This window comes from Carassius carassius, chromosome 3, assembly GCF_963082965.1.
Source record: "Carassius carassius chromosome 3, fCarCar2.1, whole genome shotgun sequence".
Taxonomy (NCBI): Eukaryota; Metazoa; Chordata; class Actinopteri; order Cypriniformes; family Cyprinidae; genus Carassius; species Carassius carassius.
In genome coordinates this window covers 27,596,148-27,884,505 of record NC_081757.1, presented here as the reverse complement: position 1 = coordinate 27,884,505, position 288,358 = coordinate 27,596,148, and the positions used below count along the sequence as shown (strand labels likewise).

General features: G+C 39.2%; 6 protein-coding genes across 13 annotated transcripts; 3 read left to right on the top strand and 3 right to left on the bottom strand.

Moving 5' to 3' along the window:
* Positions 1-4,732: 4,732 nt before the first annotated feature.
* Positions 4,733-18,611, top strand: LOC132124444 (period circadian protein homolog 1-like). Of its 3 annotated transcripts, none has more exons than XM_059535454.1 (18): positions 4,733-5,588; positions 6,379-6,632; positions 6,905-7,026; positions 7,324-7,525; positions 7,817-8,011; positions 8,140-8,325; positions 8,408-8,561; positions 9,560-9,803; positions 10,028-10,136; positions 10,252-10,408; positions 10,540-10,640; positions 13,041-13,193; positions 13,382-13,702; positions 14,267-15,051; positions 15,193-15,391; positions 15,751-15,943; positions 16,595-16,745; positions 16,837-18,611. In XM_059535454.1, exons 1-18 carry the CDS (start codon positions 5,215-5,217, stop codon positions 17,155-17,157), a joined length of 4,221 nt encoding a protein of 1,406 aa, XP_059391437.1. In that variant the 5' UTR covers positions 4,733-5,214; the 3' UTR covers positions 17,158-18,611. The 3 variants fall into 3 exon arrangements, with proteins under 3 accessions (XP_059391437.1, XP_059391430.1, XP_059391446.1); XM_059535447.1 differs by having other exon boundaries at positions 10,540-10,658; positions 13,047-13,193; XM_059535463.1 differs by lacking the exon at positions 13,041-13,193 and having other exon boundaries at positions 10,540-10,658.
* A 785-nt stretch (positions 18,612-19,396) lies between these two features.
* Positions 19,397-28,268, top strand: LOC132124432 (procollagen C-endopeptidase enhancer 2-like). 2 transcript variants are annotated; one of them, XM_059535435.1, is made up of 9 exons: positions 19,397-19,541; positions 21,446-21,554; positions 21,623-21,881; positions 23,355-23,479; positions 23,841-23,977; positions 26,480-26,997; positions 27,100-27,171; positions 27,441-27,611; positions 27,750-28,268. In XM_059535435.1, exons 1-9 carry the CDS (start codon positions 19,453-19,455, stop codon positions 27,878-27,880), a joined length of 1,611 nt encoding a protein of 536 aa, XP_059391418.1. In that variant the 5' UTR covers positions 19,397-19,452; the 3' UTR covers positions 27,881-28,268. The 2 variants fall into 2 exon arrangements, with proteins under 2 accessions (XP_059391418.1, XP_059391409.1); XM_059535426.1 differs by having other exon boundaries at positions 27,097-27,171.
* A 4,270-nt stretch (positions 28,269-32,538) lies between these two features.
* Positions 32,539-35,192, bottom strand: LOC132124422 (membrane progesterone receptor epsilon-like). Its single transcript, XM_059535417.1, has one exon. The coding sequence runs from the start codon at positions 33,841-33,843 to the stop codon at positions 32,728-32,730; it is 1,116 nt and encodes a 371-aa protein (XP_059391400.1). The 5' UTR covers positions 33,844-35,192; the 3' UTR covers positions 32,539-32,727.
* Positions 35,193-45,180: 9,988 nt separating this feature from the next.
* Positions 45,181-48,634, bottom strand: LOC132114812 (ankyrin repeat domain-containing protein 46). 2 transcript variants are annotated; one of them, XR_009425362.1, is made up of 5 exons: positions 48,498-48,634; positions 46,979-47,321; positions 46,078-46,236; positions 45,706-45,996; positions 45,181-45,631 (listed from the first exon to the last, which is right to left on the bottom strand). XR_009425362.1 is itself a non-coding variant. In XM_059523150.1 (4 exons), exons 2-4 carry the CDS (start codon positions 47,287-47,289, stop codon positions 45,780-45,782), a joined length of 687 nt encoding a protein of 228 aa, XP_059379133.1. In that variant the 5' UTR covers positions 47,290-47,321; positions 48,498-48,634; the 3' UTR covers positions 45,181-45,779. The 2 variants fall into 2 exon arrangements, 1 of the variants encoding a protein (XP_059379133.1); XM_059523150.1 differs by having other exon boundaries at positions 45,181-45,996.
* A 27,770-nt stretch (positions 48,635-76,404) lies between these two features.
* Positions 76,405-221,530, bottom strand: LOC132124469 (collagen alpha-6(IV) chain-like). Of its 4 annotated transcripts, XM_059535488.1 has the most exons (47): positions 221,432-221,530; positions 221,166-221,293; positions 220,963-221,008; positions 151,236-151,313; positions 139,513-139,647; positions 139,291-139,335; positions 139,090-139,206; positions 138,634-138,693; positions 137,775-137,852; positions 137,644-137,679; positions 137,280-137,321; positions 131,802-131,888; positions 131,161-131,253; positions 117,990-118,043; positions 117,839-117,901; positions 117,692-117,736; positions 117,557-117,610; positions 117,409-117,469; positions 117,119-117,229; positions 116,156-116,305; positions 115,891-115,980; positions 115,630-115,787; positions 115,155-115,334; positions 112,336-112,519; positions 104,482-104,532; positions 91,763-91,834; positions 91,530-91,637; positions 90,884-91,102; positions 90,609-90,770; positions 88,981-89,151; positions 88,609-88,752; positions 88,300-88,419; positions 87,903-88,084; positions 87,654-87,717; positions 87,469-87,543; positions 87,216-87,323; positions 87,004-87,111; positions 86,790-86,861; positions 86,571-86,690; positions 79,462-79,578; positions 79,147-79,308; positions 78,945-79,043; positions 78,700-78,849; positions 78,469-78,585; positions 77,323-77,514; positions 76,907-77,193; positions 76,405-76,703 (listed from the first exon to the last, which is right to left on the bottom strand). In XM_059535488.1, exons 2-47 carry the CDS (start codon positions 221,174-221,176, stop codon positions 76,443-76,445), a joined length of 5,139 nt encoding a protein of 1,712 aa, XP_059391471.1. In that variant the 5' UTR covers positions 221,177-221,293; positions 221,432-221,530; the 3' UTR covers positions 76,405-76,442. The 4 variants fall into 4 exon arrangements, with proteins under 4 accessions (XP_059391471.1, XP_059391481.1, XP_059391502.1 ...); XM_059535498.1 differs by lacking the exon at positions 104,482-104,532; XM_059535519.1 differs by lacking the exon at positions 131,161-131,253.
* A 697-nt stretch (positions 221,531-222,227) lies between these two features.
* LOC132124411 (collagen alpha-5(IV) chain-like) lies at positions 222,228-283,000 on the top strand. The gene is made up of 49 exons (XM_059535410.1): positions 222,228-222,493; positions 245,700-245,759; positions 250,736-250,825; positions 250,963-251,007; positions 251,089-251,133; positions 251,407-251,469; positions 251,551-251,604; positions 251,708-251,734; positions 251,857-251,937; positions 252,867-252,929; positions 253,101-253,136; positions 253,232-253,273; positions 253,362-253,454; positions 255,422-255,475; positions 255,654-255,710; positions 255,814-255,858; positions 255,941-255,994; positions 256,405-256,449; positions 256,565-256,658; positions 260,056-260,091; positions 260,259-260,510; positions 260,619-260,708; positions 261,588-261,658; positions 261,771-261,962; positions 263,104-263,272; positions 263,490-263,582; positions 263,696-263,800; positions 264,052-264,149; positions 266,354-266,504; positions 266,622-266,735; positions 267,088-267,255; positions 267,377-267,466; positions 267,561-267,707; positions 270,156-270,254; positions 270,375-270,464; positions 270,562-270,701; positions 270,778-271,084; positions 271,179-271,229; positions 271,343-271,528; positions 277,786-277,919; positions 278,271-278,343; positions 278,777-278,848; positions 278,929-279,057; positions 279,266-279,364; positions 280,675-280,887; positions 280,992-281,169; positions 281,360-281,474; positions 282,012-282,184; positions 282,296-283,000. The coding sequence occupies exons 1-49, from the start codon at positions 222,416-222,418 to the stop codon at positions 282,375-282,377; spliced, it is 5,043 nt and encodes a 1,680-aa protein (XP_059391393.1). The 5' UTR covers positions 222,228-222,415; the 3' UTR covers positions 282,378-283,000.
* Positions 283,001-288,358: the final 5,358 nt, after the last annotated feature.

The following is a 288,358-nucleotide window of genomic DNA, read 5'->3' as shown; positions in this document are numbered from 1 at the left end:
CAGGGAAACCGTGTGAAAGTGAGGCAAACGTCCTGTATTAATTTCATCTTAACATTAAGGGGTTTGAAATATCATCATAATCGTCAGAAATGAATATTGTTGTGGGTAAGATGGTAAAGCCTTCAAAACTGACCTCCTAAAACTAACAAAGCAGGGAATCGTGATGCTATTAGTTACAAACTCCTAGGGGTTCATGACGGAACTGCAGGGGAATGTTAAACTGCCAAAATAGGTCAATTGTGTGTATATATTAGGGCTGTCAGTTTAACTCGTCAACTTAATTAGTTATGAAAAATAACGTGATCAGTCAACGCACTAGCCCCGGCCCCAGACCTCTACATCATCTTACATTTCATACTGTTGACAAATATGATGCAAGGCAGCAACTCCATAAATTGCAGAAATGCCCTAAAATTCAAGATATTGGTGCAAAAAAATGCCCCTGTATGAGTTTATCATGTGTATCATACGATATCACACAGGGAGAGCAGCATATTGCTCGAGTGCTGCTTTTGTCCCGAATATTGTCGAACATAAAAGAAGGTTTTATGAAGACTGTTGGTAACAAAGCTGTTTTGTTACCAATGACTGTCATTGTATTGAACTGTTTCTCAAATTACCTTTCTTTTATGTTTCATAGTTTATGTTTGGCCATTGTAGCCTAAATGTTTGTGTGATAAGTTTTGTTGAATCAAATCAAATATTTCTTTCTAAAGCTACAATCTGTAATGTTTTCTTGATACTTTCTCATTTAACATGTTACACCTTTTTATTTATACAAAATTTAATGAATTAATGAGGAATGATATGATGTCATTCTTCAAGGATTGCATAGTAAATAAATAATAAATGTTAACTGACAAGTAATATTACAATCAAAGTATAGTATATTGTTGTCCACTTCCCCAGTTTTTATTCTCTGTATTTTACTGGGAGGTCAGTCTGTGGCATTTAGTTCCTGTATTGGTCAAATGTCTTTCTGCTGTATTTGCAAAGGAGATATATTCCCAAACGTGTTAACTATATCATGAAATATCTTGATTCTCAAATATGTGTAGGTAAATGCATTTTGCACCTTTTATAAATAATGTTAGTTGATCTATAATGGACGATGGGCAAAGTAGCCTAATAGTGTAATCTAATAACTATGCATACAAACCCTGGTTGCCATGCCATAAAATATTTTTAACACGACTGACTTTGTATTTAATGTTAATTTAATAAAAACTAAAAAAAGTAACTAATTATAACACTTTCACTGTAGAGAAAGAAAGCAAAAATCATTTTAAGCACTCTCAAAAACTCTAATCACTGAAGCTGTTTACACTGTGAAATGAATATCCTACACGGATTGTAGCACATCTGTTGTTTCTGATTTGAGAATCGGCAGAGAGCAGGATTCCTTTGGCGAATGAGTGAAAAAAAAAAAAAAGTATTTTAGCAATGACTTATCTGAATGCCTCTGATTGCTTTCATAAGCTCAACAGAATTGTGCATTAATGGTTATAAGGCTGTAAAAGCGCTGTAAAAACGTGTCTGTTTCTGGCTCTGCGCCAGCCAATGTGATTTGTGCCAGATTTGAATTTAGCAGCTGATGTTGTGCTGCAGAGAACATTCTTATCACACCGGTGTGATTGTATGAAATATATATTAAAAAAATTGTTTGGCTATTTTTTATTTTTTTTTGGAAGCTGCATTCAAAATCCACTTTGCTCAAAAATGAATGGGCATGACGCCTCTGCTCTTCTGTTTATTTCATTGTTTTCTGTGCAGCTGTTCATGGATTAGGACTTCTGTGCCATTAAATGAGTTTTTATTCAATTCAACTACTGTAGAACAATTTCAGATAAACCTGCCCCTAAATGACATGTAAATACAAGACAGACTAATCATGCTGTACGTGTTCACCAGGCGGTCTATTCCTGTCTTAAGTGTGCAGCTCTAGGCCAAAATATGCTGCAGGGTGGATCAGACTGTATGTTGTTAGCTGAAAGTTTGGTTATGTGAGACTAGGTGACAGTTAGGTAAAAATGTGTGGTGTACCTCAGGTCTGTAATTACAGTCTTTGCATATCAAAGCAAAAGTGAGATTAGGTTAGATTCACATTTGAGTAATTTAGTCTTCAAGTCCCAGTTACTTGGTATTTATTTATTGCATGTTTACTGGAAATTGATGTATAATTATTTTCCAGTTTAATTTGCAGGGACAACTATGTTGCTAGTAGTTTAATTTACCCAAAAAGTGCAAAAACTGAGTGTAGATTGAGTCTGTCAGTAAATTTCAGTAGATAAAAACACCTCCACATTACCACAAGTAGTCTGTCAAAGCACCTGGCACCAATATTAAACCATGCTTATGATGACCTTGTTTTTTAGATAAATAGCTCCTAGGCTTTGGATTACTTGGGTCATGCACTTTTACAGAAACAGATTTTTTTATATATATTTGGCCATATCCCATTATTAGTGGTTGGGATTTGTAACTCTTTGTGCAGGTTACATCGTTACGTCAGTAGGTGGAGATAAGTGACTGTCTAAAAGTCATTAAAAATGCATTCAACTGATTCGCATGGATTCTATGATGATTGAAACGATTGAAGCTCAGTTTGAGGGAATCAACAGACACGTGCGCTTAGGCAGCAAGAGCATCACGACTGTAATGGAGTCGAAATGCTGTGGAGACAGCAACGGTGTCGCTCAGTAGAAACTACTTCAGGAACAGAGGGTGAACTGTGTATATCAGGTGGCTTGAGAGTGTCTGATTAAAATGTAACTAGTTTATCAGTCTGTTCTCCACACCTTCATCCGTGCACGTCCACATTGTTCCCCAGAGGGAATGTAGGAAACTAAACTTGTGATGCATCGTGTTTGGCGCTTTGGAATATTACTTTTTTTTTTTTTTTTCATTTATCTTTTCACTCCTTTTTTTTCTTTTTTTAGATGTTTTTAATCAAGTTATGTTTCTGTAATAGACAGCTTTTTTAATAGGAGATTATTGCCAAGGTACCAATATAAGATCAGGCACACGACAGCAGATTATTAACAGACCAAGGGAGGGTAATTAGGAAATATGTTTTTTAATATAGTTTGTTTTATATATATATATATATATATATATATATATATATATATATATATATATATATATAGCTTTTTGGTTGGTCTATTTATTTATTGTGCTGTTTGTAATGGCTTGTTGGACATTTAAACTAGTTTTGAGTAAAAAGGTTCATGCTGATCAAAGCTGTGCAGACTTGGAATACAATCTATGTCTGTAAAGTCTAACAAAGTGTCCTGATGTATGATTTCCCTCTGGAAGCAACTGATAAGAAATGTTCACATATACAAATATGAATGGTATTAATAAACAGGGTTTTGATTTATTTGAGGTTAGCAAATGAAAGCAAATGGGGTCAGTGGGGTTTACTGCATTGGGAATAAAATGTGGATTGCATTTACATGCATTACTACTTTCAGTACCAGCAGCCACTTTCCCCTGTCTATTTATACATTGTATCACAGTTAATATGCTTGAGAATAACTGATTGGCTTAGAGTTTTTTTACTTAATATTTAGTATTACTTCTCTTGCTTGCTTAGAGGCGCTATTTGCAATACATGCTCATTCACAGTTGTGTACAGGTCTAAACTCAGCAGCTCCAAATGGTGTCGGATCATTAGGATGACAGTAACAATCCCAGAAAGGAAATACAAAAAAGTCTTGACAGAACAGAGTCTTATGAGATTAAGTGTTCTTGAGGGATAAAGGTGGAGAATGAATGTGAAGAGGGAAGTTGCATGCTGTTTTAAGATCACTCGGAAATAACTGTGTAATGGAAATGTGCTGTCCAAGGTGCGTGGCTTTCCTTTTTTTAAAGCCCTAAAAAGCCAAATTACTACAACTCCCTGTAATTCTACCATTCAAAAGTTTGGTGTTTAATAAGATTTTTTTTTTTTAAGAAGTTTCTTATGCTCACCAAGTTTGCATTTATTCGATCAAAAGTAAAACAGTAATATTGTGAAATGTATTGCATTTCATTTTCAGCAGCCATTACTTCAGTCTTCAGTGTCACATGATCCTTCAGAAATTATTCTGATTTGCTGATCTGGTGCACAAGAAACATTTCTTATTATTTGTACAATGTTGGAAACCGTTGTGCTGCTTAATTTTTTATTATTATAATTATTTGTCAGACCGTGGTATGTTTTTTTTTTTTTTTTCAGGATTCTTTAATGAATAGCTTTTATTAAAGATTCTTACTGACCCAACATTTTTGAAAGGTTCATCCTTTTTAAAATGAAAGCTGTTCATTTCTGATGACAAGAGACCCAGAGCTTTATGCAAATGAATACCCGAGTTGGAACACCTAATAGAAACCAACCTGGTCACCCTAATCTTGAGGTAAACACTGATGTCTTGGTGTCTCTCATAGATCCTTGTATTCTACATAGTATTCTTAGTTACCAAGGAGACTAGAAAAAGCCTCTGTAGTTGCCAACACGGAGAGTGAATTATCTGAGCTGTCACATACAGCATCCCACTGAGCCTGTGCAAAATTTCTTATAATTACAATTTACCTTTTTGAAAAACCTCCTTGAGTAGCATTTCCTGTTAAAGAACAGGATGTTCTCATATAATAATAGCCATTAGATTTTATGGGGCTACGTAATACAAGATGACTAACCGACTCAGTCTGTTTTGTTGTACATGTGTATGTTTCAGACTGATACTTACCTTTTCTTTTGCTTTTTTCCTGGCAGCTGTCCTCTGAGAAAAGATAGAGTGCCACAGAGGCCAAAGAGACGGAGACCGAATGGCCAGAACCCAACAAGAAGCCTAATTTCTCAGTGGCTGTTTTTTGCATTTTTTTTTTTTCCTTTTCACTGTCACACTCCATCTGCCTCCGTCGCAGCAGCCAAGTCTGTTTCATAACAACCAGTTGTGTCTGTTTTTCTGAACTGAACAACGATTTCTGCAGTTAGCGAAACACTTCCCACTTGCACTACTTGATTTGAGGTTCCAAGGACAGGGTTGTGAGACACCTGAAAAAAACATGATTTTTGTTTTCTGTTCAAATCTGTAAATAATTTTTGCACCAAAATGATTTCCCACTGTAGTTCAGGCAGTCCAACATAGTGAACTTCTTCAACTCTGTGTAGTCTATTGTCAGGTGAATCCTATCACCTCGGCAACTGCATATTTTTACAGTATTATTATGAGTGATGACAACTCAGACTCCGCCCCCAGCAATGATACAGACAGAGGAGCAGGAGGGGTCGAGAAAAAGGCAGGGATTGTAAACCGATCCTGCAGCATGAGGGAGAGTTCTCCCTCATCAAATCCGGTGAATAGCGGGACAGGATCATCTCCAGGAGGGGTATCTGATCCCAAAGGATCCACAGGTGACAACGGAGGGACGAATTCCGATGATACGGATGGACTATCAAGTGGAAATGATTCTGGGGAGAGGGAAAGTGAGAGAGGGAATGGATCCAGATGCAGGCAGTCGAACAGAAGTTATCAGAGTTTCTCCAGTCAGAATGGAAAAGACTCAGGCATGTGTCTGGAGACTACGGAGAGCAACAAGAGGTGAGATAAGAAAACAACAACAGCAAACAGGTTTAAACAATATGAGAGTCAAAATTTTCTTATTAGTCTACCTTTAATTTGAGCATTCTCAGCCGGGGGCCCAGTTTGGGGCAATCGTTCGAGGGCGCCTTAAGATTACAAAAATTATTAAGATTAATAAATGATTATTAATTAAAAAAAATAAACACAAATGCAAATGATAATGTTTTAAGGGGTCATATGATGTTGCTAAAAAGAACATTATTTTGTGTATTTGGTGTAATTCAGTGTGTTTACGTGGTTTAGGGTTAAAAAAACACGTTATTTTCCACATAATACACATTATTCTTGCTCCTGTATGCCCCGCCTTCCTGGAACACTTTGATTTTTACAAAGCTCATCATTCTGAAAAGGGAGGAGTGCTCTGATTGGCCAGCTATCCAGTGCATTGTGATTGGCTGAATACCTCGGCCCTTACCATATTTGGAAACACACAGCGTCTCCACAACATGGCGGCGGCTACAATACTACATTGAGAATAAAAGTTACGCCTTTTTCTCTGCATAAACATTTGGTATGCAGATCTTCCCACACAGTAACGTAGATTTGTGGGGAAATGTTTGAATGAGGTATTTTAGGAAGGTGTGGCTGAGTCTTAATTTTTAGAAAATTCAAATTCAAAAATTAAATTCTGAAATGTGTTTCTTAACATCATTATAATAAGTAATACTAATATATATATATATATATAAGTAATAATTATAAGTAATTATTAAGTAATAACTCTTGTTTTTGATCCCTTGTCCCTCAGCTCAAACTCTCACAGCCCATCTCCACCCAGCAGCTCTCTGGCTTACAGCCTGTTGAGCGCCAGCTCTGAACAAGACCCGCCATCCACCAGCGGCTGCAGCAGTAATCAGTCTGCTCGGGTCCAGACCCAGAAAGAGCTGATGAGAGCCTTGAATGAGCTGAAGATCCGTCTGCCACCGGAGAGAAAGATGAAGGGACGCTCCAGCACTCTTAACGCCCTCAAATACGCCCTCAGCTGTGTCAGACAAGTCAAAGGTGAGTGGGAGTTTCATATGTTGTTTTTGTGTCATATGTTGAGTTGAGTCAAAGGAATGATGTATGCAACTTTTTTCAGTGTGAAAATTAGTTCTTCAGTTCTATTCTAAGAGCCATTTGTAGAATGAAGCATTTGAAAATAATCACTATTTTTGTAATTTGGTTTGGTACCACTAGAAGCAGAGGAATTATACATTTCACCTATAACAGGAATGGAGTTTGTGGGTACAGTGATGTTAATGTCAAAGACTTTTTATGTATTTTTCTTGCAGCCAATCAGGAGTATTATCACCAGTGGAATGTTGAGGAGTGTCATGGCTGTAGTCTGGATCTCTCCACCTTCACTGTTGAAGAACTGGACAATATCACCTCCGAATACACGCTCAAAAATACAGTACGTTGACTTGCACACAAACCCATATCTCTCTCTGGTAGTAACACAATATTAAACTATTGCATGAAAAGTAGTTTCAGTCTCATCAATGCAGTTACTGGCTTACTGGTTTTTTAATTCTGTCAGCAAAAACAAAGATAAGACGTGGGTTACAGACACGCTCTAGATAGCAAAATCATCCCAAATTTCATTTTGTCCTCTCTCTGTAAAATGCTACACAGCTTTTCTCAGTCATGCAGATACTGTGTACAGTGTTTGTTAGAATGTTACAAAAGAGTGTCTCTTTCTCTTGTGCAGGACACTTTCTCAATGGCGGTTTCGTTCCTGTCAGGGAAGGTTGTGTACATATCCCCACAGGGTTCATCTCTTCTGCGCAGTAAGCCAGAGAAGCTGCATGGAGTTTTGTTTTCTGAGCTTTTGGCCCCCCAGGATGTGAGCACCTTCTACAGCAATACTGCACCCAGCAAACTACCTCCTTGGGCCTCCTGCATCGGCTCTGGTATGTTTGTACATGGTGTGTTTTGGTTGTGTTATAAATATATACATATATATATATATATATATATATATATATATGTAAAGTAAATGAAGAGATCGCAATAGCAACCAGTGAGGTTGAGCTTCCATTTACCAGAAGCGTCAAAGTTTTGGTGCAGTGGACTTTTAGTGAAGGGACAGAATTCTCTTTTTACCTGGATTCATCCATCTTTTTGATGCCATCATAAGACCTCTGTACCTCCCCTACCATACAATTACAGTTTTAAACAACTTTGATCTATCTTTTCACTAGTCTCTCCACCAGCGGACTGCACCCAAGAGAAGTCCATGTTTTGTCGCATCAGTGGAGACATCTCAACCAGTGGCGACGTGAGGTACTACCCGTTCAGACTGACCCCCTACCTGCTCACGCTCCAAGACTCTGATGCGGCTTACCCTCAACCCTGCTGTTTGCTCATCGCAGAGAGAGTGCACTCAGGATATGAGGGTACATTTTTTGTTTAACAAGTATATTGTATTTTTTTCACAATGCTTGGAACCAAATGGAAAAAATACAAATGCCTTTTTTAACTCTGTGTTGGTTTTGTTCTCTCTTTCTCTCAATCCTGCTTTCAGCCCCTCGCATTCCTACAGATAAGAGGATATTCACCACCAGTCACACCCCCAGCTGTCTCTTTCAGGAGGTGGATGAGCGGGCAGTTCCTCTGTTGGGGTACCTGCCTCAGGACCTTGTGGGAACCCCAGTCCTGCTGTACATCCATCCAGATGACAGACCCATTATGGTGGCCATCCATAAGAAGAGTGAGTCACTCTCCCTTCTTCTCTCTAACCTCTGTCCGTTTCCTTTTTTTATTTAAATTTTGACTTTTCCTTTGTCTTTCAGTTCTTCAGTTTGCAGGGCAGCCGTTTGATCACGCTCCCTTGCGGATGTGCGCACAAAATGGAGAGTATCTGACTATCGACACCTCTTGGTCCTCCTTCATTAACCCCTGGAGCAGGAAAGTGGCCTTCATTGTTGGCCGGCACAAAGTCAGAACGTAAGAACCAGATTACACACAAAACTATCTCTCAGAAAGCATAACTTCCTTTCTTCATGTGACATTATCTATTCAAATCAGACTTATAAGAGACAGATCTTATATTGATACACTACCATTCATAGGTTTGGGATGATAAGATTTTTAAAATGCTTTTGAAGTAGTGAATATTAAGTCTCTTACGCTCACCAAGGCTGCATTTATTTGCTGTGAAATATTAATTGTTTTCATGAAACTTTCTTTTAAAAAAAAATTCTTAGTTGGTTCCTTTGTAATTTACATGTGTAACACAAAGTAATATGCACAACTAGCTCCCTCTTCAGTGCACAACTCGATTTTCTACATTTTCACACATCTAGACATGTGCACAGCATAAACACACAAGCATACACCCATAATTCCTCCATCACATGCCACCTACACACTGGTATGTAATGTGTCCACACTCAATCAAACTCATAAGCACATGCTCTGTCATGTGGACACAGACAGATTTTTCATGAGCTCAACAACTTATTTTAGTTTTCTTTCAACTTGGGGTGACTCAGAGTGCTTCTCCACAAACTGTATACATGCACACATTATTACTGCCTCATTCAGATCATGAAAAAGGGGAAGCTGGGACCAATGACCATGTACAATTAAAATTATGGTAATTGTGAGTCCCTTTTGAAAATACATTGGTTTGGTCTCGGTATGGTCATTAATGTAATGCACAATATAACATTCAAATTCTGAAAGGTTTTTGAACAAATCCTTTGAGTGACTGATTTAATGACTTGCTCATAGCACTCAAAAGAAACTCACTATTTGCCTCCTAATGTACTGGTGTATTGATGTACCACAGAAAAAGTCTCTGAATCAGGTGACTCTGAACTGAAGCCTTTTGATAAAATGATTCCCTAGAATAATTAAAAATCCCCACCACTAACAAAAACAAATTCTAATTATTGTACTCTGTACATACACATAGTTACCTCTTGATTCTTTCCTTCCAGCTCTCCACTGAATGAGGATGTCTTTACCTTGCCGAGGGGTCCGGAGGAGCGGACTCTGTCCCCAGACATCGTTCAGCTCAGTGAGCATATCCATAGGCTCCTGGTGCAGCCCGTCCACAGCGGCAGCTCTCATGGCTACGGTAGTCTGGCCAGTAATGGATCCCACGAGCACCAGCCCAGTGCCGCCTCCTCATCAGACAGCAGTGGACCAGGTCTAGAGGACCCCTCGCAGCTCCACAAACCTGTGAGTGTTTAAAGACACAGCACTCAAACCCCATGTAATAATGTTTAATATTTAAACATAATGTAAGCCTCTCAATTTTAGCAGGTTCAGTCCATATGCGACCGAAAACAAACTTTCTCTTGACCTTGAACACTATGAAGTATTGAGGTGCTTGTTAGTGCTGTTCATAAGGCAGGCCAGACATGGATAGTAAACCTAAATTAAATGAACTGCTTTTCAAATAGATGACCTTCCAGCAAATCTGCAAAGATGTTCACATGGTGAAGACCAGCGGACAACAAGTCTTCATTGAATCCCGCAACCGACCTCCTCCTAAGAAACATTCCTCTGAAGGTACACAAGCACTCGCAGTATATTCATAGTAACTGTAAAGACACAGCCTTCAGTTGCTCTGTTAACATTTTTTTTCAAGATATTAATCTCAAGATGTTCTCTGTCTGATAAATAGCTGTTGTGCAAGCAGTTGAAGCAGCAGAGCTGGGCGGCAGTCTCGGTCCTAGTGCTGCTCCACCCTCGAAGAGCTCCGCACCCTCCATGATCGTGCAGAAGGAGCCACCCACCACCTATTCTTATCAGCAAATCAACTCCTTGGATAGCATTGTTAGGTTTGTAGTTATAGTCATTATAGTGATGTCTATCACTGATGATGTGTTTTATTATATAATGAGCATCTCTAGTCCTTGTGATGGCAGTCCGATGCCAGGTCATGGACTTATGGTTTTATTTGGTTCATCAGGTATCTGGAGAGCTGTAACATCCCAAATACGGTGAAGAGGAAGTGTGGCTCTTCCTCCTGCACTGCCTCCTCCACCTCTGATGATGACAAACAGCAGGACGCTCCAGGCAATGCTAAAGGTGATGGTCCAATGATAAACTAATGCAGCACAGTACTAATTAAATTCATTTACAGGTCTACAGTCTATTACAATACAACTACTATTCAAATTGAATTTAATGATACAGATTTTGATACAGCAGAACACTGAAGTGCCTGTTTTGAGCACACTCTATTTACATAAAGGTCTACATAAATGTTACAAGGTTACAGTGGCATTTCTATTTGCTCTAATTAGTGCAAGCCTGAACATTGGTTATGTAATGTGACATTTGGCCAGTAGGCCTGATTTATTTTACTGAAAAGAAAGCACTGCAAAATAATGTTTGTGAGCTAGACTTTCTGATAAGCTTGACAGAATTCATAATTCTACCTTAAGCCAGACAAATTTATTTGCTAAAAGTGATTTGCATACAAAAAATAAATAAATGAAAAATGATATACAGTTAATGTATTATACAGCAAAAATGATTCTGCAAATGGTAGTGTTTACATTAGAATACTGCCAAATTTGGCCGCTGGCATTTTGAAATGTGCCATTCAAATGTTTGGGGTCAGAAATGTATTTCTTTTTAAAAAATAATTAATTAATTGATACTTTTATTCACAGATTATCATATGTTACAGTTTATACAGAGTTTATATACAATTGATATATTGTGTATATATAGGCTACAGTACTAAAGATATGCTGTGCATTAACTTTTTGTATTACTCAAAACTGGTCTTAAAGGTATAGTACACCCAAAAATGGAACTAACCCTCATGTTGTTCCAAACCCGTACGAACTGTTTTCATCTACAGTTTAGCCTCAGTTCAGAAGACGAATTAAGATATTTTTGATTAAATCCGAGAGCTTTCTGACCCTGCATAGACAGCAAAAATAACACTTTTATCAACAATTCTGCTCCAAATCACATCTCTGCCATTATCGAGAGTACCTCTGCATGTAAACAAGGCTTGCGCTTGGTGCTGTTGACGTAGAACACGACTTGTTTATGTGCAGAGGAAAGCAATATGCATGCGTCATAGTACTCTCCATAATGGTGGAATACATTATTTGGAGGAAAATAATTGTTGAATTAAGTCATTATTTTTGTTTTGTTTGTGCACAAAGTATTCTTGTAGCTTCATAAAATTATGATTGAACCCCTGATGTCAGATGGACTATTTTATTGATTTCCTTACTATGTTTCTGGGTCTGGGAACATTACATTTACATTGCTGCCTATGCAGGGTCAGAGAGCTCTCAGATCTCATCAAAAATATCTAAATTTGTGTTCCAAAGATGAAAAAAGGTCTTATGGGTTTGGAACAAAGAGAGGGGGAGTGGTTAATGACAGATTTGTCATTTTTTGGTGCTCTATCCCTTTAATACCATTTTTGTTTTTTTTTGGTGAAGGTATTGGTCTTTTCACTGTCTCAACTGCATTTTTACTAGGTCTTGTCTTGGTCTCAGACTAAAAGGACTCTCTGGAGTTTATTTCAAGACCAGTCAAGACCACAATTGCAGAAATATTACTAAATTGTTGATGCATTGTCCAATTTATCTGTTAACAACCTTGATGTGATGTAGATTTACTGCTCCAAATGCAATCAGTAACTTGTTTCTAATGTAATTTATTTTGATACTGCTGTGTCCGGTCAGAATATAATGGGGAACTGTACCAAAAATTTCACCAAAATTAATACAAATGACCAAAAAATGAAAAACAGTATCGAAAAGAGTTCCAGACAAATCCCATAGCAGAACTGTAGCGAGTTTCTGAGCAGCACACAGTGGTGATTTGTTAGTGAATTAATCCGTTGCTTTGAATGAATTGGCTGAATAAATGACTTGGTGATTTGCTGCCACCTAACCCACTGGCGGTTTTAGTTTGGTATTCAGAGTCATTTTATATTTCTATATTCAAAATGTTATTTTAAAAAGATTAATCTCAACAATATTTCTGAAGTTGTAATTGTACATATTTAGATGCAGCTTCTGTGCAACCTCTGCAGAGCAAAGATGAATTCTGTTATTGATATGATTTTATTGGTAGCAGCTCTATAAGGGCTTTTCACATTTGAAATAGTTAACCCTGGGTCATTCTAAACCCTGGGTAAAAGGAATCCTGGGTTATCTTGCTTCACGTTTTACACTGATTATACTTTACCCAGGGTTAAAAGTTAATCCTGAAAAGACTGTCAGTAAATGTGGGTCTTTCAGATGAATTTCAGGAGTGCCGGTTTGGTCTTGGTCTTGTCTTGGTCTCAACCCCTCAAAATCTTGGTCTTGTCTTGGTCACAACCCCTCAAAGTTTTGGTCTTGTCTTGGTCTCATCACACTCTGGTCTTGGTCTCGACTTGGTCTCTGTTTAGGTGGTCTTGACTACAACACTAGTATTAACAGATACTCTAACCTGCAGGTCCGTCTCTGTCTCTGGTAGAGGAGAGTACATTGTTACCCCCAATGGCCATGCACAGTAAAGCTGAAAGTGTAGCCTCGGTCACCTCTCAATGCAGTTTCAGCAGCACCATCGTCCATGTGGGGGACAAGAAACCTCCCGAGTCAGGTGGGCAAGTGTATGTGTATCACAGAGGAAATAGAGAGGACACCAAAGACGTATAATACAACAGAGCAAGCATAGCAATCAAGTGTCTTTCTTTTTTTTCTTTCTTTTTCTTGTGGTCAGTTTTTGGGGCACTAGTTTTTTTTTTTTTTTATCTCATCCCTTCTTCTTGTTTTACCTCGCTCCCACAGATATCGTAATGGAGGAAGCCTCGTCTACTCCAAATGCTGCTCATCCTGCTGCTCAACCCCAAGTTCCTCCCACAACGATGCCCTCTCTGCCCCCTAGCCCTGCTTTTGATAAGGATGCAGGGAGAAGAGGAGGTGCAGGAGGAACAGGGGTAGCTGGAGGATCCGGAGGAGAATGTTTGGATCTCACAAAAGAGGTTCTGTCGGCTCACACACAACAAGAGGAGCAGAACTTCATGTGTCGCTTCAGAGACTTGAGCAAACTCAGAGTGTTTGACCCAAGCTCAGCTGTGCGCCGACAAGCAACTGCACCTTTAGCAAGAGGTAAGGATGTGCTCATGCAACAAAAAAAACACAACACATGCAAAAGTTTTTGCTAGAAGTATCTTGAGTACACCAAGGGTGTGTTTGCTTGTTTGACGAAAAATACAGTTTGGAGTAAGAAAGATAAAAAAAAAAAAGACTTTTTATTCATCAAGGACACAATTAAATTGATAAAAAGTGACGTCAAGTAAAGACAAGACAATAAAGTTTCCACAAATGTTAATCATCAAGAACTGTTTTCAACAATGATAATAATAGCCATTATTAATGATTGAGAACACCTAATAACCGATAATAATTAAGCCCCAAGTCAGTATATTGGAATGATTTCTGATGAAACTTGAACTTTGGAAACACCGCAACAAATTGCATATTAAAACATTCACGTGAAAAGCATTTGAGAAGTTATTTTAAATTGTAATGACGTTTTAGAATATTCCTGTTCTTACTGTATTTTGGATCAAATAAAGCCTTGGTGAGCTTGAAAGGCATCTTTTAAAAAAACAAATTCATATTTATTCCAAACCTTTGACCAGTAATGTATCTCTTTCTCCTGATTTTTAGGTGTGCGCTGCTCTCGTGATTACCCAGCAGCAAGTAGTAGTGGGCGTAGACGTGGTCGAGGAGGCAAAAGACTGAAGCACCAGGAAGCTAAAGAGCAGACAGGGTCTAGTAGCCCAGCTGACCCCCTAAGAGGGTATCCCTCCCTGGACAGGCCCTTTAATTCCTCCATACCCATGGGTCTTTCAGCCAGCTCCTCCTCCTGGCCCACCTCAGGGTCACAAACTAGTGTTCCTACTGTCCCATACCCACCTGGCATCCTTCCTTTATATCCCATCTATCCCTCTCTTTCCCATTCCATCTCGGATCCCAGCACACAAACAGGGCTACGCTTCCCCCTTCAGAACTCACAGATGGCACCTCCCATGGTCCACCCGATGATGGCGTTTGTGTTACCCAACTACATGTTCCCACAGCCCAACATGGGTATGCCTCAGCCCTTCTACAGCCCAAACCCAGCTTTCCCTTTCCCTGCTGTCAACACGGCCTCCCTGGCGCCCTGTCAGGTCCCGACCCCTGTCCCACGTGCCCACTCTCGCTCCAGCACCCCTCAGTCTTACAGCCAAAGAGAGGCCCATGAGAGAGAAGGAGCAGAGTCTCCACTCTTTCAGTCCAGATGCTCCTCACCGTTGAATCTGCTGCAGCTGGAGGAGTCTCCAAGCAACCGGTTTGAGGTGGCATCAGGCCTACAGACCACATCTCCTCTGGTGGGACAAGGAGGTGGAGCAGGAGGACAGGCCTCCTCCAATCAGAGAGGGTCACTAGTGGACTCAAGAGAGAAAGAAAATGTAAGAAAATTGAATTTTGGATAAATTCGCTTACTGGTTATTTAAAATTATGTTTCATTTATTTATTTATTTATATATATATATATGTGTATATATATCATGTCGTTTAGTAATGGTCTGTGGTTTTAATGGCCTTTGCAGGGTGAAACAAATGAGTCCAATCAAGATGCCATGTCCACCTCCAGTGATCTGCTGGACCTGCTGTTACATGAGGATTCTCGCTCAGGCACTGGCTCAGCCGCCTCAGGCTCTGGCTCATCAGGCACAGGCTGCTCTGGGTCTGGTTTAGGGTCTTCTGGATCAGGGTCCAATGGCTGCAGCTCTTTGGGAAGTGGAACTAGTAAGTGGCAATACATTTATTCACTAAATGTAGAAACAAAGTTATAAATGGATCCATTTTAGGCAGTAAGTATTAGGGCTGCAAAACGTGATTAATCGCATTCAAAATAAGTTTGTTTATATACTATATGTGTGTATTGTGTATATTTATGTAAAAATACACACATATATTAAGGAAAAATGTAATATATATATTTTTTATATACGTGTTTATATATATATACATAATAATAAATATACACAGTAAACACACAGATAGTATGTAAATTTAGTATGCATGCCATTCAGCAGTTGTTACTTAAGGAGTGTTATTTAAAGTAAATTACAAAATTTCTCTCTTTTTTTCATTTACTTTAACAGGATGCAGTCAGAGCAGCCATACAAGCAAGTACTTTGGCAGTGTGGACTCATCAGAAAACAGCCACTCCCACAAGCAGACAGCAGGGGGTGATGGAGAAGCAGAATTCATCAAATGTGTCCTACAAGACCCCATCTGGCTTCTAATGGCCAACACAGATGAAAAGACTATGATGACCTACCAGCTGCCCATCAGGTTAATATCAACACTGTACTGATTTCACTACATCACAAGAGTTGGGAATCAAGTGCCACTTACATTTAAAACAAATAATTTTTTATAGATTTTTTTTTATTTTTTATTTTTTTATTAAGAACCAATTCAACAATAAAACAAAACATAAAAATTATGTTCCATTTAAGATTTTGTAAATGGGGGGGGTGGCTTTGCCTAGCAAATTCTGGATTTATTCTTCCTCAAAATTACAACAACAAAAAAAATCATGAAGGAACCAGAATCATTAAGTCGAATCATTTTCAGATTTTGATTCCCATCCCTATACAACACCATTACTGACTCAAACATATACTTTAATATAGTGGTTCCCAGCCTTGGTCCTTGAGGCACCCCAACACTGCACATTTTGCATCTCCTTTCTCTGACACACCAATTTCAGATCTTGGAGTCTCCACTAATCAGCTGATGACCTAAGTCAGGTGTGTTTGATTAAGAACACATGCAAAACATGCAGTGTAGGGGTGCCTCCAGGATCAGGGTTGGGAACCACTTTAATACGTCTTATTCCCATGCTAACATCCCATAAACATACTACAAACCCATTGTAAAAGACCAATGTAAGTTGTAATGGTAATAGTTAACTAACCAAGTAAATGTGTTTTGTAACAGAGACCGAGATTCTGTGTTGAAAGCGGACCGTGCTGCTCTGAGAGCCATGCAGAAACAGCAGCCTCGCTTCACTGAGGAGCAGAAGAGCGAATTAAGCCAGGTTCACCCTTGGATCCGCACTGGACGCTTGCCTCGTGCCATCAATATTTCTGTAAGTCTAAGTCTGTTAGACAATAACTCCCACAATACACCACTAAACACTCAGTCGTGACCGTTTTATTTATATGCAATGTGTCTCTCAGGCATGTGTGGGCTGTAGGTCCACTCCTTCGGTCCCCTCTGCGGCCCCCTTCGATGTGGAGATCCACGAGATGGAGATCTGCAGTGTTTTAGAGGTGACAGAAGAGGGCGCCACTGCTGAGAAACACACCCAAGCAGACACAGCAATGGAGAAGAGCGAGGCTGAGGGAGAAGAAGAGACTTGCAAAGACAGAGATGTTGAAAACTATGGGACTATTATGTCATCACAAATCAATGACCAAGAAATGATGATAGAAGAACAGGAAGTGGCCTCACAGATCGAGGAGGAAATGGGTGCCTCACTTACACCGATGACACACTAATGACACAATGAGTCAGTGAGATTCTGATGGCACCTTTTGTGTGCTCACTAAATTATCCAAGTGTATTTATTTCTGTAAAGAAATGTTAATTAGCCAGGAAGGCTGACAGATGATGAATGTAAAGCAGAAATGCTTTGTTGAAAGACTGTGATTATCAAAAATTTTGGATATTTTGGTTATTGCAAAGAAGTTCTGATCTGTTGGCAGGAAATCAAGGGTATGTAGCTTTAGACCACTCTGGATTTGACCTCGAGACACCACCTGTTCAGTTCCAGTTCTAGTCACCTCCACAAACCCATTTTTGTGGCATGCTAAACAACTTTTTCAAATGTTGTCAAATGGGTTATTATATTATACACCAAGGACGATAACTACAACCATGACTATAAAGCTTTAATCATCTAATTCTATAAGAATAAGGAAGTCCACACCACAGCTATATAACACGATAATGATTTGGAATCACTTTCAGAACATTTCTTTTCCAGAACATGAATCCAAATTTAAAGAGCTTGATCATTTAAAGCAGCAAATGACAGAACAGCTTATAAATAAACATTATCATCCCTTGGTGTGGCCATGAATATAGTTATGGTTCTAGTTATCGTTATAAGTATGAACGGACCTTTAAACTCTGTGGTGTTAAGTTGACTTTGGTGTTGTAAGATGTGCATTTAGACAGGAGAACAGATTCACTGCCTTTGAGGACAGTCTAACTGTTTCTCACCTTGTGCTTATGGATTTCCCAGATGTTATGGAAATGTTTATGTATATTTTTTTACAGGTATATGCAAAATGGGAATTTTTGACCAAACTTACACACTTTTGTTTTTTTTTATCATTCTGTATATTTTTTTTATACATTATTGGTGCAGGATTGTTCATTGTTGAAGCCTGGATGAATTGTGTGAAATGCACTGCAGCTCCATAGAGAGTCTCACTGGTCTGTTACAGTTCACGTTCACCACTTAGATGGCACTACAGTGACCATGGCAACGTGGATTTTCAAAGCCCAAGGAACCTTCTTTTAGAATAGCACTTAAGCAAAGGGAAGCTCCAGAGGTCACGGCCAGAAAAAGCTGCCGCCCGTTAATGGGTTGAAAGAGTGGAGGCTTTTAATGGTCTGCATGTGAACTGTACCGTCAAAGAAGGAGTTTTAAAATTATAGTTCTCCCAAAAAGAGTTGGTAGCGTATCTTTTATGTTCCACAAAAGAAGGAAAGTCATACGTTTGAAAAAGGAAAAAAAAAAAACATGATGGTGAACAAATTCGGGCAATTTGTTAATTTTGGATGAACTAACCTTTTAACGAATGAGTGCTGGCAAACAGTTGAAGGCATTTTCCTCGTTTGACCTTTTCTCTGTCAGTTTCAGTCTTCTAGTTGTCCTGGAAAAGTTTGTAAGTATTTTGTGTATTTCTTTATATATGAAAAAGAATAAAAAGATTATGGTTCACACTGTTGTGGTCTGCAAATATTCCAAGTATCGAGGTTAAAGCAGGAAATTCTATGAATACACAAGTGTGTATATGATTGAAAAGTACACTATATGCTTTGGAAGAGGCAGAGGGAATTCAAATAAGCAGTTTTCAAACCAAACCATAGGCTTTTAGTAGACAAGAATGTCCACTGAGCTATAAAAACACATGCAGAGGTTTTTCCAGTCACAAACAAAAGCCCACACGCACACAAATTACAAACGCGTACAAATAAGTGTGATACACACAAAAACCTGATGATTATTTGCACAGAGCTAAATGAGTGATATAAAAAGGAATTTTACATTTAATGACATGTTAGCTTTTGCCAGTGCCCTGGTAAGAAAGTTTGGCTTGACTTGCATTCTTTCCCTGCACCGCAATGCAACGACAGGCCTACCAAGAGAGAGAAACATCTACAGCATCTAACCACTAAGAGAACTTAACAATACATATTTGCTCTTATATCACTTTGCAACATCATATATCTTTGAGGAGTTTACAAACAAGGAAAACCCATTATTTACCCTTAAAATGAGACTTATTGAATAGGCATATTGCAACAAAAAAGACCACTGTGTAACCACTGTGTAAAGTGGTAACAGAGGGTGGTTGATGTGTTTTTTTGGTTGTTTATAGTTTTTCATTCAATTTTAAATCTCTCTACAGCAGTGGCATCTGGGAAACTTAACTCTTGAACTTCTCACTTTTTCTCTTGAATCCCTCTTTCAATCCTCCTCCCACCATCCTCCACGCCCTTAAACTCGCCCCTGTCCTCCGTTCCCTCACTGACTTGTTCTCAGTGCCTCTTTGAGAAGGATGTGGGGTGGTTTGTGCATGTGGCATTTGGGGCTTCTGTTTTGGGGGTTAGGATGGGTGCATGGGCAAAGCCAGACCAACTTCACAAGGTAAGTGTGTTAAGGTTTGTGTGTTTTTTTGTATATGCACCGGCAGATTTGTGTGTATGTGTGTGTGTGTGTGAGAGAGAGAGAGATAGAGAGAGAGAGAGAGAGTGAACACAAGCATTCAGCAGGAGATGTTAACATCCAAGCCTCCCATAAAGCAGCAGGATTAGAGCTGGAAATAATACAGTTTGAGGAAACATTGATTACAATGTTTCTCTGCAACCCTCAGTTAGACAGGAAACAATGTCCTGACAAGTGATGGTCAGATTGAATTACTGTATTTTTCAAGTCAACATAAGTTTTTTTTGAATTACTGTTAGCTGACCTCAAACTGTACACTGAATAAGAACTTGAATGTTATTAATAACAAATTTGCATTGGTTGTATATATGTGATTATATTTTTTTATATACAGTATTTGAGTGATCCAAATGTGTTTAGTTACTTGGCAACCACTTCATCAAAAAGTCCCTTATTATACTTCTACAGGGAACTGGAAAAATAAGTTCCTTGAATATAATATAAATCATAGGACAGTTTTTTATTTATTTATTTTTTTTCGCACCTTCACACAGTTCCTCACAAAGCTATCATATGATATGATCAAAACAAAACGATTAACACAAAAACTTAATCTTAACATCGTGATTCAGGGCCATTTCAAGCACAGGCTTGTTTTACAGTATCAACAAAAATGTCCCAGTTGTCTTGTAGAATCTTTATTACTCTGTTTTGTTCAGCTCAGGCTGTACAATGTTTATGACACGCCACAAAAACCACCACGTTGGTTTCTTAGTCTTAATAATCATTCAATTCATGCATTATTGTGTAACCAGCCAATAAAAGCAGCACCTGTTTAATTAAACGATAGCTTTGATCATGTGTGCGACACATGTCTGAACGCTGCTTCTGTGTCAGAAGTGTTTAAATATGCATGGATTTGTTCAGTTCTATCTTTGTTTTCTGATATTATGTACATTTCATTATTTACGGGTCAGCTCATGTATGTGACTGGATTTGTCTGCTGAGAGACTGACTCAACTCCAGGAAAACCATTCATACTGTATCTAGAGCTCAGTGGTTCACTCTGTAACCCCACATCTGTTCAGTTGGCTGTGGTTTGTGATTATTTCCTTCTAATATGACAGAACTGGCAGTATTAAAGTAGTGCAAGTACTATAAATGTGCGAACAGGACCCAAAAATAACCACACACCAGAAGGTTTTAATAAGCAGTGACGTTTGTGACTGGTACTATTTCAAATGGTTTACGTGTTTGTTTGTTGGCATATAATTAACATTAGAAAGTTTTAGCTCTTTTATGATGCTTTAGGTAATTCATACTTTTATTCAGCAAGGATTACAATAATCAAGAGGGACAGTAAGACATTTATACATTTTATAAACTTTTCTATTTAAAATGCTGTTCGTTGAACTTTCTAGTCGTCGAAAAAAATCCTGAAATATAATGAAAATATTTTTTTTTCACAAATATTGTGCAACCTTTTTAAATAATGATAAGTAGAAATATTAAAATGATTACAATTCAAAATTTCTGAAGGGGCGTGTAACACTAAAGACTGCAGTGCTGGCTGCTGAAAATTCATCTTTGCCATCAGGAATATATTATATTTGATAATATATTTAAATACAAAACAGTAACTTGAAATGGTTATTTCACAAATAAATTCAGCTTTGGTGAGCATGAAATACTTCTTTTAATCAATCAATCAATCAATCAATCACTAAGAATCTTACCAACCCAAACTTTTGAAAGGTAGTGTAATTTTTTTTCATTATTCATTTAATGAATTATTATCTGAATTCAATCCATAGTGAAGACATTGCTGCATTTAACACGAATCAAACATCTGTTCTTCTCATTTCTTCCTCCTCTGTGCTCTCCAGGCCTGTATTCCTGTGTGGTGGTCATTTGACGACAGACTCGGGGTTTGTGGCTAGTGAGGGTTTCCCCTCTCATTACAAACCAAACTCCAAATGCACCTGGTACATCACAGTAAGTCCAGCACCTTCAGATTCTTTTGCTTTGCTCTGTTTCAAGCTTTAAATTTTTATCCCCATCAGGTTCCAGAAGGTCAAGCTGTGGTGCTCCAGTTCAGGATCTTTGATCTAGAGGCGGATCCCACCTGCCGCTACGACTACCTGGATGTCTATAATGGACACTCGTACACGGTGCAGAAACTGGGCCGCTTCTGTGGGACGTTCCGACCTGGAGCCCTCATCTCCACCTCCAACACCATGATGCTAGAGATGGCGTCTGATGGCAGCACAGGAGGAAGAGGATTTCTGGCTTATTTCAGTGGGGGGAAACCACATATCGATGGTGGGATGACTTTTTATTTTATTTTTCAAATATTTTCATGTCACAAAATGGTTAAAGGAACTAATATTTTCTCTCAGGTTTTGCCCTTGAAAATTCTAAAGGAATGTGTGTGGGATTCCTATTTATTATCATTTTTTGGACCCAATCATAAGCGTAACAGTTAATACCTATAAAATAAATCAAATTAAATGAATGTGAATCAAATATAAACAGCAACAATTAATAAATACAGTCATTTGCCTTTTTATTGGCTTCAAAATTTGGTTGATGCAAACTCTATTACTTAGGATAAAATCCTGTACACATGCATTACTGTTCAAAATGTTTAAAAAAAAAAAAAAAAAAAAAAAAAAAAAAATATATATATATATATATATATATATATATATATATATATATATATATATATATATATATATATATATACAGTACAGACCAAAAGTTTAGACAACACTTCTCATTCAAAGAGTTTTCTTTATTTTCATGACTATGAAAATTGTAGATTCACACTGAAGGCATCAAAACTATGAATTAACACATGTGGAACTATATATGGAATTATATACATAACAAAAAAGTGTGAAAAAACTGAAAATATGACATATTCTAGGTTCTTCAAAGTAGCCACCTTTTGCTTTGATTACTGCTTTGCACACTCTTGGCATTCTCTTGATGAGCTTCAAGAGGTAGTCACCTGAAATGGTCTTCCAACAGTCTTGAAGGAGTTCCCCGAGAGATGCTTAGCACTTGTTGGCCCTTTTGCCTTCTGTCTGCGGTCCAGCTCACCCCTAAACCATCTCGATTGGGTTCAGGTCCGGTGACTGTGGAGGACCCCATCACTCTCCTTCTTGGTCAAATAGCCCTTGATGCCTTCAGTGTGACTCTACAATTTTCATAGTCATGAAAATAAAGAAAACTCTTTGAATGAGAAGGTGTGTCCAAACTTTTGGTCTGTATTGTATATATATATATATATATATATATTTTTTTTTTTTTTTTTTTTTAAGTCTTAACAAAAAGTTTACCAAGGCTACAGTTTTCTGTTTGGAAACATTTTTAAATGTAATTTATTCCTGTGATGCAAAGCTGGATTTACAGCATCATTACTCCAGTCTTCAGTGTCAAATGATCCTTTAGAAATCATTCTAATATACTGATTTAAAGAAAGAAAGAAAAATTTAATGTTGGAAACAGTTGTGCTGCTTAATATTTTGTGGAAACTTCTACTGCTTTTTTTCAGGATTTTTTGATGAATAGAAAGAAAAATAAATCTTTATTTAAAGTTAATTATAGGAAATATTATTAATAATAACAACACTACATGTCTTGATTATTGAACAATTTAATACATCCTTGCTGAATTAAAGTATTAATTTTTGAACAGTAGAGTGGTACTGTATTCTACCTCTTCTTATTTTTTTATATAAATATCTCTCATTCATTCTAATTCTCTCTTCCCCCTATTCCCTACAGAGAATCAGTTCTGTGGTGGCAGACTGACGAAGCCTCAAGGTTCACTGAAGACACCGAACTGGCCAGAATCTGATTACCCAGCAGGCATCAGCTGCTCTTGGCACATATCTGTGGAGTCCAACATGGTCAGCCTGCAAAGATCAATTCTCAGCTCTTTTTCTCTTGCATTTGTCTACTCTCAATCTGTTAAATCATTAGCGACCGTTAAGTCATCCAAGAACTAATTCTATTTAGGTTGCTAGAGACGGGCTGCTATGAGATTATGTGCATGTGGATCAATTTGAACTCTAGTGTGTGTTTATGATGAGAGCATAAACGGTATATGGGAGAATATATGAAAGACCTCATTCAGTGACATGGAAAGAGAGAGAGTGAGAAAGCGGCATGAAATGTGCATGAAAGAGCCTTTATACCCGGTGCAGAAAATTAGCTTTTTACTTACAGAACTACATATCAAAGTGTGTATGTGTGTGTGGATCTGTACAGGTGATTGAGGTTAAGTTTGAGAAGCTGGACTTGGAATTAGACTCATACTGTCGATATGACTACGTGGCCCTGTTCAACGGGGGCGAGACCGATGACTCTCGACGTATTGGCAAATTCTGCGGAGACATGCTTCCTGAGTGAGTGCAAACACAATGCACCAGATTTCATTCAAATCTATTCCTACACTGTGACATTTAATCAGTCCTTCAAACATTCTTATAAGGAAAAGGGATTTTGTAATAATATGTACACAGGAAAAGGATGTTGTTGGTTTCTGCAAGGTCAGTCATCCTAAGGGAAGGTTATTGAAAGAATGTGCTTCCCAATTAGGAAATACTTTCTCTTTACACAGTTATACGTTTAAAAAATATGACTTTTGTGCTGTGGAAGGTTTATGAATTGCAGATAATGTTGGATATCAATTTTAAAGAATCTTTTCTTCTTAAAGCAACACTATGTAAATGTTGGCGCTCTAGCGGTAAATAAACAGAACTGCACGCATCCAGCGGAAGAACATTCTAACCGGGGCTACTTCTCCAGGTTTATGTCTGTGGCGATTCACGCAGGTATGTGTTACTCCGCACAGCGGTGACGACCCGAACAGGCTACAATAGTCCAAAAATAATCACTTATTATAAATGTACCGTAGTGATTTGGGATAGACAAAAAAGCTGGTTTGGTAGGTGAATTTGTGATACATTGGCTCATTATATACATTTTGCAAGTTTTGAACACAGAAAAATGTTACATAGTGTTGCTTTAATCCCAAATTAACATTGCACAAATACCAAATGGAAATTGATTCTTTTACACTGCGTAAAATGCAATGAAAAAGTATTTTATTTGTAGTAAGTACAATAGTGTTAGATGCAATTTATACTTACAGTATAAATGAATAGTGGCAGATACTATTTGCCTCTTTGTATATTGTATATCACATTATAAAACAGTATAGGCTATAATAACATATTCTTTATATCACAAAAAATCTAAGGATACAGCCTCATTTGGATCTTACTTGATCTTATCACTAAAGCTTACAAATATGGCTTAATATCAATTAAATGTTTTTAAATTATATTCACCCAAGTCAAGTCACCTTTATTTAAATGGTGCTTTTAACAATACATATTTTCAAAGCAACTTTACAGTATTAAATAGGAAAATAGTGTGTCAATAATGCACCCAACTGAGATGCAGTCACATCAGTAGCCCAAAAATTTTCTATTTTAATTTACAAGTAGCATGTTGCCTCAAGGGGTGAAGGGGGCCTAAGATCACACCTATTAATGGACATTTTCACTCACATGTTAAATGAATTATGTTAGACTGCTAATAGCTAAGTAACCAAAAACTGAGCTGGTCCTCACTGCAGAACACAAGATCCAGGGGGCGAGGTTGGATCCAGATCCAACTCCTCCCACCTTACATATCCCTAAACCTTCCTGTCTCCATACCCTGGATGGATCTTGTGTACTGCAGTGAGGGGCTACTGCAAAATACTATTGCTTTGCCTGGTGACGCATCCATTCTACTAGGTGTCAGTATAAGTCCAAGATAAGGGTGTCCTCAGCCAACTAGTTGATACTTTGGAATCCATGTGTAACTGTGCTTGTTTCAGATTGACCTAATCCCACGTAGATCCAATTTACAACAGCTAAATATAAAAACACCTTTAATACTGTTTCTGTAATATAAATAATGTCCAATAGAGGGATGATGCATGGATGTAGGCCAACCCTTAGTTAACATCACTCTGGTTACCTTGACAGAAAGCCAACAGGACTGTTGGCTTTTGCAGAAAATTAGTTCTGTGACTAAAAGGTTCATGGTACTTACACATCAAGACAATCTTAATCACAAATGGGCACAACTAGCTAAAGTGAGTTGAGTGGTAAACAAATTACGCCATGGCTGTACAACATCAGCAACACCACCACTTTTAATGTTGATTTAAAATCCACAAATTGGAAAGTTTGAGAGCCTGAGTACATATATAACAAGGCTTTAAAAGTGAACTAATAAATAGATGAGTTTACCTGTACGCCTTGTTCACATTTAATGTCTCTGTACTCTGTAGTCCCAAGTGGCATGTTACTGACGTATTTAATTTCAGAGAATAAAATGTGCCTAATCAATCCATATTCACCACACTGTCCCAGCTGAATTAGGCACCAAGACCTATATTTCTTCAAACTTTACAAAGGTCGGTCTGCACTCATTAAGTCTTTTATTAGAATAAAGGCATGAGATAAAACAGACAAATGTTTCAGCTATCTGCCTTCATCAGTATGACAATTCTTAGTTTTTTTTGCTTATATAATCATTGAGAAACAAAGAATTGGCACACTGGCAAAAGCAGACAGCTAAAACATTTGTCTTTTTTTATCTCCTGCCTTGATTCTATTAAAAGATTTAGTGAGTACAGACCAACCTTTGTAATGAAAGAGAAAAATGTGAACAGGAATTCACCCCAAACCTATACAAAAACCCCAATGACTTAGGGAAGATGGATCCAGGAGCTCAAAAATGCTAACATGTTTTCGGGGTTTAGAGTTCATTCCTGCAGCACTCAGTAATTGTTATTTGCAATAGTTTTAGAATTGTAATAATGTTCTCTGTGTTTCTTTATATGTCAGTATGGTTGTGACCAATGGAAATGAGCTGCTGGTGCACTTTGTATCGGATCTAAGTGTGACGGCTGCAGGCTTTCTGGCTCACTACCAGAGTATTCCCCGCGGCTCCCGCACTGCCACAGCTAACCTGGACACAGCACACAGGCCAAGAGTCGGCACTTCACCTACCAAACCCACGACTCAACCAGCAAGACCTAAGCCTAAAATTAAGCCCACACCAAAAACTCCCTCAAGACCACCTAAACCAGTACCACCCAGACCAACTCCTAAACCGAGATCAAAACCTGCACCCAAGCCTAAACCAGTCAGACCTACTCCCCCAACAAGATCAGGTGCGAGAGTCACACCAAAACCTGCAGTGAAAGTGCCAGCAAAACCTACAAAGAAGCCTACACCTAAAAACAAAGTTAGACCAACGAGTACTACAGCAAAGCCAAAAGTAAAGCCTGGTGTCAAACCAACAGCAAAGCCAAAAATCAGTCCCATCTCTAAACCTGGGAACAAAACAACAACAAGAGCAGGTACAAATGCTTATTGTGTGTGACAGTCCAGTATATAGTATTACTCTGTGTGTGCTAGAGTACATATTTATGATTTTATATGTTTCTTCCAAGCCTCAGTTGCCAACCCATTGTGTTCCCAACCATGCAAGCGAATAGGCACTCTTGTGACCCAATTCTGCCCCAGTCATTTTGGTGAGATGCTTCATTTATATCCCTTTCATCCCATTTCATTCTCCCCTAATTGAATGTCACAGACATGGACATTTCTATAGACTCATAAGAGGACAGTCATTTGAGGCAGACAGCTGCTCGCACAGTAATGATGGACCTTAGAACAATGCTTACAACAAACATGGTCAAGACACTAATAACCTGTATATATTGTAGAAATGTAATCTTCTGTAAAGTTGTGCATCAGAAGCATGCAATCATCTGATTTTCTTCCTTTATATCTCCCACAGTGTTGACTGGTAAAGTGACTTCAATTAAGCCTGGATCTCAAGGAAGTGCTGAAGTTGAGGTGTCCATCATTAAGGTCTATAAGGCAGGTAGACTTCAGTTCAGAAAGAGAGGACCCACCAAATCTGCCACACTGACAGCAACATGCATGAAGTGTCCTGCACTGCATAAAGGTGAAAGAAACACACAAAACCAGTTCATCCACAAGCAATTGTACAACATTTAAGAAAATGTCACTGGTTGATATTTTCGGTCATTTCACTGACCTTTTCTTTTGATTGTTTATTAATCATTGTGAATTTACATTATAGGAGTGAACTATGTGCTGATGGGCCAGGTGAATGATGAAGGCCTTGGCATTCTGACCCCATCCAGCTTTGCTCTTCAGCATAAGTCAGTGCATGACAAAGCACTGGCCATCCTCGCAAAGAAAACATGTTGACCTCACAACCACTCTGACCAATCACAAGCCGGATCAAACCCACTCTGCTCTACTTTAATCAGGCAGGGAAAGGTCAAATCAGTTAAACTAAATCCTTAATTATAAATTGCATCTTTTTATATAACTTTTTATATAACAGTTTAAGTAAATATTCTAATACTAATAGAACAGAAGATTCAGAAATCTGTGGTATGTTATGCATCACACCAGAACCTTTCAGTCATATTCAGGGTATAAAGTACAGGATGATTTACCATTTTATGTTTATTGTGTTTGTATTATTAGCTTATATTAGGTCTGTTTAATGTATTATGCAAACATTTTGATAAGGCACAACGTATTATAAATGATAAAGCTCCTTAATTAAAGATGGATGACATGTAAAATATGAATTTATCAGCCTTCATCTTTTCAAAAATGAATCAAAATTCAATAATTTTAACAATACATAACCTTGAGTGTATATTTGCATATTAATACTAAACCATAACTGCTAATCATATCTACACTACAGTTCAAAAGTTTGTGGTTATGTTAATGTTTCTGAAAGAAGCCTCTTACGCTCACCAAGGCTGCATTTATTTGATCCAAAAAAAATACAGTAAAACCAGTAATACTGTGAAATATTACCATTTCAAAGAACTGTTTTCAATTTGAATACATTTTGAATATTTATTGAGTAATTTATTCCTGTGATTGCAAAGCTATACTCCAGTCTTAAGCGTCACATGATCCTTCAGATTTCATTTTAATATGCTGACCGGTCCTCAAGAAGCGTTTCTTATTAATATCAGTGTTAAAAAAGATTTTGTGAAAACCATGATGCAGGATTTTTGATGAATAGAAAGTTTAAAAATAATGTCACTTTTGATCAATTTAATGCATCCTTGTTGAATAAAACCATTTTCTTATTAAAAAAAAAACCTTACTGAACTTTAACTTTTGAATGCTACTGTGGATTTATTACACTATACCATTAACTAAAACTCTGTAAAAACAATCATGTCATGACATGTATGTTTAGACAGCATTTCCTCCTTGAGTTGAGAGCCAATAGAAAACAAACAGCTGTATGTCTCCATCAAGTGGACACTTCTAGAATGAGGTGCTGTGTTTAGTGTCTGCAGTGTGCTGGAAAAGAGCCAAAAAACAAAACTATAGAAATTGTATCCGGGTCAATATCACCATAGAGTGACAACATTTAAACATTTTGGTTTTAATTTTTCATTCGCTTTATGTCATATCATAAATAGTAGACATATATTTATGACATATTACACATATTAGCTGAGCTCCCACACATTATTATTTTTTAGATAATTATGGGCCATTATTCAAGCATAAACCATAAGATATGTCCACCCCGTAATGGACATATATATTACTGTTAAATATGTTTTCATTGCAAAATTAAGATGCTAAGATATTTCTCAAAAGGTATGATGTCCCTTTCCTAAATAGGTTTATTAAAAAAACATTTATAATACTAATAAATAATATAATTACATCCTCATTGATATGCATGGGACAGCAAAATAACACACATCCTCTTACACACAACAAAACAAAAAAAATCTAGAAAATGTATCTAAAGAGCCAAGTAATGCTTTTGTTATGAATATAAAAACTTTGCCTTATATAACACACCCTTTCATAGTCATTTTTATGTTAAGTTATCATGGCAAATGAGTTCCTTATGTACAGGACACCAAGAGGCACCCTGAGTGATATTGACCCATTCCTTGGTTACAGTAATTTCCCTACAAATCATTTAAGGTGTCTGTCCATTTAAAGATCGGAGGTCATTGCTGCACAATGTGCACATCCAAGATATATTTATGTGTTTTGTGCTTTGGTGTTTGCTTTGTGAAATAAGAGTCATAAGAGAGTTACTCTGCATTTGTCAATCACACACACACAGACACACACACAAAGCCGGATATGTAAATATACGCCAATTCACACCTGCAGACGTGGAAATGTGAACATAACATCCTTCTCTCAAAGGATTTCTCAGCTTAACATTTAATTTAGAGCACTTATTTGGTCCCACTTTCAGATGGCCTTAACTACTTTGCATTTGCATTTGAATTAATAATTTACAATACAATCCACTTATTGTGTACATACGTTTCTACATTGTACTTATATTTTAAAAAATACCTGTATGTAATTACATATTTTAATTGCACTGTTGACCCATCCCTTAAACCTTAACCCACCCTTAAACCTACCCATACAAACCAAACCTGTCCCTAACCTTACCTTATATTTTGATTTAAGTACATAGTAGTTGAGGCTACCCAATATAAAGTGGGATCACATTTTATTCTGATTTCAACATGTATCTTATACAAATAAAATAAAAAATGCACATTCATACATCTTCTTTTACAAATGAAACACAGACCTGATTTAGCATTTAAATTTATTAATCTAGTTTTCATCTTTTGATACAGATGAAATTGATGGAAATAGAAGCAGTACAATAACTCTTATATATTAATATCCACTAAACTGACAAGTCTTCTTGTTTCATATTCAAGCCTATATCCTAATAAGTAAGATATATTAGCATGATCTACTCAAGTAAACCATGATTATAAACTCACACTACAGCAGTGGGCATACAGCATAGTTTCCAGTGCATTAACACTATAATCTGTCTTCTCCCCTGAGAACTACAACTGTTCTAGACAAACTGTTCTAGAACTAGATTTTCTAATCAAGCTGTTTTAAACAGTTTTTAAATATTCATATTTTGTTGTTTTCTCCAGAGCGAACATATTTGATAGAGGTTTAGTCTCTTGTACATTTGATTTGTAGAGTATAACTATATACATCTTATTACAGGTGTGAGGTCTTAGCATAAGGTGAGCAATATGACTGCACAAAGTTGTCAGACCTGTACAATGGCAAACAAATGTCTCAAGCAGCCCAACAATGCTCTTGTCAAAATTGCTGAAACCTTCCGGTTCTAAAAAGTTGTCCGGTTTTGTAGACAACCCAGCTTAATCTATTAAAGCTGGATAAAATGTGGGTCCCTGTCAAGATCACAGAATAGTGCAGAAACACTATGGTAATTTATGTGCAAATAATAATTCTGTCTAGACTTGTGCAACACAGTGCAATGTAACAAATTCTTTATCTCATTATAGGATACAGACAGTATTAAGTATGAGGCTTTAAAACTCAAGTTATTAATGAATAACAAATGAATCCCTGTAAATGATGAAATATATTAAAACTGAAAAAAAGAAAATGCTATAAGATATCCTCACACCTATTGCAACTATTCGGCCTGCTTGACTTTGAAATTGGAGGACAGAACAACAGAGACATAACATCTTTTTTGACAGCCATAATATCTGATTCATTAATTATCTCAATTTGTCATTCACAGCAACAAAGAGACATGTTCACACAGAAATTCACAAATATCGTTAAACCACACCAAACTCTCAGACTAAATAACCTAAGTTTCACTAAAGCACTTAACACACTCTCTTATAAGAGCACCATTTACTGAAAGTATCTGATTGGATGAAAGAAAATTCAACTACCCTGCAGAAAGACCAGTGACAACTCATGGCTGTATAATACAGCCAACTAGTAGCACTTTCTAGACCGGCACCTGATCGAAGTTATTAATTTACCACAGACATTTTTGTGTAGCACATGACTACAGTTAACCTGTGTCTTCAAAACTGGCCTTTACAGTAAAAACAGTACTTGTTGATATGTTTTTCAACAATATGGCTTTGTTTTTCTCCTTTCAGTCTCAACACCAAGGCCTTCAACCAAATGTCAAGTCATAGAGAAGCATATACAATCAAAAGCAATGCATAGTTACAGTAGATCATGATAAAGCATTTCAACTGAAATCTACAGTTACTACCTGTGCTGCCACACAACTTAATTAAGGTCTATAATTGAAAATATTGATAGTATAGAGTGAAATGTATGGTTCATAAAACAGTGAAGGGTGTAGTTTATCGCTGCAGTGATGTAAACTCCGCCCCTCTCATTTCCCTTTGCTTCAAACAATTTGGCTGAAGCTATTTGTGTGTGTGTGCACTTCCTGTTTAAAGGGTTTGTTAAAAAGAAGGAGGAAATGTGAGTGGGCGGATGAGAAGAAAAAGCCAGACAGCGATAAACAGATAGACTAAGAAAGACTATTTCAAAGATGAAGAGTGTTACTGTATAAGGTGTCTATTAAAAGCTCAATAATGCGTCATTTTAAACCCTTCTTGAGTGAAAATTATGAGAACTTTCTGGAACCAAAAAGCACGTTCATAAATAGAGACCCTGGAGAGCAAATGAGTCAGCTTCCTGATTACAGAGCAGCAAGGACTTTGACCACCCGACAGCAAAAAAAACACAGCCTCCCTCCAAAGTCCTTACAATGAAACCTGCTAAAACATTAACAATTTTTGCAAATAATGCCTACTGAGCACTTTTCAGTGGCCATATCAAAAGGTATAGTTCACCCAAAAAATTTAAAAATTTCACTACAAAACATTCTTTCCTCCATGGAATGCAAAAAGTTTAAAATATGATCTCGACTCTGAATATACCAGTAGTCATATGGATTAATTTCGTTTTATCTTTACGTCCTTATTAGAGCATGAGAGTTTTGGGTCCCATTAAAATTGCAAAAGAAAGAAAGCCACATGAGTTTTTAGACAACATGAGGGTGAGTTAATAATCACAATTCTCCTTTTTGGGTGAGTGATCCCTTTTAAAATGATTGAAACAAGTTCATACTGCAGAAATCATTAAAACATTGTTCAAAAATGAAAATCTAAAACAAGAACTTTAAACCTGACCAGTACACAGTGTCTCTCCTAATGTCCCTTTAGCTTTTTTTGCTCTGGTGCGTAGATGCGATATGCCTGCCAACCATAACGGGCTATAATGCATGCTATGCACCCCTGCAGGAACAACATGACCCCATAGGTGGACCAGAGTGTTGGTCCAGGGAGCTTAGGTGGCATTGCAGGTGATAGTACCAAAGTTGGGTTGAGAAGCACAGCCTGCATCTCTACTTTGATCATTTGCATCTCATCCAGGATTGACAGGAAGGTGCAGCAATGGAACCACTGATGGCTGTGACCCCAGATATCAAAGTTCCCTGGAGAAAAACGTTCTGGGATCTTACTGATATTGAAGAGGGCAGACACCACCAGCCAAAAGCAATGGCGGTAGAAGAAGACAGCCATGGTGGAGAACAGATGAGGGGAGGAGGAGGACGGCGAGCTCACGGAGAGGCGGTAGAAGATAGGAGTGGAGGAGATGAAAAACGGAAGGAGGAAGACAAGGGTGCGGACAGCATAGCGGTACTTCCGCCAGCACTGTCTGGTGTTACAGCAGGTGATGATGCATATGATAGCGACCAGACAGGAGGATGGGATGTAGAGGCTTTCAAAGAACAGCTGGAAGTGAGTGGGAGAAGATGCAGAGGGCCAAGCCTCATCATCGGCGTTTAGGCTCTTCCTTTGAGTAGAGTTCGGTTCCCCGAATTCAATCTCTGGAATTCCTGCTTGAGGATGGATGTAGTAGTAATATGCCAGTGAGGAACCCACTGTATACGCACTAATAGTGCCATAGTCCACAAAGAAACAGATTTCACGAATGATGAGTGACATGGAGTTGAGAAGATGAGCCAGGCTGCTGGCTAGCAGCAGGTACAACACTCCCAGAAAGTAGTTCCAGAAAGGGTAGAAAAAAGGATTGCTAGGTTCAGGCGCTCCTTCCCACGCGAAAACCTCCAAAAAGTGAAATGCAAACACAAAAATTGGGAGGAAATGTGTCCAGAAGTTTCCGGTCTCATTGGTGGGACGAAAAGCAGAGGCTAGGCACTGCCGTAGACTGTAGTTGGGGAAACGATAACCAGACAGAATGAAGTTCTCAGTCACTCTTGGTGGAACATCAGTGTTACGTAGTAATGGAAGTGACCACATGATTTGACCGACCAAAAGACGAATTCACTGATGAGCAATAAAAATATCTCCTGAGCTTAGAATCATTGTTGAATTAGATTTTTAAACTGATAACACACATAGCTAGCACTACGAAGGTGAAGGTAGTCATTAAATAACTAGTATTGCATACAGAACGCTTGACTGTCAAACTGTATGACATCACAGAGGCAAAACTGTCATTTTAGTAATCCTTTAGAACCATTTATGGAGTTCATGTGCAGATTTCAGCAGGCAAAGGCAAATACTATGGCTCAATACAAATCCAAACAGCATGTGCTGAAATGACTGTGGATTTAGCAGAAATAAATAACCCTGCTGTTGCAAGTGCAAAGGTCAATGGCTCCAGGGTCTCTTTTTTTCCGTTAGCTCAAGTCTTTTCGTTTTGAAACTATGAACGATTAAAAAACAATCACCGAGAATGCTCCTCTACCACTGTTCAAGTCTTCCAAGTCAACGATCCGGCCGTGACGTTCATGTCACCTGAGGTTCACACGACCTCGGGCACACATTTGAGCAAGCAGTGAGCTTGTTTTTCAGTGCTGAAGGTCTCGTTCGCTTCTCACTGCGGCTGCATCTCTTCTGCATTAAAGCTTTCGAAAGTAGGTCATGTGGGACACCGTCGCGCACCGGCCGGTCTCTGAAAACGAGCGTCACTCCTCGGTGTTTTATTCATGCTCCGTTGTGCATAATTAATCGGCCAGATTATCGCGTGCTGTCTCGTATGAAGATGCGCTGTAGAATAGCAGACTATCTCAAAAACAGCCGTTTCGTGCAGTCTCACTGCGGTGTTTTATCTCAGAACGGGAACAGAGAACACGTCTCGTCTGTGTGCCGGCTAATTCCTCTATTTTCGCCCATGTTAAATACAGTTGTGCTGGTTTAAGCGTCTCTTCGCTCAACATTCGCATTGCGGTGCTGTGTGATCCGTCACGAGCTCTTTTCCAGGAAGGAGATTTTTCATTTCGGCTCGACAGCAATTCTAAATAAACAGTCAACCGGCTGCAGTCCCTTTATCGTTAGATTGCCCTTGACTTCTTGCACAAATGCCGGCTGTGAGGTGCTGGAGGACTGTCTGTACTGTAGCTCTTGTCCGGACGTTACTTAATCAGGATAAAAGCGTCCGTGTTGCCAGCTCCGGCAAAGCAGCGCAGATCTCTAACGTGATGTGTGTGTTTGTAGTCATACGAGCTGTAGTTTCTCTAAACGTGTTCAACAAATTCTCCGTCAGCAGTCAGTGTCTCTCTTTATCTGTCTCTCTTTCTCACACATACACTTGTGTAGGCTCTATCTTTCTCCCCCACGCGCTAGACAAAACACTCGCCGAAGGCTACGGCGTTTACAGCTTCTGACTCATGACCGATTTCAGGTCTTTTACCCCAAAGTTGATATACTTTACAATACGTCAAATAAGAGTTTTGTATTTTAGGGAGAGCATTTGTCTTTTAAACTTAAAAAATTTGTACAAGATGGGCAAGCTGTTTTAAAACAGCTGGCTAACTAACCACAGACAAAAGGTTATGTTTAACTACTTCATATTTTGTATAACTATGATCCATTGTAGCTGTAAATTGATATACATCTCCTAAGTACTATAGAAAAACTATATTGATATAAAGCTGCTTTCTGTTTTCAATTTGGCTCAGATCACAAACGAAACTTGTGCTTGTGCAGATATTTGTGTTTACACATTTGCAACAATATCCGTTTTGTATCACATGAGTAAAAAAAATAAAAAATAAAGATTTGTTACAGTGTAAACGAAGCCTTATTTACACAATACAGTGCTAGCTGAAGTTTCTCACTCTGCCTTTAAAATATATATATATATATATATATATATATATATATATATATATATATATATATATATATATATATATATATATATATATAGACAGGAAAGGATCTCGAGTCAGAACTCAAACACATGTTTTGAGCTCTTTTTTTTAGTTTACTAGCAGTAAAACGAAATTTTAATCACCCATACAGAGGGCTACCCATTTATCACTTCTAGGCCACCTGAATTGTTCATAATGACACCATAACATGTCATGAAACCGCACTTTCACAGCAAACAGCACATACTGTTAACCTCTTAGCATTACTGTTGAATTACTCACAACTCACACACATCTGAACTTTTGAGTCCTCCAGCATAAACAGTCTATAAAGCCTCTGTAAGAATGCCAGGTGGCCCTATGATGGGCAGTGAGTTGGAAGAATAGTGCTATCATTAGAGAATATTGATTTGTTACACGGGCCAGCTGGCAGAATGGATAGCAAATGTCTGATTGTGCTGATTTTGGATTATTTCTACAGCATATTGTGATGGGACAGTATTGGTTATTAGTCACTTACAGTATCATAATCAGCCTTTCATATCAAAAACACCATGCCTTTTGGAAAAGTAGCGGCAGCAGTAGTATTTTAATATTTTAATAAACTCATTTATATTTTAAGCCTTTCTCATGCGCTTGGACTCCTCTGAAGATCATATTTTATTAAGACATTTTAATAAAATATTTAATAAGTTTTCCTGTCATTTAAATGTGAATAGGTCAGTGGGCTTTATACTCTGTGTGGGCATACTGTAGTTCTCACATAAAGTTTTTAATACTGTGCTACATAGCATGCAGTATACTGCCAATGTAGGCGCAGTATCATAAAAATGCCATTTATGTTGATAGGTTGCATGAGTCAATGTCAATGTCACCTTTATTTATATAGCGCTTTAAACAAAATACATTGCGTCAAAGCAACTGAACAACATTCATTAGGAAAACAGTGTCAATAATGCAAAAATGATAGTTAAAGGCAGTTCATCATTTGGATTCAGTTATGTCATCTCTGTTCAGTTAAATAGTGTCTGTGCATTTATTTGCAATCAAGTCAACGATATCGCTGTAGATGAAGTGTCCCCAACTAAGCAAGCCAGAGGCGACAGCGGCAAGGAACCGAAACTCCATCGGTGACAGAATGGAGAAAAAAACCTTGGGAGAAACCAGGCTCAGTTGGGGGGCCAGTTCTCCTCTGACCAAACAAAACCAGTAGTTCAATTCCAGGCTGCAGCAGAGTCAGATTGTGCAGAAGAATCATCTGTTTCCTGTGGTCTTGTCCTGGTGCTCCTCTGAGACAAGGTCTTTACAGGGGATCTGTATCTGGGGCTCTAGTTGTCCTGGTCTCCACTGTCTTTCAGGGATGTAGAGGTCCTTTCTAGGTGCTGATCCAGCATCTGGTCTGGATACGTACTGGATCCGGGTGACTGCAGTGACCCTCTGATCTGGACACAGACTGGATCTGGTGGCCACGGTGACCTCGGAATAAGAGAGAAACAGACAAATATTAGCGTAGATGCCATTCTTCTAATGATGTAGCAAGTACATAGGTTGTTATGGGAAGTGTTTCCGGTTCCGGTTTACCTAATTAATGCAGCCTAAAAATCCTTTAACGGATTTGGATAATAAAAGCATATTAGTATGTTATGTGTATGCCAGGTTAAAGAGATGGGTCTTTAATCTAGATTTAAACTGCAAGAGTGTGTCTGCCTCCCGAACAATGTTAGGTAGGTTATTCCAGAGTTTGGGCGCCAAATAGGAAAAGGATCTGCCGCCTGCAGTTGATTTTGATATTCTAGGTATTATCAAATTGCCTAAGTTTTGAGAACGTAGCGGACGTAGAGGATTATAATGTAAAAGGAGCTCATTCAAATACTGAGGTGCTAAACCATTCAGGGCTTTATAAGTAATAAGCAATATTTTAAAATCTATGCGATGCTTGATAGGGAGCCAGTGCAGTGTTGACAGGACCGGGGTAATATGGTCATACTTCCTAGTTCTAGTAAGAACTCTTGCTGCTGCATTTTGGACTAGCTGTAGTTTGTTTACTAAGCGTGCAGAACAACCACCCAATAAAGCATTACAATAATCTAACCTTGAGGTCATAAATGCATGGATTAACATTTCTGCATTTGACATTGAGAGCATAGGCCGTAATTTAGATATATTTTTGAGATGGAAAAATGAAGTTTTACAAATGCTAGAAATGTGGCTTTCTAAGGAAAGATCGCGATCAAGTAGCACACCTAGGTTCCTAACTGATGACGAAGAATTGACAGAGCAACCATCAAGTCTTAGACAGTGTTCTAGGTTATTACAAGCAGAGTTTTTAGGTCCTATAATTAACACCTCTGTTTTTTCAGAATTTAGCAGTAAGAAATTACTCGTCATCCAGTTTTTTATATCGACTATGCAATCCATTAGTTTTTCAAATTGGTGTGTTTCACCGGGCTGCGAAGAAATATAGAGCTGAGTATCATCAGCATAACAGTGAAAGCTAACACCATGTTTCCTGATGATATCTCCCAAGGGTAACATATAAAGCGTGAAGAGTAGCGGCCCTAGTACTGAGCCTTGAGGTACTCCATACTGCACTTGTGATCGATAGGATACATCTTCATTCACTGCTACGAACTGATGGCGGTCATATAAGTACGATTTAAACCATGCTAATGCACTTCCACTGATGCCAACAAAGTATTCAAGTCTATGCAAAAGAATGTTGTGGTCAATTGTATCAAACGCAGCACTAAGATCCAATAAAACTAATAGAGAGTGAGTGAACATGTATATGTACTCACTAGGGGATGGGCTTTGCTGGATGATTGATTGGGTGCTGTGTATTTGGTGACCACCTCCCTGAGGATTAGTCAGACAAGGCCTCTGTGGGTATTGAAGTATACTAGTTTATAGATGAGATGAAAGATGAATTCAGTGCCTGTGGAGGTGAAATAGGAGTAGGTGCAGCAATGAATATCAGATGTGTCGCCATAGCTATCAGATGAAAACCACAGACTTCACCCTTCAGCAGAGTACATGCTTCATATACAGTACAGAACAAACCCAAACTAAGATTAAATTGGAGGCCCCCAGCACTCTAATACCTCAAACAAGTTGAGACTGATTCTCATCTGCAAGAGTCAAGTTCTCAGGTATTTGAAGGTATGCATTATACACTAAACACCTGAGCATTTGAATATTACTGATTTAACCATTTGCTGTTATCACAAATTAATGCTATAGGGATGATTTATACATAAGCTCCTGTATCAGTGTCACCGATGACAGATAAATGACTTGATGGGAAGTGAATTGTTCACTCAGCTTTTGAGAGGACATAGGAAAGGGTTAATCTGCAAATAGGATAAGAGGATAAGAACAGCCCCATGTGGCAGTTTGCAGAATTACATAGCTCTTATGAGAAAGGCAAAGGCATTGTTAAAGAAATACAATGTTAAGGCCTAACATAACAAACAGATGGACGGTCGAATGCACTTGAATTTCAGAAGAGAAAGAACAGATGTGTATTTGTGTCACCTGATGCCTGGAGGGTGCTGATCCACGTGACGTGCGAGGGATCGTCGGTCTGAATCCTGCAGAGGTACATGACCACACACAGGTTTTGAATAGTCTTTACAACATGCTTTGTGAGTGATGCATTGTGGTTTTTCGTCCCATTCAAAAAGATTATGACCCACAAACAAACAAGTTCTTTCTTTCCCAGTTTGAAACGAGACAAAACATTAAAAGCTGCTGAACTGAAAACGCACTCTGGCATGATCCAACATGCGGACACATACTCACCAATCATCATGTCTGGTTCTGGACCCTGGTGTAGAAACAGGGCTCAAAAATAAGGTTTCTTTTTTTCCTGCTGGCCCTATAACTAAGATTTCCATTGGCCCTGCCAAATGTTTCCTGGCCCAAATAGAATAAATATTTTTAGCTGAATTAATGTTAACCTGTTTTTAACCAAAAAAAAAAAGATTAATTATTATTATTATTTGAAAGATAAATGTGGAAACTGGAACTTAAATTCTAAAGTCATCCTTTGTTTTAAAGGCCAGATAACACAGTATACAAAGCAGGGAAATTAGGAAATGATGAAATGAGACGTCAAAGTGTATTGTACTCACCTGTTTTAACACATGCTGTTCCTGAGTTAATCACAGTTTCCATCCCGTCACCCAAATATGGACTATAGATGGCAGCATGTAATGAGGAGCACTTGACACTTACTATACCTCCTCACTGCTGTGTTATAGGTTCATTAAAGCATTCCTTCTACTACAGTTCAAGTGTCCATGAATAGAACACCACAGACAGAGCACCAGGGAATAAATCTCCTCTGAACTTACACCTACTTCAGCTTGAGCTGTTCCTTCAGTTCCTGTTTCCTGAGGACATCATGTCCATTTTTGTTAACACCCTGTGTACTTTCACAAGCCTCCCCTGAACACTTCACTTTCATTGTTTACATATTGTGAAATAAATGCTGACCTCACTGTGTCTGTTTTCACTGACCACCAAAACATAAAATACAACAAAAATTAAAAGCAGCAAAACACAATGATGGTGAAAAGTGTGTGTGAGTGTGACTACAATCGATACCAAGTTATTCTTAGTGACTAGTGAAATGTCTAGCTGACAATGTTGTCATCCTGCAGGCTATGATTATCATTCAATCGATGTATGAACCAGCTTTCCACATGCCATCTCAGTCACTTTACATAAAATTAGTTAGACAACCATCATTTCTCTCTCTCTCTCACACACAGTTTTTTTATTTATCTCATAGGACAATCCGTTGACTGCCATTGATTTTTATACTAAGCTAATGATATTTTCTGTCATGTAAAACCTATACACCCCCCCCCCCCCCCTCTATTTTCAGTTTTCAGGCTGTGGCTACATTTACATTTACATTTAATCATTTAGCAGACGCTTTTATCGAAAACGACTTACAAATGAGAACAATAGAAGCAGTCAGGTCAACAAGAGAACAACAACAGTATACAAGTGCCATGAGTAGGCATAGGTAGGTTTTTTTTTTTTTTTTTTTTTTTTTTTTTTTTTAATTAAAAGACAAGAAAAGGAAAAGTGCTAGTGTTAGTTGGTTAAGTGCAGGCGAAAAAGATGAGTCTTTAGCTGTTTCTTGAAAATGAGTAAAGACTCAGCTGTACGAATTGAGATTGGGAGGTCATTCCACCATCTGGGCACAGTCCAGGAAAAGGTCCGTGAAAGTGATTTTGAACTTCTTTGGGATGGTACCACAAGGCGTCATTCAACTTGCAGAGCGCAAACTTCTGGAGAGCACATAAGATTTAACCAATGAGTTTAGGTAAGTTGGTGCCGTGCCAGTGGTCGTCTTGTAGGCAAGCATCAGTACCTTGAATTTGATGCGAGCAGCTACTGGTAGCCAGTGTAACCTGATGAGGAGTGGAGTAACATGAGCTTTTTTTGGCTCATTGAAGACAATCCTCGCTGCTGCATTCTGGATCAATTGCAGAGGCTTAACAGTACATGCAGGAAGGCCCGCCAGGAGAGCATTACAATAGTCCAGTCTGGAGAGAACAAGAGCTTGGACAAGAAGTTTGGTGGCTTGCTCTGACAGGAAGGGTCTAATCTTCCTAATGTTGTATAAGGCAAACCTGCAGGACCGGGTCGTTGTAGCAATGTGGTCTGTGAAGCTTAACTGATGATCCATCACAACTCCTAGGTTTCTAGTTGTCCTCGAAGGAGTAATGGTTGATGAGCCCAGCTGTATAGAGAAGTTGTGATGAAGCAATGGGTTAGCTGGAATCACCAGGAGTTCTGTCTTCGTAAGGTTAAGCTGAAGGTGATGGTCATTCATCCAGCTAGAGATGTCCCTCAGACAGGCTGAAATGCGAGCAGCTACCGTCGAGTCATCTGGTTGGAATGAGAGGTAGAGTTGGGTGTCATCAGCGTAGCAGTGATAAGAAAAGCCATGCTTCTGAATGACAGATCCCAATGACGTCATCTAGATGGAGAAGAGAAGTGGTCCAAGTACTGAGCCTTGAGGAACCCCAGTAGCAAGGTGGTGTGATTTTGAAACATCACCCCTCCAAGACACACTGAAGGATCTGTCAGAGAGGTAGGACTTAACCCACAGGAGTGCTGTTCCAGAGATGCCCATCTTTCTGAGGGTGGACAGGAGAATCTGGTGATTAACAGTGTCAAAAGCAGCAGAAAGGTCCAGTAAGATGAGTACCGAGGATTTTGAGGCTGCTATTGCTAGTCGCAGGGCTTCAGTAACCGAGAGCAGAGCAGTCTCAGTTGAGTTGCCACTTTTGAAGCCAGATTGGTTGCTGTCCAGGAGGTTGTTCTGTACAAGGAACATAGAAAACTGGTTGAACACAGCTCACTCAAGTGTCTTTGCAATGAATGGAAGAAGGGATACCGGTCTGTAGTTTTCAAGAAGCGCTGGATTTAGAGATGGTTTCTTGAGCAGTGGGCTTACCCGAGCCTGCTTGAATGCTGAGGGAAATGTTCCAGAGTGAAGAGAGGAGTTGCTAACGTGAGTAAGCGAAGGTATGACTGAAGAAGAGATCGCTTGAAGGAGATGAGTGGGGATCGGATCAAGTGGACAAGTAGTAGGATGATTGGACAGGATAAGTTTGGAGACGTCCATCTCTGAGAGTGGGGAGAAGGATGAGAAAGAGTGTGCGTCGGTCATTGTGAAGTTGTCATAGAGTCTCCAGAAGAAAGAAGATAATAGGTCATTACCTCTCATGTTTAATTCACAATCCATTATGGGCTATTAAATATAATGGAATGGACTGTACAGTCCCTTGGCATTACTGTAAATATTATTATGTTGTGGTACAGTTTTTGGTTGTTGCTGCATTAGTTGAAGTTTACTCTAGTGTAATATTTGGTTGAGTCTTACATTTAATTGCCTAAGGAGAACTGAAGCTGAGAATGTTGTGGCATGTGACAATAAAACTAAAAGATTCAGCTAAAAAACACACCATGTCAATGAATTTAATTCAGTATTTATGTTTGTCAGTGGTTTTCAACCAGAGAGCTGGGGCCCTCAGAAAAACTCCAAGAGGAGATCAAGATCACTTCAGCATTTCAAATAAGACAAAACCAGCAGACTGTTCCCAGACTTGGAGCAGAGGGGAGCCTAATTCTAAAAGAATGATCTATAAAAGTCTGGTTAAGTAATAAAAACTTAAAATGCAATTCCCATTCTATAACACCACTGCAAAAAATCCCAGCATGCTTTTAAATTGTTACAACCCCCACCATTTCCCCCTGCTGAGACCAAAGAAACATCCGGATGAGTTATTCACCATCAACACACTCTTCCTATCATACAAGAAAATCAATAAGTGTGTCTGAATATGACCACTTGTTAAAAGACTTGAAACAGCTGCAATAAGTTTGTGCGTGTTACCAAATAATTATTTAGATTTAAAACTAAAAATACTAATACTATACTGTATTTTCACCTGCTCCGGTCTGCTGTGGACACAAGGGGGCGCTGTGGGGCAATTATGTAAATAGAAAAGATTAGAGCTGTTTAGTTTACAGTCCTAATATCTGGAAAAGCATTGGCATTTGAATTATGGGTTCCGTTAGGATTTTTTAATGGGTTTTTAGAATACAGGTTTTCAATTTAGTAGTACAAAAATCTGTGCATACTATTGACGTGTGATTTTTAAGTTTGCCAAAACACAAAATGTAATTAAAATCAATATTTAACCTATTTAAGGTAAAATGATATAAAATCTGGAAATGCAATCAAGTAGCTGTAATCCTTAACCTAACTTATAAACACAGACACAAAAATAAAGTGTCCTGTACACTACTTCTATCATTAAGATACACATGAAATTGTTACAATACATTTTCTGCAACACTTCAATTTTAGGGACCAATTCTCACTATTAACTAGTTGCTTATTAGCATGTATATTACTAGCTTATTGCCTCTTTATTTGTACTTATAAATGATCATATTCTACATCCCTTAATCCTACCCAATACCTAAACTTAACAACTACCTCACTAACTATTAAAGGGATACTCCACCCCAAAATGTAAGTTTTGTCAATCACTTACCCCATGTCGAAACCTGTAAAAGCTTTGTTCATCTTTAGAACACAATTTAAGATATTTTGGATGAAAACAAGGAGGCTTGTGACTATCCCATAGACTGCCAAGTAAATTACACTGTCACTGTCAAGAAAAGTATGAAAATTTCATTGTCAGAATAATCCATCTGCCGTCAGTGGTTCAAACGTAACGTTATGAAGCGATGAGAATACTTTTTGAAAGAAAACAAAAATAATGACTTCATTCAACAATTTGTCTACTCTGTCTCTTAACATTTTCTTCGACACAAGGATACGTTATCTATATTTGTATTTATGCTTTGCATTGAACAAAAACAGTGCATCCATTCAGCGCGGCTGACACAGAAGAGTGTACTTGCAGAGTAGACTACTGATGCAGAGAGACAGAGGAGATGAATTGTTGAATAAAGTCTGTATTTTTGTTTTCTACGGATACAAAAAGAAAATTCATAAAATTCAGGTTGAACCACTGATGGCAGATGGACTATTCTGATGATGTCTCTCATACTTTTCTCGACCTTGACAGTGTAATTTACTAGGCAGTCACTGCGACAGTCACAAGCCTCCCATTTTTCATCCAAAATATCTAAAATTGTGTTACGAAGATGAACGAAGCTTTTACAGGTTTGGAACGACACGGGTTTACGTGATTAATGACAAAATTGTCACTTTGGGGTAGAGTATCGCTTTAATTAGTAATTCAAATTTTATTAAGGCAATAGTCATAGTTTAATAGTGAGAATTGGACCTTAAAATAAATTGTGACCAAATTTTCTTTATGTGCTCTTCATCTTTAAACATCATTTACTGCATGCAAAAATTTATCAGAAATTCTCATATTTATTTGTATCATCGACAACATTGAAAATATTAACAGACGTGGTTTGGATAATTTTTTTTAAATTCTCAATTTATACAACAAATAGTTATGGTTGGTTATGGCTGATGGCTGTAAAGTGTTATACACACACGCCTGTGTACACACACATACAGTACACATACCTGTGACCTCATTAAATCAGTATTAATGTTGCGGAAGAACTACATTTCTTGGCAGAAGAATGATTACTTGTTATCAATAAATTGTTAAGGGATCCCATTAGCTGTTCTTAAATCACTTACAGTACTTGGGCAATGAGCAATCATTTTAGGTCATATATAGCTTTATTATTAGCATTAACATTGACATTTATTCTTGTGGAAAATTAATTTTCTGATGTGGAACAATTGTGGATGTGGAAAATTATCTGTTTATTTCAACAAACAGGACATCCCTTTTGACATGTAGGATAATTAGTACACAAACAGAATAAAAGAAAGAATGTTAATTGTCCTTGTTAATCTGTGCACAAACAGGAAATTCCTGATGGCCATTTATTGATATATATAACATTTTACATATTACTTTAAACAATGTTTCATGTTACAATGTAAATCGTTGAATCATAGATAAGTAAATTAGCATATGTGTGTGTTAACTGGTCTACTGTCATACTTATACAATAAAGATAAGAATAATGATGGTTTAAAATAAAGATGACGGAAAAGGAAATAGGTAAATACGATGATGAAAACATCATGCCTGATCTACAACAGTTATCTAATGCTGCTTACATCACCTTACATAATTTGCTTACAAATTATTACAAGTGCATATGTCTATGGTTCAACAGTTGGCCAGGTTCAGTAATCATGGAAAGATCTGTGAGAAATGGGTTTAGATCACTTTAGGTGTATCTGAGAAACGTTTCTCCCATAAATACCTTAACCTTTCAGTTTTCCTTCATAGTGCAGCCATCATCATGTGAACACTGTCACTCGACCTTACCTGTGAGAACAACAAGATTGTTTCTAAACTTCACATTAGACCTAATCCTGTACTATGAGGAACCTTCAGTGTACCTTCAGAGTCCACTCAAACCTCCCTTTAGTTCAAAGTTGGACTCGTCTGGTCCAGGGATAACACAATCTGGCCCTCAGTGGACCAACTCCAGCTGACTTGCAGAAAAGGGCAGAACGCCACTAACATAGTAAGCAATGCCCAAAGAAAGAAGGGCGATGACCAGCAGCAGCAGCAGCACCCTCCAGAAGCCCAAGTCCTCCACAAACTCCTGCCAGGTGGAGCGAAAGCTGGACAGCACACCCTCGCTGTTCTGCAGGTTTGGATTCAACAGTGAATGGCTCTCCATTGCACTAGGAACAAGGGTATTTTGTTAGGAAAAAAGGTACTAATAGGTGTCAAATAACTAAAACATGTAAATGTGCAAATCTAACCTCTCGCTCTCAGCCATCTGCATGGCTTCAAGTTTGGAGTGGGCTCCTCTGTTGAAGCCCTTGACCTCTTGCTCTTCAAGCCCTTCCAGTAACCGAATGGCATCTTTATTGACACCCCTCCTCTTAGCCAGCACAAGTGGTGTCGAGCCATTGTGGTTACTGTTCAAATGTTAGAGAACGATTGAGAAATTTACATAGAGTCAGATAATGATCATAATGACATCATTACAGCTACAGTAAAATAATAAATGAATATGATACGTCTTTGAAAAAGTGCAACATTTATTTCTATTTTATGAAAGTGGTGGCTAACATTGGTGGATATGGAAACCAAGGAAAAGTTAACATTTTAATAAATATAATTAATATAATGAAATTAATAATAATAGGGAACAACAGAAGGTAAGCCAGGGTAAAAGTTGCATTTGATTTTATTTCCCTTTAGAGAAAATGGTCTTGTTGATTTCCAGTTTTGCACAAGACAACTAAAGTCAAAGTAAGTTTAAAAAAGTAATGTCAATGTATTTAGTGAATATAAGTATTTTTTAATTCTTAAATTCCAAAATAATTATTCAAATCACTTTATCAAAATAACCATAATATGGACATACAAAATGTATTGCTAAAGCTAAAGTGAATTTGAAGAAGTATTTTATGCAAAACATGTTGTTTATTATTTATTACTATAGCTAAATTATTTGTATCAAATACTTTTTATGATTTTCTTCCTGTAAATGTGTAGCTCCATCAATGTTAACAATGTTTTTTCTGCAATCACAGACTATGGGAGTACTAAAGAGCTCAAGTGTGCCACAGTATTAATGACGTTGTACATTACATACACATTCGTCACTAACAACAAACATCTAATTATTCAAATAAATATATTGGCTTATCTCACCAAATATCAATCTTGAGGCCGTTGGACACCAGGAACTGAATGGTGTCCACATGTCCACACAGGTGCAGTGCAGTGTTGCCCTGATAGTCGGTGGCCAGCAGATCTGCACCGAACTTGTGCAGGAAGCGGCAGATGTCCACATTACCTCGCGCCGCTGCCAGATGCAGACCTGTGCGGCCCCTGTGGTCACGGATGTTGGGGTCACAGCCAGCCTCCAGCAGACATCTAGCAAAACTCAAGTCCCCATCGACACAAGCCTGCAGTAACGGCACACTAGTCTGTGACGAGTCATTGATGAAGACATATGACATGTCTGAGTCGGTCTCCGAAAATTCCAGCGTAACTGAAAAACACAATAATGGAGTGAATCTCACATGCCTGGTCATATTTCACCCCACGATTAAAGCAACAACAAAAACTACTTTTTAATTAAGAAGATGGAAGTCTGCTTTGAGAACCATTTAGACCCATTTCTCAATCACATTTTCAAAACTGTTCACACAACGGCAGTCTATGAGTCAGTCTATGTTAGCTACACTGTGAATCGTTTATCATTGCTATGACATAAAATGCATTCAGTGACTATTTCTGTCAAATTACATGAATTCTTCTCACACTTAGACACAACCACCACTAAAACTCCAAAACTGTTGTAGTGGGTAATTTTATTGCATTTTGAATGTAATGTAATATAGTACTGTGTGTAATTAGTGTAATATTACTTTGTGTTACTCTAGCATTAAACTATATTACATTAATGCAAATTGTGAACAATATGAACAGGGGAAGCAACAATGATAAGCCGACATACCATATCATTTTTTAACATCCAATGAAAATGGTTGTCTAATTAGATCATTTTAAAACTAAGATAGAAATAAAATGCAACTAAGTACGATTTATTTATTTGTTTGTTTTTTTGCCAATGTTCTGTGTTTGTAAATAAGAGAAGTGGCTCTGAAATAAAACATCTGACACATAACAATTGATTAATGGACTTTAACATACTGTGCCCTTAAATGTAAAATATAGCTGATTACTTTTTGATGAGCTGAAATATGTCCTAGTCCTAAATGATGACAAAAACGCTGGCACTAAGACCAGCTGGTTATACTCGAATAAGTCTTAATGGATTATATTCCTCAGCAATCATGCATCATTAAGCTTTGGACTGCTGAGCCACTGTTTATCAAAGCACCTGCACCCTTCAAGCTGATCATGATCTGCAGTGCTGGAGCAGCCCACTGCTAGATGATGCTGACTAATGTAAAACCAGCCATCTTTAATCTCTGTGGAGTTTATTCCTCTAAATTCAGAACAGAGACCAATCTGCTGCTAGTATTAACAAGCTCCAGTATGTTAACTGTGATATAACGTTTGTAAACATGTCATTACTGTAAACAGCTGTGTAATACTCTATCGCTGCATGTTTATACGTGTGCATAAGAGCACTACTATCATCTGCAATAGACTTAACAATAAGACATATTATATCACACTGTAATGGGTTTATGTGTACCTGTTATGTGAAGCAGTATCACAGGAGAAATGTTTTGAGCTTCTTCAAGTCCCGTTGCTTACGTCTATCTGTGTTGTTTGTGTTACGACAGCTGCAGTGATGACTGTGCGTTTGAGCGCGTACATCGCCCCCTACCGCTGTGGCGCGCTGCTGCCTAATAAATCTAGTGAAGGGCGCTTTCGAAGCTTTCATGAAACTTCGAAGCCTTCTGAATCTCTAGGCTTGTTTGAGATGCGCCTTGCCTCGCCTGAATTGTAAGCGAGAGTAGGCGGCTGCAGTAAGGGGAGGAGTTAAAAAAGTGCAGGCAAGCCGGACACTTCCTGAATCTCGCTGTGTTGTGGACTGCAAACGTCAGCAATGGAAGAGATCGCGTTCGCGTTCTTTATCGCAGACGAAGTGGATGCAATTGAAATACCACTGCTTTTGCACGAAGATGGTTATGATGAGGAGAATCACTTAAGGTGAAGTGCTCATTACTTAAAATGGCTTTTTCAGTAAATAGTAGGGATATAAATCTATCTGGTCTTGGTATGTTGCAAGTTGAATAGATCTAATGAAAATAAACAGTCCAGACTGCAGATAATTCAGCACTAAATAAAATAAAGGTTTAAAGGATTTAATTAAAACGTAAAATAAATGTTTTCTCTCTCCTAGGAATGTCCCTAAAATTCCTCACTTTGTTGAGAATGTGGTCCATTTGTACAGTCCTTCTGAGTTTCAAAGTCATTTCAGACTTTCTAGAGGTCATGTGGAGGTATGTAGGCAAACAAAACATCATGTTAGGCATATGCTCCCCCCATGCAAATTCATGTGTCCATGGTTTTATTATATGATAACTATTTTTTTTCTCTTCCTAATGCAGGATTTAATACACTTGGTCCTTTTTACATGAATAAACAGCAGACTAAGGTGCCGCTGACAAACAGTATACTTGCCTCTCTATGGACTCTTTCCAACCAAGAGTCCTATAGAGGAGTGGCAGACAGATTTAACATAACCAAATCTACAGTTTCAACACACCTGCATGATTTCTGTTCTCTTGTAATAACACATTTGTCACATTACATCTCCTGGCCCAGAGGACAAGCCCTGCACATATCACAGTTAGAATTTGAAACAGCTGGGTTTCCTAACACTGTCTGTGCAGTTGATGGATGCCACATTCCAATAGTAAAACCGCACTGTGAGAATCCTGTGGCCTATATCAATAGGAAACAGTTCTATTCTGTAATTCTTACAGGATTCTGTGACAGTCAGCGGCGGTTCTGTCATGTCAGTGTGGGTCACCCTGGTAGTTGGCATGATTCAAGGGCATTTCGGTTGTCAGAGGTAGGCCGACTTCTTGAGGAAGATCCACATTCCCTGGTTCCTGAGGGCATGCATATAATTGGAGATTCTGCATACCCTCTCTCGCTTCAGCTTATGAAGCCATACAGAGACAATGGCCACTTGACTTTCAGGCAGAGATGCTTCAATAGGAAACTGAATTCTGCTCGTGTAGTTATTGAGCATGCATTTGGAATTTTAAAATCAAAATTCAGGAGACTCAGATGTCTTCACATGAAAAAAGTAAAGAACATTTCTTCTGCAGTCACAGCCTGTTGCATTCTTCATAACATCTGCCTGAAATCCAATGACCAAATTGACGAGGATCAGCAGGCAGATGTTATGGAGGATGAGCCATACCCACCAGAAGCCCACATTCACAATAATGCTTCACATTATAGAGATGCAATCTGTGGCCGCCTGTGAACATCACATTTACTTGTTCTACCTTCAACAATTCCCTCCATTAAACTTATCTTAAGAAGGTTTTTGATTTAACTGTTTTGTGAGGTGGTGGATGGGATTGTACAGGATTATTTTAAGCACTTACTATCAAATGATTGACATATATTCTGCTAGTCAACCACTGTCCCCTCTCTAGGGAGGAATGTTTGTGTTCTCTATAATAATGATGTGATAAGCAATAAAATGATGATACACATGGGAATGGATTATATGGTTAAACTTTATTTTTTAATAGATCGATTATCATTTCCTGGGATTTACTGATTTTTTTTAGTTGTTCAATGATTTCTCCAAGGCAGGTAAGAGATTTTTTTTCAAACATCCTTCTCCGCCTCTCTTTAAGCCTTCTTCTGCGTTCCAAGTCAGGCCGCACTAGTGACTCTAGAGCAGCTGTTCTCCTCTCTGAATGCGCTTCATAAACTTCACAGAATGTTGATGCTGTTTGTCTCCTTCTGTGCATTTCTTTGGAGGGCATAGCAGTGGAGGGACCTGGTTGTTCTTCTGGGAGAGGCTGTTCTTGGGAGCCTGTGGCCTGTGCAATTGAGGACTTGGTCTGGGATGAGGTAGTGTTGAACAGAGGAGTCGAGCAGATTGTGCCTGATGGTGCACTCCCAACTCCAGATTTCCCAAATAAGTCTTCCATTTCCTTTGAGAAAACATGTAAAACAATGTAAATAGAGATGCTTTAGAAATTATTTTTTATGTAAACCCAGTGATTTGCAGTAATTTCAATACAAAAAGCACACCAACCTTGTAATACTCCCATGTAACTTTTCCCTCTCCTGTTGACCGACACCGGTCTTTAGCCCTTTTGTAAGTAGTGATCATGTTGCCAAGTTTTTTGCGCAATTTTTCATTGCTGATGTTGTAACCTTTTTCTTTGAAGGCTTGCTCCAGCTTTTTGTAAAATGCTATTTTATTTCTGTAGTACAAATGCAGATACATTTGTGTGAGGTCAAGCAGCAGCAGCGTGGTCCTGTGTGTGAATTCTATGAAAACAGCCGTTTAAAATTGTGAAAGATCAACTTTATACATATTGGATATTAGTTAACTTTATACATATTAGAAACAGTGCATACCTTGTTGGGTTTCTTCACATTCTGACTGCATGGAAGGGGATTGAAGATTGTGTGTTTGTGTGAGATTTATTTTCCTTGTTTCAACAGGGCACTCGACAAGGGATACTGGATGATCAATCACTGGAGGGGGACACTGAGACAGAGATGCTGGACGTGGAGGGGGAAGTTGAGACAGAGTAGTAACAGGAGGGGGACACTGAGACAGAGATGCTGGACGTGGAGGGGGAAGTTGAGACAGAGTAGTAACAAGAGGGGGACACTGAGACAGAGATGCTGGACGTGGAGGTGGAAGTTGAGACAGAGTAGTAACAAGAGGGGGACACTGAGACAGAGATGCTGGACGTGGAGGGGGAAGTTGAGACAGAGTAGTAACAGGAGGGGGACACTGAGACAGAGATGCTGGACAGTGGGTAGTATCTGCTAAAGAGAACACAATAATAAAAAATCCCCATGATCATTCTAAACGTTATAATGTTATTATGGTTAAAAGAAAAATGCCTTACCTTGTTTCTGTTCTGCAGATCTCACTTGTTGCATTATATATGCTGCATATTTTTTGTCTATAAAAAACGAATTTCAATCAATAAAAATAAAATTCATTATTTTTACATCATCAAGCAACCAATTTTTTATTTATTTTTTTACTTACCATTCTTTATTCTCTCAGCAATTTCTTTGCTTACTGTTAATGTGATTGCTCCCTGGGAGTCTGATAGTTTTAGTAACATATTCTCCATCTTGCTACAATTGTAAACTTTGTGGATGCCTTTTATAATCAAAGCCATAATGAGAAATGATGAGCAAACAGATGCTGCATTAAATTTACATTGTTATCCCTAATTATGGGTTAAACATTTAAGAGTGGGACATGGCACAGCTGATTAACTTGATGTATATCCTACTTAAGGGATAGTTTACCCAAAGAAAAAAAATCTTTGGGTGAACTATCCCTTTTTTACATGAAAAATATTCCATATAAATATATTACACAATTGTGTGTCACCTTAATGTAAGTTTGGATTTCATGTTTAATGACCAATAAAAGTGTGTACAGCTAATTAATATTCAAAAATTATATAAAACAAAAACACATTCTAAATTAAGAAATTAGCATGCATTTGTGGGTTTTGTTTACTGCACTCCTGGAATAAGACATACCTAGATAAAGATCTTAGATAAAAACACAAACATGAGGCCTTATTGTAAAACCGTCACATTAGATATGCATGTTTGATTGACTAATTTATTTAATGGATTACTGTTGTTCAAAAATCTCAATGTACAAAATTAACACAAGCATGCAATACAATAAAGAGAAAATGACAACAAACAGAACTTTAAACCAAGAAAATAAAAGGGTATATAAAGCACATGTCCTAAATACTTATAGTATTATGCTAATGGACTTCTTGGAATTAAGGGAAAAAAAATATCAGCTGACATTCGCTGCCAATGACCATTAAGCTGTGTCGTCAGCAAGTCGTTTCCCATCATGCTTTTGATCAGCGCAGTCGGTGGAGAGCAACTGCGCGCGACTGCAGAATCCGACAGGTGCGCCTTGCGCTCGCGAGAGATTTTTGACATACGTCAGCATGACATCAGAGCAAGGCGGACCGCACTCGGACACATTTCTAACCGGCATGCATCTCGCGCTGATCACCGGTGATCGATTCTGCGCAGATTTTGCTCATCTCAAACAAGCCTAATATTTCAAAATCCAATATTTTTTTTTTGTTTATTGTCTCTCTTTTTGTTATGAGTTATTTTTTTCACCAGGTAAAATATAAAAAATACTAGACTGCGCCTATGCGACTTATGAATGTGTCTAATAGATTTAACCGATCTCTGGGCATTTAAACAAATAATATTAATAATAGTTCACTTTAATACGTATGAGTGTGTGATACAAAAAATGAGAACTATTTAATTTATTTTAATTGATCTACTTTTGCTTAATAACAAGCATTGCACATTAAAAAGCAATTTACTTAAAAAAATTAAACTATAATTTGTAGATTTGTACATTTAACAGATTACACAAATGCATTTGGAACTGGTTTCCAAAAGGTGTCATTATTTGGTAGAACAAGAACAATAATCAGATGAAACTTCCACATTTCAAGAGCTATGTGTTAGATGTGCTGTCTTACTCATACAGAGCTGGAGTTAAATTAATAGTGCATTAGTGTTTTTAATAACAGTAATAATAGCAATACAGCACACTGTATTGTCTAATAATGTAATCCTCATAAGTAATTTTATACCTATTTAATCACACAACAATCTTGCTTTTGCCTTATATTAAATAAATGCACAGACTGAATTACAAAAACTGCACGGGTTTGAACATCTGTTGCTTTCCAGTCAAAAAAGCACAACCAGACAAAGCTTTCCTTGCCTGTGTTTGTCAGGTTTTCAGGAAGAGTGGACCCAAAAGCAGCTGAATGCTTAACTTCAAGTAAGAAAGACCATACCAGGAAGTAAACAACGTAGACGCAACAGATCAGGAATAAGGTCAAGCAGTGATCAGAACCAGAAAGGCTGTCTAAAAGCAAATGCCATAAAATAATCTGAGGGCCAGAACCCAAAGAAGTCAACACCAGAGTGGGCAGCTGCCTTCCATTGACCAGTACGCTCTGTTGCCACAGGAAACTACAGCACTAACTAGATGCCTAGCCAGAAGAGAGGAGCTTAAGTAAATTAATAACTGGACTGACAGACAGGGCATTAGTGAGAAGCACAAAATACACCGGCAAAGAAACAGTGAAACCACGTACATGCTCTCCTTCTCAGACAGACCCTCTTCTGGTGGTGGTGCCATTGTTTTCATTTGTATCTGGATCAGTGGGTCCATCTTCAGCTGTGCTTCCTGATTCAGACAGAGAGTTTAAAAGTATGGACCGAGTTCTTCTTGGTGTTTGCACTTCAGGGAGCCTGGGGGCTCTGGCTGGTTTTCTGACTGAAGCCCATTGTCACTGAAGTCATCTTCATCGTCAGAAAGTTGCTTGATGCGCACATCATTGGTCAGGGCTGAGACATGAGGCTGGATCAAGGAGATCAATGTGGTGTCTGAAGTCACATTAGAGGGCATTTCGGCAGGTGTGTCTGTTTTAGGCACAAGGGGAAAAATGACTACTAACAGGCTTAACAATGATAAAGGGATGCTTACCGAAAGAAACTCATTTAATTTTCAATGTACATTATACTACAATGAATACAATATACAATTTAAACTTTTCATGAGGCTTGTTGAAAAACAGGAAATCCTATTAAACAGTCTGCTATACTGCTCAATAGTATGGGGTCAGGAAGATTTTTTAAAAGAAATTATGACTTTTCTTTCAGCAAGGACACAATAAATAGATCCAAAGTGATAGTAAAGACATTTATAATTGTACAACATATTTTTATTTTAAATAAATGCTGTTCTTTTAAACTTTATAATCTAAGGATCCTGAAATTTTTTTATTGTAAAATGTTAAGCAGCACAACTGTTTTTAACACTGACTGATAATAATAAGAAATGTTAATTTTTTTTAGCAAAAAATCCGCATACTAGAATAATCTTTGAAGGACCATGTGACACTGAAAACTGAAGTAATTAATGTTAAAAATTTGTATATATATATTAAACAATAAAAAAAATTATTTACTGTATTTTTTTATTAAATAAATCCAGCCTTGGTGAGCAGAAGAGACATTCCAAGTGACATTTCAATCTTACCAACTCTTAACTTTTGAATGGTAATGTATATTTTATTACTATTATAACTTTTTTTATTACTATGTAATCTATATGATATAACAAAATGGTATAACCAACATGCAGGAAGTCATTTTATTGTCATGTGACAGAAAGGCCATATCGGTAGACCATCAATGTCTCTTAAAATATATATTATCATTATAGTCAAAAATATAAAAAATATAATAACATGCAAAATTAGTTTAGGTTATCAACTTTTTAGTGGTATGGCCCCCAAAATTATGAATTATGTATTATAATTATCTTATTTTTGAAGTACTGCCTAAGCATACAGTAGTTCTTCAGCTGTAGAACTGTCTTAGTGCTGATTAGTTTGGAAAACTTTGATCACTTTGATCACAGCCTAGCAAACATAAAAAAAAAACACACACAAAAAAAACACACACACACAAAAAACCAATTTAATTCCTTCTGTGAGTGAGAATTGGAAAGCAATGTTTCCTTTGTGTTCAGAAATCATACCAGTCATTTCTTTAAAGAGATCCTTCTCCTCTTGAGTTTTGCTCCAGAACTCTTCAACAATGTCTTACAAAGACACTCTGAATGAATCACTGTAATAATACAAACACATACAGTACACACTACCATTCAAAAGTTTGGGGTTGGTAAGATTTTTTTATGCGTTTTATTTTATTTTTTGTCTCTTATTTTCACCAAGGCTATTTGATCATAACTGTGAAATATTATTAGAAATTAAAATAACAGTTTTATATATTAAAATTTAATTTAGTTCTGTGATAGCAAAGATGAATTTTCAGCATTTACTTCAAAAACAAAACATCTGTAACCATGTAAAAGTCTTTACTGTAATTTTTGATCAATTTTGTGTTCTTGCTGGATTATTACTGTTAAAAAAAAATCTCACATACACCAAACCTTTGAATGGTTGTGTAGGTGTTTACATATTCACAAACATAAATGGATAAAAGAAGGGAGTTCACTTTTTGACTTTAGTCTTCTCATTGGTCCATGCCACCTTTGGTGCTTTTTACTGGCAAAATAATAATAATAATTTATAATAATAAACAAAAATATTTTTTCATTATGGGACATGAAACCAAACATGGACAAAATGAGAATGAATCAGTGTGATGTGTAAAGAGCAGCATGCTCTCATTGGCCTGTCTGTTCTCATCACTGAAGGAGCTGTCCAGTGTCCACAGCTGAACACACACAATAACACATCATATCCATTTTTAGAGTGTCTTTACATATAGTGTTATAAACACATATAACCAGTGTTGCCACAGTTACTTTGAAAAAGTAACTTAGTTACTTTACAGATTACTTTATTTAAAAAGTAACTTAGTTACATTACAGATTACTTGATTTTAAAAGTAACTAAGTTACTTTATTAGTTACATTCAGCAGCTGCCGACAACATAAAAATGACTACCGGTTTTGCCAACACTCACTTTATTGGAAGTGTATTTTTAACAGTAACATCAACAATCTATCTCCTGACAATTAAAGTTGAACTTAAAAACTATTTCCTGAAAAAATGCATGTTTTTACAAAAAATAAAGGCAGTCTTTCTTGACTTAACATAAATACTTGTTTTAATAAAAAATAAAATAGTCTTTCTTGACTTCACTTAACATAAATAGTTGTTTTTAATATAAAATAAAGAAAAAGACTATCAAATTTCTTGACATCTTTTTAACATGTTTCATCAACATTGAACAGCGCGGCATTGACAGTAGTAGGGATCTTGTTTATTATGGCACGAAACGAGGGCGAGTCAACCGTATTTAATGGCAGCATTTCCTCCACAACAAACTGCCCGACTAACTTCTTCAACTCTCCCCCACTTACGGGTTTTGCACCGAAGTCCAGCTTTTGTTGTTTGGGTGCTCGGGGACCTCCTGCGCTCTGCTTCGCATCACCTGGTGTGACTTGCTCTTTAAGTTTGACGGTGCAGTGCTGCGACTCCAAATGTTTTTTCAAATTCGACGTAGTGTTTCTGTAGCTAGATAGCACTTTGTCGCCGCCAGCACAGAGTGTACAACGGACCTTAATGTTGTCATCTTTAGCTGACACAAACTCAAAATAGTGACTGTATTTCCATCTAGAAAATGCGCATCTCTCGCCACCCTCCATTGTTTACGTTTGTGTCGCTGCGTGATACCTACACGTGACGTGAACCTCATGCATGCTGAAAACGTGACTTGTCGCATACGTGACTTCACTCCCCGAGATGCAAGAAGATAAATATTTTTATTAAGGAAAATGACAAAAATAGTAATGCACAGTGCTTGGTTAAGTAACTTTAATCTGATTACTGGTTTGGAAATAGTAACGCGTTAGATTACTCGTTACTGAAAAAAGTGGTCAGATTAGAGTAACGCGTTACTATGTAACGCGTTACTGGCATCACTGCATATAACATATAAACAGTTATCATTTTAGAGTTAGCTAACTTGTAAAATCCATAATAGTTTACCAGTATACTGTCTTCCAAGCAGACTGTAAGTATTGATCCTGGAGAATCTCAGCACTGCTAAGGTTCTTGTTAAAACAGTAGACAAATAATAAAGACGTTAGTTCTATAAGAATGTGTTTACTGAAATTAATTTACAAATGACATCTATGGAATACATGATTACAGAAGATTGATTATTTCCAGTCAAAATATATATTTGATATATTTTATTGGTTTTTCTATATAGAAATGTGTTTTTTAAATTGTCCTTTATGTGAGGGACTTTTTACAGTGTCCTCATTACTGTATAACTTTACATTTACGTGCTAAGTAGTATTAATTAACAACATGTACTTTTAATATTTACTAGTATTATACAATAGTATGTGCACATAACATGTAAAAAGGACAGTCTTCTCTGTTTGTTTCTAGAATACATGTCATGCAAAAATTATTAGATTTTCATCATCATCACCACAGCAGTTAAAAATGAATAGGATGCTCCTCATATTGTTAGTAACCATTTTATTTTAATGTTTTATGTTAACATGCATAATGTATGTGTTTTATGGTTTTACTTTTGAAACAGTGTGAATCTTAATGTTTTTTCCAACGCAAAGTCTTACCCCACACAGGCTTTCATTGTAAATTAGACTGCCTACTAAAGATCCTTGCCATTGAGACACCCTTTAATGGACCTTGATGATGTGGCAGCTTACATATGCAGCCTTCTAAAAAGAAGTGTCTTTCCATTTGAGAAGCACCCATTGTCTGGTTACCGTTACGAACTCTCAGACTGCTCCATGCCTGTAAAAGATCCTCAAGTGATTTTACCTTAATTGATGTCTTACCTGTTCCATTGCAAGTCTCCATTGATCTCCTATACTCACCTCTGTCTCCAATGATTTCCTACACTCACTTTAGAGTCTCCAGTGATCTCTAATACTATCTTTCAAATCTCCAACGATCTCCTATACTCTTCTTCAAGTCTCCAGCGATCTTCTTTATTCACCTTCAAGTCTCCAGCAATCTCCTATGCTCACTTGTGAGTCTCCAGTGATCTCCAATACTTTCCTTCTAGTCTCCAGCGATCTCCAATACTCACCTCAAGTCACCAACGATCTCCAATACTCACCTGTGAGTCTCCAGCGTTCTCCATTACTCACCTCAAGTCTCCAGCGATCTCAAATACTCACCTCAAGTCTCCAGCTAATTCTCCAATACTTTCCTTCTAGTCTCCAGCGATCTCCAATACTCAAATTTTCTGCGAACTCCTATACTCACCTTTGAGTATCCAGCGATCTCCAATACTCAACTCAAGTCTCCAGTGATCTCCTATACTCACCTGTGAGTCTCCAGCGATCTCCAATACTTTCCTTCTAGTCTCCAGCAATCTCCAATACTCACCTCAATTCTCCAGCGATCTCCTATACTCACCTCAAGTCTCCAGCTATCTCCTATATTCACCTATGAGTCTCCAGCGATCTCCTGTACTCACCTGTGAGTCTCCAGTGATCCCCTATACTCACCTGTGAGTCTCCAGCAAATTCCTATACTCACCTTTGAGTATCCAGCGATCTCCAATACTCACCTCAAGTCTCCAGTGATCTCCTATACACACCTGTGAGTCTCCAGCGATATCCAAGACTCACCTCAAGTTTCCAGCGATCTCCAATACTTTCCTTCTAGTCTCTACCGATCTCCAATACTCACCTTAAGTCTCCAACGATCTCCAATACTCACCTGTGAGTCTCCAGCGATCACCTATACTCACCTGTGAGTCTCCAGTGATCTCCAATACTCACCTGTGAGTCTCCAGCGATCTCCAATACTCACCTCAAATCTCCAGCGATCTCCTATACTTACCTGTGAGTCTCCAGCGATCTCCAATACTCACCTCAAGTCTCCGGCGATCTCCTATACTCAACTGTGAGTCTCCAGCGATCTCCAATACTCATCTCAAGTCTCCAGCGATCTCCAATGCTCATCTCAAGTCTCCAGCGATCTCCAATACTCACCTCAAGTCTCCAGCTATCTCCTATATTCACTTATGAGTCTCCAGCGATCTCCTGTACTCACCTGTGAGTCTCCAGTGATCTCCTATACTCAACTGTGAGTCTCCTGGGAGCTCCTATACTCAACTGTGAGTCTCCAGCGATCTCCAATACTCATCTCAAGTCTCCAGCGATCTCCAATACTCACCTCAAGTCTCCAGCTATCTCCTATATTCACCTATGAGTCTCCAGCGATCTCCTGTACTCACCTGTGAGTCTCCAGCGATCTCCAATACTCACCTCAATTCTCCAACGATCTCCAAAACTCACCTGTGAGTCTCCAGCGATCTGCTATACTCACCTGTGAGTCTCCAGCGATCTGCTATACTCACCTGTGAGTCTCCAGTGATCTCCAATACTCACCTCAAGTCTCCAGCGATCTCCTATACTGACCTGTGAGTCTCCAGCGATCTCCAATACTCACCTCAAGTCTCCAGCGATCTCCTATACTCAACTGTGAGTCTCCAGCGATCTCCAATACTCATCTCAAGTCACCAGCGATCTCCTGTACTCACCTCAAGTCTCCAGCTATCTCCTATATTCACCTATGAGTCTCCAGCGATCTCCTGTACTCACCTGTGAGTCTCCAGTGATCCCCTATACTCACCTGTGAGTCTCCAGCAAATTCCTATACTCACCTTTGAGTATCCAGCGATCTGCTATACTCACCTGTGAGTCTCCAGTGATCTCCAATACTCAACTCAAGTCTCCAGCGATCTCCTATACTCACATTTGAGTATCCAGCGATCTCCAATACTCATCTCAAGTCTCCAGCGATCTCCAATACTCACCTCAAGTCTCCAGCTATCTCCTATATTCACCTATGAGTCTCCAGCGATCTCCTGTACTCACCTGTGAGTCTCCAGTGATCCCCTATACTCACCTGTGAGTCTCCAGCAAATTCCTATACTCACTTTTGAGTATCCAGCGATCTCCAATACTCACCTCAAGTCTCCAGTGATCTCCTATACACACCTGTGAGTCTCCAGCGATCTCCAAGACTCACCTCAAGTTTCCAGCGATCTCTAATACTTTCCTTCTAGTCTCAAGCGATCTCCAATACTCACCTCAAGTCTCCAACGATCTCCAATACTCACCTGTGAGTCTCCAGCGATCTCCTATTCTCACCTGTGAGTCTCCAGTGATTTCCAATACTCACCTGTGAGTCTCCAGCGATCTCCAATACTCACCTCAAAACTCCAGCGATCTCCTATACTCACCTGTGAGTCTCCAGTGATCTCCAATACTCACCTCAAGTCTCCAGCGATCTGCAATACTCACCTCAAGTCTCCAGCTAATTCTCCAATACCTTCCTTCTAGTCTCCAGCGATCTCCAATACTCAAATTTCCAGCGATCTCCTATACTCACCTTTGAGTATCCAGCGATCTCCAATACTCACCTCAAGTCTCGAGTGATCTCCTATACTCACCTGTGAGTCTCCAGCGATCTCCAATACTCACCTCAAGTCTCCAGCGATCTGCTATACTCACCTGTGAGTCTCCAGCGATCTCCAATACTCACCTCAAGTCTCCAGCGATCTCCTATACTCACCTGTGAGTCTCCAGCGATCTCCAATACTCACCTCAAGTCTCCAGCGATCTCCAGTACTTACCTCAAGTCTCCAGCTAATTCTCCAATACTTTCCTTCTAGTCTCCTGCGATATCCAATACTCACATTTCCAGCGATCTCCTATACTCACCTGTGAGTCTCCAGCGATCTCCAATACTCACCTGTGAGTCTCCAGCGATGTCCTATACTCACCTCAAGTCACCAGCAATTTCCTGTACTCACCTAGGAGTCTCCAGCGATCTCCTATATTCACTTGCTTAGTCTCCAGTGGTCTCCTATACTCACCTCAAGTCTCCAGCTATCTCCTATACTCACATATTAGTCTCCAGTGATCTCCTGTACTCACCTGTGAGTCTCCAGAGATCTCCTATACTCACCTGTGAGTCTCCAGCGAACTCCTATACTCACCTTTGAGTATCCAGGGATCTCCAATACTCACCTCAAGTCTCCAGTGATCTCCTATACTCACCTGTGAGTCTCCAGCGATCTCCAATACTTTCCTTTTAGTCTCCAGCGATCTCCAATACTCACCTCAAGTCTCCAACGATCTCCAATACTCACCTGTGAGTCTCCAGCGATCTCCTATACTCACCAGTGAGTCTCCAGCGATCTCCAACACTCACCTCAAGTCTCCAGCGATCTCCTATACTCACCTGTGAGTCTCCAGCGATCTCCATTACTCACCTCAAGTCTCCAGCGATCTCGAATACTCACCTCAAGTCTCCAGCTAATTCTCCAATACTTTCCTTCTAGTCTCCAGTGATCTCCAATACTCAAATTTCCAGCGATCTCCTATACTTACCTGTGAGTCTTCAGCGATCTCCAATACTCACCTGTGAGTCTCCAGCGATCTCTAGTACTCACCCCAAGTCTCCAGCGATCTCCTATACTCACCTATGAGTCTCCAGCGATCTCCTGTACTCACCTGTGAGTCTCCAGTGATCTCCTATACTCACCTGTAAGTCTCCAGCGATCTCCTATACTCACCTGTGAGTCTCCACTGACTCCTATACTCACCTTTGAGTATCCAGCGATCTCCAGTACTCACCTCAACTCTCCAGCGATCTCTAATACTCACCTTAAGTCTCCAGCTATCTCTTATACTCACCTATGAGTCTCCAGCGATCTCCTATACTCACCTTTGAGTTTCCAGCGAACTCCTATACTCACCTATGAGTCTCCAGCGACTCCTATACTCACCTTTGAGTATCCAGCGATCTCCAATACTCACCTCAAGTCTCTGGTGATCTCCTATACTCACCTGTGAGTCTCCAGCAATCTCCAAGACTAACCTCAAGTCTCCAGGTATCTCCAATACTTTCCTTCTAGTCTCAAGTGATCTCCAATACTCACCTCATTTCTCCAACGATCTCCAATACTCACCTGTGAGTCTGCAGCGATCTGCTATACTCACCTGTGAGTCTCCAGTGATCTCCAATACACACCTGTGAGTCTCCAGCGATCTCCAATTCTCACGTCAAGTCTCCAGCGATCTCCTATACTCACCTGTGAGTCTCTAGCGATCTCCAATACTCACCTCAAGTCTCCAGGGATCTCCAGTACTCACCTCAAGTCTCCAGCTAATTCTCCAATACTTTCCTTCTAGTCTCCAGCGATGTCCAATACTCACATTTCCAGCGATCTCCTATACTCACCTGTGAGTCTCCAGCGATCTCCAATACTCACCTGTGAGTCTCCAGCGATGTCCTATACTCACCTCAAGTCACCAGCAATTTCCTGTACTCACCTAGGAGTCTCCAACGATCTCCTATACTCACTTGCTTAGTCTCCAGTGATCTCCTATCTCACCTGAGTCTTAAGTGACCTCCTATTCTCTCCTCAAGTCTCTAGTAATCTCCTTTACTCACCTCTAATTTTCCAGTGATCTCATATTCTTTCCTCCAAGTCTCCAGTGATCTCCAATACTCACCTCAAGTCTCCAGCTATCTCCTATACTCACCTATAAGTCTCCAGCTATCTCCTATACTCACATATGAGTCTCCAGCGATCACCTGTACTCACCTGTGAGTCTCCAGAGATCTCCTATACTCACCTGTGAGTCTCCAGCGAACTCCTATAATCACCTTTGAGTATCCAGCGATCTCCAATACTCACCTGTGAGTCTCCAGTGATCTCCTATACTCAACTGTGAGTCTCCAGCGATCTCCAATACTTTCCTTCTAGTCTCCAGCGATCTCCAATACTCACCTGAACTCTCCAACGATCTCCAATACTCACCTGTGAGTCTCCAGCGATCTCCTATACTCACCTGTGAGTCTCCAGCGATCTCCAACACTCACCTCAAGTCTCCAGTGATCTCCTATACTCACCTGTGAGTCTCCAGTGATCTCCAATACTTTCCTTCTAGTCTCCAGCGATCTCCAATACTCACCTCAAATCTCCAACGATCTCCAATACTCACCTGTGAGTCTCCAGCGATCTCCATTACTCACCTCAAGTCTCCAGCGATCTCGAATACTCACCTCATGTCTCCAGCTAATTCTCTAATACTTTCCTTCTAGTCTCCAGCGATCTCCAATACTCTTCTCAAGTCTCCAGCGATCTCCAATACTCATCTCAAGTCTCCAGCGATCTCCAATACTCACCTCAAGTCTCCAGCTATCTCCTATACTCACCTATGAGTCTCCAGAGATCTCCTGTACTCACCTGTGAGTCTCCAGCGATCTCCAAGACTCACCTCAAGTCTCCATCGATCTCCAATACTTTCCTTCTAGTCTCCAGCAATCTCCAATACTCACCTCAAGTCTCCAACGATCTCCAATACTCACCTGTGAGTCTCCAGCGATCTCCTATACTCACCTGTGAGTCTCCAGTGATCTCCAATAGTCACCTGTGAGTCTCCAGCGATCTCCAATACTCACCTCAAGTCTCCAGCTAATTCTCCAATACTTTCCTTCTAGTCTCCAGCAATCTCCAATACTCAAATTTCCAGCGATCTCCTATACTCATCTGTGAGTCTTCAGCGATCTCCAATACTCACCTGTGAGTCTCCAGCTATCTCCAGTACTCACCCCAAGTCACCAGCGATCTCCTATACTCACCTATGAGTCTCCAGCGATCTCCTGTACTCACCTGTGAGTCTCCAGTGATCTCTTATACTCACCTGTGAGTCTCCAGCGACCTCCTATACTCACCTGTGAGTCTCCAGCGACTCCTATACTCACCTTTGAGTATCCAGCGATCTCCAATACTCACCTCAATCCTCCAGTGATCTCCTATACTCATCTCAAGTCTCCAGCGATCTCTAATACTCAGCTTAAGTCTCCAGCTATCTCTTATACTCACCTATGAGTCTCCAGCGATCTCCTATACTCACCTGTGAGTCTCCAGCGAACTCCTATACTCACCTATGTGTCTCCAGCGACTCCTATACTCACCTTTGAGTATCCAGCTATCTCCAATACTCACCTCAAGTCTCCAGTGATCTCCTATACTCACCTGTGAGTCTCCAGCGATCTCCAAGACTCACCTCAAGTCTCCAGCGATCTCCAATACTTTCCTTCTAGTCTCCAGCGATCTCGAAAACTCACCTCAATTCTCCAACGATCTCCAATACTCACCTGTGAGTCTGCAGCGATCTGCTATACTCACCTGTCAGTCTCCAGTGATCTCAATACTCACCTGTGAGTCTCCAGCGATCTCCGATACTCACCTCAAGTCTCCAGCGATCTCCAATACTCACCTGTGAGTCTCCAGCGATCTCCAATACTCACCTCAAGTCTCCAGCGATCTCCAGTACTCACCTGTGAGTCTCCAGAGATCTCCTATACTCACCTGTGAGTCTCCAGCGAACTCCTATAATCACCTTTGAGTATCCAGCGATCTCCAATACTCACCTGTGAGTCTCCAGTGATCTCCTATACTCAACTGTGAGTCTCCAGCGATCTCCAATACTTTCCTTCTAGTCTCCAGCGATCTCCAATACTCACCTGAAGTCTCCAACGATCTCCAATACTCACCTGTGAGTCTCCAGCGATCTCCTATACTCACCTGTGAGTCTCCAGCGATCTCCAACACTCACCTCAAGTCTCCAGTGATCTCCTATACTCACCTGTGAGTCTCCAGTGATCTCCAATACTTTCCTTCTAGTCTCCAGCGATCTCCAATACTCACCTCAAATCTCCAACGATCTCCAATACTCACCTGTGAGTCTCCAGCGATCTCCATTACTCACCTCAAGTCTCCAGCGATCTCGAATACTCACCTCATGTCTCCAGCTAATTCTCTAATACTTTCCTTCTAGTCTCCAGCGATCTCCAATACTCTTCTCAAGTCTCCAGCGATCTCCAATACTCATCTCAAGTCTCCAGCGATCTCCAATACTCACCTGTGAGTCTCCAGCGATCTCCAATACTCACCTCAAGTCTCCAGCGATCTCCAGTACTCACCTAGGAGTCTCCAGCGATCTCCTATACTCACTTGCTTAGTCTCCAGTAGGCTTGTTGCGATAGTCGGTGTTACCGGTGATACACGGTGTTTAACCCACCTACCGGTCATAGCACTTGACCACCGGCACCGTCCCCATCGTGTTGAAGTTTTAGCCTATAGCAATAAAGCACTTAATTCAGTTAGTGACTACGTGCCTTCGTAATTTAGCGTAAGCGGAATGAGCGCCGCAGTAAAGCAGCAGGTGTCCGATTTCATTTGTCATTTGAGGAGAGTGAGGCGAGCTAACTGGCAAAGGATGACGGAAGATCTGGTTTCAAAGCGAACTGTTGCAATTTAAAATGAAGGTTTTTCGTTTATTGTTTCTCATTAGCCTATTTATAGTTTTTTGTACGGTGTATGCAGTTAATAGGCCTACCTCTTTTTTTTAACAGCTTAACGTGAGTTTAATTTTTATATTAGTTTTTTTTTGCACTTAAGTGTCCAGTGATTATTCGGGTAGGCTACCTTATTTAACGAAGTTTTTGATGTTCGTTCGTTTCATATTCGATGGTTGTGCGGTGTTTTTTTTGCTGAAAAAGGCAGGCACTTTATTTAAAGAATATTTATAATTATTTAACGAGTCTTGTTTGATACTTGCACGATGTGTGCAGTGGTTCGTTTTGTTAATAAATGCACTTTAAAGGTGTTTCATAAGTGCTTTTCTTTAGTTTTTGCATGGTGTGTTAAGTTATTATTCATTTTGCAATAAAGATGTGTGTAATACAAGCGAGTGTCTTATTGTTTTGTGTATTTTTATTAAGAATAAAATAAATTAACCCATGATTAATTCAAACAAATGCTACTGAATTGCCGCTAATTAAAGTGAAAGTAAATTGAGACGTGTGCACGTCTGCACGACCGCATTTTCGGCCACCCGAATTCCCCGACACGCAACCCCGGTGACACCGGGATTACCGGTTTTTTTACACGTCGATTAACCGGTGGAAAAAATCCGTCACCGCAACATCCCTAGTCTCCAGTGATCTCCTATCTCACCTCTAAGGCTAGTGACCTCTTAATTATTTCTCATGTCTTCAGTGATCTCCTATACTCACTGCTGAGTCTCTGCCGACCTTCTATCTCACTTGAGTCTTAAGGGGCGGTCACAGTGCACTTTTCGTTCCATTGACTTCCATTCATACGCATGGGAATGCGTCAGACCAGAAACGCAGGCTAATGCGAAAAATTTCGCTGCGTTCGAAAGTTCAAGTTTGGTGAACTCTGACCGGCGAATTCGCATCACGTGAAGTCGTGTGACCAGTAGATGATCGATACGTCACTGCGTGACCTCTCTGTACAGAAATTTAAAAATGAAGGAAGTGCTAATTTTAGCCGTAGCGCAGCATCCTATTTTATATAATACATATTTAAAAGATAATAAAAAAAGAAGCTGCATGGTTCGCAGTGTCAATGGAAACGGGAACAGATGGTACATTTGAATGAGGACACGTTCTATAATTTTATTGTTTAGTGTGTATATATTTATAGAGAGAGACAGAGAGTACAATATAATAAGACGCTTTCGACACCGTCGCAAAAGACGTTATATCTTGCTCCCGCCCATATTCGCAGCGGCGTCCGAAATAATTTCGCACGTTCAAAGGCTAGTGTGACCGCCCCTTTAAGTGACCTCCTATTCTCTCCTTAAGTCTCCAGTAATCTTGTTACACACCTCTAATTTTCCAGTGATCTCATATTCTCTCCTCCAAGTCTCCAGTGATCTCCAGTACTCACCTAAAGTCCCCAGCGATCTTTTCTTATACTCACCTCTGAGTCTCCAGCATTATCTGTCTCTCTCCGGGTCACAACTGCACTGGACTGTTTATTGGAGCACTCAGCGATTTTGGTTTACCTGCCTCAGTTTGTCAGCTTAATTACTTCCCTGTTCATCCCACCATCTCCAACACCTGCTGTATTGTGTTTTTTTTATCTGATTTATTCACCTGCTGTGCCTTCCATTATAGCATTTCTGATATCTGCATATGTCCAGCTGTCAATAAATATGCTTTGGGTTCAACTAAACCTTCTTGTTGCAATGCTTTTAGCAAAAGAGGTAGTTATCGCTGGTGAACATTAAGTATAAGAGATGCTAAACAGCCACACACTCAACATAAAAGTTTGAGCTTATTCAAATTAATGATTTTTAATTATTAGTCTTTTTTTAAGAGTCAATTATTATTATTATTATTATTAATTACCGTATTTTTCGGACTATAAGTCACATCTGAGTATAAGTCGCATCAGTCCAAAAATACGTCATGATGAGGAAAAAAAAATATATATATAAGTCGCACTGGACTATAAGTCGCATTTATTTAGAACCAATGACCAAGAGAAAACATTACCGTCTACAGCCGCGAGAGGGCGCTCTATGCTGCTCAGTGGTAGACTACAGGAGCACTGAGCAGCATAGAGCGCCCTCTGGCGGCTGTAGACGGTAATGTTTTCTCTTGGTTCATTTCTCTTGGTTCATGTCAAAATTAATTTTGATAAATAAGTTGCACCTGACTATAAGTCGCAGGACCAGCCAAACTATGAAAAAAAGTGTGACTTATAGTCCGGAAAATACGGTATACATATAATATACAACTTATTTAATTATTTATTATTAAACAATTTATAATTATTATTTACATGTATTTTTTTATACTATTACTATTAAATTATTCATTATTTTATTTGTCTTGTTATTCTTTTTCTTCATTAGTTATTATTATTTGTCTTCTTCCATACCCGGCTGTATCAGTTGGCGGACTCCCATTGGTAGTCGCTGCATCACAGCTTTTTTCCAAATATACTGTATTATTATTGTTGTTAATATTTCTCATGCACCACGGCACAGGAGGTTTTTGCCTCCATCTATCTCCACCAAGTTCAGCACACCTCCTAAATATGTGTAAGCCTCCCACGAGAAGCTGAACTGGACCCCAGCCGTCACCCACCGAGCGAAGCATTCACTATTGATCTTCACTGTCAGTGAGAGATATAAAGCAGGTATTCGCTATGGTAAGAGTGACTCAGCTGAGCAAGGGTGAGTGAGAGCATCACACCACCGGACACCTTGGTTCCTTCCCATAGATATGGTGTGGAGGGACACCACTCAACATCACCATCCAAGACAGCAATCCCGCGGGAACCTGAACACAGAAGCTCATCTGTCACCCACTGAGGCGCTTCATCAAGCTCTGTGATAAGTGGAGCTGTAATGGAAAGACTACCAATTCTCTGAGATGTTGGCTTCTGATAAGATGTCCTGCTTTTGTATTATTATACATCTTATTATTAATAAGTCACTTAAGACTATTGATTTTGGAGCATTTTTTAATCTAATTAATTACAGTGTGGCAAGTAATTAATATAATGAATTGCATATTAAACGCAATTGGATGAGAAACGGCCCACAAAAGATCCTTTAAAGGCATTATTTGTTAGGTTATATTTTAACAGGTAATATTTGTGTCAGCAAACTGAGCAAAAACAGACAATATTGTGTTGAAAACACAAAATAACACAAAATTAACTTCTTTTTTACTTACCTGCTGTATGAAATCACTTGTGAAATAACTTTTGCACTTGTGCTATTGGGCACAACAACAGCACAGGTCTAGCACAGGTCTAATTATTATTTTGATTAACTTTGTTAGAGTTCTTGCTGTGACGTATGTCATACAGAGGATTTTTAGAACGTGTAAAAAGATTCTCATATTCGAAAATGGCCTGCCTCTCTCGCGCGCGATGTTGATTGGTTGATGAGAGAATCGCATCTTTTAAACTATCATGACCTATACATACAGTCGGCATCATAGCTGGGGCGTGGCGAGGGCGGAGTCGGCGTGGGGGAAAACAAACACTGCGAACATCGTGTGTATTTGAATGACAAAAATGCACATATTGAGTGCTCATTCCCAGAGACACGTAGAACAATTGTAGTCTCTTTTAACTTTAATATTCATATACACTAGTCCATATCGATATTTGATTCATTTTACAGCCCTACTGTAGATGTATTAATTCAAAAATAGCCAAATTCCGTGACGTTCTGCTTTATACAGCAAGTTAGATTTTTGACTGGATTCCGCGATTCAATCGTTTCGCAAACACAGACGGGGTGAATTTATGAATGAAATTGTAAAAGTTCTGACAAAAAACTAAGTTGTTACGTGTCCACACGCTTTTTTAAGTGGGTTTATGTTCGACACTAGGCTAACGTTACATAGTTTGCTTCAGGTAGAATGATAAGGCTAATTATATATACATGCCACTTTCTGAAACAACCTTACACAGTTTTGATAACGTTATAATGAACACAATGTTAACGTAGCCTGCCTGTGATGAAAGGCAGACTGCACACACACACACATGCTTAGTCTTGGGATTCCACCACTTCCCTTGATCATCCTCACAACTTATTGCTTGTAGCCATTTTGCCATCCTTTCCGGCTCTGTATGTTTATTAGGAAGGATGTAGAACTTCAATTCAAAATTTGTTAGTTTATTGGAGGTACAGAAAACGACACGGCAACTCTTCGACATGATTGTCCCGTGTATTTCAATTGGCGCCAAGGCAATGTGTTTTCCCCCACAGGCTAAATTCACATCACGTGACGGGGCGTTCCCGGGGGCGTTCCCAGACCAACCGTCTGTATCTATACAGTCTATGGTCATGACTCGGTTTTATTTTTATTTTTATAACATACATTCTTTGAGGTTCACTTTAGAAACAACCCGTAATTTACAGACAAAGCATCATGAAATTGTTTACCTTTGCTGCAGCTGCTGTCAGATTCAATAAAGTTGGTTGCTTCATCTTTTAAAAAATGTTTGTGAACTCTCCACTACACTGTACCTCATTTACAAAACAATATTCAGTCAAATGCCCTGAACAGTCATACGAGCGAACCTGGCCTGCCTAGGAAATTAAAAATAAAACATCCGTTCCCACAAATTACTGACTGAATCCTTCCGATGACTGTAAGGTCGCGTCCGAAATCGCATACTTCCATACTATATAGTAGGCGAAAAACAGTATGCGAAGCCAGTAGTATGTCCGAATTCTTAGTATTCGAAAAACAGTAGGCGAAATGTACCCGGATGGCCTACTACTTCCGCCCGAATTCCGTAGTATGCATAGGATGGGCACTACTCTATCCCATGAGGCCACGGGAGAGGACTCGTCATACTCATATTCGAAAATAACGGAAAATCGTCACGCCGCTGTTTTGAAGTGTAAGTACCTTATGGATATAAACGCTGTTCATTGTGGTTAAAGTGTAACGTTACTTGTTTAACATAATCCAAGTAAACGACTGACTTGTTAAAGTTTTACACATTGTAAACTGATGAGACTATTTTGTAAATTGAGTTTAAAAACATGTTTAATAATCATTATCGATCAGAGGCTGTGCCTCAGCTTGTTAATGCTGCTTTCTACAGACGGCTCGTTAAGTAATTTAATGAGATAAAGTTAAAAAAATTGAACGAGTTAATTTACATTTTACTAGTGTTGATAAAAATTGTTGGATACCTTAACTTAACTTAATAGGTGCCTCAGTTTGATCATAAATCATCAGTAATGTGTAAATCCTGTTCTGATGTTACAGAGACTGATCAAACCCTACTCACTGGAAAGCATAATTCAGTAAGTATATAAATTTAATTTAATCTTAACTACACACACTCTTTACATGTATTTATGTTAGGATCATCAATGATTTATGCTGTTTTTTTATTATAATATGAATTTCCAGGTATTTCCAGTTGCTATTTTGTCAGTTGCAAAGTGCTTAATAGCAAATATCTTTTGTAGCAGTTGTGTGCACACTGATTTTGCAGCAGTTTCCAGTTGTTTTTTAAACAAGCAACATCTTAACATCTGAAGAATGTTGTCTTGAGAATGGGTGCCACACTTTAGAGAAATACCCATACACCAAGTCACATTTAAAATTATTCTCTCTATTTATTTATTTATTTTTCATTTCTACATGGATAAGAGCACAAAGCTTCAGACAAAACCACATTAACATTTTCATAAAGTAGTATAATAGAGCTTAAAGCAACACCAAAAGGGAATTTCTTAAGACGTTTCTATAATAATGTCAGGAAAATAAACTTCAGCAGCTTCAGTTCAGTAACTGTATGTGTACAAGATGAGGACTTTAAATTTGGGTATCAAAAATGAGTGAAAAACAGTGGAAATCTAAAATTTACCCAGGGATACAGTAATACAATTGTAAAATTAAACTTGTAAATATGTTGGTATGATATGTTATGTGATATGTTGCTAGATTTTCAAATAACTGTAATATTAATTCCCAGTTATGAGTGTAATATATTTATGTGTATATATAAATACACACACGTTTAAATTTAACTATTTACATGTGTATTTATACATATTTATGTGATTTTATAGTATATATATATATATATATATATATATATATATATTTCTTAAATAACTAATATATGTATATCTCGATTTGACAGTCTTAAAATTACCTTCATAACTTACAGAAGCTTAAACAATAGCACTATGAGAACATGACGTGATTTGCAGAGTCTTAACCTGTTCAATTGTCCTACAGGGAAATCCTGCTCTTGAAGAGCTGCACACGGTCGTCTGGTGTGACACAGCTGTGCTCAGATTGTCCCACACATGCTCTCCTGTGCTGGCTTCTGTGTTTTGAGGTTCCAGTGTATCATCGTCATGATCCTCTGCAATTTGTGGATCCGCAATGTCCTCATTCAGAAGACGGAGGTTGTGGAGCACTACACAGCATGCAACAACATCTGCACAAAGACAGGACTCACTTCCAGGGCCTTGAAGAAGAAGAAGATGGAGCACAGCTTGTCTTCATCATCCTGAAGGCTCTCTCAACAATGTTCTGTGCACGAGCATCATTGGTGTTGAATCAAAGCTGTGCAGGATTCTGTTCAGGCTCTCTGTATGGAGTGATGAGGCAGATGTGTGCACTCAAACAAGGATACCCACCATCTCCCAGGATGTGTTTTCCTGCAGGTGGATACAGGCCTCCAGTGTAAATAGGGCTGTTCTTCAGCAACCTGGCATCATACACAGACCCGGGACACTCAACAAACATATCAAGGTACTTCCCCTGGTGGTGACCTGCAACTGAACAGAATGAAACCGCTTCCTGTTGAAATAACATTGGGCTTCACTTGCTGGAGGTTCAATTTGTATGTGACAGCCATCTATTGTGCCAGCTACCAGAAGAAAAGCTGCTTCCACTGCCTCCAGGTCATCTGTGGTGGAGAAGGCAATCAGTCTCTTCAAAATCCCCATGACTGACCTGCTCATTCTGTGCACAATGTTATGCAGCTCTTGGATGTCAAAGGCCATTGACAGCAGTATGATGCTGTTCGCAGTCTGTAAATATGTAATTTTTGTTTTTTAGAATAAAATTTCAATAGGTTACACATTTTTGCTGATATATCTATATCTATATATATATCTATATCTATCTATATATATATATATATATATATATATATATATATATGTGTGTGTGTGTATATTGTCTATAATGTATATATTATGTATGTATTTATGTATATATTGTGATGTGTGTATATATGTGTGTGTGTGTGTGTGTGTTTGTGTGTATATTTCTATAATGTATTTATGTGTATATATGTTTGTGTGTATTTGTCTAAGCATTCTTTCAAATTTATTAATTAATTTATGTTCCTTTTGTTTCTTTTGTGTAATTTTATTTGTATTTATTTATTACAATAAATTACTTTATATCCTTACATAAAATCAGGCTGTCATTCTGTTCACAGATGTAGCTGCTGTTATTCTGAGGTAGAAAATTAAAAGCTAAATCTATATTTAGTAAAGGATTTACAAGCTGTCAACGAAGGCATGATCTGAATTGTTAATTCAAACGACGTAAAAACGCAGACGAAAGCGGTAAGAATAACGAAAAACATCACCGATTTTATATCATGTTCGCTCAGTAGATTGGGCTCTTTAAATTTACGCGCTGTTGTGACGACATATGTCACGTGACAATGTCAACATGGCGGATATAGTACGTCCGAATTGCATTCATACTACCCACATTCATACTATATAGAACGTACTTTTCTAACGGTCGAGTAGTACGTTCAAATTCAAATGTAGTACCCAGTACGCAGTATGCGATTTCGGACGCAGCATAATTGTATTAGTGTGCAAGCGTAAATGGATTAAACACAGCTGGGCGTGGCCTATGGTGACAATGTGATGAAATGATTGGTTGATGACATATCCATAAATCAACGAGAATAATAAAATATTATAAATTGTAAAATAAAATTTGAAAATATCTAAAACTGTATTTCATACTAACTACAGTTGTTTACCTTTTAATTGGACACATTTTGAGGCATTATAAAATCAGTCCGAAGCTGCGTGAAGGTGGAGTTGGTTGTGTATGTAGGAACTTGCCACAAGGATGGACTCAAGGTTTCAGTTTTTTTTATTATTATTATTAGTTTTTATCTTAAAAATCTTTTTCTCTTCTTGATTCATTAATACTATGACCTCTGTGATCATGCTAACTGTTAAACCCTTGTTTTGTTGACCAGGTGGGTGTGAAATCTTCAGTGAAGGCACCAAACTTGTCATTCATGGCTTTGCTCTCTGGGTCATTGCTTCTGTCACTGTTTTCAATTTATAGCCTCTTATATTCATGTTAATCACAGGCAAATGTTTTGGCAACTGTTTTGACGCATTCCAGGCACAACAGTTTTTTCCTCCAGAGTACAAGTTCAACAGCAAATACCATGCAAAGCCCATGACAGGGGATTTTCCCACAGCGGACGACCTGTACTTGACCACTGCCAACATCTAGATCAGTTCAGGCCTGTCACAAAGTGAGATCTTCAAAAACAACAAAGGAAGACAATTTGAATGCTATATCTGCTTTAAACAGAACAGGTATAAAGTATAAGGTAATAATGAGACATCTCTCTCTTTTTGCACAGAATACTGTGAGCTGATTTTTGATTGTCTGCTTCCTACGCCAAAGAAGAGACTCACTCTGGAGAAGATGCATCTCCTTGACTGGTTTAAGGTATGGAGTCCTTATAAGCTTAATCTTGTTTCATTTAGTTGTTTCTAGTTTGGCTTGTTCATCAGTTATATAATAATCATAAACTTGGTGCTAAAATGTGCTGAAAATAAAATGTATTTAGACAATACATGGAATGTGTTTTTGCTTCAGGTGACAGGTCATGGATTAAGACAAGGGGAACATCAGAAAACAACTCTTGTCATGGCCAACCTTAATTTCTGTCTGCTTTTCATCTGCTGGAGTGACATGAGTGGCCTTTCCATTCCTCCACTCAGGCCTTAACGTATTGCAGGGCCTTGACTTAAAGCAGCAATGTTTGCATCTGGGGGTATTGCAGAGTTTTCTCCCATTCAATCACTTCTAAAAACTTACTGGTATAAACCCAAAATTGAGTGCCAGTGCTATGGGTTTATCTTTTCTTAAGAGATTTTGCCAGTTATGTGGTAATTGAGATTAAAAAGATATATATCACAACATTAATGCAATCAAAGACAACATTTAAAAGTTTGAATACTTTTATTTGAGAGGTTTCATACATGTACTCACTGTGAGCATTCAGATCAAACATTTACACCACTATATGAAATACTGGAAAATGTCATCCTCTCATTGAAAATATGTTAACGTTTCTTGGGTTCTGAAAGTATACATCTCTTTTTTTAGTCTCACAGCAGTAAAAACCTAATAAAATTGCCCAGTTGTGACAGTTAATCTTCACAGATGTACATTGTTTTCTTTTAGAAAATAACCAAAAGCAACATAAATGGGGATAATGAAATGAATAGACCATAATCTAACCACTTACAGACACAAAATGAAATGTAACATGAACAGAAGTACACGTATACTCAGGGCTACCAATGAGAGACTGAAAGGCTTAGTGGTCATAGTGGTTATATATCAACCAGTCTCTCTTAAAATTAGTCTATTTATCATCTGCAATGCACACAGTAAATTAAACATTTTATAAAAAGGAAATTTTGAATATAAAAATATTATACACATTTTAGGTAATGTAATGAATTACTGAGGCCAATAGATGACCTGTAAGTTATTAACCATCCTCATCATGTTTGATGGATGTTTGAATGCTCTCGTCAGTAAAGAAAATGATGTATCATTAGGTAAACTGGATGAATTTAGATCAACCGTGTGTTAACATATTTTTTTTTTAAGTTCAGTGCAATTCATACAGAATATGTTTGGGTTTAGACTAATCATTTTGAGTGACAACGATGAGGTCAATCTTATTCATGTAGATTGCAAAGTGCTGGTGAACGTGAATAAAGCACCAACACAGATGACTGAAGCCAAAATGTAAACATGAAACGCAGTAATGTTTTCATCGCTGCATGGATTCTTTTGAAAAAAATCAAGGTGTATTGTTCTGTGCCCTCACTGGGAGTCTGGGATGCACTCTCCGAGGTAGCCGTGAATATAACCAACAACTTAAAGAAAAAGCGCTAACACAAAAACACAACATATTATTTTCAACATAGCACCACTGTTAATAAACGGATAAAGAATCTCTTTCTCCACTTCTTTTCATTCAAACCCCGATATTTGCCATGGGCTTTCTTTAGCTCGTATTCGTATTACCACTGCTGGGCACCAAGGGCATGAAATCGATTCAGTCAGTTCATGTTTGATTCCTTTATCTTCCTCTACTTATTTCATCCCATCCACTCTACTTCCAATTGTTTCGTTAAAGTCTCCAGCAGTGCATCTACCAGCTACAAGATCTTCATGCAGACTTGACAGCGACTGATGCGTGACCGGTAATCATCTCCCTTCAGCGTCTCCTGGGAAGGACCCTGGAAGAACTGTTCGTTCTTCTCTACCGTGGTCAACCAGAAACTGTACTTGTTGGCGAAGAAGTGGCAGGTGCCGCGGGCTCCGTTGCACTCGATGAAGGGGGTGGCGCGGAAATCCTCCAGACAAGAACCAGGAGACACCAATGACTGACCACCTCCTTCGGCACCAGCGGCTGTGTGCTGGAGGACCAAGATGAACACTAGTGAGGAGACCTTCCAAATGTGTCCAAATCATGAACATTTATCCTATTATACATATTAAATAGCTTATTATTATTAACTGTCAAGTGTTTCATCATTATTTTATACACATGAGTGAACATGTTCTACACTGTAAGCTCTGTAAGTTATAGTATGTGCTTCGAAGTAGAACTGAATTTTACCATAAGGAAGGAGTAACCAATCCACAGACTTCTCCAACCCTGTGGGCAGGTCGGTATGCTGAGGTCTTGGCTATGGATAGCGATCGCTTGAGCTGGAGCTTCACACACTGAGCAGCGGCTAATGTACTGAGATATCTGCTGATCTGCCACAGGCATCATGGGAATGGGTGCCGTGGTGGACAGCCAATAGGATTTGTCATTGCGACTGGCGTAGTGGCAGATCTCATTGACTGTGCAGTACAGGAAGGGGATGGTGCTGAAATGCGGCAGGCAGGAGCCGGGCAATCCTGTGAGGAAGAGAACATTTGAATTCAATTATCTAGAGGCAAGTCAACTTATTAGTTCATACAAAATAAATTATGATCAAAATGGTGTGAATATTGACAATCCTTATAATAACAACACTAGTGTCTCACCCAGGTCCTGGTTGTGTGCTTTCTCCTGTCCCTCCACGTAGAGCAAACTGTAACCCTCCCACAGCTTGCCCATGCCTTGAGGACACATGGGCACCTGGCTGGACTGACTGTGTTTCACCAAAGTATAACCGATACTGGTACTGCGCGCCGGTGGACCAGGACGACCTTGCATTCCTGTTGGGCCACGGGCTCCTGTAGAAGATATGTGAAAGTGGAAGAATTTGAAGGGGAGTTACAGCAGGGACAAGAAAAAGCAATGTTACCTTATGCACTTGACAGTATGCTGCTGTTAATTATGTATTTTTGCCTTACAAATATACAGTTAATGAAATGTCTACCTCATCTGACCACTAAAATTACTTCTACACATGTATCCTATGTAGTCACAGTGATTAAATAATATGAATTGCTAGGATTAACAGGTTTTGCTTCAGAATCAAATTTTACACTAGAAATCAAGTGACACAAAACAAGGTAAAAAATGTCTATAGCACAATGTATGTTTGTGCATGTTAAATGTTTATTACAAAAAAAAGTGTATTGCAAAAAAATTATATACATATTTATAAATCAAACATTAGTTTTTTTTCTAAGTAGTCTCTTATGTTCACCAATGCTGCATTTATTTGGTCAGAAGCACAATAAAAAAAAATGTCATATTATGAAATTTGTACAATTTAAAATAAATAAAAATAATATTTATTATATTTGGAAATGTAATTTATCCCTGTGATATTAAAGCTGCATTGCCAGATGCCATTACTCCAGTCTTCAGCATGGTTAGAAATCATATTAATATGTTGAGTTGTTGCTCAAGAAACATTTCTCATTATTATGCTGAAAACAGTTGCTGCTTAATATTTTTGTGCAGTTTCTTTCTGACGAATAGTTAGTTATAAAGAGCAGGATTTATTTAAATATATTATAAATGTCTTTACTGTCACTTCTGAGTACTTTAATGCAACCTAATAATCCCAATAAATAATCATCTTAATTAAGTTTGATGACTTATACAATTTGGGTGGGGGGGTATATGATTAGATTTTTTGCATTATTTTAACTACTACTGATCCATGATCAGAACAGATCTGTGTACCACCATTTGAGAACCATGACTCGAAAGCATTTATATAAAAGACCTTTTACCTTGGGTTCCTGTGGGTCCTTGGATTCCTGCAGGTCCGGGGTCACCAAAAGCTCCAGGAGATCCAGCTGCACCAACAGGACCAAGTCTACCCTCTGGCCCTCTGCGTCCTTTGGGACCTAGAGAATTTAAAGAGGAATTGAAATTGGAGGTAAAAGGTTAAATAATTGACTTTCAGTTTAATATTTCTTATTTCTTTGTTTTCTTTTGCAAAGACAATAAAAAAGACTCACCTGGGAATCCTGGACTGCCTGGCAGGCCTGGAAATCCTGCCTGACCGACAGACCCATCAAGACCTGGTGGGCCCTGTTCCCCCACAGGCATACTGTCGGTTATGTTACGTGGGACCACAATACCTGGACGTCCCTTAGGACCAGGAAAACCTGAGAGGACAGTAAGCAAAAGCTGATGTTTCAAGAATGCTCATGATTTATTAATGTTAGCTAACTTTTTTTTAAGATTTAAAATGCCTACTGACCCTTTAATCCTTTGGGTCCATTCCTCCCATAATCTCCCGGTTCTCCAGGGATCCCTGGTGCTCCACGTACACCACCAAAGCCAGGGTCACCTCTTTGTCCTTTTAAATCCAGAGAGCAGAAAAATGAAGAAATTCCAATTAATTAAATATGGGAGCAGCACAGAGAAAGAGACGGAAAAATATGAAAACAGTAAAAAAAAACCTTTAAAACCAGGACTGCCTTGAAATCCAGGCTGACCAGAACCACCGGGGTCTCCACGTGGTCCTGGTATTCCTGGTCGTCCAGGAACTCCGGCATCTCCCCTGTCTCCTTGGACTGTTCCAGGGCCTGGTGGACCAGGAAGGCCAGGGGGGCCAAGGGGACCTACAAAAGATCCAGTTCAACTGATTTCAATGCATCACAAGAAGCATTTACTGGCCTCTGCAAAAGGTTACAAGTTGCTAGTCCTCTAGATCAAACATCTTTTTGTTTTAGATATATATCAAAACAAAGATGAGAACAGAGAGATGTCCTTACCTTCTTGTCCATCTAATCCCGGAAGTCCAGGGTCTCCGGAAGGACCTGGGATATTAGAAGGACTAGGTGGGCCAGGGGGGCCAGGATTACCAGGGAAGCCTCTCAAACCAGAGGCACCTGAAAACCAAGATTTCATAATCATTAAATACAAAGAGAAACTAAGCTGACTGGAGAAGTAATGGCTAATTAAATTATTTTTATCTAATTAATTACATGATGTGGTGATTAATTAATCTAATTAATTGCACTTTAAATTTGGAGAAATTACTCTGAAAAGATCATTTAAAGTCATTGTGCAAAGCAGGGCCGCATTATGACTACCGTATTTTCCGGACTATAAGTCGCACCTGAGTATAAGTCGCATCAGTCGATAAAAATAAAAATACGTCATGATGAGGAAAAAAACCTATATAAGTCGCACTGAACTATAAGCCGCATTCATTTAGAACCAAGAACCAAGAGAAAACATTACCATCTACAGCCGCGAGAGGACGCTCTATGCTGCTCAGTGTAGGCTACAGGAGCACTGAGCAGCATAGAGCGCCCTCTCGCGGCTGGAGACGGTAATGTTTACTCTTGGTTTATTTCTCTCGGTTCATGTCAAATTAATTTTGATAAGTCGCACCTGACTATAAGTCGGAGGATCAGCCAAACTATGAAGAAAAGTGCGACTTATAGTCCGGAAAATACGTATAAGGGGGCCCTGGGCTTTACCTCTTGAGGGGCCCTTCCAGGGCTCGACAATAAGGACTGCCTGATTGCCTGAGGCTACTGTGAATAGTAGACAGAACGGTCATTTGCCCGATCGGCCCAGTGCTGTAGGGTGTGCGTTATATGTAGTCTGATATTGTAATTGTTGATTTAACGATCTGATATTATCGAGTAACCCCCAATTTCTCGCGAATTAAAACTTCAACAAGCCTGTCTCCGCCCATTATGACGTTTTCAAGGTGTAGTGTAGGGAAATATGAGTGCGGTGTATTTTATTTTGAAAATTAAACGGATCTTTTATTTTGTTTCTGGCTGTTCTGTTTTGTCACTCGACTTCCTGTCCTGCGTACTCTGCCCTGTAGTGCTGCGGAGCGCTCCGGCATCCGGCAAAAATAGAAGCTCTGCGTATCTGCTACGGAGGGCTGCGGATCGCCGGAGTCGGAACGCAGCTGTACCGCATTCAGTGGAAATACACTCATTGACTTTAATGGAAACCTATTGACTCCGCCGCCGTGCCGGAGCCGTAACGCAGCCGGTGGAAATTGGGGGTAAGCATCTCACTTTACAAAAAACAAACAAAAACACACCCATTCTGTGCAGCATGCACTACGTGAGGTAGTCTAGTAGGTTACACTTGTGCACATGATTTAGTCTTAATGCCTCAGAATTCAAATATATATATATATATATATATATATATATTTGTATATATTTCATATTTATATAATTTAATATCTATTTTAACCAGTATTACACAAAGAGTGCCGTTTTTCTCCAAATATTAGCATGATTACAAATGTGATGATTTTATTCAGCGTACAGTTTAATAAACAAGAACTTAATATCAAGTGACTTACATTTAAGACACCAAATCGTCTGTTTCGTGGTATTTTGCCAACGAAAATGGTTCCAAAGTCCACAGAATTGTTTTGAGTCTCTGAGCAACACTTCCTGAGTGAATCAGCCGCTTGCTTGAATGAATCGGTTGAAGCTCAATGATTTGCTCATTAACAGTGATTCGCTGCCCCCTACTGGCGGGTTTAATTTCAGGTTATATTTTCAACATTAAAAACATTTATGCATCTGTAACTGCTCTTGACTGATAATTTTTTAAATAAAGTTTAATCTATTCTATAGTTATACATTAGATTACAACTTCTGTACCTGAAAATCTCTTGTTTAAACCTACATGAAAAACATGAAAAGCATTATTTATTTCATTTATATGTTTGTTCTGTATGTATTTATAGCTATTACTCGTAATTTGATTATTTGTAACTATTTTATTACTTACTGTTTATTTATCTAACAATATTTAAAATATAAGTTAATCTAGTAGCTTTTGCTGTCATTAACCTATTATTGAGGTTAAATGTAACAAAGACAATGAAAACAATATCTATGCTTATTTTATAGGCCCATTTTCTTGTCTTTTACTTTTATTAATTTTTTGTTGTGGGGCCACATTTGTTGAGCCCTACCTTCATCCATTGGAACTGCATAGTTAATCGTTAAAAGTTATGGTCCCACCCCTTTTAATGTTAGGCCGTTTGTATCTATTACACGTTACCCCACCAGGTGGCGACAAGTGACTGTTAAAAATGCATTTGTCATGGAATCTTCTTAATCACAAAGCCTTTTATTTTACGTGAATAAATGGTATTAAAAATATCCAAATCTATAGGTCTGTCATATAAAATACACAAATATACCCAAGTGAAAAAGTACACTTCCATAATGTACTTAAAGACACCATGAATAGGAACTAAAATGTGCTTTTAATATTCTTTTTAATATACCTGTGGGTTGCTCGGAGATGAACACTTCTGATTTGTCTTTATATTTTGGTTGGCAAAATTTAGCATAAAATAACACAACATTAACTTCTTAATGAACTATGTAAGATGAGTATCACGTTTGCACTCGTGTGATATTGCACTTAGTCTACAGCTCGTGTGATATTTCTTAACTATCTGATGTAAATATGAGACACAATCTCAAACAGGCATTTTGCCCTTTTTTAGGGATATTCTCTAGGCTCCATCATGCAATAAGTTGTTGCTCTGCCTCATATTAGTCATCAATCGACTGTATGAAAATGCAGATGATCCACATAGGTCTGGGGCGGGGCAAGTGCGTTAATAATTTTAACGTGTTTATGCGTTAACGCATTAATTGATTAACACTGACAATTATTTTATCTCGTGTTAACGCAGGTTTTTATTATAATGAAAGTCCGTGGCTCAATGGCTCTAAATACACATACAGACAAATCATGGGTCACAGGAGGGGATGCTCCTGATCAAATTATTTAGGCTAAGCATCAACATTCACAAACCACTGTTCACTGTTATTTTTAACAGAAAAGAATGCAACGAGCTCGTAATATTTATAATTGTGTCTTTATAAGTTGGAAATAGCAAGTTTCCTATAGCATGTTAAGACAGCAGAGAAGCACTCTCTATCAGCACAGTGGAGTTAATCATTTTGTGGTTTATTATTTAAAGTTTTATGGGACACGGTAAGACACTTTTGCCACTCAGAAATATTAATGCAATCATGCAGCACGTATCATGTTTCTGTTACTCTCTGGTGCGGTTAGCACTCACACTCACTGATCTATATATAAGATCTTGCCCATCTCTTCCAACCGAGCCAGGAACTGCTAAACGGAACGATCACACGAGTCAAACGAACCAGGATTTGGAGGTCAAACGTGCTCCGGCACGGTTAAGATTGCCTAGTGTGAACACACCCTAATTATTCTCCCGCATCCCGCACACACAAGTTTCTACCCGAACATCAAGTGTTGTCCTGTGTAGCACTCTGCTGTGATGGGTCCCGTGACTAATGAAGGTCTAAAAGGAAGGTGCCTGTTATAATGTTATGATCGAGGCTCAGGACTCTGAGCATAACTTGTTTTTCAATAACAACTATAAAATATTTTCTATAAAAACATCTTGGCAGTGACAAATGGCTTGTTTTATATTTAATTTAATTAGATTAATGTTGAGATTTAGGCTACAATAAATATTTTAACTGCTACTATGTAAAAGGAACACTGCTGTAAAAAGCACCTTATTTGTTTAGGATTTTGCAAACCAAATGTTATTACACTTTTGTTCATATAGCAATAGGCCTACTTTTAATTGAAAAAAGTGCACAATACACTACTTTTGAATGCATTATTAGTTTTATGCATAATAATGCAATTAACTGTGATTAATCGCAGACAATAATGCGATTAATCACGATTTAAACATTTTTAAGCACTAATATGTGTGTGTGTGTGTGTATGTGTGTGTGTGTGTGCATTTTTTCCCCTTATTCTAAGAGTTTCAGATAAAGCCAGAGGTCTGGTTAGGTTAATTGCATGTTCAGTGGTCCAAACCAGAGATGTATAAAGTACTAGAGATCCAGACTTGAGTAAGAGTACAAGTGCTCTATCAAAAAAATGACTTGAGTAGAAGTTGAAGTGCTCTTTAAGCACCATACTTAAGTAGAAGTACTAAAGTATTCAACATTTTTTGTACTTAAGTATTGCAAGTAGTCTATTTGAAAATTTACTACTCAAGTACTGAAAGTAAAAGTACAAGTATTACAGGGTTTCCCATACATTCATTAATTTGTGGCGGCCCGCCACAATATCAACGCTGACCGCCACGGATTGATTCAGATTTTGAAACTATTTAATATGGGTACAATTGTATTTTATTGTAGAGCTGCACCCTGCTTGCTCCCTCCCTCTCAAAAACTGACAACGGAGGCACACACGACTAGCTCTTCCTCTTCGAACACGATCTGAATCAAAACATGAGCATGTGTTAGTTAGAGGACGGATTGTTGCCGGTGCTTAATGCTTATTCCCCCAGCGAAGATTCCAGAATCAATCCGGAGTTGAATGGTTAGTTATGAACACTGTTGCTCAACATAACTCTGAGAAGTTAGTCTATGTTAAGCACTGTCGCGTTTCCATTACAGATTCGCGCAAAACTTTTGTGTTTTTTTTTTCTAAATATCGATAAACAACTATTGCGAAATGACGGCGTTTCCATTAACCGATGTTATGCGACTAAAACGTCATTTTTTTCCTCTCGCGATCAGTCATTCCAAAAATCATGGCAACGGACGTTGGTAGGTTTATATATATCACAGCCACCAGACTAGACATTATATTATTATTATCTCCAGGTTCAGGTTGGTGTGTGTTGGTTTTTGTCCACCTCAATCTCCAGGTTTGTGTGTGTGTGTGTGTGTCAGAGTCTGTGTGTGTCCACCTCCAGGTCCAGTTTGGTGTGTGTGTGAGCCTGTGTGTGTCTGAGTGTGTGTGTGAGTCTTTTTGAATTTTTGAGTGTGTGAGCCTGTGTTTGAGTGTGTCAGTAAGTTTGTGAGTTTGAGTGTGTGTGTGTGTTTGTGTGTGCATCTCCAGGTCCAGGTTTGTGTGTATGTGTGTGTCAGCAAAATTTTCAACAAGAAGTCTGTGGAGCAGTCATAGCATAGAAAGTGTAGCAATGACATAGCAATGTAGCAATAGCAATGTCTTAAAAGGGATAGTTCACCCAAAAATGAAAATTCTATCATCGTTTATTCACCCTAAAGTTGTTACAAACCTGTATGAGTTTCTTTGTTCTGCTGAACACAAAGGAAGATATTTGGAAGAATGTTTGTAACCAAACAGATGTCGGTCCCTATTGACTACCATAGTATATATTTTTTCCTACTATGGAAGTCAATAGGGACCTAGATCTGTTTGATTCTTTCATTCTTCCAAATATCTTCCTTTGTGTTCAACAGAACAAAGAAACTCTGGAACAACTTTGGAACAACTTGAGGGTGAGTTAACGATGATAGAATTTTCATTTTTGGGTGAACTATCCCTTTAAGGTATCTGACACTAAGTGTTGGCAATGGAAATGTGTACTTGTCACTAAAAATATATGATATATATGATGAAACACTGTATTGTGTTATGTAGTTATTAAAGAAAGTACTCAAAAGTTTGAACATATTGTTTTTACTATTTCAAATGATTAACCTAAAGGACAATCCAAATTCCTTTGACTGTAACTTTTTGTAAACAAAAAACAGATTAAAGGGTTAGTTCGCCCAATTTGCAAAATTATGTCATTAATAATTTACCCTCATGTTGTTTCAAACCCGTAAGACCTCCGTTTATTTTTGGAACACAGTTTAAGATATTTTAGATTTAGTCCGAGAGCTCTCAGTCCCTCCATTGAAGCTGTGTGTATGGTATACTGTCCATGTCCAGAAAGGTAAGAAAAACATCATCAAAGTAGTCCATGTGACATCAGAGGGTCAGTTAGAATTTTTTGAAGCATCGAAAATACATTTTGGTCCAAAAACGAATCATTCGATGTAACCGGATCTTTTTGAACCAGTTCACCAAATCGAACTGAATCGTTTTAAACGGTTCGCGTCTCCAATACGCATTAATCTACAAATGAATTAAGCCGTTAACTTTTTTATTGTGGCTGACACTCCCTCTGAGTTCAAACAAATCAATATCCTGGAGTAATTCATTTACTCAAACAGTACACTGACTCAACTGATGTGAAGATAGAACTGAAGATGAACACCGAGCCGAGCCAGATAACGAACAACAGACTGACTCGTTCACGAGTCAGGAACACTGATCTATATATATAACTTATATTATAGATCAGTGGTCAAGAACCGTTTCTGTCAGACGTGTCCGATTCGAGAACCGATGAGCTGATGATACTGCGCATGTGTGATTCAGCGTGAAAGCAAACTGACACACAGAGCGCATGAACCGAACTGACTCTTTTGGTGATTGATTCTGAACTGATTCTGTGCTAATGTTATGAGCCCAGGTAAACCGAAGGCTTGCAGTCAACGCCAATGACGCCATTACGTCGAGCGCAAAAGAACCGGTGAACTGTTTCTTCAACTGGTTTATTGAATCGAACTGTCAGAAAGAACTACTGGTGATTCGAAAACCGATGCAACCGGTTCTTGACTCGTGAACGAGTCATTATCTGGCTCGGCTCGGTGTTCATCTCTCTCTTCACAGCAGTTCAGTCAGCACGCGCAGTTTTTCTCAATCGCTTGATTCGCTCAGTGATGTGCCAACAAACCTGCCATCTACAGTTCTGGCAGTGGTAATGTGGGTTTGTAATGGAATGATTCGTAACATTTTTATAATTGTAACGAGTAACGATGCAGCACATAAAAAAAATATCGGAGTAAAAGTATTAAACTCATCGAAAATATGTACTGAAGTAAAAGTGAAAGTAGGAGAAAAAAATAATACTCTAATAAAGTACAGATACCGCCTTTTAGTACTTAAGTACAGTAGTGAAGTAGTTCTACTTCGTTACTATACATCTCTGGTCCAAACACATGATTCTCCTCACCAGTGTCTCCTCTGGATCCTTTTTCTCCAGGGCGCCCCGGTGCACCGGGCTGTGATGATCCTCTCTCCCCCTTCAGGCCATTCACACCAGGAGCTCCAGTCCGACCACCTTCAGTCACACCTGAGGACATATGTTAAATCAATGAGCAGTCACAATAGTTTGTTCAAGTTTGAAGTATAATGTAGAAACTTATAATCAGAGGTTCATCTAATAATGTACCTGGGACTCCAGACAACCCCTTGGATCCTGGAAGACCATTGAGTCCATCTAAACCAGGTGATCCTGGAAAACCTGAAGTAAGATTTGAAAAAGGCTGTTTCAGAAATGTCAGCATGCTGGGTTCTGTTAGTGTGTAGAAAGATGAATGACTACAACTGAAAAACATTTGTTTTAGCAATATCTAATGGCAAAATGGTACAAGTTCTTGTTTAACCTTTCTCTCCTGGTGAACCTGGAGCTCCAGGACGGCCTAAATCTCCATCACGCCCCTTCTGTCCTGGATAACCAGGAAGACCCCTAATGCCTGGGAGGCCTGGTGAGCCTATTAACAAATACAACAACATAAATAAAATTAGGAAAGTTGTTTATGTAAAAGCTGAAATAATTTCACCAGCATCATAAGTGTGGATCCAAACTTCCACGTACCACCAAATCCAGGTGCTCCTGGATCTCCAGGAAAACCTTTCTGGCCTTGTAATCCCAATATTCCTGGGAAACCAGGATCACCTGGTTCACCAGGAAGTCCTGGACCACCTTGTTATGGAAAGGTAAAGGACAAAAATCTTTTAAGAAATCAGACTGGAATTTACATTATCAAAATTAAATATAGTACAAAAAATAGAAGATTTTATAAACCATATGCACACTAAGAACCTGAAAAAAAAAATGTCATTCTAACCTGGGAATCCACGATTTCCAATCAAACCCTTTGGTCCAGGGGGTCCAGATAATTCATATGAATCACCTTTCTCACCTTAAAGACAATGTTTACAGGCATCAGAGCCATATGTAGTGTATCTCAGAAATAAACTGCTTTATTATTATTATTATTATTATTATACTTGACAATCACAGATATCTCACCTTTGCCACCAGGTTGTCCTGGAGTTCCTGGGAAACCTTGAACCCCAGGTACACCATCATCCCCCTTCAATGGAGAACAACACAAAAAGTAAGAGACAATGTTTATTTCTGTGCATAAAACATTTTGACAAGTGCAAGTATGAGACCATACTAGACCTGTTTCTGATAACAGTATTAGGACTGCTGCATCCATGGTTAACTTGTATACATACTTATACTGTACTTTTGGTCTGAATACATGATACTTACACTCAGGCCTGGTAAGCCAGGGAAGCCTATAACTCCTGGTGAACCTTTGGGACCAGGGAAGCCATAGGAGCCAGGAATACCTGGGAGTCCAGGCTGGCCAGGAAAACCTTTTGCTTGGTCTGCAACACCAGGTAATCCAGGAAAGCCTTGACGTCCAGGAGACCCTGGAAGACCCTTATCACCTGTAAAAACATTTTGTTTTACTGAGATTCTAATGGCTAAATGAGTAGTTCTTTTATCACAAGCTTAAATGGAAATTTCATTAATAACTCCACTGAAGGACTACAAGAACAGCTCAAGAACAAGTCCATGAACACCTTTATGCCACTAAACAGCATGGATCCTTCATTAGAATCTAAGGAACTGTCTAGTTGGATGGTCTGTCCACTTTTTGTACCTCTTGGTCCTGTGAAACCAGGCAGTCCACCACCTCCTGGTTCACCTTTTTGACCCTTTTCCAGCTGCTCTACTGGAAGCACTGGAGAGGGTCCTGGAAGACCAGGATTACCGCGATCCCCTTTAAAACACGAACATATATCAATTAATTTAATACATTCATTGTATTACTGCAATGCATTTTATAATATAATTACAATAAACTATATCTTGGTTCTTTCTGAAGTTCTGAATTCTGTTTGAGTGCCATCTATGGTTTCACTTAACTAAAAATCCACAATCAAATGTCCTGCAAGTGCCATGAATATACCTTTGGTTCCTCTTGATCCAGTTCCTCCAGGTGAGCCATCCTGCCCAGCAAAACCAGGTAAACCTTTAACACCTGGGCCACCTGGGACTCCAGGAGAACCAGGTAAACCTGGGAACCCCACCAATCCAAGAGACCCCTTCTCCCCTTGAACAGAATAAAACTATTTTATGCTATCTGAAAGAATCTCTGAGATGCTTGTTTGATGTCATAGTAATAATGCACAGCATAACAAATTTCAATAGTGTGGTATTTGAGATAGTAGAAGCATGTTAAAAATTACTGCACAAGTGAATCTAGAATAGCTTCTATCAGCAGTATAATCCAAGAAAGTCAAATCCATTTAAATAATAAGCTCTTTCTGCAATATCATACCCTTTATTCCTGGTCTTCCAGGTATGCCGGGACGTGTCCCAATGCCAGGGGGTCCAGGAGGTCCCCTAAATCCCTGAGACCCTGGGAGTCCAGGAAGTCCTGGTACACCCTTTATTCCACCAGGGGCTGGAGGTCCTGGATCTCCTCTCATACCCTTCAGCCCTGGGAAACCTGTGGAGTAAAAAAAATGCTAAAATATAATATAGGCTTTAGCTCTAAAATGAGCCTAGAAATGACTTGGATTTAACTGAAATAAAACCCATTAAGATTTTTTTTAGATGAGTAAATACACTCACAATACTGTACAGGTGAACACACTTACTCACTAAAGAAATACTTTAAATACATCATGCAGTGCTTTAAATAAAAGGTAATTAAAGAAAAAAACTTTCTAAAAGCACATTCTAAAGAATTGAAATTACTAAAAGATGAAGAAAAGAGAAAGAAAAAAAATTGTTATACTGAATGAACACAACATATTTCACAATTTGTGGAAATGTCAGTTTAATATAAAGTCTAATTATAGACTGAATGTAAAAGAAGCTGGAACATGACTAACTAAAGTTGATATGGCTAACTAAAGATGCTACTGTTTACCAGAAGGTGGGTTTGTGGTTAAAGGCACACAAGCACATCACGGTTAAAGCAAGTTCTGAGGCTAGATTGTTAGATTAGAGTCTAGACTGCTCAAATTCATTGAACCTGAGCATTAGTATTTAAGCACACAAGTTTTAGGTCATCTTTTATGTGTTGAGTGCACTATGTGCTTCCTGCTTCATGGTACACAAACACACAAAAAGATGAAGGAATACAGTTTAAACCACTCCAGTGATAAAATACCATGGATGAAATTTTTTTTTAATAGATGATCAATCCAAGAAATGTCAATTTAACATTTTGCAGATCCAAATAAACAATGGAACAAACTGCTCTATTGGTTTGAAATAGATGCCTAAAAAGGAGAGTTCACCCAAAATTGAATATTCTGTCATCATTTTGGGTGAAATATTAATTAGGAGCACTGGAAGCACAAGGAAAGACAAGTGCATTAGGAGGAAGCATTGCAAGAGTGTGAATTGTGTGATAGAGGAAAATCAACTCTATATGGAGGGCATCAGGGAGGACAATATTTCTCACCTTGGCAGCCTAGTGAGGTGACCCAACACCAAAAATAGAAGAGGGTGAGACCACAAATGGAAGGACGGGAGGGTGGAAATGATGGTGATGGAAAAAGAGAAGGAGGGGAGGATGACCATAGAGAAAAGAATAAGGAAAACAGATATTTTTGTGAGGAAGATCAGTAAACACAGGTAGACAAAGACTCATGAGAAGAAAAAGAGCCAGTGAAACATTTTACCGCAACTCAAATCTACAGTAGAAACAATACTCACATGAAAATTTAAATCAAACCATAATTACCCAGGTTAAGATAGATTTAAGAAATCTTAGAAGAAGTCTTAGAAGTTGAGTAGATCTGCCAAAAATTGTAATGTGAAAGGTCTTACTGAAAATATCGCATACTATAGAGCTCAAGGCAGAGTTTACCCTAGTATATGTAGTATCTGAGGAGTTCTTGTTGAACAAATAATCATATTATTAGATAAAACTCTAAAATTTGATTTGGTTACCTGGAGGTCCATCAAATCCCTTAGCTCCAGATGGCCCTCTGGGACCAGGAACACCTCCGGGAGGGATTTCTCCTGGTGGACCAATGGGACCTACAATACCAGGAATTCCATCCACACCTCGTTCTCCCTTTATGCCAGGAAAGCCATTGCGTCCATCATTACCTAACGAGGAATGCATTTGCTTGATATCTAGCATGACTTACAATGTCTAACAGGATTGGTGCTAATGATGTTGGTAGTAGCTACAGTACATGAAAACATCTCATCAAACTTACCAGGCCTCCCTAGTCCACCAGGCACACCAGGTTGACCCTTGTCTCCTGGCTCTCCTGGTCTCCCTGGAGAACCTGGACCTCCAGGAGTGGCCCCAAGCACCACACCGGGTTCCCCCTTAGCTCCTGGTAAACCTGGAAAACCATCTCTTCCTGGAGGCCCTGGTAAGCCAGCATTTGTTTTTCCTGGTAGACCTGGATCTCCTCTGGGTCCGGGGAACCCTAATCATAAGATTTGGAAAAAAAAAGCCAATTTGAAAAGGTGCAGTCACATTCATAAAATTGGTCCATTGTCTCTTCTCAATAGTGTAGAGACGTAATAAGCTCTGCTCACACAGAAGTCAATTTCAAACCGAAAGCAGCAAAGGATTTTGTTGTGATTTCATGTTACCAAATTGAAAATGAGTGAAATTGACATGGGAAAATTTTTCACCCTCCTGCGAAAATCCCAATCACACAGATTCCTATTTGAATGACTGGATTTTGAAGGCAAAATTTCAACAGTAAATGTGAGCGCACCTTGATAAAATTGTATACAAAATAATGCAATTGCCATTATATTTTTAAATATATGGCTAGGCCAACAAAATTATATGTAATATTTGTGGTTAGATGGCGGACCCCTTCACATTTGGGGCTGTAATCTTACCCTGAGGTCCTGGCTGACCTCCAGAGCCTTGTTCTCCTCTCTCACCCTTTGGCCCATCAAACCCTGGGCGCCCACTTGCTCCTGGGGAACCAGGCCGACCCTTTGGCCCTAATATATTTGTATAGACACAAACATGCAAAAGAACATGTTTTAGCATTTTAAATGTTAAAATACTCTTTATAGTTTAATTACTACAATAATCAACTTTAATATACTTTTAGAAATAAAATTACCTGGCACACCGGGATTTCCAAAGTATCCTGGATCTCCAAGTTCACCAGGAATCCTACAGGGCAGGGGTGTTCCTGTTGACATCCATATCATTGTCAGTAACTTATAAAAACTATGAATGATGGCCCATTCAACACACATTTCCTACAACTAGCCATGACAAACCAAGAATTAAAACATGGATGTTTGTGTTAGTTAAAAGTGTATCTGAGCACCTAAGATCAGTAAAAGTTGGCTGATAAGAAAATGGATGGGAAGGAATATACAGTAAGGTCCACATATATTTTCAGACACTGACACATTTTTCATAATTTCGGCTCTGTATGCCATCAGAACAGAATTAAAAACAAACAATCAATATGAAATTTAAATTCAGACTTTTACTTTAATTCAAGTGGTTGAAAAAATATAACATAAAATGCTTAGGAATTACAAAACATTTTATACACAGTCCACCCATTTTCAGGGGCTCAAATGTAATTGGACAAATAAATATAACCCTAAATAAAATGACTGGCTTAAGTCTGGAACTAATGGACATCACCAGAGACTGGGTTTCCTCCCTTGTGCTGCTTTGCCAGGCCTTTACTGCAGCTGACGTCAGTTGTTGTTGGTTTGTGGATCTTTCTGCCTTAAGTTTTCTCTTCAAAAATTGAAATTTTGCACCTTGATCAGATCAAGCAGATTGGATCATCAGTCAATCAGAACTCACCAAACTTACATTTGGCAACATCTTTTCTATCTGGATAACTGATTGAATCTGTCTTTTCCCGCAAAGTCAACCTGAAGTGGTGGGTTTTCTTTTGTTGCGGAAGTGTAGGAGTCTCAAGACTCCGTATTTTTTTATTCTGACAGTTCGTGAGAGAGGGGGCGGCTTTTGCTTGATGTCGACCTGCGAATGCAGACACAATGGCTGGATTGGGTTTACATTATATTGAGATCCAATCACAATGCATCCTCGACTACCTCTGGACCAGGACACGGTGATCGGATAACATTCCGATAAAAATAAAGATTGTTCCCAGTGTTTATCTTCATCGTCTCCATGATCCTTGTTCCGATATTGTAGACAAACCGTGACAGAAGACTGGACCTAACAAAGCAGTTAATTTGCGTTGTTCCCCTTCATTTATTTGTTGCATTTTTCCAGTGTATTTTTGTTTCCATAGTTCCATATGGAACCACTTGCCGGCCGGAATACCTCCTCCTCCTGCTGGAGCAGGGGGAGAGGTCTCTCGAGATCCATAAAAGACAGGGCCATACAAGACTGTTCGCTACCCAGACAACATACTCTGTGCATTCTACGATGCCAGTTTAAACACTTCGCCAGTTCCACTCCCGACCAGTGCCCATCCCAACATTTTTCAGCTACGCAGAGTTCATGCCCGAGCTCACCGATGATGGAGAGCCCATTCCTGCCGCGATCGATGAGCCAGTGTAATGCAGAGTGACTGAGCGGAGGATTGCCCCGGAGGCAGAGCCCGAATCATCAGACCAGGTGCCTCAGGACTCTGCTCCTCCGGCTACACCTTGTCGCTCTGTCCCACTGACTCCATTGGGCTCCTCCCTCCTTCCCAACAGCTCCTCCTTTGGTCTTCAGTCGCTCTGGCTCAGCCGCAGATCTCCAGATCTCTGCCTCAATCGCCAGAGCCCTCGGCTTATTGGCTCTCCATCTCTGCCTTGGGTTCCTTTGTCACCTGCTCCTCCACAGTCGATTGGCGCCCTGGATTCGTCAGCCTTTACTCATCCATGGCTCCTCCCTCTGTCGGCTCCACCGTGGGTTGCTATGATGGCTGTGGTCCCACCTACAGTACCTCCTCCTACTTCAAGTCCCTCCTGTCATCTCCCTGGCTCCTCCCTCCGCCTGATCCACCCAGGACTCTGTCTGCCAGCCCCCTCCCAGGTGTGTGTCTCCCTCCTGAGCCTTTTCCCAAGTTTCCACCCGTCCCTCCTTCTGTGGTTTCTACGGTGTGAGGACACTCTTTTCGGGAGGAGGGCGATATGTCAAGAAGATGGACTGTCTGTGTTGTGTTCTGCTCCCCATGACCTAGTTTTCCCTTGTGTGTTGCATGCCCATATTTGGTTTCTTTCCTGTTCCTGTTCCCATTGTGTTTACTGATCCCAGGTGTGTCTTGTTAATTCCCTCGTTTAGTTAAACCCTGTGTTTTCCTGAATCCTGCGTCCAGTCTAAACATCTGTTCACCTGTGCTACATGTTTTATCCTGCCTGTGTGAGTCTTTATTTGGATAATAAAGATTGTTCCCTGTGTTTATCTCCATTGTCTCTGTGCTCCTTATTCTAAAAAAGAAAGCAAACCGTGACACACAAAGGTAACATATAGATAGTCATATGAGAAGCGTGTCTGAATATAATGAATAACTGGTTTACCACAATTAAAAAACAACATGATGATGTACAGAAAATAATTGAAGATGACCACTGTAAGAAAATACAAGACAACCAGAACAGTGAGACCCAAGATTTCAGAAGTATGCATCTGAACATCTCAACTTTATCCTCTGCTAATAAAGTCTAATTTTGACACCTAAAACCCTGGCTTTGAGAGACTTCTTTTCAAGATAGAAAAAATTGCTTGGGCCACAACACGCCCAATCAACTTTGGGTAGACAGTATATCCCTATACACTTCAGAATTTTTCCGGCTGCTTCTGTCCTTCTGTCACATCATCACTAAACACCAGTAACTTAGTGCCACTGGAAGCCATGCATGCTCAGGCTACACTGTTCCACCATGTTTCACAAATGATGTTATATGCTTTGGATCATGAGCTGTTCCAAGTCTTCTCCATACTTTTTCTTCCTATCATTCTGGTACAGGGTGATCTTAATTCCAACCATCCAAAGAAATGCTTTTGCAGAAGTGGTCTTGGTTTTTAAGATATTTTTTGGCAAAGTCTTATCTGGCCTTATGTGCACCTTGTGGTGAACCCTCAGTAATTGTTCTTGTAAAGTCTTCTCTTGATTGTAGACTTTGACAATGACACACCTACCTCCTGGAGAGTGTTCTTCTCATGGCTGGATGTTGTGAACGGGTTTTTCTTTACCATGGAGAGGATTCTTAAATCATCCACCTCTGTTGTCCTCCGTGGTCGCCCAGGCCTTTTTTTTAGCGCACCAGTCCACTCTTTTTTTCTCAGAATGTACCAAACTATTAATTTGGTCACTCTGAATGTCCCTGCTATCTCTCTGGTGGATTTTTGTTTTGTTTTATTAAGCCTAACAAGTGTCTGCTTCACCTGCATGGAGAGATCCTTTAAATGCATGATGTGGATTCAAAGCAACAGCTTCCAAATGCAAATGGCATGATTAAAATCAACTCCAGACCTTTTACTTGCTTAATTGATGTAAAAATAATGAAGGAATAACCCACATTTGTCCAATAATTGGCTTTTGAATCAAATGTCTAATTACTTATGGTCCCTTGAAAAAGGGGGGAGGTACATATTAAAGTACAAATATCATATCATATCATATCAAATTAAATCTCATAGTGTACTTGAATATGTTTTGGTCAACATCTAAAATAAAATAAAAAATTGTGGCTATGCCCAAATATATATGGACCTAACTGTATTTTCACTGTGCAATTACACTGCAGTCCAGCATTATAATTTCATGAACTGTCCTGAAAATGATTCCAAAACACATAGAACCACATTTTAATGTGGAGGGCAGGGAGATCTCATATGCTGTCAATTACCACAGAAAATGTCTAACACTTTTTAATTCATAATTTTCTGAAGCAGCTTTACAGAAAACACATACTTTATAACGACAACAGAAATGTGTATAGTAATGCACATAAAATGAAAATGCTTTTCAGAGTGTTTAAAAAAGAAATGTGCAGCTTGTATTTTTATTGAAGAACTTATATTAATTAAAGTGCTTATATTAATTATTATATTAATACTTCTGTTGTTTGGATTTGTCCATCCTTGGTGTATGTTGCAAAAGTGTTTACCAGCTTTACATGGTAATAACATGCCATAGTGGAAATAATGTAAGTAAATGACAGAGCTTTATGTATACTTTATCCATCTAGGCCAGGGGTAGGCAAGTTCGGTCCTAGAGAGACTGTCCTGCAGAGTTCAGCTTCAACCCTAATCAGACACACCTGAACAAGCTCATCAGTGTCTTCAGGCTACAGGCAGGTGCAGGGGTTAAAGCAAAAACAAATCCTGAGCCTGAACGTTTTTCTGGGGATGGGGCAGCACATGCAACGAATGGAATGACTGTGGCAACTTTAACATTTGAAAGGATACTATGGCAAATTTATTGCTTTATTTATTCAAACTGATTTTCATTTTCATGAATATGTTGTTGACCTGAAGAATGAAAGCTGTATCATACATAGGGTATCGATTGGGTTTTTTATTCGATACCAGTGCCATTTCGATACTTTTAAAATGGTACCAGTGCCTAAACGGTGCCTGAACTGATACTTCTATAAAAATAAATAAATAAATAAATAAATAAAGCCTAAAAAGGATAACATTAAAGAACATTAAAAAGATTTAAAATAAATCCAAAGCATTCACACACTCTTTGGATGCTCTCATTTCACAAGCTTCCCTTACTCTAAGCCTAATAAATGTATTTCATGATCTGGGTCATTGTTTAATAGAAAACCACACATATTGTTTCTACTGTATCTCTGTCAATCACTCTGATATTTAGTTAAAATGAGTGCTGTCTGTTACTGTCTTTAATCAGCTGATAGAGTGAATGACTGTATGGTCATTATTTATAAAGTAGCAACAATGTAGTTTGTAAAGTACAATCTTAGGCACATTAGTATTTTCACCCCAAGAAAGGGCTTTAAGCCAGTTATTTATATCTTTTGCTGTAGTAGGTCAGTAGGAAATATCAGTTTACATTTTCAAACATTCATATTGCCATTAATTTTAGTGAGATTATTGAATGCACAAGCAGTCTTACAACTGCCTAAAACTAAGACTTTTGCACAGTAATGTATGTATAAAGTACGTATAATTAGTATATTTAAATAAGTGTAAAGTATGCGTTCATAAGTGTTAGAAATCGATTGCTCCCTTGTGATCTTTTGTAAACTGTATCTATGACAAAGAACTGCACAGATACAGATATTCCAACAATTTATCAATAAACACACCATGTGTCATGTGTTTTTGTTTGAGTCCGCTCGCGCTGCTCCGCTCGTGGTCTTTGGATTGAAGAGCACACTGAAAGACGGGAGGAGACAGGCCTGCCGCCGTTATCATATGAAATTTAAGGGGACTGACTCTGAGGCGATCACGAATTTGTGTACAGTTTATGGAGCTAAATGCTATAGCCCCGCTAAAAAAGCCTAGCGACGCTGTGCTTCTTGTGTACCTTTTAGAGAACAAGGACAAACATTTCAATCAATCGCTCAGGCATTTAAGAGGCACCGAAATCTATGTTCTGATTCGGTTCGGTGCATACCGGTTCCATAGGGTTTCGGTACCCAACCCTAATCATACACTTGGAAAATTAAGAGCTATATCACTGCTTATCGACACTATGGGTGTAACAATCCATTTAGCTCACCAGATGAGACAAAATACAGATACTTGGTTCAATAGAACAGGACAATAATTTAATACTATTTTTTAAGAAATTTTCAATGACAAAATATTTGTCTTTTAATTACAAAAAGTTAAAGCAGCCGTATTTAGAAATATTTTAACTAATCTAGGGCTGTAACTAATGATTCTTTTGGTAATCAGGTAATCTGATTATTTTGACAAATGAGTAATCTGATATTTTTTAGTAACACAAGCAGTCCTAAGTGAAAACGTCTCAAGGTTACGTATGTAACCCTAGTTCCTAGAAAGAACGAGACGCTGCGTCGAAACGCTTTTGGGGAACGTCCCTGACGAGACCGACTCTGAATATCGTGTGCAATCAGTCCATCGGAAAGGCGTGACGTCACGGGCGGGGTGACGTAGCGACCAGGAAGCTATAAAAGCACGTGCCGTGCAGCTGGCTTCAGCTTCGAGTAGGGAAGCAAGCGCCGGCAGGGGTGCCGGGAGTATGGCTCTGCGACGCAGCGTCTCGATCCTTCAAGGAACTAGGGTTACATACGTAACCTTGAGACGTTCCTTTTCAGGAACTCGAGCTGCGTCGAAACGCTTTTGGGGAACGATGTGCCCACGCTGCCAGACTTCCAAATCCCTGCCTAGTGTGTAGTCAAAAGAGCACAGCTAAGACGAGAGAACAGAAGAGCCCGGCGTGGCTCGCATGTCAAGATCGTAAAATCGGACAAATGTGGAGGGCGTGGACCACCCCGCAGCGTTGCAGATGTCCAAGAGGGACACACCTGCTGAGAAGGCCTTGGAGGCCGCCATACTCCGAGTAGAGTGAGCCTTGGCCCCCAAAGGAGGGGGAAGACCAGAGGACTCATAGGAGACGTTGATAGCCTCGACTATCCAACGACTAAGGGTCTGCTTGGTGGCAGGAGAACCATTGTTAGAAGGACCGTAGCAAACAAGCAATTGGTCTGATTTTCTCCACAGGGCAGCTCTGTGGACGTATGCGTCCAGTGCTCGCACTGGACACATACAGTTTAGCTTCTCTTGGTCTGGCTCCCGAAAGGGAGGAGGACAGAAGGCCTGCAGTACGATAGGTTGTGGTGTAACAGAGGGAACCTTCGGAACGTAACCCGCTCGAGGGTATAAGAATGCTTTGGCCATACCAGGGGCAAAGTCTAAGTAGGTAGGGGCCACCGAAAGGGCCTGAAGATCTCCAACTCTCTTTAGTGAGGTGATTGCCAGTAACAGGGCAGTTTTAAATGTCAGATGTCTATCTGAGATATCTTGTATTGGCTCGAATGGAGCTTTACAAAGAGCCTCTAGAACCACAACCAAATCCCAGGGGGGAACACGGGATCGTACTGGAGGTCTCAGCCTCAGCGCACCGCGGAGGAAACGTGTAACTAGGGGGTGTCTACCCACTGACTGACCATTGAAAGGGACGTGGAAAGCAGCTATGGCCGCCACGTAAACCTTTAAGGTGGAGTGGGATAACCCCGCAGAGAGCCTGGCTTGTAAAAACTCCAGAACTGTACCAACTGGGCAGTCTGCTGGGTCAAGCTGGCGGTCTCTGCACCATGAAGTGAAGAGCTTCCACTTCAGGGCGTACAGTTTCCTCGTAGAGGGAGCTCTGGATTGGAGTAGGGTCTCAACAACCTCGGTTGAGAGACCAGCTGCTAACAGCTGTGCCCCCTCAGGGGCCACACCCACAGCTTCCACAACTCCGGGCGAGGGTGAATTATCGTGCCCTGCGCCTGTGAGAGTAGGTCTGTCCTGATCGGTATCTCCCACGGAGAGCCGTCGAGGAGCGAGACTAGATCTGAGAACCATACTCGGCCCGGCCAGAACGGGGCTACTAGTAGTAGACGGGCCCCGTCCCGGCGTACTCTCGCCAGAACTCCCGGGAGCAGAGCGATAGGGGGAAAAGCGTACAGACGAAGCCTCGGCCAGGTCTGTACCATAGCGTCCAGTCCCAGAGGAGCTGGATGAACTAGAGAGAACCAGAGGGGACATTGCGATGTCTCCTGAGTCGCAAAGAGGTCCACCTGGGCTGTACCAAATACTCTCCATATCTGCTTCACCACCTCGGGGTGAAGCATCCATTCCCCGGGCCTCGGCCCCTGTCTCGACAGTATGTCTGCTCCCACATTCAATCTCCCAGGAATATACACTGCTCTGATCGAGAGGAGTTTGCCCTGGGACCACAGAAGGATCTGGTGTGCCAGCTTGTACAAGGGGCGCGAACGCAGACCCCCCTGGTGATTGATATAAGAGACCACTGATGTGTTGTCGGTGCGCACCAACACATGGTGACCTCTCAGGTCTGGGAGGAAATATTTCAATGCTCGATAGACCGCTAGTATCTCTAGGCAATTGATGTGCCATGATAGATGGCGACCACTCCACAGACCGCGGGCAGGGTGGCCGCTCATGACCGCACCCCAACCGGTGAGGGACGCATCTGTCGCTAGCGTTACACGGCAACAAGGAACTCCCAGCACCGGGCCCTGATTCAAGAACCAAGGTTTCCTCCACATGTCTAAGGCACAAAGGCACCGCCGCGTGACCTTGATAACTCGACGTGGATTTCCCCTCGGGGAAAAGCCCTTGGACTTGAGCCACCACTGTAGGGGTCTCATGTACAGCAGGCCAAAAGGTATCACGTTGGACGCAGCTGCCATCAGCCCTAACAATCTCTGGAATTGTTTGACAGTGAGTGACTGGCCTTCTTTGACTCTCTCGACTGATGTGAGGATCGACTCGATCCGAGCAGGAGACAAGCGTGCCTGCATCGTGTTCGAATTCCACACTACGCCTAGATAGGTGGTTCTCTGAACTGGAGAAAGTACACTCTTCTTGGCGTTTAGTCTCAAACCCAGCTCCCCCATGTGTGCGAGAACGACATCTCGATGTCGAGCCGCCATCTGCTCTGATTGAGCTAGGATCAACCAATCGTCGATATAATTTAAAATGCAGATGCCCTGCATACGGAGGGATACCAGAGTCGCATCCATACATTTCTTGAACGTGCGGGGTGAGAGTGCGAGGCCAAAGGGAAGTACTCGATATTGATAAGCTTTGCCCCCGAAAGCGAACCTCAGAAACTTCCTGTGTTGTGGAAGGATGGATATGTGGAAGTATGCGTCTTTGAGATCTATTGTGACAAACCAGTCCTCGGATCTGATTTGAGCTACAACCTGGTTGACAGTGAGCATCTTGAACTTCAGTGACATAACTGAGCGGTTCAGGAGACGCAAGTCTAAGATCGGACGCAACCCCCCATCCTTCTTTGGAACTATGAAATACCGGCTGTAAAATCCGGATTCCCTGTCTAGAGGAGGGACCACCTCGATGGCCTCCTTCCTTAATAGGGTATTCACTTCTTGTTCCATAACCAGAGCCTGCTGGGGGCCGACCACAGTCGGTGTAACCCCGTTGAACTTCGGTGGTGGATGACCGAACTGAATGCAATAGCCTCTTTCTATTGTACGCAGGACCCATTGAGATACATTTGGCAGTAGCTTCCACGCTGCTAAATAATCTACTAAGGGAATCAGTCTCTCGAGACTGACCTCTGGTGTAAGAGGCCCCCGAAGGGGCGGCGAGCATCCCAGCTCCGCTACGCTCACGGGCGGAAGTAACTGGGGGTGGCGCTCGCTGGAGGCCGCTGCGCCCTGAAGCTCTGGCATTGTTGGCAGACCGACCTCCTGAGGGTACTGAGGTGAGACGGGCACCGTGTAATGAGGTGAACCGCGCTCTACCCCAGCAGGGGCTACCCTCTGGATCCTGGCGTCAGGATCTTTTCGTCGAGGACTTCCGGGCTTCGATGACAGATCTTAAATCGGTTTTCGCCCTAGAAGCCCCCGACTCAGAGCATCGTTGCCCTCGGTCCCGACGTGGGGGAGCACGAGTGGCGACGCTCTGCTTTTGCGCTTCCCGGTGTGAGGAGCCGGTATGCGGCGTGGTCATCTCCCGCCCAGATGCACCACGAGAGCGACGAGGGAGGAAACTCTGGAACGCCGCCGCCTGCTTGTGCGCCTCCTGGAACCTGTCGACGACAGTATTAACTGTGTCGCCGAACAGGCCCGAGGCTTGAAGCGGGGCGTCCAGGAGGCAGACCCTGTCTCGTTCTTTAATTTCTGACAGGGTCAGCCACAAATGCCTCTCCGCGGCCACTAAGGCTGCCATAGACCGCCCAATTGCGCGAGCGGTCTCCTTAGTGGCGCGAAGGGAGAGATCAGTGGTCTTTCTGAGTTCTTCAATATCTTCAGACTTAATCCCCTCCCCCTCATCGACATCTCTCAGCAGGTCAGCCTGATAAGCTTGCAGGACTGCCATAGTATGAAGGCACACCCCAGCCTGACCTGCTGCCACATAACCTTTGCCCACTAGCGATGATGTAACTCGAAGCGGCTTAGTGGGCAATGTCGGAGCCTTTAGAGACGAGGCCGAACCGGGTGACAGATAGCCCGTGAGCGTCTGTTCAACCCGTGGCATCGCTCTATAACCACGCTCTCCCAGCCCCATCACGTTGCCATAATATAGTGAATCAGGGCCAAAGAGGCGGGTCGAATACGGGTGATTCCACGATCTCGATAACTCATCATGGAGATCGGGAAAATACGGAAGGCTCCGACGTGGAGGTGGTTGCTTCGGCCGCAGAAAGCGTTCGTCTAATTTGCTTCTCTGCGGCTCAGTCTGTTTTTCAGCAGGCCAGTCGATTTTTAATTTATCTACTGCACGCGTGACCACCTCCAAAAGCTCCTCATACTGGGGCGACAGGGGTGGCGAATCCCCAGCAACAGTCTCCACATCGACCTCCTCAGAGGACGAGAGGTGAAGAGCTGATCCCTCACCCTGGGGGGAAGAAACCGACGAGCGTGCTTCTGAACCCAGGGCTTGGGCGCCGGATCTGGCAGATGAGGAAGGAGATAAGGACTGGCCCGTCTCCATTCCTTCTGACAGATCCACCTGCGAACCCCACGAGTGCAGCAGCCGCTCTGCCTCGGCAGAAGCGGGGCCAGCACCGCGAGGAACGCTGGTGAAGGCTCCCTCCTCGAAGAGAGCCCTCCAGGATCGAAGCGTCCGCATCGATCCCAGGCAAGCCACGCACAGCCTGTGTGTATCCCCGCTCGTAATGTAGCGAGTGCAGGGAGGAACACACAGTCTGTAACGCGGCTTGGAATCGCCCTTCAAATGTTTGGTCTTTTGCTTCTGCTTAGGCATATTGAGCTGTTTTAGCGATCTTTTTAAGCTAAGGGACAGACAACAATAAATAGGACCAACAGGACAGACTTTTGCACATGCACACACAGAGCGCTTGCTGACAGATTCGAAAGCTGAAGCCAGCTGCACGGCACGTGCTTTTATAGCTTCCTGGTCGCTACGTCACCCCGCCCGTGACGTCACGCCTTTCCGATGGACTGATTGCACACGATATTCAGAGTCGGTCTCGTCAGGGACGTTCCCCAAAAGCGTTTCGACGCAGCTCGAGTTCCTGAAAAGGAACTAGGCTTTAGTATGACTATTTATTATAAACTAACGATGATGCAATAATAGTTGGCTCAAAAAAAATATCAAAACCAAGAAATTACATGATTGCATTGAACAACACTGTTAAAATACACAATGGAATATGCTATAAATAATATGAACATAACCAACTCAAGCAAGTACATTATGTATTAAAACAAATACTCCGAGAGGGCGCCAACGGCCTGATAACATTTCACTTAACAGCGTGATTAAACAATGTTTAATTCCATTAAATTTTAATATTTGGCCACATGCAGAAACTTTTATTTTGAAATCGCGATGTACAATTCATGGCATATTTAGACATAGGTTGGTGTATTCTCCTGTGTTGGCAAAGGTTTATAAATAATTTACGTTACAAATCTAGTGAGATAATGCACACTGTTTTTCCAGATGAACGTTGATTCACATTCACAGCATATACAGAGGAAGAGTTTAGCCCCTTTCACACATACAGTATTCACTGATAAATTACCGGGAAGTTAGCATTAATAGATAATGTGTGAACAGGACCTTTTCAAAAATCCTGGTAAATTTGTTCTAGCAATCATATCGTTCTTATGGAGATGACATGATTAATCTGAGCTGTTTACAAAGCTCTGCTGCTTTATAATGAGCTTTTCTATGTAAATATGCACTAGATGGACATCATTGACCATTGCGCCTTGCAGCTTTTTGTCGCGCTTCTCCATTCATGAGGGCTGCGACTCTGCAGTTGGATACTACGCGCGTCTCGTGTTTATAAGAGCAAAACATTCTGATTGGCTAGTAATGTTAGTTTGGTTGAGAGTGAAAGCTGCTCCTCTCTTACTATTGCTAGGTGAACTCATGGACTCGAAAGGGATAATCAACAAGATTTATTTTTTTCTAATGTAGGATTATTTTTTTCCGCAGCCAAATGCCGCACGCCGGAAATCCGGCACGATGCCTGAGAACTTTAAGCCCTGCAGGTGAGGGCTTTTTTCAGGGTTGGAGCTGAACTCTGCAGGACTGCGGCTCTCTAGGACTAAACTTGTCTACCCCTGATCTAGGCTCATAATAACACATAACTTGTGTATTTTAGTATTGCAATAAATTGCTGCATAGACTTCCATTGTAAGTGCATGTAGTAGAGGCAATTTTTGCTTGTGAAGGATAAGTCAAAATATCTTCTGTGATAACTGATGGCATGCCATGTGTGTTTGTGACCAAGGTGAACAAACGTTGGGACTAATGTTGTGTCAATACAAAGGGTATGCAAAGCAAATTTGAGCAATGGGCCTTTGATGGTGTAACAGAGTATTTAAAATGCGATAAAAGAGTCTTCAAAATGAGATTTACTTTCATACTTCAAAAAAGAAGAAAAACAAAGAAAGTAACCCCCCCCACATTAAAACTAGTATAGAAGGGCTAATAACATGCACAAAGATTGTTAAATGACTGGCAAAAGAGGGCTGTAAAATGGCAACTATCACTTTTCCAGAATGGCAAGAAACTAACTGGATTAGACAGCTCAACCTATAGGGAAGTCATGATGAATGTAAGGTATGGTCGGGCTTGGTGGACACTCTATAGTTAAGCTGTCTGATACAGTCAGGCCATTGGAAAATGTTGATTTATATTTTACTGGCTGCCGCTCTGGGCTTCACATCTCACCTCCCTCTTCCAAAGAGGCACCATTAAGCCCCGCCTGCCCACAGCTGTCACCTAGTCAGACAACATGCAAGGGCAAGAGAGATTGCAAGAGAAGCTGTCAATCAGTCGGTTTAGGAATCATTTCATTCGGGCAGCATCAATAAGAAATCAAATGCATAAGCATGAAAATGATTTTACCTTTAGTAGAGAATTAAAAAGCTCATTCAAATATTCCAGCACATTAGGTTAAAGCAGTGCAAATAAAGAAATCAAAAGGAAAACATGTGCATGGTTGCGTCAATGCCATTCCATTACTAAGAGAGAGAGATGGAGAGCATGCAGAGAAGTGAAAGGATCTGGTGATTCAGACATGAATGTTAAGACTTGTTATGATTGAATTGCACCTGCTCATTTTCTCTCTGAATGGAATGGCTTGCAAAGAGGTCAAAAAAGTTCTGTTAGCACAGGGAAAATGTAAAGATTTATTTGCATACTGATTCACTCTCACACACATCCAAAGCTTGACGAGATAAATGCTTGTCAAGATGAGGTATAGCAACCTCTAAACTGAAGCTTTTTCAACCAAGCTCATCTTATACTGTTTAATCTTTTGCTGTAAACTCAGAAAACAAGCTTAATATGCTAAGTAGGCCTCTTGAGGAGTAGGCTTGTATTGACAAAATACCACCTTGATTTGTGTAGATCCAATTAATTCACTGCATATGAATATATATGTTCTTTTTAAAAAAGTAAGCTAATCACATACAATGCATGGCAGTATAGCAATCCATTTTAGCTTAAAATATCCCCAGCGTTACACGGCATATTTGCCTTTTTGCTAGTAACAATTCATTTAGAGAGCTCTATAATTAAATTCCTACTATTAACAATGCCAATTAGAGAGCTCTCTAAATATTTTTTTACTAGCTACAATTACAATTAGAGAGCTCTCTAATTTAATCAGAGAGCTCTGCAATTGCATTATTAGTAAAAAACTGAATTGTAGAGCTCTCTAATTCAGTTCTTAATAGCAATTCAATTGTTACTAGTAACAACTGAATTGTAGCGCTCTCTAATTGAATTAAAATGCTCTGCAATTACATTCTTACTAGTAACAACTGAATTAGAGAGCTCTAGAATTAAGTTCTTACAAATAACAACGCCAATTAGAGAACTCTCTAATTCAGTTCTTCCTAGTAAAAATGCAATTACAGAGGTCTCTAATTCAATTCTAACTAGTAAGAAATCCAGTTACAGAGCCTTACAATTGCATTCTTACTAGTAAAAAGCAAGTGGCAATCTCCCGCTCTCTCTTATTGACCACGGAAGTGACTAAAACTGCAATTCATCGACTGGCTGGAGACTGGCTCCAAAAGGTAGTTAGTCCCATAGACCTCCAATGTTAAAATGCCCAACTTTACAGCAGAAAAAATACATATGTTTACAGCCTGGTACAAAAAGTGCTTTTGTTCTATATAGCTAATATTGCCCTTCATGACAACTGTGAGTGATTTAAAAAAATTTTTTTTTTATAACTCATCCGTTTAAATTATATTAAGCCTTAAAGTTCTGCATAATTAATTGCGTGGCCACTTGAATGACAGGTGGATTACCGTTCTGCTCCAGTGAAACTTGAGTGTGAAACTTAGAAAAATTGCTTTAAAGATTAAAAAAAATAATAATAATAAAAATTTGTCCAGAAAATTAATTATAGTTAGTTGTTTAAATGAAAATGATTTCAAAATTGATTTTTACTGCTATTTTGAAGTTATCCTAACCTGCAAAAAGTCTACAAAAAGTGAGATATCACTCCAAGGCAAAAGAGAATAACATTATAAAAAGAAAAAAACATTAAAGATTATTTAAGATTAATTATTGTTGCCAAATTATCTAGTTGTTGCTTATTTACAGTGTTTTGTGATATGAAGCAGTTTGTTAGATTGCAATCTAATTAGTTTGTCTAATGAAGTGCTGACAAATGTATGAAAGTACACAAGTCACACTATAATTTATATGTGGTGAAAGAAATATTGATGAAAGGCTAAACAAATGCAGAGCACAGTAACTTTAATTTGAGAATTCTAAAACAAAGTCAAAGAGCAGTAATTAATGTTATACGGTGTTCTGCCTTGTTTTCTCCAAGGCTTTTCTCCAAAATACATATACACATGATAAAGGAGGTCATGAATGTCCCAAAATTATCAATAACAATTTTTTGGCCAAAAACGAAGATTCAGTGTTAAATGCCTTTTTTGCCCATTTTCGATTATCCGGGAGTGACCCGCTGCCAAGATGGTAGCAGATTTTTTTGAAAGATTAATTAGGCTATATTTTGCTGATATGCGGTTGTTAAAACCACCAGTAGGTGGCAGCCCAAACCTGTCTTAAATGGGTGATTCATTTAAAACACAGATTCATGCAAAAACAATAAAATGTTGTCACTCTATGACACATAACAGTTCTGTTCAAACTTTGTTCTATTTGTGTTGGTGAAACAAAGCAAAAACTGACAACATTGTGTCCAAAATGTAAAAATATTTATGTAATGTAACTTCGGCTTTATTAATTTATAGTTTTTTGAACTGTAAAAAATCATGTATAAATAACAAATTATATTATTATATAAGATATTCAGAAAACAGCGATATTGCTTAACTATATCAGATGTTATGAATATATTTAAAGAAAGCAAAGTGAGTGGCATGCTCAGCATCAATTATGATATTATCACAGTCCTAGCCCAAAATCTTTTCTCTGCGTGAATTTACCTTTAAAATAAACTTACAGTACATAAATTACCTAGGTTATATTTCTACTCTGTATAGCATAATCATTTTATAATTATTTTAATGAATATAATAGGCTATTTAATAGATCATTAGAGCATCATTGTTGCTACTCATCATTATAAACTGTTTGAGTGAACAACTCGGCAGTTCAGTCTCCCACTTTTTTGTTTTGTCGTATTTGCTTTTATTTCGACAGGACAGTATAAGTGAACTGGGGAGAGGGGTGTGGGATTATAAGGGTCCACGAGACCAGACTTTAACTCATGACACCCGTAATGCAACAGTGTTGTGTATCCATGGACTGCCCATGAGCCTATCTGGACAGACAGTCACCCATGTTATGAATATGCATGAGGTGCAATTATCATAATGAGGTCATGTTGAATAGAGAGCTCTATAATGCAATTTTACTAGTAAAAATTACAATTATAGAGCTCATTAATGCATTTCTTACTAGTAACAACTGAATTAGAGAGCTCTTTAATTCAATTTGAGAGCTCTCTAATTCAGTTTTTACAAGTAAATATTACATTTAGAAAGCTCTCTAATTAAATTTAACTAGTAAGAACTGATTTAGAGACCTCTTTAATACACTTACAGAGCTCTGCTGTAATGTCTGTTTTGGGGTTTTGTTTTTCTTATTTTCATGTCTTTTAAGCCACGTTTCCACCGCTGGAACTTTACCCAGGAACTAGGGACTTATGGCTGGTACTCGGAGTGTTTCCACCGCAGGAACCAGGAACTAAATAAAGTTCCAGGTAAAAATATGCCCCTCAGAAAGTCCTTGCTCACAAAGTACTTTTTCAAAGTTCTGGAACTTTTGGGGGCGGGACTTGGGCGCTAAAAATGCTGATTGGTTGAGTTCACACAGCATTGTGATTTCAACCACCATTTATTTGGATCATTTTCAAAATATTACTCTTATTATGTCATGAAATGTAATTTTATGTAAAAAAGTACTTCAGGCGAGAATGTAGTTGTTTAAAACTCAAATCCGCGGTTTATTTATAAAAACAGCGCCTATTTAAAAATGTGACGATAAGGTCCATGCGATCAGTGGTAGCTCAGTGATCATGTATCCGCCGAGAGCAGCTTCACCTTGGCTAGTCCATTTGACATGTGCCGCTGGCTCTGATGGAAAATTGCAGTAGCCAAGGCGAGCTGACTGATGTTATCAAGTACGTTGCTGTTTGCAGAATTACCGGATTTGCATTGTCGCAGACATCACACTCCCAAGTCGAATGCGCAAAGTCTGAACTAGTGAGGATGCAAAGTCCAAAAGTCCAAAATGTGCATACTTTGTTATGAGAAACGCGTGCACACCTACGTCACAAGTCTAATTGTGTAATCTTCCCGGTACTTTAGACTGCAGTGGAAATGCAGAAAGCAGACATGGGGACTTGTAACTTGGACTCGAGTCGACTCGAGTCGCTATTGTTATGACTTGTGACTTGACTTGACAAAAAATAAAATACTTGAGACTTGACTTCGGACTTGGAAGTTAAAGGACTTGAGGACTCAGGACTTGAGACACGATGCCTGAATGACTTGAATGTTAATCACATTATGTTTTCAGTTTGAATATAAAATATATAAATTAATTTTAAAAATAAAGTTGATTAATCAGCTGGAGAATAGCGTTGTCATGACTGGATCACGACCATAGACAGTAAAAGAAAATCATGACACTATCATCAGTCATGACCTATCGTACCTTACGCACACCACGCCCACTTAGAGCAGATATCACATCACATCAACATGTCAGCCGGAGGGATACTGAGGGTCATCGCTTTTTTCTTCAATAATTTTTTGCAAGATGGCAAAAGAACAGCACTTTGCATGATACATATACAAATTTCGGACAGCCAGACGACAACCTCCAATTTCGTCCGTCATATGAAGAGCCATTCTGTCCAGTAACGTAAGTGCTTGTCAATTTGTTAATGTTATCTGGTTAGTTGTTAGTTAGCTGATGTAATAATAGCTAAAGTAGCCATTAAAGGCTGTATCAGCGATTTCAGGCACAAAAAAGGCACAAACATAAATGATTACATTCATCTAATCTTTTTCACACCAAACACGAATAGAGCGTCAAATTCGCGTCTACCATGTCTAGTGGTATGGGGGGGGCTTCTGCCAGCTGAGTTCACGCAGCATTTTCAACCGCCATTTTTATTCAGATAATTTTCAAAATATTACTGTTATCGTGTCATGAAATGTAGTTTTAAAAATATTTCAGGCGAGAATGTAAGTTAGTTGTTTAAAACTCAAATATGCGGTTTATTTATAAAAAAAATAAAAATGTTTTTCGCCGATTTCGGAGATGAGCTCCATGCGATCAGCGGGAGCTCAGAGCTCACGTATCCGCCAAGAGCAGCCTCACCTCGGCTAGACCTTCTGACATTTGCCGCCAGCTCTGATGTCTCTTTAGTGGTTCAAGATAAAATATAATTAGTCTGGGGTAAAACTAAACGTTTCTTATCTTTGGCCTTTATTCAATTAATCTATTAATATGTTTTATATATATAGGTCCTTTTTATTCCTGTCTCTATAGAAATATGAACTTTTGTCATATAGCTCCGGTTGACTGCTCACTGACAGCATCAGTCATTCCTCCATGTTGAATGAGTGACTCTTAGCAGGCTCCTGATTGGTTAACGCGGGGCGACGCCAAAGTTAAAAATGTTCAACTCGGGCGGCAGACGCGAATTCGCGTCAAACGCTTAAATGCAGAAAAAGCACCATTCGCACTTAACGCGCGTATCGAGCGAACAGCTCAATTCGTGCGTCAATTTGCGTCATTCGCGCGAACTAGACGCATGAATGAGGCGAATTCGTGTCTTCCGCGCCGCGCTAACCGCCTCATTCGCACCGCGAGACCTCCAGACATGCGTAAACGCGCCTTTGCATTGACTTAACATTGAAATCATTTACGCCAGACGCTCTATTCGCGTTTGGTGTGAACACCTCATAAACGATCCGCTAGCAGGCCGTCAAAAAAACGCGTTTCTTGCAGGGGCGGCCCTAGGACTAAGCCACGAATGTTTATAGTAAAGCCCCGAATATTTTGTTACCTCGTCTTTCTCAGAGCAAAACAATTAATTAGAAAAAAAAAAGTGAATAAGACTACAGCTGCCGCGATTACCTAATCATGAAAAGTGCATATTACAGTTATGACTTACTCTGAGTGTGTGTGTGTGTGTGTGTGTGTGTGTGCGAGAGAGAGAGAGAGAGAGAGTGTGTGTGTGTGAGAGAGAGTGTGTGTGTGTGTGTGTGTCTGTGTGTGAGTGAGAGAGAGTGTGTGTATGTGTGTGTGTGTGTGTGAGAGAGAGCGAGAGTGAGTGAGTGTGTGTGTGAGAGAGCGAGAAAGAGTGTGTGTGAGAGAGAGCGAGAGTGAGTGAGTGTGTGTGTGTGTGTGAATGTGTTTGTGTGTGTGTGAGAGAGAGCGAGAGTGAGTGAGTGTGTGTGTGAGAGAGCGAGAGAGAGTGTGTGTGAGAGAGAGCGAGAGTGAGTGTGTGTGTGTGTATGTGTGTGTGTGTGTGTGTGTGTGAGAGAGAGAGAGCAAGAGTGTGTGTGTGTGTGTGTGTGTGTGTGTGAGAGAGAGAGCGTGTGTGAGAGAGCGAGAGTGAGTGAGTGTGTGTGTGTGTGTGTGTGTGTGAGAGAGAGAGAGCGAGAGTGTGTGTGTGTGTGAGAGAGAGCGAGAGTGAGTGATTGTGTGTGAGAGAGAGTGAGTGTGAGAGAGAGAGAGAGTGTGAGTGAGTGAGAGAAATGTAACAAAGTTTAATGTTGTATGTAAACTGTTTGAGAGAGAGAGAGGGAGGTGTTCAGAGGAGTCTGTTGGATGTTAAGCTGTTATTTGTTTTATGGACTCAATGTTGAAAATTTAAAACATTTCAAACACTGTTGGCAGAAGTGAAAAATAAATAATTTTATGAAGTTGCAATTTTGTTTGATTCCATGATGTATTTTACTGAACATGAGTATTTACAATGCAAATCCAAATTATTTTAATTTACTAACAGTTACATATATCCTGTCTTTTTACTTTAAGATCAGATTCTGCAGGTAAAATTACAATAATAAGGTGACTTGACTTGACTTGGACTTGACTTTACCTACTACAGGATTTGACTTGATTTGACTTGTTATAGCTTCTGACTTGACTTGACTTGACTTGCCCAAGAAAAAAATACTTGGGACTTACTTGAGACTTGAAGGTTAAGACTTGAGACTTACTTAAGACTTGCACATGTGTGACTTGGTCCCATCTCTGGCAGAAAGCAACAGGTCTGGGGGAAAATAGTTCCTGGGGAAAAAAGTTCCTGGTACAATTGTTCCGGGTAATTTGTTCATGTCATGTGACCCTCATTGTCTGTTATAAGTAATCAAGTTTTTGCTATTGTCCCTTGTCGTGTACTAATGTTGTATCCTGCTGTTGGTGAGTCAAGTCTGTTCATGTCAAGTCTTTTCCATGCTTCGTCAAGTCAAGTCTGTTCATGCCTAGACAAGTCTGTTCGTGCATTATCAAATCAAGTCTGTGTATCTTGTTTGGATTTCACTGTAAATAAAACTGCACATGGGTCCTCACTACGCTCGCCCTTAGTGGAATCATTACATCTGCAATTTAATTATAGAGCTCTGTAATTGCATTTTTACTAGTAAAAAATTAAAGAGCTCTCTAATTGGAATTATTACTAGTAAAAATTTATTTAGAGGGCTCTAACTGGAATTGTTACTATGAAGAATTGAATTAGAGGGCTCTGTCATTTGAATTCTTACTAGTAATAATTGAATTAGAGAGCTCTCTAATTATAATTGTTACTAGAAAGAATTGAATTAGAGAGCTCTGTAACTGGCATTGTTACTGGTAAGAATTTAATTGTAGAGCTCTCCAACTGAATTGTTACTAGTAAAACTGTCATTTTGACAAGTAACGCTGTGAGTAATTTAAGATAAAATGGCTTGCCATATACCAGTTTATTAATCGGTAATAATACAATTTAGCAATATCACGTAATCTGTATAATTATTTTTTTATATATGATGTTGTTAAAGTGTTACAGATTTTTTTTCTTTTACTTGCCTTGAATTCCTTTAGGTCCAGGTGTTCCAGGAAGACCATTGATTCCAGGATCACCTTGTGACCCTTTGAACCCAGCTACACCAGGATAGCCAATACCAGGTTCACCCCTGTCACCGGGACGACCTTTGATCCCAGGAATACCAGGAAACCCTTTATTTCCAGGCACCCCAAAACCAGGCTCCCCCTGTAGAGAAAAAACTTTAGAAATTTAAAGATCTTGTCACGGAAGGGTGCGGGGATGAACTCAAGCGCAGACAGAATGCACTACACACAAGGTTTATTAGTGACAAAAAGGGGAAACCCACAAGGGGGAAAACAATGACTAGGAAATAGACAAATAACTTAACAAGACTTAGACTAGAAACAAACAATAAAACAAAAGACTATTCACTCTGGAACTCACACGACAGAAATACAATCCACAGGTCTCACAACTTTTGACAAAGTGTAACAATGAACCGCACTAGACAGCGAACACAAGGGGATTGAAATCTAGAGACTAATGATAACATAACAGGTGACAAAGGTAAAGCAATAATGACAAAACGAGGATAACAAGGGGGCGGGGCAAGGAAACGAGACACAAGCACATGACCCAAAGACAAGGCCATGTGCTTGCACACAAAACACGGGCCTGTGATGATCCTGCCTCAAGACTAGAGAAAAATCAAGGACATGAGGGCAGAATCATGACAGAACCCCTTCCTTAAGGAGCAGCTTCCAGACGCTCCTCAAGGGGACATCAAACGCGGGACATGACTGATTGAGATACAGACACAAACCAACAAAACATGACAAACAACAATAAAGGTAAACAAGAATACACCACGACAGGGTTTGGGTGACATATCATAAAAAACAAACAAGGAAGGGGAGGAGGCGGGACAGCAAAGCTCATGGGGGGAGATCTAGGGTGGATAGGTGGAGCAGAGGTTTTAGATTGACGGGACGAAGGCTGATGACTAGGGGTCCGGCCAGGTCTGGGTGGCGTAGAGTGGGAAGTAATCTTGGGAGAAACAGTCCGGGGTTGTACTGTGACAGGGGGTACAGCAGGCAACTGTGGAGTGGGAAAAGGTGCTGGGCTCACAGTAACAGATCCGGAATCAAAGCTTCCATCCGAATCCACACTCATCTCTGAATCTGCAGCGGCGTTGACAGAAGCTGGCTCTGGAACGGAGCTCACTGCAAAAAGCTGGCTCTGGAACGGAGCTCACTGCAGCTGGCTTGAGATCAGCGCTCTCTGAAACTGGTTTGGGATCAGCGCTTTCTGAAGCTGGCTCGGGATCAGCGCTCTCTTCCGCTCTAGGTATGGGGTCTGGGGACAAGACAGGTCTGACATGGACTTCTAGGATCTTGACTAGGCATGACAAATACTCTGACAGGGTCTTGGCAGCAATGATAACAGGCATCTCCTGACGAGCCGAAATAGACTGCAACACCGCCTCAGCAGCCGAGTCGACCGCAGCTCTCTCCTCAGCACTCACGACTGCAAACTCAGACACAGTTCTCTCCGTTGCTGGTTCAGAAACCTCCTTCACTGAGGTAATCTCAGGAACAACATTCTCTCTGCAGCAACCTCTGGAACCGCGCTTAAAGCAGCATGCTCAGGAACAGTGCTATCAGTTACAGCGGCGGGTTGGAGAGGCATCGCGGACTCAGGGCGAGACAGGGATGGAGCACAGAAAGGACCCTTCTTCCTCCTCTTTCTCCTTGGCTGCGGAGCAGAGGCAATAGCCGGATCTGTGACTGGTTGGGGAAGTTCAGCAAGAGCCGTGACTGGTAGTGGAAGGACAGTCTCAGGCAGGGTTGACTCCGATGCTGAGGATTCCGAGGCAGACTCCCACGAGAGCCGTCTCATTCATTTTCTGCAGAGACTGATAGGTGCGGAAGTTGCCTCGGGATTCGTGGAGGGATGAGCCTGATCCCCCAGTGTTGCAATGGCCAGGACACGACACTCTGAGATCACTGGCAGCTTGGCAGAAGGTGGGGACCTCGAGGGGGAAACCTGCGGCTCCTCCCGGAAGAAACTCTCCCATAGTCGGGCATAGTTTCTAAGGATCCACTCACCCTGGGACGGGAATTGAAGGCTGACCCTCCTCTCGTCAGTGAGGGATGACAACCAGCATTGCTTACGGAACTCCAATTGTCGCTGAAGTTCGGAGGACATCCTGTCTGCTGAGTTCTTTCTTGGGCGGTTCATTCTGTCACGAAAGGGTGCGGGGATGAACTCAAGCGCAGACAGAATGCACTACACACAAGGTTTATTAGTGACAAAAAGGGGAAAACAAAACCAACAAGGGGAAAACAATGACTAGGGAATAGACAAATAACTTAAGACTTAGACTGGAAACAAACAATAAAACAAAAGATTATTCACTCTGGAACTCACACGACAGAAATACAATCCACAGGTCTCACAACGTTTTGACAAAGTGTAACAATGAACCGCACTAGACAGCAAACACAAGGGGATTGAAATAGGGAGACTAATGATAACATAACAGGTGACACAGGTAAAGCAAAAATGACAAAACGAGGATAACAAGGGGGCGGGGCAAGGAAACGAGACAACACAAGCACATGACCCAAAGACAAGGCCATGTGCTTGCACACCAAACACGGGCCTGTCATGATCCTGCCACAAGACTAGAGAAAAATCAAGGACACGAGGGCAGAATCATGACAGATCTCACTAGTTGAATGTCAGAATCAGCATTACTACAAGCAATAACTCTTCTTTGGTAATAATTACATAACTGATTAAATGAAATGACACACACAAAAAAAAAGAATATAAGGGAAAAGGAAAATCTACTCACAGGTAGACCTGGTTCTCCAGGGAAGCCAGGAGAGCCATCCTTTCCGGGTTTGCCGCTTGGTCCAAGTGGTCCTGGAAGACCCTGTTGACCCATATCACCTTTTTGCCCTCGGCCTTCTGGGAAGAAATAATTACCTTTTTCTCCTTTACGCCCTTTAAATCCTCTGTCACCCGCACGACCCTAAAGCAAAAAGCAAAGCAAGACCTATAATTTGAAACAATTTTGGAAGTAACCTGATGATCCCAGTGTTTCTCAATGATCAATAAGATAATATTGTATTAGATGCATTGCACCTGACTCCTAAACAAACAACAAAACCTGTAACCTTGACAAGGAACTTCTGTGATTTATATTGCTCCACTCTCACCACCAAGTCGCTACCTTTCCATGTAAAAACATTCAGCACCCCCCCCAAAAAAAATCAAGGCATTAGCCCAATTGATCCAACCTAATATTTTAATAATTAATATCCTACATCAAATCCCTGTGTTCCACGGGGTCCCTGGAAGCCTGGGTCACCAATTTCTCCCTTTACTCCATTGAGTCCTACAAAACCCGTGGGCCCTGGAGGCCCTTGAGGTCCCTGTGCACCAATCGTTCCTCCACCCAAACAGTTGCAGTCACCATTTTCTCCTGCAAGAGTCAATCAAGGAAAAAGGCCAAGTAAGTCATTCAACATAATTATCTAAATGCTAATTAATAATTCTCCATTCAGTTCTACAACAAAGTGCTTCACCTTTAAACCCTTTAAAGCCTCTGTCTCCAGGACGTCCTCTTAGACCAGGCTGACCCGGAAAACCAGGTGATCCAGTGGGAAACAGGTTTGCTAGATAGAAGGTAGAAGGTAAAATAAGAAAAGTGGTAACCTGCAACTGCTACCCCAAGGATCTACTTCTATTTGATTTGACCCACACAAAATATTTTCTTAGTGTGATATAATTTGTCAAATTCTTAAGTTTTGTAAAAAATTAAGAAGGCCATCATCATCTGCAAAGGCTTACATGTACTTCCCGGTGGTCCAGGGGGACCTGGAGGTCCAGGAAAGCCCTGACTTCCAGGAAGACCTTCAGGACCATAAGAATCCCGACCTGGGTTTCCCCTTGGTCCTTTGGGTCCACGGCCACCGGGGAACCCAGAGATGCCTGGACGACCTTAATAGTAAAACAAAACTCATGGTTATCATCATATTGACACAATAGTTTATAGATACTAGGATGTTGTGGATGGTTGTCAAGGCATTTCAATGCCATTGCTAAGGAGTTTTGAGTGGTTGTTCACATACTGCTATGTGGTTGTTTCAATGAATCAAAAATACACAGTGTGACTAGTGTAGTCCAACCAATTCCTGAACCAAAAGCAATTAAAAAGTCTGTATAAACACCTTGTGCAATGTTTTTTAAACTCATTGTCATTATTTCTTTTCCTAAATATTTATTTCTTAAAAAGACTCAAAGGAATATTACTTTTCTTTCGATTCACATCCCTATTGTTTACACTGGTTTTCTGATAACCTTGTCTTTAGATGTTGCCTATCCTGTTGCTTTGCTCTGTCATGTTTGGCGTTGGCAACAGTATCCTGACACCCATGTTACATGCATTGTCCTGGTGCCTATTTCTTTGGGGTTATCTCTTGGTTGTGAGCTCTCCTGTACCTTTTGTGTCTGGGCCGTTACAATTCTGTCTAGTTCATTGTCAGTTCTGATGTCATGATCCAGATGCTCCCTGTTGTTGTCTTTCATTGTGGGAATGTGGCTTGGGTTGTTTATTCCCTTTCCATGTGCTCTTTGGTTAGTTTGGTGTGTAGTCTTGTGGATGTTGAGCATGTCTTATGGTGTTTCATTTAGTCTTGTTTTGTCATTTTTGGTGGGATTTTGTCAACAACCAATGTGGGACAAAAAAAGTCCTCAACAGGCTGCATGACCTAAATCATAAAGCCTTAAAATGCAAAAGTATGTCACTAATACCTGAGACAAAAGCAGGCTGTCCCGGAGGACCAGGCTGACCAGGAAGCCCTGGAAAACCTGTATCTCCAGTTATCCCCGGATAACCAGGAAAGCCAGGATCACCTGGAGGACCTAGGTGCAAGTAAATTGAATAATCAATGAAGACTGTACATCAGCATACATATGAGTATGTACATGAGAGATTAAAAAAAAGCAATTACCACACGTGAGATCACAAAATTGTAAGAAAGTGAATAATGGATTATGATAAATGCAACCTCTATGACTACAATACAGGTGATTCCTGATACCTTTAATTCCATCCACTGCATCCACAATCGGTCCAGGTGGACCTTGGTCTCCTCTTTCACCCTAAAAATATATTTACAATATAATACTGTGGAACATTTTTCTGTTTATGAAATATATATTTGTGTTTTTCTTGTTTCTTGTTCTTACCTTTGGGCCGGTAAAACCTTGTTGTCCTGGAAAACCAGCAGTCCCAGGGAAGCCCTACAGATGAGAGAGAAGATGGTTGGTATCTAATGAAGATATAAGAGGAAAACAGTTTAGAGTAAAGTGTTTCATATCTACCTTAATCCCAGAAAGCCCAGGAGGACCGTTCAGACCAGGTGGACCCTGCCATTTTGAACAATATATAAAAGGAAGTTCAAGTTAATTTGAAACAAACTAAATATTAGCCTATGGTGAATAACAAAATGAAGCAGTAACATTACCTACCCTTGAGCCTGGCATGCCCAGTATTCCCTTTTCTCCAGTCTCACCTCTGTATCCAAATGGGCCCTACATATGCACAACAATGTGTGTGTCAGTTTCAAACAGCAACATATCAAACTCGAATTTGGAGAACAAGCTCTCTTTGATTACTCACTGGTGGTCCTGGTCTCCCTGGAAAACCTGGAACACCGTCATAGCCTTTCTCACCCTAGAGAAGAGAGAGAGAGAGAAAGAAGAAAGAAGACTGAGAATTCATAATGTCACTTTGTGTTTTTTAAAAACAATTGACTGGGCTGTGGATTAAATAGCTTTTTTTACACCTGAAAATCAACTTTATTTTTAAACATTTTCTCTCCAGATTTTGGTATTTTAGTGTAAAAATGGCATAACATTTTACCAATATGAGAACAATATGTACTGTGAATGCAGAAAATTTAGCAAGAGAAGACTGTCTGTGAAAGAAGCTTCAATGATACTGATATCTCTACGGCCAAGAAATTTTACACAATATTTAATACATTATGCAGCAAATTGCTGTCGTACACATTGATCTATGCTTGAAATCCAAAAACTTAAATACAGTTGAATGTTCTTCATTGTTATTTGGGCTCCAAATGAAACAAACAAGAATTGTAAATTTGAACACCTACATAATATAATCTACAGCTACAAAAGTTTCATATGCTTTCCAAGGCTGCATTGATTTGATCAGATATGCAATAAAAACAGTACTGTGACATAAACCAAATAACTGTTTTCTATTTTGATTTGGTCACACATTAAACATTTAGCACTGATATGAATGATATACAGTTTAATATACTGCTTTGTGGAAACGTCTCGGGTTACTTGACTGTAAGTAAGTGAAGTCTTTCCTGCTCTGGTGTTGTAAATGGCGGAGGACAGAAGTCTTTGGAAATGAGTAGGATGGACTTCCAAACTACAGAACCTGACAAATGTGTGCGGAGAGGACCAACCTGCCGCATCACACACTTGAGCAGGAGCATCCCTCACCCAATGTGAAACTGTTTGCCTGGAGGCAGCCGCCCCCCCCACCCCCGGTTGCGGCCCCCATGGCATATGAAAAGCTGCTCTGACTTATGCCACTGGCTAGTGCGGTGGACGTAAATCTCAAGAACACGTACTGGATACAGTAAGGAACATTCGGAAGATAATTAGGTTGAAGATGCAAAATAACTTTGACTCGCCTAGGGGCAAAATCGGAACAGGATGGTAGGACTGACAAAGCCTGTAAATCCCGAATTCTCCTTAGAGAGGTAATGGCCATAAGAAAAAACATCTTTAGAGTCAGAAGCCTGGCAGGCGCTGATTCTAATGGTTCGAAAGGGGTGCCAGCCAGCCCATCGAGCACTACGGCTAAATCCCCTGAAGGGGCCGTAGCTCTAGTGGGTGCCTCAACCTCTGAGCCACATGAATGAAGCGGGCGACCAGAGGGTGCTTCCCCACAGAAACCCAGTCAATCAAAACATGGCAAGCCAAACTAGCGGCCATGTTAGTTCTGAGAGTACTAGGGCATGTGCCTGAGGACAATTTCTCTTGCAGGAACTCCAGTACTGAAACAATTTGGCAGTGAGCTGGGTCTGCATGGTGTCATGCACCAGCCCTCAAAAACACTCCATATGAGGGCTTAAGTTATTCTAGTGGAGGGAGACCTAGCACTTAGAATAGTCTCTATTACTGTGGCTGGAAGGCCAGCATCTCTAGTTGGTCCCCCTCAGGGGCCAGACGTGAAGGTTCCAGAGCTCAGGCCGGGGATGAAGTACTGTCCCCTGTGCCTGAGAGAAGATCTCTCCTGACTGGAAGCGCCCATGGCGAGCTATCGAGGAGGGATATTAGATCTGAGAACCAAACTCCGGTCGGCCAACGGGACGCTATCAGTAAGAGGCGAGACCCCTGTCGATGGACCTTGGCCAGGACTCCCGGGAGCAGAGCAATCGGAGAAAAGGCGTAAAGACGCAGTCTTGGCCACACATGGGCCATAGCGTCCAGACCCAGAGGAGCTGGATGAGTCAGAGAGATGTAGAGGGGACATTGTGCCATCTCCTGTGAAGCACAGAGGTCCACTTCTGCTACTTGAAATCTTTCCCAGATTTGACTACTTAGGGGTGGAGTTTCCATTTCCCATGTTTCACAGTCTGTCTGGACAGCAAGTCTGCTCCCACATTCATATGCCCAGGAATGTAAATCGCCCTGAGGGACAGGAACTTGTCCTGTGCCCAAAGCAGAACCTGGCGCGACTGCAGTCCTCCCTGGCGATTTATGTAAGAGACTACAGATGTGTTGTCCACCCGCACTAGGACATGGTAGCCTCTCAACTGCTGGAGGAAGTATTTCAGGGCCAGAAATACAGTCTTCATTTCGAGGCAATTGATGTGCCAATTCGAGAAGATGACCTCTCCAGATCCCTTGGGCTGGACAGCCGCTCCCCAGCCCATGGGGGAAACGTTTGTCATTAGCATCTTGCGATGACAACAGGGACCTAGAGTGAGACCCAAAGTCAGAAACCGGGGTCTGAACCACATAGATAGGGTACGAAGCCCCTGGCACGTAACCCTTATTTGCCACTGGGGATTGGCCCTTGGATGAAATCCCCTGGCTCTGAGCCACTACTGAAACAATCTCATGTGCAGGAGGCCCAAAGGTATCACCGTGGATGCAGCTGCCATGAGACCTGAACAGTGACTTTCTGGCCTAGCTTGATGTTCTTTCGGGTATTTAGAATGGATTTGACGCATGCAGGAGACAGCTGTGCCTGCATTGTGATCGAATCCCATACCACACCCAAATACGTTGTCCTCTGACCTGGAGAGAGAACGCTTTTCTTGGCGTTGAGTGTCAACCCCAGAGATTCGAGATGAGTTAGGACGACATGCTGATGTCGAAGCGCAAGCTCTTGAGACTGGGTCAGATTCAGCCAGTCGTTTATATACATTTTAAATGTGGATGCCCTGGAGTCGTAGAGGAGCCAGAGCTGCATCCATGAATTTCGTTTAAGTGCGGGATAACAAAGCTAGGCCGAATGGAAGAACCTGATACTGTTAAGCTTCGCCCCCGAAAGCGAACCTCAGGAACCTCCTGAGTTGTGGCAATATTTCAAAATGAAAATACACGTCCATTAGATCTATGATTGGATGCTAATACCGACTGTAATAGCCTGACTCTCTGTCTGGCAGGGGAACACATTCTATGGCCCCTTTGACCAGCAGAGTCTGTGATTCCTGTGTCAACAGATATGCACGTGCCGGTTTCACAGAGGTGGAGACACTGTTGAAATGCAGAAGACAATGTGCAAACTGGATCCTGTAGCCCTTCACTACAGTTTTTTCGACTCATGGGGAGATATTTGGCAGTAGCTTCCACGCTGCCATCTTCTCCAAAAGGGGCACTAATTGTGACACTTTGTTTGTTGTGGGGGGGTGGGGGGTGGTTAGATGTCTGGTGTCCTGAAACGTGGCAGGAAGCAACAGAGCATGTATCATTTCACTGGAGACCACTGCCCCCGAAACACCGGTGGTGGTGGAGGTTGTTCAGTGATCCCCTAAGGGTGCCAGGAAGGAGCCTTACACTTCTGATGGAATTTTCCAGGGCCCTCCCTGAGGGGACACACCCTTTGTCCTGGGCACAGCTTAAGGCCCTTGATTTGGTCGTGTTGACCGTACTTTAGTTCAGCTCCATCTGCGGCTGCCAAGTGTTACAAGCTGCTCCCCAGTATTATGAGGGGGCGCACAACTCGCCTCCTACCCCAGAGGAGCTGGATCGGGTCGGGACTGTTTATTTATTTATTTATTTTTTTCACAGCCCCGACACTTGAGCACAATGAGTAAGAAACATATTAAAAGTCTCCTCCTGGCACTCAGATTTTTCAGATCAGCCTGATACGCATGCAGAACCCATGGTGTGCAGGGCAGCACTAGTCTGACCCACAGCATGAAATGCGTTCCATCCAAGTGTAGATGTTGCTACAGTACGTTTGGCAGGGAACAATTGCTGTCTTTCGTATATATATTTTATATATTTATATATTATATTTATTTTTTTATTCATCATCATCATCATTTTCATCATCATTTATTTATATTTTTATTTAAATGATGTTGCTCCAATAGGGGAGAGATAGCAGCTAGCGTCTCTCTCACCTATGAAATCATAATGTACAAAATCTAATTTTAAGGCTTTAATCTGGTCACTGCACGAGTCACCACCTAGTAACTCCTCGTGTGCTTATAATCGCGAGAGGAGCACTAGGAGAGAGCACCCTCAATGTCCATTTCAACAGAAGCTAGAGCTACAGCAGCCTCTGCCCAATCTAAAGAAGTGCCTGGGCACGCTTCGGAGGTGGGCGCGAGAACCGTCCGATCTTCCAGATCGGAGCGCAATCTTAATGAGCGGGAAGCAGCTCATTCCTCGTGAGAGCAAAGAGCCTAGCGCGGATAGGAAGTGAACCGCGGTGCTTACAACTGCCACTCTAGAACGCGAAAGCAGCCCTTTTTTTAAAACAATAAACATGCGATTTCTCTTCAGAGATCAGCCATGGAGAGCGAGGCACACATCTCTTATAGAATCAGCAAGAATAGTTAGAACTTTCTGTGTGTGTGTAAGGATTTGGAAACGTACTCGGTTACTAAACGTAACCTCGGTTCTCTCTAGAAGAGCGAACGAGTACTGCGTCTTAGCTAAGACGCTACGGGAAAAGTCTCTTTTCACGAAATACTGAAGCAAAAAATTATCCTTAATTTTGTATTTTTGTAAAGCGCATTTGCAGCAGTACACAGCCATAGGCGAGACGGCTCGTTCGCTCATTGGCTTGTTCTGCGGCAACTGCACAGCCTATCGAGCGCGGGCTGATGCAACATCAGACCAATAAGGGCGCTTCACGCCCTTCTTGCCACTTCCCGCCGAAACGGGTGTGGCCCAACCTATAAAAGGAGCTCGAAAAGGCTGACTCACCTGATTTATTTCATCGCCGAAGCGAACCAGAGTGAATCGTGCGCACGGCAGAGAACGCAGTACTCGTTCGCTCTTCTAGAGAGAACCGAGGTTACATTTAGTAACCGAGTACGTTCTCTTACGAGAGCTCTCTCGTACTGCGTCTTAGCTAAGACGCTACGGGAACCCAATGTAAAACGCCGTGCGCGCAGGGATCACACACCAATAAACCTGAAGCAACGCCCAGGATTTACAGTGCACAGTCACCTGAGGGACTCACAGAGAGTCCAGGACAGAAAAGGGAAAAAGCCCTCCGTCCCATATCTAGCAGCATCCGTAGATGCGGCAATATGACGTCACACAGCCGAGGCAAGGCCTGACCAATGTGGCAATGCGGGTCTTACGCAATACTGCCCATATAACAGTCGGCAGCGCATAGCGCTCGTGAACTCAGAATTCCCCTCAGGGCCCTGATTCGCCTATACCGACAGCAGCCTTGCTTGCAAGGTGGGAACCTCCAGGTTATAGAACCTGATAAATGTAGACGGCGAGGCCCAACCTGCCGCCATACATATATCCTGCAAGGAGATCCCAGTAGACCACGCCCACGACGAGGCAATGCCTCTTGTGGAGTGTGCTCTGACGCCCAACGGGCACTGAAGGCCCCTGGAAGCGTAAGCTAACGCTATGGCGTCAACTATCCATCTGGATAGAGTCTGTCTCGAAACAGCCATTCCCTTGGAACGCCCACCGAACGAGACAAATAGCTGCTCCGTCTGCCGAAAGGCAGCAGAGCGAGACACATAAACTCTTAAAACCCTGACAGGGCAAAGAAGACTCGAGTCTCCATCCTCCCCTGACACCGGCAGGGCAGACAGGGCAATAACCTGAGCCCGAAACGGTGTGTTGAGGGATTTCGGCACATAACCGTGCCTAGGTTTGAGTATGACTCTTGAGTCATTGGGCCCAAACTCCAAGCACGACTGGCTCACCGAGAGCGCGTGCAAATCACCCACACGCTTCACAGAAGCGAGAGCCAACAAGAATACTGTCTTGAACGACAGATGCTGAAGGCTAATCGATTGGATAGGCTTGAAAGGGGGACCTTTCAAGGCCTCCAAAACCGCCGCGAGGTCCCACATAGGGACTGACGGAGGTCTGGGAGGATTCAGCCTCCTAGCTCCTCTGAGGAACCGGATGACTAAATCATTCCTTCCTATTGACTGACCGGACGCCGTTTCAGAAAACGCCGCGATGGCAGCCACATAAACTTTGAGCGTGGATGGGGCTCTGCCCTTATCCAACAGCTCCTGAAGGAAGGAGAGGACCTCCGTCACCTCACAACTAAGGGGTGAATAACCTCGAGCTGTGCACCAGCTGGAGAACACCGACCACTTCGAGGCATACAGACGTCGTGTCGACGGAGCTCTAGCCTGAGTGATGGTATTTAGCACTCCCACTGCGAGATCAGCGGGTAACCATTGAGTGCCCATACATAGAGGGACCACAACTCCGGTTGAGGGTGCCAAATCGAGCCCCTGGCCTGCGAGAGGAGGTCTCTCCTCAACGGTACCGGCCACGGGGCGACATCTGCTAACTGCATCAAATCTGGGAACCATGGTTGGTTCTTCCAAAGAGGTGCTACAAGCAGTATTGAACATCTCGTTTCTCTCACCCGTTCTATCACCTGCGGAAGGAGGGAGACGGGAGGGAACGCATAAAGCGGGCAGCACGGCCATCTCCGTGACAGCGCGCTTTCGTTCTTGGAAAAGAACGCGGGGCAGTGAGCGTTTTCGTGGGACACAAAGAGGTCCACCTCCGCCATGCCAAATCTCTCCCACAACAGCCGGACTGTTTGCGGGTGTAGAGACCATTCGCCCGTAGGAACATTGCCTCTGGACAGCCTGTCTGGACCCAGATTCTGCAGTCCAGGCACATGCACTGCTCTCAGCGAGCGCACGTTGCGCTGAGCCCAAATCAGGAGGCGTTCCGTCAGCCTGCACAGGTTTCGGGACCCGAGACCGACCTGGCGATTTATGTAGGACACCACGGACATGTTGTCCGAACGGACTATGGCGTGGTGATCCTTGATATGGGGACAAAAGCGCGTCAGCGCGTTCTCCACTGCCAGCATTTCCAGGCGGTTGATATGATGGAGCTTTTCCCGTTCTGACCATAGGCCAAAGGATGGTCTGCCTTCGAGCAGCGCTCCCCATCCCGAAGTGGAGGCGTCCGTCGACACCATTTTCACACTCGGGGAAGTCCCCAGGCTTACACCTGATCGGTACCAGCCGTTCGCTGTCCAAGGTGCTAGAGCCGCAACACAGCTCTGATCGACCTTGAAATGCAGCCGGCCAGACGCCCACGCTCTGCGCGGCACCCGAGCCTTCAGCCAGAACTGCAGGGGGCGCATGCGGAGCAGGCCCAGCCGCAGAACCGGAGATGCTGAGGCCATGAAACCCAGCATCTTTTGACAGTGTTTGAGCGAATCTCAAATATCGCCTGTGGTTTGACGCTATCTGTATTTGAAAATACGCGTCCTTCAGATCTATTGACATGAACCAGTCCCCTCTGCGAATCTGCGCGAGGAGCTTCCTGGTCGTGAGCATTTTGAAACTGCGTTTCATCAATGCCTGTTCAGCTGTCTTAGATCCAGTATGGGCCGGAGACCCCCGTCTCTCTTGGGCACCAGAAAGTATCTGCTGTACAGCCCCCCCTCGCTTTGAGACACAGGCTCTACAGCCCCTTTGCTCAACAGTTTTGATATTTCGGCCCGAAGTATGTGTGCTACTTCTGTTTTGACCGTAGTTTCGACGCGCGCTGAAAAGCACGGTGGGCGTCGAGAAAACTGTAGCGAGTAGCCTCTCTTTATAATGCCTAGCACCCAATCCGAAACCCCTGGAAGCACTGACCATGCATCTGCATGAATGGCTAAGGGCTGGATGCGAAACGCGCTCTGTTGACTGGGCAACGGCGGCGCTCGAGTGTGCTGCGCATCTGAGGCGGAAAGCGCGCTGATCACAGCGGGCAGATCGCTCTTCCTCGACCCCGTTCCGGCGCTTAACCGACTGGAGGGAGGCTGAGCGGGTCCCGTGGGACTCGATATATCTGCGAGTAACCGTGGGCTGCATGTGTGCACTTTTACCACTTTCAACTCGCTGTCTGCCTGTGCAGAATGTACGTGCACGGGCCTCGTTTTTACAGAAGCCCCGCGCCGTATGTGACATAGTGTATGTGGGCACTGGGAAGTGGGCACGTTTACTATGCGGCGCGCTCGACCGATCTGTGTCGATCTTATGTGCGCTAGCCCTGTGTGCAGGGCTGTGCTTACATGTGGAGATGGGCACTGGGTAGTGGGCATCGTCACTGCATTTATAGCACCATCGGCCGTGGCCGGACGAGCATGCACGGGTTTCGTTTTTACAGAAACCACATGACGCGTGTGACATAGTAATTGTGGGCACTGAGGGGTGGGCACGTTTACTATGCAGTGTGCGCGACCGACTTGAGTCGACATTATGGGCGCAGGCCCTGTGTGCAGGGCTGTGCTTACATGTGGAGATGGGCACTGAGGAGTGGGCATTGTCACTACATATATAGCACCATCGGCCGTGGCCGGACGAACGTGCACGGGTTTCGTTTTTACAGAAACCACATGACGCGTGTGACATAGTGATTGTGGGCACTGAGGAGTGGGCACGTCTACTATGTAGTGCGCGTGATCGACTTGAGTCGCTTTTATAGGCGCGAGCCCTGTGTGAAGGGCTGTGCTTATATGCGGAGATGGGCACTGAGCAGTGGGCATCGTCACTACATTTATAGCACCTTCGGCCGTGGCCGGGACACCAGGAATTACACCTTTTTCGGGAAATATCTGGGTAGCCGTGATAACGGTTTTCGTGTGCAGGCAAGCGGGCAACCGTACAGGCTTGCGCATTGCAAACAACGCTGAAACAGTCACAATCTCTGGAAACTGAAACAGCGGCGCGCTTAGGTGAGAGCCCGGCCGCAGCGGAACTCGTACACCGGCGCTTCGATGAAGCAGCCATCGTGTGTAGTGCCGACGCAGCGTCATGCAGCATGCGTAGATGGCTTTCCCAGGATGGCTTCGGGGCTCCCGGCCTCACCGTAATCCTCTGCCGCGGTCCCCGCGGCGCGGGGCGACGGCCAGTAGAGCGAGAACGGGGGTCTCGAGCTGCGTTGCTGAAGCTGTTGTGATAACGGCTTTTGTGTGCAGGCAAGCGGGCAACTGTGCAGGCTTGCGCATTGCAGAAAACGCTGAGACAGTCACAATTCCTGGAACTGAAACAGCGGTGCGCTTGGGTGAGAGCTCGGCCACAGCGGAACTCGTACACCTGCGCTTCGATGAAGCAGCCATCGTTAGTAGTGCCGACGCAGCGTCACACCGGAGGCTTTAGATGGCAACACCGCTTTTGCCGCCGTCCAGCAGAGGGCGGACAAAGGTGCGTCGCTATCGCCTGTTCCACCGGCGGAAGTGAGTGGTAGTTCCTGTTTTTAGCATCATCAGTGTGGAGAATGCTAGTGAGACAGACGAACGAGTTCGTGCTGAATATGGAGCGTTCCAAGCCTTCGCCACCTCTTCGTGAAGCTCAGGAAGAAATGAGGCGGGCTTTGAGAAGTACGCTCATCCGAAAGGGAAATACCATCCAGCCGGGAACGAGAGGGGGGGGGGCGCTGGTGCAAACCACTCGCGGCCGAGACTCATCGCGGCCAACACGAGCCTTCGCCCCGGCTCCTTCTCGATGTCAGCTCGTCTGCTGGGCTTCTGAGCAGAAGGCGCGAGATCCTCGGAGCTCGCCCAGCCCTCACTGCCCGAAGCTAGCAGAGAGCGCGTGTCCTCTTCCCCCGACGCGGCCCTGAGATCGACTTCCTCGGACGACGCGCCGGCAAACAGCGGGCGCTGCCCACCGGGAAGCGATGCAGGGGGGGCCGGTGAAGCAGGGCGAACCGGCGAGCTCGGTTGAGCTGAAGACGGTTCCAGAATCCGCTGGAAGCGATGCTTTTACGGCGCCTCAGCGCAGCGGAGAATGCAGGCTCAGAGAAAAAGGCCAGGCGAGTCCTCAGAGTCACCATGGCAACAGCTCGCAGTGGGGGCATCCGCCGTCAGCGAGCGAGCGCTGCATGATCCTCACCCAGGCAGGAGACACAGATGACGTACCGGTCTCCCTCGCTGAGTGGGGTTCTGACGAGCCGCAGGAAGGCATCTTAAAAAAGACGCGAGCTCTTTTACGAGTGTGTGTCGCAGGGCGAACACACACACACACATAAAGAACAGCTTGTATATAACAGGATTGAAAGGATATAGGCGCCGGATAGCGCAGCAGGAACGGCAATGGAAGGCGGCGATGCCAGCAGCTTCAGAATGGCTCGTCCTGCTGATGTGCTTTCTCAGACGGCGCTTGCTTCCTCCGTGATCCAGCGATGCGTGAGCTTCGCTGAAGAGATGAAAAATCAGGTGAGTCAGCCTTTTCGAGCTCCTTTTATAGGTTGGGCCACACCCGTTTCGGCGGGAAGTGGCAAGAAGGGCGCGAAGCGCCCTTATTGGTCTGATGTTGCATCAGCCCGCGCTCGATAGGCTGTGCAGTTGCCGCAGAACAAGCCAATGAGCGAACGAGCCGTCTCGCCTATGGCTGTGTACTGCTGCAAATGCGCTTTACAAAAATACAAAATTAAGGATAATTTTTTGCTTCAGTATTTCGTGAAAAGAGACTTTTCCCGTAGCGTCTTAGCTAAGACGCAGTACGAGAGAGCTCTCGTAAGAGAACAAGCAGAGTACGGTTGTTTCTAAAGCATGGAGTGCCATCTGATATTCAAAACTATGCTCAGAATCGATTCAAGAAAGAATCGCGATGCATTCTGAAAATCTCAGAATTGATGCTGAATCATTTCTCGATTCGTGATCGATTTATTCTCCCAGCCCTAGTCTTTTCTAGCAAAACGATTGGTCATTTTATAAAAAAACTAACTAAATTTCTATACTTTTTAATTACAAATGCTCGTCTTGCAGTTTTTCACCCTAACCTACCTTTTTGGACCGAAGTACACAGACTAAGAATTAACCATGCGTGACCTTTCCATCGTGACAATGTAATGTGTGAGATTAAGCTAGTGCAAGACGAGAATTTGTGGTCAAAAATTATATTATAAATAAAATGATAATTTGCTAGAAAAGACCCTTTATACTCGGTTGGGATCATGTAGAGCCCTTTGAAGTTGCACTGAAAATGCAATTTGGACCTTCAAGCCATTGACCGCCACTGAAGACAACTATATTGAGAAAAATCCTGGAATGTTTTCCTCTAAAACTAATTTTTTTTGCGACTGAAGAAAAAAAGACACAGATCTATTATCTAACATTATCCACATTAGAGAGTGATATTTATATATTTGTAAGTGTGCCTTATAGGGGTGTAATGGTACGCAAAAATCATGGTTTGGTACGTATCTCGGTTTTAAAGTCACGGTTCGGTTCATTTTCGGTACAGTAAGGGAAAGAAATGCAAACATTAAACTGCAGGTTGTTTATTACTATAAACTTTTTTTTACAATTTGTTTATACTTTTTTAAATACTTTTTAATAAAATATATATAAAATAAAAAAGAATAAGAAATAAAATACTGCTGCAAAGTTCTCCACTAAATAAAATACTCTCAGTCTCAAACCAATATCATATAAAAAAAAATATAAAAATATAAATAAATAACTATGATTACAGTGCAGCATTAGCAATCCCAGCTTGTAGGCCTGGTCATATTTTAAAAAATTATATAACTTTTCCAAAGTGTAAACTGCAGCATCAACAGTTTCAGTTTTTAGACCGGCTCAGATTGCGCTATTCCATTGGACCGATCGGAATTAAGAGCAAAGGTCTGTTTAAATGCCGACGGGAGCTGCGTTTGAATTACAATCATTTTTTTCCTAGTTGTAGTGATGTTCACACTCGCGTGATGCCTTTTGAAAACCTTAGGCCGGTGACACACTGGCATATTGCACCTGTCAAACATAGTCTATTTTGTGTCCTTTATCAGGCCGGTGACACACTGGCTGCGTGGCGTGAGCGTGGCATGGTGGCTGCCTCGCGTTTTCTGTGTCTTTACACACCAGAACCATGCCTGACGTGGGGCAGACGCGCTGCTGCTGCTGTAGGTGACATAGAGGGAGGCCGCCGACAGACCAGGCTCTTGTCTTCATGACAACAATATCTATACTTCATGTTGAGCATAAATATAAAGCCTACTGATAAAGGACACCATCAACAGTATTGACGGCAAAATAGTGTTTGACAGGTGCAATATTTAAAAATCGAGAATTATTAATTTATTTTTTAAATTACATTTATATCTGAATATATGTCAACCTATAGACTTTCAAACATCAAAGTGTCATGAATTAATATGTATTTGTGTACAAAATGACATATAAACATATTTTCCTATTCTATTTTGCCTGGAAACACTTCCAACACGCTTGCGTGACGCGTGAAAAATAAGTGTTGGTTCTATTTCTAGCATGCACGCGTTTTCGCCCGGCTCGAGCCGTGCCTGAGACGCGCGTCTCACGCAGGCAGTCTGCAAGCTCAAACCTGTTAACATGGGAGCCGAATTAAAAACGGACACGCCATGCAGCTGAGACGCTTGCGCCACGCATCCAGTGTGTCTCCGGCCTCATAAGGCTTTATATGTATGCTCAACATGAAGAATAGATATTGTTGTCTTGAAGACAAGGATCCTGGTCTGTCGGTGGTCTCCCACTATGTTACCTACAGTAGCAGCAGCGCGCCAGCGATTCTGTGTGTAAACACACAGAAAACACGAAGCAGCCGTCACGCAACTGACACGCAGCAGAAACGCCACGCAGCCAGTGTGTCACCGGCCTTATAATCAGCTGCAAGGCGGGATTTGCGCTGAACGCGGAGACAAGATAAGAGACTTCCGCCACTTAATATGTTCGTTTGGAAACACGAAAATGTACCTATCTACCTACACAAAATATTGCATTCGGTCATTCGGTACACACGTGCACCATACCGAAAGCCCTGTACCGAAACGGTCCGGTACGAATACACGTACCGTTACACCCCTAGTGACTAATGTGTCCTCTTTAGGGCCGCCGAATATATGCACACATAATTCAACCATTTCAAATCACCACCAGATATGAAGACTTTACAGACACCACCCTCAATATTCACCACAGGGTGAAGTTTGGCATGTATACATCAAGCACAAAATGAACGTCACCCCCCTGGATAGTAGGTCTGAGGTACAAAGAAACTGTAGAAAAGATTTTGAGGAGGACGGTGTCGATTGACTTCATCCTAGGTCTAGATCCTCACAGCTGCGTTTTCCTCACAAACCTTAGTTCCTTTGTCTCCTTTCGGAAAGCCAACAAGCTCCACCACTCCATTGACCAGTGGGAGGCCTGGGTCACCGGGCGGGCCCACATCTCCCTGGATATGGTAACCAAGGAAGAGAGATATTTTTTTTATATGGGACAAGATGACGGTTGATGGGGAGGCTGTTTGCAGACGGCAGCGGCGGAGCATGTTGAAGAGGTGGCATGTGATGAGAAATTTTTTGGGTTCTGAAGGATGTTAAGAGGACTGTGACCACTGCCAGAGCAGCAGCAGGGAGATCAAGGTGATGAGGAGATGAATGGACACAGGCAGAATAAAAGAGCATTGGCAATGAACCACATATTTCACACAACAGATGTGTCTGTATCTCTCCCCATTCAATCATTATGCAACTAACCTCCCTCACTTTATGTACTGTCAGTGTCTCTATGATGTGTTTTCAGAAAACATTCCCATAATCAAAGTATTTACAAATGTCAGTCCCAACTGATAAATTATCAGAACGTTCCAGACCATTTTCCCTTGAGCAATATTGCGGTTCAATGCCATCTAATGCTCTCTCCCCCACTATCCACACCCTCTCACCCTGGCAGTACCCCCCCCCCCCCCTGGGTTGGAATCACCGCTCCCTTGTGTGTTACCTTCTCTCCTTTGTTGATAGTGCTTAAAGGTGGTGCGTTAAACTGAACGGCCGGACTGCCCCTGAGTCCTGGTTGACCAACCTCCCCCTGAGATCCACAACACAGATATTTGACACATTAGAGCCCAGGATTTTATCAGAGAGGGAAAGAGAAAGAAAAAGTGAGAAAGAGTCTTGGTCAGGTTAAAAAAAAAAAGATAAGTGTAAGAAGAGAGAGAGAGAGAGAGAGAGAGAGAGAGAGAAAGAGACAATAAAACTGGAAATCTTAAGATAAAAGAAGAGGGACAGATATGAAAGCAAAGGGTAGTGAAAGAGTGCCAGAACAACAGGCAGAGGAAACACTGCATGAATCAGATTCTTGTTTAGGATTTTTGTCTTATTTTCCAGTAAAAATGTATCACCATTCTAAAAAAAAATATATATATCCTGCTTATACTCCCAATCAATTAGCAAGTTCTGTTTTGCATAAGAAAAAGGAACTTAGTTCAAGACAACTTCGCTTAAGTGTTAATTTTGCGGCAAGTTTTCTAGTAGAGTTAGCTTATGAAAAAACACCCCTTTCCTTTGCTAAATGAACATAGTTTTCTGTATTATCCCATGTTGCCGTTTTTTTAAATTATTATTATTATTGCAGTGTTTGAAAAAAAGAAAAGAAAAAGGCTTCAGGTATGTCACAGCAATGAACCATAATTTGCTATTTGCTGGTCAGAAGTCAGTTTTTACATTTCATTCCAGAAATTATTTTAATTTGATAAAAGATTTGTAGTTCAAAATGAGTCGTCAGCATTTTTTGGTCATTTTTCACCAAAAGAGAAAGACTGTAAATACAAAAGTCAGTTTTTAGAGTACACTAGTGTATACAGTAGATTCAATTCAAGTTTCAATTCAAGTTTATTTGTATAGTGCTTTTTACGATACAAATCATTGCAAAGCAACTTTACAGAAAATTACGTTTCTACAATATTTAGTAGTAGCTTATCAGTGGTGCCTATCAGTTTATGTGCATATGGCAGAAAGTTTCAGAAAAATTAATTAAAGACGTAGTCAAACAGATGATGAACACTATTAACAGCAATTATTATATGATGCAATCACACTTTAGCAAAATTTGGTAGTTCTGTATGTTGTTTCAGGGTTAGCATCATCTGAGATGGGACCAAAGCTAACACACATGGACTTAAAAGCACAAAACCCTCATTTTGATTTGATGGGGGCTTTATTTGCTTTTTTTTTTTTAATTTACATTTTATCTGGAAAACAAGATAAACATAAAGAAAGTGATTTTTTTTTACAGAGAATAAACAGGAAAGAGGTGATAGAGAACAAAAGGTGAAAGGAAAGGTGAGAGCATTAAAACTAAGGGCTCCATTTGTAATATTTACTGCTACAAACGCATGCGTATTATGGCTGCCACTGATTTATTTTGAATTAACTTCATAGATTTTAATGGAAAGTTCAATAAATTTAATGTAGAACTAGCTGGTCCTTGTTTTCTCTTGAGTTCAGTGGGTTAAGTGTCCCAACCAAAGGAAACAAAGGCACACAGAAGACTGGAGCAGGTGATTCCAGCACCAGCACAAACCACTCAGAAACAGCAAATTGAATAGCAGCTCAGAGACTTCACGGTCAGTATGAGTGACATTACAAGTTATACAGAAACTGCATGTACTGTTCTGTAAACCTATGAAATCTGTGAACTGCCATCCAAAAGCAGAGGGAAATACATTCCAAATTGTAGTGTTACCATGCTTATTAGTAAGATACCATAGGGATACATTCCTTTACAGGAAAAGGCTTTTATTATGTGTAGTGTGTGTTGAGATAAGTGGAAACATACTCCATTTGGGTTAAAACATAAATGGAACAAGATACAGGCATGCTGGGAGTACAGAACTATTTTGGAGAAAAGGGAAGACAAAAGGAAAAAGTAAGATGATAAGAATGAAAGACTGATATAGTGTTATTGTGCAAGAAAAAAGCAGCATAATCATTTAATATCCAGTCCTTAGCTAGCTTGTTATTAATCAGACCCCTAGCAGACTAAAATACCATTCGAACTGAATGTTACACTGTAAACATTCTCTGAGTGTGCCAGTCTCTTTAAAGAGAATGGAGTCTTTTTTTTGTACAGATATATATAAAAAAAAAAATCAATGCTTGAACATACAAACAGTAGGACGCCATGAAATTAAAATGAGAGTTTTGGGGCTTTTAGTCCATGTCTGTTAGTCACATTTAGCACAAATTAGCATTTGGGTTTAAAGTCTTACTCTTCCAAAAAACAAAGCAAAGATATTGATGATCTGGCACTACACAGATGATCAATTGCTCTTTGGAATGAGAATGTCTCTCTCCTGCAACCAACCAGCAAGTACAAAATAACAGTTATTGGCTGTGACATGATTAAAGTGAAATTACTGTTTGAAATATAAAGGGACAAGCCATGATATGCCCTGCCAAGACTTTCTGTTTCAATAGGAAATATGTCACCATAAGACAGAAAACTTTGGTCATCAAGCGATTTTGTGGAGTCTTTAATGTCAGAGACACTCAGAGAAGTGTTTGTTTTCTGTGTTAGGCCAATTACAATGGCTTCAACCACCAACAAACACATGCAATACACCTTCAGTAGAGAGAAAACAATGCTCTCATTAAGACAATCAAACAAACAAGAACAAACACCCAGGACTCAGCTACAGATCTATATCTAAAATGCATCTTAAAGTTATAGTTCACCCAAAAATGACTCATTCTCATGTCATTCCAAACCTGTAAGACCTTCATCTTTGGAACACAAAATAAGTTATTTTTGATGCATTCCAAGAGCTCTCTTACCCTCCCACCCTTATGAAACAAAAATATATTGCAGTATATTGGAAAATATCATGTAATATATTAGGCATATATTCTTATATATATTTATTTTTTCCAATATATTGCAATATATTGAAAGCGGCAATCATTTGTATATTTTGCAATATATTATATAATATATGTATCATTAATATATTATTAAATGTATTCAAATATATAATATATTAGAAAATAAAAAGGGAAAATAATATATTACAATATTTCACAATATATTTTAAGAAATATATTGGTAAATATATTTTCCTTTCGTAAGGGCATAGACAGCAACGATCCTTACATGATCAAGGCTCAGAAACATAGCAAAGAGATCGTTAAAATAATCCACATGACATCAGTGGTTCAGCTGTAAATTTACGAAGCAACAAAAACACTTTTTGTGCACAAAAAAATTAACTTAAAGGGTTAGTTCACCCAGATAGCAAATTTATGTAATTAATAACTTACCCTCACGTTGTTTCAAACCCGTTAGACCTCCGTTTATCTTTGGAACACAGTTTAAGATATTTTAGATTTAGTCCGAGAGCTCTCAGTCCCTCCATTGAAGCTGTGTGTACGGTATACTGTCCATGTCCAGAAAGGTGAGAAAAACATAATCAAAATAGTCCATGTGACATCAGAGGGTCAGTTAGAATTTTCTGAAGCATCGAAAATACATTTTGATCCAAAAATAGCAAAAACGACGACTTTATTCAGCATTGTCTTCTCTTCCGTGTCTGTTGTGAGAGAGAGTTCAAATCAAAGCAGTCTGGATATCCGGTTCGCGAACAAATCATTCAGTTCACCAAATCGAACTGAATCGTTTTAAACAGTTCGCATCTTTAATACACATTAATCCACAAATGACTTAAGCTGTTAACTTTTTTAATGTGGCTGACACTCCCTCTGAGTTCAAACAAACCAATATCCCGGAGTAATTCATGTACTCAAGCAGTACACTGACTGAACTGCTGTGAAGAGAGAACTGAAGATGAACACCGAGCCGAGCCAGATAACAAACAAAACATTGACTCATTCACGAGTCAAGAACCGTTTCTGTCAGACGCGTCCGATTCGTGAACCGAGGAGCTGATGATACTGCGCATGTGTGATTCAGCGTGAAGCAGACCGACACACAGGGCATCTGAACTGAACTGATTCTTTTGGTGATTGATTCTGAACTGATTCTGTGCTAGTGTTATGAGCGCGGGTAAACCGAAGGCTTGAATCAAGGGCAATCATCGCAAATGACGCCATTACGTTGAGCGCAAAAGAACAGGTGAACCGTTTTCTTCAACCGGTTTATTGAATCGAACTGTCCGAAAGAACTACTGGTGATCCGAAAACTGATGCAACCACTTCTTCACTCGTGAACGAGTCAGTCTATTGTTCGCTATCTGGCTCGGCTCGGTGTTCATCTTCAGTTCTCTCTTCACAGCAGTTCAGTCAGTGTACTGTTTGAGTGCATGCATCACTCCGGGATATTGGTTTGTTTGAACTCAGAGGGAGTGTCAGCCACATTAAAAAAAGTTAACAGCTTAAGTCATTTGTGGATTAATGGGTATTAGAGATGCGAACCGTTTAAAACGATTCAGTTCGATTTGGTGAACTGAATGATTCGTTCGCGAACCGGATATCCAGCTGCTTTGTTTTGAACTCTCTCTCACAACAGACACGGAAGAGAAGACAATGCTGAATAAAGTCGTTGTTTTCGCTATTTTTGGACCAAAATGTATTTTCGATGCTTCAAAAAATTCTCACCGACCCTCTGATGTCACATGGACTACTTTGATGATGTCTTTCTTACCTTTCTGGACATGGACAGTATACCGTACACACAGCTTCAATGGAGGGACTGAGAGCTCTCGGACTAAATCTAAAATATCTTAAACTGTGTTCCCAAGATAAACGGAGGTTTTATTGGTTTGAAACAACATCAGGGTAAGTTAATAATTACATAAATTTGCTATCTGGGTGAACTAACCCTTTAATTCAACAATTAATTGGAGAGTATGACATACATAAACAACGTATGTATGTGTGCAACGTATGTATGTGGATACATTGTTAACGTTCAGATCAAAGCGTAAACAACGTAAACAGTGTATCTGCGTACGGTGCTGCTGACACAGAACAACATACATTATTAATGTATGTGATACTCTCCAAAATGGCATTATAGGGTGACGAGGAGGAGACGAATTGTTGAATAAAGTCATTGTTTTTGTTTTCTTTATGCACAAAAAGTATTCTCGTACCTTGGTAGAATTACGGTTGAACCAATGATGTCACATGGATTCCTTTAATGATCTCCTTGCTACGTTTCTGGACCTTGACCGTGGTAATTACACTGCTGTCTATGGGAGGGTCAAAGAGCTCTCGCAATACATCAAAACTATCTTAATTTGTATTCCAAAGATGAACGAAGGTCTTACAGGTTTGGAACTACATGAGGGTGAGTAATTAATGACAGTCATTTTTGGGTGAACTATCCCTTTAAGCGTTTCTGGAACAAATATGCAGACGGTATTGGATGAAATAAGGTAATTATCTGAACCTAATGGTGGAACTAAAACCAGTTTTATGTGGAGGCCTTGCTTAGTTGTTTGTAAGCTGATGAAACCCATACCTTTTCTCCTGGCTCTCCTTTGTATCCCTGACCTGGACTTCCCTGTAGAATAAGCAGAGACATTCAGCAAATCTTTATGTATGGTTATTTCAGCCATTCTGGAGTAAGAGATCACTTGTACAAAAGGAAATTTATACGTAATAATTGACACTTGAGGAGCTACAGTTTAAAGCAGACAATTATAAGACTTCTTGGACCCGTAATGATTGCATCCTTTACTTTCATTCTAAAGTAAGTTCTCAGATGTACATATATGTTTGCACACTGCCCCCTGTCCGACAGGAGGATGAAGCGTAAAACATGACAAGATTATTTAACATAAACAATGCTATTTAAAAACTGTTCCTTAGACAGCTAAACTTACTGGAGGTCCAGGAGGGCCAGGTGGACCCGGCAGACCCTGCGGAGAGAGAGAACAGTGAAATTACAGTCTTTATACTGTAGACAGATGGTTTTTGTAGACAGTCTAGATAGATATACAGATATAATACATACAGCAAATCCATCTGGACCTCTAAGCCCCATTGGACCTGAAAATCCCACTGGACCTGGAGGGCCTTTGACGGAAAAATTCTAGGGATTTTACAAAGAAATTTTAGTTATAAAAGACAAAATTTGGCTGCACAAAAAAGTCAAAATCCCAAATAGGACAGAAATGAGAAGAGACCAAGGTAGACCCCCCACCTTTTTTTCACATTCTTCTGTAGAGCACAAAAGGAGAAGCTTTGAATAATGTACTTGTCCTTTTTCATATAATTACAGTGAAAGGGAACGGTATGTTAAAGATTAAAAAAGAACAAAAAAAAAACAGTATTTACAACTGAGTTAAATGGTCACTTATTTATCATATTTTATAGTATTTTATTCATTTATATGTTCATTCATTCATTCATTCATTTGTTTATTTTTAAGTGCAGACGCTTTATTCTTTATTTATTAAACATGGCAGTGAGTAAACTATACCTCTTTTTAACACTAAAAATTTTCATCAATGTTCATCTCAGCCTTCTTTTAGTGTTGAAACAGCAGAGGAGTTATTAACCCCCTTACATGTATGTGTGGCAACATTAAGAACATGCACTTCCACACATGGCCCACCCGGGAGGATTTAAAACCACAGATAATATAAAAGATTCATCAGGTGTTGAAAATGACCGAGGGATTTTCCCAGACAGGTCTGCACTCCACACTCAGAACTACCTAACAACACATATTATTAACAGGGCTGGCAGTATAAGCCACATGAGCTGCAGTATCAACACATGCTGAATGTGGATGCTTGTATGAGTGTATACATATAAAATATTCACATGTGTGATTTGCTTGGGTTTTATAAAGAATGGCTGCAACTTACTTGTCCAGAAAGATCTATATAAAATGGTTCTCCTTTTAGACCTTTTGGACCAGGAAGACCCTAAAATCAAGCAAAAAAGTTTGTATATGAAAAGTGATCTATTTTTTATATAAAGAACATCACTACATTTTCACAGCTATGCTCACAGACAAAAAGTATTACACTAATAAGCAACTGAGCATGCAACATCATAATAAAAATTGAGTTTATATCTTAGTGTCTGGTGCATGGAGCTTTGTTTATAATAGTTTATTCATATTGAATTATAATGAAAATATTTGTATGAAATTATTTAATTATATTTTAAATAAAGAAACATATGTGATCCTCAAAAATTATTCAATTGGCTTTTGATAAGATGTTTTGTTCAATTAATAAGTGAAATGTCAACTATTATTCAGGTAAATATGATATGATACAATCTTCTTGAAATGCAGAAAAAGCCCTCAAACTTACAGGAGCACCAGGAAGACCAGGAAATCCATCACGGGCTCTATCGCCTGGGTCACCTCGTGTGCCATTACAGCCGTCCAAGCCTGGAGGTCCCCTGGGCCCCTCCTGACCAGGGTGTCCCTGAACAGGATGGTAAAATCAGCTTAGTTAATGTTTTTTAGAAGAGGGTGAAACTATGGTAATAGACAAGAACTGTATACTCACTGGAACACCATCATTACCAGAAAACCCAGGAACACCCATTGGGCCCTGTCAAAAAATAAATAATACACCATGTACACAACACATTGATTTTTGTTTTTAGATTTAATATAAAGGCACATATACGTTTGTACACAGTTCAGTACATTAACAAAGTATTTCAAAATATTGGTAAACAGGAACGCATATATGTATGTTTAATAATTGCCCTTCATGAAATCTGACCTTATCTCCATTTGGTCCAGAGGGCCCACTGCGTCCTACATGGCCCTTTTCTCCTTTGGGTCCAACTGGCCCTGGAGCCCCAATGAGACCCTCAGGACCACTGCTGCCCGCCTGTCCAAATTCCCCTGGTTGCCCCTAGAAGGAGAAAAAATTAGTGTAGAATACAGATGTACAGAGCCTTCATAAATAAATTGTTTTGTTGTATTTCTCATTTGTAAAATCTACCCATCTGCTAGATTAATAAATATAAATGTATACACACACACAGATATATATCTGTGTGTGTGTACATTTATATTTATTTATCTAGCAGATACGTAGATTTAACAGAAAGTGTATAAAAAAAATAATAATATATAATCTGCATAGTAAGAATACCAATATTACTAGACCTCACTGTCATAATAGCCAGTAACACTCACTGCTAACCAAATGGTGGCGACACAATCCAGCATTTAACTCAATACAGCTGGTCTCTGTACATAGAGGGGATTATTCAGGGCATTGGTTATAAAAGGGCAGGTAAAAAAAATAGTATTGACAGCAGAAAGTGTCATTTGGCAACATATTACTCTTTGACTCAACAGACCAGAAAAACTTAATTTAAGATCTTTTTCTTATCAGAGAAGAGCCTGGCTGTGACTGCATTTCAAGAGTGAAGACTATCCAAATACAGCCACTCAGTCAGATCCCCATTATGAATTATTCCCATATAAAACAAGGCTGGAAATGAGCATATGCTTGACCGTACTTATCCGAGGCAGGTTAAAGCTGCTATTACTAAGAAATAATAATAATAATAATAATAAATATTGTTAGAGCTGTGGTATGGTGGTTAGTCAACATAATATGAACTGGACAGCTGAACACAAGCCTTTTTTTGATGTGAGAGTTGAGATCAATTAATGCGTGTACCAAACTTCTAAATTATTAAAGTGTGTTGTCAGTTGGCCACTGATGGGCTCAGATATGAGGAAAACTGTTTCTTGAAAGCCAAAAGCACTCTGAATAAACCTTACATTCAAAACACAGTGTCTAAATTAAATCAATCTGCTTGTGTAGGAAAGGTTTTCAACTTTACTGGAACTACAGTATTAACATTTTCTGTAGCTCTCCACATGGTACAATTCAAAACAAAACTGAGATCTTAAAAGGATTATAGCCACAAAAATCCCATGATCCTTGGGGGTGTATGCACATTTTTAGATTCAAGCAATCAGCTGCAGGCCCTTTTCAGCATGAATCGGTATGCATCTATGTGCCATCACCGTGTGGATTATTTCAAGGCTCTTCTACCACAGTAAAGTATAGAGTGTAAGTGTGGCACAAAACAGAACAATAGAACAGAAAGTATAGATGTTGCAATGCATCAGCTTTCCATAAGGTCTTCTGTAGGAAGTTTCACTTAATATGGTTTCATTTTATCCTTCAAGCTATTCCTCTGACAGTGATATGAAGAGAGAAGGAATGTGTAACTTCTTGCCCACATCAGCAGTCAGCTGCTGAACATTCAATCTGAGGCTAAACCAGACTTGCCGTCTTGGTTTGATGTTTAACAGTGGTTGGTACTGGGAAACGACCAAGTATTAGACAAGATCTGTGTGCATTTGAGTAATATACAGTATAACTTTCACCTGTTATTGAATGCAATGAGTCTGTTGAAGATTTCCTCCATATGTTCAGTGGAGAACACATAAATGAACAGAAAAGCAAATGAGCAAAACAATCAAATAAACTTATTCTTGGTAATATATAGCAATGGTTCTCAACCATGATGCAGGGGGCTACTAGCGCATATCTATTCCTGAGGAGCAGCGCAAGTTCTCTTCCACGTTTTCAAAACTGAATAAATATACTTTGATAAATCAAGCACGTTCCATTTTGAAAATGTCACGTTAGATGATTTTATTAATTTGCGCGGGAAATTGGGCTTTTATGGAGGAAGGAAAGCACAGCACCGCAGAAGTGGGCAGAATGGGGCGCAATAATCGTTTTATCTCATTTACTGTATTTTCATAATCGTTGGAGGCCAAATTCTAAATCGAACCGTTTTTTCCGATTAATTGCACAGCCCAAGCTCAGGTCCATTAAATATTAACAGACAGCTTTTGAGTTTAATAATGTAGTAAAGGAGAAATTGACAATAAAGCGATAGTTTACTCAAAAATAAAAATTCTGTGATTAATTACTTACTCTAATGTCCAAACCCTTAATAACTTCGTTCATCTTCAGAACAAACATTAAGATATATTTGATGAAATCTGAAAGCTTTCTGACCCTACATAGACAACAACACAAATACCACATTCAAGGGCCAGAAACATAGTAAGGATATTGTTAAAATAGTCCATGTGACATCAGTGATTCAACTGTAATGTTATGAAGCTACGAGAATGTTTGTTTTTTTCATGTGTGTGTGTGTGTGTGTGCAAAGAAAACAAAAATAATGAATTTATTTAATTTCTTCTCTTTCAGGTCAATCTCCGCCGCCATTCACAACAGTACCACGACGAACCTCAAGTTAAGATGTAATCAAGTCGTATTTCTCTTTTCCACCCTCGACAACTACTGCTTTTGCTGAAAAACAAAGTTCTTGAAACTTGAAACAGGACCAGCTCATAACCAGCTTATATTCAGCTCAAGACCCGCTGAAACCAGCTGACATGCTTTAAAACATACCTAAGCAGGGGAAGCAGCCCTGTAGGAGCATGAATTGATTGGTGACTTGCATGAGGAACATCCATTTTTCTAGAAAACATAGAAATCCAGTTGTTTGATTTATGCTAAGTTGTGTGCTCACTTAGTGGACTATTCTGATAATAATTTGAATTGCATTCCACCAACAAGCAAATCCCCCCAAAAACAAGCAGAAAACTTAAAAAATCACTACAGCGCTCTTTTCTATCAAAACAAGGCATTTCAAGACTGTGATCTGCTCTCATCTGTCTCCTTCATACACCGCTTAATAGGGTTTCAACTTGTATAAACTGATATTAACAACACGAAGATGGAAAAAATGACTTCCAGCCAAATTAACACACACTAGACTGCTTCGTTTGTGGCACAAATCTGGCCCATCACAATGGATACAATAGAACTCATTCTGCCTTTCTAAGCCGCCCAGTCTTACTCGCCTGGCTAGCGAGCATGCACCTCACTTCCTGTTGGAACGGCCGACAGAATCCATGAGCCAACAGATTCCCCCGGCTCAGTCCTGTTGGCTCTGAGGATTTGGTAGGAACCATTGTTCGTGGGCAGCGAGGCTCAGGCGTGATTTTACCTGTCGCGCCATGTGTTCATCGGGAGCGGTGATGGAAGCAGCTTTAGGAAGCACATCAAAAAGGGGCAGGGTGCGGTCTGAGTGATTCAGCCACGATAACCAAATTTAACACCACCCTGCCTGCAGAAGCGAAAGAAGCAGCAGTGCCAGGCAGACAGCAGTGAAAACACACATGCTCTGACTCAGCAGTCTTTCTCTTGTTCATAACTTAACCCCACAGACATGCAAATGTAAAATATGAATGAGTCACGGTGTGTTCAAGTGTGCGTGCAACCTTTATAAACAGCTGCCCATTTAATGCTAATGGTTTAATGTGATGCCTTCATTTGTCTACAAATATCTACTTTCCGGAAATATTTACCTGGTTTGTTTATTTTCTTCAGGTCTTTTTTAGCATCATAATGTAAATAAATGTGTTTCTGTGCATGCTTGGATGAGTTTTTATTTATATATATGTCAAGCTGTGTGTGTATGTGTGTGTGTGTGAAAGAGAGAGAGAGAGAGAGAGAGAGAGAGAGAGAGAGAGTACACATTTCAGCTTATGAATGTCTTTTTTTCTGTCTGTTGTAAGTGTTTGTTGCACATTTTGATGCCTGGATGACAGGTGTAGAGGGGTAGAGGGCTCCCACTTAAAGTACTGTGGCATTGCAGATGCAGAGAGTGTACTCCATGGTAGGTTTGAACAAAAACACCCCCCAAGCAAAACACTGTATGTGTCTGTTATCCATGAATAAGACATTTATACATAAAGACTCCATAAACGATGTGTATGCAATAACAATGCCAAAGGCAAAGAATTAAAAGGTTTAAGAAGAGAAATGGAGAGAGAGCAATGTATGCATTACACACTTTTTTGCAATCTACCAGCATATAGATAAACAGATAACCTCATATCAGATTATACATCTGAAATCAAACAACAGTATTACCTTATCCTATTATATGTACAGTCCTATTGCGTATATGCTGGCATGAATATGATGCATTAAAACCACATCCATTTTACTATGCAAGTGTTACAATTTATATCAAAATTGCTCTTGTACTTACATGTGATTTCCAGTATGGGACAGTCATATTTCCATAGATACAACTGGCTTTCATGCATAACAGTGTTTTTTAAATAAGACACTTTCTAATAAATTCACCCTGGTACAGTAGATCAAGATGTCAGCCCAGGGGTCAAAGGTCACTAGGTCCAAAGGTCATGTTGGGGTCTTTGTGAAAATGACCTCTCACCTACTTTCATTTTATTATAAATGCTTAAGCTTTAGAACAACGCCAAAGACAAGGATACAAAGCAAACAAACAGGAAGTGTAAATAATTTACATCTGGATGGAACTTTATGAGTCTTGTTTAAACTAATCTGTAACACTCAAATACACTGGGTCAGAACAATTGTGTGCTTGCATTGAAAGACATTATGATTATAGTATGATTATAACTGTGCATATAAACACGCATACTGATGCATGAGACAGCATATGGATTGTGTGTCTCTGTCTAGTCAAGCTGTTTGGTTAAATCATCTGTAGCCTAAACCCATGACTCACATTTGTTTTGATTGTAGTATATACATGTGGTTGTATTTGAGGCAGCCCCCTATAAAAGATGAGCAAGGTATGGGGATGAAACCGATAACAAAAAGGGGATAAAACTGCACATCTGTGTGTTTTTATGTGATTTTTATTTCTCCTCAAAAGGTAATGGCAAATCAAGACTCCCATCACTGTTAAAGACAAGACTGAGTGGACAGATTGGGTAGTCAGGGTAGCTAAAGTGGTCACACATGCTTTGCATACATGAAAGCCAGTGTTGCTTTTCTTTGGCTGCCCTTAACGCAACCATTATGTCAGCATCCTGTGACCTCTGACCTGTCTGGATGCGGATGTTATTGGTCCAAACGAGACCACTACGGCCGCTTGTTTTTGTTGGGTGGCTGACCAAAGAAGAACGTTCTTTAAAGATGGCTCATCATGGCTGATGTTTGTCTTTAAGGTGGACTCTGAGACAGCTGGAAACAGATGTATGTGTCTGAGAACTACAGCGGTAACACTTTCTATGAAGCTCCACTTATTCTTGACGTCAGACAAAGGTTTTTAAAAGTTGTCAATTTTTTAAACAGCAACATCTCATCTCATTAATATAAATATTAATATATATTTAAAGAATGTCACACTTTTATTCAGCAAGGATGCATTGAATTGTTCAAAGGTGAGAGCAAGGACTTTTACATTATGAAACAAATCAGTTTCAAATAAATGCTGTTCTTCTGAACTTTCTATTCATCAGGGAATCCTGAAAGAAGAAATCCACAAAAATATTAAGCAGCACAACTGTTTTCAACACTGCTAAAAATAAGATATGTTTATTTAGGAGCAATTCATCATATTAGAGTGATTTCTGAAGGATCATGTGACACTAAAGACTGGGATAGTAACAGCTAAAAATTCAGCTTTGCCACATATTTTAAAATGTATTCAAAAAAATAAAAGTCCTTTAACATTTTAATCATTTTGACAAAATTGCTGTTTTTACTATATTTTGATCAAATAAATGCAGCCTTGGTGAGCATAACATTAGTAATCTTATCAACTCTAAACTTTTGAACATAGTGTATATACAGTATGAAACTATTAGCAGCTTTCAAAAACAAAACATTTCATGCATGTGACATACATTATATTTTAATGAAGCAATGTGCCCCGCTGGTTAGCTTTTTGTACTTTCACATACCTAGCAGCTAGGTCTGCATAGGATTTCACAGAAGTTATGGAAGTTTCTATGTATTAAATTTCTAATTCTTTGTGGTGGTTTGCAAAAAAAGAAGAAAAAATGTACAGCCCAAATGTATATACTTTTAATCAAATAAAGGCTGTGCTCTTTCCTTATCCCCCCAACTGTATCTGTTTTTTTTTAACAATGATTTAAACTTAAATTCAGCAATATTCTGCATATTTTGCCCCTAACCGATGATGCAAATAAATGTATGATTAACTGCTAAACTCTAAACTGCTAAACAAAAAGTCTGTTTTTGTGCTCCTCTGAAGCAGACATTCCCAGTACGGCTGACTGCACTTTTCAGAGCTCACTCACTTTGCATTGCATCACATTGGCTCCTGTTGTTTTTGGGGGCCGCAGCTCTATTGGTGGTGGTGAAGTCAGGCTCAAAGATGGTTTACCCACTCAGGCCGTGTCTTTTGTGTCAATGGATTACTGGAATCAAAGGTAATGGCAATGGGCAAATAGGTAGCTAAACAACCACACCGATTTTTTTCTGCCCTGGACACTGACTGCAGCTCCATTCAGACTTGACACTGTGCCCACTTTGAGTCAGTGCTGGGTGCATTCAGTTGCAAGGGTTCAGACACTGACAGGGAAAGGCCTACTGGGTCACGAGGTCTCTGTCTCTGATGTTAAACTACTTGTGATATAAAACAGTGGGTTTATGTTTTATATTAACCATGCTTGACTGCAGCACCAAACATGCATGTCAAACCCTGAGCGACTCAAGGCCAAAAAAAGGAAGCTTTGGCTCTTGTTCTTTCAATAACTATGAAAATAAACGCTACTACAGTATCTTCCTCCACACTGAAATTATACTAGCAGACTAAAGCGAATGGAAACATCCTGTTCTTTCTTTTATGGTTATTTATCGTCACCCCTGCCTGTGGAAAACCCTGGAGTACTTCAAATAAATCATGTTGTAAGCATGTGTCAATGTTTATATCAGAAAAGGATGTGGCAACTTTTCCCTTCATTTGTTATCCTGTTTGTTAATTAGAGTTTGTGGTTCCAAACAGCAAAACAGCTGCTGATTTCTCAAGACTATGTCTTATTACTGTCATGTAGATACACATGGAGATCATGCAGGTGGCTATGATTGGCATGCGTGCTCTCATGCTCATAAAATACAACTCTCATCCTGGAGGTGTGAATGGAACACAAGTAAACATAAATCTGACATTAAGAGCAGTTCTGTCTTGTGTGCCAACATCTTGGCATGCCTCAAGGATGATGGAACGGATGTGGTATGATGCGCTTGCATGCTGACTATGTGTATGCATGTCTTAGTGTGTTTATTCTGAATTCTCAACAGGAAAAACTGAAAAAAATGTAGAAAGAAGGAAAAAGGCAAATTGACATGCCAAAAAAATATTTACTGCATATTGTCACATGGTCAGATGACTCAAACATGCTGGCCTCGATCAGAGGCACCATGCTTTTGTGTTCAGAATTATTAAGTATTCAGTATTAATTTCTTTATGTAAAAAGACTTTAAAATTGACATCAAAGGGATGCTGATGATTTGAGACATACAACATACACAAGAACTCACACTGTTTTATTTTTTATCAGTCAGTATTAATCTGCGCCATCATTAACCACAGTTTGTCTGAGTATTTATGGTTTGTGGGTGTTGGTGTGCTGTGGTTTGACCTGATGAATCGTTGATCTGTATTTGAGATCGGTATTTGTGTGTTAAAGTGATGATGCTTATTTCAGACCTTGGTAATGGTATCATGGTAATGATCGTTCACCCCAAAATGAAAATTTATTTAATTAATTACTCACCCTCATGTCATTCTAAACCCCTAAGACCTTTGTTCATCTTCAGAACCCAAATTAAGGTATTTTTGATTAAATCTGAGAGCTCTCTGACCATCTGTAGGCTGGCAATTATTGTTTTCTTTGTGCAAAGAAAAACAGTGATAACATAATTTATTCAACAATTCTTCTCCCCGAATTACAGACTTCCACCATTTTGAAGAGCACCCCAGAACATAATAAATGTAATCAGCATTGTTTACGTTCCGTAGACAGCGTGCGTTCGCTGAACGTAAACTACAGTGATTACGTTGATTACGTTCTGGGGTAACTAAGGCAGTAACTCGAGAATGGAAGAATTGTTGATTAAATTATGTTATTATTGTTTTCTTTGCACACAAAAAGTATTCTTGTAGTTTCGTAAAACTACAGTTGAACCACTGATGTCATATGACTATGTTTACCATTGTACTTGCTACGTTTCATTGCAGTTGCATTGCTGTCTATGGAGGGTCAAAAAGCTATCAGATTTGATAAAAAATATCATAATTTGTGTTCAGAAAATGAACGAAGGTCTTACAGGATTGGAACAACATGAGTGTGAGGAATTAATGACAGAATTTTCATTTTTGGGAGAACTAACCCTTTAATTTTTTTTTTTTTTATCTTTCTTCCTTTGCAATAATTTCTGCTATCTCATTCCCAACCTCTCACTACATGCCTTTCTATGATAACAGTTCATGTGCATAGCAGCATAAAAAAATGCACCATTCAAAATTTTGGGGTCAGTAAAATTTTTACAAGTTTTTGAAAAAAGTCTCTTATGTATCAAAAGTACTTAAAAAATTGTACTATATAGTGAAATGTCACATTTTAAATGTTTTTCTTTATTCAATAAATAACATTAATAGTATTTTAACATTAACTTTGAATAACTGCATTTTAATATATTTAAAATGTAATTTATTCCTGTGATGGCAAAGCTGAGTTTTCTTCAGCTATTACTCCAAACTTCAGTGTCACATGATCCTTCAGAAATCATTTTATATGATTAATTAGGGCTCAAGAAACATTTCTTATTATTCTCAATGGTGAAAACAATTATGTTGCTTAATATTTTTGAGGACACTGATATTATTTTCTGTTATGAATAGAAAGTTCAAAAGAACAATTTTTTTTTTAAATAGAAATATTTTGTAGTAAATTCCTTACTGTCACTTTAGCACAATGCAATGCATCCTTGATGAATAAAAGCATTAATTTCTTTACTGAAATAAAACCTTTATGATCCCAAATTTTGAACCTTAGAGAATATTCATACAACCCGAATTCCGGAAAAGCTTGGTGTAGCATCTCCTTTTCTTTTCAAAACAGTTTGAAGACGTCTGGGCATTGAGGCTATGAGTTGCTGGAGTTTTGCTGTTGGAATTTGGTCCCATTCTTGCCTTATATAGATTTCCAGCTGCTGAAGAGTTCGTGGTCGTCTTTGACGTATTTTTCGTTTAATGATGCGCCAAATGTTCTCTATAGGTGAAAGATCTGGACTGCAGGCAGGCCAGGTTAGCACCCGGACTCTTCTACGACGAAGCCATGCTGTTGTTATAGCTGCAGTATGTGGTTTTGCATTGTCCTGCTGAAATAAACTAGGCCTTCCCTGAAATAGACGTTGTTTGGAGGGAAGCATATGTTGCTCTAAAACCTTTATATACCTTTCAGCATTCACAGAGCATCCAAAACATGCAAGCTGCCCATACCGTATGCACTTATGCACCCCCATACCATCAGAGATGCTGGCTTTTGAACTGAACGCTGATAACATGCTGGAAGGTCTCCCTCCTCTTTAGCCCGGAGGACACGGCGTCCGTGATTTCCAACAAGAATGTCAAATTTGGACTCGTCTGACCAGTGTCGTCTGAGAGCCCGAAGACCACGGGCATCCAATAAAGGTCTCCGACCTTGTCCCTTACGTACAGAGATTTCTCCAGTTTCTCTGAATCTTTTGATGATGTTATGCACTGTAGATGATGAGATTTGCAAAGCCTTTGCAATTTGACGTTGAGGAACATTGTTTTTAAAGTTTTCCACAATTTTTTTACGCAGTCTTTCACAGATTGGAGAGCCTCTGCCCATCTTTACTTCTGAGAGACTCTGCTTCTCTAAGACAAAGCTTTTATAGCTAATCATGTTACAGACCTGATATCAATTAACTTAATTAATACCTAGATGTTCTCCCAGCTGAATCTTTTCAGAACTGCTTGCTTTTTTAGCCATTTGGTGCCCCCGTGCCAACTTTTTTGAGACCTGTAGCAGGCATTAAATTTTAAATGAGCTAATTAAGTGGATAAAAGTGTAAAATTTCTCAGTTTAAACATTTGCTACATTATCTATGTTCTATTGTGAATAAAATATTGGCTCATGTGATTTGAAGTTCCTTTAGTTTTCATTTTATTAAAATTTAAAAAACGTCCCAACTTTTCCAGAATTCGGGTTGTACAACCAAAGAAATGTCATGATCTTTTTTGTATGATTTTGAAAGACTTTGCTGTAAAAATCAACTATCACTCATGGCACACTGGGTGTGAGTGAGTAGGACTCAACAGTGGCCTGGATAAACTCCAAATTCATACACAGTTCAGGAGACACTTCTTCTTGGCAAACACCCAACTCTCTCACTCCTGCACAATGCCTCACATCTCTGTGATTGGCAACCTTAAGTGAGCTGAAACTCTATATCTACTGGGTATGAATATTTCTGTTCCGGCTCTTTACTAATGTATTGTACGTTACCAAAGTATTCCTCTGGCACTGTATAACACTGTATAACTTTTGCCAACGAGTCTATCAGGTAGAAAAAAATAGCATATATTCAAAGTGTGAAAAAAATTTTTTTTCCTTAATAGTCTTTAGAATTAAATATGTCTAATCTTATGACCCTACTGTCTACTCTTATTTTGCAAGCACTCAAATCAGATGTGTTTGTTCAGTCAGGGTAATATCTGGTTTATGCATTTGTTTCTATAGCAATGATGTAGGCGTTAACACGCTGCCAAGTGACTTTCTTCTAAAACAACTGAGAGAGGCAAGCTATGAGTATGAAAAGAGCAGGGAAATGGACATTTTTCCTCATCAGTTCCTCATGAGGCGCATGGGCCTTCTGATGACCTGCAATAACTTTGTAAACATTTAAAACGTCGTGCGTTTTCGGTGGAGTTCTGACTAAATAAATTAAACAGACTTCTGTTAATGGTGCCTAAAAATCAGATTCCAGCTATCAGTGAACAAAAGCCTATGTTTTGTGATTAATATAGCAATCCCATGAGTAATGTGATGTGGGTGTGCCCAATAAAACATATTTCTTGTCAAAGTTAATCTGATATCTTGTCAAAATAAAAAGGCATCCTATTTCAAATTGTAATATATCTCATACATGATCAGACCGATGACAAGCTATGACCAGGTAATGACCAATTAACAGTGCAGTGACCCTGTAACCTCCAGCGGTATGTGTGAACAGGGCATTTGAGACAGTCTCGTATCAATTTGGTTTGAACAATGAACTCTCGACTGTGCGACCTGCACTGTTTGTTCTTGAGCTCTGTTTCTATATCTAATGTGTCGATGAGATTGCAGTAAGAATAAAACAGAATAATGTTTGAAATTCGTGATTCGAAAGTAAAAAGAAAGATATGAATATCTAGATATACGTTCTTTGGTTGATTTTCATTCATGCATCGACCTGGCACATGAGAGATGTGTTTGTGTGTGTGAGTCAGAAGGCACGTGCAGCTCTGAAGGTAAATTTGCAGTTAACAGTGATGTATGATATACTGGATGAGTTCAAGAGAGTGGTATGAACAGTCTCAACATTGGCAAACAGAGTTCTTCATCACTCACCCTGCTACCCTTTAAGGGCAAACACGGACACGGTCCACTGCAGTCCCGGCCTGCACACGGCTCCTGCAGATTTGATCCCTGCACACACAAAAGCACATAGAGAGACAAGATTACATCCTGTACTACTGTCAAAGCCATACGTCAATACAGTACAAAGAAAACTGTACTCTGAAATGACTGAGAAGTAATACAGAGATTACATCAGTGATTGTTCAAAACTGCAATGAAATTATATCAGCATATTTGTGGACGTGTGTAACAGCAAGCGGTTGTAGCGTAGTTTGTAAAAGTGGCTGTCAGTCTAGAATTGATTTGTTTGTCTTCCCGCAGGCTAGAGATGATCACCTGCACAGCAGTAAGTGGTATGTGATCTCATAGAGGAACAAAATACAAAACCCTGCTCTGGTTTTTAGCCTCTGGTACAGCATACCAAAAGATCTACTTCACAAAAAATTATTCTGTTCATACTGGCAAAGACGATTAGTTACCCTATACATTCCAAATGCTAAACCTAAGCCTTTTTACTATAGCGTGCTCACACACACACACACACACACACACACACAAAGATATATTTGAGCTCTATTGTCCCCTCGCCCCATGCTGAAATCACATTCCAAAGCATGCTTGTTTCACCCTTCCCAATTATTTATCTCTTTTCAATGCGGTTTTTTTTTTCTCTGAAAGCCCCCCACCTTCTATATTCATACAGTGTTTAAACAGACTCTAATATTTCATTGCCAATTGCAAATGCATACTGTTCAAAATTTTGGGGTTGGTGAGGTTTTTTTTAAAGAAGTTCACCAGTGCTGGATTTATTTGATTACTTTATTTGAAACTACAATTTATATTTGAATATATTTTAAAATGTAATTTATCCTTGTGATGGTAATGATGAGTTTTCAGCAGCCATTTGTCAGTTTTATTTAGAAAAAAAAATCTTCAATATTAAGTAATTGCCTTTAATCTTGTTAAATCCGTTTAATGCTCTAAATTAATAAAAGTATGCATTTCATTTTAAAAATACTTGTTGGGTCATTAGCTAACCAGATACCATAACAGACAATACATAGTGTTATTAATATTATTATTAAGTGTACTGGCTGCTGGTCTGTAGATATGGCTTGGGGTTGTAATGTGATTATTTTGCTCATTCTTCATTTAGCACAAGAAACATTATATGCACATAAAAAAATTCAGATTCTAGGTAGCAACATGTTCTTGTGAAATCCAATCCCCTTCATTCAGCAGACCTGTGAATAATGTGATCAATGAAAGCTGCACATATGAGGGTCTTTTAAGTGGTCATCCCGTGCTGGAGTTCAGAGGTCACTGGATAACATTTCACTTTGATTAAAGGATGAAAAGGTGCAGACAAGCGGGGATGAGGGCCCCATGAGGTCTTGGGCAGTGGGTACTTGCCCAAAGGGTCAGGGGTGTTCGGACAGCCATCTAGTAAAAAAACCTCTTAAAAAAGGTCTTAAACTGATAACCAAGACCTTATTTACTAATCACAAAGGGCATGTGTGTACAGTGTCTGTCTGTCTGTGTGTGTGTGTGTGTGTGTGTGTGTGTGTGTGTGTGTGTGTGTGTGTGTGTGTGTGTGTGTGTGTGTGTGATATAAGCCCCCCCTGTGAAAACCTGTCTCCACTCAGAACGTCACATGACTCCACAAAGCCTGCGACTTTTCCAACTTGTGACCGCATTTTTTCTGTGAAGTTTCGGCTCAGGCTTATAATGGAGGGATATAAAGAGAGTGAAAGCAGGAGTAAGATAATGAGTGTGGATAAAAAAAATGGGGTACATGAGAGGAAACCAGTAAAAAGTAGGTTAGAAAGCCGGGATTGCCCTGGACAGGCCTCGGCCTCTCTTCTACTGATCTCCTGTTTACCACTAATTGCTCTGACAGAAACAGGCAGAAAATCTGTAGAGAGGGATTCAGATAGAAGTAGTAACTGAGAGAGGAGGGAAAAAAAACATATATCACGCAAGACAAATCCTGACCAAATCTTGACCTTAGTCTGACTGCAGAAAAAGGCAAACACATACACAAAACAATCCCGGAAACCAAAGAATTAATGATTTTGTGAAAACTGTACAAAACATTTGAGAATATGAGGCTGAAACCAAAATCCAAAAATGTGTTTTCTATTATTATATTTCTATGTGTATTCCTATTTTATTCTGTAAGTGATTCAACATTTTTCACATTAATACTCTTTTATTTTCACATGAATACATATTTCCTTTCTAGATCATTACTAATTACACTTCAGCAATACTGTAAAAAGATAACAATCATGGGGGGGGGGGGGTAATTTTTGAATAAAATAATCAGAAAAGAATGATAAATCATGAATGTCAACATAAATCCACAGAGGTACTCAAACGATACAAATTCTTCTCAACTGCAGAAGTATCAATATAACCTCAAAGTCAAGTATATAGTTAAAGCGATAGTTCATAAAAGAATTAAAATTCTGTCATTAATTCCTACCTTCTTGTCGTTCCAAACCCATAAGACATTTGTTCATCTTCAGAACACAAATTAAGATATTTTTGATGAAATCTGAGTGCTCTCTGACCCTCCACAGATAGAATAGTAGCAATTTTACAAAGCTACGAGAATACTTTCTGTGTGCAAAGATAACAATAATAACAGAATTTATTTAGCGATTCTTCTCCCAGTTACCATTGTCCGTCAGCGTTGTTGCACACTTTATCCTGAACATAATTTTTTGGTGAACTAACCCTTTAAATGACAAATAAGCAGCTGACCTGTAGACTTATGGGTCTTGAGTGGCACACGGATATATGGCGCAAAGTTAAGCGTCAAGTAATTATTCTATTCCATAACTACTACCTTACAGATTAAAGCGGACAGCAGGTGGCAATGTAGAAAGGGGAGAAGGATAATCCAACACCTCTCTTTCAATTTTAAATGGCTGATCCTGTCCCCGAGGAGATCTGCCACCTTTGTCCCCCTCTTTTCAGGATGCTTAACCCACCTGGTGAGAAGTGAAAACATAAGCCATATATGTGAATTCAGGCCCCTCTCCTGTAAGTTAAGCAAACCTCCACTACAAGGAGCAACAAGCCCCTCTCAATAGCACACCTTGACATTCCTTTGCAGCTTGTTCAGTGGAAATGAATTGAGCTATTTGAAGCAGGACAAAGAGTGAAACTTAAGGTGAAATCTCTAAGCAAACATGTCGAGGCGCACACACACACACACACACACACACAAACACTCAACCCTACAGGCAAAAGGACAGGATACATTAACACATTTTACCAAAGAAAAAAATGGGGGTCTTGCTTTCCTCCTTATTGTTTTCCTCCAAAGCAGAGGAGCTTGACACACCTGAATTATGTTTGTACATATTATGTACTACACCCCCTTAACCTTAGCCAACCGTAACATGCAAAGCATCATCCATAAACTCTCAGTTATTTGACCCACAGGAACAACTGTGTGTGTAGAAAAAAATGATCTGTACACATAAGTGTCAAATCAAGCATATCATGACTGTGATTCTGACTTGTGAAATCAGGACTGCTATGGTTGTATTGGGATGTTTGTTCGTCCTTGGGCAACGACACAGCATGAACAACTGAAGACCCCAATAGGTTTAAGATTCACTGGCATATGCATACATGTGTATTTGAGAAACCCAGAGGCCACACACAGACTCTGAGAGAGGTTAACCTCCAGTTTCCTCTCAGGGTTTAGAGATGTTTGTCTGCTCACATTCCCTCCATCAACTGCTGTCCTCAATCAATCCACCCATATCAGTGCACGACAGAACAGAAAACAAGACTGAAAAAACCAAAGAAGAAGAAAGGGAAAGGATATAAGAGAAGGGACATTTATCTTGCTCTCCTGTGATCGATGAGCTCCTCTTTTCAATTATCCATTGAAAAAGTAAAGTAAGGGATTACTGCTCATTTTTAGGTAATTTAGTTACAGTTACTCATAAAGTACTTGCATTACATACAGTAAATAATTTAAACATCTCTAAAATCAATATTGAATTTGAAATCTAAATTTACTGTCTAAAAGATCAAATTGAATGCAGCGTCTTCAACCCTCTGTGCGCCAACGAGTTCACTTTCAGTTTTTCCTGATTCACATAGAAAACTTAAATACTCAGATAAGACAAAAATCAATCGGATCTTAAAAAGGGCCTACTTTTATTTGTGTACACTGACAATAACAACAAAACATTGTGCTTTTACAAAATAAACAGAACAAACGGTGCACTTTCTGCTGTCTAGGTCTCTGTGAGCAATTTTCTACATGTCACAAACTCAGCAATTATTTGAAACAGAGACTTGAGAAATATCTCTAAAGAAAGCTTGTGTCTACTTTTTAACAAATTCAAATCGAAAACGATTATTCTCTGATTATGTACCCTATTTTCCGGACTATAAGTCGCACTTCTTTTCATAGTTTGGCTGGTCCTGCGACTTATAGTCAGGTGCGACATATTTATCAAAATTAATTTGACATGAACCAAGAGGAATGAACCAAGAGAAAACATTACCGTCTACAGCCGCCAGAGGGCGCTGTATGCTACTCAGTGCTCCTGTAGCCTCCTTTTCTCCCTGAAAACATAGAGCGCCCTCTGGTGGCTGTAGACGGTAATGTTTTCTCTTGGTTCTTTGTTCCTTAATAAATGCGACTTATAGTTCAGTGCGACTTACATATGTTTTTTTCCTCATCATAACGTATTTTTGGACTGAAGCGACTTATACTTAGGTGCGACTTATAGTCCGAAAAATACAGTAATCCCTATGAAACCAAAGCGAGGTACAGTCTTTCCTGTATCTGAGCTTGAAGTGTCTAATTTTAAATGAATGAATTCAAATCGAAAATGAATATTCTATGATTATGTAATGTAGATGTAGGCTAATAAAATATGTTGAATGGGACTGAATTTGTATTAAACATGATTACAATTTAATAATAACATTAGAAATTTGTAATTGAACTCTATACCGTTTCCTTTCCATGGTTATTCAAACAGTGAATGAATTATAGCTAATGTTATATAGAAATGAATTGACATTATCATTTCAGAGATGTCATGTCCATTCAAAGTGAGGTGGCACGTACCCCTCAGATTTCTGAGCCAAGTTGATTTTAAATTCAGCTTCCAAAAGACAAAAATAGCAGACTAATATTTTTTATATTTGATACAATCACACCGGTGTGATTAGATCGTTCAGTGTGGCACAGCATCAGCTGCTAAATTCAAATCTACGTTTGCGCTTTAGCTGGCACTGAGACAGAGACAGACACATCTGTACAGCGCTGATGTCTTATAACAAATCACACATGAATCTGTTGATCTTATGAATGCAATGGCCATGTATTTAATTTATTCTTACCTACAATAGTAAAAGTGTTATTTTTACATAAACCTGTACGGATTTTACTAGTTGGGCTTTCCTTGCCAAACTGAAATGTATTGTTTAACTTTTTTTTTACTTTTTTGTTATTCGGATATGTTGTTATTCAGAGTATATCTAAGGTTACATTTTTTATAAAAATGTTTAAGTATTAAAGTTGTTTTAAACCTGAAAGGCTAAACTATTCTATGTTTGACTCAAATTGAAAGAATAAAGAGTTTAATTTCTATTAAGGTTTATAGGGATTTTAAGATGCAGTCTAATTAGCGATTTGATTAAGTTACTTGTTGAGTAACTAAGTTACTTTTCAGACAGAGTAATTAGTAATTTAAATACAATATTGATGATGTAATTAGTAATAGTAATTCATTACTTTTTAAAAGTAACTTACCCAACACTGTCAGGCCAGGCTTGTTTAGCTAAATACTGACCGTTATGAAAAGTGTCTAGTGTAGCCTGCATAAAAAAAAACCATAAAAACATAAAAAAACAGGACAAAAATATAGTTCATGACCAGACATTTCTTTGTGAAGACAGTGGCATAATACAGTGAAATAATATGTTATTTTGCCTTATTACACGGCTCTGTGGAATACTTGATTCTGATTGGTCAGTCATGACATACAATTATTTAATTATGTCATCCTGGTATCGCAGATTTGCTCTCGTTTCATACAAACGCAGCTGCTGCCATTTTTCTACGATCGTTTTGTATGCTATAATCGATTATAAGAACTAACAAACTGATAATTATTTTCGTCTTAAATCTTTTATTTACTTAATTATTTATGTGGTGAAATGTTGTGTAATACGTGGTTTGACTGCACCGTTTCCCTTAAATGTCCGTCTAGTTTGAACTTGCCACTTGCTCGCAAATGCTGTCTACACGGAAGCTTTGCGTTCAAATATTTCAACTCAAATCAGTTAGGGCTGAAACAATTCCTCGAGTAACTTGAGTAACTCGATTACAAAAAATGATCGAGGCAAATTCCTCTGCCTCGAAGCCTCTTTTAATTTATTTTAAATCTCACATCAGGTTCTTTCGCAATGATTTTTTTAAATGTGACACAAGGGTCTACGTCACCCACAAAGTGGAAGGAGACACAAGCGCTGTATCCGAAATCGCATACTGCAAGGAGTCAGCAGTGTTTTGATTTGAGGGTGCGGGCAAACGTAAAGAGAATGTTGTGGCGTGTGTCCATTGCAAGATAGAGCTGGCATACCACAACTAGGGCCCTATGATTTCCGCGATGCAGAAAACGCGGAGGGAATCACGGAATCCAGTCATAAAAACGGAATTTACAGTTAAACGCAGAATGGCACAGAATTTGCCAAATTTTGAATGAATTAATCAAAAATAGGTCATTGCACTTACATCAAATCACGATATGGACTAATATCTGTAAATATTAAGCCAGAACAGTCTATTTGAATATGAATCCTGCATGTTCTGCGTGTCTGTGTTAATGAATGGAGCAGAAGCGCGTCTTCCTTTATCACACACACTGAAACGCGCGTGACACTCGCGGTGATTTCAGCATCTGTCGTCTCACTAAATAAGGACGTGAAGACATGAACAACATCTCCAGAACTGCTCTGAGAGTCCCTTCATGAGCATTTGACCGTTTGATTTGAGTAAAAATAGCGTCACATCACATACACAGAACTGTAAAGGTACGTCAACCCGTCAAAATAAAAGTCCGGTTTAAAGAAAAGTATTTGCCAGATATGTATTACTATTGTTCAGCAGAATGTACATAGCCTACTACTAAAATAATTTTTTTAAGGTTTAATCACACAACATTTCTACCATGTTTTATTTTTAATAGTAAATCCCCTTTGTTTACCAAAAAGTTAAGTTTGCTTAATTTTCAATAGTTAAAAGATAAATTAAATTAATGTTTTATGTGTTTAATGTTTAATGTGCACCTCAGAAAATGCTTTATTTAAAACCCCAACTGAATGGCACTTAAATGCACTTAATTCATCTGTCAACTTTATTGTCATTGTTCACAGTACAAGTACAGACAGAGAAACAATGGGTAATAATTAAATGTTTATTTTTGATGTATTCATTGCATTCTATGCATTTAAAAAAATACAAATATTTTTTTTCTAAAAAAGGTAACTTAGTTGTTCATTTTAAAGGTCCTATGACATGAAAATTTCACTTTCTGAGGTTTTTTAACATTAATATGAGTTCCCCTAGCATGTATGTGGTCCCCAAGTTTCTAAAAATTTAAAAATTTAAAAACTTACATATTTAAGTTTATTTAACTTGACGCTTTTGTAGACTCTACCTAAATCACTCAGAGGTTTTAAATGTTGATACTTGATTCATTTGAAGTCACCATTGTGGTGGAAAGTGTTTGGTTTAGTTGGGATCTTGGTCCAGTTGCTGCTGGGTTGGTGTATTTTAAAACGCTGTTTTTGTGGTGAAAAAAGACGAATTTAAATGAGCTCAGGTGTTATCAGATGTTTTTTGTTGATGAGAAAGTCATCACATAATACGTATTTGAGATCATAAAATAAGTTTTGTTTGATATTTTTAACAGGCACCAAGAGCAAAATACTTATTTTGAAGATGGACAAAATGAATGCATTTGAAATATTTTGAGTAAAAGAATCAAGTACTCACACACACAGACTTCTAGATTTAGCATATGCATCACAACAACGGTGACAAACAAAAGAGCTCCATAGCACAAACTCATCCTTATTTTACAGCCTTTTTTGTTCTGATTGTCACCATTGATGTGATGCATATCCAAAATCTTGATGTCTGTTTGTGACGATGTGATCTGTTTTCAAAAAGTAAGTACATTATTTTATCTACTAGGTTTCTATCCATAAAAGTGAATCCACAGTTGCAGCAATACATTTTATTTTAACCTGTCACCATTACAAGCAAGATGTGCATGTCTGATCTCAACTCTCATTGCCACAATAACAGTGTTTTACAACACACAAGTTACAGCAGCAAGAGACAAGCTAACACCAATAAAGAGCTGATGACACACTTTCCACCTCAATGGTGACTTCAAATGTATAAAGTATCAACATTTAAACCTCTGTTAATTCTCAATAAGAGCTTCTCTAGATGTCTGACAGAAATAAAGTCACAGAACCTTGTAAGGAGGATCTGTAAACGTCTATATCGGACGTACAGAAGACATAAAAAACATTTTAAAAAAGACATCATAAAACATTCTGCCTCCTCAGTGGACATCTTTTCAACGTCTGCAAAGACATAAAAAGATGTCCACTGGACGTAACTTTGCCCAATGGATTAGGTTGATGTTAAAATACGCAAACATAGTAATTTTTTGTTAAGTTTACTCAAAAAAGCGCTAGCGATAAGTTGCCTTATTTTTTTAAGTTGACACAACTTTTTTTTTTACAGTGCAGTATAGGGTTTACTGTATTTTCATAAATATTGTGACATTTTGTCAAAAGGTCAAAGTTTAAATATGCTGTTATTTGTTTTACTTCAGTGTGCAAAAAGTGTGCGGTCAAAAATAAGAACATACTTTTCAGTTAAATTTACATGTTGAGTTAACTTAAATATATAAGTACACTTGAAATTAATACCAAGTTAAGTGAACATAATCGTTTAAGTACATTAAATAAGCACCAAGTTTGGTGAACTGAGTGATTTAAGTACAATCTACAAAACCGTCAAGTTAAATAAACTTAAATATGTAAGTTTTGGGAAACTCCATTACTCAATTAAATTGAGGCAACGAGTTTACTCAATCAATTTAGTTCAGTCAACTTATTAGGGTTTTCTACAAAAGCGTCAAGTTAAATAAACTTAAATATGTAAGTTTTAGGAGACTCCATTACTCAATTAAATTGAGGCAACGAGTTTACTCAATCAATTTAGTTCAGTCAACTTATTAGGGTTTCCAGTGTATTGGTTTAACGAGTTAAGCAGTAACGTTAGCTGCCATGTTCTTTCTCTCAAAGGAAAACGATTGGGCCACTTCATCAAATACTATAAGTTGTCGTTTCAATAATCATACCATATCAAAATCACGTACCACAAGGATAACATATTTCACTAGTAGAAATCATGCAAAACAACTTTATATCTACATAACTTTACTCACCTAACATAATACACTAAAAAAAAAACGTCATCTTGAAATGTAGTTCAGCAAACCAAACAGACCAAAAGGACGAATTTTGTAATCCACCAATCAGTGCTTTTGTTCTCTTGTTGCTAGGCAGAATTCCTCCCATGGCCAATCACATTAAAGGAAAAACAGAGTGACGTTGAGTTTTTCCAAAGGATTACTCATGATTTTGAGCTCACAACACTTGAAATCTTAAGTTTATGCATTTTGAAGGTAAATTAGTTAAATTAACTCATATTTTTAAGTGGCAGGACCAAAACGCAAAATTTTAAGTAATGTTTAGTCAACATTACTTGATTTTTTAAGTCAAGACAACATTAGGGTTTACAGTGTGCCTTTGAGAAAATGGAAGCTCAAACGGTCTGATCTGGAATCTCCTCTTTGTGACGTTGTAAAGAGAAATGTTACCTCCCCTTTCTCTGCTTTGCCCGCCCAAATATTTACATATAATTCAGTCGCAATGTCAGCACAGGCGCTATAAACAGAATTTTATGATATGGATTCGACAGCACCGGCACAAACAGTGAGTAACAGTGTTCATTAATGCCTGATCTGTGATCAGTGATTTCTGATGTGTAGCTAATCATTCAAGTTCACACAGACTTTCTTTCTAAATCGTTTAATACTGTTTATGCATCAGTGAATCAAGCCAGTGACTAAACGATCAACTTCACGTTGTTTCTCTTAGTAGCATGAAACAAATCTGTTATTTAAATTGTGATTTAACTACAGAGAGCGATCAAAGAACGCTCCCCTTTTTTTCGGAGCCGTCACACATCGCGAGTATATCTGCACACTTGCCCAAACTGCCGTTACAATGAATGACGCTGTTATGCTGCACAACAGAGCTCTTACTGTATTCATGTGGTGTATTCATTTGTTTGCTGTTAGTTGTGGTGAAAGCATTTTGTGAGAGAAAACGTGTTGCAATAATGACGAGATCACTGCATTCACGCGATAAACAGACTCTGTCTACTCAGCTCATCACTGCAGCCTTTCATGTGATGGGAAAAGATCGAAAAAATAATTATATAATCAACAAATCCACGATTCGTTAATATCGACAGCTGTAGTATTTGAGAGGGTTCCACATGTAATACGCATTTCAAATGCAGTTTTCGTTTACTCGGAGTCTCACAGCAGACACGTCAATTCAAACAGAGCATTCAAGCCAGAGGGCTATTATCAGGATATAAAAATGCTTTTTATTTCTAAATTTTAAATGTAAAAATCATACTAACAATATAAGTACACCTAAGGAAACATTAAAAAGCATTTAAAGGAAATAATCCATGTCATGGGACCTTTAAGAGACCCAGGAGTATTATTTTCTCTTGCATAATTAACATTGCACTTTAATTAAGCAAAAACACATTTTATCCGATTACTCGATTAATCGATGGAATTTTTGGTAGAATACTCGATTACTAAAATATTCGATAGCTACAGCCCTAAAATCAATATTTTGTGTCTAATTATTTACTTATGTGGCAAGTAGCTGTGTAATAAGCAGGATAATGTACATCCAGCTGGTTGTTATCTCAGAATAAACCTCAACAGGGTGATCAGGACCCCGAAGGGATAACAAACAGCTGTATGTAAATTATCCCTTACATATAAAAACAGTTGTCATGTGCGTGGGTAAAATTTACCTGCTGGCAATTTTAGGTATACAGCGACCCCTGCCAGTTTTAGTATTAAAAAACACTCAAATATTTTACCAGACCCATACTTTACAACTGTAATATATATGTAATAAAAAGTATTAAGATACACAATAAAGATGTAATAAAGATAGACAAACTCAATTACTAGGATTATAATTGCAACTGGTCAGGAATTGGCACAATTCAGCACTGGGAGATCAAATATCAGGGTCAGAATCAGGAATGCTAATGCCGCAAAACAAAAGAAGTGAACAAGGTTTATATTTACATGATTGCAGATGAGGTGCCTATAAAATAGCATGTAAACTAGAATGTTTGTCGTCATGTTGCATTTATAACATGCTTTTCCTGTACAAACATCTAATTAACATCTTGAAACACCAAGATTCACATAAACAAAACCTAGATTTTAAACATCACAAAATCCAGCTGCAGAATGTCTTATCAACATCCGACAGGAAATGCTTTGTTTTTTGTATGTTTTAACCAGATGAACATAAAGACACACAGACATCTTGGCATGCACATGTTTTTTAGTTACTTTATTTTATTCTTCGTCTTTTATCCTTGTTTTTGCAGTTTTCTAAACAGACCTCCTACGAAAAAGGCTGGGCTCCTACACGCTTAGCTTCAGGGTCTGCTGGTCATATGTGTCCATTCTCACAGCTGTGTTTAAACTCTCAGTACTTCACAGTTTACCTCAGGCCAAACAACCCCCATTCCTTTACTATCAACAGCATATACATTCGGTTTTGATGGGCTCTTAAAACCCCAGGCCCCCCATTGACAGACCCTGACCTACACATGTTTGATGTCATCCAAGTATAACATAAATTCCAACGCACACAGCATGCTTCAAACGCCCGAATGAACAGAAAATACTGAAGCCTACTCATAATTGCTTGTGTATGTTTCTCAGTGGCTTGATGACACCTGGGAAATATCTAAGACCAAAATACAAGGGGGAAATTCATCAGGTCAAATTATTATATATTTATTTTTACTATTATTTTTTAAAATAGAAAAAAAATCATATTACCTGCAGCTAGTTTGCACTTAAGGTTTATAGTAGACTACTAAACACCTGGTGAACTACAAAAATTGTGCAAAATATCTTGATGGTCTTTTAAAAACTTTAGCATAATATAGTGTTTAATTGCTGATTTAGGAGTGAAATGCAACACTTATATATTATTGAAAGATTACTGCCAGATTTACCCATTTCAGCAAACTGATGAATTTGTATTTTAATTTCAAAGTGGATTCACCCATTAGGCTATAATGCAGCTTTCTCTAATAGAATAGTTCACCCAAAAATGAAAAATACCTGATTTACATACTAGGTGTGCCTTTCTGTGTTGTGCTAGTTACTCAAAGAATGTAATATATTACTCATTACTATTTACTCCTTTCAAAAGTAATTTTGTTACTTATTACTTTCCGGCAACAGTAATTAATTACACTACTAGTTACTGTGTATGACTTTTTTATCACTCCCCACAGAAGTTGTAACTGTGTATCTTCCACATAAAATTCTTAATCTAGAATGTTACTAACAACATATTTCTGCCTCATCATTTGACCAAAATCCACATTAGATCGCGGTCAGAAGTTATTACAAACACTCAATAGTGATTGATACAGTAGTGACATTCAGGCAGAAGTGTTGTATTAATCTCATTAATTGTCATGTGTTGCTTGAAGCTAATTGTAATTTCTTCATTGTGCAATTTTCCAAAAAGATTTTTAATTATAGTAATTATAGACATCACATGCATGTGCGAGGTGTGAAAATTATGAAAATAAATCTAGAAATTATTTTATTTTTGGATTTTAAATCAGCGGTTTGAGGCATCAAAAGTAATTAAGCAAGCTGTTTTAGGGATGATAATTGTAATATTCTTACTAAAATAGTTATTAGTTATACTACTAATTACTGAAAAAGTATTATTATTACAGTAATTAAATAACTAGTAACTGTCAGAACTATGGACTTGTCTATGTGTTTTTTTCCGTTAACCAGTTTCTGTCTTCCATGGTTATTTGGTTTCCAGGTGAGTCTAGTTTCTTCTCCATGTGTTCCATGTCCTTGTTTAATTTAGTCATTCCATCCACCTGTGTTTCATCAATTATCCTGAGTTTAAAACTTCAGTCATTTGAGTTCATATTTGTTGGAGATTGTACGTCTACCCATGTGTGTCCTGTGCTTTTGTCTACCCCTTTGGATTACTGATATTAAAAAAAGAATTTTGTGCATTCAGTGTTTCCTCATTCCTCGCAACACAACACAGTGTGCCAGTTAATGCCCAACACTTGTGACTTTCTTCTTTTAGAATTATACAATCAGAGTTATATTAAATAATTTAAATGAATTTTTGATTAGGAATATGCATTGCTTAGAATTCATATGGACAACTTTAAATGCGATTTTCTCAATATTTAGATTTTTTTGCACCCTCAGATTCCAGATTGTCTAACAGTTGTATGATACCAAATATTGTCCTATCCTAATAAATCATAAATCAATGGAAAGCTTATTAGGAACAGAGTACAATTAGGCCAATGCCCTCCATTTACTTTCTATGTCAGGAAGCTGCCTACTTGTCATTTCTGACTTAAAACAACATACAGAGCAATGCCTAAAAGCAGCTATGGGACAAGGTGTTACAGTAAACAGGCAAAAAAATAAAACCCAGAACAAAGGCATAAAAGGCAGTCCTAGTATTAAATACAAATACACTTATTTTATAGTAAACTTAAAAATAAAATTATAATATTTACTTTCTTTGTTTGCCTCTTTAAGAAGAATCACTTTATGTATTCCCCAATTTTAAGTCGCTTTGGATGAAAGAGTCAAAAAATAAATAAAAATTGTTTTCATCATATTTATACTTGAAATCAGCAGGCTTTTATTTTGGCAGGTTGCCGGCAAGTAAGTATACGCGCTTCCTGGATTTAGCGCTGCTGATTAAAGATTGTCAGTGGATGAATGTCACAGTTTTGCATTATGCTTTGAAAACGGCATGGCATAGCCTAGATTTATGCTTTCAGGTTGAAAATAAAACTTATACAGTACAGTGTGTCATCTAAAGTGGTAATTGTGTATTAACAGCTGTCAACCATGTTGGTACGCAAATGCGCTGTCAGAACGTATTTATATAACGCATTTTTTATTTTGGTCGTGCATGCGGACCTGCGGACCATTTATGTGCACCCCTGTCTATATGATTCAACTCAATTGCATTTTACCAATGAAGAAAAACTGACTGAATGCGTGACATTCAGTGGCCAAGTGATGCTTATGGTCCATGATATTTGTACAGATTCTGACATGAACAAATCTTTGTGACTATATACTTCAAGTTTGAAAAGACATTTATGCCCCGTTTCCACCACAGGAACTTTACCCAGGAACTAGGGACTTTGGCCTGGTACTCGGTGTGTTTCCACCGCAGGAACCAGGAACTAAATAAAGTTCCGGGTAAAAAAAATGCCCTCTCAAAAAGTCCCTGCTGGCAAGGTGGTACTTTTTCAAAGTTCCTGAACTTTCGGGGGCGGGACTTGGCCGCTAAACTTCCTGATTGGTTGAGTTCAACCACCATTTATTCGGATCAACATTTTCAAAATATTACTGTTATTGTGTCATGAAATGTAATTTTAAAAGTATTTCTGGCGAGAATGTAGTTGTTTAAAACTCAAATCTGTGGTTTATTTAAAAAGACAGCGCCTATTTAAAAATGTGTTTCGCCGATCTCAGAGACGGTCAGCTCCACGCGATCAGCGGGAGCTCATTCCTCATTGATCCGCCGAGAAGCAGCCTCAACTCGGCTAGACCTTCTGATGTGTGCCGCTGGCTCTGATGTCTCTTTAGTGGTTAAACATAAAATATAATTCAGCTGCAGGGTAAATCTAACAGGTTTTCTTTGGTCTGTATTCAATTTTTCTATATGCTAAAATGAAAATAAAAAAGGCAAATCTATATAATAATTAGTTTCATTGTAATGGCTGTATATCCCTGAACTAAGTACATTTATGCAGCTGTTATTATGTTTAAATGAAAACGAAAGGAGGCAGTGGTATTTGATATCCTATTTCATTTTATTGTAAATATACAGAGAGGAAAATAGTAGCCATGGTCAGCTGACTGAAGTTATCAAGTATATGCTGCTGTTTGCAGATTTACTGGACTTGCGTCGTCGCGGACATCACACTCCTGAGTCGAATGCACAAAATCCGCACTACCGAGAATGCACGTCCAAAATCAGCATACTTTGTATTGAGAAACGCGCGCAGACCTACGTCACCAGTCTATTTGCCTAATCTTCCCGGTACTTTACACCACGGTGGAAACGCAGAAAGCAACAGGTCTGGGGGGAAAAACGTTCCTGGGAAAAAAAGTTCCTGGTACAAATGTTCCGGGTAATTTCGGTGGAAACGTGGCATTAGTTCCCAAATTAAGTGAACCTTAATTTCCAGGTCATCTACAAGATAGTTCGAAATGCTGATAAATTCAAGAAAATAATGAGACATAAACACATGAAAGTATGGTTGAAATGTTTAAAAAAATTATAAAATAAATAAAATAAGTTTATTCTTTGGCACCTAGAAAAAATAATTTGGTGCCTGTAATTTTTTCTAATAGGAGCCAATGGCTCCTTACTCGATATTTTGGTTTGGGGCCCTGTACACGGAAGTCTTGGCACGCTCACTGAAGCCATGCAGGTTTGGAGAGAAGCTCTACACCCTAATCTAGCAAGCCCCAGCACCTGCCTACCTCTGGACACTGCTTTGACAGGTCCTTCAGAGTTTGTGTGTGAGTGTCTCGCAGAGCGTCTACAAGTGTTGAGCACAGCACAGATTTATGACTCCTATGATCCAATAGTAATACATCAATAGTGGGTGAAGGTAGCTGAGCATGTACTTTGTCACTACAGAGCTAATTCTTAACTGCTGATACCAGAATAGATCCTTCTCACACCTTTACACTACTGCCAGAGTGATGACTACATCCAGATCAGGTTGAGGTTTTTCCTCAACAAATGTTGACACTGTAAGTTAAGCATGCTTGAAGTTTAGACTCATCATTCCTCACCACTCTGAGCATTTACCTTTTGCCGCCTTTTACAAGCTTTCACATTCAGACTCTTTTACAGCCAGACCAAGACAGCCAGCACAACTCTTGCAACTAGAGCTATGGGCTACACGATCAGGTAATTGTATGGAAATATATAGAAAAAGTTATTTTTATCACTGCAACTATTTGTTTTTATCTGAACTCTAGCTTTTAGAGTCAATCCAGAGCATATATAAGAGAGCCAGTGGCACTGCTGCCAGTGTGAACATTACCCACTTATGTGCAATCACACTGATGAAAGGTGAGGCATTGGCTTCGTATCTCTGGCCTGGGATGCTAATAAGGCTCTTTGAAGTGGAAGCAGCAAGCAACAAAAAGAGGAAGAGCTTTTCCTTTTTCCATTCAGCAGAGAATTCCACACAGGAGGTCATAAATGGTTACCAAAATTACAAAATAAATTCATGTTTGGCCACAAAATCATTTCACTTGCATGTTAAAACAGCTTGCTAATGCTAAAGGTTCAGATCTGCTAATGCTATAGGAAAACATAGCACAAACTAATAATAACAATACTAATAATACTACTAATAATGAGTAAAATAATCAGGTTTTGAATGAAATATACACCACTGTTTAAAAGTTCAGTATTTGTAAGACTTTTAATGTTTTTGAAAGAAGTCTCTTATGCTTACCAAGGCTGTATTTAATTAATAAAAAAAATACAATTTAAAATAAACCATTTTCTATTTTAAAATATTTAAAATTAATTAATTCATTTATTTGCAATGACAAAGCTGTACTCCAGACTTCAGAGTCACATGGTCCTTCAGAAATTATTGTAATATGCTGATTTGGTGCTCAAGAAACATTTCTTCTTGTTATCAAAGTTGAAAATTGTTGTCCTTCCTGTTATTTTTCTGGAAACCGTAATGCATTTTTTTCCTTGATGTATATAGTGATCGAAAGAACAGCACTTACATAAAAAATGTTCTATTTAATACATCCTTGCTAAATAAAAATAAATAAATCTCGCGCCAAACTTTTAAACAGTAGTTTATCTGATTTAAATAATTGTTGAATATGCCTTTTTAATAATTGCATTCACCATTTTGGATTTTTTTTTATAAGCACTTGCACCGAAAGATACACGCAATTTGGTTAAAACATTTTTTTTTATTTCAAATAAAATACTGCCTCCAAAGGCACGTCGCTAGGTTTTGAGCAAACATCTCACTTTTCAGCACTGCTATTTATAGAAAAAAAGGATGTCTCACAGTAGTGGGATCTTATTTGGACATTTTTACCAGGAAGGATCACCTGAACGGCAAGCTACCAGGATGAGAGCAAATGAATGAGGGAGAAACGTATGTGTAAGATTACACATTAGTGAGCCTCAAATACTCTTTAGTGTACCTGTGTGACTTAGTGCAAGACCACTTGTGTGTGTGTCTGCTGTAAACCTTGATTAAATTATGTTGAGGAATTTCTCATCTCCTATTTAATGTAAACATTGAGCTGGCATAATACACACCCCCACCAACACCCTAGTTTTCAGTTGTCTTATCTGAGCTGATTCGGCTTTGCTGGAAAGCTTTGAACTTGCTGTGAGTCAATGAGCTCCGTTTGGCTGGAAGGACACACTGATTCAGACAATACCAGCCGTCAGTGGATTTCACATACAGGCACGTGAATGTTTTGTGTACAACCATCTCTAGGGTTTACAGAGAATAGTCCGAAAAAAGTGAAATTATCCAGTGAGCAGCAGTTGTGTGGACAAAATATCCCTTGTTGAGGTCAGAGGTCAGAGGAGAATGGGCAGACTGGATAGAGATGATAGAAAGGCAACAGTAACTCAAATAACCATTTGTTAAAACCAAGGTATGCAGAATACCATTTCTGAACATACAACACTGCCTGGTCTGATGAGTCTCGATTTCTGCTGCTACATTCAGATGGTAGGGTCAGAATTTGGTGTAAAGAACATGAAAGCATGGTTCCATCCTGCCTTGTCTCAATGGTTCAGGCTGCTGGTGGTGGTGTAATGGTGTGGGGGATATTTTCTTGGCACACTTTGGGCCCTATATATATATACAGCTAATTATGTTAACTACAAACTAACCCTAAGCTAAAGCAAGACCTGTTAACATTTTATAATAAGGTCTCATTAGTTAACCTTAGGTAATGCATTAACTAACAATGAGCAACACATTTGTTAAAGTTAGTTAATAAAAATACAACTGTTGATTGCAAGTTCTTGTTAAGGTTCATTAAATAATTTTACAAATACAGCAGCTGGATTTAATAATGTATTAGCAAATATTAAAATTAACATTAACTATGATTAATAAATCCTTTAGATCATTTTTTAGGAATGCAACGATACCATTTTTTTTTCTAGATCCGATTTGATCCGATACCAGCACAGTTTTTTTCTTTAATCAATGTAAAATGTCTATTCTTCTGTGTGTGGACTTGATCGTCACTGTTTGTGTGTTAAACATGATCTACTAAACATAGACAACTTCGCTACAATGAAAAATAACTAATGGAAAAATATATATAAAATCATTATCTCTCACAAAAATACTATTATTGTCACAGTCTTCTGTCTTTCTGTCACTGTCTTCTGTGAGTGTTGTGTTTGTTTGGTGCCATGTGCTCTCTCCTGTCCTTTTCTGACCCCGCCCACCTTGTCACCTCATTATTGTTTTAGTTGCTTCACCTGTGTTTCTCCCTTGCTCCCGGACTCATTTACCTTCACTCTGCACTCTGTAACTCACTTACACACACACAGCTGTTCCCCATTTGTTCATTAGTATATATTCTTGTCTCGCCCACCACTCTGCCTGGCTGTATTGTTTAATGTTACTTGTGATTTGTAAGTGTTCCTGGTTTTCGTGTTTTTTGCATCTTGGTTTTGTTTTTGCCGTGTTGACCTTTTTGTTCTGTTAAATTTAATCTTCCCTGCATTTGGACCCAGACCCTGTTCTTCCTTTGCCGGCCCATGACAGTAAAACTAGGTTAGTGGATAATTTAGCAGCAAAAGTTAATTAGGAAAAATCATGAGCGCGCAATTTTATAAAATCTAAACATTTAGTGAAATAACATTATTTAGTGGGGAACCAATAAAAGTGAATAAGTGTAGGACTAAATCGGTTACACATAGCTCTTTGTATTGTTGTAAAATACAGCAATGAAAACATGTAAATGTATTTACATATATATAAATATAAACTATACAATTTAAAGATATTTCTTTTAAATGAATAGCACAGAAATAAAGGCAGCAATATATGATATGATTAGGGAAGTTGTGGCCTAATGGTTAGAGAGTCGGACTCCCAATCGAAAGGTTGTGAGTTTGAGTCCCGGTCCGGCAGGAATTGTGGGTGGGGGGAGTGCATGTACAGTTCTCTCTCCACCCTCAATACCACGACTTAGGTGCCCTTGAGCAAGGCATTGAACCCCCAACTGCTCCCTGGGCGCCGCAGCATAAATGGCTGCCCACTGCTCCGGGTGTGTGCTCACAGTGTGTGTGTGTGTGTGTGTTCACTGCTCTGTGTGTGTGCATTTCGGATGGGTTAAATGCAGAGCACAAATTCTGAGTATGGGTCACCATACTTGGCTGAATGTCACTTCACTTCACTTTTTTTTAAATATTGGAGTCTTCGACTTAAAGCAGATCATCACCATCAGACCGATCAGTATGTGACATCAAAGTACCGCAAAAGTTTAGAGAGCAGACGGCTACTTGTGCTTTTGAATCTCTCTCGTGGTACTTTGATGTCAAACACCGATTGGTCTGTGCAGCGCCACTTCAAAGCCAAAGCATAGGCCAGTGGTTCAACGCGCCAAATGATTCATCAAATTCGTTCAAAACATGGATTAAGAAATGAAATGCCGTTGTGGGTTGCTCTTGGATGAACCGTTATGATTTATCTTTATATTTTGGTTTGCAAAATTGACCAAAACAGACAACATTGTCTCTAAAATAACACAATATTAACTTCTTAATGAACTGTTGTATAAGATGAGTATCACATTTGCACTCGTGTGATCTTGCACTTGCACTTTTTCTTAACTATTTGATGTAAGACAAATTTTCAAAAAGGGCATTTGGCCCCACATCTTGAATTTTAGGGATATTTTCTAGGCTCCGTCATGCAGTGAGTTGTTGCTCTGCCTCATATTAGTCATCAATCGACTGTATGAAATAGCAGATGATCCACATAGGTCTGGGGTGGGGCAAGTGCGTCAAATGCGTAAATAATTTTAACACGTTATGTTTCTCCATAATTAATCTGATTAACACGTTAAATTACCATCCCTAATATATATATATATATATATATATATATATATATATTAAATTTTTTTGAAAGTATAGTGTCAGTATAGTCTCCTAAGTACAGTATACCCACACACAGAAAGGATGCAACTACCTTGACAGGAGATGCTAAACTAGCAGCCATAATTTTTTTTTAAATTTTACTACTATTTCTTCAAAAAGAGAAAGATAGATGAAAAGAAAAACTGGCCCTCCCTTCCCCCTTGTCCCTCTGTCTCCTTCAAAACAATGACCCCATTCACAGATTCCTGCAGTGGGGCCATGATCTGGTTAAAATATCTCAGTCGGACCTGTCCTTTGTTAGGAAACCAACTTCTTTTTTCCTTTTTTGTCATGGGCAGGGTGAATGACGGACAACAGACTTACCCACACACCATTAAGCAAGTCCTCCTTTGATAGCAAAAGACGCCCAGGGCAATGAATAGCGAGGGGCGGGTACTGAAGAAATGAGAGAAAGGAGGGAAGGAGGACAGCGAGAGAAAAGAAGATAAGAAAGAACAGAAGACCAAAGCAGTTTCTGAAGTTCACCTTCCTCTATTCTTTTTTCTTTGCAAAAACATTTAAGGTAAAAAAGTGTTCATTCAGAAGAATCAGGGCCTAGCAAATATGACAGAGAGAAGCTTAACTTTTCTAAAAGAAGTGAAGAAAGACCTACAAATGGCCACAAGTTCCCTTCGTGTTTTCCAGTCAGGATACATAACTAATCCTACAACACAAGGAGAACACGAAAGAGTGGAATTGTAAAAACAAGGAAAAGAGAAAATTCATAACTTGCTGCTACACACAAGACAATAAAAGATTGAGTGTGGCCTGAGGCAGACAAACAAAAGCTTGAAAAGCAAAGATGAAAGCCATCCCATGATTCTTTTGTATATTACTTTCTACTTGCTTTTCTTTGTCCCACTGCAGACTGCCAACTGACAGGTGGTTGTTTTAGAAACACTTTAGCACCACTCTAATCACTGTCTGTGTCACAAATCCACATGTCTTGCCTGAGAACAGTGCAAATGCTCATATACACCTGACCAGATGTGCCAGTTTGTTAGAGGTCAGAGGTCAGGAATCAAAGTCTCTTGTAAACAGGGTTGAAGAAGGTCACAGCGATGGGGGAAGAGATGATGGGATTTAGTAAGTGAACCAGGTGTTACCAGGAGTTGTGTGGGCACTGTACTGTACGTTCTGCTTTATATCAAAGATCTTCTAACAGTTGTCTGGAAAAACATCTGGAAGGACTACAGGAAAACTTAATTACTGACATTAATGCTCAAATGTGCCACACTGGTATTTACTAACGGCAATGACCAGAAACGAAACAAAAGCATTCTGGTTGAACTAACCACTTCCCCTCAGATTGTTACCTTAAAAAACACCAACAAGTATCTAAGAAACTGCATGCATATTTAAAATCCTTATCTGCTGAAATGGCATTTGAAAGAAAATATTAAGGAGAGTGGGAGGACAGAGGGAGGTGACAAGGAATAGATGTGACCAGACACGTCGGTCGTTGGTTTGCAGCTGGCAGTCACTGATTGTTATCACTCACTCTAATCATGTCAGGCTGATTGGCATTGAATAGTGCTTGTTTGCTGCCACAAATAACGGCTTGTCCTAACACTGGTTATGGTGTGGGGTGGGGGTTTAGTGAGACTGGACACCCAATGTCAGTGGTGCTTTTTTTATTTTTATAAGAAGACCAAGCAGGTGCTGAATGAAGATGTTTAACTAAGTGAATCATCCGCTCCATTTCCACAAAATACACCCAGTACTTCGAAACCACAAACACCCACAATTAACTCAGTGTAGCTTTTGGACAAAACATCTGCTAGGGGCCAGTAGCACATCTGAACATACATTTATTGTACATATAAAGGTCATGTGATAAATCACTTTAAATGATTAGTTCACTTCCAGAATAAGAATATCCTGATCCAAAATGTTCAGGTTTTTCTTTCTCAAGTCAAAAAGAAATTAAGGTTCCTTTTCAGGAACTAGAGCTGCGTCAAGCACTTTGGGGAACGTCCCTGATGAGACCGACTCTGAGTATCGTGTGCAATCTTTCCAATGGAAGGGCGTGACGTCACGGGCGGGGTGACGTAGCGACCAGGAAGCTATAAAGGCACCTGCCACGCAGCTGGCTTCAGCTTCTTGTCCTTCAGCAAGCGCTCTGTGTGTGCATGTCTTTCTGTCTTGTCAGTCTTATTTATTGCCGTTTGTCACTACTAGCTTCTTTAAGTAGCTATAGTATGTCAGAGAGCAAAGCTAAGACTGGCATCTGAAGGGTGAATCCAGACCCCGTTCAGATTGTGTGTTCCTCCCTACTCAACAAAGCTAAATGTTAGAGGCAGGGATACACACGGTCTGTGCGTGGTCTGCCCGGGATCAAAGCGCGCTGCGTATGATTTCACGTGTGCTTCGATCCCAGAGGGCTCTCTTCGAGAAGTGAGCCTTCGCCAGCATTCCTTGCGATGCTGGTCCCGCTTTCGCCGAGGCGGAGCGGCGCCTGCAATTGTTGGGTTCGCAGATCAATCTGCTGGAAGATCAAACTGTCAAACAGGTTGTAGCTCAAATCAGGTCCGAGGACTGGTTTGTCACAATAGATCTCAAAGACGCATACTTCCATATCCATCCTTCCACAACACAGGAAGTTTCTGAGGTTTGCTTTCGGGGGCAAAGCCTACCGATATCGAGTACTTCCCTTTGGCCTTGCACTCTCACCCCGCACGTTCACGATATGTGTAGATGCGGGTCTGGTATCCCTCCGTATGCAGGGCATCCGCATTCTGAACTATATCGACAATTGGTTGATTTTAGCTCAATCAGAGCAAATGGCGGTTCGACATCGAGATGTCGTTCTCGCACATATGGGGGAGCTGGGTTTGAGACTAAACACCAAGAAGAGTGTACTTTCTCCAGTTCAGAGAACCACCTATCTAGGCGTAGTGTGGGATTCGAGCACGATGCAGGCACGTCTGTCTCCTGCTTGTAACGAGTCGGTCCTCACATCAGTCGAGAGAGTCAAAGAAGGCCAGTCACTCACTGTCAAACAGTTTCAGAGACTGTTAGGGCTTATGGCAGCTGTGTCCAATGTGATACCTTTTGGCCTCCTGCACATGAGACCCCTACAGTGGTGGCTCAAGACCAAGGGATTTTCCCCGAGGGGGAATCCATTATGAACTATCAAGGTCACGCGGCGATGCCTTCGTGCCTTAGACATGTGGAAGAAACCTTGGTTCTTGAATCAGGGCCCGGTGCTGGGAGCTCTTGGTTGGCGTGTAACGCTAGCGCCAGATGCGTCCCTCACCGGTTGGGGTGCGGTCATGAGTGGCCACCCTGCCCGTGGTCTGTGGAGCAGTTGCCATCTGACATGGCATACCAGTTGTCTAGAGATGCTAGCTGTGCATCGAGCATTGAAATATTTCCTCCCAGACCTGAGAGGTCACCATGTGTTGGTGCGCACCGACAACACATTGGCGATTTCTTATATCAGTCACCAGAGAGATCTGCATTCGCGCCCCTTGTACAAGCTGGCACACCAGATCCTTCTGTGGTCCCAGGACAAACTCCTCTCATTCGGAGCAGTGTATATTCCTGGGAGATTGACTGTGGGAGCAGACATACTGTCGAGACAGGGGCCGAGGCCTGGGGGCTTCACCCCGAGGTGGTGAAGTAGATATGGGGATATTTTTGGACCTCTTTGCGACTCAAGAGATATCGCAATGTTCCCTCTGTTTCTCTCTAGTTCATCCAGCTCCTCTGGGACTGGACGCTATGGTACAGACCAGGCTGAGGCTTCATCTGTATGCCTTTCCCCCTATCGCTCTGCTCCCGGGAGTTCTGGCGAGAGTACGCCGGGACGGGGTCCGTCTTCTATTACTAGCCCCGTTCTGGTCAGGCCCATTATGGCTCGCAGATCTGATCTCTCTCCACGACGGCTCTCCATGGGAGATTCCGATCAGGACAGATCAACTCTCTCAGGCGCAGGGCAAAATAATTCACCCTCGTCCGGAGTTGTGGAAGTTGTGGGTGTGGCCCCTGAGGGGGCACAGTTCATAGCTTCCGGTCTCTCAACCGAGGTTGTTGAGACCCTCCTCCAATCCAGAGCTCCCTCTACGAGGAAACTGTACCTCATTGTGCAGTGACCGCCAGCTTGACCCTGTTAACTGCCCAGTTGGTACAGTTCTTGAGTTTCTCCAAGCTAGGCTCTCTGCGGGGTTAACTCACTCCACCTTAAAGGTGTACGTGGCAGCCATAGCTGCTTACCACGTCCCTTTCAACGGTCAGTAAGTGGGTAGACACCCCCTAGTTACACGTTTCCTCCGCGGTGCACTGAGGCTGAGACCTCCAGTACGGTCCCGTATTCCCCCGTGGGACTTGGTTGTGGTGTTAAAGGCTCTCTGTAAAGCTCCATTCGAGCCAATTCAAGATATATCAGATAGACATCTGACCCTTAAGACTGCCCTGTTACTGGCTATTACTTCTCTAATGAGAGTTGGAGATCTTCAGGCCCCCTCGGTGGCCCCTACCTACTTAGACTTTGCCCCTGGTATGGCCAAAGCATTCTTATACCCTCGAGCGGGTTATGTTCCTAAAGTTCCCTCTGTTACTCCACAACCCGTAGTACTGCAGGCCTTCTGCCCTCCTCCCTTCCGGGAGCCAGACCAGGAGAAGCTAAACTGTATGTGTCCAGTTCGAGCGCTGGACGCATACGTCAACAGAGCTGCCCTGTGGAGAAAATCTGACCTGCTTGTTTGCTACGGTCTTCCTAAAAAGGGTTTTCCTGCCTCTAAGCAGACCCTTAGTCGTTGGATAGTCGAGGCTATCAATGTATCCTATGAGTCCTCTGGTCTTCCCCTTCCTTTGGGAGCCAAGTCTCACTCCACTCGGGGTATGGCTGCCTCTAAGGACTCTCTAGCAGGTGTGTCTCTCTTGGACATCTGCAACGCTGCGGGATGATCCACGCCCTCTACATTTGCCAGATTTTATGACCTTGATATGCAAGCCACTACGGGTTCTTCTGTTCTCTCGTCTTAGCTGTGCTCTTCAGATACACACTAGGCAGGGATTTGGAAGTCTGGCAGCATGGGCACATCGTTCCCCAAAGCGCTTGATGCAGCTTGAGTTCCTGAAAAGGAACATCTCAAGGTTATGAATGTAACCCTGGTTCCTTGAAGGAACGAGACGCTGCGTCGCAGAGCCATACTCCCGGCATCCCTGCCGGCGCTTGCTTCCCTACTCGAAGCTGAAGCCAGCTGCGTGGCAGGTGCCTTTATAGCTTCCTGGTCGCTACGTCAGCCCGCCCATGACGTCACGCCCTTCCATTGGAAAGATTGCACACGATATTCAGAGTCGGTCTCGTCAGGGACGTTCCCCAAAGTGCTTGGCGCAGCGTCTTGTTCCTTCAAGGAACCAGGGTTACATTCGTAACCTTGAGACTTTTTTGATGAAAACATTTCAGGATTTTTCTCCATATAGTTGACTTCAATGGGGATCAATGGGTTGAAAGTCCAAGATGCAGTTTCAGTGCAGCTTCAAAGGGCTCTACATGATCCCAGCTAAGGAATAAAGGTCCTACAGTATCTAGCGAATGAACAGTCATTTTCTAAAAAAAGAAGAGCCATAGAAATGGTGGTACAAATATGTGCTATATTGGTTGACTATTTTTACTTATTGCATGTCACATTTTTTTATTCTCATTCCTTCCCTCCAGTCTTGGCTGCCCCGCCAGGCAGCTAGCAAAGACGGGATGAGTGAGAAAAGTTTGCATACAGCTGTGCAGTGCTGGGCAACAGCTGCAAAGATTGCCACAGTGGTCACAAGCGATTAGAATTCCTGAAAAAACTTTCAAGGGAAAAGTGGAAAGGTTGAAGATCACTGTATATCAGTAGAGAAAACTGAGTGCTGTCATCCCTGCCTGTCAATCAAACCTGTGAATTTTATGACTGTCAATAACCTTTACACCTATTTGTCCTATTCTTAAGCTCTGTTACACACCTGCACTTGACACTAAATGTGCTTACTCTTGATATTTGGGTCAAAAATAATTGTTTTTATGAGCCACCTCCGCACCCATTTTTGTCAGTGTTTCTTTTTCATGCCATACTTTGAGAGAACAGAGAAAAGATAATTAGCAGAGAGAAGATAAGTATAACAACAGGAACCAATATTTAGCAAATTAGCCTACATTTACCCCAAAGATGCTTTGAAACCGAGCTAGAAAATAAGACATTGAAAAAATCTATCCGATAAGGAGCAGGCGTTCAAAGCAAATTGGGCAGATAGGTGCCTTGATAGGTGCTGGTGAGAGGTGTTGGATAACAGGATAACATTATACCAGCCTGCAGGTATTTGAGTCACAAAATGATAAGTTCAATTAGATTGTCACTCTGGAGGGTAAAGAATGTCTGCATGCCTTTATGTGTGTGTGTGTGTGTGTGTGCGTGTGTGTGTGTGTGTGTGTGTGTGTGTGTGTGTGTGTGTGTGTGTGTGTGTGTGTGTGTGTGTGTATAAGAGAGAGAGAGAGAGAGTACAGGGATGAAAAATCTCTCTTCTCAGTTGAGGAGATTAAAGGTCCACAATGGTCTCTAGTAATAGATCTATGATGACAAGACAGAAGAATATAGATGGAAGAGACAAGAAAGACATCTTTCTGAAATTCCACAAGCTCTTCATACATAGACAGCTTTGTGTGAGACAGACGCTGACATGGAAAACTCCATGGGAGTTCCATGTGTTTAAACTGAAAAGCATGATCAAGAGGACCTGGCCTCCATGGAGGTCACCATGACATCTATTTGATGTTTCCTTAATATCTATTGACTGGACAAATCAGAGATTTTGAGTGTCAGTGGGCTCCTATGCAGTGCTTTTAAGAGAGAGTTTTAGAGGCCAACATATTGAGTACATTTCAAACATTTAAATAAGAAAAAAAACGAAAGAAAACAAGTGCTATATAATATTTCTGGCATTCCAAATTTGATAGCATTTGAGTTAAGTATGGAAGTCACTAGATGACTACATGGTTAGGTAACATATAAAATATTTAAGGTTGGATGTTGAATTTGTGGTTGAACTTCCTTTCTTATGTAGAACACAAGAGAGGATGTTTTTATTCATACAATGAAGTAAAGGGTCACTAAAACTCCAACATTCTTCAAAATGTCTTCTCTTGTGTTCCACAGTTAAAATCCAAACAGGTTTTCTATCGTTTGTATAGAATTTATGTACAAATAGTTCCTGTGCAAAGCTAAACTTGTAGTTAGGCACAGGTTTGGTATAAAAAAAAAGTAATTTTCATGCTGTGCAGGGCCCCACCACCCCTCTCAAATCAATGTAAATGGTACGACCCGCAGGTCAGGTGGTTCTGCTGCGGACCTGCGGTGAATCAGTTAATGAGACAGAAGCATAGTTGCCAAGTACGCTTATCATACGTGACTTTGGTTTTTTTTTTTTTTTTTGTAAGTCGCTTTAAAACAGCACTGGTTGCGGGTTGCGTTTTTTTTTGGGGTAGCTTATTAAAAAATATATGGTTGCTTGTTTTGGAAAATCTGACAAGCAACTTCGTTTTCTTTAAATCTATGGTGGTTGCTTTTTTCTCAATCTCCAATACATTGATTGACACTGTCTGCACACAGATATAGCCAATCAGTGCATTCATTTAAGTGCTGTGGCGTAACATTCGTCAAAACATTCCGCTGAATCCGCCCCCTTATCCCCCTAATTTTTACCTCTGTACGATGTACGATCAATAATGAAAAAAATCCCGTAATGTATGATAATTTCAGAATTTTATGAAAATTTAAATGATGGTAGTTGCAGTCATAGGGCTTCTTTACTCATACACGAAATCGGCTCATTACAGACACTCTAAATGCGTTCGTGTGCACCTGAGGGTGTGTTAAGAATGCAGGAGAGTGCCCTGCTTTAAAGCCAACGAGCACTAGTTGCGGTACATGACAGCAAGAACTTCTTCAACATCTGGCAACACGCAGGATTCCGATGACAGCGGCTCAGATGTGGAGTTAACTGCACCACGCAGAAACAGCTAAATTCCTTCTTTACTGGACGCGACAAAGCAAGTGTTAAAAATCATTTTAATATGTTTTAATATGCGCCGCGTCGCAGACAGTAACAGAAAATAAAGGGATTGTATTTTGTCTCACTGCTACCGTCCAACAATACGCCTTGTCATCTATTGTGGTAATTTGCAGGTCGTGTCAAAATGTTGTTGGTTTAGAATAGATAAATAACTTTTTTGACTCATGTACGATAATTTTCTTCCAAATACGATCATTTTGAACTTCTGGTACGATACTTGGACATTTCCAATCTGGCAACACTGGTGCCACTCCACCACTCCTCTTCTGCTGCAGTTCTCCCTAGTGTCAGAAGTTTACATGAAAACACTGTATATTTCCCTCCATTGTCAAAATCTAACACCCGTGAAAACACAGATCGTTAGCGCCTATTTTACCACATTGTTATGCAAAATAGCTCACGCACGCTCTTACATTAAGTACAGGATTGTTCTCAGTTTAATGCACATCTTAATGATTGAAAATGACTTATTTTAAAACATAATTCAAAGACTGAATGTGTAGTTTGGTGGTTAGTGTACCCTGTGATTATATAGTCTGCATTTATTTTAAACAGACAAATAATCAGCAATTCACTTGTACTTAGCCTACACTTTAAAAAAGGTATTGTGACAATAAAGGATATTTTAGCAACCATTTGAAGCCATATATTTCAGTTTTAGACCCTACAGCAGCAGGCCCCTATCATAGCCAGGTGAAAGCAGTGACAGTGAGGTGGATGTGACAGTGAGACAAGGTGAGCTTTTAGCGGAATTGCCTGTTTTAACACTTAGTAATTAGTAATTAGTAATTAAGTGTTAAGAGGAAATAAGCAAAATGGGTACATTGTTATTGTACACATTTAAACTTTAAAGGGATAGTTCACCAAAAAATGAAAATTCTGTCATCATTTACTCTCCCTTAAGTTGTTCCAAACCTGTATGATTTCCTTTCTTCCGCTAAACACAAAAGAAGATATTTTCAAGAAGGTTGGTAATCAAACAGTTGCTGGTCCCCATTGACTTCCATAGTATTTTTTTGTCCTACTATAGAAGTCAATGGGGTCCATCAGTCGTTTGGTTACCGACTTGCTTCAAAATATCCCACCCATTGGTATCACTATGGTATTTGGTACGGGGGCCCAGCAAGATGGTGTGTACCCAGGGCCCAAATTTTGGTGCTACGCCCCTGGTCGATGGCTGCTGCAAATGGCTGACATGTTTCAATGTAGACATTATCCGATGCCAATTTGGTAGACATCACCCAAGCCTAATGAGAATATTTAAAATTTTGGGTGAACTGTCCCTTTAAAGTAATATAAAATGACTTAATTTATACTTACACAGAACACATCACATATGGTAAACACGGAAGCTCATGCATGTGTCATGTGTGTGCATCACACTCTAGAACAAATATCAATGGTTTTGGTACACGACACACACATTTGAGCTTCTGTGTTTACCAAATACAATATGCTCTATGTATGTGTTGATCAACACATTAATTTATGTAATAAAAAAAGCCTAAATTAAACCTGCTCATCATATAATGTGATTGTATCTCTTCAAATGACTTGGATTAAACCACTCAGTTCATATGGATTCATTTTACAATGCCTTAATAACCCTTTTAAATAAATTTGTGATTTGAAAATAAATAAAAAAACGATCTCATGGGTCAGGAATAACAGGACTGTTGGTAAATAATGACAGAATTGTATTTTTGTGTAAACTGTCCCTTTAAACCACTAGTGCTAATTTAATGTGAGACTAAACACTCCCATCTATAAACACAGACATAGACAGAAACGTACTACCCCCACCTGACAAGAAGGAGAGATAAACATGGGTCAGAGACAAAGTAGGGGAAGAGAATGTAGGAGCTTTAAATAAGGGCTCCTTTTTAGCAATGGGGGTTCACTGGGATGCTAAGCTCGTAAAACCAGAGTGATTTGTGATTGCTTTTATTTGGCTCCTCTGCTAGCAGATATTCAATTATTGCCTGTCTTTCTCCTTTGTCAAAAAGGTCACCACACAGTGTTTTTATATAAGCGTAAATCAAGTAAAATCATTCTTTTCTCTAGTGTAAACAACAGATAAGATAGATCTGAGAACAGCAAGAGCAAAGGGAGAGGCAGGCTTAAAGTATGAGCTCCCCTGCCATATGGATGCTGAAGTCCAGTTGGTGGAGTGGACAGTGAAAGGGAACAAGGGTGTTGATGGTCCCACAGCAGGAGCTGTGTGGAGCTCATGAGACAAAGTGAGAGCTCCCACACCCCTTTCTGTGGGTCCTTTACAATGATAATTGGAGGCCTTTCTTGGCCACAGAAAAACATTACAGTTATCCCCGCCACAGCAAGCCCACCCAGGGGATAGAGGTAGAGAACCACTACATACAGCCCACTGTGATTTTTTCCTGCATCCTGGACAGATGCGTCTGAACGACGCCACTCCTCAAAACTCTAGAAACAGCCATTTCTTCACCACCTGCTGTTCTACACACCCACTCCATTTTAACATAAATAAAGCAGGCCTTTTGAAGCTCATTAGCAATTTCAAAACTATTGTTCCATTAGATCTGCTGAAGCAGGAAAAGTCATCTCACAGTTACGCATTTAAATCAGAAAAAAAGGATTACAGCATCCTAACTCTAAGGTCTGGGGGTGGATTCATGAATATCTTAAGACTTAATCTGAGTGTTGCTATTTTGTAAAAATGTATAATTATATCCTGAACTAAGGTATGTGAAATAATTTTTAAGAATGGACTGCACAATATAATAGTAATAGGCTAAATTACAACAAAAAAAGATCTTGTATCTGAGAGAAATTTCAATCAAACATTGAAAACATTCATTGTTTTTAAACTGAATTAATGTTAACTAGGGATGTGACGATTAACTGTGAGCTTCAATCAAAACTTTTTTTTCAACTAATGCAATCTCTGGGAATCAAAACCAGTGTACTCAAATGTTTAAGCTACAGGAAGGAAGCACCCTTTCTTATAGCTCTCTATATATTTCTTATAACTCCACCTACCAGCATTCATATGCCTATAGTTTACACTGAAAAATGCCTTATGAACTCAGCACAGACAGTGAAGCAGCAGTGGGGTCATGCTCCACTGATTATTATCAAATGCAGCATGTGGATCCAGAGTTCCAAGGGGTCTGTGGAGGTTAACGTCAGGCCATTAGGTGCACTTACCCTCTGGGCTTGATGATGCATCCCTAAAATGCTGTAGAGGTCGTGAATATACAGAGTGAAGGAACGTATTTTCCCTGTCTGTTTGGGTGCATGAACACTGGATTTGGTAAGGCCTGTTAAATCCAGGATTAGCTATAAAAGTGCTAAAGGTTCATGCAAATAGAAAGCACAATAACAGTCAAATTTTCTACAAATATCAAGGTTAACCACCTATAGTTACTGCCTTCAATCCCTCTCTCATTTATATAAATCAAACGTGAATTGAGACAAAGCACTGCATTTCCTTTGTCAACTGGAAACATTCTTTTCATGGTTTCTCTGCACCGTTGATTAATGAGAGCACTAAACCTCAACTGAGCTGGTCTGAACTCGACAGACAGAGCGTTCTTAGCTCATGGCGTTTCCACGACATTCGCTTGGTTCACAGTAGCCAGTCACTCACCTTTTTTGTCATCACTGAGAAATCAGATTAACTGACATGAATTCTTTCAGGTGGTTCAATAAAAATGTGACAGAGACTGCTTTATTTAATAATGTCAACAAGCTTCTGTTAGTCGAGAGAGATTAGGAATAGGTGAGGTCAGGCCACATCTGAGGTATTATGTCTAAGATTTACACTAATGCCAGGAAACATTCCACCAGATTCCACAGCAGGACAAAATCAACAAGAACAGGGCACTTTTCAACGCTTTGATGCTATTTTTCATTAAATGCGGCTGAACAACTTAACTATGTTGCTCTTCTTCAACCATTCTGGCTTGTGGTAACACGAAACTAAACAAAAAGTTATGCACTGTCCTTTGGTGGTCTCTGCAAGACATGCCCTATCCTGACCTTTAATTGAGTATAAGAACACCACTGGTCACTATGGTTGTCAGGAGAAGGCAGGCTGGATTCAGGTGCGGGTAAACTCAAGGCTTTATTCACAAAGCGGAGACAGAGAAGAAAGAGTCACGCTCCACAGGTTTCACTCGCAGTGACAGGATGAACAGCAGATGAGTCAATGTTTCACAGGATTCACTCGTAGTGACAGGATGAACAGCAGATGAGTCACGTTTCACAGGATTCACTCGTAGTGACGGGATGAACAGCTGAAGCTACTAGGAGCTCTGGCCTTGTAAGAACTAGAGCAGAGAAATAAGCCAAACACACTGGAGCCTGAGGACAAGACACGACAGGGTGAGTACAAAGAACTGCTAGATGATCGGAGCTATTGGAACGAATAACAACAGTCTGACAATAGACAGAGAAACACAGGGAATAATAAAGGGGAAAAAATTAGAAGGACATAGAGAACAGGTGGCGAGCAATTATGGTTAACAACGGGGAACAAGGGAGGCGGGGAAAACACAAACAGGCAGACGTGGTGAGCTGTCACCATCCCAACACACACACACCAAAAAGACAGGTGATTAGCCCCGAGACCCGACAGTACCCCCCCTCCCAGGAGCGTCACCTGGCGCTCTAGGAAGGGGCCTACCTCGATGCCGCCGGAAGTCCTCAATCAACGAACGGTCCAGAATGTCCCGGGACGGCACCCAACACCTCTCCTCTGGACCATACCCCTCCCAGTCCACAAGATACTGAAACCCCCTGCCGCGGCGCCGCTCATCGAGTAATCTCTTAACCGTATAGGTAGGAGACCCATCCACAAGACGAGGGGGTGGGGGGGTGGGGCGATTGCAAGCAGGATTAAGGGGGGAAGAGAACACAGGCTTGACCCTGGAAACATGAAACACCGGGTGAACCCGACCAAGAGTAGGAGGGAGCTTGAGCCTGATCGCCACCGGACTAACCACCTTGGTGATGCGGAGAGGCCCAATGAATCTGGGTGCCAGCTTACGAGAAGGCGCCCGGAGAGGCAGATCCTTGGTAGAGAGCCAAACCCGTTGACCACACACATAGGTAGGAGGAGAGGACCGGCGACGATCAGCTGCAGCCTTGGTTCTGTCAGAGGCTTGGACCAAAATCCTCCTGACTCTCTCCCAGGTGCGACGGCAGCGCTGGACGAAAGCCAGGGCGGATGGAACCGCTGCGTCGGGTTCCTGTGATGGGAACAGAGGTGGATTATAACCAAGAGCACACTCAAAAGGGGACATACCTGACGCGGCCGCAGGAAGGGTGTTGTGGGCGTATTCTGCCCAGGAGAGCTGCTGACACCAGGAACTCGGATTGTTGGATGCTAGACAGCGGAGCATTCTTCCTAGATCCTGGTTGGCCCGCTCACACTGCCCATTGGTCTGAGGATGAAAACCAGATGACAGACTAGCAGAGGCCCCAATCTGTCTACAAAATTCCCTCCAGAACCGGGAGACGAACTGGGGACCCCTATCAGAAACCACATCCACCGGTAATCCGTGGAGACGGAAGACGTGATCCACCACCAGTTGGGCGGTCTCCCGGGCGGAGGGTAGCTTGGGCAGGGGAATAAAATGAACCGCTTTGGAAAAGCGATCCACCACCGTGAGAATTACAGTGTTTCCCTTCGACGGAGGAAGCCCAGAGACGAAATCAAGGGCAATGTGTGACCAAGGACGGGAAGGGATAGGGAGAGGATGCAGTAGACCATCAGGAGGGCGATTGACAGGCTTACTTTGGGCACATGTGGGGCAGGCCAACACAAACTGTCTAACATCTGCGGCCATAGTAGGCCACCAAAAACGCTGTCGGATGGCAGACAACGTTCTCCGAATACCTGGATGGCAGACTAACCTGGATGAGTGACCCCACTCAAGGACCTCAGAGCGCAGCGCAGCCGGCACCAGCAACCTGCCCGCCGGACACTCTCCCGGCACCTGCACCCCTCGACCGGCCTCCTCAACTCGCTGCTCGATACCCCACGAAAGAGCCCCGACCACCACCCCCTCAGGAAGGATGGCCTCGGCCGCAAACTCCCCCCCCGGAGCACCGAACAGGCGAGAGAGGGCATCAGGCTTGGTGTTCTTTGATCCCGGCCGGTACGAGAGGGTGAAATTGAATCTGGCAAAGAAGAGCGCCCAGCGGGCCTGACGCGAGCTCAGCCTCTTGGCCGAACGGATGTATTCAAGGTTCTTGTGATCCGTCCAGACCAAGAAGGGCTGCGCTGACCCCTCCAACCAATGACGCCACTCACCCAAGGCCAATCGTACCGCCAGCAGCTCTCTGTTGCCGATGTCATAGTTACGTTCTGCAGGGCTGAGACGACGAGAGAAGAATGCACAAGGATGAACCTTCCCATCATGGAGGGAACGCTGAGATAGAACTGCGCCAACCCCAACGTCAGAAGCATCAACCTCGACAATGAACTGGGCCTCCGGATCTGGAACCATCAGAATAGGTGCAGAGACAAAACGGGACTTTAAAATGTCAAAGGCTACCTGCGCTTCCCGGTTCCACCTGAAAGACACCTTAGTGGAGGTTAAGGCTGTCAGCGGTGCAGCGATCTGACCAAAATTCCGGATGTAACGCCGGTAGAAGTTGGCAAAACCCAGGAAACGCTGCAGAGCCTTCCGGGAGTCAGGGACCGGCCACTGGGCAACAGCTTCAATCTTAGCGGGATCAGGCTTGATCCCCTCCGTAGAAATAATATGGCCAAGGAACGTAACAGACTCAGCGTGGAATTCGCACTTCTCCGCCTTGACAAACAACTGGTTCTCTAGTAACCGCTGGAGAACCCGTCTGACATGCTGAGTGTGTAATTGGAGAGAAGAAGAAAAAATCAAAATATCATCCAAATACACAAAGACAAATTGATTAATCACGTCACCCAACACGCTGTTGACGAGTCCCTGGAAAACGGCTGGAGCATTGGTCAGACCAAACGGAAGAACCAAGTACTCGTAGTGTCCCGAAGGGGTGTTAAATGCCGTCTTCCACTCATCCCCCTCCCGAATGCGCACCAAGTGGTAGGTGTTGCGCAGGTCTAACTTGGTGAAGACCCGAGCTCCCTGTAACAATTCAAAAGCAGAAGACATTAAAGGTAGGGGGTACCTGTTCTTGATAGTAATGTCATTCAAACCTCTGTAATCAATACAAGGGCGCAGGGAGCCGTCCTTCTTCTGAACAAAGAAAAACCCTGCACCAGCGGGAGAGGAGGAATGGCGGATGAGCCCAGCCTGAAGTGACTCACGTATGTACTTGTCCATGGCCTCTCTCTCTGGACCTGAAAGGGAATATAAACGACCCTTAGGCGGAGAAGAGCCCGGGAGGAGATCAATGGCACAGTCGTAGGGGCGATGCGGAGGTAGCGAGGTGGCCCGGGCCCTACTGAAGACCGCCCGAAGATCATGGTACTCCGCCGGAACACCAGTCAGGTCAGAGGGATCCTCCTTAGGAACACAAGACACAGAGACAGGACAAAAAGCAGCACCCAAACATGACACGTGACAAGACTGACTCCAGGCTAAAACAGAATTATAGACCCAATCAATGTGGGGATTGTGCTTGTGCAACCATGGGTGTCCCAGAACTAAAGGAGCCTTAGGGGAATCAATAATAAACAGTTCAATCCGCTCATGATGACTGCCAGCAATATGGAGGTCTATCTTGGGAGTGACGTGGGTGATGGTGGTAAGGGGACGGCCAGCTAATGACCATGCTGAAACGGGGCTAGCCAAAGGAACAAGCGGGATCTTCCAACGTTGAGCAGAGGCAGCATCAAGGAAGTTCCCCTCAGCCCCTGAGTCCACAAGGGCGAGTCCAGTGTGTGAATGACTCTGGAAGGAGAGTTGGAACGGCAGCTGAGTGCGTGTTGCAGGAGAGCTTGAGCTGAGAACCGTGCCCACCAGGACGCTCCGCCTCACTGGTGGACCCTGGCCCTTTAATGGGCACTGAAGGGCGAAGTGGCCTCCCTTGCCGCAGTATAGACACGCCCCCGACAACAGACGCTCCTGCTTCTGCCGTGGTGTAAGCCGTAGACGACCCAACTGCATGGGCTCCTCCTCCGAGGGCTGTCGGCTGACTAAACTGGCTGAAGAGAACTCTAGGTGGCGCCACGGGGCGGGTGTTTGCCGTTGTTTGCGGCGCCGGCTGAGACGACCCTCAATGCGGAGCGCGAGACTAATGAGCCTATCCAATTCCCGCGGGAGCTCTATGGCCGCGAGCTCATCCGAAATGGCGAAATCCAACCCCTCAAGAAAACGAGCGCGCAGCGCGCTCTCATTCCAGCCGCATGCCGCAGCTAAAGTCTGGAACTGGATAGCATAGTCAGTCACGGAGCTCCTCCCCTGAGACAGTCGTGATAACTGGGCCGCCGCCTCGTCACCCTGAGCAGAGCGATCAAACAATTTGGCCATCTCTTGACTGAAAACCGCGAAAGTGGCACAACAGGGAGCCCGCGATCTCCAAACGGCGATACCCCATTCGCGGGCACGGCCCGAGAGGAGTGTAAGGACGTAAGCCACCTTGGTCTCTTCATTAGCGTAACGCCGGGGCTGCAGAGAAAACACCAGCGAGCATTGGGAGAGAAACGCTTGACAGGCGTTAGGATCGCCATCGTAGACCGGCGGATTGTTGGCATGGGGTTCAGACTCGTGTGACATACCGGTGTGAGGAACGGGACCCCGGCTCGTTGCCTCTTGCTGAAGATCGTCCACCCGTGTGAGGAGTTCGGAGACTCGGGCACTGAGAACTTCCACATCCAGCGCGGTGGTGTTGAGCTGAGTGGCATGCTGCCCGATCAACACTCCCTGTTGAGCGAGAGCCGCGCGAAGCGGACCAGATCCCGCTGAATCCATAATATGGTCAGACTGTTCTGTCAGGAGAAAGCAGGCTGGATTCAGGTGCGGGTAAACTCAAGGCTTTATTCACAAAGCGGAGACAGAGAAGAAAGAGTCACGCTCCACAGGTTTCACTCGCAGTGACAGGATGAACAGTAGATGAGTCACGTTTCACAGGATTCACTCGTAGTGACAGGATGAACAGCAGATGAGTCACGTTTCACAGGATTCACTCGTAGTGACGGGATGAACAGCTGAAGCTACTAGGAGCTCTGGCCTTGTAAGAACTAGAGCAGAGAAATAAGCCAAACACACTGGAGCCTGAGGACAAGACACGACAGGGTGAGTACAAAGAACTGCTAGATGATCGGAGCTATTGGAACGAATAACAACAGTCTGACAATAGACAGAGAAACACAGGGAATAATAAAGGGGAAAAAATTAGAAGGACATAGAGAACAGGTGGCGAGCAATTATGGTTAACAACGGGGAACAAGGGAGGCGGGGAAAACACAAACAGGCAGACGTGGTGAGCTGTCACCATCCCAACACACACACACCAAAAAGACAGGTGATTAGCCCCGAGACCCGACAATGGTAGCCTGTTTAGCACAACAAGGGAAGGGTGTGTCAGAAAATCTTTAGTGGCTAATAAGGAATAAAGGCATTGAGGTTTAAAAAGTTTAACAGGTTGGAATACTTAAGAAATAACAATAGCAAAAATGCATACATTAAGTACATTTTACAATGTAAATATCGTGCTTGAACACATCAAGAATTTCTAACAAGTTTTCCCACGATTTCGTGTGACGATACGTTGTGAAAAGTAAAAACAAATGACTAGTTATATTTACTGTCATGTGAAGCTTTAACGCATTACGAAACTATGCATTTATATAAAAAAACTTCCTTTTTCTCCCTGCCAATCTCTTCTCACATCCTCTTCTATTCTTTCCTGAATAGAGAAGTATACAGAGACAAGCTTGACATGTTTCTGCAAAGGTAAGATTATGTATATCCCACCATTATAAGCCGTGACACTATCTCTTTATTCAAAAAATTCTTTTTACACAAATTGTGGGATAGAATTAGTGGAAAGATCTTGGAGGCCTTTCTTGAATCACACTATGCACAAATAGTGTGCTACACACTATACACTATACACACTACGAATTCAGGAGAGTGATAACTCCATCACCAAAGTGACAAAATATATTAATATTAAGGAAAAACTACAACACAGTGCAGTTTGACAGTAAACATGATTCATAGCTGATTAATAAGCACACATTTCACAAATTGTTAAAAATAAAATATGAATGTGTGTATGAATGAAATCTATACTACATTCATCATGTTCTCAGTATCTAGTGGCTTAAGGCATCAGTTGTGACGCTTCATCACCATTCACAACTCCTCTTTTGAGGCCTCATGGGTTAGCAGCAGGTCATCCACATACTTTTCCGGGTACTTATAAATTTGTTTATTTCACATACTGTTTTTCACCTTCTAATGTATATATAAAGGAAGAAGGTGTATTCGGATACAATATATGGGAGGTTTGTAATGTATAGATTCTTTTATCAGGCACAATTTTTCAGTCACACATTATTTTAAGGTCCATTTATCACTAGTAACAAACCATTAACTACAAATTTTGCCCCAGTGAACTCCTAATTTGAAGCTTATTGATAGTTAGTAAGGAAGTTGTTAAATTTAGGAATTGGCTATGATTAGGGATGTAAAATGTGTTTTATAAGTACTAATAAACAGCCAAAATGTTAATAAAAGGTATGCTAATAAGCAACTAGTTAATATAGTGAGAACTGGTCCCTATACTAAAGTGTTGCCATTTCTTCTTTGTGATTTACCCTGGGAGAACTTTTGGTGCTGGACTGACGTGCTTGTCTGAATACTGATATGAGGGTGTAAGTGATCAGCTCTACTTCAGATTGTGGGTGTAGAATGACAGGAGCTGAGGTGCTGTGTCAAAAGGTATGTTTAGTTTTACGCTAGCTTTTCAATACCATAGGGGCCTTTCTTTGCCCGGTTGACTTTCTGGCATTCGAGTTTAATGACAGTGCAAAGAGGCCCAGTCTGAAGTTGGGAGCCCTCCATCACATAACTAATCGTCAGTCATCAACACATGAACCTGTGCTAACGTGCAAACGTACATGTGTTTGTATGTGCCCATGTTCACTTCACAAAAGACAGAGAAAAATAAATGCGTGCACTCCTTGCTGTCTTTTGTTTATGTTCATCAGTTCAGACTTTGGTTTGACGTCTTAAGAAAAGCTGTTTATCGTCATGATTATCTGATGTTTGACAAATGATTGTCACTGGGCATGACCAGATAGACCCTTTCAGACATTCCATGCTATATAAACACACATTCACACGGAAACACGCTAAATTCAGTTTCTTTCAAATTGGATTAATAATACACTGTAATGTTTTATTTTGCACTGGCCATTATAGATATAAAGAAAATAGACAGTTATCAGGTGCAAATGCCTCTGTATAAATGCGCTATTTACAGTCAGCCATAACTAATTTATTCTGTGTCATGTTAATTGATGTAAAATATAATAGCTTTTATTAAGATGCAGATATTACTGATTTCTTTATCTTTTGTGGTTCAAAATGATTTTAAACATTTTTGAGAGAACTATTCATTTCTTTATTGCACATTGATTTTTATTTATTGAGTTCATATTTAATACAAAGTATATCCTTCTTAACTAATACTGTGGTGGATGAATGATTCATAGCAGTGTTGGCCATATTCATTACAGAAATCTATAATAATCAGCTCCATCTTTTAAAGAACAAATATATTCATTTTCACTATAACTATAATGTTTTCAGGTTATCAAAGGTAAAGTTAATCTTAACTTTAGTTAAGTTAAGGTTAAATTATCTGACCTCTGATCAATAACCATCAGTAATAGGCCCATACAGAACGTGCACACATGGAATTGATGCAGAAATTTCTTCTGATTTCCACATAACTGCATGCCTAACAAGCATAGTTGTTTATCAAATGGTTGGTTAATTTAGCAATGCATTCAGCTATCAATAAGAGTGTGTGAATCAGCTCCATTTATTACATTTTATTTACAACAATAAATCTTTGAAGCCTAATGCAGGGGGGATTTAATTTATAGTGCTAATTAATTAAAGCTTTAAAAGACTACTCATTTTTTAAAGTTCACCCTTGAACAATCTTCTCTGCTACATTTGCAAATTTAACACCTTGCATTATTATCAAAGTTAAAGCATTTTTTAAGGACAGCGATATCACAATCCTCTGAGATTGGAAAGCATGTTTGATGAATGGGGAAATGTGAAGGGGAGCAAGGGTCAAACAAAGTAAAGCACCAAGTGAAACAGTAGCTCAGTAGCTCTGTTTCAGTGAAGCAACAGACCCTACTAAGTGGACACTCCTAAACAGACAACCGGAGGTGAAATGTTCAAAAACAGCCATCTTTCAGATCTACAAATGGCTGTGTATGTGTGTGTTCTCTCCTCTTACATGTTTTTGTTCATATTAAATTAATAGGAATTACTTGAGGAAAAATCTGTTTGTGTGTTCAGTATAAGAAAAATATTTACAATCGATCTTGTGCCATCTAATTATGTTTTCACAGGTGTTGAGCAGTTCCTGGGCTTTCCGTTACATCTATTATGATTGAGATCTGTTTAGAGAGTAAATTCCAAACATATACCAGCTTGTTGTGTCATGAAAAAGCTTTTTCCCCCTACCGGCTTTTGGATACACTTCAATGACAATATTTACAGTCAATAAGACTTTAGAGAAAAAACAACCCTTAATATATATTAATACCATGGAATGCAGCTTGGAAGTTTAGGCTACATTTACATTAATCCGGAGACATTTGAAAAATGGCGTTTTCGTTTTAAAACGCTCTCCGTCCACACTAGTGTTTTCAAGTGTTTTCCAAAAGTGTCTCATCCACACTGAAACATCAAAAACTTCAAATTTGCTTCCTGTGTATACATAAAGCCTCAAAAAACTCACTGAAGATGATAAACATGGAATGGACATGAGACGTTTTCATGAAGTTTTTCTGATAGGATTATTTTATTTCACCCCAAAAAAGGGTTTTAAACCAGGAATTTATAACTACTTTTGCTGTAGTATGTCAGTAGGAAATATCAGTTTACATTTCCAAACATTCATTTTACTATTAATTTGAATAATAATCTAGTGAGATTGTCGAATGCACAACCAGTCTGACAATATACTGCCTATGAGTTAATATGTATTAAGGGCTAGATTGTCGCTGGAGGAAAACTTTACAGTAGATGAGAAACCGATTGCATCCTCATGACCTTTTGTAAACTGTATTTATGACAACTGCACAGATACAGATACTCTAATAATCTATCGCTAAACACACCTTGTGTCCTCTGTTTCTGTTTGAGTTCACTATGCGGATTGAGGAGCACGCTGAAAGACGGGAGGAGACAGGTCTGCCACCGTTTTCATATGAAACTTAAGGGGACTGCCTCTGAGGCGATCCCGAATTTGTGTACAGTTCATGGAGCTAAATGCTATAGCCCCGCTAAAAAAGTCTAGCGACGCCCGTGCTTCTTGTGTACATTCCGGAGAGCCAGGACAAATACTTTCGATACCCAACTCTATCTAAGATGCAACTTTCCTCATGTTTTGCTGCAAATTGCGAACGCAAGTAAATTTGCTTTAATTTACATTTACATTTACATTTAATCATTTAGCAGACGCTTTTATCCAAAGCGACTTACAAATGAGAACAATAGAAGCAGTCAGGTCAACAAGAGAACAACAACTATATACAAGTGCCATGACAAGTCTCAGTTAGTCTAGTATAGAACGCATAGGCAGGTTTTTTTTTATTTTTTTTTTTTATGAAAAGACAAGAAAAGTGCTAGTATTAGTTGGTTAAGTGCAGGCGAAAAAGATGAGTCTTTAGATGTTTCTTGAAAATGAGTAAAGACTCAGCTGTACGAATTGAGATTGGGAGGTCATTCCACCAGCTGGGCACAGTCCAGGAAAAGGTCCGTGAGAGTGATTTTGAACTTCTTTGGGATGGCACCACAAGGCGTCGTTCACTTGCAGAGTGCAAACTTCTGGAGAGCACATAAGATTTAACCAGAGAGTTTAGGTATGTTGGTGCCGTGCCAGTGGTCGTCTTGTAGGCAAGCATCAGTACATTGAATTTGATGCGAGCAGCTACTGGTAGCCAGTGTAACCTGATGAGGAGAGGAGTAACGTGAGTTTTTTTTGGCTCATTGAAGACAACCCTTGCTGCTGCATTCTGGATCAATTGCAGAGGCTTGACAGTACATGCAGGAAGGCCCGCCAGGAGAGCATTACAATAGTCCAGTCTGGAGAGAACAAGAGCTTGGACAAGAAGTTTGGTGGCTTGCTCTGACAGGAAGGGTCTAATCTTCCTAATGTTGTATAAGGCAAACCTGCAGGACCGGGTCGTTGTAGCAATGTGGTCTGTGAAGCTTAACTGATGATCCATCACAACTCCTAGGTTTCTAGCTGTCCTCGAAGGAGTAATGGTTGATGAGCCCAGCTGTATAGAGAAGTTGTGATGAAGCAATGGGTTAGATGGAATCACCAGGAGTTCTGTCTTCGTAAGGTTAAGCTGAAGGTGATGGTCATTCATCCAGCTAGAAATGTATCTCAGACAGGCTGAAATGCGAGCAGCTACCGTCGGGTCATCTGGCTGGAATGAGAAGTAGAGTTGGGTGTCATCAGCGTAGCAGTGATAAGAAAAGCCATGCTTCTGCATGACAGATCCCAATGACATCATCTAGATGGAGAAGAGAAGTGGTCCAAGTACTGAACCTTGAGGAACCCCAATAGCAAGGTGGTGTGACTTTGAAACCTCACCCCACCAAGACACACTGAAGGATCTGTCAGAGAGGTAGGACTTAACCCACAGGAGTGCGGTTCCAGAGATGCCCATTTTTCTGAGGGTGGACAGGAGAATCTGGTGATTAACAGAATCAAAAGCAGCAGACAGGTCCAGTAAGATGAGAACTGAGGATTTTGAAGCTGCTCTTGTTAGTCGCAGGGCTTCAGTAACCGAGAGCAGAGCAGTCTTAATTAAGTGGCCACTTTTGAAGCCAGATTGGTTGCTGTCCAGGAGGTTGTTCTGTACAAGGAACATAGAAAGCTGGTTGAACACAGCTCACTCAAGTGTCTTTGCAATGAATGGAAGAAGGGATACCGGTCTGTAGTTTTCAAGAAGCGCTGGATTTAGAGATGGTTTCTTGAGCAGTGGGCTTACCCGAGCCTGCTTGAATGCTGAGGGAAATGTTCCAGAGTGAAGAGAGGAGTTGATAATGTAAGCAAAGGTTTAATCTTTGCAGGACTGTGATATGAAGAGTGTACAAAGTAACACATCTATAGCAATAGTGTAAAAGTGCATAGCACGGGTATCTATTGGTATAATATGCATCACATGACTAAACTTGTATCATCATTTTCAAAAGCCTCAGTTTTCACAATCCACACTACAACGTAAAAACATTGTTTTCAAATCTATCCACTTTAAAGAGCACTTTCAAAAAGCTCAGTTTTCCTTGATTAAAAATTATGTCTCAGTGTGGATGGAAGGCCAAAATGGAGAGAAAAAGATGTGTATTCAAATGAAAACGTATAGGTGTGGACATGGCGTTAGGGTCTACGAGGTACGTCATTCCTTTAGCTGGGAAAACAAACACATGAAGAGATGGATGGATTCAGAGGAATGGGGAGTGGGTGAATAAAGACAACATTCAGAACTCTGCTAACATGTCCTAGCATGAGACCCTATTGAGTGCGCCTGAAGATCGCCCATCCTCACAAACACGATCACATCTATCACCCCACTTTTGATTTCTTCTAGCCATTTAAAATCCATTCATGTCATTCAACTCTAGCTCCGCCTGGCAACCTTAGGCAGTGTTCTGGCAAAAAAACACCGGCCAGTGTGTTATTGAGATGATTAGGGTCTGTAATGAAGCAGATCCTTGGCCCCTGGCAACCCCTGAGTTCAACAGAGCTTATTTCAGCCCAACAGTCTGTGGGACCCAGGGCAACACAAGCAATGACAAGACCCCCTGTCAACAGGGTGATGAGATAATTAATAACATTTATAAAGTCAGTTGATCAATTCACACATTTGACTTTTGAGCAATGCTTACTCTATATATTGAGTTTCACATGTAAGTTTAAAATACATGATACAAGGCAACTGTTAATTTAGAATAAATCACATTATTTCCATGATGACATGTTAGGCTTGTCATATGACAGCCACAGTAGCACTGTATGACTAATGTCTGATGTGAATAGCCTATAACATGTTGTAATGATGAGGCAGAGACGTTCGGATCCAAATGCAGCGCTTTATTAAAGAATGGTCAAACAGGCAGAAATCAGGAATGGCGTCAGGGATAACCAGAGTCGAAACCATAAACAAGCAGAGATCGGGGCAGGCAGCAGAGAATCAGAGTCAGAGTAATCAGTCCAAAGATCAAACATGGGAATGACAAACACAGGGAGAAACACTCAGAAATGTTAGACAGGCTAAACAAGACTTCGCAGTGAGTGAGAGTGATTGTGCTGCTTTTATGTGTGTGTAAATGAGGTGCAGGTGTGGCAAGGAAATTGGCTGATGAATAAGGTACAGTTGTGGCAAGGTGATTGTGATGCAGTGACTCATGGGGAATGTAGTTCGGGTGTGGTGCAACAGTATGAGAGGTGCTAGTGTCCAAGTGACATCTTGTGGTTGATGGGTGGAATGGTCCTGAGTGGAGTGCCCTCTACTGAAGTTCATGGGCACTCCATCTAATGATCGTGACATGTCATCAATATCTGTTAAAAAAATTATTAATGCTTCTTCCACAAACATTAATCATATCCAGTTTATTAGAGCTGCTTGAAATAGACAATTTGGGGAAGAGAGGACAGACATTGTTATAGGGTCTAATCTATTTAATTTCAAATAATGTGAACACTGTGATGCACTTTTAAAGTGTCCCTATTATGGATTTTTGAAAATGACCTGTGTACTAGAGCTGCAACTAACGATTATTTTTTCTGTCGACTAATCTAACGATTATTATTATTATTTTTTTTCGATTAGTCGACTACTCTAACGATTATTTTTATTACAATAAATAATCTAATGTCTTTTTCTGATTAGCTAATGAATCCTTTGGATAACTTGGAACTTTGGATAACAAAAATATATAAGTACAACTTCTTATATAATATTTCAACCTTTATTCATTTTCAACCAATTTGGTTGAAGTTTTTACAGTATACAAAAATAAAGAAGCAAAGAAAATTATTTTACTTATGTAAATATGAGTTTACGATAGCGTTTATAATCAAACCACAGTAGCCACAAATTTACAGTTGTCTGAGACGTCATTAAATATTCTTTAGCATCACAAACCATAAAATGTAGTCAGGGTTCTGCTATGGTTTAGCATGGTTTCCAGAGATCTGGAGCTGATTCGGGGTAGCTTGGTGGTTTGTGACTGTTTCGCAGCACGCTGTCTTTTAAAGGGCCGTTCACATATTCACAAGTTCGTTATTTCCAATGTAGGCACGCGGTATGCGCGCTCATAAAGGAAGCGACGCAAAAACATCTCAACTTTTCAGAATGCCGAAAGCGCACCGCGGGTCATGTGACAAGAACTAACTAATCAGCTTCATCCTTTCCCGTAACAACGTTGAAAGCTCAGCTAAGATGAGGGAACAGCTGATCATAGCTGTATATGGATTGCCATTTTGAAATAAATTTAGTAGCAGAGCTACAGCAAGCGATTTTTAGCGCTGCAAATCCATTTATTCTTTGCTGCGTCTTCAAGGAGAGAGCACATCATGGTTTCTTAGCAACGGCAGACGCCACATGGGCGCAACTGCCCGAGCGCTTTGGGAAAGAAGGAGAAAGCGGCTTTTTAGGCGCGATATGTGAACGCCCCTAACGGGTGTTCGAAACCCGCGCCAACACAGACTTACTTTATTTTTTATGTTATCCTTACTTCAGCTGCTACGGGTGATCATACCAATAACTTGTAATCTTTACAAGAATATCTGAATCATGCAATGAGCAAGTCTGCGTTTATTAGACACTTAATAATATCATATCAGTTTGTGCTTTTAGAATCGCAGAATCTGCTGCGGTCGTTCCATCAAATCTGCAGCAGAGACCTGAACCAGGAAGTTGGTCACCAGATCACACGGTAACCAGTTAAACTGTAACACCGGAGAGCGCCAGGATGTTTTCCTCTGAGGTTGAAAACAACGCGATGTCTGTTTTTCATGTCTCCCTTCATTATATCTAATGTGACCACGCCTCCGCGCTGAACACGCTATTCAGATTCAAACTGAAGCACGCGGCTTGAATACGCCCACACAGAAGAAAACGCAGCGAGACTGTTCTTCAAGTTCTTTTATTTTACTGTTTGCTTCGTGATGAGAGGAATAAGACATAATTCACCCCAAAAAGATGTGGTTGAGGATTTGAGAAATGGATTTCCTCGGAAAAAAAAGAATGAAGCACTTTATTCAGCAGAGATCATAAACATGAGTCTCTTTTTATTTATTTATATACTTGTACTAGTTTTCACATATAGTGTAAACATTTTACTAGTTAGACTTTTTCCAAAAACTTTTTCCAAACTATAATTCCTGACTAAATATATAATCAAGTGAAACATTATGAAGTTTCAATAACAATATACAATACTTTACCATTCAAAAGCTTGATGTAAATAATATAAATGTAACAAATAAATAACTGTAGGCTAACAAATGTAAAAACAATGCTGTTCTTTCAATTTATTCCCCCTAAAAAAACCTAAAAAATATTCTCAGCTCTTTTCAACATTAATAATAATAATAATAATGATGATAATAACAACAATAAATGTTTTTTGTAGAAAATAAGATTGTTAAAAGGATTTCAGAAGAATTGTGTGACTGGAGTAATGATGCTAAAAGAATTTGTTTGAAAGTCAACTTTGATTGTTCCTGATAAACTGTTTAACTGCTCCCCCAAGTGGATATTAAAGTATGTTGTGGGATAATTAAATATATTCTAAATAAACTACAAACATAAAATTATATAGATTTATTTTGTTCTCACATTCTTTCTTGTAACTCTTCCCTCTCAGTGGCACAGGTGACTGAGAGGCTCATTATGCAGCTCCTTATGCAGGCCTTCGTCTTCTCAGGTGTAAATCACAATGATATTCATGATAGTTGACGCCTACTCGCATATGACTTTTACCAACAAAAAGTGTCTTAGAAAATTTAAATCGATATATTGTTTTCTGTGAGTGAGTAAACAAGATGATTTTCACATCATTTAGAAAGAAAAATTCTAGGCTATTACATTGAGATTAGTACTCCGCCATCATGCTCCGACCAAAGTGACTTAAACGCACATGCCGTCATAAGCATGACTTTCCACCTCGTGCATACGAACTTCCCAGGAGGACTTGAACGCACCATGAGAGAATACAAGTGTTGACTGACGTTAACGTTAGTTGTGCTTTGATTCATTTTGTCACTTTGCAAACTCCATGCAAAAAAAAAAAAATATATATATATATATATATATTAAAATAATCTCAAATTGAACCGGAGGTGGTAAATTCCTCACAATAATTTAACATTACTTATTTTTTTAGCTATTTTAATAAGATAGATACCTAAAATACGTTGCGAATACAGCTCAACTAAAGGTGTTTGAACAACAACAAAACACATCCACTTGCACATATTTGACAATCGGAGTATGAGATATATCCTGCTATAGCTAACAAATTTGTGAAATTTGAATAAAAAAGGAAATAAAAGCAGATCATCAGTCATTCAGCGGTGACAAGCAATGAATGATTCGTCTCCATGGGAACCATAAAGCGATACTACGATCAAAGACGATAGCCTTGAAAAACTTTTAAACTTACGTGTGAAAAGGTTAAATAAGGCTTTTACATTTATTTTGAGTGTATGGTCAATAAATAAAGGAATTAAAAAGATGGGCACAAAACCTGTTTGTCATGTCTCTACTCCCCACACTTTGAGAAACGCTGAGCTAACTTAACAGCTAATTTAGCAATAGGGGTACCTCCGTTTGGTCAGGATTTTTCTTTTCTTTTTTTTTTTTTTGGCTGGTGTCGACAAACAATGAAAACTCGTTGTCTGGCTGCCTTTCAGTGTCCTTTTCATCTTTCCGTCAGCTCTCTCCAACCATTCATTCCATTGACTGCGCAAAATAGTGAACAAACTTGGAATAGAAAGCGGGTTGGGTAATACCAAGTAGTCGGTGCGGTGGGCGGGGGTACATTACAGATTATTTAAAATATGATACTATCTTTCTTGCTGGCAAATGAAATTAATAAAGAAAACTAACAAAAGTATTCATTCTGAATATTTCACGTTATTTTAATCTGAATGATGTGATGATATTGAGGGGGTTATATAAGTTGAATCTGATTTTTTGGGGGGGTCATGACCCCCGTAACCCCCCTGCAAATTACGCGCATGGTGACTATTTATTAGCCCCTGTAAATTTCCTGTCTCCACTGGTTTTAGAAAAAAAAAATCAATAATGCCTAAATTTTTCCACATTAACAAAGTCCATGATCCATGATACTGTAACCAAATATCTGCAATTTCATAGGTCTGCATAGGTCTATCCTCCATATGCTCCCTTTCGAACCAAAGTATGTGTATAGGAAAACTTTGCTGGCCGGTGTGAAGCAGAACTTGAAAGCTGGAGTAATATCACAGGCACATGTCAAGGAAAAGATGAGTAGGGGAAGGGGACCATGGACCATTGGTGTGATCTCAGTTTGCAGTGCTCTAAAAGCTGTTAGTTCAGCTTGTTTCTGTAAACCCTATTTGGCCAAGCTTTCATCCTTTTGAATATAAGAAAATATTGTTCACTTAAGCAGTCACACATATGGGCTCATATTTCTCCAGCTAAAGAAAATAAAAGAGAAAGCACAATGTGCTAGGAAAACCCAACACAACCATGCAGAGCGTCAAAGCTCTCCAGCTAGGTATCATAGATGAGCATTTATTACAGCATGATTCATTTATTCCAATCTGGGACAGATTTTTTTTTATGTGGTGAACGAGAGATCCTGCTGATTTACAGCTAATATAACCTCTAAGGTTTACATGTATGATTTAAGAACACCATGTTAGTTTGTTGTACCTTTTGTGATGGAAGACCCATATGGAGCTTGTAAAAACATCCTGGCATATTCTAGCACATCTGGATCCACACAACACGGAACAGAGTTTATAAACAGCATGTAAACAAAAGGCATGTAAAATGATACATTACTTTTCCAAAGTCTGACTAACTGTCCAAACATGTGAGACTGTAAATGTAGTATGTATGCATGACACATGTAAGGCACAGAAGGTTTGCTAAATGTAAGCCACCTTTTTCTAAAGAAAATGTCTGATAGTAGAATCCACAGAAAAAAACTACTAAAGCAATTAATCTTACCATTTTTACAAGCTGGATAAAGAAAGAAGCAATTATGGTTTGAATCAAGGTTCTGAGGGACAGAAAAAAAAAGTCCACTGAATTGGTTGTAATGTTCAAGTAACAAAACATGTATTTGTTTATTTATTTTCTTTCTCCTTTTACTCTTTCCCATTTGTGACGACCCATTTTCTAACTGCAATGCTTTATCAGTGATTACTAAATATTGTTGCATGCCAACAAAAAAAGGACAGACCCCTTTTCAAACAGGACTATCTGGAGTTATACTGACTGATTCTTTGGATGAACTACTGAAGCCATCCAAGATTAAAAGCATATACCGTAAGTTTAATTTTATTCAAACTTCCGATGAAGCCTCACAAAGTTCCATTAAAACATGGCATTTTTATATCACTCTCAACAGACAAGAAAAGCCTGGAAGTGCCACAGCTGGCTTGGTCTCTTACGATGGCTGAAGGAAATTGAGCATCTCAGGCGGTAGGCTGACACTGTGCAGACCACCTGCTATGAGCGCTACAGGACACCACCACTCAGCAGCAGGTCCGAGTCTGAGGCTTTGAAGTCACACCAGGGAAACATTAAAACTTAGAGGAGAGGGCAGCAACTGGCCTTTTGAAAGTCCCAAGAGCCCAAAGTGTTAAGAGAAGGAGTCTCTTTTCCATCACTGCCTGAGGAAATCAGCACTAGACTTTGAGCAGTGGTCTGAATCCCCCATGGGAAGCAAATTAAGAACTCAACAAAGTGCTGAAACAGCTAATGGTTTACACCACACAAGCCTGGTGAGGTTGAAGTCCCATGTGGTTTGAAGACTGTGATACAGATGTAATTATTTCAGGCAGGATGGGGGCATATCTCTGAATCAGTTCAATGGATCATTAGACACAGTTAATCAGCAATGCAATAATGTTTTTATATATTGCCCATTAACTAAAGAAATGCCCTCCCACATTGGCTCTAACAGGGCCAAAAAAAAGAGGAGAAGCGCTGATGTCAAAACCTGCTGCCCCTGAACCTCAAACAATGTAGGAATCCTTGAGCCAAACTCATCTTTGTGTCTGTGTCCTACTGAAACCTGCAGTGTTTCTGACCACAGTTTGGTGTAATCCATACTACAGTACAAAGCTGAATGTCAATGAATGAACAGAACAGTCCTGAGGCTAACAGAGTTAGTTGATCATTTACAGTACTGCAGGATGTGTGAAAAACGTTCTTGTTTGGTTATCATTAATACTAGCGCTGTGTTTGATACAGCAATACGACGATGAAATTTGATGATACGAGTATCTATACAGCCATCTCTGTATCAATACTGTGGCATGTGCGCTGCAGTAGACCTTGCTTAATTTGAATATTTGGGCTTTTGTGGTAACGTTTGCCCCGGGACTGCAGCGCGGGTGACACCTTGGTTCTGCCACTGGCGGGCGGTAGGGTCTTCGCACGGCTGCTCCTATGTTCGTTGGTGCATTCCAACACATGACAGTTTTAATGGCTCCTTTTTGCAGACATTGTACCTCCAGCAGCTACAGCAAGAGAACAGTAATGGCAGACCGCAGCTTCTCACACAGGGCTGTGTTTATGCTAACAGGGCAGAGAGCATCATAAATGGGTGGGAATTTCACCAACTATGTTGTGCCCTATTCGGACGGGACTAGTTTTACAGGGGGTCGTTAGAGAAATCTGTGTCTGTGTTCACAGACGTACTTGGTGATTTTAATCCCGTCCGAATCTGCCACGTCTGTGTTTTTCTCACGCAACCTCTGTGACAATTCCAGAGCAAATTACCTACTTTTTTTCAGCAAACTCAGTGATCCTCTGAAAAAACTAATCCCGTCCGAATTTAAATGTTTGTGATTGCCAGCAGTATTTTATTTCACAACACGTTTCCTCATGTGTTTTGGCCAACGTGAATTACTGTAGCTGTTACCGCGCGCATGTTCGATATATTTGCTTCCCGGCAAAGAAATAATAATAATAAATACGTAAACTGTTAATACTGGCTATTGTAATATCAGCATCAAGTAAGATTACTCACATTCATGTATTCACTCAGTTACATAATGTTTTAATCACGTTACAGATGTACCTTTATGAAAATTAAACATGGGTTTAGCCTACTGCAAAAAGAAAAAAACGAAAAGGTAAACTAAAGAAAGCACACATTAACATGGTTTTGCTATACTAGCCATTTAGTATTTATTGTGTAATAACATTAATCAATCCGAACGACTGTATGCAATGCATGCATATGGAGCGTGTGATATCTGTGACGCCCAGATGCACAAAACAGACCCTCCCACCTCTGTAATAAACACGGAGATGTTAGTCCCGTCCGAATTGGTACATGAAAATCGCAGACGCCAGGTGGTAAGAATCAAAACTCAAAGGTAGTTTAGAAAACTAGAAGATAATGACAGAGACGTGAAAAACGGACATCTCGTTGTTTTCATATGGATCACTTTTTCACAGAATATTTATTTTCGGCTGTACTTGTTTAGTTTAAAAGCAGACATGTCAAGCTTTCTTTAGATATCTCTCTCATGTCTCTTCGTTGAGTATTCACGGAGTTACAGTTCATTTTAATGACGTGTTTGTAAATGAAGATCAGCGCATACAAATGCTGCAGACAGCAAACTTTGTTTGTTATCTTTATTCTAAGTGCACAAAGTTTTGTTGTTATTATGTCTGTATACAAAAAAAGTAGATCATTTACAGATTCAATTGATGTATTGCTCTTATCTGTATGATTAAAACTGAAAGTATAATTTAAGTTATTTTCGGGGGTTATCAGGAGAAAATGACTCATAACGCGTATACGCGTTAATCGACTCCAGAGGGTTAATGACAGCTTTCCTTAAAATATATCCTATTCCTAAAATAAGAAATATCCCAATATATTACCTTGCTTACAGTATCTCAATTTATTGCAATATATCGTATCGCAACCCGCGTATTGTGATACATATCGTATTGCCAGATTCTTGCGATACACACCCTTACTCTGTATCGTGATACGTATCGTATCGTGACTTTGCTGGTGATACACAGCCCTAATTAATACAGAATAAGCATAAAGACATGTATGAACACATGTATATGTATAATATCCTCCAACCAGTTACATGTCCTCTTTGACTGATAGGACAGGGAAGGCTCACAAAAAATATTTGGAAATATGAAAAGAAAAATCACAAATTAGAATTCTGTTTCTCCTAGATTAGGGAGGCTGTGGTTAGTTGAACCCCTTTATATTTTATATCTTTTTTTGTTAAATATTTACTTGGAGTACTGACTGATATTTTAAATTAATATTTCAATATTTCAACACATTTGCATGTTTACTGTATTCTGATGTCAGATAATAGTCATATAACATGCAGGTAAACAATATATTTAAACTTATTTCAGCAAGTGCTTTATTTTGATGTTTTAATTTTAAGAATACCTTTTTTAATATAATATATTTAATTATTAGCTTTCTATAAATTTTATGTCTACTGTAGTTTTAAGAAAAAAAATCAAATTATATATGTAAGGGTGTTGTGATATTCAAATCATGAAATATCGCCATTGTTTTAATTTAAGGTATGATGATATACCGCTATTGGCGATAACCACAATATTAAAATGAACAGGACACTTATGATATCATGACACACACACTAACACCTGTCAATCAAGAAGTTGAAGCATGGGTTCCCGCTACTCTGAGAAGAACCATGATCAAACAGTAAGTTCCCATTATTTTTCTAATCATGGAATGGGAAACAATACATTAACCTTCTAACAGTGGTTTCCATTGTTCATATATTTAAATAAAGGGGTAATTTTTTAATAAGTACCACGTTTTCTTTACTCGTCTATTTTTATTTGTAATCAAGTCATGGCCAATACATGTGCATAGCACTTGATTTCTTTGTTCAAATCCATTACACGATTAGAACAAATCTAGAAAACTGAGGGACGGCATTGCTAAATTCAACTTTATAAAATGTTAAGTTGGTCACAGTGCCTTGCATTTAATGCCTCATCAGCATTAGCCGTTCTAGACGCACATTAAAACTGAATTAGAAGTGCGCTAACTGCATGACTCCATTGGCGTTGGCGCACCAATAGGTTAAAGAGATTAAAATATAATGCAAATTAACAGGTTAAAGTACCAGTTTTGATGTTAATATTTATTCATCAAACTGTTGAACTTGACTTTATTTTGTCTCTTATTATTTCATAGGGAGATTCAAAGAAGATAGAGAGAGACAGAATGATGGAAATTCATTCTGATGAATGCAGAAAGTGTCCATGTAAATGCACGTACTGATGAGATCAACCATGTAGTTTCTGTGCTGTGACCTGGTACTGAACCAATGCAGTAGAGCTTTTCTTTAACAGAGGTACATTTCTTGGCCATTAACAGAAACCACAGACCACATCTGGTTGTAAAACATGGTAAAACATAATGACTTGGCTGGAGGACACTCCACCAACCAATGAGCTGAAAAAATTTGCACACAGTAAATAAAAACTCAAACCCAGCCAACCATTTCTGAAACAACTGAATTTACAAATCTTTAAATGTGAAGACCACCACTCCATTTCCTTCTCCCGTCTCTCCCATACCACCACATTAATATAATTTATGAACAGCACACCTTCATTGTCTTGATCTGCCTTAAATCTGCCTTGGAGCAGTAAAGCAGGAACAGACAGGTGAGAAAGACAGGTAAAAAGGTCGTGGAGAGAGTGATGAAGAACATTCATCTTTCAAAACAGGATAGAGGGGCGACAAGAGGGGAAAAGAAGACAATAAGTAAATGGGGTCTCGGGAAAGATATGATATTCTTTGATTAAACAGGAGGGTAAATGTTTGAGACGGAGAAAGAAGAAAGCATCAGAGCTGAGGGTAATAATACAAAGGATCAGAGGTGGTGTTTGTGTGTGTGTGTGTGTGTGTGTGTGTGTGTAGTACTTCGCTGGGGCGGGTGGTGCAGGTGAGGGGGTTCAGCTGGTTAGCCAACGGTTGGAGACTAAGCTGAGGCCTGCCCCTGTCACGGATTTGGGAATGCCATCATGGGAATGTCTAGCTCCAGGGCCTTAGGTCTGGAGGGGGGCTGACGTATACCATTTTTCATTCCATCTTAACATCCCCAAGCAATGTAGTGCACTGAATCTCCAAATGATTGCAGCCATATATATTACCACTAAAATGACCTCTAATTTAACAATAATGTGACATGCATACTTTCGATGGTTTATGCATGATAGTACTTGACCGTGGTGAGCTAAACTATGCTATAGAAGATTACACTGTAATATTACAGATACACACTGATGCTTGAGCTTTAGAAGTGTTTGTTAAGGTAAGCATCAGCAGTACTGTATATCCAGGAATTTAAGTCAAGTTTTTTCTTCATCTGAAACATGCTACGGCTTATATTCCAAAGCGGCTTAGATGCATATAATGCACTTCAAACACGCAAAACATGAGCAAAGTGATCCAGAGAGAGGTATGTGAAGCCAAGTTTATTTGCATATCATATTTCCCACATGACGAGTTGAGAATGTTCATTTCATACACCAGTATTTTACATTATTTCTGAATAAAAATAAAATGTGAGATGTACACCAACGATGACCAAAATATTTTAGTTTTTCCTCTCAACTATGCATTTTTGACCCAGTGCAACTAACAGAATAATTTTCCTGAAAACACATTACTATTATTTATGGAACAAAATATTTAACCCAAAGTCAGTGGGATCCAGTGTTATTTGGACCTCTTCAAATATCTTGTTTCATCTTTAATGGAAGAAATTACGTCATATAGGTTTGGCATGACATAAGTGAATACATTTCACTCTCATGTCATTCTTACAGTTTTTTGTCAGAAATACAATAAAATAGAAAAAAAAATAGACATGCACCAATCAGTTTTCTTAGAAATTGTAAAAATATCATTCTGTTTGTATACTGGTCACTCATTTAGAGTGTAAGGAGGAAACTGATTGTTTTTAATTAATTTAGCAACTTCATAAAAAAAAAAAAATACATCTATTACACCTGGCCCCTCATGCTGTTTTAAATGTTCACTAGCACTACAAAGCCTGCTCAGACAGTTCATGCTCAAACAAAGCTTAGACGGGGGTACATTTGAGCACTTGGCATCAGCTACTGAAAACTGTTTATATAATTCACATGTGCACACATCATCAGTAAAGAATGAAGCAGGAATTAAGAAGATCCTGTACAATAGATATGTAGGGAAAAAACAACAGAGGGAAGAAAGGATGATTTAGTCCAGTAGAGAGGGAGGGGAGGCCAAACACAAATGAATAAACAGAGCTATTCCAATTACAGGCTTTCTTGCAGCAAAACACAGAGTAACTGCAAGATGCATTATGAATGTGGTATTTACTTGCTTTCTGCCAGTACAAAATATAAGTGTGCTTCTATTTTTATGTCTATATTAGGCTCATTCGCAATAATGGTAAACATGTATATGAAAAAAGAGGGAATGGGGGTTTTGCCTTGAAGGTTATATGGATGACAGAGAAGGGTGGGGTACACAAAGGATTTGAATGAGTGAATGCAAGCAGCCATCAACAAATGAAAGAAAAAAAGAAAGAAAAGTAAAATCCATTTCAAAGCAATGAGTAAATCCAGCCCAAGGCAGTGACATGTAGATGGTTTAAGACAAGGACTGTATGAACTAAAACAACATAAACATAAACCTACCTATATATTTCGATAAAAAGGGGCCCTCTCTAAGCAGAAAAAACTCTTAAACCCTGAGGGGAATTTGTATTTTCTTCCATCAATCCATCAATCTTTCATCTGTCTGTTTTTCCATGCTCTCAGGCCATCCTTTAAAATATTCTTGTTTGCCGTAACCCGACCGACCATGTCAATTTAGGATTGACTCAATTATTATTATTTTTTTGCTTTTAGTCCGACTGACTTGCTGATTGTAAATTTGCGTTAAGACCGACCAATTTTTTTTACTCTTCAAACAACTAATACAAAAGCAATAAAATAATATTAATTATATTTAAGTAAGTATTGTAAATATATCAATTTCCTAGGCCTACATACAAACGAAGGCTATCTTCCTTAATTAAAAAAAACCCTGTGACGTCATCTATGTTTACACTATTGGTTGAAGGATGTCACACTATGGCCTGTGCGTTTGCTTCGTCTCATACTCTCACTCACTGTCAGAGTCAACGGTTCGCGCTTGGTAATGATGGCTGCGGCTGCAGTAAACTAAATGTTTGCGGTCACTGTTCAAAGTCATATGGGTTCGGGCACCATAATACATCTAAAAAATGCATTAAAACAGCTCGACACCGCTTTAACTTGGCACGAAGTTCTGGAAAAACTGTGCCCAGATCTTTTCCCATCCCTTCTCCCGTCTAGTCTAAAACCGTGACCATGTCAACTGTCACTTGGACCAAGTCACGAATCAATTGGACCAACCAACACAAGTTTCGAAAACGAAAATAGGAAATTGTTTTTAACAACCTTCTCTCGGAGCGCGTCCAGGTTTTTTTTATTTTTTTGGAGCACGTCTAGTTTTTTTTTTGGAACACATGTCACACAGCAACTGCAGCTTCGGACACACACGCATAACAGCAAATAATACTTCTGCACAATGTTTCTCTTTTTACAACAGAAATGTGAATTCTGCCGGTATTCAGACAGTCTCATGCATACAGATACAGATTCGGGCTAGAATTGCCTAGGGCTGTCAAAATAGCTGAAAAACTAAATTAGAATTTTTTACTTAAATATGATAAAAATTCGAATTGCATTCGAATTTAAAATGCATAATTTCAGTTAGGGTGAAGAAAAGATTTTTGCTTCTCTTCTGAGGCCTCAAGATCGAGCAAAATATTACTGCATGTTTATTCAAAGCATTAGAATACATGACTGTGAAAAAACAACATAATATTTAAAATAATTTTTATGAACCAATTATTATTAATTAAGTTGCTTAAAGAACTAAAAACAAAACAGCGTCATAAATGCATGCATTGTAAATAAATAAAAAGACAGTCACACAGAATAATTTTTTTTCCATTTAAAAACATGAGATGCAGTGGGATGGGGAACAAAAACCCAACATAAAGTCTCGAGATATTTTTAGAAAATTAAATTAAATACATTAATTTTACATGTCTTTCTAAACATGAGGCTCTCTTGTGCGAGACGCGAGTCCAATGGTGTCCCTCTAGAAAATGCGCGAAATATGCGTTCTGTGTGAATGGCTTGGTTTCAGTTTTGATGGAAACAAGATCTTCTCCACATTGATGTTCTCTTTTTTTTTTTTTTGTAGTGGCTTCAACTGGATAGGCTAACATAACCTTATAATGCAATGCCACATACATCGTCATCGCATCTAGTGCGCCACTGATAAAGATCAAGTATACTTCGGCCGTCCGCACACTGTTTGCATTATGTCCTTTTCGTCATCCGCGTGCGGGCATTTTTTGAGACCACGCGGATGGTGAGCGTACACGAGGTGAAAGATGAGACAGCAGCTACTGCGTGTCGAGCTCGTCCACCTTTGAAAGTTGTATATACACGGCTGTGCGCGCGGCGAGATGGAATGGGACACGGACTTTGAAGTACCGGGCAGCTTCCTTAATGCACACCTAAAATTCGAAAGCAACGTTTTTGCATTCGAATGTGGATTTTTATTTTAAATTCGACGAATATTCGAAATTCGATTTTTTGTGGACAGCCCTAGAATCGCCTATGCGATTTTTTTGTTGTTGTTGACATTTCTAATCGTAAACACAGCTATGTTGAAGCATGCAGTAAATGTTTTACATTATGGCAGTCCACTCTGATTATTGTTTTTCGAAAATGTTGCACTCCTGTTTGTCATTGTGCACGTAACTTCACACCAGTAAATCATCAGAAATATTGGTCTTTACATTCGTCCTGCCTGTTGTCCGTGGATTTACCTTTATTTGGTGTTATTTGCCATATAAAACTTATTTAGACGAGCAAAATCAATTTTACAATCGATTCAATGAACACTTGTCACTCAAATCAAACAGGATTTTTTTCACAAAAGTGACAACCCAAGAAAGCAAAGTAAACGGTCTCTCATTTGTAGGTTGCATTGATACCTAGCGGTGGATGCAAGTAAAACAGTACCTCATTTTTTTTCTTCTCACCTGAAATTCATGCAACAAACATGTTTTTGACAAAGATTTTAATTTGTTTGTGGTCTATATAGCCTGCATCAAAATGAGGTTTGCAATTATGCGCCCGAAGGCACGGGTTGAAGAACCAGTCAGTGACTACGTTTACATGCTGTTAAAATTCGGGTTATGGTCGGGTTAAGGTCACTATTTGGGTTTCTGAAACATTCAGGATAACCCGTTTAAATGCGTGAGCAGAGAGAGTTACTCCTGTATACATGGAATGTGTAATCAGTCGCCAATCCCGATGTAAGCGGCGACGCACGGTTAGCGTCTGGACGTACGGACAACAAGACGCAATATGCGTCATTTCCGATTCTTCTTCCTGTATCCAAAGACAACAACAACAACAGCAGCAGCAGGCGGATAATGAATAGTTTGGGGCAGATTGCGATAGTCTTTGTTTGCACTTTGGCGCTGGTACTGATCCACCAGCAGCACTTGACACTACTGTGCCTCTATACTGCACGCAGGGTTTTTTTATGCGCCGTCTCTACTCAAAAGACCAAGATTCCTTGCGAATGGAACATGCGCAGAACACACATTTTGATGGGGATATGCCGAAACGCGTTTAGAAGACCAAATATTCGGGTTAGAAAAGGGGTACCCCAGGTATAATATGAGCATATCCGGGTTTTTGCCGGTGTTTACATGGCCGTGCGCGACCGGGTTATTGCTAATATCCCGGTTTTGAACGGGTTATTGACGTCACAATATGCTAATTTGTTTAAATTCATACCTACGTCATCACCATCACCAAAATTTTCCTTTTTTTTTCACATTGAAACTTGACAAAAATAGACCGACTTACCGACCCTTTTTTTTCTTCTTTTTATTACTGTTACTGCAAACCAAAATATTTTTAAGGATGGCCTCAGTGTGAGAACTGCATTTGCTCATCATTATAAATGATTATTTGCTGTATGTCTCATTAATTTCTGATGATACATGGAGAACTTTTTGGGCAATGTTGCAATCAAACGGAAACCAGATGAGACACAGGCCCCAGGACCAATCTAAAGTATCCAGATAAAAATTGCAAAAGAATTGCCCCATGCATCAACAGTCTCTTTTTTTATTTTGGGGTAGAGGTTTAAACAAATATCTACACCCACAAAACATTTCCTGTCCCATCTATGCTTGTTGAAGAGAAGTGAGACATGTTTTATTAGATTTGTCAGTAATAAACCACATTGCAATGCCCTAGCAGTTACCCAGAATGCTTTAACAAATTCACAACAATGCACTAAAGTAATGTTCTGTTTATTAATCCTATGTCCTTTATTTTCTTTTATTTTCTTTTTTTTCTTTTACAGTGTTTCAGAAACCCTGTGACTGAAGGAAAGAATGTTAAGATGCTCTCTCCACACACTCTCACTCTGTTCCATAGTGTAACCTTCGACCCTTTGTTTGCTTTGAACATGAGGGAACACGGATCTTGGTGAGCTCTATCATATGTGTAGAGTTGACGGCAAGTCAGAGATGTCACTGGCATGCCTTAAGTCCTGTCACTCTCTTAAATCAGCTCTGAAGGAGAAATCTGTCATCACCGTGAAGACTTTAATTTCAAAATCTCTGGAATTTATTATTTGAAGAGCTACTTGCTGCATGATTTGAATGGTTCAACAAGAAGAAGGAAAATAGAACAGAAAGAGGGAGAAGTTCTAAAGATAAAAAGAGATCATATGCTAAGAAATGACTTATGATGGGCAAAAAAAGGCCATGCAGAGCTATGGGAAATGGTGAGGGAAAGAGACACACACTTTACAACAAACAAAATGAAATGATCCTTAGCAGCCGAACATGTCACAGTATCATGCTGTGATTTATACTCAAGTTGTATTGATTGTAACAGTGGGACATTACAGAAAAACTTGGCTGGACATGTGACAGAGTGAAGCAGTAAAAGCAAGGCCACACACGTGGTCCCACAAATATACACAGTTCTACATACAGATGCTATCCATCGTCATCAAAGATGAAAAAGCAGAAAAACTGTCTGCTTTTTGGCACTGCGAAAATGTGCAGATCTAAATGTAAAACCACAAGCCTCTGTACAGTAAAATCAGGCCTTTTAAGGAGTAAAGCTCTCACTGACATTAAGATTAACTCATTTCTGCTCAGTAATTAAACCAAATCTGATGAGGCAAAGAGAGAAACATGAATGGGACCAGAAATGCAGCCACCTTATCCACTTATCCTACTATCAAATTAAGGACCATAAACATTACCTCCTGGTGTTACAGCTTTTAAATATATGGAGGGGACATGAGAATTTGTGCCCCAGGGAAGGTTCAAATGGTGAGGGGCACTAACAAATCACAAAGCAATCACAAAGTGTCTCGGTCTGACCTGGAGGAATGTTCTAGAAAGTGACACCCACAGCAAGGAAAAGTGCAGAAGAGCTCAACCCAGGAATTTCTCATCGCAGAGGAAGCATAGACTGTCCTCTGTGATAGCACTAAGACAATATTTACACAAAAGCACAACAGTTCCTTGTGAAACTGTGAGAAGTGAATGATAATAAAGATTAGTCATGCATGTTTTTGTGTCTTTTTTCATTACAATCCACCTCCCTCCCCTGAACACTGACCTAACATCAATCCCTACTGCTATCCCACACCTAAAGTAAGCAGTTATTTTATGTAACAATAAAACTAATATTTTACATTAAATATTCTGAACAAACACATTTTTTATTCTGCACTTTAGGGAATTCTAAAGGGAAGGGATCCTTTACTCTATGTGTGCACCTAGTTATTGGAATCCATTGCTTTTGGCTTAGTTAAAATACTGATAAATTATCTATGTATCTGCACAGTGCTCAAGCACAAAACCCCTCAGCTAAATTACTTTAACATGCATTTATGTTTTTCTAGATCGCATAAATCACTTTATCTCACCCTCTCTCTCTCATCCTCTCTCTCTCCACTGATATAGTCTGTAGGAGAGGTAGTTCTCATCCAAATATTTCAGCTATGGTTTCTTTCATGTTGTGTTATAGAGCACATCAAAAAGGCTCTTCCAGTACTAAGTAGGACACGATACTACCACAAACACTATCAGCCTGTTCTAGGAAGGCTATGAGATATAACTGTCTGTTTTGGCAAAATGATTTAGATTATTCTTATTAATAAAGAAAAGTGAATATAATACACAGTCATTGCAAGAATAATGCTTTTGAGTGTCTGCAGATAAGAACTGCCAGGAGTGATGGCTTATCTGTGCATATTTATCAAAATAAAAGATATGGAGTGTGTTCCATATGTCCTTATATAAATATTTAAACTACTACCCTACTCATATGATATAATTTATGATATCATATTTATATTGTAGCATTATAAAATACACAAACTCTAGATTTTTGCAACACAAAGTCTGAGACTTTATTCTAAAAGGGCCCAATGAAATCTTTAATCTGGTGCTACCAACCAGTTTCTTCATGCTTCTTGACAAATTTTTTATGAAATATGGCTTGAAATATTTGTAAATTACCCCTATTCTTAAAAAGATTAAATAACAAACTTTATCAACAAAACATTTGCTTAGTCATCACAAATTCTTATAACTAAAAAAAAAAGCAAGCGAACTGTGCGTTTTCATATAGTCTGACAGTAGCACTTATGTTTAATTTTCAAAAGTCTTCTCTATAGTCTTGAGACATGCTTCGAGAAGGGTCTGGCTGCAGACTTGCACTTGCACTCTCAGACACTTGTGCTTCCGCTAGCAGTCTTTATTTTTATTTTTTTTGTTCTATTTATTTATAACTTTTTGTTTGAAACTTTCAACATTTTACAACAGTAGCCAGGTGGTGAAGACAAGTAAAAAGAAACTAAATTACAATGTCACTTACAATCGCTACTTGCACTCTCTGTTACCTGTGACGTCACTTGCAATCAACACAAATCGTGCATGTTGCCAATGGAGACAAGGCGCTGTGGTGGCGATTAAACGATTAAAACTAAATTAGTAGGCCTACTACTATACACAAAGTCTTTCGTTAAGCATTTTCCTCCTGTAGAAAAACAAACAAACACTTAATATAGCATAAAGTATTAGGATACGTTAAGTTCAATTAAAAGACCAAATTCGATATATAGTTATTATTTAATGTACTACAAGGCAAGCAGATGGCTATGAACACAATGCGAACGCTTAATGTGGCCTAATAACAGACTAAGATGATAAAGACAATTCAGTAGGCCTAGCCTATATGTCTTGTTGTTGACTCAACGTACAGATCAGCAAATATGAATGTGCATTATGAAATGCATTAAGTGATTTTAAAAGTATCAGCTCCGTACAGGCAAGCAGACGAGTACAGAACGCAGTGCATTAAATTGTACATTAAACGTTTTCCTCCTATAGAAAATCATTATAAATAAAACACATAATGTAGCTTAATGGACAAAGATATAAACGAGTTGTAGACAGTTTATTCTATATTGAAAAATGCTTAACACGAAACTTTTCGCATTGCATTTATTCACCACCACAGCTTCTTGTCTCCATTGGCAACAAGCACGATTTGTGTTGATTGCAAGTGTCGCAGGTAGCGGAGAGTACAAGTAGCGATTGCAAGTGACATTGTAATTTAGTTTATTTTTTTCTTGTCTTCGCCACCTGGCTACTGTTATAAAATGTTGGGAAATTCAAACAAAAAGTAAAAAAAATTCAATAAAATAAAAAATAAAGACTGCAAGTGATGTCACTAGCGAAAGTGCAAGTGTCTGAGAGTGCAAGTCTGAGAATGCAAGTGCAAGTCTACATAAGACTTGTGCCGGTATTCGGTAAAGAGATATATTGCGGTGATTAATATGCACGATATTGTTATCGTGGGCACTTCTAAATACAGTGAATTAATATACATTACAAAATCTTCCGAATTTGGAATGCATTTTAAGAATATTATTCCCATCAGCTTATTACAGAGCCAACTACTGAAATATTTAGTCTTAATAGGCTATTTATCTTCAAACATTATTATTATTTTTTTTAATCTGGACTACATATGCCCTAGATATTGTTTGAAAGTGTTTTGATCTTTTATTGTTCATTCACACTTTACATTATGGCCTCATTAGTTAACAAACTACCAATGAAAAAATTATTCTGAACATTCATTAATCTTAGGTATTCCAATATTTAATAACACATTGTTAAAATTGAAAGTTGCAACTGTGTTATTTAATGAGCTAACATGAACGAGGACTTGTATTTTTTAACAAAGATTAATAACTTCTATAGTAAATGTAGCTATTGCTCATTGTTTAGCTGTGCATTTATTGAATGAGCACTATGTGATGTCCGAACTGATTACACTATATTTTATGTATTGCACTGTATTTTATGTAAAATCATTTTCTATTTTTAAACTGTCTTACATTCATTTTAATTCAATTTTTAAATCATTTGCATTTTCAAGTTCTTAAATTGCTTGTTTTATTTTTGTGATTATTTTTCTTCATTACTTTTTTTTTTACTCTCTTTTTGAATTACCATTGTGTACGAAATGTGCTATATAAATAAACTTGCCTTGCCTTGAATGTTAATGCATTAACTAAGGTTAACTAATGAGGTCTTATTGTAAAGTGTTACCTATTGGTTTTTATAGTTCTTTTGCACTTTAATGTGTAAAACATTTAACTTTTATGTATTTTTCTGTATTGCTTTATTGTTTTAAATGTTTAGTTATTTTTGTTATAAGAAAAAAAGTTATTTAACCTGTTATACTGTAGTATGACCACTTTTTTAAAACAAAATTTCAATACCGTGATAATACCGTATACCGTGATAAAAGCATTATCAATTAACCTCAACAGGAAAATTTGATACCGGCATATCCCTAGTCTACATCTGGAGTTGTTTAAAGAAAATGGAGTCACGGTCCAAAAACATTCACTTAGCTAACTTGTAGTTCGCAAACATCTATTTAACATGGGTGAATGATAGGGCTGTCACTTTTAGTTCGAAAATCGATTGCACAATCGATCGGACCAACCAAAAAAAAAATTTCGAAAATGAAAATAGGGAATCGATTTTAACCAAATATGTACACTATTCATTTTAAAGGAATTAAACAATTAAAAAATATAGATGTAACAAAACTCACAAACAAGTAGAAAAAGAAAATAAAAAAATTCTGAAAGTGAAGTATGCGTTTCAAAAGCTAGACAGAAAATGCCAGCAATTTTACGCGCCTATAAGACCCAGTGATGTCGAAAGCGACCTCTTATGCTGCGTTCACACCAAACGCGAATAGAGCGTCTGGCGCAAATTATTTCAATGTTAAGTGTTACATCTTATGGGTCTAGGGGTTTAACGGTAACGTAACAATATTAAGGATTTGGGAAGAGCATTTACCCGAGCCCCTGCCACAGCATAGCAACAACAACATCGCTGTTAAAAAGGTTTATTAACAGCTCAGTGAATGCTGGGAGTTAATTCTCAAAGAAATAAAATTAAGAGGGAAGCAACACTTCAGGAGGGGGAACAATGCCAAAATAACAAACAAAAGGGTGTCTATTCTGGAAATTAGATTCTTTCTAAACCTGTCAAATGAAAATAAAAATCAACAACAACAAGTTATACACTCACTCCCTATCTAATCCTCAAACCAGGAGAAAAATATGTACAGGACAAAAGAAAAAGGCACCCACCTCCCTACAGCTTCCAAAAAGGGTAACAATCAAACAACAGAGTTAATCAACAGTACTTCAGATTAATGAAGAGAACTAAACAGAACCCCAAAAGGCTACAACAAACTGCACAAGGCCAGGCTGGACAAAGGGCATGCTCTGGAGAAAAGTTCTCATCTTCTGTAGTTCCTGCTCAGCTTTTATACTGCTTCTCCTTCTGTTGGTAAGTAGATGCAGCTGGAAAAGGCAATCAGCTACCTGCCCGAGTGGAAAGAGTGGGAGGAGCCAGAGAAGCAGGAGACAAGGAGCAAGAGGAAAACAACAAAAGAACCATGCAACAATACAGATAACACAATTGAATACGTCACTGGATGTAACATAAGTCAATGTAAAGATGCGTTCACGCGCGTCTGGAGGTCTCGCAGCACGGTAAACGTGAATTCGCCTCATTCGCGCATCTAGTTACAAGAGATGCTGAGTTATGAAAAGGACCATTGCAAGCTGACAGCGACCGGCTTTTGTGGTGGAAAATTGGCAGTAATACCCCAAACCATGCGCAGCTGTACCTGATGAGTGTCCCTGGGACATCAGTGTGGTCAGAGCGCATCCTCTCAACAGCTGGACATATAGTGAATAAAAAAACGCTCTGCTCTGGACCCCGAAAATGTTGATCGACTTGTTTTCCTGTCCAATAAATTTGTAATGGCCCTAGCCTTTTGCACATTTCATTATGCCTGCCTAGTGCTGCCTAGCCTAAAAGTGTCGGTTACGTTCAATAAAAAAACACACATGGCCTGTTCTCAAGTCCATTTAAAGTTTCATTTTTTGAACAGTTGTTTGCAATGGATTGAATCATTATTTAAAATAATCTTGGAGATTTTTGAATTGCCTAAATCATAAATGCAGCCGGGTTGAGGCCTGCAGTGATGTTTTTCTTTTGTTATGGCAGCCGTCCCCTCTGCATATATATTTTTTCGAGAATGTTGCACTCCTGTTGCTGTTTATTATTCTGCACGAAACTTCATGCCAATAAATAAGAAATATTGCTGACTTGTGCGTTTCCAGCGCTCTCTTTACGTTCGTCCGTTATTTGACATTGAAAAAGGAAACGTCTTTTTTTTTTGACATGGAAAATCGATTTTACAATCGATTCAATGAACACTTATGTCTTAAAAATCGAAAATGATTTTTTCACAAAAGTGACAGCCCTAGTGAATGATGTATTTTTTTGTGATCTGAACTTTTTTGGTCTAAGATCTACTTTTGATACTGGAAAATAAGTCATGCAAAGTAGTAAGACCCACTCTCAAGTCCCCATCAACAACATTGGTGTCCCACAGGGATCACTGCTTGGCACCTTACTGTTCTCCATCCACACCAAAAAACTTGATTGTGTCATTTAAATTTTCAGTTTCTCATATACTCAGTATAACCAGTACCGACACGTTAATATTTTAATCTTTAGCATACTGGCACTTTTTCGTGCGTACCGGCACTTCTGACATGTTGCCAGTACTGATTCAAAGTGTCAGTATTCGGATGATTAGAAATGATGACACTACAAAGCACACTACCCAGGAGGTCATTTGAAACCGGTAAAATTCTGGAAAGTTCAAGGATCCAGTAAGGGAATGCAATAGTAATAAATAAGTTCAAAACAGCGATTATGCAGTAAAAACATGGATTTCACATGGATTTCATCAGAGATGGTGAAGAGAGTGACTTAGGTCCTGATGGCAGTAAATTAATCTTTTAATCAGCATGTATTTGGCTTAAAAGCACAAATGTTTTATAATGAATGCCGGCTGAAGGTGTTTTAGATTATGCGCTGGTCAGTGGTTTAGTTATTCTGCATGGATCTGTATAGTAGCATGTACAGTCAGGTTAAGGCAGCAGGTTTAGTGGTCTTTTGGCATCTCCCTGTGGTCCTGTTTGGTATCACATCTTAACTGGTGCTTATTTATAATAAAAATGCTCTAAAATATTTTTTTTTTTGGGAGGGTGGTAGATTACCGGCACTTCTTTTTTTCCACTTCAAACACTGCATATACTGTGCTGAGTACTGACAACAATCTGCACGTCATTTACACCAGATGCCTCTGCATTCACAGAGATTACACTTGGTATTAACAAGCAATGCAGCTCCTGTGACCACGTGACTGGATTCTCTGTCTGATTTTATGACTACATACAAGGGATATGCAAAATTCAGAATTAAGAACTGGCTCCTTATCAGTTCTTGAGTGTTAGCTTGAACTGGCCAGTGGCCACCCCACACAGGAAGTTGAACTTGAACCTAAATTGGATTTTCAGGTAGTAGAAAATTAAAATTAGAATTATTTTTACAAGTACTGGAATTTTGGGAAGTGTTCTTTTACTGTGGACAATAAAACAATAGGCAATTTAAATGAAGATTATTCAATTATTTTATTACAAATAAAACAGCATCTAAAGGCACAGCATCCTATGTAGACTATACCGAAGCAAAACATGAGTGCTTCATGCTACACAAGGAACTAGAGGAAAATCCAGCCCTCCATTAATTATTACTCTGCTAAGCTGTTTGTTACTGCAGGCTCTAATTATTTCATGGCTAGACTAAACTGCAAGCAACTACTCACCATCCCACCTGCATTACTCTCACATCAGTTTTTCCCATCCAAAATGCTGCCACTCGATAAGTGTTTAATCTCTATATAGTCTCTAATGTCAGGCCGTCTATTATTAACTGGTATAATTAAATACAAGACTCTCTTTCTATTTCCCACACCCAGACCATTCCTTAACTTCTACAGGCATCCAGGGCTGCATTTCCCAAAAGCATCGTAAGCTTAAGTACATTTTAGACCCACTGAAACCAATAGAGCTATGATCAACTTAGGTTTACGATGCTTTTGGGAAACGCAGCCCAGAACAGTTAAATCACAAATTACTTTCAAATAAAGCCTCAAGAGACAACTTTTCATAATTTACCTCTATAAGGATTCACACTAACCTTATATGTAACAATTAAACCTACACGTTAATACCTCCAATTTATTTTCCACCATTTACAACAATTTAATGACTCTACTAATCTGTAAGATTTGTCCCTAACTACTTTTAAAGAAAAGATTTCAAAAGCTATACTGTTCACAACTTTCTAAAAAATAATAATGAAAAAACAAATGAGCCAAAGATGATAAATGGAAGATATTTTTTGCATACTAAACGTGCAGGTAAATTCTAAATCCTATAAATCCTATAAAACTGAAGAAGAATAAAACAATCATATATTTAATTTATTTACTTAGAATACTGTGTGTCAATATGGCAGTAACAGGGTAAATGGGTGTGGCAGAGAAACACTTTGCATATTAATTAGAAGGAGGAGTGTTTTGTCAGTTTGGTGATGAGAGGACTGAGATACTTCACAAATCATCAAACAAGAAATTACACTGAAAAACGAATGGTTTGTTAGCAGTAACTAACCATTTAAAAGGCACACAAATAGTTTACACAAAACTTCATAGGTTGTAATTTGTCAAGTGATTGTGTCTTATGAAAACATTCAAATGTGTTTGCAAAAGTTAACCCAAACATGATGAGCCAAATGTATAAGCTATTACTAAAAACAACTTGGAGTATCAGTTAAATAACAAATGATCCAACCTACTTGCGACAAAATCCACAAGGGAAACAACGGTTATGCGTTTTAATAATGATAGAAGACTTACCCCTTGAGCAGACACTGCATACAAGACAACTGCTAACACAAAACTCCTGTGAGGGGAGAAGAACAAAACCATCATATGTGCTCTACAGAAATAAAGCGCTTTATTTAACTCCGTGACTAAAACTGACAGTTCACTGTTTAACATCCAAGTGTCTGAATTTGTAAGCGTAATAAAATGACACCTCTAGATATTAATGTACTTACCACGGCTTCATTTTGCAAAGCTCTGTGGAAAGAGCAGGTAATGTAGGCTATCCTCGGCGTCTTCACGGTAAGGCTCTGTTAATGGCTTCAAATCTATTCATTTGAGAATCCGGTGACCAGTTCGACCACTTCATAGGGCAAGAAGAGAGATAAGGATAAATATAAACAATTAAACGAGAGATGGAAATCTAATTTTGCACATGCACAAAGTATTGTATGAAATTTTGCTCCTATGTGTCCTCTGAGAATAAGAGAAGTTCACTCACAAGAAAGTTCTGTGTCGGAAACGCTCTCCTCGCGGCAAGAGTCGATTCACGCACCGCTGCAAGTGCGCCGTGCTCTGAAAAAGAGGGCGGGATTTCCACCCGTCAATCATCCGCGCCTCACGCTTTTGCCTCCAAACAAACAACGATAACAACCACAAACTTATCAGTAAACAGTGTGCCACTTATGTAAGCCTAAATATCATTAATGCAGCCTATATCTGACACTGGACATCATAAAAAATAATGAAAATTAGGCTACACTAACACATAAGCTGATCAGAGTTCATTCAATTAACTCCATACATATTATAGCTAATGCATGTCTAACTCATTATTAATAATCAGTAATAGGCTGCAAAATGACTTAATGACTTATTTTTAACTTAAAAATAGCAGAAGAGAACAAGCAAACCTTATGGAACTATTGGGCAAAAAAGTAAACTTTAAATAATATAGCCTTTCTGTGCTAGCATATATAGTTACATCCTTCTGTTTGATAAATGCATTAAAAAATGAATGCAAATAGGCTATATGTTTATTTTAATGTCAACATTTGTCTGTGATGCGTCCTCCGCCACAACATCGCTAACAAATCCCCTTATAAAATCAAAAGAAAGAAACAGTCAGTAAAATAGATTTTTTATTAATTATTTATCCAACAAAAAGCCACAAAATAAATTTAAATGTAACTTTTCATCCTCCCGTGACTTTAAAGCTTAAAGTATGTTGGGGTCTAGAATGTTCTTTAGCGGAGGGATATGAAGTAGTGCGGTGAGCAGGTTAAGGGGATTCACTAAAGTGCGGTTACATTATTGCGAGCGCGCCAGCACTGGACAGCCTTTGAGACTTTTCACGAATTCCTCTGTAACTTTTGAAAAAACGTGCTGGTTCTGCAGTTAGCTTAACGGAGGAATATGATAAGTTCAATAAGTGTTCATAGCTGTAACTGTCAATGTTAAGAGGGCAGATTCTTTGAAAATCAGCATGAACTTACAGGGTCTCGGCGCGGTGTTACTGCTGTTACTCACTATAAGTACAGAGGTGCGCAAATCGGAGGCAGCGGTAAGTAATAATTGTTTGTTACATCTTTTAGTTACATCTTAAAGTGAAACAACTGTTGTCACTGCTTTGGATCAATCACACACGCTTTAGCTAAAGTTTATAAACACAGGTTACTTTATCACACGAAGGTATTGGTTTCCTTGAGATCTCTAAGAACAAGTGCGAAACTTCTATGTGACTTGAATCATGGGATATTCATGTGCAACTGTTAAAATAACAATCCGTTATATTTGATTGCCTAGAACTACTTTATTGAGTGCAAGTGCAAATGCGCATCACATTTTAATAGTCCCAGCTGCATAAAGAAACATGAAGGATGTTCTTTTAAAATGTATTATTAATATTGGATATAAAACAGCAACTTTATTTAATACATCATTTAATAATAATTGTAAAGTTTCTTACTTTCTGGTAACTCTTGTGAACATTATAAGCTATCCGTGTGTTTTTATTTTTGTTGTTGTTGTGTTTGCTTGTTTTTTTACTTTTTTTAAAATAAATACACATGTAGTCAATCTCATGCTCATAATATCGCATACTGTTTAACCTCACAGAGGTTATGTTAAATATCTTTTCTTAGCAGTGGTTTCTAATCTGCACCAACAATTTGTTGCACACTGTTATAAGCAAATGGGTTGCAGTCTGATTACTGGCACTGCATTTGTATTTGCACATTACAGTACATGTGACATTATTGCCAAATTATATGCCAGTTATTTACTTGATGTGAAATGATAAGGAAAAATAGTTCTCATCTGTAAAATGTCTATATAAACACATTCTTTGTGTACAATTTTCTTATTAGCCACTACACCACAGAGTGATCCTGGCCAATCTGACATGCTTTGCATGCCTGTATTTTTGGTCCTGATTGGATACCTTGTCGCAAATACAAAGATATGCCATCGCTATGTGGCCGATTCATTGTACCGCTGTCATAGGAGGCAGACAGGTGAGGACATGTTTAGGGAGGGACCTGTCCTAGGGGTACAGATACAGCAGGGATAGAAGAGCACATGTGTGACCTTACAACAAAGCACATCATGTTCCTACATTTCCAAAATGGCATTGTTGTGCACCAATCCCAACAGGGAGTGTTAATGTAGTTTGCAATTCCTTTCCCAATGACCGGCTGTTGAATTATTCTGATTCTCAGTAAGAATTCTGGAACTCTTTAATTTTACTCCTTAGGTTCCGCCCAGTTTCTGTTTCTCAGTTTACAAGGTGAAAGGTGGCATCTGTCATTCATAGAGGGAGGAGTTTGCTAGCCATCAGGACAGGCATGTAGATTTAAAGTGCCAACCATCCCCCGAGACCAAGATGCACGACCCTCAGGTCTATACAATAAGTGAATCTAGCCACAGCCTATTGTTCACAGAACCTCTTAACCCCTCAAGTCCTTCAAACAAAAATCCAGTGTATATGTACCACCCCCCAATCCAGGATGTCTCTGTGTTTGTCTGATGTGGATTATCGAGGAGACGATACAAGGTACGATACGAGGAGACACCCGAGGAGTGTGTGGCACTGATTATTCAGGATAATTCAGAATTTGAAACATTTGTTTTATAATGTGATACAAATAGATATATCCTTGAGGCTAGAGTTCCTTGCTTTGGCTTGTGCCCAGTGATGCTTTTCAAAGATACCGTTAGTAAATCTGATATTGTTCACGATAGAGTTAATAAGGCAAATTCGTTTAGAAACATGATGGACACCAGGACCATATTGTGACATGGGGACAATAATAGCACTGTGTCCAAGTAAACTATTATTGATAAATCCTTGTCTAATAATATTTTAGCAGTCATGTCATGTGTCTGTTTAGAATCAGAGATAGTGATGCCAGATCTGTGAATTAATAAATATTGATGTAACTTGTCTAGTTTAAAAAAATAAAAATAAATAAGAAGTCTGAAATAGTAACAAAAAGAGCATGGATGAGGTGGATAATTAATCCACTGTAGGTAACAAAACTTGCAAATGTCTTCTATCGTTTGTCAACAATGAAGCAGCTGTATTGCAGATGCAGCTTGTGAAGACAGTCTATATCCATTTATCCATAACATTAGCCAAAAAAGTGTCAAAATATTGGGAAACTTGGTGTTGGGTTGGGTGGGGGTATGCACCAGTGCGGATGAAAGGCTAGAAATGCTCCTGGTGTATACCGCTCGATCTAACCAAGAGATGTCCTTTTGAGGAGCCATTACAGTGTGAAAGGACAGATTTTCTCCTATTTTTAAAATGTCAAAGCCTTTTAACTCAAAGTACAATGGAATTCCTGGCCACAATTCCCACCCTTCTGTCCTTCAGTACTGGCCGCCTAGTGGTGAAATCTAGCATCACATGACAAAGTGTATTTTAATGATAGTTGAATACAAAAATGTGCTTATTCAGTAATATATATATATATATATATATATATATATATATATATATATATATATATATATATATATATATACAAACTAAAATTGTAATTTTCTATGATCTTTTTGGTTTTTAATCTTCTGGAGGTGCCAGAACCTGGAGTCACCAGGTCAGAGAGTTTGTTGGTAACTTAAACCATGGGGATCTGCTTTGAACTTTTTATACTTGAGGGACTCCATACACTGCAGGTCAAGGTGTATGAACTTGTATGGATGTGTGTGGCGTCTGTACGTGTTCTGCTTCAGATATGAGTGTGTGAACGCAGATATGAGCACACTTATACATACACATGTACATATCTGCTTTTATATACATAATATGGTAATGCACATACATGTTGGTGTCACAAATGATGAAGCACCTCAGCTCTCAAAAAAAAAGAAAGAAAGAAAGAAAACACACCCATGAAGTCAACCCCAAACATCAGCAGTCTGTATTCACAGCCATAACATCCATTCAGTACAAAGAAATCTACCCTGAGTGCCCGGGTTTTGCTGCAGTCTCATGCCAGGATATGGGGACCAAGGTGGGGGTTGGCAGCTCATGATAGTTCTGTCTCACCTGGAGGACAAGCAAATTCCAGTCTTATCTCACCTGCAGGAGAGAGAGAGAGAGAGAGAGGGTCACGAGATATGCTCAGGAAGCCATGCAAGAGAATTATTTCAAAACAGGCCAAAAAGCGCTGGCAATGCTCAATATGACAGCTCGCATTGGGAAACTATTATTTTAACTAAAAAAATAATTGTTTTTTTTAGAATTGGATTTCTAGTTTTACTAGTTAAAGGGATAGTTCACCCAAAAATGAAAAATTGCTGTTAATTTACTCACCCTCAGGCCATAAAAGATGATGGTGACTTTTTTCTTTCAGTTGTACAGTAAAGAAAATTTTTAGCTAAAACCGTGGTCCTTGGTTATGCTTAAAATCAGAGTCAGTGGCTGCCCAATTGTTTTTATTTTTATCAAGGTAGATAAAATTAATACCCATGGGTCCTGATGATATATTGAATGATATACTGATACTGATATTCTTTGTGTATATTATAGTACAGTACTTGTCAAAAGTTTGGACAGTTTACCATTCGTGTGTCCAAACATTTGACTGGTACTATATATAGAATACATTATATACATAAACAGAAATACATAAACACATTTTTTGCAATGATAACTCAATTGTGGTGATCAAATATTTATAATGACGTGACATCCAAAATGGGTCTGACATTAGTGCACTGAACAGAAAAGTTGAAGTTCATTCAACTTTAATTTACTTCAATTCAATTCCATTTAACTTTATTCCATTGAAGTTTATTTCACTTTGGAACATTCATCCATGGATTTGCGCTACTGTCTTCACACACAGATGAAACTTACTAGAGAAGTGTGAAGTGTGACATAATATAGGCTACCTCTGAATAAGTAAGTAATAATTGACTACGGGCCATTGAATTATTATAAAAATAATGCACACCCGAGAGGGTGATGCGGCCACAATGTGTAGCGGAGCTTTAAAGCATTTGCTAAGCTTTAAAGTGTTTCATCCATGTCATCAGTAGCAAACAATGGAGCAATATATATATATTGGCAGCATATTATAGGCATATACAGGCTCATATCTTCTGCTAATATCGGCAAAACGATATATCGGTCGGGTTCTAGTCATTATACAGTTCTGAGTTCTGACTTCTCAGATGTTCCTCCAAAAGGTTTTGAAAATGATTGTTGCATAGTAAGCATATTGCTCAGATAATTTCAGTATGGAAGATATGGAAGATTTTGGTTTCTTGGCAAATCTGATCACAGTTTAAAACTTTAATGTAAATTTACATTCATTGTAAAAGTTCAGTTTCACTCAGACATGATAATTTGTTGAACATATTAAAATTGAAATTTTTGTACTGTTTCTGACACATTGTATGAAGATACATTACTGAGGTATGTTTCTCAGGAGAATCATCACAGTAGCAGGAAATTCGATCAGAATCTTGTGATCAAGCAGGAGACTTGATCAAAATCTACTGCTGCTTGATGGCCTAGTGAGTGTTAATGGTTGGGATGCACTGGATATTCAGCTACCGAAATTATTTGGCCGAAAATAGCAAAAAAATCTATTTTGATGTTTGGCCAAATAAACAAAAAAAAAAGGCTGAATAATATGTACCAAACAATGACTAACATGATCAAATAGAGGCACACACTAATGCAGCAAACATGTTGCTAGTGTGAAAGTATTTAAATCTAACAGAAAAAGATGCAGAAATCATTACATGTATTCAATTCAATTCAAGTTTATTTGTATAGCGCTTTTTACAATACAAATCGTTACAAAGCAACTTTACAGAAAATTATGTTTCTACAATATTTAGTAGTAGCTTGTAGTTTGTGCACGTTTGACAGGATTTTAGAAAAATAAAATTAATAATAATAATACAAGACGTAGTCAGCTAGATGATGAACTATCAATATTATTAATTAATAGTAATTATATGATGCAGTCACACATGTAGCAATAATTGTTTGTTCTGTTGTTGATTCAAGGTTAGCATCATCTGGGGTCCTCTGAGGGTCAGCATCATCTCTTCTCAGGTGTTCTGGATCCAGACTGGAGCTTGTGTAACTCCTAGTTACCACGGGATGTAAATCCCGTGGCAAAACATAGAAACAAAATAGAGACATCATTAGCATAGCTGCTGAAACTGAAGTAAAATTAGTTTAACCCAAGCTAAAGAATAAAAATTCAGATGCAACTACACTCACAATTTAAGAGATACATTATTCGAATGCTTGGCGAAAGAGATGCGTTTTTAATCTAGATTTAAACAGAGAGAGTGTGTCTGAACCCCGAACATTATCAGGAAGGCTATTCCAGAGTTTGGGAGCCAAATGTGAAAAAGCTCTACCTCCTTTAGTGGACTTTGCTATCCTAGGAACTACCAAAAGTCCAGCGTTTTGTGACCTTAGGGTGCGTGATGGGTTGTAGCGTGGTAGAAGGCTAGTTAGGTACGCAGGAGCTAAACCATTTAGGGCCTTATAGGTAAGTAATGATAATTTGTAACTGATACGGAACTTAATAGGTAGCCAGTGCAGAGACTGTAAAATTGGGGTAATATGATTATATTTTCTTGACCTGGTAAGGACTCTAGCTGCTGCATTTTGGACTACCTGTAGCTTGTTTATTGATGAAGCAGGACAACCACCTAGAAGTGCATTACAATAGTCCAGTCTAGAGGTCATGAATGCATGAACTAGCTTTTCTGCATCAGAAACAGATAACATGTTTCGTAGCTTGGCAATGTTTCTAAGATGGAAGAATGCAGTTTTTGTAACATTGGAAATATGATTTTCAAAAGACAAATTGCTGTCTAATATAACACCCAGATTTCTGACTGTAGAGGAAGTAACAGTACATCCGTCTAGTTGCAGATTGTAATCTACAAGATTCTGTGTGGTGTTTTTTGGTCCAATAATTAATATCTCTGTCTTATCCGAATTTAATTGGAGAAAATTATTTGTCATCCAATCTTTTACATTTTTAACACACTCTGTTAGCTTAGATAATTGGGAAGTTTCATCTGGTCTCGTTGAGATATATAGCTGAGTATCATCAGCATAACAGTGGAAGCTAATTCCGTATTTTCTAATAATAATACCAAGGGGCAACATGTATATTGAAAATAGAAGGGGACCTAGGACGGATCCTTGTGGCACTCCATATTTTACTGATGATAAATGAGATGACACCCCATTTAAGTAAACAAAATGGTAGCGATCGGACAGGTAGGATCTAAACCATCTTAGAGCCTGCCCTTGAATACCTGTATAGTTTTGTAATCGATCTATGAGTATGTCATGATCTATGGTGTCGAACGCAGCACTAAGATCAAGTAAGACTAGAAATGAGATGCAGCCTTGATCTGACGCAAGAAGCAGGTCATTTGTAATTTTAACAAGTGCAGTTTCTGTGCTATGGTGGGGCCTGAAACCTGACTGAAATTCTTCATACAGATCATTTTTATGCAGGAAGGTGCTCAATTGAGCAGACACAACTTTTTCTAATATTTTAGACATAAATGGAAGATTTGAAATAGGCCTATAATTTGCCAGTACACTAGGATCTAGTTTTGGTTTCTTAATAAGAGGCTTGATAACCGCCAGCTTGAATGGTTTTGGGACGTGACCTAAAGATAACGACGAGTTAATGATATTGAGAAGCGGTTCTTCGGCTACAGGTAACAGCTCTTTTAGTAATTTAGTGGGTACAGGATCTAATAAACATGTTGTTGGTTTAGATACAGTGATAAGTTTATTTAGCTCTTCCTGTCCTATATTTGTAAAGCACTGCAGTTTATCTTTGGGTGCGATGGATGAAACTGAAGTGTTAGACGCTGTAGAATCTACATTCGCTATTGTATTTCTAATGTTATCTATTTTATCAGTGAAGAAATTCATAAAGTCATTACTATTTAACGTTGGTGGAATATTTGAATCAGGTGGCGTCTGGTAATTTGTTAATTTAGCCACTGTGCTAAATAAAAACCTTGGATTGTTTTGGTTATTTTCAATGAGTTTGTGCATATGCTCTGCCCTAGCAGTTTTTAGAGCCTGTCTATAGCTGGACATTCTGTTTTTCCATGCAATTTAAAAAACTTCCAAGTTAGTTTTTCTCCATTTGCGTTCAAGACTACGAGTTACTTTCTTGAGAGAGTGAGTATTACTGTTATACCATGGCACAGTACGTTTTTCTCTAACCTTTTTCAATTTGATGGGGGCAACAGCTTCTAATGTATTAGAGAAAATAGTGCCCATGTTGTCAGTAATTTCGTCTAATTCATGTGTATTTTTGGGTACAAATAGCAGTTGAGATAGATCAGGCAGGTTATTTGCGAATCTGTCTTTGGTGGCTGGAACAATAGTTCTGCCCAGATGGTAACGCTGAGACATATAGTTAATATCAGTTATACGCAGCATGCACGACACAAGGAAATGGTCTTTAATATCATCACTTTGGGTTACAATATCTATAGCAGTAAGATCGATTCCATGCGATATAATTAGATCTAGTGTATGATTAAAACGATGAGTGGGCCCGGTGACATTTTGCTTGACTCCAAAGGAGTTTATTAGGTCAGTAAACGCAAGTCCTAATGTATAATTTGCATTATCAACGTGAATATTAAAATCTTCCATGATTAGCGCCTTATCAACTGTAACTAGAAGGTCTGAGAGGAAATCTGCAAATTCTTTTAGGAATTCTGTATACGGCCCTGGTGGTCTATACACAGTAGCCAGAGCAAGAGATACATTAGACTTCTTTTGCATGTCTGACAGTGTAACATTTAGCAGAAGTATTTCAAAAGAGTTAAACCTGTATCCTGTTTTCTGGGTAACATTGAGAATATCACTATATATTGTTGCAACACCTCCACCACGACCAGTCTGACGGGGCTCATGCTTATAACAGTAGTTTGGTGGAGTAGACTCATTTAGACCAAAATAATCATTTGGTTTTAGCCAGGTTTCAGTCAAGCAGAGTACATCAAAACTATTTTCTGTGATCATTTAATTTAAAAATAACTGCTTTGGGTGTGAGTGATCTAATATTTATGAGCCCAAACTTTAAAAATAGTTTTTGTTCATTTACTTTACATTTTTCTGGTTTAATTACGATAAGATTTTTTCTCCTACATTATATTTTGACCTCACTATTCGGGGAACAGACACAGTCTTAATAGTTTTTACAGCGCAAGTACTTTTATCATTTAAGCGGGTGGAACAAAACTCATCATAATAGTTATTAGAGAATTGTCTTACTAGTCACATGGAGCGAAGTGTCCTGGAGATGTTGTCAGAGAGCAGCTCCGCTCCGATTCTGCTGGGGTGTAATCCATCAGCGCGAAACAGCCTAGGACGCTCCCAGAAAAGATTCCAGTTATTAACAAATAGCAGTTTCTGTTCTTTACACCATGACAACAACCATTCATTTAAAGCAAAAAGTCTACTGAACCTTTCGTGTCCTCGTCGATACGTGGGCAGTGGTCCTGACACGACGATCGTCGCTGCGGGCGTCGTGCTGCGAACCGTCTCGATCAGGCTGCTGAAGTCCCTCTTCAGCGTCTCTGTCTGCCGCAGCATGGTGTCGTTAACCCCGGCGTGAAGCACGACCGCTCTGGGGCTCTCGTCGGCCTTCAGGATCGCGGGTATCTGCGCAGAAACATCGAGAACACGAGCACCAGGCAAACAATGAGTGTGCACTTTACCTTCGGCTAACGTAGCACTAACGTGTCGGACGATGGAGTCTCTGATGATCACAGCGTCGCGTCCTGTCTCGCAGAGGGGAGCGAAGCGGTTCCGGATGGAGATGTCGAAGGCAGGAGGGGGAGAAGTCGTAGCCCGGGACCCGGCTCGCGTCCTCCGCTGTGGATGCACCCAGGGTCCGTGGTGTCCCGGCGTCGCAGTGAAGGACATCTGGGAAGATCGCGTCCTGGGTGCACCGGGCCTGTGCAGAGAAACACACGGAGTAGACGTGGTGGGACTGTTAGCAGATCGCTGTATACTTACCCCGGACTTGTGAGCGTCAGCCCGGGATGATTCCAGCGCGGCTCTCCGCTCTCTCAGCTGGGCCTGCCTCACCTCCAGGTCGCGAATCTGCTTTCCCACGGCCTCGAGCTCGAGCTGCACAGAGTGGAGACATTCATCCGCCATTAAAGCAAGTAACAGTGAGTACAGCAGTGGTAATGTGTGTGAATAGAGTATTAGCAATGTAAGCGCAGTTAGCTGCAACCACGCCGCTGATGCTAACGGGCTAAAAGCTAATAGCGGACCCGGGAGATCAAAATAAAACTAGTGATAGCGAGGCGCTCTGATTGTTTTTGTTGTAGAATACAATAGAGGATATATTCACACGTTATATAAACGGAAACGATGATGTATAAAATTGATTTTTGAGTTAAAAATAGTCAATGAAAAGAATATAGTGACAGAGCTCAAACGCAGTACAGCCGCCAATGTATAATTGTATGAAGCACAGACAGCGAGAAACTGTTTAATGCTGCATCACGTCTCCAATGAGAAGAAGAGGTGGCTACTGCTGGTGGTTAGGTTACTGTAAGATGATTGAAATCTGGAAATGACCACAAATGATTAGTAAAAAAAACTGCAGAATGTTAAATTTTCTAATGCACGCACAAATTGCATGTAATCTGACAGCTTAAGATCTCTGCACCAGGTTTCAAAGTCCAAAGCACGAGGAAAATCTGTGCTGCACTCATTACTGGTCAGTTGCTTAGTAACATTTTTGTGAGTTTTCTTTTTAAAGCATGTGACAATGTGATAAATGCGACAAACATCTTCCCAAATTCGTAATGATAATAATTTATAAATCTGCATGCTGTTGTCAACAAAAAGAAGCTCTTCCTGCGGGTTTCTGCTGAAATAAAAGCAGAGAAAAAGAAACAATTCCATCAACATTCGTAAATGATAGTATTGTAATTTTACTGTTGCTCTGAAAAACAAAATAAAAAAGTAAGACAATAATAATGATAATAATAATCACCCTACAACATTTCTATTAATACATTTATCATAACATTCACACATAGTGTTCAAATTGGGATCTGTAATATATTCTAATGTTTTAAAAGAAGTCTCTTCCACTCAGCAAGCCTGCCTTTATTTAGACAGTAAAAAATACATACCTGATTCAAGTCTCAAAAATGGCAAAAAAATATTATTTTACTAAATTATTATTAATTTTAAGTTAAACTGCTTTGTTGGTATAATGTCTGCTAGAATGTAACAAGTAAATAGTGTAAAGTAAATATTTTTAAATTATTATTTAAAAGTTGTTTTGTAATTGAGTTTTTTTTTTTTTTTTAAAGCAGGACAAAACAGTAAAAAGCACATTTTGGCTTTAATTAATGCAATGGTGAAAAAAAGAGCAAAATAGGCCTATTAATAGGTGTTCGGTATTCACCCCTTTGGCCATTTCGGTGCATCCCTAGTTAATAGATTAAATGGTATGTGTGCACTGTTGGGGTGCTTATAGTTTCAATGTGGTGTGAAAGAGATGCAAATATTATTTAGGATTAGCTGGACAGTGATCCTCCTCTCACACCCAATCTCTATTTCCCCCACTGCCCCACCCCCACAGCGCTAAACCCTAAATAAACTGGCAAATAGCAACTTTTTCAGTGGGTGGCTAATTTACACCACACATACAAACACATGCATGGACTATGTGTTTGTTTAAGTGATGGAGAGGTCATCAAACTGTGAAAGAACGTTGAGAGAGAAGTTACCTGGACATTTTTGTGTGTGTGTGTGTGTGTGTGTAGAGGTTTGTCTGCTTTAGATATCGTCTCATCTAGTCTGAGACTGAGACATGTTTCGGAGACATGTTTCGTCAGAGTTTGAATGGGAGTAAGAGAACATATGTTGTTGCTCCAGACATCACCTTTATTATCATTCTCTCTGTTTGATAGGCAGACACGTGGGTTTGTGGCTTAGTGCATTACAGAAAACTGTGGTACATTACATTGTTTTTAGCAGATGCAGCACATTAGAGAACAACAAGGTTAATATGTTTCTAAGAACTTAGAATTTACATTTCATACTTTTAAAGTTAATTTATTACTTTTTCATTACATTTACCAATACTATGCAAACATGCTAGTCACCTCGAAAAATGGTGCATAATACCTTCATTGCTATACATTCTTCATACATTCTGTATAAGATGGGAGCAGAAGTTCTGAAGTGGTTTTGTTCCAGGACCCACACTTTACATTGGATATCAAGTCGAGGATCAACAGAGCATCAACACATATGATATGCTGGTATGCCATTTGAAGGGATAGTTCACCCAAAGAGAAAAAAATCTTTACTTACCCAAGCATGTACAACTTTATTTTTTTCTGTGGAACATAAAAGAAGATATTTAGATAAATGTCTGTGTTTTTTGTCCGTACAATGCAAGTCAGTGGTCCCCAAAATTCTTCAAAATATCTTTGGTGTTCTTTTCATTTTTGGGTAAACTATGCCTTTATTGTAAATCCTTGTGTAAAAGGGAAGGAAACCTTCAGAGTAATGTTTGGACTTAGTACATAAGCCCTAACATTTGAGCACTAAAATTTACACTGACATGCCCATTATTTTTGTTAGAGTTTCTCCTAAATCTTTTAGCCTTAAGATGTTTTGTGAATACAGCCCCTGATGTATACCTGCCCCATCATAGTGACTTCAGCCAGGTTTGAAGTAGAAAACCTGCTCAAGCCCATACTTGTGGTTTGAACCTTTTAAACATGTGCCAACTCCCAGTGCCCAGCGTTCAGGGCACTATCCTGCATTCCTCCTTTAGCAGAATAAAGTCCATAGTTACAGTATATCATTATTTTTGTAAATATGTTTTGCCTGGAAGTGTTTGAGGCATTTCTGCTCTGCTCATTTGGGCATGTGGAGTGCAAATAAAAGTGATCTAAAATCAGAGACATTAAAAACATAAGGGATGTCAGATTCAGTGTTCAAAGACTAGTAATGAAGTACAAACAGGAAGCGTGGAGCAGACGGGAGAGGTGGTATGGTCCTGATAGATTTGCTAGCAGTGTTGACGCCTGTTTGTGTAAACTGCAAATACATGTTGGTGGAGTTGACTAGTACGGTTCCAGAAGAAAAAAAAACAGGGCAGTCTTAATTGGACTTGTGTTTATCTATTGGAATCTACTGTATATGTAGCAAAAATATATATTTAGAGATACACTTTAGCCCCACCTTAAGACCAAGAAAACAGACTGTCTATGTGTATATGTTTTTAAGTCAACTAGCTGACGTTACACTGACTACTGATGTAGTCAGCAGCTGTCTTTCCTATTCTTTTTATGTTATTTCTTTTGTTGTTTCAGCCTCGCTGGCACTTTTTGATAAAACAAAGTATGTCTTAATAGTTTTATTAATGTAGTTGTGATGAGAGCAAGATATGAGAGTAGTAATGCAAACATTTTGATCTAGAACTTTCAATTGTTTTGAAAGGGAGGAAATTAACGGAAACTCAAGGATTCACCTTGATCTAGATGTCTCGTTCCTCTTTTATCTGTCTTCTTAAACTGTAAAACTTTGTCTGAACTGCACTATCAGTAGATGAAGTGATTTCTGGTTCTTCAGTGCTATGTCTCAAACTTGTGCTTACCCCATAACTTCCATATGACACAAATATAAAATCTATCTATCTATTAGAGCCCAACCGATATATCGTTTTGACGATATTATTGGGCAATATGAGGCTGTCGCTGATATATCGGTATCGGTATGGCGCCGATATGAACATTTTATTTCAGAACATATAATGCAGATAAAATGCTTGAAATGGTGTAATTACTTAGTTTGTCCAGCAGAGATTGGTAACAACTGCATTGTTTGCTACTGGCGACCTGGATGAAACGCTTTTAAGCTTAAGTCTATGGAAAACCACTGAAGTTTTGAATGTAAATGTTCAAATAAAGCTTTGAAAAAGTTTAATATAAAGGTAAACCTCACATTTCAGCCTTTAAATAAGGATATAAGTCAAAATGATAATTGCTTAATAAATGATTGTATGTATTTTTATGCTTCATAAATAATTCTAGATAACTTATCTGAATTGTTTAAATGTGTAGAATCCACATAAGCTAGTTTTTCATCAACCGGTCAAAATTTCCAGCAGGGTATGACAGAAACTGCACACAGGCTGAATGTAAATGTAAGTCTTGGTAAATCCACTCTCTGACAGCAGGTGGCGCTTATGGAAAAGATGAATTACAGCTGTTTCCTGAACCTCTGTCGACAAAACAGCATTGCAATTGAGAACACTTCCTTTAGTTCAGCGGTTCTCAATCACAGTCCTTGCGACTCCCAGCTCTGCACATTTTGTGTGTCTCTTTGTTAACACACTTGATTCAGATAATCAGCTCATTAGAAGTGAGCTCCGTGCATGAACTGTGTTCCCATTGGCATGGTCTATAATACAATACAAATACAATTTAAATTCACATCTCACACACTTCAATGCACTTTGAATGGAACATATATGTTCACTCTTTTGAAACGTCCCAGCTTTTCTACCCTGCTTTCACTCAAAACAAAATTACTCTGCATGTTGTGCGCATGTGAGACTGTTACTGAAAATTGTGCTTTATGCTGGACAGCATTTATTTATCGTGAGTTGTTCAAATCGTGGTCAAACCAAGATGATAAATTGAGACTTTAGTCTTTGCAACTTTACAGATCTTCTTCATGCACCAAGAGCTTGTAACACTCCAAAGAGAAAGGAAAAATTGAAATCGCATCATATGACCACTTTAAACAAAGGAATTAATGTATACAAAAAGTATTATAATGATTGCTTTTATATTATTAGTAATAGAAAGGCACATATTATAATAGTTTCTCATTTGCCATCAGCATGCAAATATGCATTTATATATTTTAAACAAATCTTTGAATGCTATTGAACATTTAATTTCACAAACCTTGCAAACTTAGTCAAATCCAGCTGTGCATTTTTATCCAGCACGATCGCATGTTTAGAATAGCACTGAGCATTTGAAATGTAAAACTGGTTAGTGTATTCTACTAGTTATTAAAGCATTAAAAAATTATCTGAACTGATAAATAGCAGATTGGAGATTAAAATAATAACTGATTTGTCTCATTTTATATAAAAAATAAAAACTGAGATGATCTATCTACAGTGTCTGTCTGTCTGTCTGTCTATCTATCTATCTATCTATCTATCTATCTATCTATCTATCTATCTATCTATTTATCTTCATGTCTATATGTCTGTCTGTCTATCTAACTATATATACATGTACTGTAGTTGTTCCTGTGGCACAGTAGTAGAGCATTGCATTGTGGGTTGTGGGTTCTTCCAGGTAAAACACATACTGATAAAAAAAAAATATAAAATGCTTTGGATAAAAGCGTCTGCTAAATGCATTTGATTTGATGCACTGTGATTTTTTTTGAGAGGTGCACAACCTATGGTGTAGTTTTGACGCAGAAGTATAAATCAGCCTTTACTCAAAATCTGCAGTTCATCTCTCAAAAGTATTCATGTCAATGAACATAGTGCAATCAGAATGTAAAGTCCTTGGTAGTCAAGATAGTCAAAATTCTTAGTCATGTTGTCAATATAATACTGCACCGTTTGGATACCGTTTGGATGACAGTTACTGTACTGAAATGCAGAAGACTGCACTTCTTCTGTATGCCATATATCCATTTATTCACAACAAGTGGTTTTGAGAATTTCATTTCTGATCTGAGAAATGCACCAAAGCCACTGAGAATGACTATAAGTATAGGTTTTTATTCATATTTTACATACTGCATTGGAATTACAGTATCAAGTCTAAACTTGAAATCACACTAAAGTTGACCTTTAAAGTAATCAAAGACCATAAGGAGTGAGCTATTCATTCCTCTGACACACTATGGAAATCTAAATTAGCTCCAGTGTTATTATAAAGAAAGTGAAAAAGCATGTCATCCAGGCCATTGAGATGGGAGTGAGACTGTGAGATTGGAATATGCTAGTGTCTAGCTGTGTCTAGCCTGCTTTAAAACAAGGTTGTAATTATATAGCTTTTGTCAGATAGAGATGTGTGTGCATGTTTCTTCAATGTCTTATTCAACAATGGGCGATAATAGATCTTGTTTCAACATGTATCAGTTTTACAGCTATGGAGAGCTAGTCATATGCCCCTTTCCTAAACAGCAAACATATTTACTTTTCATGGAATACACACCCTTGCTTTTCAACTTTTGGATGATCTTCTGCCTCTTTTTCACTCCCATCTGCTTCTGCTATTAGTGGTGAATGGAGGCAGAAGTGGCTCCCCTGTGTAAGTCTGGGCAGCCATGTTTCACTGTGTGGATGTGCACGTGAAGAGTGGTATATGTTTGCTCTGTTTTCAGTAAACAGTAAATCAGATGATGCTTTAGATCTCAAAAAACAGCTGTTTAGCTTAGCAAAAAAAAAGAAGAAAGAAATTCAATTTATGGATTATGAAGCAGCGTTGTTTTTTAATGATATATTTTACGTATGTGGCTAATTGCAAGCAAGTCATTCATTTAAAAAAATAAATAAATATATAAATTTCCTGTGAAATGTTGTCTTTTTTTTCTTTGGCATGACAACACTTTTCAACAATGCTCTGGCATCTGTGGCATTTTATCATCTATCCTCCTCTTCCCTTGTGACAACACAGGATTTTTTTTAAGACTTTGTCAATGGGAGAGAGAAAACACAGTATAATATGTGATGTGTTCAAAAATCCTCTTTTAAAAATAAGGTTTGACAAAAGCTACTGAAACATACTGCTGTATGACAAAAGTGCTTGAAGACTTATTTGATTTGAGCCCTGCAGTTTTTGATTCATATGCAAGCTGGGTATGGCACACAGGTTTGAACACGCTCTTTTAGGGATAGAATTAGATCTCCAGATTATAGCTCAGGTCAGAACTTGTCTTAAAATCATTGGAGTGCCAGTCCACGTCTATGTTTTGATACCCGCTTTGCGAACATCACTGTAATTTTAGTTTTTCTTTTCACTGTTACTCTGATATTACAAATGAAAGCTGATTTCAAAAGAGGTGTTACTTATAGCAGTCTATAACTATTGACCATTGAGTTATATACAGCAACCCTTTTTGTAGATTCCTCTAGCGGTGAGAGGAGTAGCGCTGTCAACTTTATTCGTTTAGTCGACTAATCGGTCGATGCCGTCTTGGTCGACTGACATTCTCACTGGTCGACCAGTTGCATTTTTTTTTCACCAATAAAGAAATTTTCATTGATTTACTCCTTGATATTTATTCCTTTATTAGCAGTTATATATTACTGTATTCTAAATATAATTAGCCTATGTCCTATCCCAAACTTTAAATGCTTTAATTTAGGCTATTTTATAACAGCGCCACAGATTAGCGCACCACGTGAACACTCGGAAACCGCATCTGTGGCTGGCTGCACTGCTGCTTCACGCTCAGTAAGGAATACAGGTAGTTTTGCTGTATTCATTCAGTTAGAATGCTACTTGTTTTGGCTTTAGTCGACAAAATGTCCAAGAAATCTAAATCTTTTTTCTGGCTGCATATTACAAAAAAAGATGACAAGACGCCTAAATCGGCTGGACAAAAGTTAACCCATAGCTTTGAAAGTAAAGAAGAATATACAGCCTGTTTAAACGAGAACTTTTGTTAGGATTTTTCATTATTTGGCAGTTTTAGCAGTTATATTTTTTGTAGCGTGTGGTGTGGTCAGGTGCACGATTGTGACTGTCACTATAGACCTAGGACAGAGCTCAGTTAAAAAATCACTTAATTTTCAAACAATTGTATTATTTTTTATAGTTTTATGTATTATTGATGTTTTTTCGTTGTTGTTTTATAAATGCTCTATGACAATTGTTGAATAAATGTTCAATCAAAATCCAAAACATCGTGTCTTTTTCGACTGACCGTTGCGCAGGACAGGACTTTGGTCGACTAAGCATTTCTTTGGTTGACTACAGCCCTAGAGAGGAGGGACTCTGTGGTTCATAAGCCCAGCTGCTGTTGCATAAACTGTTCAGTGCTGATCTGCAAATATTTAGAGATAATGCTTTTTAAACCAAATTACATTCGGTGCACCTGGAGATGTTGACGTAGTTGAGTTTTAAACAAGTAGAGATTAGGTTGTAAGTATTGTGCCTTCTCAGACATTTTACTGCCAATTTCTCTTTCTCTTGGGTAACTGTTTTGGAAATTTGATAAAGAGCTTTGGACATGTCATGTGGACACAAATATCCAGCAATTCATAGAGAAGACAGGCATTGTTCATGTATGATTTCAGTAAAATGTTTTTTAGACACAAACGCTGCATTGATGCGTATTAATGTCAAACGTTCTCATGTTGAATTCAGTAACCAAACTTTACTTGTTTGATACATCCCAGATTAGGTGTTGGAGTAATGGCTTTGAATTAAAAGCCTCCCCTGCTATCTGAGAACCTTACTGCCCCACAGTCTCTCTGTCGGTGTGTTTGTGTGAGAGATGTCTTTATCCTCCTTATCAGGAGCACTTGTGTGTGTACTGTTTTGAATCTGGTCCACCACAGAAGGTACACACAATACAGCAACCATGCATCACTGAACTGATTTCACCATTTTAGCACTCTTTTGTGATGAATCCTATAGCTGTCCAATCTGACTCAGAAACATTATCTGACATAGTGTGCCATTTGCGTGCAATTTAAGTAAGATACTGGGTTCTTCCTTGGTGAGATAGGCCTAAGTGTTTTTATGGCAGAAAGTAACTGATATGGCTGATTCTCAATTATTGTTTTATTTTTATTGTCTAATAATAATAACAAAACCAATAATATTAATTCTACAGCCGTTAATTTTAATATTATTAATAATAATTAGTATATAATGTTTCTGGAATAATCCTACTTGATTATTCATTTAAACAGCATTTATGTAAAAACATGTTTTTTTAAACATTTCTTATTTTTATCAATGTTCAAAAAAAATTGTACTGGTTAATATTTTTTGTGGAAACTGTGATGCATTTGTTTCAGGATAAATGATAAGTTACAAATATTTTTTTAAATAGTATTTTTTTAACAAAGTAAATGATTTTTTACATTTAATGTGTCCTTTCTGAAAAATTAGGCCTATTTTTTTTTTATTATTATTATTATTAATATAATATTAAATAAAATGTTGAGCCCAAACTTTTGAACAGAAGTGAATATTAAATGACCAATACTAAACTGAGCATGAAAGTGTGAATATCTGTTAAAATACTCCTCAAACATTGGCTTATCTGTAACTTACACCTCTGTGGATTTCCCCTTGGAAAAGCTCCTCAAAATGATTGAGGGACATACTGAGTGTGTTGTCATTTTCAGAGTACAACTCTAAAGGAGTTTAAAAAGAGATCACCAGGGCAGTATGCTTATTTTCTGGCATTACCTTAATAAACATTTGACCCCCGTTTACATTTTGTCCCTCACCCACCCCCACATGAGCCACTCGGCCTTAGCTGGTTAATTGGTAGAGGTCAAAGGTCATTCTTTTCTCAGACCACAGGAATAGGAGTAAAAGAATTCCAGGGAAGAACCATTGCGGGACATCTGAAGGAGGTGCCTTCTGGTTCATTCGATTCCAAAGAGTTGTAGCCTAAAAACATGTTTAAGAAGAGATTCTCTTGGGATATTTTTTTCTGATTTCTCATCCCTTGGACCTTGAACTCATGAAATCCAACAGCGACTGTGGAAAAGGAATGCAGTGAAATGTGTTATTCTTACTGTTATTGCTGAATGGTGCCTGGAGAAAAAGAGCTTTCTGTTTCTGTGCAACTTTATGAGAACTGTGAGCAAAATGAATCTGTCACAATGCAGCACCATTTCAGTGAAAAAGTGAAAGCTAAAAAGTCATTCAAAATGCTCAGAGCACTTAATACTTTGTTTTGTAACCTGTAAATGGGTGGGACAATGGGACAGACAGGAAAAGTTAATAATGTTTAATAAAGGGATTGCACCTTCACCTCGATGATTCGCTTTTCCCTGTACTGTACCTCCCCTGTTTTTCTCTTCATTAGGCTAACACTTTGAGCTGCTGCAAGCTGATACAGACTCTATTATGCACCCCAGCTTAAAACAATAACAATGTAAAAGATTTTCATATAGATGAGCTTGCGGGTTTGAAATATTTCTGATTAAATTAGTGTAAATGGCAGAAACATTCCACTGTGAGCTTGTGCGTGATTATGATCATGTGTTTGTATGATTGGGCATTACTTGTGGTCTGTTGCCACTTTATTCTGTCTGCTCCAAGCATTCATTTGCCCTCAGGCCAGCTTTCACTGGGGTCAGTTAATCCACTGAGCCCTAGACTGGAATCTGCTCATTCCCTTTGTGGATGAACTGTTGCACTGCTCAATGTTCTCCACAGGGTGGCCCTGTTCATCTCCCCATCTGTCCATAGACTCAGAGAGCATAACTTGTCTGAATCTGATCTTTCTGGAGATCTAAACTCTGTCCTCTAGAGTCTAGACATCCAAAAACATTTGTCACTACCACCATTAAAATCTGTTACCAAAAAACCTTTGCTTTACTTTTCCACACTTACTAGCAACTATTGTTGGGTCATGTTTGATGCACTACCATTCAATAGTTTAGGGTCAGTATATTTTTTTAAATAAATGAATACTTTTAAGCAAGGATGCATTAAGCTGATTAAAAACACCTGTAATATTAAGAAATATTAAGCTTAGGTAATAATATGAAATGTTTCTTGGATCGTGTGACACTGGAGACGAGAGTAATGACTGCTGAAAATTCAGGAATAAATTACAATTAAAAATATATATTAAAATCGAAAACAATAATTTTCACTTGTAATAATATTTCACCGTATTACTATTTGAACTATATTTTAAGAGACTTCTTTCAAAAAAAAAATTTTTTTTCAACCCTTAAACTTTTGAACTGTAGTTATAAACTTTTGAACTTGTTTTTGTGCATAGTATTGTGAATTATTGTTTTATACTAACGTTTTTCTTTTGTGTGTGTGTGTGTGTGTGTGTGTGTGTGTGTGTGTGTGTGTGTGTGTGTGTGTGTGTGTGTGTGTGTGTGTGTGTCTGTGTGTGTGTGTGTGTGTGTGTGTGTGTGTGGAGACTTACATAATATGGGGAAAAATGTGTTACCAAAGAATAGCAAAATATGACAAAATCTCTCTTTAAAAAATAGTTTTTATTGCGCAAATGCATAAAGGTTTATGATAGGAGTAGGGGTAGTATTAGAATTAGAATTAGCTATTGGACTTAATAATTTAACATCAAATAAAACAATAGTTTTTGGCATGTTATTGAATGCATCAAGACATCATTTTTTTCATTCATTTTGTGGAAGTACAGTATTTGTGAATTCGCACATTTAGGTTTTTGTCCTGCTATGACATGCTATATCAAAGAATTATTTAAACAGCATTTTATGTACACTTTTCCACAAACATTCATATACATTTAATCTAAAATCTTAAGGCTAGTTTACACATAAAATGCAGGATATTATTAGTCATGACATCTACCTTTAAGAAAGTGCATTGAGTGCTCACAGCTCATCTTTTCCTTTGTTTTCCAGGACTTTTTGTGCTTGTCTTTTTCAGTAGCATGATGGTGCTGAATCAAGCAGGTGTGCTTGTCAGAATAGTTTTTTGTCTGCTTTTCTGCAGGTTGTCATGAGTTAATCTGCCAAAAGAGGAATCTTTTCATAAGGCCTTTTATTTGTCAGGGATTTGTATTGTTCCTATTGTGATTCAAAGATGCCTTGATCTTAAATATTGAGGTCTGCCTTGATTTGATGAAATCTACCCAGTTCTGTCCTACTAGCATTACAGTATATAGCTATCATTGTTTGTATGCTTACTTTGTTTCAGCAGTATTCAGAGTAAATATTCAGCTCGGTGCTTGCTTCAGTTAATGCAGCTTAGTGTTTAATGTCACACTTCATTGTTGTGGTTTTTAGTATGCATGAACTGTTAAGGGCCTTGTTCCTGTGTTACTGACACCTGATCAATACATTGTCATGTCAGTTTTGATGTAATGGAAAGTGAACTTTTGACAGTATACGACTGTGCTGACCTTAAGAAAAATGACAAGCTTGTCTGTTTATAAACTGACTGTTTCTGATGTTCTGTTTCATATGTGCACATAAACAAGTATGCACACATTTCCTGTGTTTCTTTCACTGGTGTAGTTCACTATATACGCTGTGCTTGAGTTGCTTTGGATGTTTTCAGAATCACTTCTCTCATATTGAAGAACTGTCTTCCAAAAGCCTCACGCAAGTTCACAAAACCAAACCACAATTATAGAAAAATAGTTGTACTTCACGTAGCAATCTCATTTTGCAATAATATTGTTTTAACATAGACTGTAAAATAATGGTTCTGTCTTAAAAAAAACATACAAGAGAAATGCACAAGATATGACGTCTTTCTCAATTTGTACTTTACTTTTCAAAAGATAAAAAGAGGTTTGTAAGAATTTTTTGGAAAGGCTGCATTTATTTATTTAAAAATACATGTAAAACGCCAATATTGCGAAGTAAAATAACAACAAAAATGGCTTTCTATATGAATATATGCCTATTTTAAAATGTAGTGTAGTGTTTTGATGGAAAAGCTGAATATTCAGATCATTATTCATATTAGTCTTCAGTGTCACATGATTCCTCAGAAGTTATTCTAATATGCTGCTTTGGTGCTCAAGAAACATTTCTCTTACTATTTTTCCAAAATCTGACTTGAGATCTTTGTGAGCTTGTTTTAAGAGTGAGAAAATAGGGCCATCTAGTGTTTGTACCAAAAATACCCATGGGCCTTTTAAAGCACAAAAAGAAAGCACTGTACTGTACTGTTTATTTGCTGTCATTTAATTATCATTTATTCTGACTCAACAGTGTATATTAATACACTGTTGACATAGTTTACATTCATCTGCCAGGGATTTCACTTGGTAATAGGCTAGATCCTCTATACATTTGTTTACATTTTTATGGCAGTTGTTCAGGCCAGTTATTTTCCCTTATAAAAAAAAAAACCTGAATGTACTGAATGTTTCATGTCATGTTCACTCACAGTAGCGTAATAAAAGCTATTTTATTTATGTCACCACCACTAGATGTCAGTATGTGATCCAAATATTAATTGTAAAAATATGAAGTGACTAAAGGACTGTCAGGATTAATGGCTTCAAGCTGAAGTAGGTAACTTTTGTAAAAATGTATTTGTGAAACCTGTCATTATGTCCTGACAGTAGAATATGAGACAGATAATCTGTGAAAAAATCAAGCTCCTCTGGCTCCTCCCAGTGGTCCTATTGCCATTTGCAGAAATTCGACCGCTCCCGGTAAGAAACAACCAATCAGAGCTGCGGGGTCCGTAACTTTTTTGTGTTCAAGATTTACAAAATGTATATAATAAGCGAGTACACCATGAATCCATTTTCCAAACCGTGTTTTAGCCTGTCCTGAATCACTAGGGTACATCTATAATAAGTGTTTATATTCGGACTATTTTACATTGCTTCGGGGGTACCGCGGCGGAGTAACCCGTACCTTTGTGATTCTTCATAGACATAAACAGTGAGAAGTAGCTCCGGCTACAATGTTCTTCCGCAAGACGCAAGCAGTTCTGTTTATTAACCACTAGAGCGTCAAAGGTTACAGACTGCAGCTTTCACTGTTCACTGTTGAAACTTATTCATTATTTGAATAAAAGTTCAATAGAACAGCATTTATTTTAAATAATGTAACAAAAATATATTTCCTGTTACTTTTGATAAATTGTATGTATTCTTGCTGAATAAAAGTATTTATATTATATTAACAAATAGTATTAAGCAAACTGTTTTTAACAGATAATAATAATATGATTTTTTAAAATATTTTTTTTTTAATCAGAATGATTTCTGAAGGATCATATAACACTGAAGACTGGAGAAATGGCTGCTGAAAATCAGTTTTGCCATCACAGAAATAAATGACATTTTAAAATAGAAAGTAGTTCTTTTAAATTGCAGTAGTATTTAAAAATATCATTGTTTTAACTGTGTTTTTGATTCAATAAATGTAGACTTGGTGAACACACACACACAAACACACACACACACATCTTTTTTATTCCAAACTTTTTTTTTTATCTCCAAAATCAGTTCTGTGTGCTTGTAAATAAATAGTGTTTTGTGTTTTCAGGCATGTCATGGTTGTGGGACTGGACCAAAGTGTGACTGCAGTGGGGTGAAAGGACAGAAGGTGAGGGTTTATCCTCAAACAAACAGCCTCATACTATACATAAGCTGCGTTCCAGTCGACAGGGTCCCGGCACAGTGTTCATTGCTCTTTTAAAATTCACTTCCCCCCAAAAATGCCTTCATTCTGAACAACATCATCAAACACAGATGAAACTTGAGTTGCACTTATTAGAGGAGTTTGAGGAATGATAACAGAATACACTTCTTTAGATAAGTATAATATAAATTGCTACACTTTAATATGCATACAGTAGGTATGTATTGATGAATTGATGTTCCATTATTCCCTCTTTTCTGTGCCTTTCAAACGGAACATGTTTGCTCTCTTCAGACTGGAATAGCCTGTGAAATCCAGTTTGTAGGGCACTTACGGTCGAATGGAACGCACCTGTACACTCTTAAAAGAAATTGTTCTATTTAGAACCAAAAATGGTTCCATCACCCGCTTCATATATGGAACTCCCAAATGGTTCTATATAGAACCACTTTAATGGGTTCCATAAAAAGAACCCCAAATGGTTCTTTGAATCCAAGTTAGATGGTTCTATATAGAACCATTTAAGGGTTCTTTATTATTAAACAAGTTTAATTATTATTGAATAAGAAAATATAAACAATCCAGAAAATTCAAAATGTTTAAATTTATTCAACTGATCATACAAAAATATTAGTGTCATTTAAAATTGCACCTCTCTATACTCTGTATTAGACAGCAAATTTCACATTTTACATTTAAGATGTTTAATTACATTTAACCATTTAGTTTGAATTATTTCATTTAAGCATTTTCATTTTGCAATAAACATACATAAGCTTGTTTATGTACATATACAGTACTTCACTTTTACATATATCTCTGAAATGAGGAAAAACAAATAATTTTTGATATTTGACACTGCAGATAAAAATACATGAACAATTAAAACAACTATTAAATAGCTCTACAATTTACACAAGTTGACTGTACATTTTCAGTACAGGTATTGGTGTTCTTTTGCTGTGCTCTTGTCTAAGTTTAAGCATATATTTTTGAATAAAAGTCATTGTGTGCTTAATGTCAACCGGGTATTGCACATAAAATAGACTGCAAATAGGCATTCCACAGCCTGTGTCATGTCAATGTCTGCCTCTCTTATGATGTTCACATTGTCCATTATAATGCTGACGCTTTCAGCCTTGAGGGAATCAGGAGAGCCGTTAAACACTATGGTTGGTGTAGCACCTTTGGGATCCTGTAGAACAAACATTTCACCTTTTGAGTGCTTTTCACCAATTAACAGAAGTCATCAAATAGACTTAAAATTACCCCATAATTTACTTACCAACAAACCAACCAATGTATATGACTGTTTCTCCAGTTTAACACAATCTGAGATATATTTAATAATAAAAAGCTTTGTAATGTGTCTGAATGTCAACATTGCTGATGACTGAAGAACATTCAACATGCTACCATGTCACTTCCACTTTGATTACTTTGAATCTCATCGGTTCTTTCGTTCTTTTAACTGAATCGTTCATGACACAACACAGATATGACAGCTAAGCACGTGACACGCAAGAACCAACAAGACTCATAATTATTGATGTGAAGCTGATGTGCCACCCCATTGGATGTTATTCCCTTATCTATACATGGTCTAATTATAGCAACCTATCTTGGCAAATGTAATCTTTTTAACTCACTAACGTACCATTTTGCTTTAGAAGTATTAACCCCTGGAGTTGTACAGATTTCTTTTATGATTTAAATTGGGGTGCTATTCAATGACATTACAAAGCAGTGCAAACAGTACAAAGTTTATGACTAAGGAAGAGAGTGAGTAAATTATGGGGTAAATAAATTTTTTTTTAAATCGTTACAAATTTGGCATAAGGGTGAGTAAACTGACTAATATTTTTATATTTGCATGAACAGTTCCTTTAATTCAAGTCAAGTGCATCAAATGTTAATGTAACTACAGAAGACTATACTTACACTATCTACACTGTAGAGGAAGCTGGCGTTTTCTTTAAATAGTGCTGGCAATAAAATGAGTGCAGCATTCCTAACGAGACCTACAAACAGATACAAATTATTGTATATTAGGTACAGAAATCAATTAAAGTGATAGCTTACCCAAAAATGAAAATTCAGTCATCATTCACTCACTCTTGTCATTTTAAACCTATATAGCTTTCTTTCTTCAGCATAACACAAAAAAATATATTTTGAAGAATGTTGGTAACCGAACAATGCTGGTACTCATTCACTTCTATTATATGGACACCAAACCAATGGGCACCATCGTTGTTCGGTTACCATCCTTCTTCAAAATATCTTCTTCTGTGTTTTGAAGAAGAAAGTCATAAAGATTTGAAATGACAAGAGGTTAGTAAAGGATGACAATTTTTATTTGGGGGTAATTTATTCCTTTAATATTTGCATTATTTTAATACATGTTTTCACTTATACAATTTATAGGAGCTACAACCTTTACATTGACAATGCAAACAATGCAACTTTACACTGGGCATGGAACAGATAGGTTGGATGGGGAAAAATATATGGTGTAGTTACCTTCTGTGGTTTCCTAATGAGATTGGCGTAGAGGTTTTTTTTGACTTCCTTCTTTTGCACTCCTGATGATGTCTGGGGCCATTTCATTCAGAGATGTTTCCATGTTCTTCGCCAAGTCTGTTCCAAACCTCATTGTCATTTCATGCAGGATCTTAAATACAAAACAGTAAAATTACTACAGGTGCTTCACTTTGAAATTAAATTTTGGTATGTTTTAGCTTACCTCAAGGGCACTCGAGTAATTCGACTCGGCGCAGTAAAAAGTCATGCCTGATCCTCTTCCCCTTGACAAAAGTGAGAGGAAGAGGATCAGGCGTGACTTTTTACTGCGCTGAGTCGAAGTAATCCAAAAAGTGCTATTCCGCCATACATTATAGTTTTATATATTCTAAAACATCCCTCAATGTCACAGGTAACACTAAAATCTGCTTGGTGGTTATGTTGCACTTGCAGGTGAGTTATAAACTTTGTGAGTTGAAACTTCACAACATCATAAAATTAACATTTATAAATTTTCATCTGTAACGTTACCTCTGAAACTTTCTTTTGCATCAATGAGGTTTATAGTTTGAAGCCAGTGGCACGTGTCATCTACTGACCATTTATCAACCATGGTTATCTGGGGATAAAAAAAAAAAACAAAGCATAAATAACACTTCATAAACCAACTATGCATTAAACACACCTAACGTTAAACATTTTTGGCTTTAGAACATTTGAATACTAAAATGTAACCTTGTGCTATCATCACTTTAATCCAGCGCATGCGTCACAGTAAACATAAACGAACGCTGCACTGCAACTGTGTCTTTGTACAGTTTTAATAGCTACAGACCGGCCGGACGTTTTGAACTGTAGCCGTGTCCACTTTCCTGCTGAGTTTAGCTCCAACCCTGATAAAACACACCTGAACAAGCTAATCAAAATCCTCGTCTGGTCTGGGTTGGAGTTAAAAACTGCACGAAAGTATCTTGCGGGCCAAAGTTAAGAACTTCTACACCTGTTAACATAGGCCTAGGAAAAATACTCACCGCAAAATACTTTCACATAATCATTCACCTCCGTCTTCCACCCGGTTCACTTTTATTTGAATCGGCGCCGTTTATTTGAACAACGAGCGCGCGCTTAATTCAAATGAATGTTAAAATTCACGCTTCTGACTCGAAGCTCGTCTCCTTATAACACCGCTATCTTATTGTAGTTAACAATTCCAATAACATTAACAAGGAAATAAAGGGAGACTGTATCTTAATTAATTAAAAAACAGGAGCAAAATTAATTTAACAGGGCTTGAACCGATGGCTGACGAAGCCCGTCAGTGCTTCACACCAGTGGTTTTGAGGTAAATTTTGCTTCTAGTATCAGTGTTTAACACAAGGGCTACTCCAACAAATATAAAAATTAACTGTAATACAAAATATTTTGGTAAAATCATTTCAAAAATGTAAAAACTTAACTTACCTTATGGTATGAACGAGCAGAAATGGCGGACTCCTTAGTTTGAAAAATTTAGTCAGTCATATTAGTCATTTGTCTCGACTCCTCTTGAGATTCATCTTCGCCAATCCACCAATATGAATTCAAGGATGACGCAACGCATATATGCCACCGGGGAGGGGGAGGGGTCTTTTTATGATTATTTGTTTTTAATGTTCCCTTCGGTAGATTAAAACCATCACAATATGGTATACAAAATAAAGAAAACTCCTGGGTAGTTTATGTTTTTCTTCACAAATTGATTCGTCAAAAAGGTAAACTATAATGTAAAGTAATATAAGTTTCATGCTAACGTACAGCTCAAATCATACATTGACTAGATATTAATATTTTTGACTACAGCAGTCATTCTCATGGGTCTTGACTCAAAAAGCTTTGTGAATGTGTTGAGTAAGGCCTATAATTATAGTGTAATCTTTAGTTTACACTTCAGTCATAAAACATGAATTATAGAACCATTTTAATAAAAAAAAGGTTCTTTGGATGCAAGGGTTCTACATAGAACCTTGAGGAACCCTTTTTTTTAAGAGTGTAGACTGATGTCTGTAGGCTAATATGTATGTATTTAATGCATCCATTGTGTGCCTATTCTAGCCCTTTCACTAGGCCAAACCATATTCATTTAAAGTTCAAAAGAATGAATATGAGCTCAACAAAAGCCTGACTCTTTTCATTTTTACCTGTGCTACCAGACGTGCTGCACTGGGTAATGTATCACTGTAGGCTTAGATGTTTGTGATTCTGAAATCTTATCCGAGATGCTTGTCTAATAGGATCACATGAAGTGTTTACATTACTTACATTACAGAATGATGTGATCTTCTGAGTACATCCATAATGATAATGGCTCTCTGTGATGCTGTCTCTCCTTTGGTCTCTGTTATGTCTTTCTTTAAACATTTTCCTAACTTTACTGACAGGGTGAGCGAGGATTTCCAGGTTTAACGGGCCAGCCAGGTGTTCCAGGTTTCCAGGGACCAGAGGGGCCGATTGGACCTCGTGGAGAGAAGGTCAGTGGTCAGGACATCAGTCCACTGTGATATTCATATACTGTATTTATATATATATAATTACTGATCGACCCGAATCTGTTATTGATCAGCTCTACTATTGCTTCGATTAAAACTGGACTTTGTTTCTCTCGCAGGGTGATGATGGACCTACCGGGCCGAGTGGGCCTAAAGGAATAAGAGTGAGAGTTTCTCCGTAAAAGCTTCTGGCTCATAATGGATCCACGGTTATCGACAAATGCTGACCGTTTCTGTTTTTGCAGGGACCTTCTGGATTACCCGGCTTCCCAGGAACACCAGGAATCCCAGTGAGTGAATCAATATGAGAACACATTTTTAGAGGACATTTCTTAAGCAGATTAAATAATTATGGCTGCAAGAACTGTGATCAATTACACATTAAATATTGTTGAAAATAAAGTTCACTGTCAGTTAGTGTAATATGTGCACCTTGGCTTGGATCCTATCATCAGACATATTTAGCAGAAAACTCATTGCTCATTGACAGAATATAGAATAACATGTTGTTCATTAGTAATTGTAATAGTTATAAGTATGTATGTGCTGTTTTTTACTGACAGGGTATCCCAGGACAGGATGGCCCCCCAGGACCCAAAGGAATTTCAGGCTGTAATGGAACCAAGGTATGAAACTACAAACAAGTGTCTGTTCACAAGTTAAACTTTAAAAAGAGCAAACAAACAACAACTTTTTTTCTTTACAAGGGTGAAAGAGGATTCCCAGGAAATCCAGGTCTTCCAGGTTTAGTGGGTTCACCAGTAAGTGTTGCCTTATGTCACATTTCAAAGTTGCAAGCATACTGTGCAAGCACTCACAGAGGTCATCATTCTCTAAATAATTCATACTTTCTTGTCTCCACAGGGTCCACCGGGTTCTATAGGACAAAAGGCAATTATTTCATTCCATAATGCACATGCTTATTTTCTACATTGCAGTGGCACACTTCCTTCACTACATATTAGGATACCAGTGAAATTGTGCTTATAAATACCTTTTCTTTTCTCCTGTAGGGGGAGCCTGGAGACATCATAGAATTGAATCGCCTTTCAGAAAACGGGGATCCTGGCATTGGGGGTTTACCTGGCTCCAGGGTGAGCGTTTCTAAATCAATCAGCAGAAGAACCAGATTTTTCCAAATAACAGTGAAACTCAAGTTCCCGTGAATGTTTGGGTTAAAATGAAAACTTAATTTGAAATCAAAGCATAATTTGACCCAAACTGGGGATATGCTCATAGTGGATTTCACTTTCCCTTTCAAACAAGTATTATAACAAGATCCAATTCTTTACTATATAAGCCACCTTAAAGGGGTCATCAGATGCAAAATTCAGCACACAGTACACAACCAAACTATAATAATAAAAATCTACCCAGTGTTTTTTTTTTTTTCAGATAAATCATAACCCCTTTTTCAAATTAAGCTGTTCTCAGATTCTTGGAGGTGTGACATCACACTGCCAGGCCCCTCCTACGATTGTTGATTGACACTGGTGTCTTACCTTAAACCTGCCCTGAGTGCAGAATCTTTGCAAATTGCCTTTCCTAATAACGTGCTAGTTAGCAAGTTCCACGGCTAAAATGTCCCTCTCGGAGAACTTCTAGTCACCCCATGGAAGAGAAGGGCAGGGTGAGCAGAACTCATTAGCATTTAAAGGGACATGCACTCAAATGGCTTACTGTGAAAAGAGCTGTTTTTTTTAAAAAAACAGTGTTGTTTACACTACCATTGAAAAATTTTAACCAAAGTATTTTACAGACTTTTCATTAAGACCCTAAAGAATCATATCAACTTGTGGAAAATTTGCATCCGATAACACCTTTAAAGTTAAAGGCGTCCTTAAACGTTTGTCATAATTGCAACTTTATATCTCAAAGTTGCAGCATAATTGCAGCTTTATGTATAAAACTATTTCTGCATTCTATACTGTACCAGCAAATTAACATAAACTATGTGTGTTTCTTTAAGTGCCGATAAATACGAAATAACTCTAGTTCATAACATTTTGGTTACAATATATAGGGGGATCCTGGACCCCCGGGTCTTCCAGGTCCTGTTGGTCCTCCTGGTCCACGAGGGTACGAGGTAAGACACTGATTGCACTTATTTGTTCATTTGAGCGGCTGTAAGCTTTTGTGAATTAAACGCCACCATGCATATTTCAGATGAAGGTCTGAATCTGGCTCATGGTTTTCGAATTTTAAAAAATACTATAATTTATTTTCTTTGTAAATTCTATTGTTTTTTTTTTTTTAGGGGCGTCTGGGCCCTCCTGGTCCACCAGGGCCTAAGGTAAGTTTGAATGCTGCCATTGGACAGTGTCAAGTTGTACTTTTTGTAAACTCTCACTTTTTGTCTAAGTGCTAATGTGTCTCTTTACCTTGAAGGGAAACATGGGATTGAACTTCCAAGGACCCAAAGGAGAGAAGGTATGCAAATGGTTCTGTGACCAGAACAACATGTTCATCAGGTTTATGAACAGTTGGGTTTTAAATGTGTGTATTTTTGTGTGTGAAGGGTGACCGTGGATTACAAGGACCTCCTGGGCCACCAGGGCAGGTGGGCGAAGTATCAGGCTTACCTGATACAGTCATTCAACAAGGAGAAAAGGTAACAGCTTCAAACCTTTTAGAACAAGATTTATTAAACAGGGCAAATAAATGTGAGATTACAATCCCATAAAAGTGGCAATGTGAGTGTAAAGTTCTGAGGTTGCCAATGCACAAATTATAAAACACAGAGGTAGCCAGTCCATTTCCATAATCACCCATAATGACCAGTGCAATCTACTAATTAGCAATGATGATCAGGTGCATGTAATCAAATAATAACATGTGCATATTGGCATAAGTCATGCTTTTTTGGCTGTTAAATAATGGCACAAATGCCAGTAAACTGACTAGTTCAAAACTTGCGTGATACATTAAATTACTCTCTTTTTATACATATTGGGTCTGTAAGAACAAATGAACGTAATAAGATTAGCAGTGTTGGGAAGGTTACTTTGGAAATGTAATAGATTACAGATAGTAAATAATATACTTTTGAGATTGTATACTTTTGAAACAATTTACTTTGAGATTGGTCTGTAGTACAATGAGGTTTTAAAATAATAAGAAATAATTTACTTCTACTGTTTTTGAAACCAAATCTTCACATAACTACAGGAAACACTGGCATCTAACAATGTTTAAAAAAAAAACAGTTATATAAATCATGTACATCCACCCAAATACGGTTATAGCATATTCTGCTGTATATACTAAAGCTATTCTGTTAACTAATCTCCTAAAACATTGGTGTCTGTTTTTTATATGAAATAACCATAGTTTTCTCAACAGAAATTGTAAAATGCTCATGAAGTGACTCAGAGCAGTTCTAGAGATTATGTTTATGTGTTGTTGTACTTATTTCTTAAGTAGCTGGTGTATTTGTAACAATAGCCAAAAAGAACATTGTATGGGTCAAAATTATAGATTTTTCTTTTAAGTAAATATCTTATTCCATGAATATAAAGTAAATTGCCTACTGTAAATATGTCAAAACCTAATTTTCGATTAGTAATATGCAGTGCTAAAAACTTCATTTGGACAACTTTAAAGGCGATTTTCTCAGGATTTAGATTTCTTTGCACCCTCAGATTCCAGATTTTCAAATTGTTGTATTTCGGCCAAATATGGTCCTATCCTAACAAAATCCTATTCTTACATCAATGTAAGAATCAGCTTTCAGGTGAGGTATAAATCTCCATTTCAGAAAATTGACCCTTATGACTGGTTTTGTGGTCCATGGTCAGCAGAGGCTGAAAACACTGTGAGCATCAGTATATGTAGTAAATAAAAAATGCACCATTCATTTCCACAGAGACACGCAGAACGTGCAGGATTCATGTATTGTCTTTTTGCGGCATTTTGCTTCAGTTCGACTGGCCTACATTTGATCTGTTCATCCAAATGTGTTATATTCTCCGACATTCTGCATTATAGGAATTCTGTTTTTATGACAGGATTCTATGGACCAGTCTGTGTTTTCCACATCGCCTCATGTCTCATATTTTAGAGTAGTCAGTGCAATTTGGGAAAGAAATCAATTAAATCTTTATGTGGATGTGTGCAAAAATTCAAGTTTAACCTTTGTAATTGTTAACATTTTCCTAAGTGACTAATTTAATTACACATTTTTCTTAGTTCTGTAATTAATTAGTTACATTTATTTTGTAATTAAATTGCATAACGCCATTACATGTAACTAGTTACTCCCCAACACTGAAGGTTAGCCACAAAAATACACATTTTCAGCGTGTCTTTAGTAAACCCTGGGTTTTGCTGGCAGGAACAGGAGTAAATCTCACACATAAAGTCTTATTAATTTAACATTTTTGTTATTTTTTATTTAGTTTGTTTGTTTTACTCCCAGCCTAAATCCAGTTTTTGGTCATATTCGACTCGGATCCTTTTTTGTCATGCACAGTGACAAACAGTAAAACGATCCTGAGTTACATTTCATGATAACAAGTGTATCATGCTTTTGTTAATGTGTGTTTTGATTAATGTCTTGCTCTGTTTGTTTTTTAATAGGGTGATCGCGGACAACCTGGAAATCCTGGTTTTCCAGGTCCCCCTGGACCCCCTGTATGTATTTTAATTTTTGTTTCCTTTCGTTCAATTCTACATTCATTAAAAACACATTGGGATCTAGACCTCTCACAGTAGTATAGTATTGCTCTTATAGATTACATTATATATACATATAATAATCTTTCTTGTTTTTGTTTATTTTGTAATTAACAGTTATGTCTTTGTCTGACAGGGTCCACAAGGGGGCCAAAAAGGTGAGAAAGGAGAATCTGGGGAGCCTGGAAAGAGGGTGAGTTGAAGCCTACTGAAACCCCAACTACTCAGTTATGTTTACAGAATATAAAAGACAGGTTTTTTATGACATTTATGTGGTGATATATTTATTTTATAAGGGAAAACCTGGCAAAGATGGTGAACAAGGCCTGCCTGGATATCCAGTAAGCTGTCTACAATAGATATTTAGGAAGTTTTATAACACAGATGATATACTTTAATACTTTTGTGACATCTCTTTTTTAGGGTGATAAAGGAGAACCAGGTCCTCCTGGTCTGTCGGGGCGAGATGGTGCCAGAGTAAGTACTGAACGTTTCTTTCAGTGTGATCGTAACATTAGATCCATAGTAAACCTTGACTAATGATGATCACAAGTACAGAGGTGTAGCTTTAATTTAACTTGAGCTGAGCATTCATAAAAAACAGCTCACACACAGGTCATTTTGTTAATTGAATTGAATTTAAATTAGGATGTTGTAATGTTGTAATTATTCCGTTAGTTCCCATTTTTGTCTGGCATATTTGCATGCATACTGTGAATGTACATGAATATTAACATAACATAATATTGTATTCATTGTCATACTATTTTTTTATCCAAAAACTGCCTCCCTCGCCTCCTCTGAGAAAATGCCCTATATATATATATATATATATATATATATATATATATATATATATATATATATTCTTTTATGAATGCCTTTAGGGTGAGAAAGGTGATCGAGGACCTCCTGGACCCCCATCATACAGGGTATGTTGTCTATTTCTCAGTTCTTTTCTGACATTTTACAGATGACTGATATTTATGATTATTCATTATATTTTAGCATTTATTAGTTTACTTACAAAATCTTTTCACCCAATAGGATGGGCAATTCATAGGCATAGGTGGAACAGGACCAAAAGGAGACAGGGGCGAGTCAGGATTCCCTGGCCCTAAAGGAGACAGAGGACTGCCAGGTATTTAAGGGGCTTTCGCACAGAGCTATTGGCGGAAATACCTGCTTTGGGAATGTTCGGTGGCATGGGCGATAAAAATATAGTGATGATTGTTGTGATATAAATTTCCGCTATAAAACGATATGAAGAGTTTGATAAATGTTTGATATAATATTTATGCGCCAAAAGCCAGACGGACTGTTTATTTGCTAGGTTTAAAGTTCAAAGGCAGCGCAGCGCGAGCTTTCTAGAGCAGATGCGTTTACTTGCTGGCATGAGAACACTACACAGCGCTGTGAGATCAAGTGTGTAGCACTTGAGCTCAGTGAAGGACAGAAGTGACAACTCACTGACAAACTGCAGAAACACTGTGCGCAACAATACAGTCAGAAGGCTTTTGAGTCTACAAATCACAGTCATTTACCATGGATTTACTGTAGCAACACTTACAGTCACATAAATGTAGGATATTCATACCCTATTGAATTTTATTATAGTATATAGTGGAATATAATTATAGTATGTTTTTGTGATTGAGCTATGAGGTCCTGACTCTCTGTGGTCATTAAAAATCCCAGGATGTCTTTCAAAAAAGAGTAGAGGTGTGACCTCGGCATCCTGGCTAAATTCGCCCATTGGCCTCTGACCATCATGGCCTCCTAACAATCCCCATATCTACTGATTGGCTTCATCACTCTGTCAAAGATTAAAGTCTCAAACCCAAAGATATATTCTTAATAAAAGTTAAGAATCGTCCATTCCCCCCTAAAATGGCTCGTTTAAACAGGCCCTTACATGTCTACGTCAAATAGTTTAAAAGTTTTCCTGAACCTGGGAGAGTAGACTACAATGCCAGCTGTTCTGACTCACAGACTGTAAGTACTTTTACATATATAAAGGATTTGTCACTGATGATCCAAACGTGAGTTTTGAGCAGTGTAGAGTAGCGCTTGTTGTTTGTCATTTCTCTGATCACAAATGCAGACATGGTTTTATGTTTACTCCGCACGATATGCAACACAACGCGTAAAAAAGACAGTAAAAGTCATTATAATCAGTAATTATGTCGCCACTGGATGCAACAAATGCCTCGTTTGTAATGGCTTTTATTGGTTTTGTCTCGTCGCGCCGGGACACACAGTATATATAGCATCACAGTATAGTAAGGGGCGTAACATTTCCATCAAACGCTTGAAGCATTTAGCCACATAATGCACTGGATAGCTGGCCAATCAGAGTACATCTCGCTTTTCAGACCAATGAGCTTTTTAAAAAACTGTTTCAGAAAGGCGGGTATGTGGAACATAATGTGTTTTTTTTAACCTTAAAAAGCATAAACACATTTCATTACACCAAATACACAAAATAAAGTTCTTTTTAGCGACGTCATATGACCCCTTTAATTAAAAAAAGGTAATGGTTGCTATAGGGCTGCACGATGTGTCGTTTGAGCATCGATATCGCGATGTACGAATCCACAATAGTCACATCGCAGGATGTGTGATGTAGGCTGTCGTAGTTGATCCGTTATTCATTAACTGTACGGGCCAGCTGCTCCCCGGCCCTTGACGAATGAGATTCGCGGATTAATTGCACAGCTTAACCATCATAGAGTGAAGGTTTATCATTATGTGTTTTTAAGTCCTGTCAGTTTAACAGGGCGCATATAAGAACGAGCAGAGAGAGAGAGAGAGAGAGAGCCCCGGCCTCGCACGTGCGCACGCTCACCTTCACTGTCTTCAAACAACATGAGCGCTGTCTTGCTCTCTCTCCCTCGTGCATATTAATCAAAATCAATTGACACGATGGTGTCGAACAAAAAAAAAAAAAACTATCCAGTGATGAAATGTTTTCTGTGTTGTCAAATGCGATATCCTAAACTGCCGAGATAATTACACAACACGTGTTGTACACGTCTGATTCGCGAACTAATGATTCCTTTGAACCGAATGAATGGTTTAAACAACTGACCTGTCCAACACTGAACTCACGAGACGTCTGAATTTGTGTATTTGTGTATAAAAAAATCTGTAACACTTTACAATAATGTTTCTATTTATTAAACTATTTAACTACATTATTTAACATTTACTATTACTAAACTGCACTTCTACAACATTGTTAATTTCAACATTTAGGCTATAGCCTTCATTGTTGAAATCATAAGTTGTACAGTATTTGTTAACATAGTTAATGCACTGTGAAGTAACATTACCAAACAATGAACAGCTGTGTTTTTATAAACTAAGATAAACAAAGATTAATAAATATAGTAACAAAAGTATTGCTCTTGGTAAGTTCATGTTAGTTAATATGTTAACAATTCAAACAATATCCTAAAGTTACAAACAAATAATTTAATCTAATTTAAATAATACTCTGATGTTTAAATCATTTAAAATGAGAATGTTAGTTTGCTCACTCTATTTTTGTTTGTAAGAACAAATTTGATTAGATTTCATATCACAATATATATATATCGCAGAAAAATAAAATATCTCAATGTCATTTTTTTCCAGTATCGTGCAGCCCTAGGTTGCTACAATTTTTACAGATGTTTTGATAATGATCAAAATTACATCTGCATTCTAACTCGAGCTTCTACTACTATCAAACGTGCATTTCTAAAAGACAGAAAAGTTATATTATTTTTAATATTATCAGGCAACACAAACCTGTTTCTTGATTTAAAACAATATCTCACATTAGAACATGCAGGAACTAAGAGATACATTTTTATATTAAGACATTTATTTTGTTAAGGAAAATTAATGGTCTGGTTTCTACAACTTTCACGTTGGAACACAAATCTGGCTTTAAACTTGAAAGAAATAAAGATTTGACAATTATATTGATAATTATATTGATTATATTAATAGTTTTCAATATCGACTGATATGGGAAAAAAATATCTTGATCCGATCACAGCGTCCTTCATTCACGGGTTGCTGATATTTTTAAATGCTGCGCATAAAGACATCACTATAAGCCACTTCAGAGTTCCTGCTGCCGAATGCAATCAGGAAAACTGCCCAAGGAAAAGAATGCTGGCCAGTTCCTCCAACTACAGAGTGCGAAAGCTGCTTTAGACACCATTCAGGGTCAAAATTAAAGTTAGTTTATTCTGTTTTGCAAAAAGAATAAAACATTACTCATTCTTCTCATTATTTTTTCTCATGCATGGCTCACTCCACAGCATGCATGTATTATCAAATAAGTAAATAACTTATTATCAAATAAGTCCCATTTAAGAGTTTGTATTGGCCATTTGTGTCATTGTCATGAAACAGAATTTGGTTCCTTCTCAATTATTGAAGAAAGCAACTAGAAATATAATTTATCTCCTGTTTATGCATAAAAAAATATTTCGTACAATGTTGTGTGTATAAGTAGTCAATGCATATTTGTCTTTTGGTAGGTATTCAGGGGCCACCTGGTCCATCAGGTCCTGCAGGTAAGCGGCAAGCTTTTTTTTTTTATATTAAAAGTTTTTTATATTTTTTGTGATGTCTTTCACATAGCTTTTCATTACAATTCTTTTAGCTTTTTATTTGCAGTTGAGTCATGTGTGATTCATGTTAATATATAAATGCAGCGAATTACATAAATCTGTCATTATAGGAATTGGAGGTCCAGGTTCTCCCGGTCAACCAGGTTTACCTGGAGAGAGAGGAGAAAAAGGTGATGAGGGCGAGCCTGGAATCTCCTTCCCTGGACAACCTGGGAAAACAGGTCCATCAGGTCCCCAAGGAGTCCCAGGACCTCCTGGTCCCCCAGCAATATTTAATGGTGACACAGAATGTAATCGTGGTCCTCCTGGTCCTCCAGGCCTGCAGGGGGAGCAAGGATTTACAGGAGAAATAGGACAGAAAGGTTCGCTTTTTATTTTATATTAGAAAATACAATTCTGTATGTACACACAAACCTTTGGAAGGTTTGAGGAAATTTGTGTCTAATTATTTATAATACCAACTGTCTTAGGTCAAAAAGGAGAGACATGTGTCAATTGTTTCAGTAATGGAAACCCTGTCCCAGGACCCCCAGGGTTTCCAGGTCCTCCTGGAAATCCAGGTAAGATTAAATTCAACTTGGGGTGTGTTCACATTTGTCATGTTTGGTTCAATTAAACTCTGGCGCAATTGCTCTGTTAGTCTGGTTCATTTTAGTAAGTGTGAACACTGCCATTCAAACCCTGATGTACACCAAACAGGCAGACCTATACCATTAAAAAGATGGGTCTCAGTCTGCTTCCGAGCGAACTCTGGTGTGGTTCGAATGAAATATAAACGCAATATGGACCAAAAACTTATATAAAACTAAATGAATCAAATACAGGATGTAATGACAAGATTCAACGCTTTGCAGTGTGATTTAATGGGCAGAGGGCAAATGTGGAGCAACAAGACAGAAAAGTGTCTTTTATGAGCTCTTCGTGAGTTTGTAGGTGATAAAAATCGAATTATATGTACATGCAACAATGAGCGTGCTTTGTCCAGCAGATGGCATTAAGTGTAATCATCACTGTGCAGACCGATCAGTGTAGTGACATCAAAGTACCCATTCATCATTCGGTCTGCGCAGTGGCACTTTAAGTCGATTACATCTATTGTTTGGGTTGTTCAGTAAGTTCCTTCACGAAATATAGTTTAACCCGAAAAATCAGGTTGTGAAAGTATGTAGTTATACCTAGTCTCGGTATCTTAAGGTCCACTGTCATAAATGCCAGTGTGAACACTAAGCAGACTTGGACCAAATCTATAATTTTCTTTTCTGGTCCGGACCAATCAAACCAAGACAACCGAACTACAAGTGTGAATGCACCTTTAAAATAAGTATCTTCACAGTACGTTTTGTCCATGTTCTTCAGGACTAAAATCTCTCAACAAACAGCTGTTTTATATAAAGCCCAGATGTTTTTCAAGCTGCACATTACACTAATTTTTATTTCAGGTGCACCTGGATTGCCTGGAACGAAAGGAGACAGAGGATACCCGGGAGGGCCAGGGATCATGGGCCCACCTGTGAGTGCTTTCTCACACATTCTGGATAACACACTTTTTGTTTAAAGTGATAGATGATTCCGAGTGATTAAGATTAAGAGGCACTGAAGTACTTAACACTTCTGCACTTTAGGGAATACCAGGACCTCAGGGTCTCCCTGGAGTCCCTGGAGAGAAGGGCGACCCAGGCGATGCACCCTCTGTTCCGGGTGTAAAAGGAGAAAAGGGAGACACAGGCTTTCCTGGCCCTTCAGGTCTGCCGGGACTCGACGGAAGACCTGGTCGTGATGGAGTTCCCGGTCCCCCAGGCCTCAGAGGACCACCTGTGAGTGTTTGTACACTTTTCAATAAAAATACAACTTCTGGGTCTTTTATCAATTAAGCAGGGGCGGTTTCTCCATTAGGGCGGTTGGGCGATGCACCCCCAAAGCGCGAAAGGGAGGGATTTTTTTCTTTCACATTAAACAACATTGTTATGCTAGCTTTCACTATTCTAGACTGTTTGTTCTGCCTCTAAATAGTCCAATCAGCGTTGAGTCACTTTTTTTGTAGTACCGCCCCTCCTGTTTCTGTCTGACTGAGAATCGCCCCGAGTGCTCTCATTGACTTCCATTCAAAGATCATTTTTTTCGAACTGCAGGCACTGCAATGCAATCTCAATGAGTTCTGGGAGGGCTCGCACTAATGTGCTTCTGTCATCATGCATAACATTAACTTGTGCATGAATTGGTGGAAGCAGTGTCATCCAATAATATTTAAAAACTATTTAGAATTTTAACAACAAGGGAAAAAAACTGCTTAATATATTTATCAAATATGAAAAACGCAAGAAAAAAAACCCAGAGAGACGGGGACAGCTAAGCCAACTCAAATTCAGTTGTCAGTAGAATTGATCGACATCATGGCGAACGTTACCTCAGCACAGATGAAGTGAGTAATGTAAGTAAGCAGTGTAATGTAAGGGAGCAATGTAATATAATGTGATAAAAATGTGACTCAAGTGAGCAGTGTAATGAAAAAGAGCTGTGTAATAATACAAGTAATTGTGTAAATGAACAGTGTAATATAAGTGAGTGGTGTAAATAGTGATTTATGTGACTTCAGTCATTTTTTATTAAACTGATTTTGAAGTAAAATGGTTTTTGGAAAACCACACCCCCTCCCCCTCGAAAGAATTGACAGGAGCCACCACTGTGATTAAGTAAATAGATATAAAATAATACACAGATAAAATAATACCAGGCAGGCCAGACAATAATAATTGATGATGAAAAAAATAATTCTCAGAATACTAAATTTCCATTTTTAACTTAGTCAACCCCCATTATTCTTTTTTTATTATTATTGCTCTGCTTTAAGATGTCTATGTAAACTTAAACTGTTTATTACAAGAAACAAGGCTTTGCATGACTCAAATAACAGGTTCACAAAACAATTTGCAGTGAAATAAGCCATCTTTCTTACAGGGTTCTGCATTAATGAAAGGCTCACAAGGTCCATCAGGTGAACCTGGCTTGCCAGGACCTCCAGGAGACAGGGGTCTGCCGGGTCCCCCAGGATTTGGTCCTCAGGGACCTCCTGGAGAGAGAGGTATCCAGGGTGTTTCAGGAAGACCAGGGGGCCCTGGAGCACCAGGTAAAGAGCAATACTTTTGTTTTTAAGTTTCAATTATTTTAAGGCTGTTGTTCAATTCAAAATGGGAATCATATGAATTACACATGCTATTTTGGCACTAATTAAGGTAAATAAGTGTAGTTACCCATTATGTGATAACTAGAAGTGCAGCCGACTGCTTTAACTTGTAGCTTGGCATGTTTCAGTGTTTCATCTCAATGTTTGTCTGAATGGGTAGGTCAGAAAGGTGAACCTGGGTTGGCAGTGTCAGATAAAGGTGAACGTGGACCCCCAGGACGCGATGGAGTACCAGGTTCGCCAGGAAGTCCAGGTAAAGAAAAAACAACCGACTATAGTTGTCAGCATACATTTAGTTGTCTTAAATGCATATGGAGCAGGTGGGGAGTTCAGAGTTCAACAGAGACTGCTTGTGTATCTGTACAGGTAATCCAGGCCTACCAGGACAGCCTGGGTTCCCTGGCTTACCTGGACCCAAAGGAGATCCTGGTCTTCCGGGTATCGGTTTGCCAGGACTCCCTGGTCCTAAAGGTAAAATGTTTTTCTGCAATTGAAACACTAATAGACTCATGTAGATTGTCTGCTGCTGAGTGTTTTACAATTCACTAAAAATAGTTTAAAGTATAAATTAGCAATATTCATTGAAAAAAGTCAGATTTGGCCAAATACGTGCCACTTAATTTCTCTAGAAGCATGTATTGTGCCACAGAGTCATTTTTATAACTTGGGCAGTGAGAAACAGTTTTGTCCATACGTCTAACAGTGCTATCCATATTCTTCAGGATTTGCTGGTATTGCTGGTTCCCCTGGTGGACCTGGTATTCCTGGACGGCCAGGTCTGGACGGACTGCCTGGTCAGCCTGGATTACCTGGACCCAAAGTATGAAACATTTAATCTAAACAATGCAATATGATTTTATAAACTTCACCTATACATGAGTATTTTACCATCAGGTGGTAACCGAATATTTGAATCATCAGTTTCTGAATCATTCTATTGAACATTAACAAAATACTATATACACCTTCATTTAAGGATGCACCGAATGTTCAGCAACCAAGATTGTAGTGATAAAGCGAAAAGACCAAATAATATGTACCGAACAATGACGTGATGCGATCAGATAGAGGCGTGCACTAATGCAGCAAACATGTTTGCAGAGTGAATGTATTTAAAATTGTCCAAGAAAGACTGATTGAAATCGAGAAGTACTTAAACAATTATTAAATAAACTGCAGAATGATGTTTTCTACATGCACAGATTGCATGTTTTCAAACTGCGCTGCATGAGCTTGCGGCGTCTGGGTTCAAAGTCCAAAGCGCGAGGAAAATCTGTGCTGAAACAATGTTACTCATCAGTTGCTCAGTAACATTTTTATTAATTGTTTAAATGCATGTGAAAACGTTATACCTGCGACAAAAATCTTCCCAAATTCTTAATGAGAATCATTTGTAAATCTGTTGTCAACAAAAAGTAGCACTGCAAACTTCCTGCTGGGTTTCTGCCAAAAGAAAAGCAGAGAAAAAAACAACTCCATCAACATTCATAAACGTTAGTATTGTACAGTAATTGTACTGTTGTTCTGTAGAATAAAATAAAAAGACAATAGTAATGATAGTGATAATTACCATACGACAGCTCTATTAATAGATTTATTAAATTCACACATGGTGTTAAAATTAGGATCTGGAATATCCTAATGTTTTAAAACAAGTCTCTTCCACTCAGCAAAGCTGTATTTATTTGTACAGTCAAAAATGCATTCCTGATTCAAGAAGGGGGTCTCAAAAATGTCCAAAAAATATTAATTTTAAGTTGAATTGTGCTTTGTTGGTATAATGTCTGCTAGGATGTTCAGTGGTAAGTAAATATTTTTAAATTTTTGTTTGGTAATTGATTTTTTATTTATTTGTAAAGCAGGATGAAACAGTAAAAATCACATTTTGGAAATGTAATTTATATAATGGTGAAAAAAATGGCGGAAAAACATGAAGGAAAACAAAAAGGCAAAAAACAGTATTCGTTATTCGGCCTTCATCACAGTGTTTCATTTTGTTTGGATTTAACGTTTTGAACCGTAGCAAATATAGTTCTGGATTCAATCATTTAATTGACATTTTAATCAGTTAATGACTGAATGATGAAAGGATTGCGAACTGTAATTTGCAGGAAGAAATAAAGCTGCTATGTGCATCTGTTATTTTTTTTAGGCTTGAATTTTGAATTATGGGCAATATAGTGTTTACTGGTTGCATACAATAGAGCTGTAATCGGGCCTTAAAAGTTAGGCCCGACAGGACCCGAGCCCGACAAGTACATTTTGATTGACAGCTTTTTTAAAGCCTGAACCCGTTTACAGCCCGACATTATTCAAATGTGCGCACACACACAGCACTTTTTTAATTAAGATGGGTATTTGGCAATAACGAAATAAAGATGAAGGCTCCGCCGGATATGCTTCGCCACTATCAGCTGACATTTAATAAAAGAATAATGCCAACATTAGCGTAGCCTAAATACTCTGTCCACATTATGCATTTAAGACTCAATGAGTATTTAGTTATCATTTGAAAAACCTTTACTCACAGAGATTAGGCTAATCCTACATGTTTTTGTGAAGGAAAATGATTGAATCCTCTGTAGATGTCTTCAGTGCGTTCCTGCGCTCACTGATGGTGCGTCATTATTCACTCATTATTTTCATTATAAACATGGTCAAAACTTTTTCCACACCTCAGACTTTGCTTTAATTGCTGGTGCAACCAAAACGTAATCACCAGAGGCAAGCCTTCGTTACACCTACTCAGCATCCATTTTCGCATCTTTCTCGCACTAATCGAAACACATCACATGACCGCTCGTTTACCTCGCAAACTGGAGCGCAAGCCCGAGCCCGGCCCGAGCCCACGTAAGATGATATAAATTAAGCCCGAACCCATCGGGTCCCATCGGGTTTGGGCAAAGATCTTCAGCTCTAGTATACAATAACTTAGAGTGCATTATGGTTATAAATAATTGGACTGTATTAGAAATTAATAGCTTTCAGCTTAAAGCGCTCAAATGAGTGTCTTTGTCCCCAAAGGGAGACCCTGGTTTTGGTCTACCCGGACCTCAAGGCCCTACAGGATCACCAGGCAGTAAAGGTGCCCCTGGTCCTAAAGGTGATCCTGGTTTCCCTGGAAACCCTGGTGGACCAGGTCGTTCGGGTTTTGACGGTGCTCCTGGATCTAAAGGTTGAGATTAAATAGTAATGTTGGACTGTAAACTAATTAAATGCATTTACATTTTTCTAACATCATTTTTTTAAATATTATTTGCAAATGATCTTTGCATATTCATTTTGCACTTAGGTGATGCTGGTTTTCCCGGTGGTCCTGGTCCCCGTGGCCCCCCAGGGCCCCCTGCCTTTGGCCTTCAGGGCCCCCCTGGTCCCCCTGGAGCTCCTGGCTCTATGGGGTCTCCTGGTACGTCTGCTACTCTCTTTAGTAAAAACGTGTCCAAACATAAACGGAGAATCTCTTCCTGTGGACTATTCAAGCATTTAATGAACTGTGAGACCAGAAAGAATCTTAAATTAGAGATATTCTTGTAAAAATATATATTTTTTTTCTAATAAAACATTATTTTGAGGATTATAAACCTTATGCATGTAAAACTTGCCAGTAACTTCTTGGGAGTATAAAAAGTTGTGCATTCGATAAAGTGTATCTCGTAAACATTATCAAACACCGATGTTAGGACCACTGTTAGGGTTTTTAGTTAAACTACTCTTTAGTGTTTTACTATATCAAACCATTGCCATCTTCTCTTCATCAGGAGTCCCTGGTGCCAATGGAGAGAAAGGAGACCGTGGCCCCCCAGGTTCGAGTTTTCCAGGGTTGCAAGGTGACAGAGGAAGCCCTGGATTTCCTGGGCCTCCTGGTCCAGCTGGTCCACCTGGGGGTCCAGGACTACCAGGTCAAGATGGCCTACCAGGACTGCCCGGTAATATGATGAGAGCAATATCCCCTGATGTTATTACATTTGACTGTATTTATTTAATATATACACTACATGTCTTGTTTCTGTATGGTCTTTCTCTACTAATCCTATATCATTATTACAGGGCCTAAAGGAGACATTGGTGGGATGGGTGGTCCAGGACCTGCAGGTACCCCTGGCAATCCTGGTAGACAAGGCTTTCCAGGACCAAAAGGTCTGAAACCAGTTTTGGCTTTAGAACAAATTCCTGAAAAATTTTATAAAGTCCCTTTTAGAATGAAATGTTATTGTGCTCTGTGCCCTGGCAGGAGATGATGGAGTTCCAGGACGACCAGGAAGCCCAGGTTTCCCAGGATCAAAGGGAGACAAAGGTGACCCAGGCATTCCTGGCCCACCTGGCATAGTCCAACCTGCAGGTCTAATTAAGGGACAAAAAGGAGAATCAGGAGTTCCAGGTGAGCTGCTAGCTTCAATGTTTTCTGTGTATGTGTGGATTACTTGGGTTGTTCCCAACATCTGTTGAAAATTTCATGTCAACAGCACCTTTAGAAATATATTTACTGGGAAAAATGGTGACATGTTCAATACCTATTTTTCCCACTGTGTGTGTGTGTTTATATATATATATATATATATATATACAGTACAGACCAAAAGTTTGGACACACCTTCTCATTCAAAGTGTTTTCTTTATTTTCATGACTATGAAAATGGTAGATTCACACTGAAGGCATCAAAACTATGAATTAACACATGTGGAATTATATACATAACAAAAAAGTGTGAAACAACTGAAAATATGTCATATTCTAGGTTCTTCAAAGTAGCCACCTTTTGCTTTGATTACTGCTTTGCACACTCTTGGCATTCTCTTGATGAGCTTCAAGAGGTAGTCACCTGAAATGGTCTTCCAACAGTCTTGAAGGAGTTCCCCGAGAGATGCTTAGCACTTGTTGGCCCTTTTGCCTTCTGTCTGCGGTCCAGCTCACCCCTAAACCATCTCGATTGGGTTCAGGTCCGGTGACTGTGGAGGCCAGGTCATCTGGCGCAGCACCCCATCACTCTCCTTCTCGGTCAAATAGCCCTTGATGCCTTCAGTGTGACTCTACAATTTTCATAGTCATGAAAATAAAGAAAACTATTTGAATGAGAAGGTGTGTCCAAACTTTTGGTCTGTACTGTATATATATATAGTTGCATTTGTGACATAATTGCAAATCCCATTTTATTTATTTGTGAATTTTTTGTAAACCTCCTAACACAAAAATTAAAAAATACAACATTTAAAAATATCTCTACCATCAAGACACACAGACAAATTCACATTTGGTTGGCCAATCGTAGCATGTTCTTGCTGCAACCAGTCACATTTTGCTTTACAGTCAGGGCAGTCGAGTCTAAACCCATATACTAGTGGTCACCAATAAAGCTTTTTTTGATTGTCCAATGGCCAATATGAAGTAAAAACATATGAAACTGCACAATTTAAGAAATAACCTAAAAACCTGCTATTCAATTTATATTGAACATATTTTGTCAAATAATTACAAATTATTTCGAAATGAGTAAATTTTTTTATTTATTAAAATCTGTGAAATAAATATATGCTTTAGATAGGAACAATATGGTATTATGGCATTTTCAAAAATAAATAATGTAACCAACAGTGTACTCTGTAATCCAAAAAGTCTGTGTGCACTGGGGGTTATATTTTCTCAAATAAAGACCATGTAATGCCCAAAAAAGTATATTTAAAGGTCCCATGACATGGATTATTTCTTTTTCTTTAAATGCTTTTTAATGTTTCCTTAGGTGTACTTATATTGTTAGTCTGATTTTTACATTTACATTTTTTTTAATTTTTACATTTTTACATTTATCGCGTGAATGCAGTGATCTCGTCATTATTGCAACACGTTTTCTCTCACAAAATGCTTTCACCACAACTAACAGCAAACACATGAATACAGTAAGAGCTTTGTTGTGCAGCATAACAGCGTCATTCATTGTAACGGCAGTTGTGTGCAGATATACTCGCGATGTGTGACAGCTCCGAAAAAAAGGGGAGCGTTCTTTGATCGCTCTCTGTAGTTAAATCACAATTTAAATAACAGATTTGTTTCATGCTACAAAGAGAAACAACGTGAAGTTGATCGTATAGTCACTGGCTTGATTCACTGATGCATAAACAGAATTAAACGATTTAGAAAGAAAGTCTGTGTGAACTTGAATTAGCTACACATCAGAAATCACTGATCACAGATCAGGCATTAATGAACACTGTTACTCACTGTTTGTGGCTGTGCTTTCGAATCCATATCATACAAGTCTGTTTGTAACGCCTGTGCTGACATTGCGACTGAATTATATGTAAATATTTGGGCGGGCAAAGCAGAGAAAGGGGAGGTAACATTTCTCCTTATAACATCACAAGGAGGAGATTCAAGATCAGCCTGGTTGAGCTTCCATTTTCTCAAAGGCAGAGAAAGATAGCAAAATCTCGATTTACACCGATTAAAATTTCTAGAAACTTGGGGACCATATACAGGCTAGGGGAACTCATATTAATGTTAAAAAACCTCAGAAAGTGAAATTTTCATGTCATAGGACCTTTAAACAATTGTTGACAGAACAGAAAAACATATTGGCCATTGTCGATAATTAGTGTCAGCTGGTCTATCAGCCTTGGCGAAATGTTGGTCAACCACACTTCTTTCTTCATAATTACCTTTTCTCATACCTTTTCTTTGTGATCGGTAAATCAGTGGGACCATTTCTTACATAAAGAAAACTGGGTTCCTCCATGACCTGTGTTTTTTCCAAATTCAGAATTAAAAAAATGTATCCGTTTAATACTCTCATATATTTTGGCCACTCCACAATTCTCTTTATTTGTCTTGTAGGTTTTAGCGGAACACCAGGACCAAAGGGTATTCCCGGTATCCCTGGAGATCCTGGTCTCCCTGGGCAAGACGGAAGGCCAGGTCTACCGGGACCTCCAGGTAAAGCAGACAAGTACACGTTTAAGCCATAAAAAAACATCTTTAATCAACTAGTCTCCTATATGTGCATATGTACTATTCAGTAGGTTTAGGTTGACAAGTTTTTGTCTTCATGTTTAGGCCCCAAAGGTGATCCTGGTATTCCAGGAGCTTCAGGGTCTCCAGGTGCCCAAGGACCGAAGGGTAGCATGGGGGAGATGGGATTACCAGGTCAGCTCTTCATTCTCGTACAACTCAAAACCATTAACCATTTTTTCTGAGGCTTTGAAATCTTGAAGCTAGACTGAGCCAATCTTTTTTGTTATAGGAGTTTCTGGAAATAAAGGAATCTCCGGCCAACCAGGCCGACCTGGCCAGCCTGGAACCCCAGGAACAGCAGGGTTCCCGGGACCCAAAGGTGATCCTGGCTCACCAGGATTTGGATTACCGGGAACTCCTGGGCCAAAGGTAAAAACATAATGATTTCTGCTTAAACACTGAGAATATTTACTTGAATAATTTTTAAATTCTATCAAATTCCCAGGGTGAACCAGGCCCTCAAGGATTTTCTGGAACCCCTGGTCAGAAAGGCCAGCCTGGCCTTTCAGGATCTCCAGGCTTTCCTGGTAGCCCTGGACCAAAGGGTGATCCAGGACTCCCAGGATTCCAGGGTGCACCTGGCATTCCTGGCCCTAAAGGTTTGGATGGTACTCCAGGCACTCCTGGTCCTAGTGGAGCATCTGGTAGGCCAGGAGATCCTGGACGTCCTGGATTACCAGGCCTCCCTGGTGATAAAGGTCTTGCTGGACGTGATGGTATTCCAGGACCTCCAGGACAAAAGGGTGACCCAGGTTAGTCTGAATCCAAAAGAAATCAAAAGTGCGTTGGATGTGCTCAATGTAGCATAGGTATCTAGAATCTTTTTGTTTTTAACTTTTTACCTAGGCGCTCCAGGTCTCGGTGGCCCAGGCCCACCCGGTTTCCCCGGTTCACCAGGTAAAGTACTGAATGATATTTTCATGTATCTTCACTTTTACACCAGAGAACTTATAAAAAATTCCTCATCATAATTTTCACAGCAAATTTACAATAATTGACTGATTTTATAGGGCCTAAAGGAGACCCTGGTTTTCCGGGTCCTGCCGGTAGTTCTGGATTTCCTGGTCCAAAGGGTGATGCAGGATTTCCTGGGGTGCCTGGCCAAAGTGGTCCTGCAGGACCACCTGGGCCTCCAGGCCTGCCTTTGCAGGGACCTAAAGGCATCCAAGGCCCACCTGGTGCCCCCGGAAGAGCTGGTAAGTGAAGCATCTTATCCCTTTGGCCAGCTCTGCCCTCTGGGTTTCAAGCCGACATTTGCCTTTATTTTGATTTAATTTTAATAAAGAGTAGCCTGGAGTAGAATGTCTAAAAAAGAACAAACTCCTAAAATAAGTTTGTTATCCAAAATAAGTATCCAAAGAATTGTTTTAATCAGAACTTTTAAATTGGCCAATGAAAACACAATTTTGTAATGCCATCGAATACTGACTTCACCACATACATCTAATATTTAATACTGTGCTTTACCACAGTGTTTGTTGTTTTTCTTATGTATGCCTATTAGGGGTGTAACGGTTCACAAAATTCACGGTTCGGTTCGATACAATACACTGGTGTCACGGTTCGGTTCGGTACGGTTCGGTACGTTTTAGATACAGCAAAAAGAAAAAGTTGGCAGATAAATTTCCTTGATTTTTAAAAAATGTTTTATTTATTAAAACTAACAAAGTATGTTTTTTTTTTTTTTACATTGAACAATGATGGAGCTATTCTTTACCCATCGTCTATGGTGTTTTCTTAGCAGCATACTGAATAAAACAAAAACAGCTCCTTATAAAAAAAAAAATGAAAATGTTATATTAGTTATGAACAAATACAAAGATGTAACTTTTTATATGGAACTCTATAACTCTTTATATTGAGTGTGTTTTTACTCAATTGGTTCTCTATAGGGCTTATGTTTTTTGGAACAAAGCAGGAATTACGGTCTGTCTGAAATGGGCTCGTGAAGGAATATTGTAACGGGGCTCAATTACATTAAGCATGTTCTTAAAACCTACGTTTTCCACTACAGAGTAAGGCGCTCGCTCACTCAGTACGTGCTGAAGGCTCGTTGCAAAATGGCTAATGCGTTAAACAGACCAGAAATAGAAGATCCTCCAATAACCAACAGGTCTGGTGTTTGGGTGCACTTTGGATTCCCTGTAAGCTATAATGGTGATGATAGAATGAATGGTAAATAATAAGGTATCATATTCGCGGCTATAACGTAAATGTAGCCTACCAATCGCCGTGGTGATGTCTTTTGCCCTGTTTGAATCCGTTGGAAATGTCTGTCTAAATGCTGCGGGGATAGTTTGTTGCATTTATGTTTCTCCTTTTTTCCGTCTTTTCCCAGATACTGACACACTAAGGTGATGTCGGCGTAAATGAGTTGACATGTTTCAAGTATTCCCGCCGGTGTTTTTTTTTTTTTTTTTTGTATTCCCGCTGGTGTAACCCTAGATGCGACATATCGTTGTTGTTTTTATCCACCACTCTCTTTCCATCACCATTATAGCTTACAGGGAATCCAAAGTGCACCCAAACACCAGACCTGTTGGTTATTGGAGGATCTTCTATTTCTGGTCTGTTAAACGCATTGGCCATTTTGCAATGAGCCTTCAGCGCATACTGAGTGAGCGAGCGCCTGACTGAGTAGCCTAACATAAACATATAAGTTGGTGTTTTTTTCTTCTTCGTGGGTGTCAGGGGCGTTGCCTGTTACGTCGTTTGGGTTATTGGGCTACCTTGTTGAACGCATATCATTATATTTCACAATTGTTTTTATTTTCCAAATATAATTAATTAGTCCAACGAACCGTCAGGTCCATAATGTGTACCGCGTACCGAACCGAAAGCCTCGTACCGAACGGTTCAATACGAATACGCGTATCGTTACACCCCTAATGCCTATACACCCAACAGAAATAAAGACAAACTGTCTGGTAATTCACACAACTTACACACTGTTTAATTTAAAAAGGAACTGAATGCATTAACAACAGGAATTTGTATCTGCTGTTAGCCCCAATATGAAGTCATAAATCTATTTTATAAAAGTCAGGTAAAAGTACTAGAGCTCGACCGATATGGGTTTTTCTATAGCCGATGCCGATGTTTAGAGGTCAGGGTCAGCCGATGGCCGATATGTGCTGCCGATTTTTAGGGCCGATATCTTGAAGTTTTCCCCTTCATTTGCATGCTAAAATGTCACACTAATAATAAGTGGATGCACAACATTTCTAAACGTATCATCATTTATTGAGCACTGACTTGAACCATCTCTCGAATCTTAATTTTGTGCACTGCACGGTATTAAAATAAAAAATGTATCCAAAGTTAACCAAACAAATCAATAAACTGACCAAGTATTAAATATATAAAACAGGTAATATATATATATATATATATATATATATATTTACTATGTATATATATATATATATATATATATATATATATATATATATAACTATATATATATAGTTATAGTTATATATAGTTTTAGAGCATTTATCAAGTAGAATTTTTCAAGCTTGTTGGAACATAAATGTAAACTTAAATATACATTTAAATAAATACAATTTTAGAAATAAAATCAATTAAACTGAAAAATAGAAAAAATTAAATATATAAAAAATAAATAACAGTAATGCTGCAAACACACTAGCAACCAGCAACATTTGTGTTTGGTATAAATGATACAGAACATCAAAAGTGCATTCTAATTTCAAACTTACATCGCAGTCTGTTCATTATTAAAATAAAGTACAGTCAACCAAACATTTAAAAGGTTACACTGGTCAGTTTAAATAGACCGTAGTATACCAGTCCACTCTTCTGTTATGCACGTTTTTGCTCATGTGAAGAGGATGATCTTTTCCGTCTAGTTTACATTAAAAAAATAAAAAATATTATAGTTTAACATTCTGATACATTGCGAATATGGAAACATTTGGATAGGTGCAGAACGAGACGTGAGCAATAACCTCTAAATACATCTAGTCAAACCCGTGCTCGCTCGTCCTCTTATGGATCGGATCATTTTTCAGATCAGCAAAAAAAAAAAATTAAAAAGGCCAAGACAAATAAACATGCGTTTTGTCTTTTTTTATTAACATTAAATTATTAAATTAAAATATATGAAATCAACTTAAAGTGCACATGGCATAATATCTTCTTTTTAACATCATAGCCGGACTTCTCATCTCCCATTCTGCTGTGATGAAGTGAGCAGTTATTGTCACATAGCTCTCCGTCCCACTGCATGTCCTCCCGTATGTCGTGAGCGGAACAGAGGATGCTCGGGATAGTTCATCCACAACTTTTTTCTTCTCCTGTTCATAAAGATCTGGCACAATCTTTTCGCTGAAGTGGGTGCGCGACGGGATGTTGTAGCACCGTCACGGTTTTACACTCTAACCTCTTTCCTTCTTCATTATATCTGAGAGGGAAGCCAAAATGCGCAGGGCATTCAAGCTCCTCCGTTCCTCCGCTCACCATGACCACTGAGTGTAGACTGAACATGCGCAACTTTCATAAATCAATCCGGGGGTCACGTGTGTGCCGAACCGAAGATATTGATCAATGATGATCCGTTGCACCACTACTATAGTGTCATTTGAAAACATTGCAGTTGCGTTTTAAAATACAACAACGAGCACCAGGAAACCATTTAACGAGGCACATTCAGCGGTCTCCTTGACAGGAAACAGTCAACAAAGTAAAATGATCTCCAACGTATGGCGCGCTCTCTTCATTTTATCAAATGATCATAATCACATCTATTCATTTTACAGTCCTGCTACTAGCATTTTATTCAGACTAAACCCCCTTTCATTCGGGTGAGAAAGCTTTTTTTCCAAGTGGCTTTTGCACATAATAATAATACCGCTGCAGACGCATTTTGCAGCATTAAGGTTATTAATTGATCGTTAATTTAAACGACGATCGATCATGGAAATTATCGAATATTGACATCCCTAAATACAAATGAGTTGGATGGAAAACTGGTCATTGTCTGCATCAAACCATGCTTACGAACAAATGTGATTCACCGTTCTGGGCAGCTCCAGGGCAGCTCCAGGACAGCTGTCTCTCCGAGCACGGTGCTGTCTGTGAGCGGGGCGGAGTAACGGAGCCCTCAATCACGCTGCAGTGTTTGTGAGAGCTGCCAACTTTTAACCAACTTTTGCCAACCCTTTATCTCCCAGGGCTGTTGTTGAATCTTCCAAAAGTTTTGGCTTGGGGTGCTTCACATGCGGCAGCAGCACTTTCCACCGCACCAATAACACGGGGCTGCCTGCCGACGTGCCTGACTTTAAATCGGCGCTACTAAACAGGGATATCGGCCGATGCCGATATATTCAAAAATGACAAATATCGACCCGATATATCGGCCGACCGATATATCGGTCGACCTCTAAAAAGTACCCCTGGTTGGGAATCACTATATCAGCACATGTAAAATTATGGCTGTGAACCAGAGGGCATGCTGGCTTTGTTTTGGTTGGTTTGGTTGATTTGCATGGAATAATCCACAAGCAATCATGATTATGCAATATCCATGTCGAATTAGCACAAATACACTCACTCTCTGATGAATGAGCACAAGACACACTGTTTGCATTACCTTCACTGCAAGTGATCTTCTGTTCTCAACACTCCCTTACTTTATTGTGTACCGGTTTGTCATGTGTTAGACAGAAGTGAATGAGGTGCATGCATGAAAAGGTTTTGTGCAGTCATTGTTTCAGAGTTGCCCAGTCAGGGCTTTACTAGTATTACACACAGCTTTCACTATCCAAGGTTAGCTCTTCACCCATCCATTCATCTATCTTCATTCACCCTTGTGTGTCTTCACTGCCTCACATCCCTTCTTTTCAGCAGTAAAAACTGCGGTGTTCTTCACAGGATGTCTGTCTGTCACCAAATAAAATTAGGGTGCATCTGGCATTTTTGCATGGGAAATGTGCAGATTTGTAAGAAATGAAAAGCCATTGCAGGACTGTCTAAAATGGGCTCCCTCTTGGAAAAAAATAGCAAAAACATTAATGAATTCTGCTGCACTTTATATAAAATAGATATAAAGGAGACCATTTTTGGCTGGTGTCTGTTGGGCTTAGTTTTACCCAGGCACATTCTGGGTATCATATGCATTTTCTGTTTTACTTCACTTTTCGTGGGAATGGCTCTGCTCCTCCTGATGACATTGGATCTTTGCAGGCTCGGCAGGTCAGCTTCTTTATGTTATTGAGCTGAATTGTATGTTACAACTCTTAACTGTATTCGAATGAATTTTCATCTATTTTATGTGTCTACACATGTAGTTCTACCTTGGTTGTGGAAGTATATAAAAAATAATATAAAAGGTAGTATTACCACATTGTAAGTGTGTACTGTAAGTGTAGGTGACCATATCCTGTTAGTATTTGAGTAGATTATCAGATTTTGCACAAGAACATTACTGTATTGAAATATACCTATAGTATGAGTATGAATGTCTCAACCCAACTGCAACAACTCAGTTAAGCTAGAATTCCAAAAGCAACTATTTTTGGAAGAGAATAGCAGAAAAGAATGTGCATGTCTTGATTATATGGACTATAATGACTATACTATGTACATCTATATTCAATTATGTGTTGAATATGTGAACCTTTTTTGCTAAGTTTGGCTTAAACATAATAATGATGAGCATGTACACTACCATTCAAAAGTTTGGTGTCTGTGAGTCTAAGTGTTTTTCCTCGTCAAAGCTATATATATTTGAAAAAAAACAGCAGAACAGTAATATTGTGAATTCCTAAATTTTGTGGAATAAAAAATGTATTATATATATATATATATAAAAAAAAACTTTTGAGAAGTTATGCAGTGTCAAATATGCTAATCTGTTTCTTCAGTAAAGCCTTCTGTAAAACCATTGGAGGCAAAAAAATAAAGAAAGAATTTGATCAAACTTATCTATTCTTCAACACATCACATTACTTATGTTGCTGTGCTCTGTATTTAAAACTTTTACCTTGTTCTTTGCTTCTCCTCTTGTTGGACTTTTGGGAACCCGTTGACCTTTGACCCCTCTGTAGGTCCTGCAGGTTAGATATCTTGGTTTGATACTCACCTGTGTCATGCTGTGCACTTTTTTTGTTATTAGATGATTTACCTCTGCATGTGAGGCTGAGTGGGACTCAAGATTCAAGCCTAATTTTTGATGTTTAATTTTCTTATCCCCATCCAATTATAGGAATGTAGTTATGATTGATGATGATTATGATTGTGCCTTCTCCAGCAATATCCCAGAACCATTCAGTACACCACATACAACAATTTACATTATAAGCATGCACACAAATCCGGACATCAATGCTTGGTTAAATAATATTGATTTCATGTTGTAAGATGAATCCTGTTTGTTAATCAGGTACCAGTGAAACAGGTAGAAACTGATTTATTTTCTGTGAATGTGAAGGTCCTCCTGGCTCTGAGGGTCCCCGTGGGCCTCCAGGTAGTGGAGGAGTCAAAGGTGAGAAGGGCATGCCTGGAGTCCTTGGGATACCTGGAGCACCAGGACAGAAAGGAGATTATGGTCCCCCTGGCTTTCCAGTAAGCATTATAGATGTGGTTTAGTTATTGTTAGCAAAGGCTTTCATACAATTTGCATGTGTAGAATCATTGAAGACTGCAATTGGTTTATGTGTGTTTTCTGACACTTTGCTAAAAAGCGCAATGTTCTGTTTTATTAATGGCTTTCAATTCTAACATACTCTGGTCAGATATTTCTTGATAATGACAGCTAAATGCTGTGATTGGCAACCAGTTTCCTGCATAGTTGTTCTAGAATGTCTTTGGTATCTCTGCTGTCTCACGTGATAAAACATTTCAAATAATATAAAGAGTTGCATTTATAATATTAATTTAATCGGATAATGATGTTTGTTATTTGTTTTTTAAAAGGGTACTCCAGGAAATCCAGGACCTAGCGGTCTGAAAGGAGATACTGGACCTGAAGGTGTTACTGGATTCCCGGGTCGGTTTTCCTTCTACAACCATTAAGAATTTGTTTACTAAAATAAATGTCTTTAATTATTTATTCACCTTAATGTTGTTCAGTCCAGTTTGCTGTTATTTATTTCATGGAACACAAAAGGATAATTTTTTTTTATTATTCTAAAAATACCATATGAAGCGCAGTGACAGATTATGTTCAGAATTACATTTTGAAATATATTAAAACAGAAAATGATCATTTGAATTGTCACTGTTTTTGCTATACTTTTTAAACAAATAAATTGATCATATGTATGATTCTTCATAATTCTTCTTTTGTGTTCCACACAAAAACATAACAGCGTACATGACTGGATCAACATCAAAGTGAATCTGTACTAAACAGTGTAAATATTTGTTGTGAAGCTCTATTTATGAATGAGTCTTATCCACGTAACATCTGCATGTTATAGGACCTAAAGGACAGCCTGGCCCTCCAGGATCTAATGGCGGCCCAGGAGAACGTGGTGACCCTGGAACACCAGGTGAGTCATTTTAAAACCTGGATATTTTTCCCCTTCCAATTCCAATGAAAATGCATCCTCTAATACTCTGTTGATCTCAGGTTCTCGTGGTGACCCAGGCTTTGCTCCAGAACCAATTGTTTTGAAGGGGGAGCGTGGTCCACCCGGACCACCTGGTCGCCTTGGCCTCCAAGGTCCAACGGGTCCCGTGGGATTGCAGGGTCTTCCAGGTTAGCGGATATATTTAGAGTCAACACAGTAAAGTTAAAAAAATAGATTATATCTGATCCCTGATCTGGGCTCCACTTCTCAAAAACACTGCTGATCGTAGAGACCATTGGCACCATTGGTTCTATGATCTGCTAGGTTTATAATGATTGTGGAAAAAGCAGCCCTGGTCTTTTTCCTCATTATGTCTGATTTCATTGCTACCTTTAGGTTCGCCTGGTGACCCTGGAGATCCAGGTCCAATGGGACCTGCAGGATTTACCGGCCCACCAGGAAGGAAGGGAGATACAGGACCATCTGGACAACCAGGTAATGTTAAGGTCCAAGACGTGGATTGGCGGGTAGACATGTTGCACAGGGCCTGTCTAAATTCAAATCCAGCTTTGGTCATTTTCCAGTACTTGATGAATCTCCACTGTCGTGTCCAATAAATGCCAAAAGCCCTTTAAAGATTCAAGTTAAAAAAAAATCATGTAAAGTCACCATTTACTCATTTTCCAAACCCTATAAAGATTATACAGATTTAATTTAGGCTTTTATTTACATATAAACACATACATAGAACGCGTTACAAGCAGTAAACACTGAAGCTTATGTGTACTGTACGTAATGTGTGTCACACACTAGAACAAACCCTAATGGTTCTTGTGCATTACACACGTGCTCAAGCTTCCATGTTTACCATATTTGATGTGCTCTATGTATGTGTGTCGATCATTGTTTAGATGTAAATAAAAGCCTAAATTAAAGGGATCATGAACTGTTTTTTTTGTACTGTTTCTCTGAGGTCCCGTTATAATGTTATCAAGATTTTTACATCAAAATACATAATTTAGAAGTAATAAGCTATTTTCTGTCCTGTTTTGACTCCCCTCATCAGACTCCGCTCAGTTGAATTGTGCCTTGTTTGTAAATGAATCCGTGGTAAAAAGAAGTGAACAAAGGACTAATTCTTTAATGGCGCGGTTTGGAACTTCATTAAAAATAGTTCATCCACTCTTTTCTAATGTTGGGATCAGAAGGAAGGCAATTGAAAGACTGTTTTACCATAACTTAACCATCATTATCATTTAGTTTCTGGCTAGACCTGCATTCGCCTCTCGTTATTTACACTACATGCATGAAGCGGTGGGCGGGGCTAAGCAGGAATTGATCTTCTTCTGCGAAGGCAGTGTTTAGCCACACTATTACATCATAGAGTGACATTACAAAAGCTGTCGTCTCGGCAGACTGAATTCAATAAAATGTTTTGAATTCTGAAACTAGGTCAAAAGATCAAGGGAATTTGGGTTTCTCAGTTCATGACCCCTTTAAATCTGTTCATATATATATTGATCATATCTCCTCAAAAGACTTTATTATTAAACTAATTGATTAAGGATTAAACTAATTCATTTGTATGGATTTCCATTTCTGATATGAAGGTAAGTAACAATACCTGACATCGATGCTGATATGAAGGAAGAAATTTTCATTTCTGAGTGGACTATCCCTTTAAGGATCATCCTTAAAATTGGTGGCTCTATTGTTCTTTTTTCAGATTTTTGGAAACAGCAGGAACAGGAAGCTTAAAAGCAGTGTATCATCTTCACAGTAACCATAACTGTAATCATGTACAGGTTCACGTGGTTACCCCGGCCCTCCTGGTCCAGAAGGGATTCAGGGCCCTCCAGGCATCGCAGGATCATCGTCTGCCGCACACGGTTTTCTGATCACGCGCCACAGTCAGAACACAAATGTGCCATTATGTCCTGAAAATACAAGACTCATCTATGAAGGCTACTCTTTACTCTATGTGCAAGGAAATGAGAGGGCGCATGGACAGGACCTGGGTGAGTGTCCCCAAAACACATAGAGCACACCCATGTAGTATTTTCTTTCTCACATCACATGCATCATGACTAATATGTCTTTTCTTCATTCAAATTAATATCAGGTACGGCTGGTAGTTGTCTACGTCGTTTCAGCACGATGCCTTTCATGTTCTGCAACATCAACAATGTCTGCAACTTTGCTTCCCGCAATGACTACTCCTATTGGCTTTCCACACCACAATCCATGCCCATGAACATGGCACCCATCACTGGAGAGAGCATCAAACCTTTCATCAGTCGGTAAGAGAAGGTCGCTCTGACACAGATGATGAGTAGGAGTGGAATCTGGGGTTTGGCAAACTTACCTGAATCTATTGAATTATCTGAATCTATTGAATTGTCTGAATCTATTGAATTATCTTGCGTGTGTGTGTGTGTGTGTGTGTGTGTGTGTGTGTGTGTGTGTGTGTGTGTGTGTGTGTGTGTGCAGGTGCTCTGTGTGTGAAACTCCAGCCATGGTGATTGCTTTACACAGCCAGACCATTCAGTTGCCAGTCTGCCCAAACAACTGGGAGGTGCTCTGGATCGGTTACTCCTTCATGATGGTATGCACCATATGCACAGTTCTGGCTTATTTTAAACATTGTTTCGTTATTGTTATTTGACGTCATCGTAGGCCCTCTAGTGAGTCCCGGCCTCCACTGCATTAATACCATTGTGATAAATCAAAACTACTCCTTGAGATTCATATAGAACAACAACAGCAACAACTAAATTTGAAAACAGCAATATTTTTTTTGGTTTGAAGTTCTCCTTGTTACATGTACTTACTATTATAATAACAATAAATGATTCATAATTACATGCAAGTAACCCTAATCCTAACCCTAACCATAAAGTAAGTACATGTAATTAATTAATATTACTCAGTACTTAAATGTATAATTACACTGCGACAAGGATACTTTAAAATAAAGTGTAAGCTAATTTTTAAACTGGCTTACCTCACATTTTTAAACTCTTCAAGTCCAAGTTGAAATGTTGTGCTGGCAGAACTGGCATATTTGTAAAAGATCCCACACACATCCTTGTTGGATTTTCAAGGCCTCGCCTTGACTGCTGTATCTTGTTCTGTGTAACAGCACACCAGTGCAGGTGCTGAGGGCTCAGGTCAGGCTCTTGCCTCTCCCGGTTCCTGTCTGGAGGACTTCCGCTCGTCTCCGTTCATCGAGTGCCACGGTCGAGGCACCTGCAATTATTACAGCAACTCGTACAGCTTCTGGCTGGCCACTGTGGATACGAATGAAATGTTCGGGTAATGTTTCATTCCAAACTATGACAACTTCAAAAACAACAATTCTTCTTGGCAACTTTCTTGAAAACCGTAAATGTCAAACTGTTTGTTTTTTTCTCTCTGCCCAAGCAGACAGCCGCAGTCAGAGACACTGAAACCTGGAGACTTGGAGACCCGTGTGAGCCGCTGTGTTGTGTGTATGAAGAGGACGTAACGTAGTGACATTTTTGCAGTCTGTTGTTGTTGTTGAGGATCAGCCATCACTTACAACGACCGCAGCCATCAGCTGATTACCAGTGAAGTTTCTTCACATATAACTCTATGGTGCTACTGTGTGACACAGCAAAAGAAACTGAACAAAATATATGAATTTATTAGTCTTTTTATTTTAAAGAAGTACCTCAAAAGAAAAATGCAGATCCAACAAGGTGCCATAGCAGTTGTGACAATGTGCATTAGATTTCTTTTTTCTCTCTAGAGATTCTTTCCATGTAATATTTTCCTACAAGAATTTTGATGTTGGTACACAAATGGTACATTTTTTGGGAGAAGCGCTCTCTCGCTTTTTCTTTTTTCTTTCGAGTGGAATGGTCTCCATGTTACCAAATCGGCACTTTGAACATCAAAGAGACGAAATGCACTGAAGCGTTACATTAATGGGACTGCTTTTTTAAGGCTATCATTTTTCCCCAATCACTTTTTCCTCTTTATTGGTGGTACTAACACTGCTGTATCAGGACTTTTTAGTGTCATTTATCTCTTTTTGTAAGTCATAAAATGTGTATATTGTGTAAAACACCTTTTTAGCATAAAAACTAAACAGATCTTTTTAATGAATTTCTGGGTTCTTTGTCAGTGTGCTCATCACTCACTCCTTTATTCACATATTAGTTCCACATTCTTTTACCCCGACATTTGTACACAGAACTTTCTTTAAATAAAACAGTATTTTATAAATATATATATTAAAAAGAAAGTATATATCCAGAAACTTGACACACCTGCATAAACTGTTTTTACAGACCTCTCCTCTTTTCAGATTTCATTTAACCATTAAGGACATTTCTGTGAAAACCCATCAAATACTAGTGTTATGAATTTGTAAACATTTCATTAGTTCTTATGAGCCACAGTGTGGCCTGTCACTGTTTCAGATTAGATGAACCACTGTCTGTCAGCATATGTGAACAAAAACTACACTGTTGCATATTATATTACGGTTAAATAATATATACATAGTTTTGTGGGTTGCACTTTATTTTACAGTACGTGTACTTACATGTAGTGTACTTACAGTGTATTTATCTAAGAAAGTTCTGGTAATAGAAGGTAACTACATGGGATAGGTTTGGGGGTAGGTTCAGGGTTAGTACCTAGTTATTACATAGCTATTGAAATTACTATAATAAGTACATAGTATGTACAGGAGGAACAGGACTGTAAAATAAAGTGCTACCGTTTTGTGTATGCATAGTTGTACACAGTACATACCTACAATTTGTTTATAGTGGTGGTTCATCTAACCTGAAACGGTGAAGATCTTTTCACATGTCATCTTGGGTTGCAAAAATGTATATTTCAAAATCATTTTCCCCTTATGTCTAGTATCCAGAAAGTGTTATAAACCTAAATGACTGAAATAAAAGAAACAAACTTTGTCTGTGCATGGTGAACTTTTTTTAGAGTGCGATTCTGGATGATTTGTTCTGGTTAGTTAAGACAGTATTAGTGTGGTACATTACAACAGTGTAACATTTTTCTTCATCTAAAGCATCAAGTCTTGCTTCATGGAAACCAAAAGTACAGTTTTATGGTGGAGGAGCACTAGAGGAAGAACTGAGTCACAAGGACTGTAGGGCTGCTCTAAACAGCTGTCTTTATCCTGTCAGACTTCTATGCCAGTATATAGCCTAGATATAGAGTTCTGCAAAACTTTGCAGATTTCCTGACACTGTTTTGTTGTGTAATCAATCACAACATGATTAAGTGGATGCAAAAGTCATTAAAATAAATCTGGTTTGTGTTGTTTTTATCCTGTAAGTGTATCACTCCCCTTCCCTCCTTCCTGCTATTTTGATTCTAACAATGTGCTTGTTTTCCAGAAAAGATTGGTTAATGACTAAGCTTTGAGCTTAGGAGAGGTTATTAGGGCCTAAATAGTCCATATAAGATCCAGTTGACAAACGGAGTGTTGATATTTGGCAAGAGCTAAGCTCTCAATAGGATCAGTGAGCAGATGACAGTGACCCCATTGCCACTGGGATAATGGTATTTGTTCCAGCCAACAACAAGACCGAGGCAACGACCAAGTTCTTTACAAAAAATACTTAAGTGGTTACACTACTTGTGCAACTGAATCATTCAGTCAGGCTCTGAATGAGTCAGGCTATTATGAAAATAAATTAAATAAAAATGTTTTCTTTGTTTTTAACATTTGTGGACAACAATAGACAGATGGCAACTTATATATCCATATACTTATGGTTAACTGTCATAAATATGTATCCAAAATATATAGTAGGCATATACAACCCTGCATATTCATCATATCTTAAATGGTGGTCTATTGTGATTTATTTTTTTAATATTAGCTTGTAATGTTGCTGTTTGAACATAAAAAATAGTAAAGAAGTTACAAAGAAAGTTCAATGAAAACAGAGATGTCTTTTAAAATGTTGGCAGTTTAATGCCTACAAAAACAGCTGGTTTGGACTACAAGAAGTTATTTCCTGGGTTTGTGACATTAAAACCCAGATAAACGCTGCCCCTGGGAAAAGGCAGCAAAGGGGGGCGAGGCCATGCTGTGCTGCTTTAGAGAAAAGGAAGAGAAAATAGGGGTGCATGTAAAAATCTATTAATACTATTCTGTCTTCTAATGGATTCTTTTCTGTTCTAAAGCAGCAGTTCTTAAAGGGGTCCCTTCATACTCTTTTACAAGGTCTTGATTTTGTTTTGGGGTGTACTAGAACAGGCTCTCCTACTAGGTTGTTCAATAAACATATATTTTTCACATATTTTACATTATTACAACACCTCTCTCTCTAGTCTGGCATGAACAGCTCGAATAGTTCCTCTATCAAATGAAGGCCCGCCTTCTAAAATACTAAAAGCACTGTGATTGGTTAACTGGGCCAGTGTGTGTTGTGATTGACAGCACTCTGCGCCTGGTCAGGAAATGTCATGCCCCTTACCATACTACCACCTGCTGTGAGCCTCAGTGTAAAAATTGCGTCAAAATCAAACCAATTTGAGCGCAATTTAAACCCAGGTGATTGTAACCACTCTAAACTCGTCTGCTTTGGAAACACCAGCTTGTCTCCAACACAGTGATAACAATCATTGTCTTCTATAGTGCAGCTCAGCCAGGTCTTGTCCCATTCGTTGATCTTTGTGATACCACAAATCCCAGAAAATATATGTGTTGTAGTCCAAATGAGTCGTTCGTTGTAGTTTTTGAAAAGTGATTTCTGTTCAATAAGATAGCTCCTTTTGAACTGGACTTAGAGCTTTGTAACTTTGCAGATCTTTTTTTATGCTCAAACAGCAACGTTACAGACTAACTAAAGTTGAAAAAGTGAAAAAGCATAATAGCAACCCTTTAATACTATTCTACACGTCCCCTTGCTCTACACACACTCTGCATCTCTCTCTCTCTTTCTCTCTCTCTCTCTCTCTCTCTTACACTCTCTCATTCAGCTCAGCAACAAAATCAAGACTAGAAAAAAAACAGTGAACCACCCCTTTAAGATAAGCTATTCAAATTGAAGATAACCATACAGTCTGACTTTGGATTAACTTTGACTTAATTAAGTTTGTGTCTATGGAATGGTTCAAGGAATGAGACTAGTCAAATCTTTATTTCCAGGTAGTTTGACCCTTAGGAGCATATCGGATGCCCTGCATGATTTAGGAAATAATCTTTTGCTTAATGAGCTTTAAAAAGGAATCACTGCTTATGTCTGTTTCGAAGCATGAGTGCCATAGTGGCAAATACTACATCTCCTGAGAGCTGGAATTTGGTGAGGACAACAGAGGTGGATGATTGGAGAATCCTCTTCATGGTAAAGAAAAACCCATTCACAACATCCAGCCATGAGAAGAACACTCTCCAGGAGGCAATCAAGAGAAGACTTTACAAGAACAATTACTGAGGGTTCACCACAAGGTGCACATAAGGCCAGATTAGACTTCGCCAAAAAATATCTAAAAAACCAAGACCGCTTCTGCAAAAAATTTCTTTGGATGGTTGGAATTAAGATCACCCTGTACCAGAATGATAGGAAGAAAAAGTATGGAGAAGACTTGGAACAGCTCATGATCCAAAGCATATAACATCATTTGTGAAACATGGTGGAACAGTGTAGCCTGAGCATGCATGGCTTCCAGTGGCACTAAGTTACTGGTGTTTAGTGATGATGTGACAGAAGGACAGAAGCAGCCGGAAAAATTCTGAAGTGTATAGGGATACACTTTCAGCCCAGATTCAGTCAAAAGGATCAAAGTCGAATGGGCAGCGCTTCATAGTACAAATCAACAATGACACAAAAGTTTTAGAATGTGAAAAAAGTGGATTATTCAGCAATGGCCAAGTCAATCTTCTGATCTCAACCTGATTGAGCATGCATTTCACTTGCTGAAGTCAAAACTGAAGGCAGAGAGACCCACAAACACACAACACCTGTCGTCAGCTGCAGTAAAGGCCTGGCAAAGCATCACAAAGAAAGAAAACCCAGTCTCTGGTGATGTCCATTAGTTCCAGACTGAAGGCAGTCATTGCCTGCAAAGGATTCTCAACAAAATGTTAAAAATTTACTTTTATTTTATGATTATATTTATTTGTCCAATTATATTTGAGCCCCTGAAAATGTGGGGAATTGTAAGAATGGTTGTAATTTCTAAGCATTTAATATTTTTTGTTCAGCCCTTTGAATTAAATATTTTATATATATAAAATATTTATATATATATATATATATATATATATATATATATATATATATATATATATAGGGCACTGTCACAATTTTCAATGTATATATATATTTATCATGTAGTCATTGTCATGTGACTTACCCAGTGTGCAAATTATGTTGAAATGGCTTCACATTGACATAAAAAAAAAAAAATAATTTTAAAATAATAAAAAAATGGTACAAATATGCAAATCAAACTGACATCTAAAACTTGATAGTGATTTGATGTAAACTGAACGTCAACCATGTTGGCCTACATATACATTAATCTAATTTCAGTGTGGGATTAATTTCCAATTTTCTATTACCATTTTAAATTTATTTAAATTGATGTCACAGCATCTTGATTAAGTATCTACAAATAATTGTCAATGAAGGTTCGATTCTGTACATTAGCGAGCCGTGCCAAATGCTTACATTTAAATAGTGAAAATTACAATTAAGGGCATAAACGTTCATGACATGGTCACTTTGTGTAGAAGGACGGTATCACTCCCTAGATATTATTATACATGCGAGTAGATTTCTGTAGTGGTTTGAGGCCCGAAGGAGATAATAGTTTCCTGGTTTAAGTGTCATGGGCAAATACGCTCTGAGATTCTGGGAAAGAAGTCGACCCCCCTGAAAAGTTCACTTGCAATGGTCAGTTATCCGCTTTGATTTCCTCAAGCTACTTACTGACACTGTTTACTGGCATGAGCGCGCTGGGGGAGGGTGGGGGGTTTGGGGTGTTGTGGTGTGCACCCAGTGACGCATACATGTATGTGCTTGTCTTTTTTATCAGATGTAGACTGAAGCCCATGAAATTAAACAGAAGTTCAGAAAATGTTGAAAAACTTGCAAATCTTCATGCAACAGTTACTGTTTTCACAATAGACTGTTAGCTTTTAATAGACAATGTCCATTAGTTTATTTATCAGTTTTTATGTCTGATCAGTTCCTCTGATTGACCAGGTTTTGTTTTTAATATACAAGTGCTTTGGTTTCTCTGCATTTTTAAATGTCATTTGGCCTGCTGGAAATGGCAAGAAAACTCTCTATCAGGGCTTTTCAACCACTGGAGGGCCTCAGCATGCTTCCAAGGGGGCCACAGGATAACTATCTATATCTAATATCTACACAATACCAGTCAAAGGTTTTTGAACAGTGAGAAGCCTGCATTTATTTGATCCAAACAGCAAAAGCAGTTATATTGTGACATATTTTTACAATGTAGAATACC

Excerpts from the sequence above, each read along its gene's own strand:
- LOC132124444 (XM_059535447.1), top strand. The coding sequence starts at position 5,215 with ATGAGTGATGACAACTCAGACTCCGCCCCCAGCAATGATACAGACAGA. Across the intron at positions 13,194-13,381 it reads CAAGAAACCTCCCGAGTCAG|ATATCGTAATGGAGGAAGCC; the intron begins GTGGGCAAGTGT and ends TCGCTCCCACAG. Across the intron at positions 15,944-16,594 it reads ACCTACCAGCTGCCCATCAG|AGACCGAGATTCTGTGTTGA; the intron begins GTTAATATCAAC and ends GTTTTGTAACAG.
- LOC132124432 (XM_059535426.1), top strand. The coding sequence starts at position 19,453 with ATGTGGGGTGGTTTGTGCATGTGGCATTTGGGGCTTCTGTTTTGGGGG. Across the intron at positions 19,542-21,445 it reads AGCCAGACCAACTTCACAAG|GCCTGTATTCCTGTGTGGTG; the intron begins GTAAGTGTGTTA and ends TGTGCTCTCCAG. Across the intron at positions 21,555-21,622 it reads AATGCACCTGGTACATCACA|GTTCCAGAAGGTCAAGCTGT; the intron begins GTAAGTCCAGCA and ends TATCCCCATCAG.
- LOC132124422 (XM_059535417.1), bottom strand. The coding sequence starts at position 33,843 with ATGTGGTCACTTCCATTACTACGTAACACTGATGTTCCACCAAGAGTG.
- LOC132114812 (XM_059523150.1), bottom strand. The coding sequence starts at position 47,289 with ATGTCATATGTCTTCATCAATGACTCGTCACAGACTAGTGTGCCGTTA. Across the intron at positions 46,237-46,978 it reads GGCCTCAAGATTGATATTTG|TAACCACAATGGCTCGACAC; the intron begins GTGAGATAAGCC and ends ACATTTGAACAG. Across the intron at positions 45,997-46,077 it reads CAGATGGCTGAGAGCGAGAG|TGCAATGGAGAGCCATTCAC; the intron begins GTTAGATTTGCA and ends CCTTGTTCCTAG.
- LOC132124469 (XM_059535488.1), bottom strand. Across the intron at positions 115,981-116,155 it reads TGGACCACCGGGAAGTACAT|CAAACCTGTTTCCCACTGGA; the intron begins GTAAGCCTTTGC and ends CCTTCTATCTAG. Across the intron at positions 91,103-91,529 it reads AGGTCAGCCAGGACCTCAGG|GGTTCCCCGGACCCAGAGGA; the intron begins GTAAGATTACAG and ends TCTTATGATTAG.
- LOC132124411 (XM_059535410.1), top strand. The coding sequence starts at position 222,416 with ATGAACTTACAGGGTCTCGGCGCGGTGTTACTGCTGTTACTCACTATA. Across the intron at positions 263,273-263,489 it reads AGGGGGCCCTGGAGCACCAG|GTCAGAAAGGTGAACCTGGG; the intron begins GTAAAGAGCAAT and ends CTGAATGGGTAG. Across the intron at positions 267,256-267,376 it reads TGGCCTACCAGGACTGCCCG|GGCCTAAAGGAGACATTGGT; the intron begins GTAATATGATGA and ends TCATTATTACAG.